This window comes from Pocillopora damicornis, chromosome 5 (genome assembly GCF_964200805.1).
Source record: "Pocillopora damicornis chromosome 5, jaPocDami1.2, whole genome shotgun sequence".
Lineage (NCBI taxonomy): Eukaryota > Metazoa > Cnidaria > Anthozoa > Scleractinia > Pocilloporidae > Pocillopora > Pocillopora damicornis.
In genome coordinates, this window is record NC_142674.1 from 20861159 (window position 1) to 21103658 (window position 242500).

At 37.8% G+C, this 242500-nt stretch overlaps 8 protein-coding genes, 4 long non-coding RNA genes and 4 pseudogenes across 21 annotated transcripts; 4 read left to right on the top strand and 12 right to left on the bottom strand.

Moving 5' to 3' along the window:
- Positions 1-9119: 9119 nt before the first annotated feature.
- Positions 9120-11944, bottom strand: LOC149045895 (uncharacterized). Its single transcript, XM_089205977.1, has 2 exons — positions 11905-11944; positions 9120-10946 (listed from the first exon to the last, which is right to left on the bottom strand). The coding sequence occupies exons 1-2, from the start codon at positions 11942-11944 to the stop codon at positions 9331-9333; spliced, it is 1656 nt and encodes a 551-aa protein (XP_089062103.1). The 3' UTR covers positions 9120-9330.
- Positions 11945-52801: 40857 nt separating this feature from the next.
- On the bottom strand, positions 52802-56355 carry LOC149045896 (uncharacterized). The gene is made up of 2 exons (XM_089208383.1): positions 56213-56355; positions 52802-56111 (listed from the first exon to the last, which is right to left on the bottom strand). Exons 1-2 carry the CDS (start codon positions 56353-56355, stop codon positions 55742-55744), a joined length of 513 nt encoding a protein of 170 aa, XP_089064509.1. The 3' UTR covers positions 52802-55741.
- A 16921-nt stretch (positions 56356-73276) lies between these two features.
- LOC149045897 (uncharacterized) lies at positions 73277-77018 on the bottom strand (annotated as a pseudogene). Its single transcript, XR_016186511.1, has one exon. The product of XR_016186511.1 is annotated as an uncharacterized LOC149045897 (transcript).
- A 2225-nt stretch (positions 77019-79243) lies between these two features.
- Positions 79244-81164, bottom strand: LOC149045898 (uncharacterized; annotated as a pseudogene).
- A 1511-nt stretch (positions 81165-82675) lies between these two features.
- On the top strand, positions 82676-84487 carry LOC149045899 (uncharacterized). Its single transcript, XR_016186685.1, has 2 exons — positions 82676-83963; positions 84132-84487. It is a non-coding gene; the product is annotated as an uncharacterized LOC149045899 (long non-coding RNA).
- A 5746-nt stretch (positions 84488-90233) lies between these two features.
- LOC149045900 (uncharacterized) lies at positions 90234-92374 on the bottom strand. Its single transcript, XR_016186686.1, has 2 exons — positions 91373-92374; positions 90234-90800 (listed from the first exon to the last, which is right to left on the bottom strand). It is a non-coding gene; the product is annotated as an uncharacterized LOC149045900 (long non-coding RNA).
- A 2521-nt stretch (positions 92375-94895) lies between these two features.
- On the bottom strand, positions 94896-103501 carry LOC149045901 (uncharacterized; annotated as a pseudogene). The gene is made up of 5 exons (XR_016186488.1): positions 103459-103501; positions 101479-103122; positions 100397-100756; positions 97638-99916; positions 94896-97598 (listed from the first exon to the last, which is right to left on the bottom strand). The product of XR_016186488.1 is annotated as an uncharacterized LOC149045901 (transcript).
- Positions 103502-103826: 325 nt separating this feature from the next.
- Positions 103827-109896, bottom strand: LOC149045902 (hsp70/Hsp90 co-chaperone CNS1 homolog). 2 transcript variants are annotated; one of them, XM_089205804.1, is made up of 5 exons: positions 107942-109896; positions 107632-107697; positions 106897-107058; positions 105890-105967; positions 103827-104410 (listed from the first exon to the last, which is right to left on the bottom strand). In XM_089205804.1, exons 1-5 carry the CDS (start codon positions 108006-108008, stop codon positions 104316-104318), a joined length of 468 nt encoding a protein of 155 aa, XP_089061930.1. In that variant the 5' UTR covers positions 108009-109896; the 3' UTR covers positions 103827-104315. The 2 variants fall into 2 exon arrangements, with proteins under 2 accessions (XP_089061930.1, XP_089061931.1); XM_089205805.1 differs by having other exon boundaries at positions 104349-104501.
- A 73-nt stretch (positions 109897-109969) lies between these two features.
- LOC149045903 (uncharacterized) lies at positions 109970-112436 on the bottom strand. The gene is made up of 3 exons (XR_016186457.1): positions 112296-112436; positions 111259-111327; positions 109970-110028 (listed from the first exon to the last, which is right to left on the bottom strand). It is a non-coding gene; the product is annotated as an uncharacterized LOC149045903 (long non-coding RNA).
- Positions 112437-112766: 330 nt separating this feature from the next.
- Positions 112767-115694, bottom strand: LOC149045904 (uncharacterized). Its single transcript, XR_016186456.1, has 4 exons — positions 115524-115694; positions 115326-115413; positions 114046-114557; positions 112767-113674 (listed from the first exon to the last, which is right to left on the bottom strand). It is a non-coding gene; the product is annotated as an uncharacterized LOC149045904 (long non-coding RNA).
- A 3177-nt stretch (positions 115695-118871) lies between these two features.
- On the top strand, positions 118872-129914 carry LOC149045905 (thymocyte nuclear protein 1-like). Its single transcript, XM_089206678.1, has 9 exons — positions 118872-119025; positions 119831-119865; positions 120586-120657; positions 121956-122051; positions 122507-122568; positions 122998-123031; positions 123384-123452; positions 128577-128658; positions 129334-129914. The coding sequence occupies exons 1-9, from the start codon at positions 118965-118967 to the stop codon at positions 129402-129404; spliced, it is 582 nt and encodes a 193-aa protein (XP_089062804.1). The 5' UTR covers positions 118872-118964; the 3' UTR covers positions 129405-129914.
- Positions 129697-136430, bottom strand: LOC149045906 (uncharacterized). Of its 2 annotated transcripts, none has more exons than XM_089206672.1 (3): positions 136259-136430; positions 133364-133495; positions 129697-132403 (listed from the first exon to the last, which is right to left on the bottom strand). In XM_089206672.1, exons 1-3 carry the CDS (start codon positions 136261-136263, stop codon positions 130738-130740), a joined length of 1803 nt encoding a protein of 600 aa, XP_089062798.1. In that variant the 5' UTR covers positions 136264-136430; the 3' UTR covers positions 129697-130737. The 2 variants fall into 2 exon arrangements, with proteins under 2 accessions (XP_089062798.1, XP_089062799.1); XM_089206673.1 differs by lacking the exon at positions 136259-136430 and adding an exon at positions 134894-135442.
- Positions 136431-137213: 783 nt separating this feature from the next.
- On the top strand, positions 137214-142606 carry LOC149045907 (uncharacterized). 6 transcript variants are annotated; one of them, XM_089206668.1, is made up of 11 exons: positions 137223-137868; positions 138289-138391; positions 138627-138652; positions 138701-138847; positions 138943-139074; positions 139336-139506; positions 140314-140453; positions 140718-140832; positions 140939-141022; positions 141148-141328; positions 141473-142606. In XM_089206668.1, the coding sequence occupies exons 1-11, from the start codon at positions 137350-137352 to the stop codon at positions 141667-141669; spliced, it is 1815 nt and encodes a 604-aa protein (XP_089062794.1). In that variant the 5' UTR covers positions 137223-137349; the 3' UTR covers positions 141670-142606. The 6 variants fall into 6 exon arrangements, with proteins under 6 accessions (XP_089062795.1, XP_089062797.1, XP_089062794.1 ...); XM_089206669.1 differs by having other exon boundaries at positions 137214-137868; positions 138627-138847; positions 139336-139455; XM_089206670.1 differs by having other exon boundaries at positions 137225-137868; positions 138627-138847; positions 139336-139455; positions 140721-140832.
- A 2807-nt stretch (positions 142607-145413) lies between these two features.
- LOC149045908 (uncharacterized) lies at positions 145414-148871 on the bottom strand. The gene is made up of 2 exons (XM_089206569.1): positions 148450-148871; positions 145414-148260 (listed from the first exon to the last, which is right to left on the bottom strand). The coding sequence occupies exon 2, from the start codon at positions 148046-148048 to the stop codon at positions 145655-145657; it is 2394 nt and encodes a 797-aa protein (XP_089062695.1). The 5' UTR covers positions 148049-148260; positions 148450-148871; the 3' UTR covers positions 145414-145654.
- A 62599-nt stretch (positions 148872-211470) lies between these two features.
- Positions 211471-214958, top strand: LOC149045909 (adenosine receptor A2b-like; annotated as a pseudogene).
- A 19403-nt stretch (positions 214959-234361) lies between these two features.
- Positions 234362-235156, bottom strand: LOC149045910 (uncharacterized). The gene has a single exon (XM_089206312.1). The coding sequence runs from the start codon at positions 235054-235056 to the stop codon at positions 234457-234459; it is 600 nt and encodes a 199-aa protein (XP_089062438.1). The 5' UTR covers positions 235057-235156; the 3' UTR covers positions 234362-234456.
- Between the last annotated feature and the right edge of the window lie 7344 nt (positions 235157-242500).

Below are 242500 nucleotides of genomic sequence, written 5' to 3' on the forward strand. Positions count from 1 at the left end.
TTTTTCATAAATATACCTCGTTTTGCCCGCTGGGCAGTATTTTTAAGCAAACACATCGGTCACTACCTCAAGCCGATAAATAACTTATGAATCCTCTCTTTTCTCTCTATCAAATCACTTTGGTTGACAGAAAAAATATTGGTTTCAGAATGAATTTGAATAAACAATAGTGTCATTACGTTGGTTGACAAGCGGCCTAAAAACCGTCTGTAATTAATTTTAATCGTTCACAAAAAGTACATAGAAAGTTAAAACGTGAAGTATTTGGTTACAGTTAAACTGAACGATGGAACTTTCATTCATTTAATATCTGAATTTTCTCGAGCAATTTGTTCATAGTGGAAGAGCGAGCGAAGTTTTAATTTAAGTTCTACAACAAATATACGCTCCCGGTGAGTCTTTCCAATTCCGTTCAATTTAGACATTTGTACCGTAAATTGCACAACAGAAATTGAAGGAATTTTTGGAGTAAAGGCCGCATTAAATTCCCTTGTGTCTCGTTGGAGTGTGCCGTTCGAATTTATTTTTGTGAAGGAAATACCAGAGTCACACACGCCATTGCAGCAAACAAACGAGCAAACTCTCACAACTTCAAAATAAAAAAAATTGAATTTACTCACAATTACTTTCCTCGCCGTTTACTTAATGAACAGAGGTAAATCTTCGTACATGAATGAATGGTCGATGAGAGTGAATAATACTTTCCGTTAGATCACTGACTGATTTTGAAGAAGACATTGTCGTGACAGCCCTTGCCAAACTAGTTCTGATGTTTTTCAAATGTTCCTACGCTTTTTATTTCTTGCGCGCTCTCTAATTGACAGGTGTCAGATTGTGGCAGATACTTGTAAAAATAATGTTTCAAAGTTTGTTTGGAAGCCTTTTAAATCATCTTTATCGTTACGGAAATGAAAATGTTTCGCTGAGGCATCTCTCTTTAATTTGCATCACCGCTATTTTAACTACCATTTACTCACTCAAAAATTGTTCAGTTTATGGAAGATCTTGCCGTATTTACTGCCCTAAATCATTCGGGTTCTTTCGGAAAGAATTTCGTCAAGTTTAAAAAAACAATAAATATGTTATTTACCGGCTAAAGGTCGGTCCGTATGGTGAAAAACTGTGACCTCGGTCTTGAAAATGCTGCCCGAGGCCTACGGCCTCAGGCAGTATTTTCAAGACCTCGGTCACAGTTTTTCACCATACGGACCTCCCAGCCGGCAAATAACACATATATATAAACACAGTTACATTTTTCATCCTTAAAACCTTTCAAAACACTCTTGCCTTGACCGAAGAAAGCAATGGAAAAGTCCTAGACAGCCATTTAGAAGAAATTCAATGGAAACGTGGTTTTGGGTTCTCGGCTGGTTCCTCAGCATTCTCACGATGGTTGTAAATGGATTTGTCATCTTCTTCGTCTGCAGTAAACGTCAGCTTCGCACCAAAACCAACGCATTTGTCGAGTTCGAGCGCGCTAATTGTTAATATGAGACAATTTGCAATTTAGCAGTGGCTCTTCGCAAAGCTACTGTTCGAGCGCTGTTTCCAAGTCTAATTTGAATCTGGACAACGATTTCAATAACTGACAAGTTATCTACACGCAATAGTTGTGGTATTTCTACGTTTGCCGCGATATTTTTATTATAGTCTATTGCTCACGATCGCACAAAAATAACCGAAAAGCTTGTCGTTAGTATTCAGCCCGTCGTTCAAAGTCAGAAAACTCATTTGAATATCAAATCATTTCCAAAGATTAAAATTCATGAATTTTGAATCAGTCTTGCACGTGGAAAGCTTACAAACTAAAATCGATACAAACATACTTATCACGTTCCTTTGAAAATGGTGTCAAAATATGATTATCAAATCATTCTTAACATTTTGAGGTTATTTTTTTGTCATGACATAAATGGTTACCATAGTAACACTACAGCCTCACTTTTGCCTTTGTTTGCTCGATGACCCCCTTTTTCATCTATATAAAATTGCAATAAGCATGTTATGATTCATCTTTTTGGGCGCTTTCTCATCGAAAGGAAGGCGTTTAATCAAGGGGGCTCTTATTAACAAACTATCAACCCGTTCTGATTTAGCTGTAGATAAAGTTTAACAAGTTACAAGTTTGAGTAAACTTTGACTGCCGAAAAAAATCGGGAAACAAAAAGATCCAATCAGGCGGATTGTGGTTTTCATATAAGAGCATAGCTGTCTTGCAACACACAAGAATTAACGAAATCTGTTTCTCGAGCGAAATCGACCGGACCGCTCTTACGGAGAAAGGCGAGCGCTTTCAGGAAAGTTCAAAGACAGGTTTTGCTCGTGTTTTTAATACACAACTTTTCATTGAAAGGTGGCGCACTTGACCCACACGTCTTGCATGACATTTAAAACGAATATGGAAACGAGTTCTTAGCCTCACATGATACGGAACAGCCTGTAGGTAACAGCATAAATTAGTAATGACATGATTTCGGGTGAAATTTGGTGTTAAATTCGAATAAACTTTTCAAAGACCAAATATTTCACGAGCCCGTAGGGTGAGTGCAATTTGTAGTCTTTGAATATTTTTCAAGTGCCCTTTTACAAGAAATTGCACGAGAAATCATGTTTTTACTCAGTAATAATATACATGAAAAAGGTATCTCTCAAAGGCAAGGTAAAGGAAATTTTGTAAGCACACGCGCTATTTGTAATTTGTATTAATGTTCCAGCTTTGCACCCGTGTTACATGACAAATGCACTAGGTTTCAGCCAATCAGACGCACGTAAATTTTTCATTTATATTTTTTAGTATAGGTAACAACATGTTGTCGAGTGCAATTTGGTGTCTGTAGTGTCGTCATTCAGACATAGAGAGGCTATTCCTTCTTCGTTGCCAAAGGCTAACTGAACTTTATTGATAAACACGTTACACATATACAAGTATAATAGTTTACTGACTTATAGTAATTTTACAGCATGCAGGTATTTCCCATACAGTAGGATTACTGCGAGTAATACATTTACTGAATTAAGTACAAAGTGCTCAACTTAGAACCCATACTAAGGTTGTTGTCGTGTTACATGAAAAACGCACTCGTTTTCAGCCGGTCAGACGCACGTAATTTTTTCATGTATATTATTACACGCAGATAGAGAGAGAAATTTCGGATCAAGTTACCGACGAATACACACCTACCCGGAAGTAGCAACAGGATAGGCAAATGAGTGGTTTGCAGACATGCCAAGCGCCAAAAGTTGAAAAGGAACTCGATTACGTCTCGTATTTCCCCTACATTTCTTTTGTGCTGCAGCTGCTTCCAGTTGCTTCTCGCTGCTTTACAACAAATCAAAGCTTCGAGGCTTCGACAAAGACAACAAATTGCATTCGTATTACAACTTTGCACTGGCAAAATGGACTTGTTTTCAGCCAATCAGACGTGCGGAATTTTTTCAGGTATATTATTACACGCAGGTAGAGAGTGAGATTTCGGATCAAGTTACCGACGAATAAACACCGACCCAACAAATAGCAAAAGAAAAAGCAAATGAGAGGTTTGTACGCGTGCCAAGCGCCAAAAAGCAAAGAAAGCATTCGACTACGTCTCGTGTTTCCCCCTTTGTGCTCCAGCTGCTTGCTGCTGTTTACAAGAAAACAAAGCTTCTTTATTTGTTAACGTCACTCATTCACGCTGGAAATTATTGTCATTTGAAATATTTGTTGTTCTCGGCCAGATAGAGGCTAATTTCCACTATTTCACATTTTATCTGCACTCTACTGTAGCTTTGAGAAATGAATACATCAGATGATAAAGGGGAAAATATTCCGCTTTGGTTTTCAATTTTTGACTGGTTCATTCTTTTTTGAAACCAATGACTGGCATCAAATTTATGTGCAGAAGGCGTCTGACAGAACATTCTAGGATGATAAATGTTTGCAGCCTTGAATGCGACTTAACTAAACATTATCCATTGCCCTAAGTAAATTTTAAGAGTTGATGGGAGCGAGATGGTTTTATAAAACCATTGTATAAACAATTCTTTTGCCTAAAACGTTTTTGCTTAAAAATTTTTCTTAAACAAGAAATTCAATGAAATTGTGGTTTTGGATCTTCGGCTAGTTCCTCTGCATCCCCACGATGGTTGTTACATCTTAGGGAATTCCTTTTCTTTTCACTCTTACTTTTTCTTTATTGTCAATTAGACTCAATTCATTCGAACATGCGATGACCATCGTCGGCCATTTGTATTTGCTTTTCGAGATAATCTTGTGGCTAATGCTAATCTTTTTTCTTGCACCTATCAGTTTCTTGTTCAATTTACAATCTGAACTCTAGGGATCGCACTGTAGCCAGGCAATTGAATTTTAATCATTGTGTCGTTAAAGTTCAAACTCAGAACAAATCAGCTGTAAAATGGGTGGTTTTGGTAACGTGTGTGTTTCTATTGTGTTACCGAATATTCTTGCGTTGTAGTTTATCATTTTTAACTGGTCATAAATGTAGTAACGATTTTTATTGCAAAATAACTCAACAAGCTATTAACTCCGGATTAAACTGCAAAGTTTATGCTCTCTTCAAGTGAGATATAAAGCAAGAATGCGGAAGGCTTCTCTTCAGAAGGCGTCGTTATTTAACAACAGAGTAGTTCCGACGCAAGAAAAACATGAGCTGATGCATATACTTAAAACTTTCCTGGATCCCGAGGACTTCCGGTTCAGAATCTATTCGTGACGTACCAATTCTTATCTAAACTGCTGTTCGGTTAAAAACTTCCGATGAAACAAAGATAAGTCACCTGTTTAAGAGAAGTAGTGTTGATACTACATTTGTCTTTAATATTTAAGATCACATGTTGATTATTTTGAGGCCGTACTTTTCTGGAGAAAATGTTCTTCTTAAATTAATCATTTAGGCTGACATGTATTTTAGTCTTAGAAACATCTGGTTCTTATAACTATGAGCTTGCATTTTATATTTCAATGATACAGAGTAAAAAAATGTCATTTTCCTCCTTAATTTTGCTATGTTTTTTACTGTATGTTCTCCTCAATTTTTTAGAGTGTTAAGCTCTTGTTAATGAATTACGTGATGACTTTGAAAAATAAATGCTTAAAAAAAAGTGCTGAATTGCCTGACATTTCGTCAACGACAGTCGATTTGCATACGTGCAACTTTCCCAAAAGCTATGTTTAATTTAGCGGGGAATTGATCAACACCTTTGTTAGTCAAAGCCGACATAAAATTCGTTGATCTATATACTTTTAATTTCCCCGTTTTCATTTGGAAATTTTTCACATTCGGTAGCGTAGGTTACATCGGTATAACATTTGCAACATTTTTTTACTCCATGAAAAATTTTCTTGGAGATGCTCTTTGAGGAAGACCTTCGTTCGACTAAAAATGTGTTACTTGACAAATATTCAAGTCATGTAATTCATCGGTCGTCTGCCAAGAGAGATTGTCAAAGGCCAACGCTTTCATAAAATTTTACAACGTTACGTTTTCTTGATAAGTCTTCGTGAAATTTCTGCTTGTGTGTTTAGCAAACAAGTTTTTAAAGAAAAGTGACGCACTTGACCCACAAGTCTTTCACATGGTAACCTATAAAAAGAGCGTGAAAACGAGTTATTTGGTTGCAACGGATGCAGAACAAGCGGTGAATGAATACATCTTATTAGACTTTTTGGTGTGTAGTATCGCTGAGTATTTTTACGAGTTGTGCCGTATTTTGACGAGCCCGTATGGCGAGTAAAAATACAAACAACGCCGCTTCCGAAGTACTTTACAACAGAACAGTGCTTCGAGGCTTCTTTATTTGTTAAAAACGTCTTTTACTTGATAAGTAAAGGGGGCGATTTACGCTTAACACCGACCGATTGATAATTATTGTTATTTGAAATATTTTTTGTTGGCTATGTTTCCTTACTTCGCATCTTATTTGCACTATCATGCTGTACTAATAGTCTCAAAAAAGGACTGCCGTAATTTTCTTTTAATTAAAACACATTAGAAGATGAAGTCAAAAAAAGTTTCAGCGTTTGTTATCAATTTCTGATTGCAATTGGTTTATTCTTCTTGAAAACCAATAAACAGACGTAAAACTTCGTGCACGAAGCGTCTGACAAGAACGTCATGGATGTTTGCAGCCCTGAATATGACTTAATTAAACAGCATATATATTGCCCTAATTAACTTGTACGTGGGTTGGATGGGGCCAGATGGTTGAAAAAGAACTCTATATAAACACAATTAAATTTTTCATCCTTAAAACCATTTAAGAAAGCAATTGAAAAGTTCTAGACAGCCATTTAAAAGGAATTCAATGGAAACATGGTTTTGGGTTCTCGGCTGGTTCCTCAGCATTCTCACGATGGTTGTAAATGGATTTGTCATCTTCCTCATCTGCATTAAACGTCACCTTCGCACCAAAACCAACACATTTGTCGTGTCTTTAGCAGTGGCTGATTTTGGTGTTGGGATGATTGTTGTTCCTTCACGTTTTTTCTGCAGCGAATGCACTCCACGCTCAGAAGAGGGATTAATTGTGCTGTTTGTAAGGGTGTTCATTGTTTACACCTCTGGAACAAACTTGGTTAGTTTAGTACTAGAACGTTATGTTGCTGTTATGAAACCTTTGAAATACTTGACTTTTATGAAGCGCAGCCGAGTCATTCAAATGGTTCTAACATCTTGGGGAATTCCTTTTCTTTTCACTCTTACTTCATTGTTAATTAGACTCATTGCAATCGATCGTATCATAACTATGCTCGGCTACATGTGCTTGCTTTTCGAGATAATCTTGTGCGTAATGCTGATCTTTTTTCTTGCATCCATGTTTTTTGCTGTATACTCTAGAGATCGCACTTTAGCTAAGAAATTGCGGTTTAATCAACCGGTTGTTAGAGCTAAAACTCAGAACAAGGCGTCAGCGTTAAAATGGGTAGCATTGGTAACGTGTGTGTTTCTATCATGTTACGGAATAATGATGCGTTGTAGTTTATTAATGTTAACTGATCAAAAGTGTAACGATTTTCATTACAAAATACCTCTAGAAGTTATTAACTCTGGAATAAACCCTATAGCTTATGCTTTCTTCAAAAGAGATATACAACATGAATGCAAAAAGCTTCTCTTCAAAAGACGTCGTTAATTAACAACAGAATAGTTCCGACGCAAGAACAACAGTATAGTTAATGACAGCCATTAAAAAGAAATTCAATGGAAACCGTGTTTTGGGTTCTCGGCTGGTTATTCTGCATCATCACGATGATTGTAAATGGATTTGTCACCAAAACCAACACATTTGTCGTTCTTAAGCGGTGGCTAATTTCTTCATAGTTAAGTCACCTGTTTAAGAGAAGTAATGTTGACATTACATTTGTCTCTAATATTTAAGACCACATGTTGATTATTTTGAGGCCATACTTTACTGGATAAAATATTAAGTTGGCTTGTATTTTAGTCTTAGGGACATCTGGTTCTTATAACTATGAGCTTGCGTTGTATATTTTAACGATAATAGTGAAAAATATCATTTTGCTCCTCAATTTTGCTGCGTTTTTTCAACAGTCCGCCAGTCCACTGTATTATGCTCTTGTTGATGAATTACATGATAACTTTGAAACGATAAATGCTGGAAAACAAGAGCTGGATTCCCTAAATTTCGCATTGCTGTAATTTGATGCCTTGCATAATAAAATGAAAAGAGTAAAAACATATAATCATTCCTTGTCAATTGATGTGTCCGGTTCTGTAACAGATCGCTTGATCCACGCGCAGTTCAACCTGACGATACCATACAAAATATGATTCTATAGAATCTTAACGTTGGCAGAGGGCTGTGCGCAATATTTTGGTTGACATAGTATCCGTCAGTTCCTAAATATAGGTCGTGCATTGAGGACTTTTGACCCTCAACAATCCCTTTGAAAACTTGATCTATGAACGAAGGTTTTGCAAGGCAGCCTTTTGCGCGGCAATCTTCATGATTGCAGCATTACTTATGACCATTGTAGACCATCGTTCAACCTCCTCTCCCTCCCCCCACAGGAGATAAATAGCGTTTAGTCTCTTGGAGCCAATTTTTGTTCTAGAGAGGTCAAGAGAGTAAGTCAACAGTTGGTATTCTCTTGAGAAGTTGAAATACGTACAAGTCGTCCGCTGGTACCCAAAAAGAAACGACCCTCGTGAGGATGAGCGAGAGGTTGTTAGTTGATGCTCAGCTGCACGTTTCTTTCTCCTTTCCCTTTCTTTTCTCTTTTCCTTTCACCCTTTATCGAAAATTGGAAAAAATACACCTATTCCTTCGACCGTAATTTTCTTCGTCGAGACAGGTGTAGTTTGAAATAAAGGAGAGACCTCTATCGCGAAATTGTAAGGGAATGGAAAAAAAATTATCGCGATTCCAGGGAGTTCGAGCGAGCTGATAGGTAATAAAATAAAACAGATGTAAGTGAGCTAATTTGGAATTTAGCAGTGGCTCTTCGCAAGGTTACTGTTCGTGCGCTGTTTCCGAGTCTAATTTGAATCTGGACAACGATTTTAATAACTGAAGAGTTATCGACAAGCAATAGTTGTGGTATTTCTACGGTTGCAGCGATATTTTTACCTCTTCATTAGAGTCTACTAAGCCTTAAAAAATAGCCAATTATTGCTTACGATTGCACAAAACTAATCGAAAAGCTCGTCGTTGGTATTCAGACCGTCGTTCAAAGTTGGAAAACTCATTTGAATTACAAATCATTTAAAAAAATTAAAATTCATGAATTTGCTATCAGTCTTGCACGCGGAAAGAGCTTATGAACTAAGCGTTGCTTAAACCCTCAAAAAATCAACATTTTTTATATGTTTTTTTACAAAAAGTTATCTATATCACCTAAATTGACACATGGAGACAACTGAAAATTAGCAAATGATGCCCCCCGGTGGGCAACCAAACAAGAACAGTCATATCTCTTTAAAATTAGATTAAAAATTCACAAAATTTTTAGACAATGATCTTCACATGCACCTGCATGCAATGAAGTACAGAAACACCTCTCAGTCATATAGAGAGGAAAATATTAAAGAAAACACAACAACTTTCAGGAATTGATAAGATGAGCAATCTCATTTTGGTCATTTAACAATAAAAGATGCACCTAAGTGTATGTTTCTAGTTCATTGCATGCAAAAATATACTGAGATTTCTCACTCCAAAAATGAGAAGAATTGAATAAAACGCTGGAAAGTTATCTTTGCTAGCATGTCGGTACTTTCATAAAATTCGAAATTGAGAGAAAACTGGTTTAAAGTTTTTAAACTGATTTTTTCAAGACTTAAACACAGTTTCCATGAATTGAATTGTTCAAAACTGACCAGGGCCATAGCTGACTCCTTCAGTTTGCTTATTATGGTCATCTTTTCGTTTTTTAAGGCCCCTAATCACTTTGCGTCGCTTCTTGGTAGTAGCTTTGCTTTTATGTTGCGCAATATTAACTCTAAGCTGGTCTTGGAGTCTGCCAGAAGGAATACCAAGGGCTTGGAAAAGCTTAATAATACTCATTGAACCAATATTAAAATAAGAAACAGCATCATAAAGTCCTAATTCTAATGTCTCCCTTCCAACATAAATTTCTTTTGGAATCCTTTGCCATACCATCCCATTCAAAGACTCATTTTGATTTTGTGTCTTGCCATGTAAGCACTTCTGCAATAAGTTGTTCTCACTAAGTCGAATATATTCAGGCTTTAGCTTGGCAATAACAGGTAAAGGAAGGCCAGGTCCATGCTTAAAGAGATTCGTATGGTTGGCTTTGTCCTTTTGATACTTGCACCAACTTGCACTACCTGTTGGGCAGTGGTCATGAAGTGGGCGTGCCTCACTTGAGGCACAATGCATGAGGCTAGCATGGATAGCTTTCTTCATTCCAGCTAAATTTCCAACATTGGACCTTATGGCAATGCCATAATAGTTCTGCAGTTTATCAATTAGACTATCTGTGAGTTTCCCTCTGCCTCCAAGGCTTGGATTGTCACGCTTTAATTTGCGAAGTGCAGTTCCAACCCTCTTCTGCACATGACCGATGCATTCTTTCTTTTCCACTAAAATTCCAGCATCTTGATAAATATTCTTTATCCTGGAAAAACTCTTGCTGTCCCCATCCCCATAAAATTCAGTGTACCTGAGATTGTGCAGCTCAACAGACCTTTGAAATATGCGCTCTGCACCCTCTGGTTCCATAGCAGGTGCTGATCCCTGGAAATTTGACTTGCAAGTGGTGTGATCAGCTCTCCACATCTGATATTCGAGAGAATTCTTGTCCATTTGTTCATACCGCTCACACTGTTTGTATCCTTGGCTTAGGGCCTCCACATCAAGAACCTTTCCTGTGTCCATGGATATGACAGTCACACAACCATTGCGTGACGAGTAGCCTCTCTTTTGCCATGTTCCGTCACAAGAAACGCCACAGTTCACAGGTAGACCTTCAGAAGAATTTACATCCTTCTTGAGAGATAAAACTTCCTCTCCCGCCTTTTTCATTGTTTCCTTTGCAATCGCTTTCATGTGACGGCCGATTACGCGCGAGTTGCTGAGGAAAGCTTTCTCAGTTGGAGGTGGAGGCATGTTCATAATTGTGCAGAATTTCCTTGCACCAGCATAACCCTTTCCAAGAGTTCTCATACCATAAACGATTCGCCGATTTACTTCAAAACTCTTTCCTTGCTTTTTTGACGTGCAAAATGAATGTTTCCATCCACACTGCTCGCAGAGCAAACGCAAAGTTGACGCACATCCCTTCCGTTCCAAATTATCTTCCATAAACAAAAGACTGAAATCGCCGCATTCGCCACAACGTGGCAAAGAAAAAACGGACGATAGCACCTCCATATCACAGAACCTGAACCCTGTAATGGATGGACCATGACAGGACGGAAAATACGTGCACTGTAAGTACCTCCCGTTGTCCCATACAAAGCCTTAGAAAACTTTTCTAAGGCTTTATATGGGACAACGGGAGGTACTTACAGTGCACGCGTTTTCCGTCCTGTCATGGGTTTCCACAAGATTCCTTCGCTTCGCTTTGATCATGTGAAATGCCGTCTGTGGATTCACGTATCCCACTCGAAGCGCTTTCGACAACAATCGACTCTTCTTCGTTAATTCTTGGACTATTTGTAAAGCGATTTCCATAAAATTTGCGCTTCTTGCGTCTCTGAGACGAAAATTTCGGCATTTTGATGATTGAAGCTCTCTCACTTGCGAAAATTCCCAACTGACACCGAAACATATCAAAACGAGACTGAAAGTCATTGTTGGGCCCCAGTCTCCCAATAGCTTACTCAAGACGCAATCAGCTTGCTTTGATCTGGGAGGAAATCGCACTTTTAGGCCCTAAAAGGACGCATTTAAAAATGCGTTTCCATGGCAACGGAACAACAGTGCCTTAGAAATTGTATTTTATTACTATTTCCTGACAAATTATTCACAAAAAGACATTTGGGGCGATTAAACAAAAGCCTTTGGAGGTGAAATCGAATGAAAAAAAAATGGACTCATTTTCAACGAAAATTGCGTTTTTTTTTTTTTTTATCGTACCACCTTAAGGCCTTTTACTTCTCGGAGGGCAAAGAAAAGTCCGCGTCGAAGCAATAATAATATAATGATGGCGTGCTCGCATAACTTTCTCCATTTAAGTGTTAGATATCCAGAGGTTGTTCGCCTTTTCACGGCAATTCTTTTTTTTTTTTTTTTTTTTTTTTTTTTTAGGAAAGAGATTGCATAGTTTAGAATGTTCACCGCAATTCTTGATTTTCTTTATCCAGGAAAAAAGCCTGGACAACACACGGAGTACCTCCGAAAATACATTTTCTGTTCTCTGCTCAGTCGAAAGGCAGCCCCTGTAATGACCAACATAAGTGACCTAGGCACACTTACACTCAAACTGCGTGCGCAGCTGTTGGTGTCCCTTTGGCATCATGACCCTAGTACAAGGTACGTGACTCATCCTGCGCATGACATCATGCGTAATACTCATAACGTGTTCAAAGATTACTCGACCTTTTTCTTCACAGGTGAGATGTTTCGGGAAACGACATTTTTCTTAAGGAATTCTTCGTTCACAGTACTTAAGACTGGAAAATGTGTTAGCGATAACAGGGATCTGTTGAATATTGCGCTCAGTCATTCACCTTTTTCCGCGCGTCAGGCAATTTCCTTCTTTTTGTCTAAATTCTCATTGGCCCCTTGTGATAGCTTCCTTGGCTCTGATTGGACGTTGTGGTGTTTTCTGTGTTGGTTTCATAACACGTTAGAGGAAAGCACTCTGATGGAATAAATGTTTTAATTTTTTTTTATCTTTTGGACATCTGCGAGTCAGCGATGGACTGCTTCCCAAAAGGGTACATTCGGCGTACTGTGCACTCTGAATAAAGGTGTTCTCCTTAATGTGAGCAGAAGAGGGAAAATAAATTTTCAAACTGGTAGAGCAATCTGTTAAATTATTACGGATTTTAAGCGATTTTAGGCACTAATAAGAGATACTGGGGGCGGTAAATTTTGCCGGTTACCGCCCTAAAGGAGAATACTTTATGCTAAAAAACCGCTTGATTTAAATTAACACTAATGTTTTTCTAATTTTTTTTTTTCAGTTGTTGGTAAACTTGTTCGCATAGGTTATTAATTGCACTTGGCTGACTTTCTACTAAGAATCAGCTTTAACAACTTCTACAATGCAGAAAGAATTTATTACCACTGGACCTCGACTTCACAAACAAATATATTCTTATGACTTGTGTTATCAGGGCCGTAGCTAGCATGGCGATTGCCTCGTCTCGATATTGGCTTTTTAAATTTTTTTTTTTTTTTTGAGGACGTTTAATTGAGAAAATAATTTCTAGAAAAAAATTGGATTGGTTAAAAGAGCATTTCTGAGCCTCTAGATTTCAAAATTTCTCGGGGGGGGGGGGGAGGGAGCATGCCCTCAGAATCCCCTAGCGGCTCGCGCCTTCGGCGCTCCAGACTTGCCTCGTCTTCTTCTGAAATCTGGTTACGGCTCTGGTTATTTATTATGTAGTGCTTTGAGCTACGTAACAACCACATAAAACAGGGCTGTATTTTTTGCAGGGCTAGTATCTCAACTTCGCAAAGATATGGCAGACGACTTTTAGACTATTACTGCCGACTTGGAGCAGTGTTATTTTTATCAATGAAAGAGAGAAAAATATTTTTAGGAAAAGATATGGAGTCAGAGATGATCATGCGCATCTTTGATTTTTGTCTCAAGTTTTTTCATATAACGCAATTTTCGCCTCACCCCCTCCCTCAACCTATCTACTCACCGAACCGAACCGATAGGGGTTTATTTCAGTCTTCCCACTTGTTTGAAACTAGGTGTTTCTGAAGGTCGTTTCGATGGGTTTAGATAGACATGATCTACACGGCAGTGTTATCTCTTTTGAGCTTAGTTTCTCAGATTTGTTTGTTTTGTTTTGTTTCATTTCTTGTGTGTTGCAAATTTCAAGACAGCTATGTACTTGTTTGAAAACCAAAGTCCGCCCGATCGGATCTCCTTATTTTCCTGACGTAACTTTGAAAGATAATTTAGGAAACAAAACAAAATTAATTATTTTTCAAAGTTACGTCGGGAAAATAAAGAGATCCGATCGGGCGGACTTTGGTTTTCATACAAGGACGTAGCTGTCTAGGAATTTGCAACACACAAGAAATGAACGAAATCTGTTTCTCGAGCGAAATCGGCGGGACCGCTCTTACGAAGTAAGGCGAGCACTTTCAGGGAAGTTCACAGTAAAGTTTTCGTGAAAAGTCTTCGTGATAGGTTTTGCTCGTGTTTTTAACACACAAATTTTCATTGAAAAGTGGCGCACCTGACCCACACGTCTTGCATGACGTTTAAAACGAATATGGAAAACGAGCTCTTAGCCTCAAATGACACGGAACAACCTGTAGGTAACAGCACAAATTAGTACTGACATGATTTCGAGTGAGATTGGTGTTAAAAATCGAGTAAATTTATTAAAGATCAAATATTTCACGAGCCCGTAGCAAATTACGAGTGCAATTTGTAGTCTTTGAAAATTTTTCAAGGGCCTCTTTACAAGAAATTGCACTCAAAATCATGTTGTTACTTAGAAATAATATACATGAAAAAGGCATCTCTCAAAGGCAAGGCAAACGAAATTTTGACAGCGTGCGCGCTATATGTAATTTGTATTCATGTTTCAGCTTTGCACTCGTGTTACATGACAAATGTACTTGGTTTCAGCAAATTAGAAGCGCGTAAATTTTTCGTGTATAATTTTTTATATATGTAACAGCATGATTTTGAGTGCAATTTGGTGTTAGCAAGCACAAGTAAATTTTTCAAAGACAACAAAATTGCATTCGTGTTACAACTTTGCACTTGCATTGCATGAAAAATGGACTTCTTTTCAGCCATTCAGAAGTGCGTAATTTTTTCAGGTATATTATAACGCGTAGGTAAAGAGTGAAATTTCGGATCAAGTTACCGACGAATACACACCGACCTGACAAATAGCAAAAGGAAAGGCAAATGAGAGGTTTTGTAAGCATGCCAAGCACCAAAAAGCAAAGAAAGCACTCGACCACGTCTCGTGTTTCCCCCTTTGTGCTCCAGCTGCTTGCTGCTGCTTTACAACAAAACGAAGCTTCTTTTATATTTGTTAACGTCACTCATTTGATATTAAAAGGGAGCTATTCACGCTTGAAATTATTGTCATTAGAGGCTAATTTCCACTATTTCACATCTTATCTGCACTCTTCTGTAGTTTTGAGAAATGAATACATTAGATGACGAAGTAGAAAATATTCCGCTTTTGTTTTCAATTTCTGATTGGTCCATTCTTTTTTGAAACCAACGACTGGCGTCAAATTTATGTGCAGAAGGCGTCTGACAGAACATTCTAGAATGATAAATGTTTGTAGCCTTGAATGCGACGTAACTAAACATTATCCATTGTCCTAAGTAAATTTTAAGAGTTGATGGGAGCGAGATGGTTTTATAAAACCCCTGTATAAACAATTCTTTTTGCCTAAAACGTTTTTGCTTAAAAATTTTCTCAAACAAGAAATTCAAAGACATTTGGTTTTGGATCTTCGGCTGGTTCCTCTGCATCCTCACGATGGTTGTAAATAGATACATTGCCGTGGTGAAACCTTTGAAATACTTGACTTTTATGAAGCGCTGTCGAGTCATTCAAATGTTTTTTTACATTTTGGAGAATTCCTTTTCTTTTCTCTCTTACTTTTTCTTTATTGTCGATTAGACTCAATTCATACAAACATGCGATGACCATCGTCGGCTATTTGTATTTTCTTTTCGAGATAAACATGTGCGTAAAGTTCATCTTTTTTCTTGCACCCATCAGTTTTTTGTTCAATTTACAATCTGAACTCTAGGGATCGCACTGTAGCCAGGCAACTGAATTTTAATCATCGGATCGTTAAAGTTCAAACTCAGAACAAATCAGCTGTAAAATGGGTGGTTTTGGTAACGTGTGTGTTTCTATTGTGTTATGGAATATTCTTGCGTTGAAGTTTATAATTTTTAACTGGTCATAAATGTGGTAACGATTTTTATTATAAAATAAGTCTGCAAGTTATTAACTCCGGAATAAACCGTAAAGTTTACACTTTCTTCAAAAGAGATATAAAGTAAGAATGCAAAAGGCTTCTCTTCAAAAGGCGTCGTTATTTAACAGCAGAGCATTTCCGACGCAAGAAAAACATTAGCTGATGCATATACTTAAAACTTTCCTAGATTCCGAGGACTTCCGGTTCAGAATCAAAAAGCTTCCAATGAAACAAAGATAAGTCTCCTGTTAAAGAGAAGTAGTTTTGATAAGACCTCATATTGATTATTTTGAGGCCATACTTTGCTGGAGAAAATGTTTTTCTTAAATTAATCGTGTAGGCTAGCATGTATTTTAGTCCTAGAAACATCTGGTTCCTATAGCTGTGAGCTTGCGTTTTATATTTTAAAGATACAGCGTAAAAAAATATCATTGTCCTCCTCAATTTTGCTGTGTTTTTTACTGCATGTTCTCTTAAATGTTCTAGAGTATTAAGCTCTTGTTGATGAATTACGTGATAACTTTGAAACGATAAACACTGGAAAAAAAGTGCTGAATTGCTTGACTTTTCGTCAACGACAGTCGATTTGCATACGTGCAACTTCCCCATCAGCTGTCACGGTTTAATTTCACGGGGAATTGACGATCACCTTAAACAGTCAATGTTCACATAAGATTCATTGATATATATATATATATATATATATATATATATATATCGTTTTCAATTGAAAATTTTTCACATTTGGTGGCGTAGGCAACAATGATATAACGTTTCCAACACTTTTTATTCTATGAAAACTTATCTCGGAGATGCTCGTTAAGGAAGACCTTCGTTCGACTAAAAATGAACTACTTGACAAATATTCAAGTTATGTAATCCATCGGTCTTATGTCAGGAGAGATAGTCAAAAGAAAGGCTTTAATATAATTTTACAATTACGTTTTCTTGATAAGTCTTTGTGAAATGCTTTTAATTCCTGCTCGTGTGTTTAGCAAACAATTTTCCAAAGAAAAGTGACGCGCTTGACTCACAAGTCTTTCACATGATGACCTTTAAAACGAGTATGAAAAAGAGTTATTTGGTTGCAACTGATACAAAACAAACTGTAGATAAATCTATTTTATTAGACGTTTTGGTGTGTAGCATCGCTGAGTATTTTTCCGCGTCCGAAGTGCTTTACGACTGAACAGTGCTTAAAACGTTTTTAACTTAATAACAAAAGGGGGTGATTTACGCTTAACACTAACCGATAATTTTGAAATTATTGCTATTTGAAATATTTGTTTTTGAAATATTTAATTCGCATCTTATTTGCACTATCATGCTGTACCGACAGTCTAAAAAAAAAAGGACTGCCCGAATTTTACTTTAATTAAAACACATAAGAAGATAAAGTCAAAAATGTCCCGCGTTTGTTACCAATTTGTGATTGCAATTGGTTTATTCTTCTTGAAAACCTATAAACAGACGTCAAACTCCGTACACGAAGCGTCCGACAAGAACGTTGTTAAGTGATGGATGTTTGCAGCCTTGAATATGACTTAATTAAACAGCATATAATTCTCTAATTAACTATTGGTTGGTTGGTTGGGTCCAGATGGCTGAATAAAAACTCTACATAAACACGATTAAATTTCGTACCGTTAAAACCTTTCAAAACACTCTTGGCTTGACCGAAGAAACAAATTGAAAAGTCCTAGGCAGCCATTTAGAAGAAATTCAATGGAAACGTGGTTTTGGGTTCTCGGCTGGTTCCTCAGCATTCTCACGATGGCTGTAAATGGATTTGTCATCTTCCTCGTCTGCATTAAACGTCACCTTCGCACCAAAACCAACGCATTTGTCGTGTCTTTAGCAGTGGCTGATCTTGGTGTTGGAATGATTGCTGTTCCTTCGCTTTTTTTCTGCAGCCTTGCAACCGAATGTACTCCACGCTCAAAAGAGGGATTAATTGTGATATATGTAAGGGTGCTCATTCTTTACATCTCTGGAACAAATTTGTTTAGTTTGGTACTAGAACGTTATGTTGCTGTTGTGAACCCTTTGAAATACTTGACTTTTATGAGGCATCGCCGAGTCATTCAAATGGTTGTAACATCTTGGGGAATTCCTTTTCTTTTCTCTCTTACTTTAGTGTCGATTAGACCTAGTGGAATCGGTCTTGCCAGGACTATGCTCGGCTACTTGGGTTTGCTTTTCGAGATAATCTTGTGCGTAATTCTAATTTTTTTTCTTGCATCTATGTTTCTTGTTATTTACTCAAGAGATCGCATTTTAGCTAAGCAATTACGGTTTAATCATAAGGTGGCTAGAGCTAAAACTCAGAACAAGGCGTCAGCGGTAAGATGGGTGGCTTTGATAACGTGTGTGTTTCTATCGTGTTACGGAATAAAGATGCGTTGTAGTTTATTATTTTTGACTGGTCAATCATGTAACGATGTTCATTACAAAATACCTCTACAAGTTATTAACTCCGGAATAAACCCTATAGCTTATGCTTTCTTCAAAAGAGATATACAACAAGAATGCAAAAGACTTCTCTTCAAAAAGGCGTCGTTAATAAACAACAGAACAGATCCGACGCAAGAAAAACAGAGTAGTTAAGAACGACCATTAAAAATAAATTCAATGGAAACGTGGTTTGGGGTTCTCGGCTGGTTCTTCTGCATCATCGCGATGGTTGTAAATGGATTTGTCTTCTACCTTGTCTGCAGTCAACGTCAGCTTTGCACCAAAACCAACACATTTGTCGTTTCTTAAGCGGTGGCTGATTTTGGTGTTGGGATGTTCGCTGTTCCTCCTCGCTTTTTCTGCAACCTTACAACCGAATGCAATCCACGCTTTGAAACCTTTGAAATATTTGACTTTAATTTGCAGCAACATTTACTTTGGGGTAATTTTTTTTCTTTAAACCATTGAAGCTGACTTGTATTTTGATATAAGAAACATCTGGTTCTTAAAAATATGAGCTTGCCTTGCATAATAAAATAAAAAGAGTGAAAACATATCATATTCCTTGTCAATTGATGTGTCCGGTTCTGTGACAGATCGCTTGATCCACGCGTAGTTCAATCCGACGACACCATACAAAATATGGTTAGAATCTTAACGTTGACAAAGAGCTGTATGCAACATTTCGTTGGCATAGTATCCGTCCATTCCTAGATAGATGTCGTGCTTCGAGAACTTTCGACCTTCAACAATCCACTTGAAACCTTGACCTAAAGCAATTTCTTGCCTAGTTTTACTATTGATCTATGAACGAATATTTTGCAAGGAAGTCTTTCGCGCAGCAATCTTCAAGCGCAAGGTTGTTGGTTGATGCTCGACTGCACGTTTCTTTCTCCTATCCTTTTCTTTGGCTTTCACCTTTTATTGGAAATTGGAAAAAGTACACCTATTACTTCGACCGTAATTTTCTTAGTCGAGGCAGGTGTAGTTTGAAGTATAGGAGAGACCTTTATCGCGAAATTGCAAGGGAATCGAAAAATGAAATGGAAATAAATTAGATAATAAAATAATAAAATGAAATGGAAATAAATTAGATAATTTGGAATTTAGCAGTGGCTCTTCGAAAAGTTAGTGTTCGTGCGTTGTCTAATTTGAATCAGGACAACGATTTTAATAACTGGAGATTTATCTACATGCAATAGTTGTGGTATTGCTAGGGTCGCCGCGATATTTTTATCTCTTTATTAGAGTCTACTAAGTCTTAAAAATAGCCAAATATTACTTACGATCGCAAAAAACTAACCGAAAAGCTTTTCGTTGGTATTCAGCCCGTTGTTAAAAGGCGGAAAACTCATTTGAGTGACAAATCATTTAAAAAATTAAAATTCATGAATTTACTATCAGTCTTGCACGTGGAAAGAGCTTACAAACTAAAAAGAAATTCAGCGTCCTTTTCAGCCAGTTTGTGGCCAAGAAAGAGGTAATTTATCAACTTATTAACATGGATATCGTCAGTTCTACGAAAATCGGCGATTGTTTCTTTAAATCTGCAGATCAGAGTGTTGAAAATTTCGACGGCGCGAATTGATCGATGACACTCTGTTCCGACTTTTCCTAAGGTAAATAACTTATGTATTAATACAAATTGGATTCAAGTACAGTGTTCTTCTTCTTTTTGTTACCGTTGAAAATTAAATTACAGAGTGACATGTAGAAGGGGGAACTTATTAGACAGTACAGCACGTACGCTGTAAGACGAACTTCTGCCCATTCGTAGTCGCCATGACAGTTTTTATTGAACCAAGTGACTCCTGAGGCAGCAGCGAGAAATTTTTTCTTTCATTGTTGTTGTATTGATCGCTTATTTACTTATTCAATTCCTATTTTAATTTTAAACGTATTTATACAGTATACACATCGTGCTCAGAGTTTTAGTATTAAGGTAACTGAAGATGGTTTTGATAATTTGAAACAAATTCTATGATGTATCGACACAAACACACTGTTCCCTTGAAAATGGTATCAAAATATTATGAAATTATTCTTAACATTTAAAGGTTTTATTTTTTTCATGACATAAATGGTTATGAAAAATATAGCCTCGCTTTGCCTTTATTTGCTCGGTGACCCCTATTTTATGTAGATAAATGCATAAGCATGCTACGATTCACCTTTCTGGGCGCTTTCTCATTGGGAGGAAGGTGCTTGATCGAGGGGGTTCTTATTAACAAACTATTAACCTGTGTTGATTTAGCTGTGGTTGAAGTTTAAAGAGATACAAATTAAGTGTCAGTAGCAACAGGTTTTCCTTGTATCCCTATTATCTAAGAAAGGAAGTGAGGCAAGAAGAGGGTGCTTATTCAAGGTGGGAAGGGGGTGGTTGTTCAGTATGTTGCACATCTCCGCGCTTTTATGTTTGGTCTACATTCAACGCCCGAACCTTGATTAAGTGAATGTGTACAATTCAAAACTAACTACAGTCGAAAACAAAGAAAAGAAAATCACAAAAACAAGGAGACAACTTCGATTTCTAGAATTGTTAATGTTTTGGATGCCTATCAAATGATCATTATTGCAATCTTCTGTAAGGCTATCTCATTGAGATGGATTTAACTGGAAGTTTAGAACACGGTTTCTGTGAATCAATTGATTCTAAGATTAACTTCAAGACTATATGCTGGAAAAATCCTCAAAAATTTATTTTTAAGCAAATTTTCATCAATAGCTTGAATTGTAAAATTTTTTAACAGAAATAGGTAAAGAAGAATAAAGAACTCGGAGCCGAATGATAAATATTTTGGCTTTTGAGGAGAAAACCAATTTGAAATAGACCGGTCCCAATTTGATGCTTTTCAAGTTTTCCCTGGAGTTCATTTTTTTAAAAATCTACACACAAGCATAGGTCGGGGAGTGTGTTTATTTCCCTTCTCTGTTTAATTTTTTTGGTAAAAATAAGACCTTTTTGCCGTGCAGCCTGATTATCAACTGTCTTAGCTCTTGAGGCTAAACTAAAGTCAAGAAGTATTTTTCAAACACTGGTCTTTCTCTAAGTCTTTTCAAAACTCGTTTCTATATCCATTATAAGTCTTATACTCTGACGACATACGTTTTCTAAATTCGAAAGTTTTTAGATAATTTCAACAACAGTCTTGAAGATTGATTGCTGATCTGATTGCTTTTGTTCAGATTTCTACTTTAGGTTTCCTAATTTATTTGTTATCTTATTTTATTTAAAAAGAAAAAAGCATTTTTTCTTTTGGAGCCTTATTGTCAAATGTATCAGCTTTTGATACAATAACCAAACTCGAAGAGTTTGCCTCAAAAATTGATTCTCTAGAAGTTGTTTTCCCCATAATTCATTTATATATTTTAAAATATATGAGTTGATCCACTGATAGATTTTATTAAAAGAAAACGTTTGACGCCTAATTGTCAAGTGTTTTAGCGAACAAGGAGTAAGTCTGTTCCATAGTTTTTTTCTTAAATTCGATTCAGTTTTCATTTGCTTTTTAATTTTCTTTTATTCAAAGCTGGAACCTCTTTAAAACCCATGACAATTGATTATTTTAGCTTTTGTGATTAATTCAAAAGAAAACTTGGAGTCTAATTGATTTCAAATTATTCCAACTATTGAGACTAAAACGAAACCCTAGGAGTTTACTCCAAATATTAGTATTCCCCAAATTATTTCACACCTAATATCTATATCTCTCCCCAACCGAATTCAACACACACCGATGAATTGAACTTTCCCCAATATTTACCTAGTGTCATTTTTTCTTTTATTGTTTTCTCTGATAACAACTTTTCTAAAATAAACCTTTAAACTCTTGGGCCCAGTTTTATAAAGGTCAGAAAACGCCAACAAACAGATAAATTGCTATCCAACAGATAAGTGACAACAAAAACGTACTGCACTATGCACCAGATAAAGATTTATCCACTGGATAGAGCTATACCACCTTCCAACAACCGGTGACTAGGTGGAGAGGGACATTATTCGTTTATACTCTTAGGTGGAGAGGAACAGTATTTATTTATACTCTTGGGTGGAGAGGGACAGAATCCATTCATACCCTTGAGTGGAGAGGGACAGTATCTAATTATACTCTTGGGTGGAGAGGGATAGCATCCATTCATACTCTGGGGTGGAGAGGGACAGTATCCACTTATACTCCTGGGTGGGGAGGGACAGTATCCATTTATACTCCCGGGTAAAGAGGGACAGTATCTATTTATACTCATGGGTGAAGAGACGTAGTGTAAGTATTTTTTTTTATAGTTTTGCCCAAGCACTCAACATAATGCCCCGGCCAGGCCTTGAACCCAACCCTTAAGATCAACCGCGTTTCCTGTAGAGAGGAAGGAAGCTTGCCGTTAGGTTCTCTTTATTAGCGTCGCAGGACGCGCGTTTCTTAGCCCGCCGTAAGATTTGAGAAGAGTCGGGGAGAAGTTTGCCTTGGGCGTGGTTCTAATAATGAGGTCACAAGTGCCAGGCCCCTTTCAGACCTCTGGCTGGCTCGCGTTGCTTAAGGCCTTTTACTTCCCGGCGGGCGAAGAAAAGCCCGCGCCGAAGCGATAATAATGATGGTGTGCTCGCATAACTTTCTCCATTTTAGTCGGTTAGATATCCAGAGGTCGGCTGATTTTGTAGATTGAAGTGTCTCGCACTTTTTTACGATGTCGTGGTCACGTCTTTTTTGTTTCCATTTTTTAGGCACGAAATGCAAACTTTAGGCATAATTTTAAAGGATACCTAGGCCTGTCAAACCAAATTCTTAACGTTACCTGGTCAGAGTTTCAAGAAGGACTTTTGAATGTAGGTAACCTGGGTATGATTTAGCTGCATTCACTTTAGAGAGTAAGTTGAATTATAGAGGCATTATGATTGGTAAAACGGTTGCCTTTTCACGGCGATTCATTTTCTTTTTTTTCAGGAAAGAGATTGCATAGTTTGGAACGTCAACCGCTGTTCACAGCAATTCTTGATTTTCTTTATCCAGGTAAAAGGCCTTGACGACATACGCAACCAACACACGTAGTATACCTCCGAAAAGCCATTTTCCGTTCTCTGCTCAGTCGAAAGGCAACGCCTGTAATCCATTATAAGTGACCTCGGCACGCTTATACTCAAACTGCGTGCGTATCTGTTGGCGTCCCCATGGCAGCAAGATACTGGCACAGGGCACGTGGCTCATCCCGTAACATCATGTGTAATACTCGTAAAGTATTCAACAAAACATTCTACCTTTCTCTTCACAGCTGAGATGTTTTCGGAAACGATATTTTTCTCAAGTAATTCTTCGTTCACAGTAGTTCGGAACTGAAGAATGTGATAGATGAAACAGGGGTCTGTTGAATATACTCAGTTGCGGAGCTAAAAAAAAATCTTGTTTTTTATCTTTATGTTTTGCGCCCTAATCATTCACCTTTTTCCGCGCTTCAATTAATTTCCTTGTTTTTTATCTTAATTTTAATTGGCTCCTTGTGATAGTTTCTTTGTCTCAGATTGGACGTTGTGATCGTTTCTGTGTTGGTTTCATAACACATACGAGAAAAGCACTCTGATGGAATAAATGGTTTTTTTTTTTCCATCTTTCTGTCATCTGCGAATCAGCGATGGGTTCGTACTGCTACACAAAAAGGGTGCATTTGGCGTGCAGTGCTCTCTGAATAATGGTGATCTGCTTATTTTAAGTAGAAGAGGTGGAAGAAATTTTCAAAAATGGATTCGTTTTCAACCAATCAGGGTGACGCACATAGCTTTTTCATGTATATTATTACAGGCAGATAGAGAGAGAAATTTCGGATTAGGTTACCGACGAATAAACACCGACCCGCAAATAGTAACAGGAAAGGCAAATGAGAGGTTTGTAAGCACGCCAAGCGCCAAAAAGCAAAGAAAGCACTCGACTACGTCTCGTGTTTCCCCATACATTTCATCTGTGCTCCAGCTGCTGCTTGTATTTGTTAACGTCACTCATTTGATATTAATTTCAACCGATTCCCGCTTGAAATTATTGTTATTTGAAACATGTGTTGTTCTTGGCCAAATAGAGGCTAATTGCCACTAAATAAAGACGGAATAAACGGTAAAGTATACGCTTTCTTCAAAAGAGATATATGGCAAGAATGCAAAAGGCTTCTCTTAAAAAAGCGTCGTTAATTAACGACTGAATAGTTCCGACGCAAAAAAAAACATTAGCTGATGCATATACTCAAAACTTTCCCAGATTCCGCGGACTTCTCGTTCAGAATCTATTCGTGACATATTAATTCTTATCTTTATTGCTGTTCAGTTAAAAAGCTTCCGATGAAACAAAGATAAGTCACTTTTTTAAGGGAAGTAGTGTTAATATTACATACGTCTCTAATATTTAAGACCACATATTGATTTTAATTTACAGGCCGTACTTTACTGGGGAAAATGTTTTTCTTAAATTAACCATTTAGGCTGTCATATATTTTAGTCCTAAAAACATCTGGTTCTTATAACTAAATTAAAAAATATCATTTTCCTCCTCAATTTCGCTGTGTTTTTACAACAGTCCGCCAGTCCACTGTATGTTCCCTTCAATGTTTTGGAGTATTAAGCTCTTGTTGATGAATTACATGATAACTTTGAAACGATAAATGCTGGAAAACGAGAGCTGACTTGCCTGACTTTTCCTTAACGACAGTCGATTTGCATATGTGCAACTTCCCCATGAGCTGTGTTTAATTTAGCGGGGAATTGACCACCACCTTAAATAGTCAATACCGATATAAGAGTTTATTATCTTCAATTGATAATCAATTATGGAACGATTTTCGTTACAAAATACTTCTACAAATTATTAACTCTTATAACTATGAGCTTGCGTTTAATGATACATAATAAAAAAATATAATTTTCCTCCTCAATTTTGCTGTGTTTTTACAACAGTCCGTGATTCCGCTGTATGTTCATTTCGATATTTTAGAGCATTATGTTCTTGTCGAAAAAGTACATCAATAATAAATTTGAAACGATAAATCCTGAAAAACGAGAGCTGAATGGCCTGACTTCTCGTCAACGACAGTCGATTTGTGTACGTGCAACTTCCCCATGAGCTGTCACGCATTAATTTAACAGGGAATTGTACCTTTGTTAGTCAAAGCCGATATTAAATTCATTGATATCAATACTTTTAATTTCCTGTTTTCACTTGGAAATTTTGTACATTTGGTAGCGTAGGTCACAATGATATAACATTTCCAACACTTTTTTTATTCCATGAAAAATTATTAACTCTTATAACTATGAGCTTGCGTTTAATGATACATAGTAAAAAATATAATTTTCCTCCTCAATTTTGCTGTGTTTTTACAACAGTCCGTGATTCCGCTGTATGCTCATTTCAATATTTAAGAGCATTATGTTCTTGTCGAAAAAGTACATCAATAATAAATTTGAAACGATAAATCCTGAAAAACAAGAGCTGAATTGCCTGACTTCTCGCCAACGACAGTCGATTTGTGTACGTGCAACTTCCCCATGAGCTGTCACGCATTAATTTAACGGGGAATTGTACCTTTGTTAGTCAAAGCCGATATTAAATTCATTGATATCAGTACTTTTAATTTCCATTTTCATTTGGAAATTTTTTACATTTGGTAGCGTAGGTCACAATGATATAACATTTCCAACACTTTTTTTATTCCATAAAAACTTTTCTTGGAGATTCTCGTCAAGGAAGACCTTCCTTCGACTAAAAATGAATTACTTGACAAGTATTCAAGTCATGCAATCCATCGGTTGTATGTCAAGAGAGACTGTTAAAGGCAAACGCTTTCAGGAAATTTTACAACGTTACGTTTTCTCGGTAAGTCTTTGTGAAATGCTTTTAATTTCTGCTGGTGTGTTTAGCAAACATTTTTCCAAAAAAAAGTAACGCACTTGATCCACAAGTCTTGCACACGATGACCTTTAAAACGAGTATGAAAACGAGTTATTTGGTTGCAACTGATGTGGAACAAGCTGTGGATAACTGCACAAATCACATGGAGATGGAAAATGACATTTTGGAAAGTAGCCGCCAAAAAGTAAGGAAAACATTCCACTACGTCTCGTGTTTTTCTCTCCATCACTTTCGCGCTCTGTCGCTTCCGAAGTGTTTTACGACAACACAAAGCTTAGAGGATTCGTTTATTTGTTAAAACGTCTTTAACTTGAGAGTAACGAGGGGCGAATTACGCTTAACGTTGACCGATTGATAATTTTGAAATTATTAGTATTTTAAAATATTTGGTGTTGGGTAAATTTCGTTTATTCCCGTATTTGAACTATCATGCTGCACTGATATTCTTAAAATAGGACTGCCGTAATTATCCTTTGAATTAAAACATATCAGAAGAAGAAGTCAAAAACGTTCCGTGTTTGTCATCAATTTCTGATTGGTTCATCCTTCTTGAAAGCCAATTAACGGGCGTTCAACTCCGTGCACAAAGCGTCTGACGAAAAACCTTAAAAGTGATGGATGTTTACATCCTTAAATATGACTTAAGTAAACAATAGATAGTAGCTCAATTAGCTTTTACGTAGGTTGGATGGGGCCAGATGGTTGAATAAAAAAAAAAAAAAATATATATATATATATATATAAGCGCAATTTTTTATCATTAAAACCTTTCAAAACACTCTTGGCTTGACCGAAGAAAACAATTGAAAAGTCCTAGACAGCCATTCAGAAGAAATTCTATGGAAACGGGGTTTTGGGTTCTCGGCTGGTTCCTCAGCATTCTCACGATGGTTGTAAATGGATTTGTCATCTTCCTCGTCTGCAGGAAACGTCACCTTCGCACCAAAACCAACACATTCATCGTGTCTTTAGCAGTGGCTGATTTTGGTGTCGGGATGCTTGCTGTTCCTTTACGCTTTTTTTGCAGCCTTGCAACCGAATGTACTCTACGCTCAAAAGAGAGATTAATTGTGACATTTGTAGAGATGATCATTATTTACACCTCTGGAATAAACTTGTTTAGTTTAGTACTGGAACGTTATGTTGCTGTTGTGAAACCTTTGAAATATTTGACTTTTATGAAGCGCCGTCGAGTCATTCAAATGGTTCTAACATCTTGGGGAATTCCTTTTCTTTTCACTCTTACTTTAGTGTCGTTGATTAAACTTAGTGCAATCGATCTTGCCAGGACTTTCAGCAGCTACTTGGGTTTGCTTTTTGAGGTAATCTTGTGCGTAATTCTTATCTTTCTTCTTGCATCCATGTTTCTTGTTGTTTACAATCTGAACTCTAGAGATCGCACTTTAGCCAAGCAATTGCGGTTTAATCAACTGGTCGTTAGAGCTAAAACTCAGAACACGTCAGCAGTAAAATGGGTGGCTCTGATAACGTGTGTGTTTTTATCGTGTTATGGAATAATGATGCGTTGTAGTTTGTTACTTTTAACTGATAATCAATCATGTAACGATTCTTATTTCAAAATACCTCTACGAGTTATTAACTCTGGAATAAACCCTATAGCTTATGCTTTCTTCAAAAGAGATATAAAACGAGAATTTAAAAGGCTTCTCGATCTGCAGAAGGCGTCGTTAATAAACAATAGAATAGTTCCGACGCAAGAACAACAAAGTAGTTAAGGACAGCCATTAAAAAGAAATTCAATGGAAATGTGGTTTTGGGTTCTCGCTGGTTCTTCTGCATCATCACGACGATTGTAAAATGGATTTGTCATCTTCCTCGTCGGCAGTCAACGTCAGCTTCGCACCAAAACCAACACATCTGTCGTTTCTTAAGCGGTGGCTGATTTTGGTGTTAGGATGATCGCTGTTCCTAGCTTTTCCTACAACCCTACAACCGAATGCACTCTACGCTCTGAAACCTTTGAAATGCTTGACTTTAATCATGATTTGCTGCAAAATTTACTTTAGAGTAATGTTTTTTTTCTTTAAACCATTAAAGTTGACTTGTATTTTGATGTAAGAAACATCTGGTTCTTAAAAATATGAGCTTATCTTGCATAATGAAATAAAAAGAGTGAAAACATATCATATTCCATGTCAACTGATATGTCCGGTTCTATGATAGATCGCTTGATCAACGCGTAGTTTAATCCGACGATACCATACAAAATATGGTTAGAATCCTAATATTGAAAGAGAGCTGTGCATAACATTTCCACCAGGTCCTCGATAGATGTCGTGCATTGGGAACTTTCGACCCTCAACAATCCCTTTGAAAAGTTGTCCTAAAGCAATTTCTTTCCCAGTTTTATTATTGATCTATAAACGAAGGTTTTGCAAGGTAGCTTTTTGCGCGGCAATCTTCATGTTCGTAGCATCGCTTATGACCATTGTAGCCATCTGTTTCATCCAACCTCCTCTCCCTCCCCCCACAGGGGATAAATGACGACCAGTCTCATGGAGCCAAGTTTTGTTACAGAGAAGTCAAGAGAGTAAGTCAACAGTTGATATTCTCTTGAAAGGTTGAAAAGCGTACGGGTCGTCCGCTGGTACCCCGAGATAAATGATCCTCGTGAGGATGAGCGCGAGGTTGTTAGTTGATGCTCGACTGCACGTTTCTTTCTCCTTTCCCTTTCTTTTTTCTTTTCCTTTCATCCTTTATCGAAAATTGGAAAAAAATACACCTATTCCTTCGACCGTAATTTTCTTCGCCGAGACAGGTGTAGTTTGAAATAAAGGAGAGACCTCTATCGCGAAATTGCGAGGGAATCGACAAAAATTATCGCGATTACAGGGAGTTCAAGCAAACTGATAGTTAATAAAACAAAATAGAAATAAATGTCATTGAGATAATTTGGAATTTAGCACTGGCTTTTCGCAAGGCTACTGTTTGTGCGCTGTGTCCAAGTCTAATTTGAATATGGACAACGATTTTAATAACGGTTGCCGTGATATTTTTACCTCTTTATTAGAGTATACTAAGTCTTAAAAATAGCCAGCTATTGATTACGATCGCACAAAACTAACCGAGAAGCTTGTCGTTGATATCCAGCCCATCGTTCAAAGTCGGAAAACTAATTTGAATTAAATATCATTTTCAAAAATTAAAATTCGTGTATTTGCCATCAGTCTTGCACGTGGAAAGAGCTTACGAACTGAAAAAAAGACATTTCAGCGTCTTTTTCAGCCAGTTTGCGGTCAATAGTAAAGACATTTCGACCCTATGAACTTGGATATCGTCAGTTCTGCCAAGAGCAGCGACCGTTTCTATGAACCTGTAGATAAGGGTATGGAAAATTCGACGTCGCGACTTTATGGATGATGCTCTGTGCCGACTTTTTTTTTACAAGTTAAATAACTTTTGTATTAATACATACTGGATTTAATACAGTGTTCTTGTTGTTATTGCTACCTTTGAACATTAAATCACAGAGTGACACGTTGAAGGGGGAACTTATTAGACAGTACAGCACGAACACTGTAAGGAAAAACTCCTTCCTATTCGTAGCCGCCATGACAGTTCTCATTGAGCCCAATGACTCCTATGGCACCTGCGAGAAATTTGTTCTTTCATCGATGGTGTCTTGATAGCTTATTCACTTATCCTTTCCCTATTTTTATTTTTCAACTCATTTCAATAATATACACAATCCATCGTGCTCAGTGTTTAAGTATTAAGGTAGCTGAAGATGGTTTTAATGCTTTTAAACAAATTCTATGATGTATCGACACAAACACACTTTTATCATGTTCCTTTGAAAAATGGCGTCAAAGCATTATCAGATTTTTCTTAACATCTTAAGGTTTAATTTTTTAGTTAGATAATGGTTGTCATAGTAACGATACAGCCTTGCTTTCGCCTTTATTTTCTCGGTACCCGCTATTTTATATAAAAATTGCAATAAGCATGCTACGATTCATCTTTTTGGGCGCTTTCTCATTGGAAGGAAGACGCCTAATCGAGGGGGTTCTTATTAATAAACCATTAACCTGCTCTGATTCAGCTAAAGTTGAAGTTAAAAAAGATACAAATGAAGTGTCAATAGCAACTGGTTATCCTTGTATCCCTACCATCTAAGGAAGGAAGTGAGACAGAAGGAGGAGGTGGGGAGGGTGGTTGTTTATATATTGGCCAAGGGAGTGGGCGCTTATCCGGGGAAGGGTGCTTATCAGAGTGTGGGCGCTTATTCGAGGAAATACGGTACATGCAGTTCAGAGCCATTTCATTTTCCAGATGATTCAAGGTGGCTCTGTTTCAAGGAAACAAATGAAAAGCGTGGGAGCTAACATCCGACAAAGAATAAATTTTCAAAAGTATGTGTATTTATATGTTAATATAAATGTGATCACCACTTTTAAGCTTTTGATCAGAATAATAATGATTTGCATTTACAAATAAAGAGTTCTCACCCGGAACGATAGGCATGCGCATATTCACAATATATTTTTCTTTAGAGGGGCGTCAAGCAAACACGAAAAAATCTGGAAGTAAAGAAATTAAAGGGAATAAAAGGAAATTAGGATTCTTTCTTACCAGGTTAGTTACTTATTACCTTTTTGATAACGAATTAGCTATCCGCGCTTCTATGTTTGGTCCGCGTCAGTGAACGCTCGAACCTTGATTAAGTGAATGTGTGCAATTCAAAACTAACTACAGCCGAACACGAAAGAAAATCACAAACAAGAAAACAAGTTCGATTTCTAGAATCGTTTATATTTTGGATACCTATCAAAAGATTATTTACAATCTCCTGTAAGGCTATCCAATTGAAATGGGTTTCACTGGAATTGTAAACACGTTTTCTGTTAGTTGATCGATTCTAAGATTAACTTCAAGGACTAGATGTTTGGAAATTCTCAAAAAAGATTTTGAAAGCAAATTTTCATCAATAGCTGAAATTCTAAAAATTTTTGAACAGAAATAAGTAAAGAAGATTTTGGCGTTGGAGTATTTGCTGCTCCTTCACGTTTACTCTGTAGCATGGTAAATGAGTGCATCTCCGATAAAAAAGCAAGTTTACATATAATGAGAGTATGGGTGTTCTTCGTTTGTGCTTCAGTAACAATCTTGTTTAGTTTAGTACTGGAACGCTACATTGCAGTAGTGAAACCTTTGAAATACTTGACTTTTATGAAACGCCACCGAGTCATTCAAATGGTTTTTACATCTTGGGTAATTCCTTTTCTTTTCACTCTTTCTTTTGCTTTATCTCGGTTCGTTCTATCCTGCGGTGACTATCGTCGGCTATTTGTATTTGCTTTCCGAGATAATCTTGTGCGTTATTCTAATCTTTTTTCTTGCATCTATGTTTCTTATTGTTTACAAGCAGAACTCTCGAGATCACACGTTAGCTAAGCAATTGCATTTTCATCATCGTGTCGTTAAAGTTCAAACTCGAAAAAAATCAGCTGTAAAATGGGTGGTTTTGGTAACGTTTGTGTTTCTATTGTGTTACGGAATATTCTTGCGTTGTAATGTATTATTTTTAACTGGTCATAAATCTGGTAGCGATTTTTATTACAAAGTACCATTACAAGTTATTAAATCCGGAATAAGCCCAATAGTTTACGCTTTCTTCAAAAGAGATAGAAAGCAAAAATGCGGAAGGCTTTCATTCAAAAGGCGTCGTTTATTAACAACTTAGTAGATCAAGCGACGCAAAAAATACTTAGCTGATGCATTAACTTAAAACTCTCCTATATTCCAAGGACATCCGATTCTGGATCTATCTGTGATGTCTTAATTTTCATCCTAATTGTTTTTTAGTTAGAAGCTTTAAAAAGCTCAAACGAAGAGTAGTCACCTGTTTAATAAAATACAGTGTTGATATTACAGTTATTTCCATCGAATACACGAGGCAGTACTTTGCTGGGGAAAATGTTTTTCTTAGATTATAGAAGCTTATTTGCATTTTAGTCTTAGAAACGTCTGGGTCTTGCGTTATATATTTTAATGATATAGAGTTAAAAAAACATCATTTTCCTCCTCAATTTTGCTGTGTTTTTACAACAGTGCGCCAGTCTGCTGTATGTTCCCTTCAACGTTTTAGGGTATTATGTTTTGGTTGATGAAGTACATCAATAATAACTTTGAAACGATAAATGCCGAAAAACAAGGGTTGAATTGCTTGAATTCGATTTGCTTACTTGCAACTTCCCCATGAGCTGTGTTTAATTTAGCGGGGAATTGACCATAACCTTTGATGTTAGTTTCATTGATATAAATACCTTTAATTTCCCCTATTCGTTTGGAAATTTTTCACATTTGGTTGCGTAGGTGACAACAGTATAACTTTTCCAGCACCTTTTTATTCTATGAAAACTTTTCTTAGAGATTCTCGTTAGAAAATATTCGTTCGACTTAAAATGAATTATTTGACAGTATTTTAGTCATGTAATTCGTCGGTCTATGTCGTCAAATGCAAACGTTTTTAGGAAATTTTGGAACGTTACATTTTCTTTATAAGTCTTTGTGAAACGTATTAATTTCTTCTTGTGTGTTTAGCAAACAATTTTTCAAAGAAAAGTGACGCACTTGACTCACAAGTCTTGCACATGATGACATTTAAAACGAGTATGGAAACGGGCTGGTTCGTTTCAACTGATGTAGAACAAGCTGTCGATAACAGCACAAATTACAAATTACAAATTACACGGAGATAAAAAATAAAAATTTTGGCAAAGTGACCGACGAAAACACAAAGCCGGCAAGTAGCAACGGGAAAGGAAAACATAGGTCTGCAAACATATCAAGTCCTAAGAAGTAGGGAAAACATTTCACTACGTCTCGTGTTTTTCCCCACATCACTTTCGCGCTCTAGCCGCTTCCGAAGTACTTTACGACCATACAGAGCTTCGAAGCTTCTTTATTTGTGAAAGCCTCTTTAACTTGATAGTAAAGGGGGGGGGGGGGGGGGGGCGATTTACGCTCAACACTGGCCGATTGATAATTTTTAAATTGATGTTATTTAAAATATTTGGTGTTGGCTAAGTTTCGTTTATTCGCATATTTGAACCATCATGCTGTATTGATATTCTCAAAAAAGGACTGCTGTTATTTCCTTTGAATTAAAACACATTAGAAGATGAAGTCAAAATTGTTCCGCGTTTGTTATCAATCTCTAATTGTTTCCTTCTTCTTGAAAACCATTTGACGGGCGTTTAACTCCGTGCACAAAGCGTCTGACAAAAACCTTAAAAAAGTGATGGATGTTTGAAGCCTTAAATATGACTTAAGTAAAAAATAGATATTGGCCTAATTAACGATTACGCAGGTTAGAGGGAGCCAGATGGTTGATGAAAAACTATATCTAAACATTATTTGTTATAATTAAAACCTTTCAAAACACTCTTGGCTTCACTGAAGAAAGCAACTGAAAAGTCCTAGACAGCCATTTAAAAGACATTCAATGGAAACTTGGTTTTGGGTTCTCGGCTGGTTCCTCAGCATTCTCACGATGGTTGTAAATGGATTTGTCATCTTCCTCGTCTGCAGTAAACGTCAGCTTCGCACCAAAACCAACGCATTTGTCGTGTCTTTAGCAGTGGCTGATTTTGGTGTTGGAATGATTGCTGTTCCTTTACGCTTTTTCTGCAGCCTCACAACCGAGTGCACTCCACCCTTAAGAGAGGGATTTATTGTGATGTTTGTAAGGTTGTTCATTTATTACGCCTCTGGAACAAACTTGGTTAGTTTAGTACTGGAATGTTGTGTTGCTGTTGCGAAACCTTTGAAATACTTGACTTTTATGAAGCACCGTCGAGTCATTCAAATGGTTCTAACATCTTGGGGAATTCCTTTTCTTTTCACTCTTACTTTAGTGTCAATTAAACTTAGTGGAATCGATCCTGCCATGACTATGTGCGGCTACTTGTATTTGCTCTTCGAGATAATCTTGTGCGTAATTCTTATATTTTTTCTTGCATCCATGTTTCTTGTTGTTTACTCTAGAGATCGCACTTTAGCTAAGCAATTACGGTTTAATGTGGTCACTAGAGCTAAAACTCAGAACAAGGCGTCAGCGGTAAAATGGGTGGCTTTGATAACGTGTGTGTTTCTGTCGTGTTACGGAATAATGATGCGTTGTAGTTTGTTATTTTTAACTGGTCAATCGTGTAACGATTTTCATTACAAAATACCTCTAGTAGTTATTAACTCTGGAATAAACCCTATAGCTTATGCTTTCTTCAAAAGAGATATACAACAAGAATGTAAGAGGCCTTTCTTCAAAAGGCGTCGATAATAAACAACAAAATAGTTCCGACGCAAGAACAACATTAGCTGAAGCATATACTTAAAACTTTACTAGATCCCGAGGACTTCCGGTTCTGAATCTGTCCGTGACATATCCATTATCATCTTTATTACTGTTCAGTTTAAAAGCTTCCGACGAAACAAAGATAACTCACCTGTTTAAGAGAAGTACTGTTGATATCACACGTCTCTAATATTTAAGACCACATATTGATTATTTTGAGGCCGTACCTTACTGGAGGAAATGTTTTTCTTAAATCAATCATTTAGGCTGGCATGTATTTTAATCCTAGAAACATCTGGTTCTTATAGCAATGAGCTTGCGTTGTATATTTTAATGATATAGAATAAAAAAATATCATTTTCCTCCTCCTTGCTGTGTTTTTACAACAGTCCGCCAATCCGCCATATGTTTCCTTTAATGTTTTACAGCATTATGTTTTTGTTTAAGAAGTTCATCAATAATAACTTTGAAACGATAAATGCTGAAAAACAAGAGCTGAATCGGCTGAATTTTGTTTACGACAGTCAATTTGCATACGTGCAACTTCTCTATTAGCTGTTACGGTTTAATTTAATGGGGAATTACACCTCTGTTAGTCAAAACCGATATTAAATTCATTGATGTGAATAATTTGGAAATATTTCACATTTGGTAGCGTAGGTAACAACATAACTTTTTTATTCCATGAAAACTTTTCTTGGAGATGCCTTCAAGAAGATCTTCGTTCGACTTCAAATGAGTTACTTGACAAGTGTTCAAGTCATGTAATCCATCGGACGTAAGTCAAGATAGCTTTTCAAAGGAAAACGCTTTCAAGAAATTTTAGAACGTTACGTTTCCTTGATAAGTCTTTGGGAAAAGTTTTTAATTTCAGCTAGAGTGTTTAACAAACACTTTTTCAAAGGAAAGGGACGCAATTAAACCGCAAGTCTTGCACATAATGACCTTTAAAACGGATATGAAAACGAGTTCTTTGGTTTCAACTGATGTAGAACAAGCTGTCGAAAACAGCTCAAATTACACGGAGATGGAAGATGAAATTTCGGTAGAGTACGCGACGAAAACACCAAGCCAGCAAGTAGCAACAGGACAGGAAAACAAAGGTCTGCAAACGCCAAGCGCTAAGAAGTAGGGAAAACATTCCACTACGTCTCGTGTTTTTCCCTACATTACTTTCGCGCTATAGACGCTTCCGAAGTGCTTGACGACAACACAGAGCTACGAGGCTTCTTTATTTGTTAAAACGTCTTTAACTCGATTAACACTGACCGATTGATAATTTTGAAATTATTGTTATTTCAAATGTTTGGTGTTGGCTAAGTTTCGTTTATTCGCATATTTGAACCATCATGCTGTACCGATATTCTCAAGAAAGAACTGCTGTAATTTCCATTGAATTAAAACACATACGATGATGAAGTCAAAAATGTTCCGCGTTTGTTATCAATTTCTGATTAGTTCGTTCTTCTTGAAAACGACTTAACGGGCGTTTCACTTCGTGCACAAAGCGTCTGACAAAAACCTTAAAAAGTGATGGATGTTTCCAGCCTTAAATATGACTTTAGTATGACTTAAGTAAACAATAGATATTGGCCTAATTAACTTTTACGAAGGTGAGATGGGGCCATATGGTTGAATAAAAGCTCTATATAAACACAATTTTTCATCCTTAAAACCTTTCAAAACACTCTTGGCTTTACCGAAGAAAGCGGTTGAAAAGTCCTAGACAGCCATTTATAAGAAATTCAATGGAAACGTGGTTTTGGGTTCTCGGCTGGTTCCTCAGCATTCTCACGATGGTTGTAAATGGATTTGTCATCCTCCTCGTCTGCAGGAAACATCAGCTTCGCACCAAAACCAATGCATTTGTCGTGTCTTTAGCGGTGGCTGACTTTGGTGTTGGGTTGCTTGCTGTTCCTCCACAATTTTTCTGCAGCCTTGCAACCGAATGCACTCCACGCTCAAAAGGGGGATTAATTCTGATATTTGTAGAGGTGTTAAGCAATTGCGGTTTAATCAACTGGTCGCTAGAGCTAAAACTCAGAACACGTCAGCAGTAAAATGGGTGGCTTTGATAACGTGTGTGTTTCTAGCGTGTTACGGAATAATGATGCGTTGTAGTGTATTTTTTATCAATGATAATACATCATGTAGCGATTCTTATTTCAAAATACCTCTACGAGTTATTAACTCTGGAATAAACCCTATAGCTTATGCTTTCTTCAAAAGAGATATAAAGGAAGAACTCAAAAGGCTTCTTCAAAAGGCGTCGTTAATAAACAACAGAATAGTTCCTACGCAAGAACAACAGAGTAGTTAAGGACAACCATTAAAAAGAAATTTAAGGGAAATGTGGTTTTGGGTTCTCGTCTTGTTCTTCTGCATCATCACGATGATTGTAAATGGATTTGTCATCTTCCTCGTCTGCAGTCAACGTCAGCTTTGCGCCAAAACCAACACATTTGTCGTGTCTTTAGCGGTGGCTGATTTTGGTGTTGGGATGATTGTTGTTCCTTCACGCTTTTTCTGCAGCCTACAACCGAATATACTCCACGCTTTGAATCCTTTGAAATATTTGACTATAATTTGCAGCAAAATTTACTTTGGAGCAATGTTTTTTCTTTAAACCATTGAAGCTGACTTGTATTTTGATGTAAGAACCATCTGTTTCTTACAATTATGAGCTTGCCTTACATAATAAAATAAAAAGAGTAAAATCTAATATATTCCTTGTCGATTGATGTGTCCAGTTCTGTAACAGATCGCTTAATCCACGCGTAGTTCAATCCGACGATACCAAACAAAATATTATTGTTAGAATCTTAACGTTTACAAGGAGCTGTGCGCAACATTTCGTTGACATAGTGTCCGTCAGTTCCTCGATAGAGGTCGTGCATTAGGGACTTTCGACCCTCAACCATCCCTTAATTGACCTAAAGAAATTGCTTGCTTAGTTTTATCATTGATCTATAAACGAAGATTTTGCAAGGCAGCCTTTTGCACGGCAATCTTCATGTTTGTAGCATCGCTTATGACCACTGGAGCCATATGTATCGTCCAACCCCCTCTTTCTCCCCCACAGGGGATAACTGACGACCGGTCTCTTGGAGCCAATTTTTGTTCTAGAGACATCAAAAGAGTAAGTCAGCAGTTGATATTCCCTTGAGAGGTCGAAATGCGTACAGGTCGTCCGCTGGTACCCCAAAAGAAATGACTCTCGTGAGGATGAGCGCGAGGTTGTCAGTTGATGCTCGATTGCACGTTTCTTTCTCCTTTCCTTTTCTTTTATCTTTTCCTTTCACCCTTTATCGGAAATTGGAAAAAATACACCTATTCCTTCGACCGTAATTTTCTTCGTCAAGACAGGTGAAGCGAAATCGCGAAATCGCGAAAAATCCAAAAACCTTATCGTGATTCCAGGGAGTTCAAGCGAGTTGATAGTTAATGAAATAAAAAAGAAATAAATGAGATAATTTGGAATTTAGCAGTGGCTCTTTGCAAGGCTATTGTTCGTGCGCTGTTTCCAAGTCTAATTTGAATCTGGACAACGATTTTAATAACTGAAGAGTTATCTACATGCAGTAGTTGTGGTATTGCTACGGTTGCAAAGATATTTTTACCTCTCTAATAGAGTGTGATCGCACAAAACTAACCGAAAGGTTTGTCGTTGGTATTTAGACCGTCGTTCAAAGTCGGAAAACTCATTTGAATTACAAATCATTTTCAAAGATTAAAATTTATGAATTTGCCATCAGTCTTGCACGTGGAAAGAGCTTGCGAACCAAAAAGAGAAATTTCAGCGTCTTTTTCAGCCAGTTTGCGGCCAAGAAAGAAGTCATATCGACCTTATTAACTTGAATATCGTCAGTTCTACCGAGAGCGGCAACTATTTCTTTAAATCTGCAGATGAGAGTGTCGAAAATTCGACGTCGCAAATTGATGGACGACACTCTGTCCCGGCTTTTCCCAAGGTAAATAACCTATGTAGTAATACATATTGGAATGAAATACAATGTAATATTTGTTGTTGTTACAATTGAACATTAAATTACAGAGTGACATGTAGAAGGGGGCACTTATTAGACAATTCAGCATGTACACTGTAAGACGAATTTCTTCCTATTTTTAGCCACCATGACAGTTTTCATTGAACCAGGTGACTCCTGAGGCAGCAGCGAGAAATTTTTTCGTTTATTGTTGTTTTATTGATCGCTTATTTACTTATTCAGTTTCTATTTATTTTTAAACTTATTTCAACAATATACACAGTCCATCGTGCTCAGAGTTTTAGTATCAAGGTGGCTGAAGATGGTTTTGATAATTTTAAACAAACTTTATGATGTATCGACACAAACACACTTTTATCATGTTCCTTTGAAAATGGTGTCAAACTATTATCAAATTATTCTTAACATCTTGAGGTAATTTTCATAACATAAATGGTTACCATAGTAACACTACAGCCTCGCTTTTGCCTTTAATTGTTCGGTAACCCCCTATTTTATATACATAATGCATAAAAGCATGCTACGATTCACCTTTCTATGCGCTTAATCTTATTGAAAGGAAGGCGCTTAATCGAGGGGGCTCTTATTAAGAAACTATCAATCAGAAGCAAGGGGTTTTCCTTGTATTCCTACTATTAAAGGAAGGATGTGAGACAGGAGGAGGGCGCTTATTCTAAAAGGAGGGTGGTTGTTTAATATATTGGTCTAGGGAGTAGGCGCTTATCCTAGGTAGGGTGCCTATTAGAGTGTGGGCTCTTATTCGAGGAAATACGACTTGTGCCGTTCAGAGCCATATTATTTTCCAGATGATTTAGGCTTTGTTTTCAAGGAAACAAATGAAAAGTCTGGGAGCTAAGATCCGACAAAGAGTAAGTGTTTAAAAGTATCTGTATTTATATGTCATGATAAAATGTGATCACTTTGAGCTTTTGATCAGGATAATAATGATTTGCATACATAAATAAAGAGTACCCACCGAACGATAGGCACCCACGTATTTACAATTTATTTTTCTTCAGAAGGGCGTCAGGCATGCATGAAAAAGTCTGGAAGTAAAGAAACAAAAGGAAATAGAAGAAAAGCAAGATTCTTTCTTACCAGGTTAGTTACTATTACCTTTTTGATAACGAATCAGCTATCCGCGCTTTTAAGTTTGGTCTGCATTGAACGCTCGAACCTTGATTAAGTGAAAGTGTGCAATTCAAAACTAATCACACTCGAAAACGAAAGAAAATCACAAACAAAAAAATAAATTTGATCTCTAGAATGGTTGATGTTTTGGATACCTATAAAGACATTTTTTACAATCTCCTGTAAGGCTATCCAATTGAGATGGATTTCACTAGAAGTTTAAAACACGGTTTCTGTTAATAAATCGATTCTAAGATTGACTTCAAGGACTAGATGCTTGAAAATGGTCAAAAATTTATTTCAAAGCAAATTTTCATCAACAGCTGGAATTGTAGAATTTTTGAACAGAAATAAGTAATTTTTTGTGTTCTTTCTTTTTTTTCAATAAAAACTTTGTTTTGGCCATGCAGCTTGATTGTCACTTGTCTTAGCTCTTGAGGCTAAAAAAAGGATTATTTTTCAAACATTTTTCTTTCTCTAAGTCTTTCCAAGACTCGTTTCTATATCCATTATAAGTCTTATACTCTGATGATGTAGGTTTTCTAAATTCGAACGTTTTAAGATAATCCAACAACATCCTTGAAGTCTGATTGTAAATTAAAAACCAAACTCAAAATGCCACCAAAATTGGTATTTCGCCAAATTTTTTAGAATCCTCCTTTACGTTTCCGAATTTATTAGTCGCCTTCTTTGTTTTTTTCTTTTAAAAAGGAGCATTTTTGCTCTTAGAGCCTCATTGTCATATTTATCAGCTTTTGGCATTATAACCAAACTCGAAGAGTTTGCCTCAAAAAAAAAAAACTGATATTTTAGAAGTTTTTTTTTCCCAGAATTCATTTAATATATATTTTTAAATATACGAGTTTGATCCACTGATAGATTATTTTCTCACTTAGCTTTTAAGAAACGTTCGACGCCCAATAATTAAGTTTCCTTGCTAACGAGGCTAAAAGTCTTTTGCAAAGTTTTTCTTAAATTCCTTTCAGATTTCATTTGCTTTTTAATCTTCTTTTATTCAAAACTAAAACCCCTTTAAAACCCATAGCACTTGGTTATTTTAGTTTTTGTGTTTGATTAAGTCTAATCGATTTTAAAAATATTCAAACTATTGAGGCTAAAACCAAACCCTAGAAGTGTGCTCCAAACAGTGGTATTTCCCAAATTATTTCACACTTAATATCTGTATCTCTCACCAACCAAATTCAACATGCACCAATGAATTGAACTTTCCCCAATATTTTCCTTCTGTCACGTTTTCTTTTGGTTTTTTCTCTGATAACAACTTTTCTAAATTAGACCTTTATACTCCTGAGCCCAGTTGTATAAACGGCAGATAACGCCAACCAACGGATAAATTGCTATCCAGCAGATAAGTGACAACAGAAACGTACTGCACTATCCACCGGATAAAGATTTATTTATTGGATAGCGTTACACCACCTTCCAACAACCGGTACCCAGGTGGAGAGGGACAATATCCATTTATAGTCCTCGGTGGAGAGGAACAGTATCTATTTATACTCCTGGGAGAAGAAGGACAGTATCCATTCATACCCTCGGGTGGAGAGGGACAGTATCTATTTATACTCTTGGACGGAGAGGGACAGTATCCATTCATACTCTTGGGTGGAGAGGGACAGCATTCATTTATACCCTTGGGTGGAGGGGGACGGTATCCATTCGTACTCTTGGGTGAGAGGGACAGTATCCAATTATACTCTTGGGTGGAGAGGGAAAGTACCCATTTATACTCCTGGGTGGAGAGGGACAGTATCTATTTATACTATTGGGTGGAAGGGGGACAGTATCCATTTATTAATCATAATTAAATTAGGCGCCAATCATGGCGGCCACGTTTAGAGTAGCTCTAGTTTCTATCACTATTCTATCCTGTTTAAGCGCTGCATTTCTAAACCATTTATTATCCTTCGAGGCTACTTTTAAATCAAGGTGGGAACCCCTGCACACTGCTGTTCAACTCAAGAAGAAATGCACCTGTATCGTCAAAGATGGTTTTCATCGATCAAGAGTTCCAATGCAGAAGCACACTAAACACGGGTTTGTCTCCTTAGTCATCCCTGGCCACGACCCTCCATGGACATCACGGTATACGTTGATATTTCGACCAACCCCGGTCCTGCTCAATCTATTATCGCCATTGGTAGCCGGCAGAGAGCCACTCGAGATTTAATTCGGCAGCTTGATTCTCCAATTCGCCAAACAACGACCCTACAGTACTCTCGGCGCGAACTGGTGTCGCTCCGGAAAAATTACAGCCTTCAGGAGAGACGGTCAGTTTTATTTAAGAACATTCGAGCGGATGGAATTTTTAAGTACCGAGGGAAACGGTCCAGAAGACTTACTAAAACAAAATTAAATACAGGCCGAAGCAAATATTCTTCAGAAACGAATGAATTTTCAACCTTGAATAATTATTCACAGTCGAACAATCACACCTTACCGGGGCTTTCAGTAATTCCCGTGAGAACAACCACACGCGCCATCTCCAGTAGTTACACAAGACCAAGAACTGTTAATTGCTATAACTCTTCCATCTTGAATGAATCTTTACGGTTCAATAATCACGCTTTACCGAGACTTTCAACAATTCCCGTGAGAGTAACTACGCGTGTTTCCTCGAGCCGTTACACAGAAGAAAGAGCCGTCAATTTCAATAATTTGGCTATTATCAAGCCTAAGAGAAACATCGACGCAAGGAAAAACACCTTGCAGTTCGTACCGTCAATAGCTGTGTCTAATGTAATGAGTTTGGCACCAAAAATAGACGAACTTCGTATTTTTTTGAACACCCACGAGTTTGATCTTTGTTGTATAACGGAGACATGGCTGAAAGATTCTATTGACGACAGCGTAGTTGACATTAGTGGCTACAACATCATACGCAAAGATAGGACCCACAAGCTACATGGGGGTGTGGCTCTATATGTTAAAGATTCCATCAAATTCTCAATTCTACGGGACTATGAGTTTCCTGACCCCGAGGGCCCTGAGGTTTTGTGGGCCAAAATCACGCCCAACCGATTGCCCCGGGGTTATAGCTGCCTTATCATTGGTACAGTATACCATCCTCCACCGCCTGCCAAAGATGAGCCCCTCCTTGATTACATGATGGATTCTCTCTCTAGGATAGAGAGTGATATCCCTGGCGCAGGTATAATTCTCGCTGGCGACTGGAACAGGGCGAATGTTTCACCAGTTATTAAGCAGTTCCGCCTCACGCAAGTCGTCTATTTTCCAACAAGAGGGGATCGTACACTCGACAAAGTGCTAACTAATCTTACAGAACACTACGAGAAACCTTCTCCATTCCCGCCCTTCGGACTATCCGATCATTGTACTGTTGGTTTGTTTCCAAAAATTAGATCGAAGGCCAATATTCCTGCAAACAGAACGGTTACTACACGTGCTGTTAACGCTGAGTCCAAACAGGCTTTTGGTCGTTATATGACGGGGGTCGACTGGTCATTAATCGACACTATAGATAGCGTCCAAGAACAGTATGCTCACTTCAGTGACCTAATTCACATAGGGTTAGATTCTATCCTTCCCAAAAAGCGAGTTAAGTTCCACCGAAACGACGCACCATGGATTTCACCCAAACTCAAGGCACTTATAGCACACCGTCAAAGAGCATATTACCAAGACAACAAACCATTGTTCCACTACTACCGGAACAAAGTAAACAGGGAACGGAAGCTCTGCAAACGCTCTTATTACAACACTAAAGTCAGCGTTTTGACCGAAAACAATCCTAAAATGTGGTGGTCCGAATGTAGGCGGTTATGTGGAATGAACAAAACATCTACAAGTGTCGCAAATCAGCTCCTAGCAAGTAAACCAGCTACCTCAATCAACCTTAAGATCTTGGCTAATGAAATCAACACAGCTCTGCTAGAACCTCAAGCTTCGTTTGACCCACTTTTAGATAATATCGAAACTGTGAGCACTGAGGGTTTTAAAACTCCCATTATTTCACTGGAAGCTACCTTCAAATGCCTTAGTACGGTCAGCTCCTCCAAAGCTGGGGGCCCAGATAATATCCCAAACTGGGTCTTGCGTGATTTCGCTCCTGAGCTCGCTCAACCTCTTCGTTGTATCATCAATTCCTCGATTAGTCAAGGGACTTTACCGGACTTTTGGAAATGTGCAAACATCACCCCTCTTCCCAAAACAAAGATAGTTGAGGATGCGGCGAAAGATTTGAGACCTATTTCACTGACACCAACGTTGTCCAAAATTGCCGAGCACTACGTCGTCCATGAACATGTGAAACCAGCACTTCTGAAACGCCTGGAACCCGATCAATTTGGGTGTATTCCAGGATCCTCCACTGCGCATGCATTGATAAACCTGATGCACAATTGGGCGCAAGCAACAGACGGAACGGGGAACACCGTGCGGATCTTTGCGTTGGACTATAGAAAAGCCTTCGATCTGATAGATCACAGCCTCTTGCTATCGAAACTCTCGACCTACAACATCAACCCTTACATCATTAATTGGATAATAGCCTTTCTTAAAGATAGGAAACAAAGGGTCCAACTTGCACATGATTGTCTCTCAGAGTGGGGATCGGTCCGAGCAGGAGTACCGCAGGGAACAAAATTGGGACCGTGGCTATTCTTGGTTATGATAAATGATTTGAAAGTACCATCAGCCAGTGATTGTATAAAATATGTAGATGACACGACAGTGTATGAAATCATAAGCAAGGGTGGTCCTAGCAATGCTCAGTCTATGATAAACGAAGTAGCTACCTGGTCAACACTTAACTCGTTTCAACTTCATCCGAAAAAATGTAATGAGCTAAGAGTTTCCTTCGTGCGCTCCCCTCCTTCCTACGATCTCATAGAAATTAATGGCTCTAAGGTTAGCGCCGTTAGTGTCGTGAAATTACTGGGTGTGTATTTTCAAGACAACCTCAAGTGGAACACTCACGTTACTGAGATGATTAAAAAGGCCGCTAAGCGCCTTTACTTTTTAACTCAGTTAAAGCGAGCTAAGGTACCATCACCAGAATTAGTGAATTTTTATGTTGCTTGCATTCAATCCGTCTTACTTTATGGATGTCAGGTCTACCATTATAGTCTCCCCGATTATTTGAGCTTAAGTTTAGAGCGGGTCCAAAAGAGAGCCTTGAAAATTATATACGGTTATGATAATCATTATAGAGAAGAGCTTCAGATGGCAGAACTGAAAACCCTAAGGGATCGGAGGGAAGACCTTTGCTTAAAATTCTTTAACAACATCGTCTCCAATCCCTTGGATTGTTTGTACCACTTACTGCCTTTCGACAACCGAGATCAACTTAGGGAGTTACGACGACGCAGACCATTTAGAGTTTCCTTTAAAACAAATCGGTTCAGAGATACTTTCATTCCAGCAAGCGCAAGACATTTTAATTGACATCTATTACAATTGTATATGGGCCCATATGTAAATTAGTTCCCTTTTAGGTTTGATTTTATTGTATAGTTCTATTATATAATTTGTACACCTTTGTAATTCAGCTTCCAGCTGCTATTAAGGTATTATTAATAAACGTCTATCTATCTATACTCCCGGATGAAGAGGGACAGTATCGATTTATACTCATGGGTGAAGAGACGCACTATAAGAATTTAAGTGCTTTGCCCAAGAACTCGACACAATGCCCCGGTCAGGCCTTGAACCTTGTGATCAACCGCGTTTCCCGTGGAGAGGATGGAAGCTTGCGGTCAGGCTCTGTTTATTAGTGTCGCCGAACACGCGTTTCTCAGCCCGCCGTAAGATTTGAGTCGAGTCGGGGAGAAGTTTGCCTTGGTCTTGGTACTAATAATGAGGTTACCAGTGCCAGACCCCTTTCAGACCTCTGGCTGGCTCGCGTTGCTTAAGGCCTTTTACTTCCCGGCGGGCAAAGAAAAGCCCGCGCCGAAGCGATAACAATGATAATAATGATGGCGTGCTCCCATAGCTTTCTCCATTTTAGTGTTAGATATCAAGAGGTCGGCTGATTTTATAAATTGAAGTGTCTCGCAATTTTTTACGATGCCGTAGTCATGTCTTTGTTGTTTCCTTTTTTGAGGCACGAAATGCAACACTTTGTGCATAAACTTGAAGGATACCTGTCAAACCAGATTGTAAACGTTACCTGGTCAGAGTTTCAAGAAGGACTTTTGAATGTAGGTAACCTGGGTATGATTTAGCTGCATAACACTTTAGAAAGTAAGTTGAATTATAAAGGAATTGTGAGTGGTAAAACGTTCGCCTTTTCACGGCGATTCATTCACAATTCAGATTCAGGAAAGAGATTGCATAATTTAGCACGTTCACCGCTGTTCACAGCAATTCTTGATTTTCTTTATTCAGGTAAGAAGCCTGGACGACTTACATGACCAATACACGGAGTACTTCCGACAAGCCATTTTCCGTTCCCTTCTCAGTCGAAAGGCAGCGCCTGTAATGAGCATCATAAGTGACCTGGGCACGCTTATACTCAAACTGCGTGCGCAGCTGTTGGCGTCCCCATGGCATCAAGACCATGGCACAGGGCACGTAACTCATCCCGCTTAAGACATCATGTGTAACACTCATAAAGTATTCAAGGAATACTCTACTTTCCTCTTCACAGGAGATGTGTTTCGGGAAACGACGTTTTTCTAAAGTTATTCTTCGTTCACAGTACTTTGGGACTAGAGAATTTGTTAGGTGTAACAGGGGTCTGTTGAATATAGTTGCGGAGCTAAAAACTGGTTTTTGTTTTTGTTTTGTTTGTTTTTTTTTTGCGCTCGGTCATTCACGTTTTTCCGCGCTTCAGGCAATTTCCTTGTTGTTTGTCTGAATTCTCATTGGCTCCTTGTGATAGCTTCCTTGTCTCTGATTGGACGTTGTGATGTTTTCTGTGTTGGTTTCATAACACGTAAGAGAAAAGCGCTCTGATGGAGTAAATGTTTTTTTTTTTTTTTTTTTTTTTTTTTTTTTTTTTTTTTTATCTTTTGGTCATGTGCGAATCAGCGATGGGTTCGTACTGCCGCACAAAAAAGATGCATCGGCGTGCTGTGCTCTCTGAATAAAGGTGTTCTCCTTAATTCAAGCAGAAGAGGAAAAATAAATCTTCAAACTGGTAGAACAGTATGTTCAGTTTTTTAGGATTTTAAGCGATTTTAGGCACTAACAAGAAATACTACGGGCTGTAAATGTTACCGGTTACCGCTCTAAAGGAGAACACTATACACTGAAAAACCGCTTGATTAAAAATTGACACTTATGTTTTCGAATTTTTTTCATGTGCGAATCAGCGATGGGTTCGTACTGCCGCACAAAAAGGGTGCATTTGGCTGGCCTTTTTATTTCAGTCGTCAGTAAACTTGTTTGCAGAGGTTATCAGTCGCACTTAGCCGACTTTGTACTAAAAATCAACTTCAACAACTTGTACAATGTAGAATGAATTTGTTAGCACTTGACCTTGACGTCACAAACAAATATACTCTTATGACTTGTGTTATTTATTACGTAGTGCTTTGAGAGACGTCACAATCACATAAAGCAGGACTATATTTGCAGGGCTAGTAACTTAACTTAGCAAAGATATGGTAGACGACTCTCATACTACTAACATATGGCGACTTTGGCGATGTTATTTTTATGAATGAAAGAGAGAAATACATTTTTAAGTTAAGATATGGAGTGAGAGATGATCACGCACACCTTTGATTTTTGTCTTAAGTTTTGCCATCAGACGCATTTTTGGCCTCACCCCCTCCCCCCAACCTCTCTACTCTGTTTCTCGAGCGAAATCGACCAGACCGCTCTTTCGAAAAAAGGCGAGCGCTTTCTGGAAAGTTCACAGCAAAGTTTTCTTGAAGAGTCTTCGTGACAGGTTTTGCTCGTGTTTTTAACACAAAAATTTTCATTAAAAAGTGGCTTTCTTGACCCACACGTCTTGCATGACGTTTAAAACGAATATGGAAACGAGCCCCTAGCCTCAAATGTCACAGAACAACCTGTAGGTAACAGCACAAATTAGTACTGACATGATTTCGAGTGAAATTTGGTGTTAAAAATCGAGTAAATTTTTCAAAGACCAAGTGAGTGCAATTTGTAGTCTTTGAAAATTGTTCAAGTGCCCCTTTACAAGAAATTGCACGAGAAATCATGTTGTTCCTTAGTAATAATAAACAGGAAAAAGACATCTCTCAAAGGCAAGGCAAACGGAATTTTGACAGCGTGCTCGCTATTTGTAATTTGTATTCATGTTCCAGCTTTGCATCCGTGTCACATGACAAATGCACTCGGTTTCAGCCAATCAGAAGCGCGTAAGTTTTTCGTGTATATTTTCAGTATAGGTAACAACATGATTTCTAGTGCAATTTGGTGTTAATAAGCACAAGTAAATTTTTCAAAGACAACAAAACTGTATTCGTGTTACAACTTTGCACTCGTGTTACATGAAAAAGGGATTCGTTTTCAGCCATTCAGACGCGCGTAATTTTTTCATGTATATTATTGCACGCAGATATAGGGTGATATTTCGAATCAAGTTACCGACGAATACACACCGACCCGGCAAGTAGTAACAAGAAAAGCGAATGAGAGGTTTGAAAGCATACCAAGCGCCAAAAAGTAGAGAAAGCACTCGATTACGTCTCGTGTTCCCCCTACATTTCTTTTGTGCTCCAGCTGCTTGTTGTTGCTTTACAACAAAACAAAGCTTCGAGGCTTCTTCATTTGTTAATGTCAATCGTTTGATATTAAAAAGGGGCGATTCACGCTTGAAATTATTGTCATTTGAAATATTTGTTGTTCTCGGCCAAATAGAGGCTAATTTTCACTATTTCAAATCTTATCTGCACTCTGCTGTTGTTTTGAGAAATGAAACACATCAGATGATGAAGTAAAAAATATTCCACTTTTGTTTTCAATTTCTGATTGGTCCATTCTATTTGAAAACCAATGACAGGTGTCAAACTCTGTGCAGAAGGCGTCTGACAGAACGTTCTAGGATGATAAATGTTTGCAGCCCTAAAAAAGTATTCATTGTCCTTAATACTCTTAAAAGTTGATGGGAGCGAGATGGTTTAGGAAAACCCTTATATAAACAATTCTTTTTGCCTAAAACATTTTTGCTGAAAAATTTTCTCAAACAAAAAAATGAATGAAATTGTGGTTTTGTATCTTCGGCTGGTTCCTCTGCATCCTCACGATGGTTGTAAATGGATACATTGCCGCGTTGAAACCTTTGAAATACTTGACTTTTGTGAAGCGCCGCCGATTGATTCAAATGGTTTTTATATCTTGGGGAATTCCTTTTCTTTTCATTCTTACTTTTTCTTGTCAGTTGGACTCAATTCACTCGAACATGCAATGACCATCGTCGGCTACTTGTATTTTCTTTTCGAGATAATCTTGTGCGAAATGCGAAATTTCTTACATCCATGTTTCTGGTTCAATTTACAATCCGAACTCTAGGGATCGCACTGTAGCCAGGCAATTGAATTTTTATCATCGGATCGTTAAAGTTCAAACTCAGAACAAATCAGCTGTAAAATGGATGGTTTTGGTAACGTGTGTGTTTCTCTTGTGTTACGGAATATTCTTGCGTTGAAGTTTATTATTTTTAACTGGTCTTAATGTGGTAACGATTTTTATTACAAAATAACTCTCCAAGTTATTAACTCCGGACTAAACCCTGAAGTTTACGCTTTATTCAAAAGAGATATAAAGCAAGAATGCGGAAGGCTTCTCTTCAAAAGGCATCGTTATTTAACAACAGAATAGTTTCGACGCAAAAAAAACATTAGCTAATGCATACACCTAAAATTTTCCTAGATCCCGAGGACTTCCGGTTCAGAATCTATCCGTGACATATTAATTCTTCTCTAAACTGCTGTTCAGTCAAAAAGCTTCCGATGAAACAAAGATAAGTCACCTTTTTAAGAGAAGTAGTGTTGATATTACATATGTCTCTAATATTTAAGACCACATGTTGTTAATTTTGAGGCCGTAGTTTACTGGAGAAAATGTTTTTCTTAAATTAATCATTTAGGCTGGCATGTATTTTAGTCTTAGAAACATCTGGTTCTTATAACTATGAGCTCGCTTTGTATATTTTAATGATATAGAATAAAATATATCATTTTCCTCTTCAATTTTACTGTGTTTTTTACTGTATGTTCTCTTCAATGTTTTAGAGTATTTAGCTCGTGTTGATAAATTACGTGATAACTTTGAAACGATTAAAAAAAGTGCTGAATTGCCTGACTTTTCGTCAGCGACAGTCGATTTGCATACGTGGAACTTCCCCATGAACTGTGCTTAATTTAGCGGGGAATTGATCATCACCTTAAATAGTCAATACCTAAATAAGATTCATTGATATAAATACTTTTAATTTCCCCGTTTTCATTTATATTTTTTCATATTTGGTGGCGTAGGTAACAATGATGAACATTTCCAACACTTTTTTATTCCGTGAAAGCTTATCTTGGAGATGCTCGTTAAGGAAGACCTTCGTTCGACTAAAAATGAAATACTTGACAGATCTTTAAGTCATGTAATCCCATCGGTCGAATGTCAAGAGAGACTGTCAAACGCTTTCAAGAAATTAATAACGTTACGTTTTCTTGATAAGTCTTTGTGAAATGCTTTTAATTTCTGTTTGTGTGTTTAGCAAAGAATTTTTTTAGAAAAGAGACGCACATAACCCACAAGTGTTGCATATGATGAACTTTTAAACGAGTATGAAAACGAGTTATTTGGTTGCAGTTGATGTTGAACAAGTTGTGAATAAATATAGTTTCTTAGACGTTTTGGTGTGTAGTATTGCTGAGCATTTTTGCGAGTTGTGCCGTATTTTGACGAGCCCGTATGACGAGTCAAAATACAAACAACGCCGTTTCCGAAATGCTTTACAGCAGAACAGTGCTTCGAGCCTTCTTTATTTGTTAAAAGCGTCTTTAAATTGATAATAAAAGGGGGCGATTTACGCTTATCACTGACCGATTGATGATTTTGAAATTTTTGTTATTTGAAATAAATTATTTGTTGTTGGCTAAGTTTCGTTAATTCGCATCTCATTTACACTATCATACTGTCTGATAGTCTCAAAAAAGGACTGCCGTAATTTCTTTGAATTAAAACACATTAGAAGATACATTAAATAAATGTTCCGCGTTTGTTATCAATTTCTGATTGCAATTGGTTTATTGGAAACCAGTAAAGAGACGTCAAACTCCGCGCATGAGGCGTCTGACAAGAACGTTATTAAGTAATGGATGTTTGCAGCCTTGAATATGACTTAATTAAACAGCATATATATTGCCATATTAACTTGTACGTGGGTTGAATGAGGCCAGATGGTTGAATAAGAACTCTATATAGACACAATTAATTTTTTTATCGTTAGAACCATTCAAAACACCCTTGGTTTGACCGAAGAAAGCAATTGAAAAGTCATAGACAGCCATTTCGAAGAAATTCAATGGAAACGTGGTTTTGGGTTCTCGGCTGGTTCCTCAGCATTCTCACGATGGTTGTAAATGGATTTGTCATCCTCCTCGTCTGCAGTAAACGTCAGCTTCGCACCAAAACCAACGCATTTGTCGTGTCTTTAGCGGTGGCTGACTTTGGTGTTGGGATGATCGTTGTTCCCTCATTTTTTTTTCTGCAGCCTTGCAACCGAATGCACTCTAAGCTCAAAAGAGAGATTAATTGTGATACTTTTACGGGTGTTCACTCTTTACACTTCGGGAATAAACTTGGTTAGTTTAGTTCTGGAACGTTATGTTGCTGTTGTGAAACCTTTGAAATACTTGACTTTTATGAAGCGCCGTCGAGTTATTCAAATGGTTCTAACGTCTTGGGGAATTCCTTTCCTTTTCATTTTTACTCTAGTGTCAATTGGACTCATTGCAATCGATCGTATCGAGACTCTCGGCGGCTACTTGAGTTTGCCTTTCGAGATAATCTTGGGCGTAATTCTAATCTTTTTTCTTGCATCCATGTTTTTTGTTGTTTACAATCTGAACTCTAGAGATCGCACTTTAGCTAAGCAATTGCGGTTGAATCATGTGGCCACTAGAGCTAAAACTCAGAACACGTCAGCAGTAAAATGGGTGGCTTTGATAACGTGTGTGTTTCTATCGTGTTACGGAATAATGATGCGTTGTAGTTTGTTACTTTTAACCGGTCATAAATGTGATAATGATTTTCATTACAAAATACCTCTACAAGTTATCAACTCTGGAATAAACCCTATAGCTTATGCTTTCTTCAAAAGAGATATACAACGAGAATGCAAAAGGCTTCTCTTCAAAAGGCCTTGTTAATAAAAAACAGAATAGTTCCGACGCAAGAACAACAGAGTAGTTAAGGACAGCCATTAAAAAGAAATTCAATGGAAATGTGGTTTTGGGTTCTCGTCTGGTTACAACCGAATGCACTCATTGCTTTGAAATAATTGACTTTAATTTGCAGCAAAATTTACTTTGGAGAGACGTTTTTTCTTTAAACCATTGAAGCTGACTTTTATTTTGATGTAGGAAACATCTGGTTCTCAAAATTTTGAGCTTGCCTCGCATAATAAAATGAAAAGAGTAAAAACATATCATATTCCTTGGCAATTGATGTGTCCGGTTCTGTAACAGATCGCTTGATCCACCCGTAGTTATATCCGACGATACCATACAAAATATTTTTAGAATCTTAACGTTGAGAAGGAGCTGTGCGCAACATTTTCTTGACATAGTATCCGTCAGTTCCTAGAGAGAGGTCGTGCTTCGGCGACTTTCGACCCTCAACAATCCCTGTGAAAACTTGACCTAAAGCAATGTCTTGCCTAGTTTTATTATTGATTTATAAATAAATATTTTGGGAGGCAGCCTTTCGCGGGGCAATCTTCATGTTTTTAGCATCGTTTCTGACCATTGTAGCCATCTGTTTCGTTCAGCATCCTCTTTCTGCCCCCACAGGGGATAAATGACGACCGGTCTCTTAGAGCCAATTTTTTTCGAAATTGCAAGGGAATCGGAAAAAAAAAAATATCGCGATTCTAGGGAGTTCGAGCGAGCTGATAGTTAATATGAGACAATTTGGAATTTAGCAGTGGCTCTTCGCAAGGTTACTGTTCGAGCGCTGTTTCGAAGTCTAATTTTGAATCTGGACAACGATTTCAATAACTGAAGAGTTATCTACAAGCAATAGTTGTGGTATTCCTATGGTTGCCGTGATACTTTTACCTCTTTATTAGAGTCCACGTAGTCTTTAAAAAAAGCCAACTATTGCTCATGATCGCACAAAACTAACCGAAAAGCTTGTCGTCAGTATTCAGCCCGTCGCATATCAAACTTATCCCATAGAAAACTGAACATTTGCTTAAATTGGTCCCAAGCCACCGTATTACTCACCTGACATGCGCAGAGCAATTAAATATGCAAAGAGCGCCAATGTTAAAAATGGCGGCCAACAGAGTGAAGCGGGAGCATAAGACTCCGAAGAGATTTATTGACGAATTCGTAGAAGCTAAGACCAAGCAATGCAAGAAAATAAAAACTACGGATAAGAATATTTATCCTGTAGAGATAATATAGGTCGACAAAGCGAGAAAACATGGCAAAATTCATTTCAAAGGGTACTGCGAGAAATTTGACGAATGGAGGCCTTGCGATGAACATAATTTGCCCGTAATGCGATTGGAACCGATGTCAAAACCAATCGATGATTCCTTCAGCGATCGCCAGCAAACTTTTTATGAACGCGTTTACAGGGAGATCAACCGAAAGTTGTGCTCCGGGCGCAGAGAGGATCCAGAAGTTCGTATTGAAATTCAAGTCGATGACGATGTTTTCTATAAAAGTCTTGGGAGGATTTCATCCAAAAAATATCAGAGGAATAAACTAATATATGAAATTCTTTCAAATGAAACTCTGGATTGTTATATCGGCACAAAGTGGAATGAGCGGATCATGAATGAAAACGGCGATTTTGCTTATGTTGTACCAGGGACTGTGAGATTTTGGTTGACAAAAAGAAACCCCATAGTGGAATTTGAATTAATTGGCGATAAATACGTGAGATCTGAAATCGAAGACGGGCATCGAGTCGTTTTTACATGTGTCCGTGGAGATGGCAACAGATGTGGATACAAAAATATGGTCCATCATTAATATATTTGATTTAGCACATGTTTATTGATTTTGATAGTTGATGTCAAAGAATTATTTTACTTGCATGTGAATTACCTTCATAAAATGTAAACATGTGGTTATAAATGACCCATATATTTCAGTCTGTGATTCTGTTGTAATCAATGCAGTAACATTTTTGAAAAAGACTCCTTGAATACTGTATACAAGAAACATTTCACAGGCATAGCAAATTATTCTACACAACGTCTACTAACAGTTTTTGGGTAATACACTCCTTTAATACATTGATATATTATATCATTACTGATTGATTAAATCACATCTTGGCTTCCATTTACCATCTATTTTAACAAGATGTGCACAGTAAGTGGGAGCATCGCATTTGCTGCATTTTGCAGTACATGTTTTGATGGTATGGCCAGAAGTTGAACAGTTTCCACAGTTGTAGCTTTCCTTCACCCTTTCCAAACCAGCAGCTTCCAAAAGCTGTATTCTGTGTTTTTTCAAGAAAAGTTGCTTTAGAGCAGAAACCCCTCTATGATTAGATGATCGAAAGTAGTCCTTTGATACAGTGTTGTTGTACTTCTCCATACCTTGCTGAGTGTAATAAGCTAAATTTTGGTATAGCTTTAAAAATTCAGGTACATGAACATACAAAGAATGCATATATGGTGTTACATCTTTTGCTTGGTAAAGGTCTAAGAATTTTTGAAACCATTTTTTGATTTTGTCCTTGAGGCTAGAGATAGCATCATCTGTAGTGTAATTAAGTTTAAGATCACCCATAATATCTATGAAATTACCCCAAAGGGCTTGCAGCTTGTCCACATTATGAAACTCTGGTAATAGTAAGTGAAAATTAATATGTTGGAAAAGCAAGAGTTTTTCAGGTCTAGTAAGGTCTCTGTACTCCAACTTCTTGCTGTCCCTATTAATTTTCCATTCAAAATTAATTCCAAGTGCTTTTACAAATTTCTCATACCCAGCCATATGTCTATACTTATTTCGACAAAACCCATTTGAAAAAGTAGATACCTTGTCAATGGCATCTTTCCTGCGAAGTTCCCTGATCAGAAGTTCAATTAAATTATCAGATATTCTCAAAAATAAATGTAGTGTATCAATAATTACATGGTCAATAGGAATAAAATCAAATAATGGATTGGTTTTACAATTATATTGCTTAGATTTTGCATACTTACCTATTTCTTGTAAATCTCTTGCCCCAAGAGATTTGTCAGTTATAGACCACTTTTAACTGATGTCAAACCTTTCATTTCCTGGGCACTTACACCAAATACAAGAGAAATTTTGATTAGCAGCCCCTGAACCACAAACACAGGCTAGAAACTTCCAGTCTCCTCCCAAAAAATACTCAATGCTATACTTATGACTATTTACAGTACTTTCTTTTAAATTTGACATTTCATTATTTAGATCAGCAAGGCTTTCTTTAAGATTGTCATAGTTCTCTGTTGTCTTAATTATTGCTAGAACATAGTTCCCTTTTTCATTCATTGCTGCATCCTTTTCATTCAAAATTGTGTATGTGACATTTTCAAGTTTAAGCCTTTTCCCAATGTTGGTACCATCACCACTGAGCTTTACTTTAATAGTAGTAACCTTGTCCAATACTCCATTTTTCTGCAGCCTTTTTATCTGTTCCTCAAGACTCTCCCTGAAAGAAATCTGTACTCCCTCTGCCTCCCCTGGTGTACTTCTCAGATTCCAATTGGCATTTAGTTTATCTAGGTGTTTGCATATTTTATATTTTGTGGGCATGTCTTTACACTTCATGGCCAACTCATGCCAAGCTTCATTAGATATATTCAATTTTTCCTTCAAGTAAACCCACATATTGATGTCATCAATATCATTGTCAGTCAGTTCTCTTGGCTCTGTTTCCAATAGTTGTAACTCTCCCTCTTCTACCAATGAAATAGTTTCATATTGTTGAGTGTCATTATTAAATACCTCAACCTTGGTGGCAATAAAATTGTAGAGGCCTAAAAATGACAGTGCTGAGTGGCAGTCTTCTTTAAATCCTCGCCTTAATCTTGCCTGATGTTGTTTGGTATAATCAGTGAAACGTTTGCTTTTGTTTGGACCTCTTTGTCCCTTTTTTTGCATTCTTGCTGCTTTTTTCGCAAATCTTTTTAATTTTTGTTTGTATTGTTCTTTTCTGTTTTCCGAATCCCTAATAACATCTTCAAACTCCTGCTCAATTTTTCATCTCTTTGCCTGCTCTGCGACTAAATCCAGTTCAGCTTTCCTTTTCTGCCCACGAAGCTGTTGGTTTTCCTCAATCAATGAGTTGTTTTCAAGCTCATGATAAAAAATTTTGAAGGAGTGGTTTTTTGCCTTCCACGCATCAATAAGCTTCTTTATACTTTCCCCCCCACTTTTTGACGCTTTCTTGAACGCTGAATGGAGGAGAGAAATATTTTTCCTGAAGACGTTGAGAATTCTGGAATTTATAACAACTCCGCGAATCTCAGATTCCCTCAATATTTTTTCCACGATTCCCACAATCACAGAATCAGCACTTTCGTCGTTCGGCTCTTGATCAGACTTCTTCGACAGGGAATATATGAGATAGCTGATTAAAAAAAAATCAATTCGGTGAAAAAAAATTGAAAAAAATTAAAAGAAAAAAGAAACAGGTTGGAATACACTTCGATAAACGCAATTTTTACTTACTTGTTTATTTCGTAAGTAAACCAAGGCAGTTTTTCCCCTTTTGGACCATTTGTTTCTTCGCCGAAATCGTTTTGTGCATCTACCGCCACCGCGAGAAGAGCCAGCGAAGAAAAAATCACCAGTGCGTAAACTTCGAGTCCCATTTCCCGAACCCAAACAATATCCAAACCTCATGTATTATACATCAAATTGCGCCAAATTTATTGTTTTTTTCGTATTTCGCGGTAATGACCAGTTTTAGGCATGCGCTTTAGAGTTATAGTCCCAGACTCCATGGCCACTGCTTGCATGTGGCGTGAACCCCTCTTCGACATATCTGAATCGCTAACCATAAGTCTCAAAAACCCGAACGAAATATTTTAATGATTTCCTTCAAATACAGTGGTATAGAAAGCTTATGTACGTTAGTTTTAGAAACTGAAGGTAAGAAAGATAGCAATTCAAATGAAATACACGAAAAAGAGGAAAATGTTCGAAAAGTAGCGTGTTTTTAACTGACCTCAGACTGCGTGACATGTCACGAAAATCTACAGAGGCAGATGTTAAACGTAAGTTTGATATGCAAAGTTGGAAAACTCATTTGAATTACAAATCATTTTCAAAGAATAAAATTCATGAATTTGCTATCAGTCTTGCACGTGGAAAGAGCTTACGAACTAAAATCGGTACAAACACACTTATCACGTTCCTTTGAAAATGGTGTCAAAATATGATTATCAAATTATTCGTAACGTTTTAAGGTAATTTTTTCTGTCATGACATAGATGGTTATCATAGTAACGCTACAGTCTCACTTTTACCTTTGTTAGCTCGATGACTCCCTTTTTCATATATATAAAATTGCAATTAGCATGCTACGATTTCTGCGCGCTTTCTCATCGGAAGAAAGGCGCTTAATAAAAGGGGTTCTTATTAACGAACTACCAACCTGTTCTGATTTAGCTTTAGGTAAAGTTTAAAAAGTTACAAATTAAGTGTCAATAGCAACAGGTTTTCCTTGCATCCTTACTGTCTAAGGAAGGAAGTAAGGCAAGAGGAGGGCGCTTATTCGAGGCGGGGGAAGGGGGTGGTCGTTTAATATGTTGGCCCAGGGAAAGGGCGCTTATCCGGGTGAGGGTGGATATCAGAGTGAGGGGGGTTATTCCAAGAAATACGGTACATGCAGATCAGAGCCAACTTATTTTTCAGATTATTTAAGGTAGCTCTGTTTTCAAAGAAAACAAATGAAAAGTCTGGGAGCTGAGATCCGACAAAGAATAAGTGATTAAGAGTATCTGTATTTATATGTCAATATAAAATGTGATCACCATATTTGAGCTTTTGATCAGGAATAATGATTTGCATTCACAAATAAAGAGTGGTCATCAAACGATAGACATGCGCATATTAACAGTTTATTTTTCTTTAGAGGGGTGTCAAGCATACACGAAAAAATCTGGAAGTAAAGAAATAAAGGGAATTAAAATAAATTTGGATATAACGCGCGCTGTCATTGGTTGAAAGAGCGTGCTCTCTAAGAGTAGAGAGCATAGAGCTGAGCTAAAGCTGTCACGCCATCTGCCAAACTGTATTATGTCCGACCTTTTCCGGGACTTCTTTCCAGCTTTTCTCTCGTTAATTGAAAGTGAAATTTCGGAACGAGCAAGCAAAGGGTTGCAAAAATGCCAGGCGCAGTAATTTACGTTACTGTAACGTGAGCAGAGACAAAAATCCTCAAAGATAAAACAAAATGAACAGTCCGAGGTTTAAAGGTTTTCACGCTCAGTTAGATGGAAAGTTTACGTACGGTAATAAAAATCAAACACAGCTAACACTTGTATAGTATATAAAGTTTCGTGTTCAGAAACAAAACAGAAAAAAACAAGAATGATGAAAAATATAGCTTGGCATAACTGTTAAAATTCCTACAAATTATGACGGTGTCAGAGCGACTGCGATCATGCTGAGGTCTATCGCGGCTAACTCATCATGGCGATCTTCGGTCATCGCAGTGGAGCAAGCCTCAAGAACTACATCGACTACCCTTTGGATGGAAAAATAAGAGCTTGCTCTGATAACCTTTCCGATGCACTGAGTGGAGGGCCACATCAGTTACTGCAGCCGAGGTTTACGGCGCTGTCATTCCGATCGATCTTCATGTCCTGGTGAATTCGGCTGTCGTTCATTCATAAAACACTCGCCTTGAACATTTTGTTTTCTTCTTTTCATGTGAAATAAGTTGCGTATTATTGGGAGCCACCATTGGGCGGAATTTCTCTGAAACTAAAAAACTTCAGGCAAAGGTGTTAAATTCGAAATTCCGAGCTATTTTAGTTTGTAAACTATTGCAGAATATGAACTTTGATGCTTTGACATTTTTGACAGACCATCAGATTATTTGAACCATTCTAACAGGGATTCTGATTGGCTTATTGTAGTGTGATTTATGAGAGTATAGAGCATGCTGACGACACTGTTGTTTTGAAAATTGAAAGTGATTCTTGGGAAATTTAACGGATTCTTTATTATAAAACAAATAGAGAAGCCTTGACTGTGCTCTGTTCTGTTTTATAATAAAGTTCGGATATAACGCGCGCTTTCATTGGTTGAAAGAGCGTGCTCTATGAGAGTATAGAGCATAGAACTGAGCTAAAGCTGTCACGCCATCTGCCAAATTGTAGCATGTTCGACCTTTTCCGGGACTTCTTTTTAGCTTTTTTCCGATAATTAAAAGTGAAATTTCGGAACAAGCGAGCGGGCAAGTAGTAACAGAAGAACCAAAGAAAGGTTTGTAAACATACCAGGCGCCGTTATTTACGTTATTAAAACGTGGGCAGATACGAAAATCCTCAAAGGAAAAACAAAATAGACATTCCGAGTTTTAAAGATTTTCACGCTCAGTTAGATTGCAAGCTTACGTACGGTAATGAAAATCAAACACAGCCAACACTCGTATAGTCTATAGAGTTCAGAGTTCAAAAACAAAACAGAACAAAACAGAAATGATGAAAAATATAACCAAACTGGCATAATTGTTAAAATTCATACTAATCATGACGGTGTCTGAGCAAATATGATCGTGCTGAAGTCCATCGCGGCTCACTTATCATGCCGATCTCCGGTCATCACAGTAAAGCAAGCCTCAGAAACTACATCGGCCGCCCTTCGAGTGAAGAAATAAGAGCTCGCTCTGATATCCTTTCCAATGTGTTGAGTGGAAAGTCACTTCAGTCACTGCAGCCGAGTTTTGCGGCGCTGTCATCCCGAGCGATCTTCATGTTCCGGTGAATTCGGCTGTCGTTCATTTAAAAAACACTCGCCTTGAACATTTTGTTTTCTACCTTGTCATGTGAAAAAACCCGCGTGTTTTTATGAGCCATAATTCGGCTGAAGTTCACCGAACATTTCACTTCAAGATTCTGATTTAAAAACTTCAGGCAAAAGCGTTAAATTCGACCTGCCGAATTATTTTAGTTTGTAAACTATCACAGAGTGTGAACTTTGATGGTTTTTGAACTTTGATGGTTTGACACTTTTGACAGGTTTTGTCTTGTACAGCCAATCAGATTATTTGAACCATTCTAACAGGGATTCTGATTGGCTTATTGTAGCGTGCTCTATGAGAGTATAGAGCATGCTGACTACACTGTTCTTCGCTTTGGAAATAAAGTTTGTTTTGAAAAATGAAAGTAATACATGGGGAATTTAACGGATTCTTTATTATAAAACAAATAGAGAAGCCTTGACTGTGCTCTGTTCTGTTATAAAGCACTTAGGAAGCGGCTAGAGCACTCAAGAAGTGGGAAGAAACACTCGACTACGTCTCGTGTTTCTCCCTACACTTCTTGAGTGCTCTAGCCGCTTCCTGCGTGCTTTATAACAGAACAGAGCACAGTCAAGGCTTCTCTATTTGTTGATTAAAGCACTTAGGAAGCGCTAGCGGATTTGGACCGGGGGTCTAAATCTGGACGGGTTCAAATCTGCTAGAACACCGGAAAACAAAAGGCAGTCGATCGTTAAAAGGTGTTGATAGGCCTGTGCGACTCCTGCCATTCGCTTGCGCTTTTAAATCTCTGACCTGAAAATTCAGCTTTTATTAAAACATATTTCAATGACTTTCCTTTGCGATGTGATAATAAGGGTTAGTTTCCTGTCATTTCCCTGTCTGTATGTTCTTGAGGTTTGGCAAAGCCGGATGAGATGTGTTACAAAAGGTAATATTTTTATGTGTGCGCGCTATTTTCTCTATTTTCAAGTACGTACTGTCTCTCCCGCGGAAGATAACTCCAGAGATACGGTTTTCAAGACCTTATTCTGAGTATTCCCTATTCGTTTAAGCATATTTGAAAATCTGTATGTTTTTTTATTAAACGTTAAGCGTGACGAATTTGGGTTTCTCCTTTCGCGAATACCATATTTAGGCCTTTGAGCGCATGACATAAAAAAAACAGTTCGTGTATTAGAAGGTCGCTGTCTCTTTGTAATACATTTGCATGTCAAGGGTCGATTCCCTGTTAAATAACTCGCGAATTTGATATTATTAACAGAGCCATCGGCTGTGAGCGTGACTGCTGCCAAATGAATAGATTCTTCGGCAAAGCTGTAATTTCGATTCTTTCTGAATCTCTTCAGTTGCCTCCTAACAAGGAATTTGTCACGGAGGAATAACGTGAGTCACGCAGGCCTAAAAACACTTTTGAACTTTCGAAGGAACGGCAACAGACAGTGAATCCTCATTACATTCCACGTTTATTCACGCTATCTTGCTGCTACCAGAGACGTTTACTCGACCGCGACAGGATGCAAATGACTCAATTTTCGTTTTACGACCATAATGCAACGCAATCAGAGTACGCACACCGCCTGCACTGACACGGCAAGTAGTAACAGGAAAGGGAAATGAGAGGTTTGTAAACATGCCAAGCGCTAAAGAGTAAAGAAAGTTCTCGATTACGTCTCATGTTTTCCTCTACGTTTCTTTTGTGTTACGGCTGCTTCCCGCTGCTTTACAACAGAACAAAGCTTCGAGGCTTCTATATTTGTTAACGTCACTCATTTGATATTGAAAGGGGGCGATTCACGCTTGAAATTATTGGCATTTGACATATTTCTTGTTCTCGGCCAAATAGAGGCTAATTCTCACTATTTCACATCTTATCTGCATTCTGCTGTTGTTTTGAGAAATGAAACACATCAGATGATGAAGTAAAAAATATCCCGCTCTTGTTTTCAATTTCAGATTTGTCCATTCTTTTTGAAAACCAATGACAGGCGTCAAACTTTTTTTGCAGAAGGCGTCTGACTGAACGTTCTAAGATGATAAATGTTTGCAGCCTTGAATGCTTCTTAATTAAACATTATCCATTGTCCTTGGTAACTTTTAAAGGTTGATAGGAGCGAGATGGTTTTATAAAACCCTTATACAAACAATTCTTTTTTGCCTAAAACGTTTTTGCATAAAAATTTTCTTTAACAAGAAATTCAAAGAAATTGTGGTTTTGTATCTTCGGCTGGTTTCTCTGCATCCTTACGATGGTTGTAAATGGTTACAATGCCATGTCGAAACCTTTGAAATATTTGACTTTTATGAAGCGCCGCCGGGTAATTAAAATAGTTTTTACATCTTGGGGAATTCCTTTTCTTTTAACTCTTGCTTTTTCTTTATTGTCAGTTAGACTCAATTCATTCAAACATGCCATGACCATCGTCGGTTCCTTGTATTTGTTTTCGAGATAATCTTGTGCCTAATGCTAATCTTTTTTCTTACATCAATGTTTCTTGTTATTTACAATCTGAACTCTAGGGATCGCCTTGTAGCCAGGCAATGGAATTTTAATTATCGTTTCGTTAGAGTTCAAAGTCAGAACAAATCAGCTGTATAATGGGCGATTTTGGTAACGTGTGTGTTTCTATTGTGTTATGGAATCGAATATTCTTGTGTTGAGGTTCATTATTTGTCACTGGTCGTAAATGTTGTAACGATTTTTATTACAAAAAAACTCTACAAGTTATTAACTCCGGAATAAACCCTAAAGTTTACGCTTTCTTCAAAAGAGATATAAAACACGAATGCGGAAGGCTTCTCTTCAAAAGGCATCGTTATTTAACAGCAGAATAGTTCCGACGCAAGAAAAACGTTAGCTAATGTACTGAAGAATATACTCAAAACTTTCCTTAGATCCCGAGGACTTCCGGTTCAGAATCCATCCGTGACATATCAATTCTTATCTAAACTGCTGTTCGGTTAAAAGCTTCCGATGAAACAAAGATAAGTCACCTGTTTAAGACAAGTCTTGTGGATAAGACCACACATAATTATTTTGAGGCCGTACTTTACTGGAGAAAATGGATTTCTTATATTAATCATTTAGGCTGGCATGTATTTTAGTCTTAGAAACATCTGGTTCTTATAACTATGAGCTTGCGTTGTTTATTTTAATGATGCACGGTAAAAATATATCCTTTTCCTTCTCAATTTTGCTGTGTTTTTTACTGTATGTTCTCTTCAATGTTTCAGAGTATTAAGCTCTTTTTGATGAATTACATGATAACTTTGAAACGATAAATGCTGGAAATATAACGACAGTCGATTTGCATACGTGCAACTTCCCCATAAGCTCTGTTTAATTTAGCGGAGAATTGACGATCATCTTTGTTAGTCAAAGCCGACATAAGATTCACTGATATAAATACTTTTAATTTCCCGCTTTCATTTGGAAATTTTTCACATTTTTGGTAGCGTAGGTAACAACACTTTTTTATTCCATGAAAACTTTTCTTGGAGATGCTCATTAAGGAAGACCTTCGTTCGACTAAAAATGAATTATTTGAGAAGTAATCAAGTAATGTAATCCAACGGTCGTATGTCAAGAGAGATTGCCAAAGGCGAACGCTTTCAGGAAGTTTTATGTTACGTTTTCTTGATAAGTCTTTGTGAAATGCTTTTAATTTCTGCTGGTGTGTTTAGCAAACAATTTTTTTAAAAAAAGTGAGGCACTTGACAAGTCTTACACATGACGAGCTTTAAAACGAGTATGAAAACGAGTTATTTGGTTTCGACTGATGTAGAACAAGCTGTGGACAAATACATCTTCTTAGACGTTTTGGTGTGTAGTATCGTTGAATATTTTTGCGAGTTGTGCCGTATTTTGACGAGTCCGTATGGCGATTCAAATACAAACAACGCCGCTTCCGAAATGCTTTACAACAGAACAGTGCTTCGAGGCTTCCTTATTTGTTAAAAACGTCTTTGACTCGGTAACAAAAGGGGGCGATTTACGCTTAACACTGACCGATTGATAATTTTTAAAATTATTGTTGTTGGCTAAGTTTCGTTAATTCGCATTTTATTTGCACTATCATGCTGTACTGAAAGGACCGCCGTAATTTCTTTTGAATTAAAACACATTAGAAGATGTAGTCAAAAATGTTCCGCGTTTGTCATCAATTTCTGATTGGTTCATTGTTCTTGAAAACCAATAAACAGACGTCAAACTCCGTGCATGAAGCGTCTGACAAGAACGTTATAAAGTGATGGATGTTTGCAACCCTGAATATGACTTAATTAAACAGCATATATTGCCCTAATTAACTCTTGCGTGGGCTAGATGAGGCCAGATGGTTGATTATAAACTCTATATAAATACAATTACATTCTTCATCCTTAAAACCTTGACCGAAGAAAGCAATTGAAAAGTCCTAGACAGCCTTTTAGAAGAAATTCAATGGAAACGTGGTTTTGGGTTCTCGGCTGGTTCCTCAGCATTCCCACGATGGTTGTAAATGGATTTGTCATCTTCTTCGTCTGCAGTAAACGTCAGCTTCGCACCAAAACCAACGCATTTGTCGTGTCTTTAGCAGTAGCTGATTTTGGTGTTGGGATGATTGTTGTTCCTTCACTCTTTTTCTGCAGCCTTGCAACCGAATGCACTCCCAAAGAGGGATTAATTGTGATGTTTGTAGGGGTGTTCATTCTTTTCACCTCTGGAACAAATTTGGTTTGTTTGGTACTGGAACGTTATGTTGCTGTTGTGAAACCTTTGCAATACTTGACTTTTATGACGCGCCGTCGAGTCATTCAAATGGTTCTAACATCTTGGGGAATTCCTTTTCTTTTCACTCTTACTTTAGTGTCGATTAAACTTACTGCAATCGATCGTACCCGGACTGTGCCAGGCTACTTGTATTTGCTTTTGGAGATAATCTTGTGCGTGATTCTAATCTTTTTTCTTGCATCCATGTTTTTTGTTATTTACTCTAGAGATCGCACTTTAGCTAAGCAATTACGGTTTAATCAAGTGGTCGCTAGAGCTAAAACTCAAAACACGTCAGCAGTAAAATGGGTGGCTTTGATAACATGTGTGTTTCTAGCGTGTTATGGAATAATGATGCGTTGTAGTTTATTAATGTTAACCGATCAAAAGTGTAACGATTCTCGTTACAAAATACCTCTAGAAGTTATTAACTCTGGAATAAACCCTATAGTTTACGCTTTCTTCAAAAGAGATATACAACAAGAATGCAAAAGGTTCCTCTTCAAAAGGCGTTGTCATTTAACAACAGAGTAGTTCCAACGCAAGAAAAACATTAGCTGATGCATATACTTAAAACTCTCCTATGTTCCGAGAACGTCTGGTTCAGAATCTATTCGTGACATTAATTCTTACCTTTATTGCCGTTCAGTTAAAAAGCTTCTGATGAAACAAAGATAAGTCACCTGTTTAAGAGAAGTACTGTAGATATTACTTATGTCTCGAATATTTAAGACCACATATTGATTATTTTGAGGCCGTACTTTACTGGAGAAAATGTTTTTCTCAAATTAATCATTTAGGCTGACATGTATATCAGTCTTGGAAATATCTGGTTCTTATTACTATGAGCTTGCGTTGTATATTTTAATGATATAGAATAAAAAAAATATCATTTTCCTCCTCAATTTTGCTGTGTTTTTTACTGTATGTTCTCTTCAATGTTTTAGAGTATTAAGCTCTTGTTGATGAATTACATGATAACTTTGAAACGATAAATGCTGGAAAACAAGAGCTGAATTGCCTGACTTTTCGTCAAAGACAATCGATTTGCATATGTGCAACTTCCCCATCAGCTGTCACGGTTTAATTTAGCGGGGAATTTATCATCACCTTTGTTAGTCAAAGCCGACATAAGATTCGTTGATATATATACTTTTAATTTCCCCGTTTTCATTTGGAAATTTTTCACATTTGGTAGCGTTGGTCACAATGATATAACATTTCCAACATTTTCTTATTCCATGAAAACTTTTCTTGGAGATGCTCGTTGAGGAAGACCTTCGTTCGACTAAAAATGAACTACTTGACAAATATTCAAGTCATGTAATCCATCGGTCGTATGTCAAGAGAGATTGTCAAAGGCCAACGCTTTCATAAAATTTTACAACGTTACGTTTTCTTGATAAGTCTTCGTGAAATGCTTTTAATTTCTGCTTGTGTGTTTAGCAAACAACTTTTTAAAGAAAAGTGACGCTCTTGACCCACAAGTCTTGCACGTGATGACCTTTAAAACGAGCGTGAAAACGAGTTATTTGGTTGCAACGGATGCAGAACAAGTGGTGAATGAATACATCTCATTAGACTTTTTGGTGTGTAGTATCGCTAAGCATTTTTGCGAGTTGTGCCGTATTTTGACGAGCCCGTATGGTGAGTAAAAATACAAACAACGCCGCTTCCGAATTGCTTTACGACAGAACAGTGCTTCGAGGCTTCTTTATTTGTTAAAACGTATTTAACTTGATAATAAAAGGGGGCGACTTACGCTTAACACCGACCGATTGATAGTTATTGTTATTTGAAATATTTGTTGTTGGATAAGTTTCGTTAATTCGCATCTTATTTGCACTATCATGCTGTACTGATAGTCTCAAAAAAGGACTGCCGTAATTTTCTTTTAATTAAAACACATTAGAAGATGAAGTCAATAAATGTTTAGCGTTTGTTATCAATTTCTGAATGCAATTGGTTTATTCTTCTTGAAAACCAATAAGCAGACGTAAAACTTCGTGCACGAAGTGTCTGACAAGAACGTCATGGATGTTTGCAGCCCTGAATATGACTTAATTAAACAGCATATATATTGCCCTAATTAACTTGTACGTGGGTTGGATGGGGCCAGATGGTTGAATAAGAACTCTATATAAACACAATTAAATTTTTCATCCTTAAAACCATTTAAGAAAGCAATTGAAAAGTTCTAGACAGCCATTTAAAAGAACTTCAATGGAAACGTGGTTTTGGGTTCTCGGCTGGTTCCTCAGCATTCTCACGATGGTTGTAAATGGATTTGTCATCTTCCTCGTCTACAGTAAACGTCAGCTTCGCACCAAAACCAACGCATTTGTCGTGTCTTTAGCAGTGGCTGATTTTGGTGTTGGGATGATTGCTGTTCCTTCACGCTTTTTCTGCAGCCTCGCAACCGAATGCACTCCACGCTCAAAAGAGAAATCAATTGTGATATTTTTATGGGTGTTCACCCTTTACGCCTCAGGAACGAACTTGGTCAGTTTAGTACTGGAACGTTAAGTTGCTGTTGTGAAACCTTTGAAATGCTTGACTTTTTTGACGCGCCGTCAAGTCATTCAAATGGTTGTAACATCTTGGGGAATTCCTTCTCTTTTCACTCTTACTTTAGTGTCGATTACACTTAGTGGAATCGATCATGCCAGGACTATGCGCGGCTATTTGTATTTGCTTTTCGAGGTAATCTTGTGCGTAATTCTAATCTTTTTTCTTGCATCCAGGTTTTTTGCTGTATACTCTAGAGATCGCACTTTAGCTAAGAAATTGCGGTTTAATCAACCGGTTGCTAGAGCTAAAACTCAAAACAAGGCGTCAGCGGTAAAATGGGTGGCATTGGTAACGTGTGTGTTTCTATCATGTTACAGAATAATGATGCGTTGTAGTTTATTAATGTTAACTGATAAAAAGTATAACGTTTTTCTTTACAAAATACCTCTAGAAGTTATTAACTCTGGAATTAACCCCATAGCTTATGCTTTCTTCAAAAGAGATATACAATATGAATGCAAAAGGCTTCTCTTCAAAAAGGCGTCGTTAATTAACAACAGAATAGTTCCGGCGCAAGAACAACAGAGTAGTTAAGGACAGCCATTAAAAAGAGATTCAATGGAAACCGTGTTTTGGGTTCTCAACTGGTTCTTCTGCATCATCACAATGATTTTAAATGGATTTGTCATCTTCCTCGTCTGCATTCAACGTCAGCTCCACACCAAAACCAACTCATTTGTCGTTCTTAAGCGGTGGCTAATTTTTTCATAGTTAAGTCACCTGTTTGAGAGAAGTAGTGTTGATATTACATTTGTCTCTAATATTTAAGACCACATTTTGATTATTTTGAGGCCATACTTTAATGGAGAAAATGTTTTTCTTAAATTAATCATTTAAGCTGGCTTGTATTTTAGTCTTAGAAACAACGATAAAGAGTAAAAAATATCATTTTCCTCCCCAATTTTGCTGCGTTTTTTCAAGAGTCCGCCAGTCCACTGTATTATGCTCTTGTTGATGAATTACATGATAACTTTGAAACGATAAATGCTGGAAAACAAGAGCTGGATTCCCTGAATTTCGTATTGATGTAATTTGATGCCTTGCATAATAAAGTGAAAAGAATAAGAACCTTTTATATTCCTTGTCAATTGATGTGTCCGATTCTGTAACAGATCGCTGATCCACGCGTAGTTCAACCTGACGATACCATACACAATATGATTCTATAGAATCTTAACTTTGGCAGAGGGCTATGCGCAATATTTTGGTTGACATAGTGTCCGTGAGTTCCTAAATATAGGTCGTGCATTGGGGACTTTTTGCCCCTTAACAATCCCTTTGAAAACTTGATCTATGAACGAAGGTTTTGCAAGGCAGCCTTTTACGCGGCAATCTTCATGATTGCAGCATTGCTTATGACCATTGTAGCCAACTGTATCGTTCAACCTCCTCTCCCTCCTACCACAGGAGATAAATAGCGATTAGTCTCTTGGAGCCAATTTTTGTTCTAGAGAGGTCAAGAGAGTAAGTCAACAGTTGATATTCTCTTGAGAAGTTGAAATGCGTACAGGTCGTCCGCTGGTACCCCGAAAGAACTGACCCTCGTGAGGATGAGCCCAAGGTTGTTAGTTGATGCTCGATTGCACGTGTCTTTCTCCTTTCCCTTTCTTTTCTCTTTTCCTTTCATCCTTTATCGGAAATTGGAAAAATACACCCATTCCTTCGACCGTAATTTTCTTCGTCGAGACAAGTGTAGTTTGAAATAAAGAAGAGACCTCTATCGCGAAATTGCAAGGGAATAAAAAATTTCGCGATTCCAGGGAGTTCGAGTTAGCTGATAGGTAATAAAATTAAAAAGAAGTGAACTGATTTGGAATTTAGTAGTGGCTCTTCGCAAGGCTACTGTTCGTGCGCTGTTTCCGAGTCTAATTTGAATCTAGACAACGATTTTAATAACTGAAGAGTTATCTACAAGCAATAGTTGTGGTATTACAACGGTTGCAGCGATATTTTTACCCCTTCATTAGAGTCTACTAAGCCTTAAAAATAGCCAATTATTGCTTACGATTGCACAAAACTAATCGAAAAGCTCGCCGTTGGTATTCAGACCGTCGTTCAAAGTTGGAAAACTCATTCGAATTACAAATCATTTAAAAAATTAAAATTCATGAGTTAAGCTATCAGTCTTGCACGTGGAAAGAGCTTAGGAACTAAAGAAAGAAATTCAGCGTCTTTTTCAGCCAGTTTGCGGCCAATTGATGAGCGACACTCTGCCCCGACTTTTCCCAAGGTAAATAACTCATGTATTAATACGTATTGGATTGAAATACAGTGTTCTTCTTGTTTTCGTTATCGTTGAACATTAAATTACAGAGTGACAAGTCGAAGGGGGCACTAATTAGACAGTACAGCATGTACACTGTAAGACAAACTCCATCCCATTCGTAGCCGCCATGACAGTTTTCATTGAACCAAGTAACTCCTGAGGCAGCAGTGAGAAATTTGTTCGTTCATTGTTGTTGTAATGATCGCTTATTTAGTTATTCAGTTCCTATTTTTATTTTTAAACTTATTTTAACAATATACACAGTTTATCGTGCTCAGAGTTTTAGAATTAGGGTAGCTGAAGATGGTTTTGATAACTTTAAACAAACATTCTATAATGTATCGACACAAACACACTTTTGTGCTTTGCACTCTGAATAAAGGTGTTCTCCTTAATGTGAGCAGAAGAGGAAAAATAAATTTTCAAACTGGTAGAGCAATCTGTTCAATTTTTACGGATTTTAAGCGATTTTAGGCACTAATAAGAGATACTACAGGCGGTAAATTTTGCCGGTTACCGCTCTTAAGGAGAACGCTATATGCTAAAAAACCGCTAGATTTAAATAAACACTAATGTTTTTCTAATTTTTTTTTTCAGTTGTTAGTAAACTTGTTTGCAGAGGTTATTAATTGCACATGGCCGACTTTCTACTAAGAATCAACTTTAACAACTTCTACAATGCAGAATGAATTCATTACCACTGGACCTCGACGTCACAAACAAATATATTCTTGACTTGTGTTATCAGGGCCGTAGCTAGCATGGCGATTGTCTCGTCTTGATTTTGGCTTTTTAAAATTTTTTTTTGGAGAAACGTTTAATTGAGAAGATAATCTCTAGAAAAAAATTGTATTGGTTAAAAGAGCATTTCTGAGCCTTTAGATTTCAAAATTTCTCGGGGGGGGGGGGGGGGGCATGCCCTCAGAATCCCCTAGCGGCTCGCGCCTTCGGCGCTCCAGACTTGCCTCGTCTTCTTCTGAAATCTGGTTACGGCCCTGGTTATTTATTATGTAGTGCTTTTAGCTACGTAACAACCACATAAAACAGGGCTGTATCTTTTGCAGGGCTAGTATCTCAACTTCGCAAAGATATGGTAGACGACTCTCAGACTATTACCAACTGCTGACTTGGAGCAGTGTTATTTTTATCAACGAAAGAGAGAAAAATATTTTTAGGAAAAGATATGGAGTCAGATGATGAAAGAGAGAAAAATATTTTTAGGAAAAGATATGGAGTCAGAGATGATCATGCGCATCTTGGATTTTTGTCTCAAGTTTTGTCATAAAACGCAATTTTCGCCTCACCCCCTCCCTCAACTCACCGAACCGAACCGATAGGGGTTTATTTTAGTCTTCCCACTTGTTTGAAACTAGGTGTTTCTGAAGGTCGTTTCGATGGGTTTAGATAGACATGATCTACACGGCAGTGTTGTCTCTTTTGAGCTTAGTTTCTCAGATTTGTTTGTTATGTTTTGTTTCATTTCTTGTGTGTTGCAAATTTCAAGACAGCTATGTACTTGTATGAAAACCAAAGTCCGCCCGATCGGATCTTTTATTTTCCTGACGTAACTTTGAAAGATAATTTAGAAAACAAAATCAATTATCTTTCAAAGTTACGTCGGGAAAATAAAGAGATCCGATCGGGCGGACTTTGGTTTTCATACAAGAACGTAGCTGTCTTGGAATTTGCAACACACAAGAAATGAACGAAATCTGTTTCTCGAGCGAAATCGGCCGGACCGCTCTTACGGAGAAAGGCGAGCGCTTTCAGGAAAGTTCACAATAAAGTTTTAGTGAAAAGTCTTCGTGACAGGTTTTGCTCGTGTTTTTAACACACAAATTTTTATTGAAAAGTGGCGTACTTAACCCGCATGTCTAGCATGACGTTTAAAACGAATATGGAAACGAGCTCTTAGCCTCAAATGACACGGAACAACTTGTAGGTAACACAACAAATTAGTTCTGACATGATTTCGAGTGAAATTTGGTGTTAAAAATCGAGTAAGAAATCGACGCGAGAAAAACATTAGCTTATGCATAAACTTCGAGGCTTCTTGATTTGTTAAAACGTATTTCACTTGATAATAAAAGTGGGCGATTTACGCTTAACACCGACCGATTGATAATTTTGAAATAATTGCTATTTGAAATATTTGTTGTTGGCTAAGTCCCGTTAATTCGCATCTTATTGAAACTATCATGTCTCAAAAAGGGACTGCCGTAATTTTCTTTGAATTAAAACACATTAGAAGATGAAGTCAATGAATGTTCCGCGTTTGTTATCAATTTCTGATTGCAATTGGTTTATTTTTTCTTGAGACCAATAAAAAGACGTCAAACTCCGCACACAAAGCGTCTGACAAGAACATTGCTAAGTCATGGATGTTTGCAGCGCTGAATAGGACTTAATTAAACAACATATATTGCCATACTAACTTTTACGTAGGTTGGATGGGGCCATATGGTTGATTAAAAACTCTACATAAACACAATTACGTTTTTCATCCTTAAAACCTTTCAAAACACTCTTGGCTTGACCGAAGAAAGAAATTGAAAAGTCCTAGACAGCCATTTAGAAGAAATTCGATGGAAACGTGGTTTTGGGTTCTCGGCTGGTTCTTCACCATTATCACCATTATCACGATGGTTGTAAATGGATTTGTCATCTTCTTCGTCTGCAGTAAAAGTCAGCTTCGCACCAAAACCAACGCATTTGTCGTGTCTTTAGCAGTGGCTGATTTTGGTGTTGGGATGATTGTTGTTCCTTCACTCTTTTTCTGCAGCCTCACAACCGAATGTACTCCACGCTCAAAAGAGGGATTAATTATGACATTTGTAAGGGTGTTCACTATTTACGCCTCCGGAACAAACTTGGTTAGTTTAGTACTGGAACGTTATGTTGCTTTTGTGAAACCTTTGCAATACTTGACTTTTATGAAGCGCCGTCGAGTCATTCAAATGGTTGTAACATCTTGGGGAATTCCTTTTCTCTTCACTCCCACTATAGTGTCGATTGAATTTAGTGCAATCTATCGTACCCAGACTGTGCTAGGCTACTTGGCTTTGCTTTTCGAGATGATCTTGTGCGTACTTCTAATCTTTTTTTTTACATCCATGTTTTTTGTTGTTTACAATCTGAACTCTAGAGATCGCACTTTAGCTAAACAATTGCGGTTTAATCAAGTGGTCGCTAGAGCTAAAACTCAAAACACGTCAGCAGTAAAATGGGTGGCTTTGATAACGTGTGTGTTTCTAGCGTGTTATGGAATAATGATGCGTTGTAGTTTATTAATGTTAACCGATCAAAAGTGTAACGATTTTCGTTACAAAATACCTCTAGAAGTTATTGACTCTGGAATAAACCCTATAGTTTACGCTTTCTTCAAAAGAGATATACAACAAGAATGCAAAAGGTTCCTCTTCAAAAGGCGTTGTCATTTAACAACAGAGTAGTTCCAACGCAAGAAAAACATTAGCTGATGCATATACTTAAAACTCTCCTATGTTCCGAGAACTTCTGGTTCAGAATCTATTCGTGACAGATTAATTCTTACCTTTATTGCTGTTCAGTTAAAAAGCTTCTGGTGAAACAAAGATAAGTCACCTGTTTAAGAGAAGTACTGTAGATATTACATATGTCTCGAATATTTAAGACCACATATTGATTATTTTGAGGCCGTACTTTACTGGAGAAAATGTTTTTCTCAAATTAATCATTTAGGCTGACATGTATATCAGTCTTGGAAATATCTGTTTCTTATAACTATGAGCTTGCGTTGTATATTTTGATGATATAGAATAAAAAAAATATCATTTTCCTCCTCAATTTTGCTGTGCTTTTTACTGTATGTTCTCTTCAATGTTTTAGAGTATTAAGCTCTTGTTGATGAATTACATGATATATGCCAGGACTATGCGCGGCTATTTGTATTTGCTTTTCGAGGTAATCTTGTGCGTAATTCTAATCTTTTTTCTTGCATCCATGTTTTTTGCTGTAAACTCTAGAGATCGCACTTTAGCTAAGAAATTGCGGTTTAATCTACCGGTTGTTAGAGCTAAAACTTAAAACAAGGCGTCAGCGGTAAAATGGGTGGCATTGGTGACGTGTGTGTTTCTATCATCTTACGGAATAATCACGGTGGTTCGTTGCTAGGTTTTTTCCTCCCGGAAGTGCGGGCGCGTGAATGTCTGCGGTAATTTCCATTAGTATTCCAACGTAAAGCAACATGGCGGCGAATTTAAGTGAAGTCGTGTTCGATTTAAGAGGCCAAACAGATTTTTCAGAGAGGGGAAAAACATTTTGGAACGCAAGTGAACTGGAGCTGAAGTTTTCTTTTGAGCGGGAGTGGATGAAGGCGGTCAGGCGAGCAAAAAGACGACCAAACTATGGTATGGGGAAGATGAATAGCGGACTGGAAGAGGTTTGCGGCAACAAACTTGAGCTTTGTGGTCCACTGGTGGATGGCTACCTTTTAGAAATTGGAGAGCAGATTGCTTCGAAACTAAGTCGCTCAAAAGCAACATCATTGGTAGGCCCAGTTGTCATCTTCATTCCGTGGCAGATATTTCGTCACATAACAGTTTTGTTCAGGGGCTATAGTGGAGAAGTGAAATTTAATGAAAGAAAATCAAAAATTACTTCGACACTATCTTGTATACAAGCAGTGGAGAAAGTATTTTCGCCGGCGAGATTCGAAGGCCAGGATGTTCTTAGAAAAAGACATTTCAGTCAACAACCGAAATCAAAGGGAAAGCTGTTGTCTGTTTACAAAGGCAGGTCAGCCGTTGTTGTATCTAAAAACACTCCTTTTGTTGTTGAATACAACCTCAAAAGTCAGAAGGCTATGGTGACATTTTATATTCAACGGTACACGGCAGAGGATTTTGTTTTCGACAAAAGCTTACAAAGTCTCATGAATAAACAAGGTAATATTAATTAATATTGTGAGATTAGTGTTGATCAAAGAAACACGAGTTTGTAGCTTTTTTTTCAAACATACATTAGTTACACGTCTGTGTCAACATGGTCTCATGTTGAAATTTTCTAGACACTGTATTTCCTGTAAATATATTTAGCTTTCCATCTGGTGTGTAAAATATATTATTTTAAATTTTATTACAACTTCAATCATAAATAATCTTAGGTGACATTGCAGTTAAATTTACCTGGTTAAAAAATAAACTTATGTAAACTTTATAAATGGTAATAAAATATGATTATGGAGCTTTCTGGTGATACATTGACAGTGAAAAGTCTTATTCTATATAGTCTCACTTGCTAATGTACCCTCAAGGCGTCTAATAAGAACATCTTTGTGTCCACTAGTGCTTAATTGCCTACTTTGCAACTCCATTTTTAGGTCACTTACTTTCATATTTCTAGGGTTTAGATTACGGCTAATTGTAGCTGGACTAACAGGCTGTTTGCTGCATAAGTGAACACTTTTATGAGCCTCGTATGTTACAGTATCAGGAAATCTCTCATTACATACAGAGCATAGGACTGGTTTTAATGATGAAAGTACTTCAGGTATTAGTTGCTGTCCCTCTGCACACTGGACAGTCACCCTGGCATCTACACATACCTCACATATATAATCATTAATTTCCTTTTCTCTTCCACAATTGCTAAAAGTTGCTTGAATTTAGCTGAGAAGGAAGCTGAGACTTAAAATGAGAAGTATAAGAACTTGGCATTGGTTGATGTTCTGGCAAATAAAATGCTCTTACATAATTAGCTCTCATGACTTGCCACCATTTCCCTTTTTCAGTTGTTTTATTGGATCTGTTTGTCAAATCCAAGTCATTTAATGTTTAGCCTCTTTTGCCTGTAATGATATTATACCATAACCCACTTTGTAACTTTCATACAGTTTAGTTGCATGATATGGTATGGCATACCCTACTGTCCACACAGTTACATTAACATCTGATGAAAAAAATAATGCATATAAATTAAAATAAGGTGTACAAAATTCTGTGAGCTCACCAAGGTAGGAAGGGCTAACTTCAATTTTGTTAAAAAGAGCCCCAGCATTCCTAAGGAATTGTGCAATTTTTCCTAATGCTAATCTTTCTAGTTTCTGGGCTGGGGATTCATCTAAGACTTTAAGGGCATCAATGAGCCTAAAAGAAAAGTTTGCCAAAGCAATGGCCTGGTCTCCTATCAACCGTACTGGAAGCTTCTTGTGCCTCTGAGCCTCATCATTATAGTGATCCTTAATCACAGAAGCTAAATACCCCAACCCACAACCAAGTTCACCAAAATCTTCCTTATGGTTACTTGACAGTGCATTGTCCAGGTCACATACAAGCTTTTGGTTAGAGGCATTAACAAAATCAACCCTAGTAGATCGTTCTCCAGCACCATCATTATGTGGAACATAAACTTGTGATTTTCTATTCTCATTACCATTTCCTTGATCAGCTCTCCTTTCTACAGCCGAGGCACTTAATATATCAATAAATTTGGTAAAAACACCTCTTTGTGCTACTACCCTGTATATGATATTTAACACATGTTGCCATGCATTAATTTCACAGTGGATAGGCTCTGGGCGCTGCCGCTCTGCAAAAATTCCAATTCGGGGGGTGCCTAACTGGCGAATCCCATTCTCTGCCATGAACTGTAGTTTTCTAGAGTGGTGATTTTTTTCATTCAGGGAAGATGGCAGGGAAATCATAAACTCATTTACCCCCTTAACATGGGAATTTCTGACCTCCAGAGTATAAGGTTTGAATAAATCTTCCTCCCCCATCCCAATAGTGGCACCCATAGTACACATATTTCCTTTGCTTACGTTAGCATAAGGAGATGGGTAAGTGGCAGCTTGATTTAACTCATTGTTAGCCCAGCTTTGCCAGCTCATATCAGCACTGGGCTGAAACTCTACAGTACACTGCTTGTTAGAAACAACAAATATATTACCCTCTAACATTTCCATTTCATCAGTGTGTTGCTTCCAGATACTTTGTAACACCTCATCTTTCTCCCCCCGACTGACACAATGTAAAATGTACTGGAAATCCCTGCTTCTCACCCTGTCCCCAAAATTCCATGATGTTAGGCTGCCAATTGACATGGTTAGCTGACTTGACTCAGGGGCCCCATCATCAGAAAATTGCATGATGAAATGATTTATGTTGTCATTAAACCAAATTAGCTTACGGAATAAATAGTGAAGTCTAAGGTGCAGATCAATTATCATAAAAACCAACCCAGTTATTGTTCTGGAAACACCCGGTGCATTGGGAATTTGATTAACATGACCAATGTCAAGACTTCTCACAAAATTCTCCACCCGTTTGTCAGAAATAGCTATATTTGGCACCCTTAAGTCCAAACCTAAACATTTTATGTTACGGGGTACCCATAGATCAGAGTTTGGATCAAAAACTGAAGACTGAGTTTTGCAGACAAGGGAATACTTTCTGCGAGACAGAAAGTTCTGGTACTTCATAAAAACAGCTTGTTTCAAAGCCTCATCGGAATTTTGATACCCTTTCATTGTCTTGTCAAACAGACCCTGGAGATATTTCCCTCGTTTAAGTCCAGAAATCAGTGTGTCCATGGTTTGATTGTCAGCAGTAGATGAAATATAATCCCAAGCCCCATATATTGACCCTTCCTTTCCCCCATGAATAAATTCTAATACATTTTTTGTCTCCTGTCTTCGTCTGTACTTAGTGCTGGAATTGACATTTGTAATCATATCATAAGTTGTACTGGCATTTTTCCTCCTAGCTACTGAAAAGCCTTTTTGTTCAAGCAGAGATTTAAATTTGTGATATTGCTCATTTAATTGTGTTACTTTTTCCTCTTGTTGCTTTACTTGATCTTCCTTTTCTTCCACACTCTTTTGAAGGCTTTGTAGCTCTTCTTCTACTGCATCTTTCTGAGCAACAGAAGTTTGTATTTGTCCCTCTTAAAAAAAACAAAAAAAACAGAGAAATTAGATCTCAACCATGACGAGCCAGACGTTCTTAGCAACCGAAAAAAGAGCTTTGGATCCTGCTGAGATCGAGGAGTTTTACTCCACGATCTCAGCTTGACGTCCAGCAGCTTGCAACATTCCATTGTAACAATATCCCTGCTACTGATCATTTATGTTACGCTGAAAGTGCGAACTTTCGCGCGAGCGTGTTATAATCCTGAAACGAGAGTGTGCGTTTATAATTAAAATTTCTATTTTGGTAATTAAAAACGTGTCAGTGAATGTATGCCACGTTTGGAGTGAATGACGTATTTTGGCTCTTTGATTTTTATCAATAGGCCGGGAACAAAAGCGAAAGCGGACGAGCCGACTTTATTTGCTGACTTTCCAAGTCAGCTTTCCTTTTCTGAAACCGCTCTATTTTCTAGACCGTAAACCGCCAGACAAATACGTACGTGCCAGCAAATCGATACTAAGAAAGAGTATAATAGACCCTTTTTGTTGAAAGAATCTCGGATTTCGTCATTTTTGGGTCATTTTTAACACTCACGCGAAATTCCCCCTTTTTTAAGTCTGCCTGAAATGAACAAGGGACGAACCGGACGCCACGACTTTTGCCTTCGATTAATGCACGCAACGCTCACGCTACGACTACAGACGAAACGCGTATGTCGATCAAAATGAGAACGTTGCGGGGTTTGACGGCGAAATTTAGCCGTTTAAACCGTGAAGTAGTGCGAATTCAGCATGTTAGATTTTTGATACTGTAAAATTTCGGTTATAAGCCCTTGGCTAATACTAACTACTTAATAGCCGGGCGCGAGGGCTTAACTGTAAAATTCCAGACTGAGGGATGAAATTTTTGCTTTATGAACCGAGCCTCTGGGCGAGGTCCATAAATCAAAATTTCAGCCCGAAATTATGGAATTTTACAGTAAAGCCTTAGCAAACAAGGTTATTAAGTTTTTTTTTTTTTTTATAATATGGCTTCAAATAGGTAAAGCGCGTGAAATAGAGTGAACTTATACATTGCCTTCATTTTCCGTCACAATTTCGTCAGGATAATAAAATTCAGAAAAGAAATGTTTTTCAGAACGCATAGTTAAAGAAGAGATACGTTTTTTGTTCAATTCCTTGCTTTTTTAACGAAGTTCCTTTCAGCGAAAGTCACTAAGTTCGCTAGGTTTTGTAAACCAAAACCGTGGCGGAAAAAATTTGCTATGCCCGTGGGCGTTTACCGGGGGATTACGGACCGCTAATTAACCAATCTGAGCGCGCGTGCTATCGCAGCCATATAATAAAACTTTGTAAAGGGTTTTGGGTAGGTTTAGCGGATTGAAAAGCGTTTAGAAACAAGCCATGGTAATGTTGATCTAAATTCGTTTTTAATTTAAAGTCATATTAAAGCAAAATTTCCAGTTAGCACTGTCATCCAGCAGAGGGGGGAAGCGGGGTTATCGGGGGGCCTATAACCGGATTGTTTTGTCTGCAGGTAGATAATCTAACCAGAATTTTACAGTATACACTTCGGGTCGTTTTACACGGTACGAAATTATCGCAGTGTATTCAACAATTTCCCAGGCTGAAGTCGCAACACTTTATATTTTAAAAGCCAGCCGTCTATCATACTGCATTTTCTTTTATTTCAACCAGTACACGACTGAAATAGGACACATCCAAAGTCCGCTCTCTCCCACCCACTATATGATGCTAAAGTTCCCACTGAGGCAAGCTTTCACACGCGAAGTGAAAACACTTGGTAACGTTATCGATCAGTAGGAATGCCTGCGAGTGTGTTAATCGACCGAACTACATAAGTTGAATAAGTACGCTACGGTTTTTTTTTTTGTTTTTTTGAATCATTGGTTCTCGCCCCCTTTTGCTTTTTGTTTTCGGCACCACGTTTCCGTATTACAATTCCATATTATTTGAAATGATCCCCCCCCCCCCCCCACGAAAAAAAAAAAAGAAAATTGGATGATGAATAAATTTGGAACTTATTGAACAATTATTTGTTTGTTCATTCAAAGAGGGTATTCTTACGTTAAAAAAATAGCCGAATAGCCGCTATGATGGAAAGGGTATTCTGATAATAGTAATGAAAGGTAGCATCGTGAGGGAATAACATCACTTTCCAGGTTCTCCCATACCATAATCTAACAGAAATACTTAACAATTATTCCACGAGTACGCATTGGATATGAGCTGGTAGATAGCCAACCAGAGGATTGAAGTTGGCTACAACCATGTCTTACCCAACACACGCGAACCAAAATACTTATTATGCTATATATCCCAGAAGCACTCAGGCATACAACTATGCCAGGACTTCAACTTGGGTGAACCAAAGAGGATATATAACACTTGCTAGAACTTCAAAACCATGTGCGAACCAAAGTACTTATTATGTTATATATCCCAGAAGCACTCAGGCATACAATTATGCCAGGACTTCAACCTGGGTGAACAGAAGAGGATATATAACACTTGCTAGAACTTCAATATCTTGTGCGAACCAAAATACTTATTATGTTATATATCCCAGAAGCACTCAGGCATACAACTATGCCAGGACTTCAACCTGGGTGAACCAAAGAGGATATATTACACTTGCTAGAACTTCAAAACCATGTGCGAACCAAAGTACTTGTTATGTTATATATCCCAGAAGCACTCAGGCATACAATTATGCCAGGACTTCAACCTGGGTGAACCAGAGAGGATATATAACACTTGCTAGAACTTCGATACCATGTGCGAACCAAAAGTACTGCTCATGTTATATATCCCAGAAGCACTCAGGCATACAATTATACCAGGACTTCAACCTGGGTGAACCAAAGAGGATATATAACACTCACTAGAACTTCGATTTACCATGTGCGAACCAAAATACTTATTATGTTATATATCCCAGAAGCACTCAGGCATACAACTATGCCAGGACTTCAACGCAATGATTTCAATCCAGATAATGAACAAGTAGATCTGCTGAAAAAATGAAAAGTGAACCAGACTTTTCTTACTCGTGCATTGTTCTTTGGTAACATTCCTTAGTTACTTTTCATGTGCAACAATATTGTTTACTTTCCTTATCACACTCAGTCAGTCAATTGCTTCCAGGGCTTGCTTCGGGTCTTTTTTAATTTCTCAGCAGCTGTTCTGCGATATCGCTCATCACTTTAGCCACTTCAACATTCTGGTCCACCTGATCGGCGAATAAAGATGCAAGAGGCACCTGGAACTTATCGCAAACATCGCCGATCAAGGTCCACATATCGCTTGTACTGTACTGTCCGGGTTGTCCTTTGCCGGGTCCTGTGTGCCTGAGCTCAGCGTCGATTGACCGCCGTTTTTCACCTCATCTCGAAGGGTCTCTAACTGGGAAAGCGCAACTTCAAGTTCAGCCTTAAGCTTAAGATTTTCATCTTGACTCTTCTCGATATCCTCTATGGATATGGCTGACCTTGAATCGACTCCAAATACTGTTTGTACAGGGTCATGAATTTTGTCCTTGTTGTTGTCACGTGTGTCAGTCGCTGTTTGGCAATCTTCATTATCTTGGCCAATATTTAGGCTGTTGATGCCATCAACCAACCAACTGTACTTTTCTTCTTCGCCCGCTTTTAGTTTTTGCCGAAGTATCGCGGAAACAACGCCGAAAGAAGAGGCTATGAATACCTCTTCTTTGTGAACTAGTCGTCGATCCAAGTGCCCGCCATTTTTAAGATTCGAGAGTTGCACTGTGTTAAATTCTTTTGGAAAGCTTGACACCAAAGGGCTACTCGACATGAATTTTCCTACAGGAATGCCGCATATTTTGGAATTCAGGAGATACCAGTCCCTCGAATCGCTCGTGGAGTGCAGCTATTTTGCTCTTCGAATATCGAAGGCATCCATGCCGCACAGCACCTGATCGAAATGAGAACAAATTTCCCGCTCTTGCGAGTAATGTCTGAAATTCAACCTCAAGAAAAGTCAAAAGAAAAATCCAGCCCCTCAAAATAAACAGGATTGACGCCATTGGAGGTTGTACACAACGGTGTTAAGGTAATCACCGAACGCTCCCCTGTTGAAACCACAAATCGAAAGCGATGATAGCTACTGAGCCGGATCATGACGTCACACCATAGCAACCAAACCCCACGAATTTTTTAACATCCGGTTTGCTCTCGCTCGTCATGTTTTTTGCAATCACATGTAAATAAAATACTAAAGGAACAGAATGTTGTACATGCATAACTTAATTTTCCGTTCGAACTTCAGAGTAGCATGGCGGTAAAAATGAAATCTTTTGCACGTTTAGAAAACACTCAAAGTTATAATATTACCATATTCATCCAACCGAGCCTTTTTCGCTTCAATGTCCTGTGATGAACCTTTTGTTTTGTTCTTGTAACTCTCCTTTTCTTTTCAAAGCTACATGTGAAGATGAACTCTTCCAGAATGCGTGAAAAGTTCTACTAGAATCACAGCGTCCTTGGTGAGAATTAGGCTTACTGCATTTTCTGCTTTTTCCGCACAGAGGTTTTCGACTGCAAAGTGAGCAAGAAATTTAAATTATTCAATATAATCACACAAACGCGAATTCGACGTTCAGAATTGCTTTGCTTACCTATCGTCCCGTTTATCCCCTGAAAAATTGCTGGCCATAAGAAGATTCTTCCTCAAATGGTCTTTTTACTGCCGTAATTACACACAATGATTGGCGATCTGTAGAGAATCCAATATGGCTGCCAGCAAGAAGCATCGAGCGCTCGATAAAATCGGGGTTTAAAATGTACAAATTTACGGTTTCCACGATTGAAAATACAAACAAACGGAGTCTACATATAACGATAAAGCTTTTTTTATTTGTGATAGGTAGGATACAACGAGAATAGAAAATTACCCAGGATGGATTTCCCCCTCAAAACGCGCCAAATTCACATTCTTAAACGATTTCACCTCGAAAACACAATCCTATGGGGGGGTCCCGAAATCAAAAAGATACTTTAGTATGGGAAGAATATACCTACCCCTGAAAGTAACGATTTTGACCTTTTAGCTTGCGTTTAAACCAGGAATTTGTCTCAGAAGGGGACTGAGTAAAACTCGCTTTTCGTTACCAAACGGCAGCGTATGCAAGCTTTATTATTAGAAAGCCATAACTGGAATGTTGGGCAACTGTGTAAGATGCAAATGTATTCATATTGTTTATTGTATTGCCGAGAAGCGAATTTCAATATCTCCACCGCTACTGAGCCATCGAACGCGAAAACAACAAAGGCCTGTTGGATCACGTGACAAGAGGGACGCTATGGGAGGAAATCGCATAGCAACGAACCACCGTGTTATATTCCCTTGCTGACACGGCAACCGGTCAAGTCGCCCGAGAGTCATCTCGCCCGAAGTTATGTCCTCCGAAGCCTGAGTCATGTTGACTTTGACTACACAGAAATCGATCGCATGCTCGGAATTGAAATATGTTTGAGTAACGATTCTAAAAGCGTTGTTCGTTTCCAACAACTAAAAGAAAGCGTTCTCCGTTTCTGACAAAAAATGAAGCGTTGTTCGTTTGGTATGTACTCGTTTCTTACTCACGGACATTTCGTAAGCTTGGGAAACTCTTTCTTGTGTCTTAAAATGTCATGAAGACTTTGACTACACAGAAATTGATTGTATGGACAGAATTGAAATATGTTTGAGTAACGACTCTAAAAGCGTTGTTCGTTTCTAACAACAGAGGGCAGTGTTGTTCGTTTCTATAACAACAAATACATGGATGCAGCGTAACATACAAGTAAAGTTCTGTTGTGTCTATTTGTGACTTTCTTAACAATAACAGATGTAAACACCTGGTAAACGAATGTCGAATAGAATTAACTTGTTGCCTTGCGTAAGATAAGTGTGATGTTTTTAAGATAACAGTCTATTGTTTATGCTTGTGACTTTTTTCACAGTAGTAGTCTGATAGCATCATTTCCCTAGGATCAGAATAGGCAAATATTATGTAGTTGTGCTCTGTTTCCTCTAGCGGTCGCATGTATCTTTTGATCCGATCAAAGTATATATGAAGAGGGTAAAGCTAGCTACAATACGAATACGAACTGATCAAAATGAGCATTCATCCTCAGTTGCGTTGAGTGTGATGATGAAGCTAGACCACGTCAACAAGCCCTACAGTGCGACGTTTACGGTCGATCATATGGCCTTTCTGACCATATGATCGATTTCTGTAAAGTCAAAGTCTTCATGTATGTGTTTATTTATTTATTTTTATTTATTTTATTTATTTAAAAATAAAAAAATGTATGTGTTTACGAACGTTCAATCGAAGTTTTCCTCTCTCTCTTTTTTTTTTTTTTTTTTTTTTGGTTGTCTTTACTTAGAATGCGCGGAAATCTGCTGATAAATCGAAAAATGTCCATTTCTCGTCTTCTTTGGGACGACCGATGGAAACTTCACGGAGAAATACAGTGTCACGCCATCGTGACAACGTACATGTTTATTACAAATGACTGGTGTAAGGATAGTTTCGTGTAGCTCAGCCGACTTCAACATGTTGTAAATGACATACAAGTATAACAGTGTATCTTCAGAGGAATTCGGATCGCTCAAATTCCCAAGAAAGAAGGTGCAGCACTCGGAATCTGGATGATATGCACACGATTTGAGGTATATGTTTGTAGTTACGTCGAGTAGTCCTCCGGCATGAAGGTTGATCAATTTTTGTGTGGGATTTCCCACACTTAGTCAAGGCCCGCGAAATTTATTTCTTTATTTCTTTCTTTCTTTATTTATTTGTCCACGAGAGAGAAGTGCTTGTCACGTGGTTTCTATTTGCGTTCAGTGAGCCGTGAAGACTGGATTCCAGTCAGCGTTTTTTCATAGTGTACTGTACGGCGGCCATTTCTCTTCTCAGTCGTTGGGTTTTGGAGAACTTATTCGGAATTTCATATTTGTTTCTTGGGGATTTTCGTTTCCAAGGTAAGGATAAGTCATTTCATATTTTCACGGGTTCTTTGCGTGCTTTAACTTTTAAATTTTGTTGTGGGAGCTTCGCGATTAAGCTCTCACGAAAGGCGATTACATTTGTACACCTGGTTTGTGTTCTTTCTTTCATAATCCGAGGCGTTTGTTTCGTTATTTCTTCAGGTGTCTATAACAGAAGATTTTTTCACGTAAGCCAACACGCTGAAACGCGGCTTGTGTTCAGTGCAGGTTGCACAGGAGCTTTCACGTTTTCACAAGCCAACATTTATCGGCTTGGACCTTCGGTGCGGGTTGTGCCAGATTGAAAGGAGTCATTGTACTCTCGCAAGCCAACATTTGTCGGCTTGAATGTATTTGTGCGGGTTGCGCTTCAAAGAGTCTCAGGGTGTCTCAAAGTGTCTCACGAGTGTCTCAAAATGTCTCACGAGTGTCTCAAAGTGTCACAAACGGAAAGAAACTATTGTTTGCGTTGAACTGTTAAGAGTGTTATCTATTTTAATAAACTGAGTTTCTAGTTAGTTGGATTGTTGTTGTTGCTCGCTCAAGCACACAAGTAAATATGGGGATCTCCATTGACCAATTCCGTTCAAGGATTGGATCTCATGAAGATTTACATCCTGATTTAAGTGAAAACTATGACCTCTCTGATGATCTCAACATTCCATCAACATCGCTGAATAATGAACCATTGATATTGAATGAATTACCTGATTTCGATTTTCGTCACATGACGAGCTTTGCTCAAGAAAAGAATTCTCACCAGGGATGCGTAAAATGATCCATAGGCTTGTCAAAGTAAAGCGAGAGGGCTCAATTAGCAAGTGAAAGCGAGGTGTTTGGCTTCGAGCGTGAAATTAATTGACGTTAACAATTAAAATGTAAACAGGCGCGAGGATCCGCGCGGCTTGCGCGTTAGGAGAGCTACGTAAATTTAGGACTCTTTTGCACAATTTTCTCTTAGGAGATAACTACGCATTCATGGCGTGAATGGCAATTTTCATAATTGTAGAATGATTCAGCGACAAGAACGGCTTAGCTAAGCCGTAATGTGTCATGGCATTTGAGGATAGCCTGGTTGTAGTGCGTGACATGACTATCAAGTAACAGTTATTGTACCCAGCATGTTTTGTTCGTGATCTACAGATTTATTGGTTTGTGACGCAAAGAGCGATTATCTGTTCTGTCACGACAGTACCAAAATTAAATTGTGTTAGCCAACTTATATTTCACTCTGATCAGACCTTTGACCCTAAGTCAACATGGAAGCCGGTGAGCCGCTCGGTAAGGACCTTGTTTTCAAGAGAGATTTCGACTGCAGTATGTTCTGGAGATACAAGAGTATCATTTAACACTTGAAACGATTGGTTAGATATTTTGATAATACTTTTCTGGCGTCCATACTGAGGAGTTCTTTCAGTATAAAATAGACAGTAGTCCCAATCATCAGGTAAGCGCGGGAACTTATCCCGCAAAAATTCTGTGCGAAGGTACGAGTATATTCGGCGGTATCTGCGAAAAGGGGCCATCGTTCTTTCCTTAAGGTAAGGTCTTAACTGTGTAAAACTTCGCGAGGAAGAAATTCTACTCGCTGGCCTGTCCAATTTGGCTTTTAGATAAGGTTGTATGCCTGATAATTTCTGTCTAGAGCTATATGATGACGCGCGATAAATCTCGCTGCTTAATAACCTTTGAGTCGAAAATGATGATGCCCAAACCATTTAATCAGCAAAGCAAGGTTTACCTTTACTTCTGTGCTTTCGAAGCAAGAGAAGGAATTATTTCTGTGATAGTTAGGTGACAGATGCTTAAAATCACATGGTGTATTATCAAACTGTTGAAACCTAACATGAGCAAGATGAACTAATTATGGAATGAACCCTGACATCACAGCTCAAATATTCCATCCCTATAAGATGACGCGCTCTTGGCAGGTTAGTGTGTTTTGTTACTAATCGTACTGTACTATTTCGCAGTTTCGAAAGTAGAATCCTGAAGATACTCTCGTTCTTTTGTTATTTCTTGTGTAATTAGACTTATCTCCGTGAGGGAAGAACCTTCATTTTTTAATTTTTTTCCCGGTTTTGTCATTCGTATGTGAACTGTTGTTATCTGAAGGCAGAACCTTTCCTTTTTTTTTCACCTGGTTCTGTCTCTCTTGGGTAGTCAGTTCTGTTTGGGCTGTTGTTATCTGAAGGCAGAACCTTTCCCTTTTTTTCACCTGGTTCTGTCTCTCTTGGGTAGTCAGTCCTGTTTGGGCTGTTGTTATCTGAAGGCAGAACCTTTCCCTTTTTTTCACCTGGTTCTGTCTCTCTTGGGTAGTCAGTTCTGTTTGGGCTGTTGTTATCTGAAAGCAGAACCTTTCCTTTTTTTTCCACCTGGCTCTGTCTCTCTTGGGTAGTCAGTCCTATTTGGGCTGTTGTTATCTGAAGGCAGAACCTTTCCCTTTTTTTTCACCTGGTTCTGTCCCTCTTGGGTAGTCAGTCCTATTTGGGCTGTTGTTATCTGAAGGCAGAACCTTTCCCTTTTTTTCGCCTGGTTCTGTCCCTCTTGGGTAGTCAGTCCTATTTGGGCTGTTGTTATCTGAAGGCAGAACCTTTCCCTTTTTTTTACCTGGTTCTGTCTCTCTTGAGTAGTCAGTCCTATTTGGGCTGTTGTTATCTGAAGGCAGAACCTTTCCCTTTTTTTCACCTGGTTCTGTCTCTCTTGGGTAGTCAGTCCTATTTGGGCTGTTGTTATCTGAAGGCAGAACCTTTCCCTTTTTTCACCTGGTTCTGTCTCTCTTGGGTAGTCAGTCCTGTTTGGGCTGTTGTTATCTGAAGGCAGAACCTTTCCCTTTTTTTCACCTGGTTCTGTCTTTCTTGGGTAGTCAGTTCTGTTTGGGCTGTTGTTATCTGAAAGCAGAACCTTTCCTTTTTTTTCCACCTGGCTCTGTCTCTCTTGGGTAGTCAGTCCTATTTGGGCTGTTGTTATCTGAAGGCAGAACCTTTCCCTTTTTTTCACCTGGTTCTGTCTCTCTTGGGTAGTCAGTCCTATTTGGGCTGTTGTTATCTGAAGGCAGAACCTTCCCTTTTTTTCACCTGGCTTTGTCTCTCTTGGGTAGACAGTCCTATTTGGGCTGTTGTTATCTGAAGGCAGAACCTTTCCCTTTTTTTCACCTGGTTCTGTCTCTCTTGGGTAGTCAGTCCTGTTTGGGATGTTGTTATCTGAAGGCAGAACCTTTCCTTTTTTTTTCACCTGGTTCTGTCCGTCTTGGGTAGTCAGTCCTGGTTCTGTCTCTCTTGGGTGGTCAGTCCTATTTGGGCTTTTGTTATCTGAAGGCAAAATCTTTCCTTTTTTTTTATTTGGTTCTGTCTCTCTTTGGGAGTTGTTTCATTTTAGACTGTGCGTTTTCATCTTATGACAAACTAATTTTGAATTGCGACATAATTAAATCTACTTGTCTTGATTTTTTTTCCTTTGCAGATTTAATTGAACGTTAACCGCGAAAAGCCGTGATGAAAAAGCAATGTTTGTTTTAATAGAAAAAGATAGTTTTCCTGTTTAGATGACCAACCAACCTTAACTTAATTACACATCATAAGTGCACGTTCCGTTGACTGGTAATTTTTACGTCGATGTTGTGTTTGCCTTGGTGGTGTCTGTCCTCAAATCCCGTGATTTTTCAATTAAAAATAAATAACGAATTTAGGAATAAAATTACCAACGAGTAAAATACCTCTTCACGTAACGTATTAAATTGCATTTGCATTTCCAAGTCTTACTTCAGACACGAGATGTAAAATCGGTCGTAGATTGTAAAAGAGATTTGTGAGTAAAGAACTTTTTCTACTTGTCTTTGTTTATTTTCTCGCAACCTTATACATGAGGTTCGCCGTGTTCGCAGTGGTACGCCAGGAAACCCCAGCAGGAAAAATTATTTTAAAGATTTTACTCCTTTAATGATCTCTTTAGAGTATATTACTTCCTTAGCATTTAGCCAATTATATGGTGCCGGCGGAGGGTACAAAAAAACTCCATTATATATTTCTTTACAGGCCAATATTATCGGAAAAAACCCAAACAAACAAACAAAATGAGTTCTGTTGCGCTGTGTGATCCATGAGTGTTCTCATCGCGGTTAGGGCTTGCTGTTGTTTGCGGTATTATTTTCCGGAGTGGACATACCATTACTAAATTTTTGTTAGCGTTTAAAAATCGGAAATACATGGTTTTGGTAAAAAACCTTAATCTTTTTCAACTCTTAACGACTGTCGAGTTGTGTGTATCAATAGAGTGGGTCAGCAAATTTGCATTCTATGTTGCGCAAGGGGCAAGAGAAAATGGTTGACTTCCCGCGAGTGAAGCTGACACTCTAGGCCTAGGTCGATGTCGATCCGTTACTATCCTTTGTAAACAAAATTTCGATCATGGAGTTAAATTATAAAATTACTTTGGCTTACATTGTACGCTTTAAAGTAAACTTGAGTTGTTAGATCCACGCGAGGGTTTAACCTTGAAAAATGCAATCACGCGAGTGGAGCTGACATTAACGCGTGTCCCTATCTGGAAAACATTCGTATTGTGACAAGAAGGGTCTGCTTTAAGGTTTTGGGTTACTCTCGCCATGCAATTTGGACGCCGAAAAGTGCCAAAAAAGTAATTACTGAAAATTCATCCGCAACACCTCGGTCGTTCTGTGGGTGCGAAGTCAGTTCTTCTCTTACAGTTAATAATTGCTAGGCGGATCTCAGATCCGCCTCAGCCTCATTTGCATAAATTCTTTTGGTGAGCAAAGCTCGTCATGTGGTCCAGACACCCGATAAAGAGCAAAAAGAATTTTTTATCACATTTTACATCAGATTAAAACCTCAGAAACCCCTTTCTACTGCTTCCTCAGTGGAGGAGCTGGTGTTGGCAAATCGCATTTAACAAAAGATTTGTATCAGGCAGTGCTTTATGGCATAAACACTTTAAAATGTTTAAACTTAATGAAATCATGGGTCAAAGAGACAGCAAATTGTTTGTGGAATTACTTAATAGGTTGCGCAAAAGTAAACACACAGTAGCTGACATTGCAAAACTTAAAGAGAGCTATACAAGAAGACATCAACAACCCAATAGATGCACCTCACTTATTTATACAGAATGCTAAAGTAGATGAATTTAATCAAAGGGCCCATAATGCAGCCACAGGAAACAAATCCACAATAAATGCTCCAGATGGTGTTATTGGAGCTATCTCTCCAGAGCAAAGAAACAAAATACTAAGACAAATACCCAATGATCCAAGAAAAACAAAACAGTTAGCCTCAACCCTTTGTCTTGCTGAGGGTGAAAGAACACACCTTGTCATGAATGTACGAACCGAAGATGGCATGACAAATGGTGCTGGAAATGTTGTTAAACTAGTTCAGTTACATCAACAAACCAAACCATCTGGTATTGTATGGGTACAATTTGACCACTCAGATGTAGGTCAGAAAACAAGGAATGAAAAAAGACATTTGTATGTACAAGGAATTGAACACACATGGACCCCAGTAAACCCTGTGACTAGACAGTTTGTGGTAGGTAGAAACAGAACAGCACAAGTTGTTAGAAAACAATTACCACTGCGTTCCGCAGCAGCAAAAACAATTCAAAGGTCACAAGGTGATACTGACAGTAGAATTGTTGTGGATTTTAGTACCAGAAATACTATTCCACACATACATTATGTGGGACTCAGTAGAGTGACTGCTATAGAAGGCCTATATATTTCCAATTTGTGTGAAAGCAAGATTGCTGTTAATCCAGATGGAGAGATTAAGAACAACTGCAAAACTTAAGCTTTGCATCTCCCCTCTCCATGACATAACATTTTCCCTTCTTAAACTGTGTTATCTTAATGTAAGGTCTCTTCACAAACACATAGAAGATATACGTAAAGACTTAAATTATTTATCTAAGTGCTGATATCAATATTTTCACAGAAACAAGATTTAATTCTCAAAATAATAATGACATGTATGACATTGCTGGTTATGTTCTCTTCCGTAATGATAACCTTAATTCCAGCAATGGATCAAGGTCTTATGGTGGTACAGCTGTGTACAGTAAAATCCCATACTTACCTGGATACTCCTATTGTCACAATATACATGGTGTTGAAATAACAGTAATTAAGTTAGCAAGTCTTTAGGATTGAATAATCATAGGGATATATCACTCCCCAAACGTGCCTGTAAGACAACTTTATGAAGCAATAACTGAGGTACTAAATAACATTTCACCAGACAACAATAACATTACTGGAGACTTTAATATAAATTGGCTTGTTGAAACAGACAAAAGACCTTTGTATAATTTACTAGTGAGGGATAACCATTACAAACAGTTCATATCAACTTATACAACTGACAACAACACAGTAATTGATCATATATATACAAATATATCTAACATTGATATACAAGCAGATATTTTAGAAACATATTTCACAGATCATAAAGCTGTTTGGGCCTCATTTCACGGTGTCCTCTAACAAATTACCTTATCATGATGTACATTGTTTTTAAGTTAAGAGAGCAACAAAAGAAAGCAGTAAATATTTATGAAAAGAGTTGTTTCCCTTTTTTCAGAGGAATTTGTAATAAGAAACTCGCAAAACTATTAATAAGGAAATGCTGCTTATTCATTGGTACCAGAACAGGCCTTTTAAAATTAAGTTTGAAGTCATCTTTCTAAGAGTTGTCCAGTTTAACAACCATTTACAAAAGACAAAAATAAACTACATAACACACAGTCTTGAAATTTCAAGGCAGCTCCTTTAACATCTTGGCTAATTTCTAACTGCAACCTTTATTGACAACCCTGCATTAAACAATTATTCCACAGTTAAGTCTGCAACCCCTCCTGAAATACTCCAGGATACCAAAAAAAAAACAACAAGCAAACAAACATATTAGTGAAGTGAGCAAACAACCACATGCGTGACTTTCACGTAATCTAAAATTCGTGATTGCAGCATTCCCACGTGCGTAAAGTGCTTGTAACTTATGGGAAACACACGCATGTTACACCAAAAAAACCCGCGTGTAGCAGGAGAGGCCGATTACTCGCAATTTCTCGTAGTTTTGAATTTCCCTTTTGTTTTTCAGAACACCCATATACCTGTACTTTTTTACACCGATGCGATAGAAATTAATTGGAAAAGCATTCCTTGAAATAGGAAGTCGTCCTGTATTTTCAGCGAAAAAGATCGTCAAGTGATCAAAACAACACCGGCCAGATTATAGTCACGTGCTCGGCAACGACTTCTTGAAAGCGATCATCTTTCATTCTTACCATCAAAACAGTCACGTTTGCATAGAAGAATAACAAAACGAAACGATTACAACGGAAAGACCCAAATTGGCGTAGAAAGAAATAATGCTGCAAATTACCATTTTTTTTATGTCATGGGTACATGTTTCCGTGGGAATTTCTGTGTCAACAGCTTGCTGTCACTCACAAAGTCTTCGTGATTCTCGCTGGTCCTCGTTATGTTTAGCGCATGGACGATTCGAAGACCCTTCAAATTTGGTTTTTAAGTTGATCATAGCACTAATCTGAAACATTTGAAGTCCATTTCAATTTAGTAAATGTCGAAACAGGCGTGTAAAGACAATAAATATCGCAACGATCAGTGCAATCATAATAGCGCCAGGACTTTGGACTTACTTCTTCGGAAGGATAGATCTCGAGTTCGAAGCCGACTAATTACGACTAATTACGAAGAGTCCACGCTAATTTGCATATCGCAGAGCGCCCACAAGAACTCGTTTCTACGCTATCGTGTATCCACGAGTTAAACAGTAGTTGCAGAAATTTTTTCAATTTTTTTTCAATGACTGTTACGAAAATATTTACTGCTCCAAGTATTTCCAGTATTGCCGTATAAACAAATAAATAGCCTAAGCCACCAAGAGGTAATTTAATTGTTGAAGACGATTACCAAACGTTCAAAAACACGCCAAAAAGCTTCCAGGGAGGGAGGGAAAGGCATATTGCTTGATAAAAGTATAAGTTAATACCCCAGATCTCTCCTGTGAATCTGTATTTGTTCAAATAATTCCCACACAAAAATTACTATTCAGGCTGTTGATTCTAGGCCTAATATCACCCCTGTAGTACAGTTGACTCACGGTGAGCGACAGGTTTCCTTCCGCTCAAAAACCCCTTGCAAACACTTTGTCAATATAATCCCACACAAGTACGCATTGCGGACCTATTTTTATTAAAAGATGACAACCAGAGGCGAGATTTCTCTTCGGGATATTGCTCATAAGATAACATTCTTTCAAAGCCTTGCATGTTTCATTTGTCTGAAACATTTGTTGTTGAGAACATTAGATGCAAAGATCGCCAAATTATGCAATATCTGATTTTTGAGCTTCGCTCGCGTATTGCCCCTACAAAAAGTAGAGGCAGGCGCGTAGAGATTTTTACATATTTAAAAACTAGAATATTATAACCAGCTAGGTGGGTATTTTTAGTTCAAGAATCGTTGTACTTTTATGACCGAAACTGTACCGAGATAAATAATCTATTAGCGTGTTCACATTCACTCCCAGGAGAAATTAAATGTATCAAAGTAAAGACGAATGATGTTACTATGTATGGTAGAAGTGCCAATTTGTAATGTTGTATTTAGCTTGAGATAGAGAAATAAACATTTCACTCTTTTTTTGCGACGTTTTTGTATGAAAATGAGGCCCCAGGCCTCGAACAAGCAGTCGTTGTTACCATGGCAACAAGAGTGCTACAAACTTTAAAAAGCGCATTTTTGTGCATCCCCCCTGAGTAACCATATGCAAACTGTATGCAAAATTTGAAGGGGGGTTTGAAAATTTTTATTTCCTAAGATGTTTGATTCTTACAGAGACTTGTTCTTAATGGTAAAAATTATATGCGGTCAAGAATATATGAAAGTCATATATTTGAACTGCGGATAGAGACATGAATGAAAGTGATCCTCGCAGTGATGTGCACTACTTAGGCAGTAGTGAAAATAAGGCCTGAAAAAAATTTCAGGCCTGTACGGGATTTGAACCCATGACCTCTGCGATACCGGTGCAGCGCTCTACCAACTGAGCTAACAAGCCAACTGGGAGCTGGTCATGATAGTGGTTCTAAATAAACCCGTGAAGTGATGAATATGCGGTTAAGAATATATGAAAGTCATATATTTGAACTGCGGATAAAGACATGAATGAAAGTGATCCTCGCAGTGATGTGCACTACTTAGGCAGTAGTGAAAATAAGGCCTGAAAAAAATTTCACTTCACGGGTTTATTTACCACTATCATGACCAGCTCCCAGTTGGCTTGTTAGCTCAGTTGGTAGAGCGCTGCACCGGTATCGCAGAGGTCATGGGTTCAAATCCCGTACAGGCCTGAAATTTTTTTCAGGCCTTATTTTCACTACTGCCTAAGTAGTGCACATCACTGCGAGGATCACTTTCATTCAGGTAAAAATTATGTTGTTGATCCCCTGTTTTTTTTAGAATCTTAACCCTTTAACTCCCAAGGTATCAAATCAATTTGGAGAATTTGGTATTAGATCAACTTATAATCCCCTAATTGACATTTTACTGTATTCTCATTACTTCTATGCATGATATTGTATTGATATTGTGAGGAGAAATTCTCTTTTGGTCACTCATGGGAGTTCGTTTGTTTCACTGCAAGGAGCGTGAAGGATGGGAGAGTCGGTGAAAGAGATTAAGTTGGTGAGCGGTGATAGACTACGTATTCAAACCAACACGATTGTTGACTGTGTATGCGCGAGAGGACCAGTTCTTGTCGACCGTGTGCTAGTTTCCCGTGCGTTGAGAATTGGCTTCTTCTCCAGCTCGGAGAGATACACTGTTTAAAGGACCATTGAGTGACATCTCACACCCTGTTTAAGACTCGATCTCCGGAAAACACAGCCTACTGGCTGAATACACATGCTGCAGTGCTTTTCGATGTATCCGCAGCCATCGCACGCAATAAGCTTTCAACTCAAATACATGTCAAATCTTACCGTCGAAATTTCGAGGGGAAATGTCGTGCCCATAGTGATTTTTTAAAATTTTTTCCGCAAAATTTGCAAGGCTCACGCTGCATGCGAACATTTGAGGTTGTATGCGATAGTTAAGAGCAAAATCATACGACACCCAAGTAGGCTTTAAAAACAAAGGAAACGTCAAAAAGAACTAAACATATTTCATCGACAAGTAACAAAAACAACCTTTTTGTAACCTATTCGCACTCAATTTCTCATCTAAAAAATGTAATTGATCACATGAAAAATCGATGTAAAGTGGGTAGATCAAGTCGAATTTTTCAACACGCCGATGACGTCTGAGAAAACGAGGAGAAAAACTTAGTCTAGCCATAACAGAGGGAAATCTTTACTTTCTGCTCCTAAATCACAAAAATTCGTCTTGTGATGTAAACCACTGAGATTACAAGTGGGACGAGAAAGTTGCCCCCAATCTTGACATAGTTAGGAAGGGGGGTGGGGTAACTGAAACTTCATACTCCCTCCCTTAGGTCAAATTGAAATGTTTTTGTAGAGACGTACCACTAAATAACTGACCAGGAGCGAAGGAACCAATTTAGAAATGAAGGGTGGTACACTGGTGGGTCAGGAACACATTTCAAATCCATTTGGCGCATTTTGGAGCACTGATTGGAGATTTTCACTACCAACCAACCTTGAGACTTGTTCATATTTTTTGTTTTTTTGTTTTTTGTGGTTATTTCTATTGTTAAAGCTTCAGGTCAGGCATTTGTGTTCATCCTTTTCGCCAAAAAAGTGCGTAAGGGCGCGCGCTATTCAAAGTGATCAGATATGACCCATGAAGGTTGCCAGAAATTTTCTTCATTTTGTTATTGACTTACCCCTCCCTTCCAACAAAATGTCAAACGACTTGCCTCATTTTTGACATTCAAATGCTTCCTTTTTGTACTTACGAAATAGGCAAACAACTAAATAGGAGTGACTAAATATATCACTAGGTTTCAGCTTTCTCGCACATTCTGAGCTTTTATCGATGCTTTGCATGATAAACAATCGTGAAAATGGCAGTAACAACAAAAGATTGAAACAAGCCCTTTGTAACCTCTCGTTTTACTATTGTGCGATTACTTTTAACAGCATATCTAAAATGCATCATGATGCTTAAACAATAAGCACAATTTATGGCATTCAAACGTATAAGAAAAATCTGTTGAAATACTGTTAAAAACAAAATTATATCCGGGCCATAAAAGTAAAAATCTATCAATTTTAGTCCGGGAAAACAATATTTCTGATACAGAGAAAAAACTTCGATAAGCAATGACCTGGTAAAAATTGACAAAAATGTTTATCACATTCTCCATTTGACATAAACTAAGATATTAGAGTAATCAGACTATTGATTATTCTCAAAGATCTATGGATATGTTTCTAATAGCTTTATATCCCTCATCAGGAAAAAACCGATCCAGAGAAAAATCTGTACAAAAAATCTTTGGAAACCATCTTAAAGACGTCTCTACTTTAACGTTAATGTGACGCCCAAAATCTTGTCTATAGTTAACAGTTTCATCCATGTTTGACTAAAAAAAACTAACTTACTTGAAATATAAATTAAATGAGTATCAGTTTGAGTAAGTTATCAAGGATCAAAACACTTGAAAGTCCTTTTCCTTTAGAGTGTCCAAAATCCGTCAAGCTCGTAGTAAGTAACAGCTCAGACAGGCGAAAAGTCAAGTTTTGAAACAATAGAGATCGTTAGGGACTCTCGTTAACTTTGGCCATCTTTTGATCCTCCCTGCTTTAAAGAGAAGATTCTTGACAAAGATTTCATCGGTAGCCTACTGGTTTCTGGTCCAAATATCACCGTTGACTTCCGCGGGCTTGGTCCTTGACCTGATACAGTTCCAATGCTCACTGCGTCAGCTGAAAAATAGGAATTAAAATTTAAGAAGGATCGTTGAGTTGCCATAGGATGTTTCCCTTGGCTATGCAAAATAAAATCTATCTTTTTTTTCGTTCATATCATGGTTCTCATGGTAAATGTGTTGCAGCGATTGCATTGCACCTCAGTTTACTCGAGCAACGAAAAATTCCAAATTCGATTGAAAGCAAAATAAAATAAAACAACTATGATTTTGATTTAAGTCATTTGGTATTGAATAAATGCTATAAACAGAGTAATTAGATGGTTCGAATTCTGAATTTCCTTGAAATCCAGGCTGACGTCATCACCAATGAGTACGAATGGTGCCCAGTACTGCACCTCTTTGAACATTTCACTCTCTCTCATGCACTTCATGGCCTGCTGGAGAGCTTCACTTGCCTTCTTGCCTTTAGCAAGTGCATCGTAGAAGAAACTCATGAGCTCCGGGGTTCCATCGTCATCAATCGCCCATAAGGTTACCACAACAGATTTAGCACCGGCACCCAAAAATGCTCGCGCGATGCCGACCACACCCTCGGCCATAACCTCCCCACAAGCGGTGTGACAACAACTTAGTACAACCAGTCGAGCCCGCAGCCCAGATTCTAGGACATCTTTCATAGTCATTAGATAGTCTTTTTCTTCTGGTTGAGAGTTTTTCCTTGTAGGGTTTGGTGCCAAGATGACTTCTCCAGTTTCCATTTTACCGTGCGCTGCAATGTGAACTAACGCCACTGATGGCATTTGTTTTAACACCTTTTCTTTTGTTGCCATTTCTCCAATGAGTGGGGAATGTTTTAGGATGCGTCCGATCATCTCCACTTCTTTTCTTGCTCCCGGAAGTTGCACCAAGAGTCCTCCCTGATAGATGATATGCTTGAAACATGGGTCGCCAGCAAGCAATGCACCTTTTTCATGTGGAATTCAGCTGGGCAATCATGAATTAGTTGCAACGTCGTCAGTGACGGAAGCACACGAATACTGAAAGAATCACTTAGATATGATGACCTCGAGTCCTCCAATGCTGCATAAGGTACAAGGCAAAATGGCCCCTAAGGAACAAAAGTTATCTCGTTGCCTTTGATCAGATCAGCAATAGGAGAAACGATGATGTCATGAAGCTTCTGTAGAGCCCTTGATTGTGAGCACCTCACATCAACTCGGATCACATCCTTGGCAACTTCCTCCTCTTTTGGCGAACCAGGTGAAGGATTTTCGCATGGAACAGCATCTCTTCTGCCAATCTCCTTAAGGGCAGTTTTGTTCTGTAGCCGGATGAAAAATTCCAATTCATTCTCATATTTATAATTGTTCACATGTACTTTTCTCATCTGGATATTATCTTCACAGAGAAAAACCCAGAAGTAAACGCATGGTCTATTGAGAGCCATGAAAACTGTATTTGATGGAACAGAATTCAGGGAAAGGCACGAACCGCTATTCCTTAAAGTATGATCAGGCTGGTACCTTGTGTCCATAAGATCTCTTAGAGCTTAGGCACGTCCTTTTTCTGCGGCAAGAAGAGCGTTCACAACTTTACCTTGAATGAGACTTATACGCCACAAACCTTTGTATGCACTTTGGTGCTGATTACGATAAGAAATCTTCCACTGATCGTTGAGTTGAAGACTGGCCGTGATGTCATCATACACCTCTACACTCGAGTTAAAGTAAGTGAAGGCCCTCGTTGGATCTCATTGACACTCGAAACTCATTCCGAGAGAACAGAGTGAGCACGCTTCTCCAGTCTTGTCCCTTACTTCTTTGGATATTTCTAGGTAACGTTGATACAACTCGATTGCCCTTTTAAACTTTTTTTGACCGAGAAGAATGGTGCCGAGATGGTAATAACTAATTCCCTCTCCGGTCTTGTCCCCCACCTCTTTAGCAATTTCTAGAGAACGGATCTGGTACTCGATTGCTGTTTGGAACTGTCGTACACTATAGTAAACGTCCCCGAGATTGCCATAACTTCGTCCCTCTCCCGCTTTGTCTCCCACTTCTTTAGCAATTTCTAGAGAATGGATCTGGTACTCGATTGCTGCTTTGAACTTTCGTAGAGCACGATAAGCGTTGCCCAGATTGCCATAACTTCGTCCCTCTCCCGCTTTGTCTTCTACTTCTTTAGCAATTTTTAGATGACGTTGATGGTACTCGATTGCTGTTTGGAACTGTCCTAGACCATCATAAGCGTTGCCGAGATTGCCATAACCTCGTCCCTCTCCCGCTTTGTCTCCCACTTCTTTAGCAATTTCTAGACAACGTTGAAGGTACTCGATTGCTGTTTTGAACTGTCCTAGACCATCATAAGCGTTGCCGAGATTGCCATAGCTTCGTCCCTCTCCCGCTTTGTCTCCCACTTCTTTAGCAATTTCTAGACAACGTTGATGGTACTCGATTGCTGTTTGTAACTGTCCTAGACAACGATAATCGTTGCCGAGATTGCCATAACTTCGTCCCTCTCCCGCTTTGTCTCCCACTTCTTTAGCAATTTCTACATCACGTTGATGGTACTCGATTGCTGTTTGGAACTGTCCTAGACCATGATAATCGTTGCCGAGATTGCCATAACTTTGTCCCTCTCCCGCTTTGTCTCCTACTTCTTTAGCAATTTCTAGATGACGTTGATGGTACTCGATTGCTGTTTGGAACTGTCCTAGACCATGATAATCGTTGCCGAGATTGCCATAACTTCGTCCCTCTCCCGCTTTGTCTCCCACTTCTTTAGCAATTGCGAGATCACGTTGATGGTACTCGATTGCTGTTCTGAACTGTCCTAGACCATGATAAGCGTTGCCGAGACTGCCATAACTTCGTCCCTCTCCCGCTTTGTCTTCCATTTCTTTAGCAATTTCTAGATGACGTTGATGGTACTCGATTGCTGTTTGGAACTGTTCTAGACCACCATAAGCGTTTCCGAGATTGCCATAACCTCGTCCCTCTCCCACTTTGTCTCTTACTTCTTTAGCAATTTCTAGATGACGTTGATGGTACTCGATTGCTGTTTGGAACTCTCCTAGACCATGGTAAGCGTTGCCGAGATTGCCATAACTTTGTCCCTCTCCCACTTTGTCTTCCACTTCTTTAGCAATTTCTAGATGACGTTGATGGTACTCGATTGCTGTTTTGAACTGTCCTAGACCATAATAATCGTTGCCGAGACCGCCATAACTTCGTCCCTCTCCCACCTTGTCTCCCACTTCTTTAGCAATTGCTAGATCACCTTGATGGTACTCAATTGCTGTTTGGAACTGTCCTAGACCATCATAAGCGTTGCCGAGACCGCCATAACCTCGTCCCTCTCCCGCTTTGTCTCCCACTTCTTTAGCAATTGCTAGATCACGTTGATGGTACTCGATTGCTGTTCTGAACTGTCCTAGACCATGATAAGCGTTGCCGAGACTGCCATAACTTCGTCCCTCTCCCGCTTTCTCTCCCACTTCTTTAGCAATTTCTAGAAGACGTTGATGGTACTCAATTGCTGTTTTGAAATGTCCTAGACCATCATAAGCGTTGCCAAGATTGCCATAACCTCGTCCCTCTCCCGCTTCGTCTCCCACTTCTTCAGCAATTTCTAGATGACGTTGATAGTACTCGATTGCTGTTTGAAACTGTCCTAGACTGAGATAAGCGTTGCCGAGATTGCCATAACTTCGTCCCTCTCCCGCTTTGTCTCCTACTTCTTTAACAATTTCTAGACAACGTTGATGGTACTGGATTGCTGTTTGGTACTGTCCCAGACCATGATAAGCATTGCCGAGATTACCATAACTTCCTCCCTCTCCCGCTTTGTTTCCCACTTCTTTAGCAATTTCTAAATGACGTTGAGGGTACTCGATTGCTGTTTGGAACTGTTCTAGACCATGATAAGCGTTGCCGAGACTGCTATAACTTCGTCCCTCTCCCGCTTTGTCTCCCACTTCTTTAGCAATTTCTAGACCACGTTGATGGTACTCGATTGCTGTTCTGAACTGTCCTAGACCATCATAAGCGTTGCCGAGATTGCCATAACCTCGTCCCTCTCCCACTTTGTCTCTCACTTCTTTAGCAATTTCTAGATGACGTTGACGGTACTCGATTGCTGTTTGGAACTGTTCTAGACCATGATAAACGTTTCCGAGATTGCCATAACCTCGTCCCTCTCCCACTTTGTCTCTCACTTCTTTAGCAATTTCTAGATGACGTTGATGGTACTCGATTGCTGTTTGGAACTGTCCTAGAACATCATAAGCGTTGCTGAGATTGCAATAACTTTGTCCCTCTCCCGCTTTGTCTTCCACTTCTTTAGCAATTTTTAGATGACGTTGATGGTACTCGATTGCTGTTTGGAACTGTCTTAGACCACGATAAGCGTTGCCGAGATTGCCATAACTTCGTCCCTCTTCCGCTTTGTCTCCCACTTCTTCAGCAATTTCTAAACGACGTTGATGGTACTCGATTGCTGTTTGGGACTGTCGTAGACCATGATAAGCATTGCCGAGATTGCGATAACTTTGTCCCTCTCCCGCTTTGTCTTTTACTTCTTTGGCAATTTTTAGACGACGTTGATGGTACTCGATTGCTGTTTGGAACTGTCCTAGACCATGATAAGCGTTGCTAAGACTGTCATAACTTCGTCCCTCTCCCGCTTTGTCTCGTACTTCTTTAGCAACTTCTAGATGACGTTGATGGTACTCGATTGCTGTTTGGAACTGTCCTAGACCATTATGAACATTGCCGAGATTGCCATAACCTCGTCCCTCTCCCGCTTTGTCTCCCACTTCTTTAGCAATTTCTAGATGACGTTGATGGTACTCGATTGCTGTTTGAAACTGTCCTAGACTAACATAAGCGTTGCCGAGATTGCCATAACCTCGTCCCTCTCCCGCTTTGTTTCCCACGTCTTTAACAATTTCTAGACAACGTTGATGGTACAGGATTGCTGTTTGGTACTCTCCTAGACCATGATAAGCATTGCCGAGACTGCCATAACTTCCTCCCTCTCCCGCTTTGTCTCCCACTTCTTTTGCAATTTCTACATGACGTTGATGGTACTCGATTGCTGTTTGGAACTGTTCTAGACCATGATACGCGTTGCCGAAATTGCCATAACTTCGTCCCTCTCCCGCTTTGTTTCCCACTTCTTTATGAATTTCTAGACCACGTTGATGGTACTCGATTGCTGTTTGGAACTGTCCTAGACCATGATAAGCGTTGCCGAGATTGCCATAACTTCGTCTCTCTCCTGCTTTGTCTTCCATTTCTTTAGCAATTTCTAGATGACGTTGATGGTACTCGATTGCTGTTTGGAACTGTTCTAGACCATCATAAGCGTTTCCGAGATTGCCATAACCTCGTCCCTCTCCCACTTTGTCTCTCACTTCTTTAGCAATTTCTAGATGACGTTGATGGTACTCGATTGCTGTTTCGAACTCTCCTAGACCATGGTAAGCGTTGCCGAGATTGCCATAACTTCGTCCCTCTCCCACTTTTTCTCTTTCACTTCTTTAGCAATTTCTAGATGACGTTGATGGTACTCCATTGCTGTTTAAAACTGTTGTAGACCATGATAAGCGTTTCCGAGATTGCCATAACCTCGTCCCTCTCCCACTTTGTCTTCCACTTCTTTAGCAATTTCTAGATGACGGTGATGGTACTCGATTGCTGTTTGGAACTGTCCTAGACCATAATAAGTGTTGCCGAGATTGCCATAACCTCGTCCCTCTCCCGCTCTGTCTCCCACTTCTTTAGCAATTTCTAGATCACGCTGATGGTACCCGATTGCTGTTTTGAACTGCCCTAGACCATCATAAGCGTTGCCGAGACTGCCATAACTTCGTCCCTCTCCTGCTTTGTCTCCCACTTCTTTAGCAATTTCTAGATGATGTTGATGGTACTCGATTGCTGTTTGGAACTGTCCTAGACCATGATAAGCATTGCCAAGATTGTCATAACTTCCTCCCTCTCCCACTTTGTCTCCCACTTCTTTAGCAATTTCTAGATCACGTTGAAGGTACTCGATTGCTGTTTGGAACTGTCCTAGACCATGATAAGCGTTGCCAAGATTCACATAACTTCGTCTCTCTCCCACTTTGTCTCCCACTTCTTTAGCAATATCTAGATGACGTTGATGGTACTCGATTGCTGTTTGGAACTGTCTTAGACCATGATAAGCGTTGCCGAGACTGCCACAACCTCGTCCCTCTCCCGCTTTGTCTCCCACTTCTTTAGCAATTTTTAGATGACGTTGATGGTACTCGATTACTGTTTGGAACTGTCCTAGACCACGATAAGCGTTGCCGAGATTGCCATAACTTCGTCCCTCTTCCGCTTTGTCTCCCACTTCTTCAGCAATTTCTAAACGACGTTGATGGTACTCGATTGCTGTTTGGAACTGTCGTAGACCATGATAAGCATTGCCAAGATTGCGATAACTTTGTCCCTCTCCCGCTTTGTCTTTTACTTCTTTGGCAATTTCTAGACGACGTTGATGGTACTCGATTGCTGTTTGGAACTGTCCTAGACCACGATAAGCGTTGCCGAGACTGCCATAACTTCGTCCCTCTCCCGCTTTGTCTCGTACTTCTTTAGCAACTTCTAGATGACGTTGATGGTACTCGATTGCTGTTTGGAACTGTCCTAGACCATGATTAACATTGCCGAGATTGCCATAACCTCGTCCCTCTCCCGCTTTGTCTCCCACTTCTTTAGCAATTTCTAGATGACGTTGATGGTACTCGATTGCTGTTTGAAACTGTCCTAGACTAACATAAGCGTTGCGGAGATTGCCATAACTTCGTCCCTCTCCCGCTTTGTTTCCCACTTCTTTAACAATTTCTAGACAACGTCGATGGTACTGGATTGCTGTTTGGTACTGTCCTAGACCATGATAAGCATTGCCGAGATTGCCATAACTTCCTCCCTCTCCCGCTTTGTCTCCCACTTCTTTAGCAATTTCTAAATGACGTTGATGGTACTCGATTGCTGTTTGGAACTGTTCTAGACCATGATAAGCGTTGCCGAGACTGCCATAACTTTGTCCCTCTCCCGCTTTGTCTCCCACTTTTTTATTAATTTCTAGATCACGTTGATGGTACTCGATTGCTGTTTGGAACTGTCCTAGACCATGATAAGCGTTGCCGAGATTGCCATAACCTCGTCCCTCTCCCGCTTTGTCTTCCACTTCTTTAGCAATTTCTAGATGACGTTGATGGTACTGGATTGCTGTTTGGAACTGTCCTAGACCATGATAAGCGTTTCCGAGACTGCCATAACCTCGTCCCTCTCCCGCTTTGTCTCCCACTTCTTTAGCAATTTCTAGATGACGTTGATGGTACTCGATTGCTGTTTGGAACTGTCCTAGACCATGAAAAGCGTTCCCGAGATTGACATAACCTCGTCCCTCTTCCGCTTTGTCTCCCACTTCTTTAGCAATTTCTAGATGACGTTGATGGTATTTGATTGCTTTTTTGAACTGTCCTAGACCATGATAAATGATGCCGAGAGTGCAATAACTGATCATCATCATGTTAAGTCCATCATTAGATCTGTTCAGTAGATGAGGCAGACTTTTACCATTCTTGTCAATCTTAAAATTTGTCAAGGATACAGAAGTCATGATTTTAACAATAATTAGAATATTAAGTAGGACGTTACGCATTGGACGTGGCTGTGTTATAAAGTTTTGCTGCTCAAACAATATGCTTATTCATAAAGTGAATATTAATGTAAACGAGCTTTTAAAGGTAATTATTTGTTTAGTTTCTACCTTGGTCCCTTCTTTAATTCAGGTTTCGTTAAATAATATTATTTTTTGCTTGTTATAAGTGCTAAAGGAGTCATTTAATAATTATACATGGACGCGCGTAAATGTGGAATTTTTTTCGAGTGTTCAACCATATAGACACCAGTGAGGTATCGAATTAAACACGAGAAGAGAAGTTCCATATCTACAAGTAACTATGTATTATTTTCTATTACATGAGTACAACAGCCCTTTACTGAGGGAAAAGTCGACTTAATTAATGAATGAAAAAAAAAACAGAATCTACAGTTTCTGAAGAAAAGTTATTACGTGCTTTGACGACAAGGCTCAGGGTGAAAAATGCGTTGACTCGTTGCAAAAACAAACAATGGGCGTAATTTTTTAATTTAAAAAATTCTCAGCTGTTGACTATTTCCTTACCGACAGAAGAAATCTTTTCGAGCACCCGGCCAAAATAGGCCTGGAGCAAGTCTTCCAGTCCTCGATTGTCGCTCTCAACCGCGAGAACTTTCGGTTCTTGTTTTCGTATTTTGTTTTTTCCCCCTTCTAGGAAATTATGAACGTTATTGTCTGTAAGCGACACAAAGTTTTCATTTTTTTTGTAGTCATAATCTGATTGAACCGTATTGATTTTCTTTGAAATATTTCTCGCATTGCATCTATTATCTCACTCGAAACTTTCGTCAAAGGATACGGCCAATCCCATGTGCAACCAGCTCCTTGCTTCTTCATACAAGCAAAGTTCGACACAAGCTCTGGCTCCTCAAAAGAAAGAATGCAATGATTGGTAGAGCGAAGTAATTCAAGGTATACATGTGTGCAGACTGTGTTTTTCATTTAGTTCGTTAGACAACTGTGAAAATGAAGGAAAATAGAAGTTGTGGAAGAATTGAAAGTGGACAATAAGAGTTAGTGCAAAGCGGCTACCAATATTGATTCAAATATTTGAAGGCTTATGAACCTCTTGGTGCGTTTTTCCCCACTAGCAGACATTGACACACCAGATACAATTGACACCTGGGATGCAGTCAACTGCCATAATCCATACAATTTCCTTTCGACGAAATCACTTTTAACAGTTTTGATGACTATTGTTAAACGATAAAAATAGAACTACATTTAATCTGAAATGTTGTAAGGGTTTCCTTATATTGGTGTTGGGAAAAAGAATGGAAATATTATATTACTTTAAGCCATTCGATACAAAAATTATAATAAGACAGGTTGATTATTTCTTATTCCTTTTGGTGATCTCATCTAAGTACAATTTCTTTCACCTTTTTCTTATTGCGGTTGTGAATTTGGTACGGAAACAGTTGCTCCGTTTCTACGGTGATTAGATCTTGTTGTACTATTTTTTGATAAGCTATGTTTTTAATTATGTCAATTTTCTAGTTGTAAATCTCTCTGGTAAAAGTTAACCTCGCACAGGAATTCCTGGAAACTCCTGCTTCTTATACTATTGATTACAATCAGATTGGTTTTTTTTTTTGGTCAAATTCTAAAGTCAAATTTACGATTCCAGAATATTTCTTAAATTTTAAGTTAACACCTTCAACACCTCTTTTTAAAAAGGTGACTCTGATTGTAAATAGCTTATGCTTTTTCATCTCCGCACTGAATTTGTAATTATATAACTTATGCGAATAGTACGTAGTTTTCTTAGGGGCGGTACCTTGGGTACGCCCCTTCTTCTCCGAATTTTCTGTTTACTCTGTTGTTATATAACAATCTTCTAAGGCTATTTTCTCGTAAACTATCTTTTCAAGCGTAATTTCAATTCTGCCAATAGGTTAATTATAATTTTTATATTATCAATCTTGCCTTCGTTCTGGCCGGTCTTAACCGTACAATTAAGAAATTTAAGGTAGAAGATGATTTTGTGATTGCGTAAACAATTCGAAGGTCCATACTTAGTAAGCAGGAACTGTCGTACGTACTCTAACGTGATTCGCTGGCTGAAACGGAGCGATCGCGATGTAAGAAGATTGACAGCTTAGAAGTGTCGTCTTTGGTGACACCTTTATAAGCTAGTGCACAGCATCTTTCAATCAGAGAATATAACAAAGCAGAACAGTGTGGACTTATGTCGAAAGAAATAAGTTGAACTGTGGTGAATAAGATCAATACTGGGCTAGTTCCCGAGAGTAAGAATTGTACCAGGAGCTCAACCAGGAAATAAAGAAAATTCAACCGAGTGTTAGAGAGTAATTCTTCTAACATTATGGCTAAAATACTCACCTTTCTTAATAGCTTTGATTAAAGTGGGTTCCAATTGAACAGCAACCGTTGCGTCATCGAGACACTGCAGGTAGTTCCCTATGGAATTCAGGAATTAAATTTAAGTAGTCATCAATGAAGTCATAAAATGCATGTAATTTGTGTAGAACATCCGTTTATATGTTTGTCCTTAAAACCAGGCGGCAAAAAGTTGCAATTGCTCAAATTGCAGGCCTCTGAGGATGTCTACCTTATACGATTTTCAACTACAGGTCAAATAGAATTTTATTTCATTACGATTGCGATCAGATTTCTTCAAAAATGTTCAAAATTCAAAATTTGCCTCGCTCCCATGCCAGCGTGTGGTCTCGTGTCTATTCTGGTAGTAGCGCCCAGCTTGTATTTAGGATGCGCGGTTTCTAATCCCGTCGAGGACTGCTTTTTTATGCTCAGTCTTCCGTAATTACTTAAATTGGAGTCCATCTGTGAAAATTAATTATTTTCTCGGAGCAGATTGCATATTCCTTTTTAGAGGGTGTAAATTTCTGAAAAAGCTGTGGTGCTGCAAATCCGGACTCCATCTGACTGAGGGCTAACGTTCAAAACGATAGCTGTGTAATTTCTTTACGGTAGCCAAATCAAATTACCAACTCTTTTGAGAAAACGAAATCAACCTGCACGCTCTCTCTAAGTTCGATTCAAGAACTAAATCGTTGGGATCTGGATCCAAAGATTCCAACCTCAAAGATCGTGAAATAACCTCGAATTAGCTAATCTTCCCTCCCTCCCCCCCCCCCCCCCTCTAAAAACGGCAAACGCGGGATTTTTGAGGAGGGAAGGGAGCGTGTGTCTTTGGTTAGTTATTCTGTGGTATCAAAAATGATCAGTCTCTCACGACCATGACGGGCGTTTACGAGCACACGAGGACCACACCCCGGCCGTTGACCACGATCCTCGGTTGTAATCTACAGCTAAAGAACTCTATCACCTCATGAAAAAGGCTAGAGGCTTGAAAAAGGAATTCTTACCCAAACGGAAATGAGCTGTTGCCCTGTTGCTATAAAGCTTGGCGTTAAGCCGTTCATCTTTGCAGTTCACTTGAAGTCCTTCCGTGTAGGACTTTATCGCGTTATTAGCTTCTCCTTGTTTGTATTCTTTGTTACCTTCCACGAGACATACTTTCGCTATCCCTGAAAGCAGGCCATTTTAATATTAATTATATTGTAATGAATGCCAAATTTAGAGGTAAGAACGAACCTTCAGATCATAAAGAAACTTAGAGCTCTGCACAAAAAAAATAACAATGATCAAAATTTTCAGAAAAGATTATCTATGCATTTTAACAAAGAAAAATATACAGGCTACTAGTAGTCTTAGCTGTAGCTTGCCTATTACCAGTTAGTTAATCAGGTGACTTTTAGGTCGAGAAGCTTTTAAACTCCATTTACACCTTGCGTACGTTTTCCAAAGCATTAAGATAACCTTTTAAAGCGTGCACAAGTTATTGACGAAAGGTAATTTTGTACAAAGTTGGTAAACTATGAGGGAGTCATTATCTTTTTAGGCGTTAACGACCCTTGCAAACTTTTCGTGGTAACCAAATCAACTTGGTTTACGTTCGACTTTGAGTGCTGTACCTTAGAAGATGAAGCTTATTGACTCTCAGCAAGTTATTCCCATAACACTACAGATTCTTGATGTAAATATGTCAAAACTACATTGGGAAGCCTTTCAAAGAAGTCATTTTCGCCTGGTTTTCTCACCTCTTGAGGGGTCATCGTATATTCCCAGTTCTGAATCGCTCGACGTAATTTGACTTTCCTCTATCGCTGAAATTGCCAAGCGGAAAATATATTAATCTTATAAGTGATCACAGCTATAAGCAATTTCAACATGCACACTATCCTCGCCACCTAGAATACCAACGCATTTATTAGATTCCAAAAACACATAAAACCTTCAAGTATAAATGTTTTAAAGATTACTGCACATGATTAAAGATATACACTACTATTCGACCAAAAGGTTTAACAACCACTTCAAAACTATCATATAACGGTCTTTTTCGCTTACCTGTGACTGGAGGTTCATTGTTCAAGTCCAGTTCTTCCCCCGTTGTTGGAAAATTATTTTCTGCCATAGCTGAAAATTAAAAGAAGTCGATTCTAATGCGCTAGAAATCATGGTTACAAATCAATGGAGGAGACTGAAATGAAAGTAATCTAAAGAGAAGGTCGAGAAAAATAAAGAGTCCCAAAGTTTCTCCTGTCACGCTATCGTGGTAGCGTGACAGCTCGAGTCAAGTTCCGCTCTGTTGACTTACTGTACGTAGAAGGAAAGCCTCTCGACCTATATTTGAACCGATAAGCTTAAGACTCCTTAAAGTTTGTATATTTTACTTAAACATAATACATAGATAACTTTTTTGGCATTTTTTGTTATTATTATTGTCATCATTGAAGTTCCTATTTGTTTTTTTTTTTTTTTGCGAACCACGAGGCTCTTTTAACCTAAAAGTTCGTTTTAAGTAAGAAGTTGGCATCAACTGTCAAGGGTCCTAGTATTCACTAGTGAATCATTAACTCAAAACACAGACGAGGGTTTGCGTAACCGTCACGAAGTCTACTAACGAAGTCCCTCCGCCCCCTCTACCGAGCCCATTACGTAAAGAATCGCGTTCATATACCGTCACTCAAAAACATCTATCGACCAAAGTCCCAGTTATTTCATAAAACGCACGGGTAAAATTTCTCATAAAGCTAGAGAAAATTCCACAAATTTTCTTTTGAAGGAGCAAGCAAAATATGAAAAATTGAAAGTAGCCGGCCCATAACAAATTGTGTCGGAGAAAATCTCTGGTTTTTTCATTTTTAAATCAAATTGATTCAGAAGGCTCTGATAAAGAGGTTATTTTAGGGAACCAGAGAAATGGCACATAGTTACACACCCGCGCAAGGATACGAAATTTACAATCGATTGTTGATAATATCGCTCAGTCTTTCGATGAAATGTTTTAAACTCGAGAAGCTTCGAGAAGATCATAGATACATTTTTATCGAGCGGTGAACATGTATTATCCTTCCCTTTTATATAGATATCAACAGCAAATGTGAATTATAGATCATTTCGAAACATTTTGAGAGCACCGAGAGGCAATCTGGTGCATCGAAACGCAGCTTGCCGAAAAGCTACTTCAAATTTGGACATGAAAATTTAGCAAAATCTCATTAGAAGAAATGTTTCACTTTTATTTAATTTATTTTTTTTATATTTTTATTATTATTATTATTATTATTATTATTATTATTATTGTTATTATTATTATTTTATTTATTTATTTATTTATTTTTAAGTTGAATTCAACCTTAGACACGTTCGCAGATAAAAGCCTTCCCGGAAAGTATTACCGTGATGTTGATAAATCCGATTATTAAGGCGACATTGATATTTTAACATGTGAAGACATAAATGGTGTGTTACTGCGTGCGGTGAAGATGTCATGTTTTCCATTCCATGGGCATCTACAATACTGCTACAATTACAATATATCGCGAATTTTGCGACATCAAAACTGCAACCGCGATCTTAAGACATGGGAAAAAACTTTTTTTATGGGAATGCATTTTGTATTTGTATTTTTTTTTAACCTCACGCTTCGTTTCGTTTTCGAGAAATATTGGCTAGTTTTGATGTTGACGAGAGCTATAAATACAACAGGTCATCCAGTTCTGTCACGCTCTCATCACGTGCGGCTGCCGCCTAATAACCTTTTAGCTCCCAAAATCATACTAAAGTGTGATTAACAAATCGGACTCCCGCTTTGCGGTCGTCCGATTTTGTTAATCACTCTTAAGATTACAGACCGAATTGGACTCCACTCGGTTCTATTACCATTATTAATCATATGAGAGAAACCAATGAAATTTTTTAGCGTGATGTAAGTGAAAATTCTCATATCTGACAACAGCAAATCAAGAAAATTCGATTGAAATTAAACCTAATTGTTGTTAGGCGTAAGGAACATAAGATTACGCGCTTCCATTTCAAAAAACATGAGCTCTAAACAACTGTCATAAATTGGAATTTAAAAATTGATTCGTACCTGTCTTCCTCTGAATCTCTCTATTTTCCAAACGATGCTCTTTGCTATTTCTACAGGCCTGAAAATATCAAGAACAATGTTTGCTTCACAATAACATCGATGAAAACATGAAATATTTTATATTCACCAGTTTAAAACATTTACTAGTCTCGTTTAATTCCCAGAGTCGTGATCAAAACTTCCTTTTCTACTTCAAGAAAGTTATTGTTTGTTTATTTTTATTTTTTATTACTGTTTGTTTAAATGTTTCTGCGAGACGATTATTTCATTCTACGATTCAAATTCAGTTAGTCCCCTTTCAGTGGAAAACACCCGCAATTTCTTTTTCTCCTCAGAGCAGGACACTCTCTTCCATAACTGGATCAAAAAGAATGATTTAAAACCGTGAGTTAAATATCGTACCCGTAATATTCCTCTTCAAGTGATCACCTCGATATCTTACTCGTTTGCCGTGCTCACTCGTGAGATATCGAGGTGACAACGAGAAGGGTAACTCCATATTTACAAGCAACCATGAATTATTTTGTTTATTAGACAAACACTATAGTCCTTTACTGACAAGAAAAGTGGACTATACTAAAGAATGAGAATTTGATATTCCTTCATCCACCTGACAAAGTGGCGCGGAAGGCGAGTGACATGTCAGCAGCTGATTGGCGATATAAATCAATGCAGCTTATAAGACAAATGTTTTTTTATCATCTTTCCATGAAAAAAGCGTTACGATTTTCTCAATACTTCATATTCCGCTTTTGTCGTGACAACTCCATAAAGTAGCTAAAAATAATAACGGGGAACTTATTTCTTCTTCCCGCCAATTCTGCACTTGAGATATATACAGTCAAAAGTGAAAAAAAAAAACACCTAGTCAAATATGATGATGCTATATATCTCATCCCAATACGATTACTTTTGGAACAATTAAATGTGTTCCTTCCTTACAAGAAAAGGATGCTGATTTGCAAGATAGATTTTTTCACACTCAGTTGAGTCCCAAAGAAGATTAAAAGGACACCCATCTTCCTGATTCATTCACTGAGTGCCTCTCACATGAAGAGAGAATTTTGTGTTTTTTCTGTTCTGGACGATTAAATTTTGGTTTTGGTGAACATTGCATGGTAATCCACTTTGTGAGAACAAGTAGCGCATCATTGTTCATAACCGGAGGCAGATATAAATTTAAAAAAGTCCCATAAATAATACAGTAGTCTTGTATACTTTTTTTTTTTTAATTTTTCCCTTCTTTCGATTATAATATGCCACTCATTACTTCACTACCTTTCCTTACCTCAAGAATGCCGCTATTAAATTCCAATAAAGCTCTTTTCCAAGAATGATACTTGACTTCTCGTCGTAACTAACGAAGAACAGATTCAAATCGTTTCACGTTTTGCAAAGAACGCAGTTGATTACATTAAACTCAGAATACCTTATGATCTCTTCTTAAATAAATATCCGCTGAAGTTATAGAAATATTTTCTATCTAGAAATTCCATGCATCTCTGTGTGGAGAAAACCTCAGTGTATCTTACAGGAATTTTGTGAATGAAATGTTTTTGAATCAGTTTTCTGTAAGTTGGGACCGTGAGAGAGAAATGAGAGTCTTTAGCTCTCTCTCTTTGAGCCCAGCGTTTTCTGTCGCGTACGGATTCATTAACTGAGGCTATTTACTAGGGTGTATATAGGACAAGCGGCACACATGATACTGGAATAAGTAATATCAATAGAATATCAGTCGATATTCTCTCAGTAATGATGTAGTTTCATAGATTCCTCATGGGTATGTAAATAAGCTACCTTAAATAAAAAAAGGGAGAGTATGTTTTTTTTCTCGGCTTCGATAAAGAACGATTTTACTTATTTTCACGAGTGTATAATAGAGAAAGAATATGAGCCTGTTTGAGCATTCAATCTTTAGACCAGCAGATCAAGATTTATGAATATTTTTCATTCGACAATAGAGCTCAAAACTCACTTTCTTTCTTTATCTATTTCCAGCCATGACACTTAACTACATTTCAGATCTTAGCAATATGCAGGACGGTTGTCATATATAAACAAGCTTAAACAATGCGTGTTTTGGCGCATTAACGAGAGCTGCAAGGCTCCAAGGTCTAACTTTCAGATCGTAAAATCCGAAGGTCAAAGATTTGAAGCCTCGAGTGAAGTCGATATTATTCTTTCTCCCAAACTCGTGACGAGTAAATACGATCGATATTTCTTTCATTCTTTCGTCTTATATTTCAAATTTTTTTTTGTAATCTAGTTAATACTCGCCCATCTCATTCACTACAATGGATCCTTATTAACTAATTCTGTCCTCACCTTTAACTCCTGTGAAAATGTGATTTGCCCTGCAAGTGTAACAAAACGGTGCTCTTGGTGACACCAGTAGTATTGAAGAAGCTGAATATGAGCTCATCGAACTCGAAACAGAAAATCTTGCATCATTTGTTTATTTCGTGATACACGATTCGGTCTGGTGGCTATGCTATTTCACTTTCGGAACATCAAGTTGGGATTAGGCGTCACACAACATTTTTTAAGTTTTAATTTTCATTAATCCAGAGCACAGCATGATGACATAAACTTTCCTTATTTATTTATTTTTTTGCTGATGTGGTGTGTCGTTAAACTGCCGCCTGTTTGGGTTGTAGGGCGCCGAACTGCCTTGCGGGAGGTCGAGGGTTCAAGCCCGTGACTGAATGTGGAAGGGCATTTAAGAACTGCGAATTTCAGAATACTCCAAAAAAAAAATAAACAGAAACGATTCGAGATAAAGGAGAGTACGAAATATTCAGTACTAGAGACAACGACTTCGACTTTATTCAATTTAACAACTTCAGACAACTTACAGGACTCTTCTGTAATTTAATCATTTATAAAACGCGCCACAGCTGGAAGTTTTTTGGCCGAACTAAGAGTCCTATTACAGCCAGTAAAAAAGAACATCGTAAAAATATCGAATCACCTTAGAGCTTCGATTAGGAGCACAAAAGGGAAGGGGGTTTTACCCTTTAACTCCCGAGATCCTATTAGTAATTCTCCTTAATGTCTGCCATAAAATACTCATGATATTAATTTGGAGAATTTGGTATTGAATCAACTCGTAGTTCCCTAATTGTGTTTTCTTTTTTATTCTCCTAACTTGTCAGCTTGATTCTGTGTTGATATTGTAAGGAGAAATTCTCCTTTGCTCATGCACAGGAGTTAAAGGGTTAATCAGGCAAGGCAGGAGAGGGTTCACCCTTTTTTGGCAAGGAACAAAAAGGGCTTTGGGAATTGCAATACAGCAGTAGCAGACAGGTGCATTTTCACGCCGTTACAAACTGCTACCTATATATGACATTATACACAGATGTTAACCTCTCATATAATACTACAACAGAGCTGTAAGTATTGGAATAGAAGAATGTGGCCAGTGAGACTAATAACCCTTCCAATTGTTTCTTCAGCAGGCAGTTCTATTTTTATTACTGGGTGAAATGATTTGGGAAAAAATTATATAGATCAGATTGGTGTGGCGGATTCATGATTTACATCTACTGAAGAAATGCAACATATTTTGGCTTCTCTTCTTCTGTAACACCACCAGCGCTATTTGACAAAAGAGGGATTTCGAAGGAGTGTGACAGCAAGGAACCAATGGTTGAACACTTAATGAGACATGTGTGGTAGCCAAAACCCATGGGCCCGAGGATGACCTTTGGCAAAACAAGAAAAATCAATAAACAAACAGACAAAATTTAGGTAAAAGTAAACAAAAGAAAGCCAAAACGATGATGAGATTACAGTCCGTATAAAATACTCAGTCAAGCCAACTAAAAAAACCCCTTAATTACATTATAACTCCACTTTCTCAAATTGTAAAGCAAGTTACCCAAGCTAGACAAAATGATCTGTATTTTTTAGAAAAGACAAAGAAACAATCAAACACGGAAGCAAAAACAAAGAAGTGACAGTTTGTCACTACATGTTACACTGGTAATACACTTAACTGTCAAATGTTTTTTTTTCTTTCTTTCTTTTTTTTTTTTTTGAAAAAGAGACAAAAATCAAAGTGAAGTGAACTCACCAGTAGAACTCTGATCCTCTGGATGTGATTTTTGCACATATAGGCCTGGTGACTCCAGAGTAAACAAAATAAAATAAAAGATGATCCTTTGATGGATGAATAACCCCTGAATGTATACAATTTCTAAATTCCCGCCATAACAAAAATGACAGATTAGAACTGATAAGGGCAAAGTGTAGCAATATTGTGGAAACCTAAATGGCAAATGTTAAATTGACTAAAATAGCTATCAAATTTGGTTTACAGATATTATTAATGCCATCGATATTGCTGACCTCGGCGCACGCCATATTTGTTTACAATTATGCCATCTCTGCATGATTTTGTCAACTATCGTCAATTATCATGAACCATTTGAATGCAAACATGATAATAAATGATAGTGAATGAAAGTTAAAACTATCATCAGCTATCATGGCTTAACATCATAATGTGACATTAAGTAGTGTTTCTCTTGAAGGTGCTGCTCTGGATGTTCTTCTTCTGGAACACAGGCAAGAGGCCATAAAGCTCTGCAATAGAGAGAAAAGGGCATGTTACAATTCTGTTGAGATATAACACAACTTTCTCAGCTGGAAAATTTGGCACTAATTTGATTTAAACAGTACATGACATGAAACACTTTTTTGAATGAGTAAGGACAATTTTTAACCTTTTAACTCCCATGAGTGACAAAGATAGAATTTCTCCTTACAATATCAACGCAAGATCAACTAGATAAGTGATGAGAATAAAGAAAAATATTAATTTGGGGATAATTAGTTGATCCAATGCTAAATTCTCTGAACTAACATTACAAGAACTGTATACTTGACAGTAAGGAGAATGAGAAATTTGATCAGGGAGTTAAAGGGTTAACTTAATAGGAAAGTCAACTGCTCTTCCTTCTCCAAAATTATTTAAATAATACCACCAATATGGAGGAAGCTCTAGGCGAGAAAAATCGTCCTTTTCATAGAGCATGCTAACTCCATTCTGTGCTTTTTTATCTCTTCATCTAAAATCATATCTAACAATATCATGATCCTCTGTCTCAACTCAGAGGAATAGTTAACTTTGATTGCATTCGACTTAAGGATAGATAGGATGCCTTTCAGAAACGAGGCTGACACACGCTGTAGCCTTTGCACGGAAACAGGAGGGTTGCTGTATAAGGCCCTATAAGATTGTTAATTAAAAGAAAGCATAAGCTTTGTGTGGACCCAGGCCTGGTGTGGACCCAAGCTGCATGCACGGATGATTATTTCTAGCACTTTCTGAAAACAAACTTAGTCAAGTACCTGCTAAGTTGCTCACTCAAATGAGCTGAAAGTTCCCATGTGCTGGTCCATAGAAGGCAATTCTTCTATTTCACGCGATCTCAAAGTCCTGAAATTGTTAAAAATAAATTTTGTTTGTTAATAAAAAAACCCTTTAACTATCACATTAATTTTTGTCAACTATAATATTTTTGTATCAACTGTTCGAACATTTCATACCTCGTTCTTTGATCTTCTCAAGCTAATCAGTCTCTCGAAAAATAAACTTTAGATCCACTTCTTCTTGCTTTAAAATATTTTTTTAAAAAACTACGGTGGAAAGAGTATTTAAAACCTTGTGATCGACCAAAGCTCCGAGCCATGTTGAAATGAAACATGAAATCTGATCTCAAAGTGCATGCGTAGTAGTACTTGACGAAACCACTGACCGAATTCACCGAGGGAGAAAAATGTCCCTAATTTCTGCTATTGACGAGTGTTGATAACCGTTTGCAGATGTTATAGCAAAGGCAAACAACATATTTTAACTGCTATACTCAACATTCAGAGATTGATCAAAAAAAAGAAAGGGATTCAACAGTCTTTATAATATTTTTATGTCTATTTTTAGGTATTAGATCTTCAGAACGAAAAAGTTCACCATGAAGACACAAACATCACATTGCAAGATATCTGCTTCCAGCCTTTGGCTTCTCAAATACAAGCTTGTACCATACAAAGTGTCTTTCAATATTTTCAAAATAGCAAAACCAACCTGAACAATTGCTTAACCAGCGTGGGTTACCACCGCAATGATCCCAAATACCCTGACTTTAGGGCAGCTTGGTGTTTGAAATAATCAAAGGTGCTAGAAATAATCATCCAACCCATTTTGAACTTCAATGCACAACTAACTCATTATGTGTCCATTTTTTCATGAACTGTGCTCTGTAGTTCTGAAAAACTGTTTTGGCATCTTGTCATGTGTACATATTTCCAATTTTTTGTCGTTGTTGTTTTTTTTTAGTAAAAAACACCAATTTCCATTGTGATGGCATTCATGTGTAAGAGTACACACACATCTGCAATTGTAGCAAATGACAAAGACGAAATTGAAATGCATTCATTTGATTACATGCATGCGTATAACTTCACGTTATGTAAGTAATTACACATGGTTGATGTGTGTGTGTGAGGGTGCTGCAGTATCCACAAGTAGTACTGTAGTTTCTTTTCTTCTGTTACTGCGACATTAATTGTATACTGATGATTGTGCACTATTGTCAATGTGACTTATACCATGTATGTCAGACTTAGACTTTTTTTTCATTATTTGCTTGTAAAGATTGCCCTCTTCATTGGTCTCCTGTTTGCAAGCATTGCTGCTATCCCTCACTAGACATCGGCCTTGATCAAGAACTTGCACTGCCCAAGGTAATGGACAAAAAAGAATTTTTCTTTTTCTTTTTTTTTTTCTTTTTGCTTTCGACAAGGAGCAGGTCTTGAACTGAGGAGAAAATTTTATGTCCGCTGGATTTGAGGGCAGTTTCGTATTCCGTCATAGCCTTGTTGAATTCGTCTTCGTTGCAGGAGTTATCAGATATTCTACGGCTGAAGGAGTCAAGTAGTTGCTTGATTATGTTGGGAGGGTGGTTTGACTTTGCATTGATGTATAGCGGCTGGTTGTTAGGCTTTCTGTAAGGGCAGTACGTTCCATTGTTGAGATTAAATGTGACATCGAGATAGTTGACGATTTTCAAGTTGGTCTGTATAGTGATATTGAGTCCGTTGTTCTTGAAATGACTGGTGATGTCTTTCCTAATTCTTTCGGCTTGTGGTCCAGAGATGTTTTTGAATACGGCAAGTCCGTCGTCTCTGTACAGACCAATGCATTCTTTTCCGTAGGTGTTACCTAAACCGCAGAGAATAAATAAACCGACTAATTCGCAAACTTCCGCGCCGTCGTAGCTACCCATGGTAACATCAAAGGACCCTTTTTTTTGATCCAGGCCGTACCGTTGTTGAAAAGTAGTGATTTCCTTGAGTGCATAATAATGTTAATGTCAAGATCCGATATAGTAGTGTATTGTTTGGAAAAGCAGATAGAGTCTGTTAATAGCTTTTCGGTGATAGATGGATAAAAGTTTTCAATGTCGAAGACATCAAAAGTGTGTTGGTTCTTGTGTTGAATATCAGAGAACAAGTTGATCACTGAGTAGGAGTTTTTCCATTGGTTAAGTCCAGTTTTTTTGTCTGACAGTAGTGTTGATATTCTCGAGTATATGTTTGCTTAAACGTCCGATTTCACTTTTGGCTGGGTTAATAAGTCTGCATGTGGGTTTGTTCTGGAAGTTGTCCAGTGCCCGCTCAACAACAATTGCCTGTCTTCCAGCGTTATGACAACGCACAAATCACCGCTACAGACAACAAAACGACCCCTAAGAACTACATTGGACTGACCGAAGGAACTTTTAAACAAAGATTTAATCAACACAGGGTTACATTCTGACACAGAAAATACACTAACAGCACTGAACTATCCAAATACATCCGGCAACTGAAGGACAACTCTGTAAACTTCAACATAAAATGGTCCATTATTGCAAGAGCCAGGCCCTACAACAACACGACGAAAAGATGCGACCTTTGCCTGACCGAAAAACTCATGATTATTAAGTCCAACAGCAACAACTTGCTGAATAAAAGATCCGAACTTATATCTAAATGCCGTCACGAAAACAAGTTTTACTTAAAGAATATCTGACGCCTCCCTGCTACAATAGACTTTCGTCAATATATTCACACCTACTGCCCCATTGTCCTTCATTAATACACCCACATCTATTGTAATTTTCGCTTTTTCTCACCTATTATATTACAAAAACCCATTGTAATCAGCAGCTACCTTTTTTTTCTATATATAAATTAGCCTACAAGAATGTTTTTCATTAAATCTGTCTGACGAGTGCGTAAGCATGAAACTCAGAGTAACAGAGAATCGTGCGTGTTTCATTTTAGTCATTTTGAATTGTGTTTCGCTCTACACTCACGTGTATTGAGCACTTTCCTACAGCATTTGGTACAATTTCCCACAATTATATATAGGGCCTTTGCCTGGTTGGTAGGACCCTGCTTCCCGCCCTCTCCCAACCCAAGTCCCCAAGGGCTATCTTCCCCCTGCTCTTCCTTCCCCCCCCACGCCACTCTGGAGTACTGATCAATTACCATCCAAAACAATTTTCGGGGACCCTAATAAAATAATATATCTTATTATACGTTTTGGTGTGTCAGTACAGCTGAGTGTTTTTACAAATATACCTTTGACGAGCCTGTTGGGCGAGTCAAAATACAAACAACGAGTTTTATCATGACCGTAGCCAAGCTACGTGTTTTCACTATCGTGTCACTCTCGAGTCCAGGGTCATTTTGGCTTCTCCGCTGCCAAGGAGCCAAAATGACCCGGTACTCGAGATTGCCATCGTTTTCTTTCATATCTAAGAACTGTGCACATGTACGGATAAATCAGAAGCCCGCTAATACCCTGGAGAGCTCAAGGTCTCTTTAAGGAATCGACGTGACGGTTAAGCAAACCACTGGATTGCGTTACCACATGAAATAGACGAAAGAAATGCGGGCTCAGTCTAGAGAGCCGACACCGCGCGCGCTAGGGGGGGATTCAAGATGCCTCCTAAGAAGAAGCCGAAGGTCGACAGTGACAAACATTCAAAAACTGCAAAAAGAGGTAGAGTAAGACATTTAGTTATACAGTAAATGGTTTGAACTCGGGGGTAACATGTAATAGTGTAGTTTGATCGTCTGGGTGAGTGTAGTCCTGAAGAGGACTGTTGTCGGTAGTGGTGATTGACGTTTCGACAACCTGAGCGGAAGTCTTAATCGGAGTCGAGGAGAAAGTTATGTTATCTATCTACACAGAACTTGAAACCTGCATGCTAGTATGCTTCGAATACTATATCGCCCTGTATGTCACGTGTTATCATCAGGGAGCCATAATAATTACTGAAATTACTATTTCGAACTATTTACTATAGGAAAAGGGAGGACTTCAAGAGCTTGTGTATTTTGATACAGCCAAAACGTTTAATGAGTGCTAGGCCGTAAACAGTGAACGTTATTAACATTTCCCTCATCTTGCTGCATTGATTACATAATAATAGGAATAATAGGACATCACATTACTTGATGGGGGTGGGTGGGGGTGGGGGGATGTCTTAGCACCTTTAAACAAAACAGTCCCTCCTTTTTGGCAATGTCAAAAATGATGATAGTAAAAGAATAAAGGTAAAAAGAGCTCCTTGTGGCACTTAAAACATAAATGTTTTCAAAATTTTTTTTGACATGCATGACAGACTCTGCTTAAAAGGAGGGACTGCTTGTATTATATGGCACTCTAGGTGCTGCTTGCTACACTACTGGAAGGGAACCTAACTTTACCAGTAAGGTTAAATGACGGATGTAGTGGGAATTGTTTAAATTTTGTTTGAAAATGCAGTTTATTGATAAATTAATGAACTGCACTCTCTCCATAGAGGAGAGTGCCAAACCAAGCAAGACTCCAAAAAAAGTAAGTGTGTGGTTACTACTGACCTCAACAGTTTTTGTGTCCTGTAAACAGGATATTGTGTAAAAAGCATAGTAGGTAACATGTTGTTGGACTTATTGCTCAGTCTGTTGTTACAAGATAAATTTATAAGATATGCATAAATGAATCTAAGTGAAAAATTATTACGAGACTATTTTAATATTAAATAGAATTGGTTAATAAAATCAAAATGAAGTAAAAGTTACTTAGTTCATTAATCAATGAATCATTCCAAGCCAAAGGGTTAAGAACTTTGTCATGATATACAGTACAACCCTGGTAACTCAAACTCCCGAGGGACAGAATAGACGGTTTGATTTACTGGGTGTTTGAGTTAGCTGATAGTAAATGATTGAAAATAGATGGGTTGGAAAGAAATCAGACCTTGTTTGAGTTACAGGGGGGGTTCAGGTTAACAGAGTTTGAGTTAGCGGGGTTCTTCTGTTTGTACAAAAACCCCTCCCACTTCTAGAACAAATTGTATCCAAGTATAATAACAAATAAATCTGAATATAATAATGTATAAATAGGCCCCACTCATATTACTTCAATGCTTGCTATATCTCAAAAGATTAAGAAACAGAAATGACATTCTTAACTTAAGAATTTACAACAATATTTTTGTCAGTGACTGTGGGTGACTTTTCTTAAATAAAAGGGATGAATTTGAAACTTTAAATTTACTATCATTGAATTTTTCAGGAAGTGCAATACTCAAGATGGCTTATGAAATCTGAACCTGAAAGCAGATTTGAGAAAGGAGTAGATGTAAAGGTACAACAACTTACTTCTAAAAGCCAACATTTACAATAATAAAACAATTTAAGTGAGGCTGTGATTCTTTTCCTTTGTTAACATTTTAAGTGTTTTCAGCCTTGATAATCTGTTTACACCAGCACTACTTCATTTCACCTAAATCCATTTAATTATTCCACATTATTTAAGTTCCTTCAATTTTATGGGAGATGAAAGTTCTCAATAACTTCAAGTGTGCCACAGTCTTAAAGTTAGTAGAATTACCATTTTTTAAACCTATCATTCTAGTTAATTTTCCAATTCCCCTTTATCAATGCCACACCATCCACACTCCTATGCCTAAAACCAAGAAAATGTCTTTCACTTACACTGTATCTTTGTGAGATGTATAATTTTTTTATGATCTTACGATTAATGTATTATCCAGCCACTTAATATAAATCTTACTTAACCCTTTAACTCCCAAGATCTGATTGTTAATTCTCTCCTTTAGCTGCTACATATTTCCTTGTAAATAAGTTTCGAGAATTTGGTGTCAGATCAAGATACATGTAACAACTTTGACCTGATAAGTTTGAATATTCTCGTGACCTGTTTGCTGGATAATTTTTAGTTATTATAGGGTGCAGTTACTTGTTAATCACTTAAAGGGTTAATAACAGTGAGTGGTAATCAGGAGTGTTCTCTGAACATTATCTTAGTTTGGCATTGAGGACTTAAAGAAAGAACCCAATCAAACAGCCTGTTGGGATGGTGTGAGAAATTACTAGGTATATGAAAATTTTCCCATCTATTATGAACCTTTACAACCTAACATCACTATGCATATTCTCCATACTGTTCTCTATACATTTCCTAAGATGCTGACAAGGAGAATTTGGTTAACAATCAAGAGCTTCTCTAGTGATTGTTTTCTATATTTTTGTTACCTTAATGTGTGATGTGGAGGTAATATTGCACAGAGAGATTAGAAGCAAGTTGCTAATGAGGCTCAAAGGATTAATTAAAGATATAGATATTTCATTTGAGGAGCATCAATTTGTAATAAATTACACAGTAAATAGTTCTTGCTTCCTTTCTTGCTCAAACCTGATGAGAGGAACCAAGTTCTTAAAAATTAGTAAATATTTAAGGGTCCCTTTTTATGGTCAAAATATTCAGGGTCAACTCAGTCATCAGTTGAATGTAATTTTTCCAGAGAAATTGCTCAGCAAAATGATTTCATCTCTGCTAAGGTGCATTTATTTAATGATTGGTGAATTTTGCAAATTAACTTGGAATTTATCTCTTTTGGTTGTATTCTACTTTCATTTCAGGCTCGAAATTTTATGCGAGATCAAATGAAGAGTGGTCACCTTGCATTCTTTTATCACAGTAACTGTAAAAACCCTGGCATTGCTGCAATTGTGGAGGTAAAATCTCACATTGAAGAGGGTTTCAACCCCATAGTTGACAACCTACTTTACAGACTAAATCTTCCCAAAAGATGTAGGAGTCTACAGCTTACTTCCTCCTCTACGAGAAGAATCTCTTGCTCTCTTCCACAGTCCTCTAAATCTTGCAGATATTGGTTAATTTGATGTTTGTATTACAAAAAAAATGGAGGGGGGAAGCCAGGTAACATATATCTCCATTAGAAAAAAATGATTTGGATGAAACTGCTCAAAGATGGTTGTTTGAGTACATTTTAGTGAATTCAGGGATGAGACAAGGAAGTATAACAAAATTAGGGGAGGATGGGCAGGTGATCCAAAATGAAACTTATCCAGATTTCAGATTTCCAGAGCAAGCCATTTCTGAAAAGTGTATTATGGTCATGTGTGGTCAATCTTCCAACCAACTGATATACTTTCATTTGAACCTGTAGATTGTCAAAGAAAGTTATGTGGATTATACACAATTTGATAAAGCAGATCCTCATTATGACCCGTAAGTAATAACAGGCTTCAAAATTATTGATCAAATATTTGAGATGAAATCTTTTTTCTTTCCATTCCCACCTCTCGTCCTCTACTTGTATCTCTGTGCTGTTTTTGATATCGGTATGCTGGGTGTTTGTTGTATACATGAACCAGCAGGCTCACCAACAAGTTTTTTTTGTATGTATTCCAAAGGTCTGCCATCACAATCCTTCTAGAGGATGATCATAACAAAATTAATAGTCAGCACCTTCCTTTATTACCATGCATGAGGTCATTTTGTGGTGCCTTTAAAAAAATGTGCATATGCAAATCTCAGTAACTCACTATGTTATCACGGATAGTGAGAGAGGAAATGTGAACAAACATTCAAGTTCTGCTGATATATTTAACTAGTTGATCTACATTTAGTGATTCATTTTTTTTTTTTTTTTTAAAGGAATTCTAAGAAAGAGAACCCCAAATGGTTCATGGTAAGTTGTAGCAATGGCAACATTAAATAACTTTGAAAGAAGACTTGTAAACTTAGGAAAGGTTGAATGTATTATCTTTTTTCACAAAGGTATTGCATTCATAATGGATTGGTTGACTATAAAGTATCCTATGGCAGGAGTGATGACTGAAGGTGTATCTTAATTAAGGGCAGCATAGAATGATCAAAGCTTCATGTCTTTTGATGCAACATTAAATTCTCCTTGTTTTAAAAGAAATAGAAGGCAAGTTGGAAGGGGAATTTAACAGACCATCAGAAAATTAGGCCTTTCTTTTTTGAGTACCTCTTCGGGTGCAAACTGTGTTTTTGATATTTACTGGTTTTTTTTGTAGGTGGATGTAAAGTTTGTCCGTATGATGAAACGCTTTATTTCTCTACAAGAACTGAAAGCTCTTCATCAAGTAAGATGTCTCACTCATCCATAAAGTAATTTTATAACAGCATGCATGCTTCCCCTATATAAAAATTTGAGCCGCTATGAACAAAATATTTATTTATGCACATCCATGCGTAAATAAGATGGCGTGAGCATTTTTTTTAGTGACACTTTTTTCATTCATAGTTATCGGTTAACTGGATCAAATGTTCTCGCTCAAACCAAAGTATGAAATGTGCTGTGTTTTTGACCAGCCAATAGGGGCATTTATTTCCTTTTTTTTGTGCGTTGTGAGAATTTTGCACTCTATCACAATTAAGGCTTCTTCATGCAGATCCTTGTTGTCGCTCTGTTATAAAAGAATTTGCTCATGCTTTTAGCTGTGTGTATATTGAGTTATGAATGCACTTGGGAAGTTTGGAGAGCTCTCAAAAGCTAGAGTTGCTCTCCGCTGTGCTTCAAGCTACTCTTACACATTTTTCAAGCTCTCCAAACTTCCTGCGTGCATCCATAACTCAATATATGCACGCTAAGCATGAACAAATTCTTAAATTTAAATGGCATAGATTACAGGTACTGGCTGATCAACAACAGATAAATAAAGAGGGTCAGTTTCTGAAGGAACTGTGGTGCTGGGTCAGAGGGAGAGTATAAAAAGGTAATTTAGTATCATTAACCCATTGAGCCCCACACCTTAGAGCTCAGACCACCCCCTGAAATTCCAGAGAAAATGGCTGCTACAGTGAACACACAGACCACTGCCAAAATAATTTAAGATTTTAATGTCTTCATTTCACTCTACTGAAGGGAAACTGCACAAAGTTGCATATTAAATATACTTTCCCCCTGTCAAATTTTATTTTCAACTTGAGCATCAGGCTCTCTCAAAAAAAATTCTAAAGCTAGAGAACGGATTCAACTTCATGATGTACAGCGAGTCATTAGGGCTTATACTATTTTGCGAAACGAAACGAAACGAAACGAAACGAAACGAAATCGGGTCAGATGAAATAAAACAAAAGAAATAATGCAGATGTATTTTCTAATAAGGTAAAGATAACTTTCACAAAGATTTTGGAGTAATCATTCATCAACAAGAAGGATTTTTATTCATTTCGCAAAATAGTAATTTTAGGAGAGTTACTATTTTGCGAAATGGACTATTTTCACCCCTGCGGTGACAACGTGACCTCTTTCATGTCACAAAAATACATTTAAACATTACAAATTAGTATATCACCGAACATCTTGGCCTCCTCTTATTTCTTAAACCGTTTCAAAATTTATTTCGCAAAATAGTAATTTTAGGAGAGTTACTATTTTGCGAAATGGACTATTTTTACCCCTCAATAACTTTCTTTTCGGGTCACAAAAATACGCTTAAACATTTCATTATAGTATATTCTCGAAGGGTTCGGTCACCTCCTCTTTCTCTATCCAGATATAATTAATTTCTCAAAGTAGAAATGTCAGAAAAATTACTGTTTTGCGTAATAGCTAGGCTATTTTCACTCAGCGGTAACGATGTTGTTATTCTCGTGTCATACAATAGGTTTTCGGTAAGTTTCAATTTAAAGCACTATCAAATCTCAAAAGGTCTAAGCTATCTTCACCTATATGAAAGTCTTCTAAGTTTATTTCGCGAGGCAGTAATTTTGGAAGAATTACTGTTTTGCAAAATGGACCATAAATGATTTAAATGCCGCCTGAGAAAACTGACTCGTGACAGATTGGGTTTACAGGTCTCACCTTTCCTTGTACGTAAGTGTTTTAATTAGCTGTGGTCTGTACTTCTTCACTGCCAAGCAACAAGGCGGTGTTTTCCTTTCCTCAGCTTCAAATGATTAAGTAAGAGCCAATTAATAACTCCATCTCAATAAACATGCCACAAGAGGTTTGGGCTAACAGGTTCATTTAATCAAAATCGACAACTGTGTAGTACCGTATTGCGTGACGCCGAAACCAAGTCAAGAGAGCCCCGCTGAAGGCCCAAACCTAGGTTGTGTCCAATTAATTACATGGGAGGGAGCGGAAAGTAAGAGGTAAAAGCTGTTTTTACTAGCGACGGAGCTATTCTAGGGGGAAGTTGGCATGTTCTCCTGAGAGATTTGAAAGACTCCATTTCGTGCGTTTTGAAGGGTGTGCACTGTTTCGGTGCAAAACCAACATGACAGTTTTCCAGTGGCGGCTAAACATGTTTAGACTCTCCGTCTCGTATAGAGAACAGAAGCATAACTATGCCGAAATAGTCGTCCAGCAGTTTTATAATCGCAAGTAATACAGTTACTTTGCTTCAAAATTTTTATTAAAAATAATATACATGGAAAAGTTACGCGCTTCTGATTACACCCCCGTCGCACACCTCTTCCTTACGAGCAAGAGATCGTGTTTCGCATTTGCGCAAGTTCCACGTGCTGCAAGAAGTTCGCTTTGTGCTCGCTTTGTGTGCTGCTAAATAAGGCAAGATTATGGCTTTTAAATTTCCTGTTCTTAAGCCCAAGACCATCGACTGTTCAGGTCTTCCAGTTCATGATTTCAAGAGTTTGACAAACAAGGAAATCATTGGTAAGGGCGCTTATGGCGCTGTGTTCACTGCTAACTGGCAGACTGTTCCTGATGCGGGTGGGAAATTGGCCGCTGCGGAGAAAGTCGTCGTTAAGAAATTGCTCGGCGAGGACATATTGGATAAGAAAACGTTTGTAAAGGAAGCAAGAATCATTCAAGAGTTGAAACATCCAAACATTGTGAAGTTCAAGGGAATCTGCAACAATCCCTTCGCCCTTATTCTCGAGTTCCCGCCCGCCGAGTGTAAATAATCCATTTCGCAAAATAAACATTTTTCGGAATAACTACATTCAATTAGTTTAGAAATTACTGAATTAAAGAGGAGGTGACCAAGATCTTTGAGGATATACTATAATGTAATGTTTTAATGTATTTTCGTGTCATGAAAGAGGTCACGCAAAATGGCAACTCTCCTAAAATTACTATTTTGCGAAATATATTTTAATACGGTTTAAGAAATGAGAGGAGGCCAAAATGTTCGGTGATATACTAATTTGTAATGTTTAAATGTATTTTCGTGACGTGAAAGAGGTCACGTTGTCACCGCAGGTTGAAAATAGTCCATTTCGCAAAATAGTAACTCTCCTAAAATTACTATTTTGCGAAATACATTTTAATACGGTTTAAGAAATAAGAAGAGGCCAAAATATTCGTTGATATACTAATTTTCAATGTTTAAATGTATTTTTATGACATAAAAGAGGTTACGTTAGTCACCGCTGGGTAAAAATTGTCCATTTCGCAAAATAGTAACTCTCCTAAAATTACTATTTTGCGAAATACATTTTAATACGGTTTAAGAAATAAGAGGAGGCCAAAATCTTCGGTGATATACTAATTTGTAATGTTTAAATGTATTTTTGTGACATGGAAGAGGTCACGTTGTCACCGCAGGGTGAAAAATTCCATTTCGCAAAATAGTAACGCTCCTAAAATTACTATTTTGCGAAATGAATAAAAATCCTTCTTGTTAATGAACGATTACTCCAAATTCCATGTGAAAGTTTTCTTTACCTTGTTAGAAAATATATCTACATTATTCCTTTAGTTTTGTTCTATCTCACCTGATTTCGTTTCGTTTCGTTTCGCAAAATAGTATAAGCCAGTCATTAGCAAGGTTGCCTTCAGCTTTGAAAGTATTTATCAGTATGATGACTCTCTTTTGCACTCTTATTCCATCAGAATCATGTAAAAAGCTTTCCCTCAAATACAACACCAAAAGACAGATCGCAAATTTTTCCTCAACAAAAGGAATCCTAAACTTTCTAACGCGGGTCAATTTTGAATTTGCCCGCCATAGCGACATCGCGACACGTCACAAGGCGCAGCTATAAAATTACTTTTCGCGAGTCATGAGCAAGAACAAACCAATTTTTACGTCTAAATGAAAAGTTTCACTTTGAACAATGCATATATGTTCTTCGCTTAGGCAAACTTTTGCTCCAAGCGAGTTACAAGGGGGCAAACTTTGCAGAGGAGATCGTTTTGGTCTTCTGCGGTCGGGTCAGCAAGATGTAAATATTTCCCCAGAGTCATGAAGCGGTGCTCTGGGATCGTTTTTTTTAAGCAATCAACTCCAACAAACTCGTCAGAATCCCAGTACATTGTCAGCTAAGGAAGTTCATGGATTCCAATGAGAATGTTTAGCCCGAGATACGTTGAAATTTCCGCTTGAGTAGATGTGAACGATCGATCCCCTTTCGAACGAGCGTACGCAACGGTGTATCGGACGATTTCGTCAATGTAAGCATCGTCGATAAATACATTGAAGAAATCTTTGGCAGTTGCATTTTCTCCGAGATCTCTGGTCGGGCCACGACGAATGGAGAATTCCTCAACATTAATTTGTCGCAATTAGCTAGACCATTGAAAAGCATTTGGTCGGCTTTCTTCTGCGGCAGATTCTTCATCACTACTTTCGTCGCTTCCTTCTTCCTCCTCACTAGCGTATAGCTCAACTTCGGAATCGCTTCCCCTTTCTTGCGACCGTAGGTCGAAAAAGTCTTCCATCTCGTCATCCACATTGCGAAGCAAGTTTTGTTCATGCTGTGCTTGACGAGCTTGTCGCTTTTTTCAATTTCTTCGATGATAAAACCAGCGAAGACTTCTTGCTCTTCATCGGATGAAAATTAACTTTCATCAATTCTTCCAGAAGCCATGTCTTAGACCACGACATATTTTTGAAAAATTTGTCAAAAATCGCACGGTTAACGTGGAATAGTGAGTTTGGTCTTATTTTTTGCATGTCACGTTTCACTGCTTTTCAATACCCAGGGGAGTTTTGTTTCTAAGCTACAGCCAATCAAAACAAGCCATTTCTGACAGGGCGCATGAGGGTGCATTGGAATTTCAGAGGGGTTTTATTTCTGGGCGCATGAGGGCGCATCGGATGTCAATGGGTTAATCAAGTTGATGATGTAAATGGGCCACTGTAAAGAGTTTCAAAGCTGATGTTTGGAGCATAGCCCTTCATCAGAACAAAAGTTGCAAAGCACTGGCTCTCACTGGTAAAATGCTTTCTGCAAGTACACAACACTTGGAGTAACCTGTTTGTTTGTTGATGGTTTATTTTTGTGTTTAATAGGAACACAAGGCAACCAATGGTCCATTAAAGTCAGTGGCTCTCTTCACATCAGCCCGACTATCAGTTCAACCTGTTACTGAGGGTAAATCATGCAAATTTTACAACTGTATTAGATAGTTAACAACTTGATGTCTGTTTAATTTGTCTTTTGTGAAAAAATAGTCACCAAATTTAACTTTATAATTATGTTTAGCCGTTGGCATGACACCCACATGATGCAATTACTTAGTTGATGTAGTTACTCATTTATTAGTAAACTTCTTTAAAAGCACACATTCAAAATACTTGTAAAGAACCCAGTAGAGTGATAAAGTCAAGGTAAACTTGATATTTATTTTGTGTCATACAAGTGAAATATCTATTTCACATTGCAAGATAATTTTATTTTATTTCCAGCATTAAGTCATTGTTGGAGTGAATGAGGAAGTTTTAACTCTCTAAACATCAGTTATGAAAACTCTTTAGAATGGCCAATTTAAACTATCAACTTGGTTGCTATAAAACCAAATTATCCTGTAACACCCCAGCGACAAGCCTTAGTTTTTTTTAAGAAACTTATCCTCTTCATTTTCATATTTGCCTCACACAAATTTCAAAGCACTTTCCTTTAAAGAACATAGCAAATGAATGAAGTAACTCTCAAGTCACTAAATGTTTCACTGCTGTTTCAAGTCATTTGCACTCAAATTATTCCCAACAATTCTTGTAAACCTCGAAAAGTTAACGTAAAATTTTCTTTCCCCTTTTATCATTTCAGATGAATTTGAATACATTTGTAGTTTGGAGGACAAACCAGTGGGTGGTGCCAGTTGTGGAAAATTAATTTAATAAATTAAATTAATGCTCTTTCACCCTACCGGGAATTTTTCAAACGTAAATTAAATTTAGGACACTCTCACGAAGAAAAATATTCCTGTTCCAGAGGTTATTATTCCTGAGTTACTTGGGTTATTTTGGTCAATTCAGCTGAATTTTAAGTACCTTAACACTAAATTTTGTGGGGTTGTTGTATGTTTATTTTACATGGAATAACTATTCATCTAATCCTGCTGTTCTAAAACTGCAATTATGACTTGTGTTCTATGGTATATAAAAAAAAAAAAAAACATGCTGTCTATTGCTTTTGTAAATTTTTATTAAATAAATTCAATTTTTGTAGAAAAAAAATAACTTCTTAAATACCAAACAAGCTGCATACAACCTGTCCCAAGTGTGACTAGAACTACATAATTCTTTCAGATTATGGAAGCTGCGATGGATTGTCACTCTCTCAGTTACTTACTCTACATAAAAGTGAATTTATTGGTTATTAAATTAAATACATTAACAAGGGTTTAATGAAGGTTTGAAGCAGTAGAGGCATCTGGGCATAATTAACACTAGGTGAAACAGCTTTGACCACCTCCCCCTACCTTCAAAGAAGATCCCCAGGTGTACTTCCCTGAATTATTTTGAAATTCCTCATTAACCCTTTCACTCCCAAGATCTTATCAGTAATTCTCCTTACTGTCTACAGTTCTTGTGATTTTAGTTTGGAGAAATTGGTCTTAGATCAACTTATAATCCCCTGATTAATATTTTTCTTTATTTGCATCACTTGTCTGCTTGATATTGTATTGATGTTGTAAGGAGAAATTCTGTCTTGGTCACTCATGGGAGTTTAAGGGTTAGAGAGATGAAATTTCCAACTTTTTGGAGCAGAAACTAAAATACTGTAGTTGCTGAAGAGTCATCGTTTCTTTAGACTTGGATAGCAGCAGGGCAAAGCAGTGTTTTTGCTAGTGCCTAGCCATTACTAAAGCCACTATCTTAAAGGTTCTGATATTAGGTAAAAAGCTGATGTAGAGTACCAACCTACATGTAGAACAAACTCCTCAACAAATGTTGTGAACTGCATGAACTAAACCCCTACATGTGACTTACTCCTCAGCTAATTGGTTTTCATGTACCTGTTTGTAAAAGGCCCCCATGTAAACCAGCTTTAAGTTGAACTTGGCAAGCCTGTTTAAATATTTCCCATAAATAATAATAATGAAAAATATGACAACTCTTCCCTGTATTCCATGGTGATCTCCCCTTAATTCAGGCTAGAGACTTCCAACAGTCCAATATCAGGACAAATCTCATCTGTCAAACACTCTGCATTATTAAATGAAAGTGGTTAAGTTATTGAAAATGGGATGTTACCATCAGCAGGGAAATCATGTACACAACCATAACCACTTGACCTCTCACAAGGCATAAACCTACCAGACTTATAATTAATCCAACTGTCTTTAGAAGCTGTCCTACGCCAGGACTGAGAATGTTTAAGCACTTCTCTTCCATAGCGATTTCTTGAGAACAAACCAGGAGAAAATGGTGTATTAATCCAGTAACCTTCAATGTTGGCTTTTGTATATGTTTCATATTTCTGCAGTTCACTAGGGAGATATCTTTTATTTGTCAGGTCACCCATTCCCCATACTTCAATACCAAACCCATCGAAATGGACATTCACATATCCAGCACTACCTCCTTGCACTTGTGGTTCAAATCTCAGTAACTTGTACCCATTGTTCTGGAAATAATCAATTGTTCTATTTTCACCAAAAATGTTCATACCAGTATAAAGGAAAGTCAAATCTCCATCTATGTCCCAAGCAATAAGGCCTTTGAACTTGACACCACCCAATGCAGAACCACAATCAAGTTCAAATGTTAGATTGTGAGCTTCAGTAAAATTCTGAAAAAATGCCAAGGCATCAGCATACCATTCTAGGCAGCACAAAGGGAGTAGTTCATGGTCAGGTTCGCAAGTAACTTCAATGTCTTTACAAGAGAAGGAATGCTTTATCCCTTCTGGCAGAAGCACTTTATTTAGTTGCCATTTCTTAGCCAAAGGGGTCCAAACATCTCTATCAGTTCTCTTGGAATACGACCAGTAATCTGTTGTAAAATACATAGCATCTGGGCATGACATCACTAAGCTGCCTTTCTGAACAATACTTGAAAACCAGTCTTCAAACAAAACTTCATTTGGAAGCATCTCATCAAGCTTGAACAGACTTGTTTTGGTTACAAAAGGTCCCTGAAGATAATCACAGAACATGCATTCATTCTTTGAGTGCAAGTATCCCTCTTGGTACTTTAAGACGTAGTTCTTCATTGTAGTTTGGACACATCCTGCTTTCCAGTGACCAGAGAAGTTACGGTATGATCCACCAGCAACTTCAACATATGGTATCTGACTGATAACACGAATCTGCCTCTCCAGTTGTGTTAGCCATGTGAAGTGAAACACATCACGTGCAACCAGTACATAAGGAGTAGAGGCTTTCCTTACCAGAATGTTCCATCCCTTAGCTACTTGAGCTTTATCAATCAGAACAACATCAACATTTTTATAATTTCGGGTAGCTTTTATTACATTGTCACTTCCTGTTGCCAAATACACCTGAACTGTTGGGTAAGTCTCTGTTATGCCTTTTATAATGGTTTCAATATGGCCCTCATCTTGCTTGGGATATGCAACAGTGTTGACCAGAACACTGACAACAGAATCAAGAGGTTTAACATTGGTACAGTTGGTCATCACCCAAACATTCTCAAGGGAGCTTAAGTTTGTCCCCTTGTAAACTTCTGGACACACATCTAAAATATTATCATTGTTGCCCACACTTTCCACAGCTTCCTTTCTATCAAGCTGTTTTATAACTTCTTCTAACTGCTCAGCCAATTCTTTCGATGGTTCCTTTTTCAACAGGAGGAATTCCTGCAATTGTTGGTGAATGTCACTAAGTTCATTTACAAGATTTTCTTGTAACTTGAGGGTCTCTTCACATGGCCTGTAAGAGACAAAATTTATGCCTTAAACATATTTTAAAGAAACACAGTATTAAATACAGTCTATTGTCAAGTTCATAATGGTTATGGTAAAGATTTTAAACAGTTGAAATTAAGCTGTGGTTTATTACCTCTTTGTTCCTTACTTCCTACACATTAACCCTTGGGCCCTAAACAGTGAACAGCATCTAATTTCTTCTTACAGTGTCAACCCTGAATCACAGTTTAAGGTCATGAGAAAAAAGGAAATGATCACCCACTAAAGAAGCTCTTAATTGTTAAACACAATCTCCTTGTCCTTAGGAGATTTATAGAGAACAGTATAGAGAATATTAGAGTGTAAAGGGTTTAATCAACTGTGTTGGAAATCACCAAACAGATCCCAAACATTTTGCAAATCTTCAAAGATTTTTTTTATAAGCAAAGGGCTTCCTCCTGTAAATTTTGTCAAGTGTGCAATGTGGACAAGATATGGAAATAACATGAAAAATGAGCCCCAAGAAGAGTGGTTGCTGCTAAAGTTCCCCCAGGGGACTCACCCAGGTCCAAGATTATGACACCTTCCTGATTTACTACCTTTAATTTGAAAATATGTTTTCTAAATTATTCAGTTGCTTTTAAAGGTTTCAGAAAAGGTTTTTTGTGGAAACATTTTGTTAAAAGTTTGAATTCAGTTTACTCAAATAAAAGAAAAATCAAATTTTTCGGCCTCTGAAGGTGGAAAGTAACCTTAAGTTGTAAAGATCTTGGCAAGTGTTACTACCACTGTTGCCTTAGCTTACATGCTGTGGCTGTAACATACCATTTATGCCTCCATTATCACTTTATTCCAGTTATTGAGAGCACTACCTCTAATCTAGTATTTAAATACTTTTTTCCTGTTTATGAAGCCATCAGCCCAAGGAGAGGTTAAGGAGAGGTTTAGTTAAATAACAAATTCACAAAAAGCCAAATATATCTACCTGTAGCTTTCAATCCAATGTGAGCTGGTTACAAATAAGGACATGACCATTACCAACATGAGTATTGGGCATGCTATCAACATTACTCCCCAAGATTGAGGAAAAATAGACATGACTGTGCCAAGTCTTACCCTGTTGTACACAAAGATAACCATGTATTAGTATATACTAGATACTGTAATCTTTAAATTAAACAGCAATTTTCATTTATTGTCAGTAATGCCCTTCCCACAAAGGTTTTTGCTTTGGACTTGAGACAAGCCTTTTCATTTCAAAATAATTTAATTTTTTTTCTTTAAATTTCATACATTTCAGACTATTTTTTCAAGGGATTTGCATCCAATATTCCTGTCATTTGTGAAAATTTCATACATCATGTGTCCATGTAATGCTGCAAGACACACATGTGTACTTAAAAGAAGGGACTGTTCATGTCACTCGTGCACCTTGACCATGGAGTGACAATGCATAACTTCTGTAAGAAAACTCTGAATTTCACATTTTCTTTTTCTTTTTTGGAGGTTTCTGCATCCCACATTTTTGCCCTGGACCTTCCTTTTATGCTATTTTTATTTCTTGCAAATTTCTCCCTTAGTTAGAAATTTCAGCATCTTATATTAATTTCTAAAAACGATTCCTAGGGACTATGTATAACTATAAGCTCCAGGTATTGGTATCTTTGTTGACCCAGTAAAACTTTTAAAGATCTAAATCACGAAACATGACTACAAGCAAAGTTTGGTATTACAAGATTACTAATCAACTAATTTTTTTTCACAAATACACACAACTCTTGTATGACATAAATAAGCTAAAAATGAAATACTACTAAAACATACAAAGACCAGCAAAATGAAATACTGGGCATTATGGAAGGGAAGAAAAATAGCAAGCAATGTTAATTATTAAAAGACTACTAATTAACTGTTTTTTTTTTTTCACAAATACACACAACTCTTGTATGATATAAATAAGCTAAAAATGAAATACTACTCAAACATACAAAGACCAGAAAAATGAAATACTGGGCATTATGGAAGGGAAGAAAAATAGCAAGCAATGTTAAGTATTACAAGACTACTAATTAACTGATTTTTTTGTTCACAAATACACACAACTCTTGTATGATATAAATAAGATAAAAATAGAATACTACTCAAACATACAAAGACCAGCAAAATGAAATACTAGGTACTATGTGAGGGAAGAAAAATATATTTTAAGAATGCAAACAGCATAGTCTAGAGAGTGGAAAAGGGTTTATACATGATTAAGCCAGGGCCGGATTTATAATGTGATGCATGAATTTTACATGAAGGCGAATGTGATTCGTATATTTATGAACAAGCGTGAGATGACCAGACCAAGACCAAATGTCAGTTTGGTACACGTTTAAAAGAGCATCAAAAAGAGGTTTTCTTTCGCAAAAAGGAATATTCAGCTTTATCAGAGCACACATGCCTAACTAACCATACAATTGGGTGGGATAATTCTAAAATTATCACCACTAATCAGTGTTACCACCAGCACCTTTGTTTGGAGGCTTGGCATATTAACTCTGCCCACACTCCTTTAAATCGTGACAATGGCGGTTTGCTTCCTAATGCCATTTACACCTCGTCAGAAAAAAGGCTGCTAATTAGTAATCATATAAAAGGACCTCTTGTTGCAGTGTTTAGATCACCCCTGATGAAGGCACTAGACAGGAGTGTCAAAACGTTAGGTCTATGAATTGTAACTTCTTCAGTTACATTCATTAAATCTGTAAACCAAAGTAGCATCAAACTATGTCTGATTGTCCACCTCGTTGCCGTGTGAACTTTAATATAAGTGTGAGATGACTTGTGAATTTCAGATTTCCCAGAAATCTTGTACACAAGAGGAGAAATTTGAAGTTTTCCCTTTTATGTTGATGATGCGTGAATCTTTTTTATTTTTCAATTTTAATTGTGAGTGAAACAGGAGCAGGACCTCCACTTTGATACACTCTAAGTAATCACTAAAGTACCAATCATGACATCACTGTGCTTTTACTTGCAATAAGAAAACTAACTAGCTGTAAATTCAGTGTCATTCTGAACTTCATCTGGTTAAGATTCCCAAAGTTATTTCTGGTCTTGGTTATCAGAGGGTTCATTTTCTCTCTCATTCGTAAATTTGCATATCGTACTTATTCGATTAAACGCCGCCCTCGAATAAACACTGCATTTTAGTACAGAAATGTTAATAAACGCCGCCCTCGAATAAACACTGCAGTTTAGTACAGAAATGTTGATAAACGCCGCCCTCGAATAAACACTGCATTTTAGTACAGAAATGTTAATAAACGCCGCCCTCGAATAAACGCCGCAACATGATGAGGCGTTTATTCGGATAATAAACTCAAAAAGCACGCATTCATCAATGCTTCAATCGCAGTTTTAAATTTTTAATGAACCAGACACAAATCCTTTTGTATGTACCAGGTCTGATGTCGAGAAAGCATATCCGACATCAGATCTTTATTCGCTCTATTCACTTAAACAATTGCTGTAGTAGTATTAACATGCAAATTGTGAAATTGAGAACGATCTAAAAAAAGACTTTTAAGACAAACACTAAACACATGCCATCGTTGGGAAGAAAAAAATTGGATCTTAAAGAAACGCCGCCCTCGTTAAGACGCTGCACTCGAATCAAGAAAAATTAACGAACGCCGCGGCGTTAAATCGAATTAATGCGGTACAGAAAGCCATGGTCAGGTATTCCCAAGTAGTTAACACCAACTATAGTGTTTTTTCAGCATGATTACACAACATTATTATCGAGTCAGTTAATGTTTGCTTCGTCAAAATTCTGGTCGGTTTCTTTAGGAAATATTTGGATCCATATGTTTTATACGCGTAGAGGACTTACTTCATAGCCACTGCTTTCTCAGCAAATCCAAAAGAAGTAGCTAAGCCGGCTAAACAAGGTCGTTCACCTAATCCAAAAATGAGGAAACGCTACTGTGAAGATAAATTTTTTGAATGGTATCCTAACACGCACCACAGTTTTGGGAGTTATGCATCTATCATCGGCCATCCCCTGGGGGGGAACCCCGGGCAAATTCAACCTTGAATGGGGACTTCTACGGGGATTTGAACGATTAACTCACCCTGGAGGCGGAGGAAACGACGGAGGTTTGTTTTCCAAAAGCCTTGCACCGCGGGGAAAACAGGGGACTTTGCAAACGAAACAGGTCAATTTTAAGTTGTCTTAAATGAATAAACATGAAGACGGCTGTGCAGAAGAACGTGGTCCACCTTTCTCCTCGTGTTTGTGATGGCGACCTCGGCGCACGTATTGAAGAAGATGCGGATGCGATGCCTGAGTATTATTGTGATATGTGCTCCACTTGAGCATTATTGAATTTTGATAGGTTTATCATTTATGATATGCTGTCAATAGATCAGAAATGCTCATCAACATTGTTGTAAATATTCGGTTTAAGTCCAAAAAGTCAGCTGAACAGACATCGTGTATTACACTGTATTTTGGTTAACATTTTTTTGTGTGATTGTATTTAGCAGTACATTGAAATTTGCATTGTTACGAACATGTAAGCACTATTAAAACATGACATTTCGTTAAGGGTATAAAGTACTGTTTTCTTGTCAGGTTTCAAGCTGCCGAAGGTGATTCCCCTCAGGGAGGGGAACTTTGATTCCTCTGTGTCCCCACCTAGGAGGGGGAAAATAAGAACTTTGACAGGGTCCTTTACAAAGTCCCCACCCTTGCCCGGGGTCCCCCCCAGGGGATGGCCGATGATAGGTGCATTATTCGTGGCTTCACCCGATTCGCTCATAATTAACCGCTTACATGCGGATTTAATTAGTATCAAATTAACGCATACAAGCGGTCAAAGTAGGGCCTATTTATCTATCGAGACCTGAAAGGACTCAAGGCCTGGTGCCATAGCCTGTGAACCCTTGAAACGCGGCTTTGAAAAAGCTTTGGATACCATTATGCCTCCTAAACGCGATTTTAGGTCGAAAAAAAGTTTGAATGTAGTTACTTTTAAAGGAGGAAAAGCTATAAGAAAGTCGAAGTTTAGTGTTCCAGTTCGATATGCCGCCCAGCAATTAACTGATACAACGTCTGTAGTCGCCGGATCTTCTCTAAACACGTGCGGCGGTTTTTCTCCAGACCAAGAAGACCTTCCCCATATTGACGAACATCATGGTTTGAGAACCAACCAAACATCTAAAAGTAAAAAAGTGCGACTGAAGCGCAAGTTAAAAGCTTACCATGAGAGGAAAGCCACGCTGGCTTTGTCTTGGCTCAATGCGAGAGAGCAGCTCGTCTCAGCGCTGTTGACCAGACAGGCTTTGCCTTTGGGGCAGATGTGTGTCATTCCTTTTTGCGAAGAAGAGGCGTGGCGCGGCAGATGCCTTCACTGCAGTCCAGGGCAATTCCTATGTGCAGATCACATCAATTTAGTTCACGCAGGCGGTAGATCACTTCACCACCCGGAAGTTTGGAAAGTGAGTTGAAGATTTATGGAGGACAATCTCCAGTCACCTTTTCAATTATGTTGTGAAACCCGATTTCTTGTGTACTCTGGCCGTTAGGCAATTTCATTTGTAAGTACGTTGTCTTGGGGTTTAATTGCAGAGACATCCATCTTTTTTTTCTTACAACTATATCACCTCTATTCAATTACTTCACTTGATGTAGTTTTTTCTCAACTTCAATATGCATTATGTCCATGAGACCTGACCCATTTTTATACAGAGGAAAAAGCTAAAGCTGTAAGGATAATTTTTTCTTGCAAGCATACATGTAATTTGCTCTATACTCAGAACAAAGTAAAGTTTATTTTGGCAATTTTGAAAGAGTTGGCTGATTCAAATGGTGTGTGATTTGTATTAACCTGATTCATGTAGGATATTTTATGCTCTTAGGATGGAAGATTTGTGCCATATCAGTTTGGTGAGTGTGTATGGACCACACCTCACAACATGGATCATGGATATGTGCGTGACATTATAGCTGTCGGTTTGCATGGTAAGTAACTAACAGCTGTGCAATATGTAACTTTATTGTGAGATAGGTTGCCAGTCTGCAATTACTAGTACTACTTTTTACTTATACTTATATTTAAATAGTTAGTTTACCTCTTCCAGGAAGGTCTTTGTTTGTGTTTTAATTGTTTTTTTTCAACACAGAAAGGAATTAATAAACAAATATTATTATAGAAGAATACGACTATGGACACTCTATGGTGTTTGTCTTTATACAGGGCAGCAGAATCCCATCAAAATCAAATGTTGCGAGCATGAACCAGAAGCCATAACGCTGGTCAAGAATGGTTTCTGGCCATCTACTCCAAAACAGCCCCAGGTAGCCTTTGACCTTGAATTTATGGCCTTGCTCCAATACATTTTCTTAGAATGTAGAGTGTCTTTAAGGTCAATATGTCAGGCACTGCAGTGGCTGGTCCCACCTGCTTCAAAGGTTTATGTAAGTATTCATTCAGTAATTTTTTGTCTTATGCTTATGAATTCCTTTTTATTTTGTTAATTTATGCAATACATAAATTATTTGTTTTCCTTTAGATTAAGGACATCTACCGGCTCCTTGTTGGAGATTGTTTCTGCGAGTTCCGGTATATGTCTAGCATGTTGAGTAACCTGAAGCATTTCAATCCTTCGTATGAGAATGATCATGAATGTCCTGCATGTCCTAAGGTTTGTGTTAAGTCATCCTTCAGATGAAATGTCTAAGTGGGTAATATTTACCTTTAGAAATCTCAAATAACTATTACTATATGTGTTGGCATAATGAATGATATAATTTAGACAAGAAACATTGTTTTGAATCTTTCCTAGTGGTCCTCATAGTGTGGCAGCTGGTTTTAGCATGAGTTATTCCATTGTTTTTCATTCATTTAGGCGTAAGAAATATTTTTAACATGACATTTCTAATAAGATTTTGGCATCTGATTGTAGGAGAAGGGAAGTTTATTTATCTCTGTAGGTGCATTGTTTGGATGTGTCCGCAAATGCAGCGCTGGAACTAGTGGAAAGTCCTCAAATCATGGAGAGGAACTGTTCATTAGCCAAGAAAAAGTAGATGCATTTCTAGCTAATTACAGCAAAAGATCAAGCAGCAAGTCAATGGTGTGTGAACCAAAGGACTTTTTCTCTTACTTTGTATTTTGTTGCATTGCTCTAACCTTTTGTTACCCATCAGTACTCATACCACTACTCAACCATTGCAATGAGAGACCAAAAGTAACAATTATGTTCATCACTTGTAATAATGATGTTAGTGCTCAATGATTTAAATATGGTACAGTTTGAAGGGTTAATTACTTTGGTAACATTCTGCCCAAAATACATGTAGCTCAAATATATTGTTAGTTTGTTCTGTAAACTTAATTTACAAGAACTGTGTGAATTGTCAGCTTCAAGAACAAGTACATAATCTTTATTGCAGCCCCCTCTTTTCCTTGATCTTTTCCTATTTTTTTTTTCCAAATACAGTTTTTTTCCCTCTTTTTTTTGTAATTGATTTATGGTCTTTAAAGGTAATATCTTTGTATTTGCTTACACAACTAACTCTGCCAAGGGTATCTACTGTCACTCTTGCTGGTCCCAAGCCTGAATGAAAGAGGAAGGGTTGTTATCAAGCAGTAAATTTATTTGGTTGTCCCATTTTTTAAATTTTTATGAGAAATTGATGAATGATTATTATTTTCTGCCAATATTTTCCGTGCCACCTTTCCCATAATGTAATGTTTAATTTCTAATGTGAGGGTTCACCTCCAACAACCCATATCTACTTTGAATGCTACACGTACATGAATGCTACATAGATCTTAATTCCTGTTCTGTTTTTATCTTTGATACTTCTGCTTTAAATGACATCTCAAGAAAAGGTAGAAAGGAAGTTGAAGATTAAGAGTTAAATGTTTTCTGTTGTAGGAGCAGTGTAATCAGTTTCAAGCTGGTTCCAATCTCCGTTCCAAAAACAAATCCACAAAGCTCGATGAGACGGCCCTCTTTGGTGGAGGCTGCAAGCACGAAGTGCCACTGAAGTTTTTCAGCTTAAAGAGAGGAGAAGAGTATGTACATGCAAAAGGAAATCTGTACATTATTGGTCAGCTATTGTTAAGAAATATGTAACCAGAGTGCCTTGTAGAATGCATAAATTAAGAGACACGTCACTTTTTAGGTTCCTAAGGAAAGAATTTATATATGATAGTCGTACTGCTGTATAGCATAACTCTGTTTTATACACCATTTCTATTAGGGTACTCAATGAAACTAGGGAACAAATACATTACTGCATGGACATTGTGGCTAATAATGATTTTATTTTTATTAAGCAGGATTGGAAATGCTGTGTATTTGCTAAAATGGATTAAAAATCATGTGCAAGATAAAGCTATCAACATTCATTTCTTCTATGATATTGCATGTGTGCTGGATACACATTTGAGAGTAAGATTTTTTGGCGGTTTTATTTGAATTAAGTTGTGGTCATGGTACTCTGGCATTTTTGCTTGTCAAGTGATGCCGTGTTGTTTTTAATTTATCTTCTCTGTAGAATACGCACCAGGAAACATTGCTTGAAAATGTTACTCTTGCGATACCTGCATTTCACTGCTATGGACACAAAGTTTCTTGTCAGGTATTTTGAAATATTTTCTTTTTGAACATTTTTGAGGAGTTGAAAGGTATTGAAAATCACATGCATGCTTACTCTAAAACAGTTATTGTTTTCATGAAGCTTTGTTTGGTCTTTTGAAACGCCAGGTCAACTACAGCGGAAGACGGCTGGAAGGGTTCGGGATGAGTGATGGCGAGGTGATGGAGAGACTGTGGTCTTACTTGAGGCCAACAGCAAAAATAACGAAGGAAATGACTCCAGCCCACCGAGTTGATACATTAACTGACTTCTTGATGCATTACGCTAAAAAGTCAATTTCGAACCTCGGTAATTTAGCTGTTAATCTTCACGTTTTACAAATACAGTTATCACCACAGTATATCATATTATAAACGATTTGTGATATGTTTTCGTAAACTCAATCGTTATCTTGCTGTTTTTCACCATGTTTCGTTATCCCCCAAAATTTAGGAGAACGACTTCGTGACCATTTAAAGAAAGCAGTGGAAACGGAGAAAGAAACTGAAGAGCAACTCAATTTGCTTCTTGAGAAGTTGAATGAAAGAAAGAAAGTCGCAGGGATTGACCAAAATCACAAAAATGGGTCCGATTGCGGGTCAATGCTAAGATCCCATGAAAATCATTGGAAAGTCGAAGAGATTGGCTGAAATCACCAAAATGGGTTAGGGTGCGAATCAGTGTCAACGTCCCATGAGAATCGTAAGAAAGTCGTGGAAACTGGCTACAACTACCTAAAACTACCTTAGTACAACCATCTAAAAACCACCTCAGTACAACCACCTAAAACTACCTTAGTACAACCATCTAAAACCACCTCAGTACAACCACCAAAAACTACCTCAGTGCAACCATCTAAAACCACCAAAAATCAAAGAAATATTATCTCAGCTTGAGATGGAGATAGTAGGCTGGTTTAAGAGGCCAGCTGTAGATGAATGATTCAGACTATCATTGTGCTCGACAAATAGGAGTTACAAAGGCCATCATTGTTCCTATAATTTCCTTATGGAAAACTAAATTACAGTCGATCTCATTTTTCAATTGATAACTTGATTCAAAGAGGACAAAATTGCACAAATGTATCAACAAATGTCTAACAATGGCACCCAGTTAATTACATTTTCATGTGAAGTAAGAGAACTTTCATTCAGGACAAGAAAGCGGTACGAAACGTGTGAAGGGGTCCCAAAAATTGAAATTGATTACAGAGGTCTCCAGAGGAGCAAACTATCAATGCGGTAACCGGAGAACTCTCTTTGTCGATCGTAGGTAGTTCTAGATGGTTTTACGTGGTTTAAGATGGTTTGTCTGTTTTCAGGTGGTTTCAGGTAGTTTAAAATGCTTTTAGGTGGTTTAAGATCGTTTTTGTGGTTTCTCGTCGTTCCATGTTATTTCTATTTAGATGGAGAGAAAGTACAACACATGCTTCATTTAATTTCTTCCGACATCAAACGGCTTTCACATCATTTGTGAAAGGCTATAGCTATGGACAACGCAGAATTAGGAATAAACTGGCCGGCGAAAACCTTACACTGTAACTTCATATAAAGCCTGTGTGTAATAAAATTAGAAAAATGCTCGAAAGATGTCCTCAGATCGCAATTAAATCAACGTGGTTTGTAACAGAATAGGTCAAAAGATCAGAAAAATTAAATTACACTAACTTCAAATGGCCTGAAACTCCTAACAACATACATACATGAAATTTAGTACAGGAAATTAATTATCCTGGTGCCTGGGATAAAATGAATGTTAATCAAGGCCGTGAGAGCTTAAACTACCTTCACTTGGTCTTCCGAAATGCCGACTCTTGTGGCACATGCACGAATTTTGTCGCACATCGCTTCCTTGGTGGAAGTCATTCCCTCGTTGAAAAACGTGGTCAGCACTTCCTTTTGTTCTTCAGAATAAACTAATCGGGACTGCCTTTCCATTGTAAAGTAAAAAGGTCAGACGCGCAATAACCTAATGATCCACGTTGTGCAGGGATATAAAGACCAAGCAATGGGGTCAGCGAAGCGTGCTGAGCAGGGCGCTAATATTTAATCCCATACGTCACAGGTTCACGATAGGTAAATAGGCCCTACTTTGACCGCTTGTGTGCGTTAATTTGATACTAATTAAATCCGCATGTAAGCGGTTAATTACGAGCGAATCGGGTGGGCTTCGAGTAGTAAGGCTGCGAGAGGCTTGGGACGGTTTCTCCACTAGGAGCTCGAGCCGCTGTGTATCATTTTACTCGAGCTTCGTTCTCGTAGAGCGCCCTATTCTTAACACCTGGGCCACCTGTAATCACTTGCCACCATAATCGTCTCTCTAAACACATGGCCAAAAATAAATGATATCTTAAGAAACAAGAATGCCTGTTCGGATGTCACGCAACACTCTGCTAAGAGAACTTCGGTGTAGCGTACCGTGACATCCCGACATCCCACTGAGCCCCCGCGGGCTGCAAAGGAGCCCACAAGAGAGCGGAACCCAATCTCCCGCCTAATAATCTATACCTTCTACAATGGTCATTTCAACCCATTAATGTAGCTTGCCTACATTATTCACCCAGAGTGACACAAAATGACAGATGATCATCGTGCACGGTGCGGAAGGAAATCAAAAGCTGTAACCTACTCATCAGGCTCTAACTGAATTGCAGTGTAAAGTGAAGGGAACGAAAAAAGAAAGAAAACGTTAAGTAACTGACGTGTTCTATGACTCTTCAGGTGTCAGACTGGTGAAAAGTCCCGGAAGAATTTCCAATAACGATAACCGAACGCGAGTACCCAATAAACCGAAAGCTGCGTAGGTGCAATGACTGAGATCGCATCATAAAAAACTAATACTACCATAGGCGGCCCAAGCTCACGTCTCGAGAAAAAGCCAACGATGAATTCATGAACGCGTCACGCGTTGTGTGACTCGGTGTTAAGTTACGGGAGGAACCGTTGAAAATTTGAACACGTTGTAAGGCATAGTATGGGGAACGAAATATGGTCGATTTATAACGATAAATATTTCGAAATCTGAATACTTTACACGTAAAATAAATAAAAACTTACTCATGCCCTGTGTATCCGTCGAAGTTTCTAGCGATTTCTGCCGTTTTAAGCTTGCTTTACCATCACTGTTATCCATCTTAAAACAGCAGAAATCGCTAGGAACTACGACGGATACACAGGGCATGAGTAAGTTTTTATTGATTTTACGTGTAAAATATTCAGATTTCGAAATATTTATCGTTGTAAATCGACCATATGTCGTTCCCCATACTATGCCTTATAACGTGTTCAAATTTTCAACGGTTCCTCCCGTAACTTAACACCGAGTCACACAACGCGTGACGCGTTCATGAATTCATCGTTGGCTTTTTCTCGAGACGTGAGCTTGGGCCGCCTGTGATACTACATGTTACAACCAAGAGGTCAAACTTCTGCGCATGTGTCACGGTGGTTCGTTGCTGGGTTTTTTCCTCCCGGAAGCGCGGGCGCGTGAATGTCTGCGGTAATTGCCATTAGTATTCCAACGTAAAGCAACATGACGGCGAATTTAAGTGAAGTCGTGTTCGATTTAAGAGGCCAAACAGATTTTTCAGAGAGGGGAAAAACATTTTGGAACGCAAGTGAACTGGAGCTGAAGTTTTCTTTTGAGCGGGAGTGGATGAAGGCGGTCAGGCGAGCAAAAAGACGACCAAACTATGGTATGGGGAAGATGAATAGCGGACTGGAAGAGGTTTGCGGCAACAAACTTGAGCTTTGTGGTCCACTGGTGGATGGCTACCTTTTAGAAATTGGAGAGCAGATTGCTTCGAAACTAAGTCGCTCAAAAGCAACATCATTGGTAGGCCCAGTTGTCATCTTCATTCCGTGGCAGATATTTCGTCACATAACAGTTTTGTTCAGGGGCTATAGTGGAGAAGTGAAATTTAATGAAAGAAAATCAAAAATTACTTCGACACTATCTTGTATACAAGCAGTGGAGAGAGTATTTTCGCCGGCGAGATTCGAAGGCCAGGATGTTCTTAGAAAAAGACATTTCAGTCAACAACCGAAATCAAAGGGAAAGCTGTTGTCTGTTTACAAAGGCAGGTCAGCCGTTATTGTATCTAAAAACACTCCTTTTGTTGTTGAATACAACCTCAAAAGTCAGAAGGCTATGGTGACATTTTATATTCAACGGTACACGGCAGATGATTTTGTTTTCGACAAAAGCTTACAAAGTCTCATGAATAAACAAGGTAATATTAATTAATATTGTGAGATTAGTGTTGATCAAAGAAACACGAGTTTGTAGCTTTTTTTTCAAACATACATTAGTTACACGTCTGTGTCAACATGGTCTCATGTTGAAATTTTCTAGACACTGTATTTCCTGTAAATATATTTAGCTTTCCATCTGGTGTGTAAAATATATTATTTTAAATTTTATTACAACTTCAATGATAAATAATCTTAGGTGACATTGCAGTTAAATTTACCTGGTTAAAAAATAAACTTATGTAAACTTTATAAATGGTAATAAAATATGATTATGGAGCTTTCTGGTGATACATTGACAGTGAAAAGTCTTATTCTATATAGTCTAACTTGCTAATGTACCCTCAAGTCGTCTAATAAGAACATCTTTGTTTCCACTAGTGCTTTATAATTGCCTACTTTGCAACTCCATTTTTAGGTCACTTACTTTCATATTTCTAGGGTTTAGATTACGGCTAATTGTAGCTGGACTAACAAGCTGTTTGCTGCATAAGTGAACACTTTTATGAGCCTCGTATGTTACAGTATCAGGAAATCTCTCATTACATACAGAGCATAGGACTGGTTTTAATGATGAAAGTACTTCAGGTATTAGTTGCTGTCCCTCTGCACACTGGACAGTCACCCTGGCATCTACACATACCTCACATATACAATCATTAATTTCCTTTTCTCTTCCACAATTGCAAAAGTTGCTTGAATTTAGCTGAGAAGGAAGCCGAGACTTAAAATGAGAAGTATAAGAACTTGGCATTGGTTGATGTTCTGGCAAATAAAATGCCCTTACATAATTAGCTCTCATGACTTGCCACCATTTCCCTTTTTCAGTTGTTTTATTGGATCTGTTTGTCAAATCCAAGTCATTTTTAACCCCTGAATGTTTAGCCTCTTTTGCCTGTAATGATATTATACCATAACCCACTTTGTAACTTTCATACAGTTTAGTTGCATGATATGGTATGGCATACCCTACTGTCCACACAGGTACATTAACATCTGATGAAAAAAATAATGCATATAAATTAAAATAAAGTGTACAAAATTCTGTGAGCTCACCAAGGTAGGAAGGGCTAACTTCAATTTTGTTAAAAAGAGCCCCAGCATTCCTAAGGAATTGTGCAATTTTTCCTAATGCTAATCTTTCTAGTTTCTGGGCTGGGAATTCATCTAAGACTTTAAGGGCATCAATGAGCCTAAAAGAAAAGTTTGCCAAAGCAATGGCCTGGTCTCCTATCAACCGTACTGGAAGCTTCTTGTGCCTCTGAGCCTCATCATTATAGTGATCCTTAATCACAGAAGCTAAATACCCCAACCCACAACCAAGTTCACCAAAATCTTCCTTATGGTTACTTGACAGTGCATTGTCCAGGTCACATACAAACTTTTGGTTAGAGGCATTAACAAAATCAACCCTAGTAGATCGTTCTCCAGCACCATCATTATGTGGAACATAAACTTGTGATTTTCTATTCCCATTACCATTTCCTTGATCAGCTCTCCTTTCTACAGCCGAGGCACTTAATATATCAATAAATTTGGTAAAAACACCTCTTTGTGCTGCTACCCTGTATATGATATTTAACACATGTTGCCATGCATTAATTTCACAGTGGATAGGCTCTGGGCACTGCCGCTCTGCAAAAATTCCAATTCGGGGGGTGCCTAACTGGCGAATCCCATTCTCTGCCATGAACTGTAGTTTTCTAGAGTGGCGATTTTTTTCATTCAGGGAAGATGGCAGGGAAATCATAAACTCATTTACCCTCTTAACATGGGAATTTCTGACCTCCAGAGTATAAGGTTTGAATAAATCTTCCTCCCCCATCCCAATAGTGGCACCCATAGTACACATATTTCCTTTGCTTATGTTAGCATAAGGAGATGGGTAAGTGGCAGCTTGATTTAACTCATTGTTAGCCCAGCTTTGCCAGCTCATATCAGCACTGGGCTGAAACTCTACAGTACACTGCTTGTTAGAAACAACAAATATATTACCCTCTAACATTTCCATTTCATCAGTGTGTTGCTTCCAGATACTTTGTAACACCTCATCTTTCTCCCCCCGACTGACACAATGTAAAATGTACTGGAAATCCCTGCTTCTCACCCTGTCCCCAAAATTCCATGATGTTAGGCTGCCAATTGACATGGTTAGCTGACTTGACTCAGGGGCCCCATCATCAGAAAATTGCATGATGAAATGATTTATGTTGTCATTAAACCAAATTAGCTTACGGAATAAATAGGGAAGTCTAAGGTGCAGATCAATTATCATAAAAACCAACCCAGTTATTGTTCTGGAAACACCCGGTGCATTGGGAATTTGATTAACATGACCAATGTCAAGACTCCTCACAAAATTCTCCACCCGTTTGTCAGAAATAGCTATATTTGGCACCCTTAAGTCCAAACCTAAACATTTTATGTTACGGGGTACCCATAGATCAGAGTTTGGATCAAAAACTGAAGACTGAGTTTTGCAGACAAGGGCATACTTTCTGCGAGACAGAAAGTTCTGGTACTTCATAAAAACAGCTTGTTTCAAAGCCTCATCGGAATTTTGATACCCTTTCATTGTCTTGTCAAACAGACCCTGGAGATATTTCCCTCGTTTAAGTCCAGAAATCAGTGTGTCCATGGTTTGATTGTCAGCAGTAGATGAAATATAATCCCAAGCCCCATATATTGACCCTTCCTTTCCCCCATGAATAAATTCTAATACATTTTTTGTCTCCTGTCTTCGTCTGTACTTAGTGCTGGAATTGACATTTGTAATCATATCATAAGTTGTACTGGCATTTTTCCTCCTAGCTACTGAAAAGCCTTTTTGTTCAAGCAGAGATTTAAATTTGTGATATTGCTCATTTAATTGTGTTACTTTTTCCTCTTGTTGCTTTACTTGATCTTCCTTTTCTTCCACACTCTTTTGAAGGCTTTGTAGCTCTTCTTCTACTGCATCTTTCTGAGCAACAGAAGTTTGTATTTGTCCCTCTTAAAAAAAAACAAAAAAAACAGAGAAATTAGATCTCAACATTTTTTGCAATCACATGTAAATAAAATGCTAAAGGAACAGAATGTTGTACATGCATAATTTAATTTTCCGTTCGAACTTCAGAGTAGCATGGCGGTAAAAATGAAATCTTTTGCACGTTTAGAAAACACTCAAAGTCATAATATTACCATATTCATCCAGCCGAGCCTTTTTCGCTTCAATGTCCTGTGATGAACCTTTTGTTTTGTTCTTGTAACTCTCCTTTTCTTTTCAAAGCTACATGTGAAGATGAACTCTTCCAGAATGCGTGAAAAGTTCTACTAGAATCACAGCGTCCTTGGTGAGAATTAGGCTTACTGCATTTTCTGCTTTTTCCGCACAGAGGTTTTCGACTGCAAAGTGAGCAAGAAATTTAAATTATTCAATATAACCACACAAACGCGAATTCGACGTTCAGAATTGCTTTGCTTACCTATCGTCCCGTTTATCCCCTGAAAAATTGCTGGCCATAAGAAGATTCTTCCTCGAATGGTCTTTTTACTGCCGTAATTACACACAATGATTGGCGATCTGTAGAGAATCCAATATGGCTGCCAGCAAGAAGCATCGAGCGCTCGATAAAATCGGGGTTTAAAATGTACAAGTTTACGGTTTCCACGATTGAAAATACAAACAAACGGAGTCTACATATAACGATAAAGCTTTTTTATTTGTGATAGGTAGGATACAACGAGAATAGAAAATTACCCAGGATGGATTTCCCCCTCACAACGCGCCAAATTCACATTCTTAAACGATTTCACCTCGAAAACACAATCCTATGGGGGGGTCCCGAAATCAAAAAGATACTTTAGTATGGGAAGAATATACCTACCCCTGAAAGTAACGATTTTGACCTTTTTAGCTAGCGTTTAAACCAGGAATTTGTCTCAGAAGGGGACTGAGTAAAACTCGCTTTTCGTTACCAAACGGCAGCGTATGCAAGCTTTATTATTAGAAAGCCATAACTGGAATGTTGGGCAACTGTGTAAGATGCAAATATATTCATATTGTTTATTGTATTGCCGAGAAGCGAATTTCAATATCTCCACCGCTACTGAGCCATCGAACGCGAAAACAACAAAGGCCTGTTGGATCACGTGACCAGAGGGACGCTATGGGAGAAAATCGCATAGCAACGAACCACCGTGAATGATGCGTTGTAGTTTTTTATTGTTTACTGATCAAAACTGTAACGATTTTCTTTACAAAATACCTCTAGAAGTTATTAACTCTGGAATAAACCCTATAGCTTATGCTTTCTTCAAAAGAGATATACAGCAAGAATGCAAAAGGCTTCTCTTCAAAAGGCGTCGTTAATTAACAACAGAATAGTTCCGACGCCAGAACAACAGAGTAGTTAAGGACAGCCATTAAAAAGAGATTCAATGGAAACCGTGTTTTGGGTTCTTGACTGGTTCTTCTGCATCATCACAATGATTGTAAATGGATTTGTCATCTTCCTCGTCTGCATTCAACGTCAGCTTCGCACCAAAACCAACACATTTGTCGTTCTTAAGCGGTGGCTAATTTTTTCATAGTTAAGTCACCTGTTTGAGAGAAGTAGTGTTGATATTACATTTGTCTCTAATATTTAAGACCACATTTTTTATTATTATTGATTATTTTGAGGCCATACTTTAATGGAGAAAATGTTTTTCTTAAATTAATCATTTAAGCTGGCTTGTATTTTAGTCTTAGAAACATCTGGTTCTTATAACTATGAGCTTGCGTTCTATATTTTAACGATAAAGAGTAAAAATTATCATTTTGCTCCTCAATTTTGCTGCGTTTTTTCAACAGTCCGCCAGTCCACTGTATTATGCTCTTGTTGATGAATTGCATGATAACTTTGAAACGATAAATGCTGGAAAACAAGAGCTGGATTCCCTGAATTTCGTATTGATGTAATTTGATGCCTTGCATAATAAAATGAAAAGAGTAAAAACCTTTTATATTCCTTGTCAATTGATGTGTCCGGTTCTGTATCAGATCGCTTGATCAACCTGACGATACCATACAAAATATGATTCTATAGAATCTTAACGTTGGCAGAGGGCTGGGCGCAATATTTTGGTTGACATAGTGTCCGTCAGTTCCTAAAATATAGCTCGTGCATTGGGGACTTTTTGCCCCTTAACAATCTAAACTTGATCTATGAACGAAGGTTTTGCAAAGCAGCCTTTTGCGCGGCAATCTTCATGATTGCAGCATTGCTTATGACCATTGTAGCCATCTGTATCGTTCAACCTCCTCTCCCTCCCCCCACAGAGGATAAATAGTGATTAGTCTCCTGGAGCCAATTTTTTTTCTAGAGAGGTCAAGCGAGTAAGTCAACAGTTGATATTCTCTTGAGAAGTTGAAATGCGTACAGGTCATCCACTGGTACCCCAAAAGAAATGATCCTCGTGAGGATGAGCCTGAGGTTGTTAGTTGATGCTCGACTGCACGTTTCTTTTCTCCTTTCCTTTTCTTTTGTCTTTTCCTTTCACCCTTTATCGGAAATTGGAAAAAATACACTCATTCCTTCGACCGTAATTTTCTTCGTCGAGACATGTGTAGTTTGAAATAAAGGAGAGACCTCTATCGCGAAATTGTAAGGGAATCGAAAAAAATTATCGCGATTCCAGGGAGTTCGAGCGAGCTGATAGGTAATAAAATAAAACAGATGTAAGTGAGCTAATTTAGAATTTAGCAGTGGCTCTTCCCAAGGCTTCTGTTCGTGCGCTGTTTCCGAGTCTAATTTGAATCTGAACAACGATTTTAATAACTGGAGAGTTATCTACATGCAATAGTTGTGTTATTTCTACGGTTGCAGCGATATTTTTACCTCATCATTAGAGTCTACTTAGCCTTAAAAAATAGCCAATTATTGCTTACGATTGCACAAAACTAATCGAAAAGCTCGTCGTTGGTATTCAGACCGTCGTTCAAAGTTGGAAAACTCATTTGAATTACAAATCATTTAAAAAATTAAAATTCATGAATTTGCTATCAGTCTTGCACGTGGAAAGAGCTTATGAACTAAAAAAAGAAATTCAGCGTCTTTTTAAGCCAGTTTGCGGCCAATTGATGAACGACACTCTGTCCCGACTTTTCCCAAGGTAAATAACTCATGTATTAATACATATTGGATTGAAATACAGTGTTCTTCTTGTTTTCGTTATCGTTGAACATTAAATTACAGAGTGACAAGTCGAAGGGGGCACTAATTAGACAGTACAGCATGTACACTGTAAGACAAACTCCATCCCATTCGTAGCCGCCATTACAGTTTTCATTGAACCAAGTGACTCCTGAGGCGGCAGCGAGAAATTTGTTCGTCCATTGTTGTTGTATTGATCGCTTATTTAGTTATTCAGTTCCTATTTTTATTTTTAAACTTATTTCAACAATATACACAGTCCATCATGCTCAGAGTTTTAGAATTAGGGTAGCTGAAGATGGTTTTCATAACTTTAAACAAATATTCTATAATGTATCGACACAAACACACTTTTGTCACGTTCCTTTGAAAATGGTATCAAAATATTATCAAATTATTTTTAACGTTTTGAGGTTATTTTTTTCTCATGACATAAATGGTTACCATATTAACGCTACAACCCCGATTTTGCCTTTATTTGCTCAGTAACCCCCTATTACATATAAAATTGCGGCCGTAAGATTTGAGAAGAGTTGGGGAGAAGTTTGCCTTGGGCCTGGTACTAATAATGAGGTTACCAGTGCCAGACCCCTTTCAGACTTTTGGCCTACTCGCGTTGCTTAAGGCCTTTTACTTCCCGGCGGGCAAAGAAAAGCCCGCGCCGAAGCGATAATAATGATGGCGTGCGCGAATAACTTTCTCCATTTTAGTGTTAGATATCCAGAGGTAGTTCGCCTTTTCACGGCAATTCAATTCTTTTTTTTTCTTTTTTTTTTTGCAGGAAAGAGATTGCATAGTTTAGAACGTTCACAGCTGTTCAAAACAATTCTTGATTGTCTTTATCCAGGGAAAAAGCCTGGACGACTTACACAACCAACACACGGAGTACCTCCCAAAAACCTTTTTCTGTTCTCTGCTCAGTCGAAAGGCAGCGCCTGTAATGACCATCACAAGTGACCCAGGCACACTTATTCTCAAACTGCGTGCGCACTGTTGGCGTTCCCATGGCAACATGACCCTAGTACAGGGCACGTCACTCTTCCCGCACATGGCACCATGCATAATACTCATTACGTGTTCAAAGAATACTCTACCTTTCTCTTCACAGGTGAGATGTTTCGATAAATAACATTTTTCTTTAGGAATTCTTCGTTCACAGTACTTTGGGACTAGAGAATGTGTTTGGTGTAACAGGGGTCTGTTGAATATCGTCAGCTGCGGAGCTAAAAACTGGTTTTTTTGCTTTTTTTGCGCTCAGTCCGTTCACGTTTTTCCGCGCTTCTGGCAATTTCCTTGTTTTTCTGTCTGAATTCTCATTGGCTCCTTGTGATAGCTTCCTTGTCTCTGATTGGACGTTGTGATGTTTTCTGTGTTGGTTTCATAATACGTTAGAGAAAAGCACTCTGATGGAATAAATGTTTTTATTTTTTATCTTTTGGTCATCAGCGATTCGTACTACTGCACAAAAAAGGTGCATCCGGCGTGCTGTGCTCTCTGAATAAAAGTGTTCTCCTTAATTTAAGCAGAAGAGAAAAAATAAATTTCAAACTGGTAGAGCAATCTGTTCAATTTTTAAGGATTTTAGGCACTAATAAGAGATACAACCGGAAATTTTACCAGTTACCGGCCCGAAGGAGAACACTATATCCTGAAAAACTGATTGATTTAAATTAACACTAATGTTTTTAGAATTTTTTTGTCAGTTGTTGGTAAACTTGTTCGCAGAGGTTATCAATCGCACTTGGCCGACTTTCTACTAAGAATCAACTTTAACAACTTCTAGAATGCGGAATGAGTTCGTTACCACTGGACTTCGACGTCACAAGCAAATGTATTTTCACGACGTTTGTGTTATCAGGGCCGTAGCTAGCATGAGGCAAGACGAGGCGATTGCCTTCTCTTGATTTTAGCTTTTTTAAAGTTTTTTTGAAGAAACGATTTATTGAGAAGATAATCCCTAGAAAAAAATTGGATCGGTTAAAAGAGCACATCTGAGCCTCTAGATTTGAAAATTTTCTCGGGAGGCATACCCCTCGACTCCCCTAGCGGCTCGCGCCTTCCTCGCTCGATACTTGCCTCGTCTTCTTCTGAAGTCTGGCTACGGTCCCCTCCCCTCAACCTATCTACTCACACACGTCTTGCATCACGTTTAAAACGAATATGGAAACGAGCTCATAGCCTCAAATGACACGGAACAACCTGTAGGTAACAGCACAAATTAGTACTGACATGCTTTCGAGTGAAATTGGTCTTAAAAATCGAGTAAATTTATCAAAGACCAAATATTTCACGAGCCCGTAGCAAATTGCAAGTGCAATTTGTAGTCTTTGAAAATTTTTCAAGTGCCCTTTACAAAAAATTGCACGAGAAATCATGTTGCTACTTAGTAATAATATAAATCAAAAAAAGACAAAGACAAAGACAAGGCAAACGAAATTTGACAGCGTGCGCGCTAGTTGTAATTTGTATTCATGTTCCAGCTTTGCACCCGTGTTACATGACAAATGCACTCGGTTTCAGCCAATCAGAAGCGCGTAAATTTTCCGTGTATATTTTTAGTATAGGTAGCAACATGATTTCGAGTACAATTTGGTGTTAAATTTTTCAGAGACAACAAACTTGCATTCATGTTGCAACTTTGGACTCGTATTACATGAAAAATGGACTCGTTTTAAGCCAATCAGACGCGCGTAATTTTTTTATGTATATTATTGCACGCAGATAGAGAGTGAAATTTCGGATCAAGTTACCGACGAATACGCAAGGCGAATGAGAGGTTTGTAAACATGCCAAACGCCAAAAAGCAAAGAAAGCACTCGACTATGTCTCGTTTTTCCCCAACATTTCTTATGTGCTCCAGCTGCTTGCTGCTGCTTTACAACTGAATAAAGCTTCTTTATTTGTTAGCGTCGCTCGTTTGATATTAAAAGGGGGCAATTCACGCTTGAAATTATTGTCATTTGCTAATTTTCACCTTTTCACATCTTATCTGCGTTCTGCTCTAATTTTGGGAAATAAAACACATTAGATGATGAAGTAAAAAATATTTCGCTTTGTTTTCGATTTCTGATCGGTCCATTCTTTTTTGAAACCAGTGACTGGCGTCAAATTCTGTGCAGAAGGTGTCTGACAGAACATTATGGGATGATAAATGTTTGCAGCCTTGAATGCGGCTTAATTAAACATTATCCATTGTTCTAAATAAATTTAAGAGTTCATAGGAGCGAGATGGTTTTATAAAACGCTTATATAAAACAATATAAACAATTCTTTTTGCCTAAAATGGTCTCGCTTAAAACTTTCTTAAACAAGAAGTTCAATGAAATTGTGGTTTTGGGTCTTCGGCTCGTTCCTCTTCATCCTTACGATGGTTGTAAATGGATACGTTGCCGTGGTGAAACTTTTGACGTTTATGAAGCGCCGCCGCCGCTGGCATGTATTTTAGTCCTAGAAACATCTGGTTCTTATAATTATGAGCTTGCGTTGTGTATTTTAATGATATAGAGTAAAAAAATATCATTTCTTCTTCAATTTTGTTGTGTTTTTACAACAGTCCGCCGATCCACTGAAGGACCTTAAGCAAACCACGACGGCGACGGCAACGAGGACATGAAACAACAAAAGATCTAATTGGCAGAACAATAGCTCAGCGCGTGCGTTTTAAAACTTTCTACATTTCTTAGCCGTCCTATGCTAAATAACAACATGAAATCATCACAATTCGAGTCGTCTGCGAACCAAAATCGCGACGGCAAATTGTTTTAATTTCCATTTAAAACTCAACGCTTCTTTTGTACGTTATGCTGATGTTAAGGTGTGGCGCCATATGAGACGGTGAACACATGCAGCCATTTTTGAAATTCTAATTAAAGGCAGAAATTCATATTTTAATCGAAGTCTTCCTTGGCGTTGCCGTCCTGACTGCATAAGGTCTCTTGTATGTTCTCTTCAATGTTTTAGAGTATTATGCTCTTGTTGATAAATTACATGATAATTTTGAAACGATAAATGCTGGAGAAAAGAAAATATTTGCTCGCGAATAGGATTTTTATGCTTTTTTCCCCAATTATTAATGTTCTATTATTGTGATAATTGCTGATATATGTTAGTCACGTGTAGAGAGCGTTACATGACAATGCAAGATGCGTGACAGGCCTGGTTGAGGGGTGCGAGTATTGCAATGTATTGACCCCCCACCTTTTGTGTAGTCTAATACTCGTGACAGAATTCAGAATCATTCACTTCAGATTTCTTTGCAAGTGACACGTTAGTGCTGAATTGCCTGACTTTTCGTCAACGACAGTCGATTTGCATACGTGCAACTTCCCCATTAGCTGTGTTTAATTAAGCGGGGAATTGATCATCATCGTTGTTAGTCAATACTGATATAATATTCATTGATATATATAATTTTAATTTATCCGTTTTCATTTGGAAATTTTTTCACATTTGGTAGCATAGATAACAATGATGTAACATTTCCAACACTTTTATAATCCATGACAAATTTTCTTGGAGATGCTCGTTAAGGAAGATCTTCTTTCGACTAAAAATTAATTACTTGACAATTATGCAAGTCATGTAATCCATCGGTCGTATGTCAAGAGAGATTGTCAAAGGCGAACGTTTTCAGGAAATTTTACGTTTTCTTGATAGGTCTTTGTTAAATGCTTTTAATTTCTGCTAGTGTTTAGCGAACAATTTTTCAAAGAAAAATGACGCACTTGATCCACAAGTCTTACACATGATGACCTTTAAAACAAGTATGAAAACCAGTTATTTGGTTTCAACTGATGCAGAACAAGCAGTGGATAAATACATCTTATCAGACGTTTTGGTGTGTAGTATTGCTGAGTATTTTTGTGAGTTGTGCCGTATTTTGACGAGCCCGTATGACCAGTCAAAATACAAACAACGCCGCTTCCGAAATGCTTTACAACAGAACATGGCTTCTAGGCTTCTTTATTCGTGAAAAACGTCTTTAAAAATTGATAATAAAAGGGGGCGCTTTACGCTCAACACTGACCGATCGAAAATTTTGGAATTATTGTTATTTGAAATATTTGTTGTTGGCTAAGTTTCGTTAATTTGCATATTGTTTGCACCATCATGCTGTACTTATAGTCTCAAAAGTGAGACTGAGTGATGGATGTTTGCAGCCCTGAATATGACTTAATTAAACGGCATATTATTCCCCTACTTAACGTTTACATAGGTTGGATGGGGCCATCTATATAAACACAATTACATTTTTCATCCTTAAAACCTTTTAAAACACTCTTGGCCTGACCGAAAATAACAATTGAAAACTCCTAGACAAATATTTCGAAGAATCCAATGGAAAAGTGGTTTTGGGTTCTCGGCTGGTTCCTTAGCATTCTCACGATGGTTGTAAATGGATTTTTCATCTTCCTCGTCTGCAGGAAACGTCAGCTTCGCACCAAAACCAACACATTCATCGTGTCTTTAGCAGTGGCTGATTTTGGCGTTGGGATGATTGCTGTTCCTTCATTTTTTTTCTGCAGCCTTGCAACCGAATGCACTCTACGCCCAATAGAGGAATTAATTGTGGTGTCTCTAAGGGGTTTCATTGTTTACACCTCTGGAACAAACTTACTTAGTTTAGTGCTGGAACGTTATGTTGCTGTTGTGAAACCTTTGAAATACTTGGCTTTTATGAAGCGTCGCCGAGTCATTCAAATGGTTCTAACATCTTGGGGAATTCCTTTTCTTTTCCATCTTACTTTAGTGTCGATTACACTTAGTGCAATCGACCGTGCCAAGACTATACGCAGCTACTTGTATTTGCTTTTCGAGATAATCTTGTGCGTAATTCTTATCTTTTTCACTGCATCCATGTTTCTCGTTGTTTACAATCTGAACTCTAGAGATCGCACTTTAGCTAAGCAATTGAGATTTAATCAACTGGTCACTAGAGTTAAAACTCAGAACACGTCAGCGGTAAAATGGGTGGCTATGATAACATGTGTGTTTCTATCGTGCTATGGAATAATGATGCGTTGTAGTTTGCTAGTTTTAACTGGTCAATCGATTAACGATTTTCATTACAAAATACCTCTACAAGTTATTAACTCTGGAATAAACCCTATAGTTTATGCTTTCTTCAAAAGAGATATACATCAAGAATGCAAAAGGCTTCTCTTCAAAAAGCGTCGTTATTTAACAACAGAGTGGTTCCGACGCAAGAAAAACATCAGCTAATGCATATACTTAAATATTTGTTAGATCCCGAGGACTTCCGATTCAGAATCTATCCGTGACACATTAATTCTTACCTTTATTGCTATTAAGTTAAAACAAAGATAAGTCACCTGTTTAAGAGAAGTAGTATTGAAATTACATATGCCTCTAATATTTGAGGATTATTTTGAGGCCGTACTTTACTGGAGAAAATGTTTCTCTCAAATTAATCATTTAGGCTGGCATGTATTTTAGTCTTAGAAACACCTGGTTCTTATAACTATGAGCTTGCGTTGTTTAATGATATAGAGTAAACAATATCATTTCCCCCTCAATTTTGCTGTGTTTTACACTAGAGCTAAAACTCAGAACACGTCAGCAATAAAATGTGTGGCTTTGATAAAGAAATTCAATGGGAACGTGGCGTTTGGTTCTCGGCTGGTTCTTCTGCATCCTCACGATGGTTGTAAATGGATTTGTCATCTTCCTCGTCTGCAGTAAATGTCATTTTCCCACATAAACCAACACATTTGTCGTTTCTTAAGCGGTGGCTGATTTTGGTGTTGGGATGATCGCTTTTCCTCCTCGCTTTTTCTTCAACCTTACAACCGAATGCATTCCACGCTGACTTGTATTTTGATGTAAAAAACATCTGCTTCTTAAAATTATGAGCTTGCCTTGCATAATAAAATCAAAAGGGTAAAAACATATCATATTCCTTGTGAATTAATGTGTCCAGTTCTGTAACAGATCGCTTGATCCACGCGTAGTTCAATCCGACGATACCATGCAAAATATGGTTAGAATCTTAACCTTGACAAGGAGCTGTGCACAACATTTCGTTGACATGGTATCCGTCAGTTCCTCTATAGAGGTCGTTCATCAACAATCCCTTTGACCTAAAGCAATTTCTTGCCTAGTTTTATTATTGATCTATGAACGAAGATTTTGCAAGGCAGCCTTTCGTGCGGCAATCTTCATGTTTGTAGCATCGCTTATGACCATTGTAGCCATCTGTATCGTCCAACCTCCTCTCCCTCCCCCTACAGGGGATAAATGACGACCAGTCTCTTAGAGCCAATTTTTATTATGAAGAAGTCAAGAAAGTAAGTCAACAGTTGATATTCTCTTGAGAGGTTAAAATGCGTACAGGTCTTCCCCTGGTACCCCAAAAGAAATGACCCTCGTAAGGATGAGCGCGAGGTTATTAGTTAATGCTCGACTTCCTGTTCTTTTCTCTAATCCTTTCACCCTTTATCGGAAATTGGGAAAAAAAAACACCCATTCCTTCGACCGTAATTTTCTTCGTCGAGACAGGTGTAGTTTGAAATAAAGGAGAGACCTCTATCGCAAAACTGCAAGGGAATCGCAAAAAAATTATCGCGATTCCACAGAGTTCGAGCGAGCTGATATTTAATAAAATAAAATAAAAACATATGAGATAATTTGGAATTTAGCAAAGGCTCTTCGCAAGGCTATTGTTCGAGCCCTGTTTCCGAGTCTAATTTGAATCTGGACAACGATTTTAATAACTGAAAGGTTATTTTCAAGCAATAGTTGTGGTTTTCCTACGGTTGCGAAGGATATTTTTACCTCTTTATTAGAGTCTACTAACTCTTAAAAATAGCCAACTATTGCTTACGATCGCACAAAACTAACTGAAAGCTCGTCGTTAGTATTCAGCTCGTCGTTCAAAGTCGGAAACCTCATTTGAATTACAAATCATTAAAAAATTAAAATTCATGCATTTGCTATCAGTCATGCACGTGGAAAGAGCTTACGAGCTAAAAGAAGAAATTTCAGCGTCTTTTTCAGCCAGTATGGGGTCAAGAGGGAGGTCATTTCGACCTTATTAAACTGGATATCGTCAGTTCTGCCTAGAGCGGAGACTGTTTCTTTAAATCTGCAGATTAGACTGTGGAAAATTCGACGTCGCGAATTGATGGATGACACCTTGTCCCAACCTTTCCCAAGGTAAATAACTTATGAATGAATACATATTGGATTGAAATACAGTGTTCTTCTTCTTGTTGTTACCGTTGAACATTAAATTACAGAGTGACATGTAGAGGGGGAACTTATATATTAAAAAGTACTGTACGTACACTGTAAGACAAATTCCATCCCATTCGTAGCCGCCATGACAGTTTTCATTGAACTAAGTAACTCCTGAGGCAGCAGCGAGAAATTTGTTCGTTTACTGTTGTTGTATTGATCGTTTATTTGCTTATTTAGTTCTTATTTTCATTTTTAAACTTATTTCAACAATATACACAGTCCATCGTGCTCAATGTCTTAAAATTAGGGTAACTGAAGATGGTTTTGATAACTTTAACCTTTTGATAACCTTAAACTTTTAATGTTATATGATGTATCGACACGAACACGCTTTTATCATGTTCCTTTCAAATGTTATCAAAATATTATCAACTTGTTTTTAATATTTTGGGGTTATTTTTTTTCCATGACATAAATAGTTACCATATGAACACTACAGCCCCGATTTTTCCTTTACTTTCTCGGTAACCCCCTATTATATATAAAATTGCCGCCCTAAGATTTGAGAAGAGTCAGGGAGAAGTTTGCCATGGGCCTGTTACTAATAATGAGGTTACCAGTGCCAGACCCCTTTCAGACCTCTGGCTGGCCCGCGTTGCTTAAGGCCTTTTACTTCCCGGCGGGCAAAGAAAAGCCCGCCCTGAAGCGATAACAATGATGGCGTGCTCGCATAACTTTCTCCATTTTAATGTTAGATATCCAGAGGTTGTTCGCCTTTTCACGGCAATTATTTTTTTTTTCAGGAAAGAGATTGCATAGCTTAGAACGTTCACCGCTGTTCACAGAAATTCTTGATTTTCTTTATCCAGGAAAAAAGCCTGGACGACTTACACAACCAGCACACGGAGTACCTCCGAAAGGCCTTTTTCTGTTCCCTGCTCAGTCGAAAGGCAGCGCCTGTAATGACCATCATAAGTGACCTAGGCACGCTTATACTAAAACTGCGCGCGCAGCTTTCGGCGTCCCCATGGCAACATGACCCTAGTACAGTGAACGTGGCTCATCCCGCACATGACATCATGCGTAATACTCATTACGTGTTCAAAGAAACTCTACCTTTCTCTTCACAGGTGAGATATTTCGGAAAATGACATTTTTCGCGAGGAATTCTTCGTTCACAGTACTTGGGACTGGAGAATGTGTTAGGTGTAAGAGGAGTCTGTTGAATTTTGTCAGTTGCGGAGCTAAGAACTGGTTTTTTTGTTGTTGTTGTTGTTGTTTTTGTTTTTTTTTTTTTTGCGCTCAGTCCGTTCACGTTTTCCCGCGCTTCAGGCAATCTCCTTGTTTTTTGTCTGAATTCTCATTGGCTCCTTGTAATAGCTTCCTTGTCTCTGATTGGACGTTGTGATGTTTTCTGTGTTGGTTTCATAACACGTTAGAGAAAAGCACTCGGATGGAATAAATGTTTTTATTTTTTCTTATCTTTTGGTCATCTGCGAGTCAGCGATGGGTTCGTACTACTGCACAAAAAAGGTGCATCCGGCGTGCTTTGCTCTCTGAATAAAGGTGTTCTCCTTAATTTAAGCAGAAGAGGAAAAATAAATCTTCAAACTGGTAGAGCAGTCTGTTCAGTTTTTTAAGATTTTAAGCGATTTTAGGCACTAACAAGAAATACTACGGGCTTCAAATTTTACGATTACCGCCCTAAAGGAGAACACTATATCCTGAAAAACCGCTTGATTTAAATTGACACTTATGTTTTTCGAATTTTTTTTTCAGTTGTTGGTAAACTTGTTCGCAGAGGTTATCAATTGCACTTGGCCGACTTTCTACTAAGAATCAACTTTAACAACTTCTACAATGCAGAATGAATTCGTTACCACTGGACCTCGACGTCACAAACAGATATATTCCTATGACTTGTGTTATCAGGGCCGTAGCTAGCATGGCGATTGCCTCGTCTTGATTTTGGCTTTTTTTAAATTTTTGTTTTTTTGAAGAAACGTTTATTAAGAAAATAATCCTTAGAAAAAAAATAGATCGGTTAAAAGAGCATTTCTGAGCCTCTAGATTTCAAAATTTTCTCGGGGGGGGAAGGGGGGGGGGCATGTCCACAGACTCCCCTAGCGGCTCGCGCCTTCGGCGCTCCCAACTTGCATCGTCTTGTTCTGAAGTCTGGCTACGGTCCTGGTTATTTATTATGTAGTGCTTTGAGATACGTAACAAACACATAAAACAGGGCTGTATTTACAGGGCTAATATCTCAACTTCGCAAAGATATGGTAGACGACTCCCAGACTATTAACAACTGCCGACTTGGAGCAGTGTTATTTTTATGAATGAAAGAGAGAAAATTCATTTTAGGAAAAGATATGGAGTCAGAGATGATCATGCGCACCTTTGATTTTTGTCTCAAGTTTTGTCATATAACGCTTTTTTCGCCTCACCCCTCCCCTCAACCTATCGACTCACCGAATCGAACCGAGAGGGGTTTATTTCAGTCTTCCCAATTTTTTGAAACCAGGTGTTTATGAAGGTCGTCTCGATGGGTTTAGATAGACATGATCTACACGGCAGTGCTATCTCTTTTGAGCTTAGTTTCTCAGATTTGTTTGTTTTGTTTTGTTTTGTTTTCTAAATTATCCTTCAAAGTTACGACGGGAAAATAAAGAGATCCCATCGGGCGCACTTTGGTTTTCATACAAGTACATAGCTGTCTTGAAATTTGCAACACACAAGAAATGAACGAAATCTGTTTCTCAAGCGAAATCGACCGGACCGCTCTTACGGAGAAAGACGAGTGCTTTCAGGAAAGTTCACAATAAAGTTTTCGTGAAAAGTATTCGTGACAGGTTTTGCTCGTGTTCTTAACACACAACTTTTCTTTGAATAGTGGTGCACTTGATCCACACGTCTTGCATGACGTTTATAACGAATATGGAAACGAGCTCTTAGCCTCAAATGACACGGAACAACCTGTAGGTAACAGCACAAAGTAGTACCGACATGATTTCGAGTGAAATTGGTGTTAAAAATCGATTAAATTTATCAAAGACCAAATATTTCACGTGCCCGTAGCAAATTGCGAGTGCAATTTGTAATCTTTGAAAATTTATCAGGTAAGCCTTTGCACGAGAAGTCATGTTGTTACTTAGTAATAATATACATGAAAAAGGCATCTCTCAAATGGCAAGGCAAACGAAATTTTGACAGCGTGCCCGCTATTTGTAATTTGTATTCATATTCCAGCTTTGCACCAGTGTTACATGACAAATGCACTCGGTCTCAGCCAATCAGAAGCGCGTAAACTTTTCGTGTATATTTTAAGTATAAATAACAACATGATTTCGAGCGCAATTTGGTGTCAGTAAGTACAAGTAAATTTTTCAAAGACAACAATATTGCATTCGTGTTACAACTTTGCACTCGTTTTACATGAAAAATGGACTCGTTTCAGCCAATCAGACGCGCGTAATTTTTTCATGTACATTATTACACGCAGATAGAGAGTCAAATTTCGGATCAAGTTACCGATTGAAATGTTTGCAGCCTTGAATGCGACTCAACTAAACATTATCCATTGTCCTGAGTACATTTTAGGAGTTGATGGGAGCGAGATGGTTTTATAAAACCCTTATATAAACACTTCTTTTTGCCTAAAACGTTCTTGCTTAAAATTTTCTTAAACTAGAAATTCAAAGAAATTGTGGTTTTGGATCCTCGGCTGGTTCCTCTGCATACTCACGATGGTTGTAAATGAATAAATTGCCGTGGGAAACCTTTGAAACACTTGACATTGATGAAGCGCCACCGTGTCATTCAAATGGTTTTTACATCTTGGTGAATTCCTTTTCTTTTACTCTTACTTTTTCTTTATTGTCAGTTAGACTCAGTTCATTCGAACATACGATGACCATCGTCGGCTACTTGTATTTGTTTTTCGAAAAAATCTTGTGCTTGATGCTAATCTTTTTTACATCCATGTTTCTTGTTGTTTACAATCTGAACTCAAGAGATCGCACTGTAGCCAGGCAATTGAATTTTAATCATCAGATCGTTAAAATTCAAACACAGAACAAATCAGCTGTAAAATGGGTGGTTTTGGTAACGTGTGTGTTTCTTTTGTGTTACGGAATATTCATGCGTTGTAGTTTATTATTTTTAACTGTTTCTTGTTGTTTACAAGCAGAACTCAAGAGATCGCACTTTAGCTAAGCAATTGCGGTTTAATCATGTGGTCATTAGAGCTAAAATTCAGAACACGTCAGCAGTAAAATGGGTGGCTTTGATAACGTATCGTGTTACGGAATAATGATGCGTTCTAGTTTTTTAGCTTTAACCGGTCATAAATGTTGTAATGATTTTCATTACAAAATACCTCCACAAGTTATTAACTCTGGAATAAACCCAATAGCTTATGCTTTCTTCAAAAGAGATATACAACAAGAATGCAAAAGGCTTCTCTTTAAAAGGCGTCGTCAATTAACAACAGAATAGCTCCGACGCAAGAACAACAGAGTAGTTAAGGACAGCCATTAAAGAGAAATTCAATGGAAACGTGGTTTTGGGTTCTCGGCTGGTTCTTCTGCATCCTCACGATGGTTGTAAATGGATTTGTCATCTTCCTCGTCTGCAGTCAACGTCAGCTTCGCACCAAAACCAAAGCATTTGTCGTTTCTTAAGCGGTGGCTGATTTGGGTGTTGGAGTGATATTGTTGTTCCTTCTCGCTTTTTCTGCAACCTTAAAACAGAAAGCACTCCACGCTTTGAAACCTTTGAAATATTTGACTTTAATGTGCGGCAAAATTTACTTTGTAGTAATGTCTTTTCTTTAAACCATGGAAGCTGACTTATATTTTGATGTAAGAAACATCTGGTTCTCAAAATTATGAGCTTGCCTTGCATAATAAAATGAAAAGAGTAAAAACCTATCATATTACTTGTCAATTGATGTGTCCAGTTCTGTAACAGATCGCTTGATCCACGCGTAGTTCAATCCGACGATACCATACAGAATATGGTCAGAATCTTACCGTTGACAGAGAGCTACGCGCAATATTTTGTTGGCATGGTATCTGTTAGTTCCTAGACATAGGTCATGCTTAGGGGACTTTCGACCCTCAACAATCCCTTTGAAAAGTTAAAGCATTTTCTTGTACAGTTTTATTATTGATCTATGAGCAAAGAGTTTGCAAGGCAGCCATTTGCGCGGCAATCTTTATGTTTGTGGCATCGATTATGACCATTGTAGTATCTGTATCGTCCAAACTCCACTCCCTCCCCCCACAGGGGATAAATGACGACCAGTCTCTTGGAGCCAATTTTTGTTCTAGAGAAGTCAAGAGAGTAAGTCAACAGTTGATATTATCGTTAGAGGTTGAAGTACGTACGGGGCGTCCGCTGGTTCCCCGAAAAAAATGACCCTCGTGAGGATGAGCGCGAGGTTGCTAGTTGTTGCTCGATTGCACGTTCCTTACTCCTTTCCATTCCTTCTCTTTCACCCTTTATCGGAAATTGAAAAAAAAAAACCATTCCTTCGACCGTAATTTTCTTCGTCGAGACAGGTGTAGTTTGAATTAAAGGAGAGACCTCTATCTCGAAATTGCAAGGGAATCGAAAAAATATTATCATGATTCCAGGGAGTTCGAGCGAGCTTATAGTTAATGACATAAAAAAAAAGAAAGAAATGAGATCATCTGGATTTTAGCAGCGGCTCCTCGGAAGGCTACTGTCCGTGCGCTGTTTCTGAGTCTAATTTGAGTCTGGACAACTATGTTAATAACTGAAGAGTTACCTAAGGTTTCCGCGATATTTTTGCCTCTTTATTAGAGTCTACTAAGTCTTAAAAATTACCAACTATTGCTTACGATCGCACAAAACGAACCGAAAAGATTGTTGTTAGTATTCAGCCCGTCGTTTAAAATCGGAAAACTTATTTAAATTATAAATCATATTTATCGAACCAAGAGATTCCTGAAGTAGCAAGGAGAAATTTGTTCGTTTATTGTTGTTATATTGATCGCTTAATTTACTTATTCAGTTCCTATTTTTATATTTAAACTTATTTCAACAAGATACACAGTGTATCGTGCACGGTGTTATTCGAGGGGGAGGGGGAGGGGGTTTGGTGTATAATATTTTAGCCTAAGAGTCAAGGAAACAAGTAAAAAGTGTGAAGGCTACGATCCGAAAAAGAATAAGTGATTAAAAGTATCTGTATTTATATGTCAATATAAAATGTGATCAGCATATTTTAGCTTTTGTTCAGGATAATAATGATTTGCATAGACAAATAAAAGAGCAGTCACCGAACGATAGGCATGCGCGTATTCATATTTTATTTTTCTTTAGAAGGGCGTCAAGCAGGCACGAAAAAGTCTGGAAGTAAAGAAATAAAGAGAAAGAGAAGAAAAGCAAGATTCTTTTTACCAGGTTAGCTCCTTATTACTTTTTTGATAACGAATTAGCTATCCGCTCTTTTAAGTTTGGTATGCATTGAACGCTCGAACTTAATTAAGTGAATGTGTGCGATTCAAAACTAATCGCAGTCGAAAACGGAAGAAAATCACAAACAAGAAAACAAGTTCGATTTCTAGAATAGTTGATGTTTTGAATACCTATCAAGAAACTTTTTGCAATCTCCTGTAAGGCTATCTAATTTCACTGGAAGTTGAAACACGGCTTCTGTTAATTAATCGATTCTAAGATTAACTTCGAGGACTAAATGCTGGAAAAATGCTCCAAAATTTATTTGAAAGCAAATTTTCATCAATAGCTGAAATTGTATAATTTTTGAACAGAAATCGGTAAAGAAGGAAAAAGAGCTCGGAGCCGAATTGATAAATATCTTAGCTTTTGAGGAGAAAACCAAATTGAAATAGAGCGGTCCTACGTTGCTGCTTTTCAAGTTTTCTCTGGAATTCATTTTCTTAAAAATGTACGTACGTGTATAGGTCGGGTAGTTTGTTCATTTTCTTTCTCTTCTTTTTCGGTAAAAATAAGACTTTTTTGCTATTCGGCCTGATAATCATCTGTCTTACCTCTTGAGGCTAACCCAAGAAGTATTTTTCAAACATTGGTGTCTCTCTAAATCGTTTCTATATCCATTATAAGTCTTATACTCTGATAATAGTCGTTTTCTAAATTTGAACGTTTTTAGGTAATTTCAACAACACTCTTGAGGTCTGACTGCTGAAGTTCCAAGCCCTAAGACCAAACTCAAAATGCCACCAAAATTGGCAGTATCTATTTGTACTCATGGGTGGAGAGGAACAGTATCTATTTATACTCCTGGGTGGAGAGGAACAGTATCCATTCATACCCTTAGGTGGAGAGGGACAGTATCTATTTATACTTTTGGGTGGAGAGGGACAGTATCCATTTATACTCTTGAGTGGAGGGGGACAGTATCCATTTATGCACCTGGATGGAGATGGATAGTACCCATTCATACTTCTGGGTAAGGAGGGACAGTATCTATTTTTACTCATGGGTGAAGACGCACTGTAAGAATTTAAGAGCTTTGCCCAAGAACTCAATACAATGCCCTGGCCAGGCCTTGAACCCGACCCTTAAGATCAACCGCGTTTACCGTAGAGAGGATGGGAGCTTGCGGTCAGGTTCTCTTGATTAGCGTCGCAGGACGCGCGTTTCTCAGTCTGCCGTAAGATTTGAGAATAGCTGTATTTGTAAGGCTAGTATCTCAACTTCGCAAAGATATGGTAGACGACTCTCACACTATTAACAACTGGCGACTTTGAGCAGTGTTACTTTTATGAGTAAAAGAGAGAAAAATACATCTAGGAAAAAAATGGAGTGAGAGATGATCAAGCGCACCTTTGATTTTTGTCTCAAGTTTTGTCATCTAACGCTATTTTCGCCTCACCCCCTCCCCCCAACCTATCTACTCACCGAACCGAACCGATAGGGGTTTATTTCAGTCTTCCCACTTGTTTGAAACTAGGTGTTTTGTTAAGGTCGTCTCAATAGGTTTACATAGACATGATCTACACAGCAGTGCTATCTCTTTTGAGCTTAGTTTCTCAGATTTGTTTGTTTTGTTTGTTTTGTTGTTTTGTTTTCTAAATTATCCTTCGTCGGGAAGATAAAGAGATCCGATCGGGCGGACTGTGGTTTTCATATAAGTACTTATCTGTCTTGCAACACACAAGAAATGAACGAAATCTGTCTCTTGAGCGCTCTTACGAAGAAACGCGGGCGCTTTCAGGAAAGTTCAAAATAACGTTTTCGTGTAAAGTCTTCGTGATAAGTTTTGCTCGTGTTTTTAAAACACAAATTTTCATTGAAAAGTGGCGCACTTGACCCACACGTCTTGCATAACGTTTCAAACGAATATGGAAACGAGCTCTTAGCCTCAAATGACACGGAACAACCTGTAGGTAACAGCACAAAGTAGTACTGACACAATTTAAAAAAACAACAACAACAACAACAACAACAACAACGACAAAAAATCGAGTAATTTTATCAAAGACCAAATATTTCACGAGCCCGTAGCAAATAACGAGTGCAATTTGTAGTTTTTGAAAAATTTTCAAGTGCCCCTTTACAAGAAACTGCACGAGAAATCATGTTGTCACCTAGTAATAATATACATGAAAAAGGTATTTCTCAAAGGCAAAGCAAACGAAATTTTGACAGCGTGCGCGCTAGTTGTAATTTGTATTCATGTTTCAGCTTTGAACTCGTGTTACATGACAAATGCACTTGACTTCAGCCAATCAGAAGCGCGTAAATTTTTCGTGTATATTTTTAGTATAGGTAACAACATGGTTTCGAGTGCAATTTGGTGTTAGCAAGCACAAGTAAATTTTTCAAAGACAACAAATTGCATTCGTGTTACAACTTTGCACTCGCATTACATGAAAAATGGTCTTGTTTTCAGCCAATCAGACGTGCGTAATTTTTTCAGGTATATTATTACACGCAGGCAGAGAGTGAGATTTCGGATCAAGTTACCGACGAATAAACACCGACCCGACAAAAAGCAAAAGGAAAGGCAAATGAGAGGTTTGTAAGCATGCCAAGCGCCAAAAAGCAAAGAAAGCACTCGACTATGTCTCGTGTTTCCCCCTTTGTGCTCCAGCTGCTTGCTGCTGCTTTACAAGAAAACAAAGCTTCTTCATTTGTTAAAGTCACTCATTCACGCTTGAAATTATTGTCATTTGAAATATTTGTTGTTCTCGGCCAGATAGAGGCTAATTTCCACTATTTCACATTTTATCTGCACTCTGCTGTAGTTTTGAGAAATGAATACATCAGATGATAAAGTGGAAAATATTCCGCTTTTGTTTTCAATTTCTGATTGGTCCATTCTTTTTTGAAACCAATGACTGGCAGAGTAACAACAGAGTAGTTCCGACGCAAGAAAAACATTAGCTGATGCATATACTTAAAACTTTCTTGGATCCCGAGGACTTCCGGTTCAGAATCTATTCGTGACATATCAATTCTTATCTAAACTGCTGTTCAGTCAAAAACTTCCAAAGAAACAAAGATAAGTAACCTGTTTAAGAGAAGTAGTTTTGATATGAATGAAAGTGATCCTCGCAGTGATATGCACTACTTAGGCAGTAGTGAAAATAAGGCCTGAAAAAAATTCAGGCCTGTACGGGATTTGAACCCATGACCTCTGCGATACCGGTGCAGCGCTCTACCAACTGAGCTAACAAGCCAACTGGGAGCTGGTCATGATGGTGGTTCTAAATAAACCCGTGAAGTGATGAATATACGGTTAAGAATATATGAGAGTCATATATTTGAACTGCGGATAAAGACATGAATGAAAGTGATCCTCGCAGTGATATGCACTACTTAGGCAGTAGTGAAAATAAGGCCTGAAAAAAATTCAGGCCTGTACTGCCTGCCTGCCTCAGAAGTAGTTTTGATATTACATGTCTCTAATATTTAAGACCACATATTGATTATTTTGAGGCCGTAGTTTACTGGAGAAATTGTTGTTCTTAAATTAATCATTTAGGCTGGCATGTATTTCAGTCCTAGAAACATGTGGTTCTTATAACTATGAGCTTACATTTTATATTTGAAATTTTCAATTTTACTGTGTTTTTTACTGTATGTTCTCTTCAATGTTTTAGAGTATTAAGCTCTTGTTGATGAATTACGTGATAACTTTGAAACAATAAATGCTTGAAAAAAGTGCTGAATTGCCTGACTTTTCGTCAACGATAGCGATTTGCATACGTGCAACTTCCCCGAAAGCTGTGTTTAATTTAGCGGGGAATTGATCATCACCTTTGTTAGTCAAAGCCGACATAAGATTCGTTGATATATATGTACTTTTAATTTCCCCGTTTTCATTTGGAAATTTTTCGCATTTGGTAGCGTAGGTCACAATGGTATAACATTTCCAACATTTTGTTATTCCATGAAAACTTTTCTTGGAGATGTTCGTTGAGGAAGACCTTCTTTCGACTAAAAATGAACTACTTGACAAATATTCAAGTCATGTAGTCCATCGGTCGTATGTCAAGAGAGATTGCCAAAGGCCAACGCTTTCATAAAATTTTACAACGTTACGTTTTCTTGATGAGTCTTCGTGAAATGCTTTTAATTTCTGCTTGTGTGTTTAGCAAACAAGTTTTTAAAGAAAAGTGACGCACTTGACCCACAAGTCTTGCACATGATGAACTTTAAAACGAGCGTGAAAACGAGTTATTTGGTTGGAACGGATGCAGAACAAGTGGTGAATGAATACATCTCATTAAACTTTTTGGTGTGTAGTATCGCTGAGCATTTTTGCGAGTTGTGCCTTATTTTGACGAGCCCGTATGGCGAGTAAAAATACAAACAACGCCACTTCCGAAATGATTTACAGCAGAACAGTGCTTCGAGGCTTCTTTATTTTTTAAAAATGTCTTTAACCTGATTATAAAAGGGGGCGACTTACGCATAACACTGACCGATTGATAGTAATTTTTTATTTGAAATATTTGTTGTTTGATGAGTTTCGTTAATTCGCACCTTATTTGCACTATCATGCTGTACTGATAGTCTCAAAAAAGGACTACCGTACTTTTCTTTTAATTAAAACACATTAGAAGATGAAGTCAAAAAAGTTTCCGCCTTTGTTATCAATTTCTGAATGCAATTGGTTTATTCTTCTTGAAAATCAACAAGCAGACGTAAAACTTCGTGCACGAAGCGTCTGACAAGAACGTTATTAAGTCATAGATGTTTGCAGTCCTGAATATGACTTAATTAAACAGCATATATATTGCCCTAATTAACTTGTACGTGGGTTGGATGGGGCCAGATGGTTGAATAAGAACTCTATATAAACACAATTACATTTTTCATCCTCAAAACCATTTAAGAAAGCAATTGAAAAGTTCTAGACAGCCATTTAAAAGAAATTCAATGGAAAAGTGGTTTTGGGTTCTCGGCTGGTTCCTCAGCATTCTCACGATGGTTATAAATGGATTTGTCATCTTCCTCGTCTGTGGTAAACGTCAGCTTCGCACCAAAACCAACGCATTTGTCGTGTCTTTAGCAGTGGCTGATTTTGGTGTTGGGATGATTGTTGTTCCTTCACGCTTTTTCTGCAGCCTTGCAACCGAATGCACTCCACGCTCAAAAGAGGGATTAATTGTGATGTTTGTAAGGGTGTTCATTATTTACACCTCTGGAACAAACTTGGTTGGCTTAGTACTGAAACGTTATGTTGCTGTGGTGAAACCTTTGAAATACTTGACTTTTATGAAGCGCGGTCGAGTCATTCAAATGGTTCTAACATCTTGGGGAATTCCTTCTCTTTTCACTCTTACTTTAGTGCTGATTAGACTTAGTGGAATCGATCGTGCCAGGACTATGCTCGGCTACTTGTGTTTGCTTTTGGAGATACTCTTGTGCGTAATTCTAATATTTTTCCTTGCATCCATGTTTTTCGTTATTTACTCTAGAGATCGCCCGTTAGCTAAGAAATTGCAGTTTAATCATGTGGTCGCTAGAGCTAAAACTCAGAAAAAGGCGTCAGCAGTAAAATGGGTGGCTTTGATAACGTGTGTGTTTCTATCGTGTTACGGAATAATGATGCGTTGTAGTTTGTTATTTTTAACTGGTCAATTATGTAACGATTATTCTTTCAAAATAACGCTACAAGTTATTAACTCTGGAATAAACCCTATAGCTTATGCTTTCTTCAAAAGAGATATACAACAAGAATGCGGAAGGCTTCTCTTCAAAAAGCGTACTTTATTTAACAACAGAGTAGTTCCGACGCAAGAAAAACATTAGCTGATGCATATACTTTAAACTTTCCTAGATCCGAGGACTTTCGGTTCAGAATCTATCCGTGACATATATATATGTTATTTGCCGGCTGGGAGGTCCGTATGGTGAAAAACTGTGACCTCGGTCTTGAAAATGCTGCCCTCGGCCTACGGCCCCCCACAGTTTTTCACCATACGGACCGACCCTTAGCCGGTAAATAACATATTTATTGTTTTTAAACTTGACGAAATTCTTTCTGAAAGAACCCGAGTGACTTATGGCTGTAAATACGGCAAGATCTTCCATAAACTGAACAATTTTTGAGTGAGTAAATGGTAGTTAAAATAGAGGTGATGCAAATTTAAGAGAGATGCCTCAGCGAAACATTTTCATTTCTGTAACGATAAAGGTGATTTAAAAGGCTTCCAAACAAACTTTGAAACATTATTTTTACAAGTATCTGTCACAATATGACACCTGTCAATTAGAGAGCGCGCAAGAAAAAAAAAACCGTAGGAACATTTGAAAACCAACAGAACTAGTTTGGCAAGGACTGTCACGACAATGTTTTCTTAAAAATCAGTTAATGATCTAACGGAAAGTATTATTTACTCTCATCGACCATTCATTCATGTACGAAGATTTATCTCTGTTCATTAAGTAAACGGCGAGGAAAGTAATTGTGAGTAAATTCAATTTTTTATTTTGAAATTGTGAGAGTTTGCTCGTTTGTTTGCTGTAATGGCGTGTTTAACTCTGATCTTTCCTTCACAAAAACTAAATTCGAACGGCACACTCCCACGAGACACAAGGGAATTTAATGCAGCCTTTTCTCAATTTCTTTAATTTCTGTTGTGCAATTTAAGGTACAAATGTCCAAATTGAACGGAATTGGAAAGACTCACCAGGAGCGTATATTTGTTGTAGAACTTAAATTAAAACTTCGCTCGCTTTTTTTTTACTATGAACAAATTGCTCGAGAAAATTCAGATATTAAATGAATGAAAGTTCCATCGTTCAGTTTAACTGTAACCAAATACCTCACGTTTCAACTTTCTGGGTACTTTTTGTGAACGATTAAAATTAATTGCAGACGGTTTTTAGGCCGCTTGTCAACCAACGTAATGACACTATTGTTTATACAAATTCATTCTGAAACCAATATTTTTCTGTCAACCAAAGTGATTTGATAGAGAGAAAAGGGAGGATTCATAAGTTATTTATCGGCTTGAAGTAGTGACCGACGTGTTTGCTTAAAAATACTGCCCAGCCGGAGAACGAGGTATATTTATGAAAAATGACAACGAAAGTTGGGATGTACTCGGCGACTCACGAAAGCGTTACCGTGGCCCGTGGGCAGAGATAGGAAAATACTGACCGGGTAAAGAACCAATCAGATCGCAAGATTCGTTACCGTGCCCTCTAAAAAAACAATAATAATTCTTATCTTTATTGCTGTTCAGTTTAAAAGCTTCCGATGAAACAAAGATAAGTCACCTGTTTAAGAGAAGTAGTGTTGATATTACATATGTCTAATATGTAAGACCATATATTGATAATTTTGAGGCCGTCCTTTGCTGGAGAAAATGGTTTTTTTTTTAATTAATCATTTAGGCTGGCATGTATTTTAGTCTTAGAAATATCTGATTCTTATAACTATGAGCTTGTGTTGTATATTTTAATGATATAGAGTGAAAAATGTCATTTTCCCCCTCAATTCTGCTGTGTTTTTACAACAGTCCGCCAATCCGTTGTAAGTTCCCTTCAATGTTTTATAGTATTATGTTCTTGTTGAAGAAGTACATGAACAATAACTTTGAAACGATAAATGCTGAAAAATAAGAGCTGAATTGCCTAAATTTCGTCTGCGACAGTCAATTTGCATGCGTGCAACTTCCCGATGAGCTGTCACGGTTTAATTTAGCGGGGAATTGCACCTTTTTCAGTCAAAGCCGGAAAAATTTCACATTTGGTAGCGTAGGCAACAACATAACTTTTTTATTCCATGAAAGCTTTTCTTGGAGATGCTCGTTAAAGAAGATCTTCCACACACACCCACAAGTCTCTCACATGATGACCCTTAAAACGAGTAGGAAAACGAGCTCTTTGGTCTAACTGATGAAGAACAAGCTGTCGATAACAGCACAAATCACACGGAGATGGAAAGTGAAATTTCGGCAAAGTAACCGACGAAAACACCAAGCCGGCAAGTAGTAACAGGAAAGGCAAACAAAGGTCTGCAAACATGCCAAGCGCTAAGTAGGGAAAACACTCCACTACGTCTCGTGTTTTTTTCCTACATCACTTTCGCGCTCTAGCCGCTTCCGAAGTGCTTTACGACAACACAGAGCTTTGAGGCTTCTTTATTCGTTAAAAAGTCTCTAACTTGATAGTAAAGGGGAGGGATTTAGGCTTAACACTGACCGATTGATAATTTTGAAATTATTGTTATTAAAAATATTTGATGTTGGCTGTTTCGTATGTTGGCATATTTGAACTATCATGCTGCACTGATGGTCTCAAAAAAGGACTGCCGTAATTTCCTTTGAATTAAAAGACATTAGACATTAGCATTCTCACGATGGCTGTGAATGGATTTGTCATCTTCCTCGTTTGCAGTCAACTTCAGCTTCGCACCGAAACCAACGCATTTGTCGTTTCTTTAGCGGTGGCTGATTTTGGTGTTGGTATGTTCGCTGTTCCCCCTTGCTTGTTCTGCAACCTTACAACTGAATTCGCTCCACGATTTAAGAGAGTGTCTCTGTAAGAGCGGTCCGGTCGATTTTGCTTGAGACACGGCTTTCTCTCGTTTCTTGTGTGTTGTAAGACATTCATGTACCTATACTAAAACAACAATCAGTTTAATCGGATCTCTATACTTTTCGGAGTTTTACGGAAATTAAATTTCATTCGAGCGAAGGCTTGTCGTGACACTTTTAAAGACTTTAATTTCATACAACTTTGGAGGACAATTTACAAAAAACTACGGAACTCAGAAAGAAACAAATACCACAGCCATGTTTATTAACTTTATCTTATCTATCGAGGCGACTTTCGCAGACATCACGTTTCAATCAAGGAAACAGGAAGACTTGAATGACACCTTATCGGTTCGCCTAAATCACACACGCCAAAACCGATCAAATTCAAGGTAAAGTTTTGAAAAAGTGAGACGTTCTTAACTGATCAAACTAAAATAGCTAGGAAGTAGTTGTCATAGAAAAGGTAACTACAGAAAAAAACTTTGCGGCCCAACCTTTACGAGAACTTTATAACTCCGTGAACTTACCTAATCTTCGGTAATCTACAAGTTTAGCCGCCAAACAAACAAATCTTTACCACGTAAATAAATGTGTTTAGATAATCGAGATAACCATTGAACCTCTTGTATCGCACCAGAAATAACGTGTCTTGTCTTCGCCCAACTCTGAGAGCGTGGAGCGGCAGAGACGTGGTAAAGATCTGTTTGTCCTATATGGAACGAAATGTATTTGAAAGAAAAAAGGAATACTAAGTAAAACAAAAGTTGTCTGCAACACGAAGCATGCCTTCACATTAAGACTGACAGTCCTAATGTTTATCATGATACTTAAATGCATATGTTCGAATGTTCCCAAAAATCTTCTGATAATCTGCCCGCACCCACCCCTCACCACTGAACCGTACTGTTTTCACTCAGCGGCTGGTCAGCGATCACGTTTATCAAGTAAACATGGCGATCGCTACCTGATCACCGTTCTTGTCGATCCGAAAGTCAAAATACCAGCGTGATATTGCCGCGAAGATGAAGCGGTTATGTTATTTGATTTGTACTTCACATTAAAGTCGAAGCTTGGGTGGCACAGGTTATTTCTTACGGTGGAATCGACGAGAGGAATTCGAACACTAGTTGTAGTGTTTGAATTGTTGGAAGAAATGGTCTTATGGGGATGGTAAGTTTAACGAACAGTTTCAAATTTTGCCGCTTGAATTGAAAGTAAAGTTCATTTGAATTGCTTTCGTATGTAATTTTGACGATTTAAGATCTACCTGCTTGATTTATATCGGTTACGCTTCATGTTGACAAGTCCCTCAAAATGGCGGCCAAACTTGTAGATTACCGAAGATTAGGTAAGTTCACGGAGTTATTAAGTTCTCATAAAGGTCGGGCCGCAAAGTTTTTTTTTCCGTAGTTACCTTTTCTATGGCACCTACTTCCTAGCTAGTTTGATCAGTTTAGAACGCCTCACTTTTTCAAAAATTTACCTTGAATCTGATCGGTTTTGACGTCTGTGATTTAGGCGAACCGATAAGGTGTCATTCAAGTCTTCCTGTTTCCTTGATTGAAACGTGATGTTTACGAAAGTCGCCTCGATAGATAAGATAAAGTTAATATTCATGGCTGTGGTATTTGTTTCTTTCTGAGTTCCGTAGTTTTTTGTAAATTGTCCTCCAAGGTTGTATGAAATTAAAGTCTTTAAAAGTGTCACGACAAGCCTTCGCTCGAGTGAAATTTAATTTCCGTAAACTCTGAAAAATAAAGAGATCCGATCAAACTGATTGTTGTTTTAAATGGTGAAACAGAGAATTAACTCTGAAGTGTAAATTAAAGTGCTATTTAAACCCATGAATAACCCATTGGGCGTTAGCCCTAATAAAGGGAAACAGGGAACCACACGAGGCAAAGAAAAAATCTTTTGACCTCGGTGGGAATCGAACCCACGACCTCCGGATTAGATCTACCGTTACTCTGCCGACTGAGCTACGAGGTCGCACAGAGAAAGTCGGGGACAAAAGATTTTTTCTTTGCCTCGTGTGGTTCCCTGTTTCCCTTTATTAGGGCTAACGCCCAATGGGTTATTCATTGGTTTAAATAGCACTTTAATTTACACTTCAGAGTTAATTCTCTGTTTCACCATTTGTGTTCCCAGTGCTACGCGGCACAACATTCATATGTACCCTTACTTTCTCTTCGCCGCGATTCACCATCCTAAATCGTCCCCGACTTTCTCTGTGCGACCTCGCAGCTCAGTCGGCAGAGTAACGGTAGATCTAATCCGGAGGTCGTGGGTTCGATTCCCACCGAGGTCAAAAGATTTTTTCTTTGCCTCGTGTGGTTCCCTGTTTCCCTTTTTACTTATGCCCTTTCTTGTTCTCTTTTGCTTTCCTCTTGCCGTATTCTGCCTATTTTGGCGTCCTTTCTAACCCTCTTGCGCAATTTTCTGAACTCGCTTTACGCTGTTTACTTGTTGCTTTCTTTTGTCGCTCTGCCTCTTTATATCCAGCCTATTTTCACTTAAAACCTCTCTCCAGGAACAATTTCCTCTGGTTGACAAAGCTTAAATTTTGCCGGTATTGTAGCCTTACGAGTTGATTAGAAATTGCAAAATACTGAGAATTACTTTTTAACTACATTCTGACTAGTTTGAGTTCCCGCTCAAAACGCGGGTGGCAAATTATTTGCTCACGCGGCTTCACATCTACTAGCCCACGTGAAGCCCTCGTTCAATGCCAAACCGTGTGCCCGCGGTACGCCGCACTGCAGCTCGACGCCCGAGTATGCGCACTTTATCGTCATCTGACGGCGTCTCCTGTCGCACACTAATGGGTATCCAATCGCACCTGTGCATTACCTTCTCCCTCGCCCTTCCATTACGTAATGGTTAAGATAGTGCCCGTGGTACAGTTGGCCGCGCATGCTAAAAGTAGCACCTTGTACGGTCGGTTTTACTGTCGTACGGTCGTACAACCAAATTTTTTCGGCTTGATGGGTTACTACTATTTCGTATAATCATGAGTCTACGCTGCACGCGCTTCGCACGCTGCGAGCTCCGCTATAATGAGAGTATGGGTGTTCTTTATTTGTGCTTCAGTAACAAACTTGTTCAGTTTAGTACTGGAACGCTACATTGTCGTATTGAAACTTTTTAAGAGAGGATGTCAGCATCCATCGAACAAATTTGAAATATCGTGGCAAGTCGCCCAAAAAATTCGTTTTCTCTCCTACTTTCATATTTTGTAACCCAATATGTTCTAATAATTGTGGTGTAGTTTTTTTGTGAAAATATATTTTAGTTTTAGAGAAATTACTTTTTTCGTTCGACCGCTCAAATATGCAAATTTGCCCCGTGAATATTACCCGAGTTGTGTGACCTCAGGTAACGAATGTACTAGACCTACGGTATTTCTGTGAACATAATCCTTTGTTTTATCATTTAAGCTTAATCCCATGTCGTTATTGAAACTGGCAAAGAAATAGTTATTTTTTAGTGAATATTTTTGTCCGACATACTTTTCCCATGTCGAAAAGTAGCATCAAAACAAAGACAGTTTGAACAATGACCGATATGACACAGTCTACTGAGCTTCAAGCTTTTATAAGACAAAAGGATGGTTATAAAAGTTAATGTAAAAATTTCCTTATGTATTTGTGTTGTTCTATCTTGAGACGAACTCAAAGTCCCGCAAAATTTGCTTGATAGCGACTATGAAATGTACATGGTGCGCCTACTTGTCGCCACCGTTAACTGGCATAAATCACTCCAATTTGTAAAAAGTCTAACGTAACACTCTTACCTTGTTTATTTATGATTTATTTAGCCGTTTTGATTATTATATTACGCCTGGGTATTACTTTTTGACAGGAGCTCAGGTTTTGCGTTGTGTTTTCCCCTCCCTCATTTATATCATAAGCTAGTCACGCAATAATTGATACCGACACAAGTGAATATTTACCATTTATGAAGACTTTTGTTTACGTTGAATTGAAAATATTAAAACATGTGCTTTCTTCACTAATCGTTGTTTCAGCGGCAGCGAAGCAGTTAAAAGTTGGTTGTTGCTTCAACGCTACTGAAATTTTTAGTATTTAGACAGGCGAGCAAAGCGTGATGCTCTGGGAATAAAAACTTTTAGACTTAAGCACCTTTTATAATTTTGTAGCGGTCGTTTTTTAAATTCCAGGCGCGCACCCTAGCTCTCTTATGTAAAGGGGTCTCCCGGGGGTGCTAATACGCGCAGCACTTGACATTTAGCAAGGACAAATTCTGATGTGATTTAAGCGAAGAGAAACATGTCTTGTCAACGTTTAGTTGCTGGTGCTGAAGGGCCCTTTACCACCGTGTGCATAATTACGCGTCCCCCCAGACGGCGGAAAGCCAACAAAGTGTTCAGATATTAGTTCATAAAACTCTGCCTCTGTCTGAATTTTTGGTAGCCTATTGACCAATTCCCAATCGAAACTTAAATCTGACGTCACGCGTAATTTTGCTCACGGTGGTAAGTAGCCTACTTACCGAAGCCAGATTGTACGAATTTTCCAGACATCTTGAGTACAGACATTTTCCAGACATCTGTGATACACGCTTGCCAATTCCCCTATCAGCTTTTGGAATCGACTTAACCCTACCTTTACCATGGCCGCACATTTCTTTTGGCACCCTACATATGCTATTGGAACCACGATTCCACCAAACACCGAGATTTGATCTGTTAGTGGGGCAATTTGTAAAACCATCGATATCTTTTGGCGTCTCGAAGATGCCGGCACGCGACAAAACAAGATCAACTTCATTTTCTGGATCTGAAAACTTGCAATTCCGCTTGAAATGATGACTTGAAATATATTTTTAACAATCACGCATGGGAATGACTTGGTCTTCTCGATAACTAAACCCACAAGTTCCACCAGCGAACGATTTAACTAAATAGCAAATCTCCATGTTAGCATTTAAGATGAGACGCTTATAAAACAGGTCAGTTAGCTAAATCAGTATGTAGCTTGTCAATCAAATTGACTGCTGTAACCATACTTTGACTTCAGCCGGCAAAGGAATCATTGATGGATCTGGATATTTTAGTTTTCTGAATGCAGTAATTCCTGAAAGGATTTTTTTACACGAAAGAAGTGTAGGGAGAAACAGTCGACTATGTCTCGTGTTTCTTCTCACTTCTTGAGTGCTCTAGCCGCTTCCTAAGTGCTTTATAACAGAACAGAGCACCGTCAAGGCTTCTCTATTCGTTTTATAATAAAGAATCCGTTAAATTACTCAAGCATTACTTTAAATTTTCAAAACAAACGTTATTTCCAAAACAACAGTATCGTCAGCATGCTCTATACTCTCATAAGGCACGCTTCAATAAACCAATCAGAATCCCTGTTAGAATGGTTCAAATAATCTGATTGGCTGTACAAGACTAAAGCTGTCAAAAGTGTCAAACCATCAAAGTTCACATTCTACGATAGTTTACAAACCTAAAATAGTTCGGCAAGTCGAATTTAACACTTTTTCTTGAAGTTTTTAAGTCTCTAATACAGAATCTTTAAATTTTCAATACAGAATCTTGAAGTGAACTGTTCAGTGAACTTCAGCCGAATTATGGCTCATAAAAACACGTGAGTTTTTTCACATAACAAGGTAGAAAACAAACTGTTCAAGGCGAGTGTCTTTGAATGAACGACAGCCGAATTCACCGGAACATGAAGATCGCAGCCGATTTCACTCGAAGGGCGGCTGATGTAGTTTCTGAGGCTTGCTTTGCTGTGATGACCGGAGATCGCCATGATGAGCGAGCCGCGATGAACTTCAGCATGATCATATTCGCCCAGACACCGTCATGATTAGTATGAATTTTAACAATTATGCCAGTTTGGTTATATTTTTCATCATTTCTGTTTTTTTCTGTTTTGTTTTTGAACACTGAACTTTATATACGATACGAGTGTTAGCTGTGTTTGATTTTTATTACCGTACGTAAGCTTGCAATCTAACTGAGCGTGAAAATCTTTAAACTCGGAATGTTTATTTTGTTTTTCCTTTGAGGATTTTTGTATCTGCTCACGTTTTAAATACGTAAATTACGGTGCCTGGTATGTTTACAAACCTTTGTTTGGTTCTTCTGTTGCTACTTGCCGGCTCGCTTCAGTTCCGAAATTTCACTTTCAACTATCGGAATAAAGCTAAAAAGAAGTCCCGGAAAAGGTCGGACATAATACAGTTTGGAAGATGGCGTGACAGCTTTAGCTCAGCTCTATGCTCTATACTCTCATAGAGCACGCTCTTTCAGCCAATGACAGCGCGCGTTATATCCGAACTTTATTATAAAGTGATTTAGGCCAGTTAACGGTAGCGACAAGTAGGCGCACCATGTATATTATATAGTCGCTATCAAGTAAATTTTGCCGGACTTTGAGTTCGTCTCGAGATAGAACAACACGAATACACAACGAAATTTTTATATTAACTTTATAATCATCCTTTTGTCTTATAAAAGCTTGAAGCTCAGTAGATTGTGTCATATCGGTTATTGTTAAAACTGTCTTTGTTTTGATGCTACTTTCCGACATGGGAAAAGTATGTCGGACAAAAATATTCACCAAAAAGTAACTATTTCTTTATTAGTTTCGATAACGACATGGGATTAAGTTTAGATGATAAAACAAAGGATTATGTTCACAGAAATACCGTAGGTCTAGTACATTCGTTACATGAGGTCACACAACTCGAGTGATATTCACGGTGAAAATTTGCATATTTGAGCGGTCGAACGAAAAAAATTATTTCTCGAAAACTAAAATAAATTTTTACAAAAAAACTACACCACAATTATTAGAACATATTGGGCTACAAAATATGAAAGTAGGAGGGAAAATAAATTTGGGTGACTTGCCGCTGTTTGTTTCATGCATGCTGACATTAGCTCTTAAATACTTGACTTCTATGAAGCGCCGCCGAGTCATTCAAATGGTTTTTACATCTTGGAGAATTCCTTTTCTTTTCACTCTTACTTTTGTTTTATTTTCGATTAGACTCGATTCATTCTATCCTGCGGTGACTATCGTCGGCTATTTGTATTTGCTTTTCGAGATAATCTTGTGCGTAATTTTAATCTTTTTTCTTGCATCTATGTTTCTTGTTGTTTACAAGCAGAACTCTCGAGATCACACGTTAGCTAAGCAATTGAATTTTAATCATCGTGTCGTTAAAGTTCAAACTCGAAACAATTCAGCCGAAAAATTAGTGGTTTTGGTAACGTGTGTGTTTCTACTGTGTTTCAGAATATTCTTGCATTGTAGATTATTATTTTTAACTGGTCATAAACGTGGTAACGATTTTTATTACAATGTACCTGTACGAGTTATTAACTCCGGAATAAACCCAATAGTTTACGCTTTCTTCAAAAGAGATAGAAAGCAAGAATACAAAAAACATCTCTTCAGAAGGCGTTGTTAATTATATTAACAACTTAGTAGTTCAAGCAACGCAAGAAAAACTTAAACTGGTGCATCAGCTTAAAACCCTTCTATATTCCGAGGACATCTGATTCTGGATCTATCAGTGATGTCTTAATTTTCATCCTAATTGCTTTTCAGTTAAAGGCTTTAAAAAGCTCAAACGAAGAGTAGTCACCTGTTTAAGAAATAAAATGTTGATATTACATTTATTTCCAAGATTTAAGACCACATATCGAATACATTGAGGCCATACTTCTTAGATTATAGAAACTTATTTGCATTTTAGTCTTTGAAATGTCTGGGTCTTGCGTTGTATATTTTAATGAAATAGAGTTTAAAAATATCCTTTTCCTCCGCAAATTTGCTGTGTTTTTACAACAGTGCACCAGTCCGCTGTATGTTCCCTTCAATGTTTTAGAGTATTATAATCTGGTTGATGAAGTACATCAATAATAACTTTGAAACGATAAATGCTGAAAAACAAGAGCTGAATTGTCTGAATTTTGTCTATGACAGTCGATTTGCATACGTGCAACTTCCCCATGAGCTGTGTTTAATTTAGCGTGGAGTTGACCATCACCTTCGATAGTATAGTTTCATTGATATAAATACCTTTAATTTCCCCTATTCGTTTGGAGATTTTTCACATTTGGTCGCGTAGGTGAGAACAATATAACATTTCCAGCACTTTTTTATTCTATAAAAACTTTTCTCGGAGATTCTTATTAAAGAGACTTCGTTCGTCTTAAAATGAATTATTTGACTATATTTTAGTCATTTTAGTAATTCGTCGGTCTACGTCATCAAATGCAAAACGTTTTCAGGAAATTTTAGAACGTTACATTTTCTTGATAAGTCTTTGTGAAACATTTTTAATTTCTGCTTGTGTATTAGCAAACAGTTTTTCATAGAAGAGTGACGCACTTGACTCACAAGCCTTGCACATGATGTCCTTTAAAACGAGCATGAATGATGTACACGGAGATAAAAAGTGAAATTTTGGCAAAGTAACCGACGAAAACACCAAGCCGGCAAGTAGCAATGGCAAAGGCAAAAAAGGGTCTGCATTGAACATGCCGAGCGCTGAGAGGTAGGGAACCATTCCACTACGTTTCGTGTTTTTCCCCATATTACTTTCGCGCCATAGTCGCTCCCGAAGTACTTTACGACAAAACAGAGCTTCAAGGCTTCTTTACTTGTTAAAAAGTCTTTAACTTGATGGTAAAGGGAGGCGATTTACACTTAACACTGACCGATTGATAATTTTGATATTATTGTTATTTAAAATATTTGGCGTTGGCTAAGTTTCGTTTATTCGCATATTTAAACCATCATGCCGTATTGGTATTCTCAAAAAAGAACTGCCGTTATTTCCTTTGAATTAAAACATCAGAAGATGAAATAAAAAAAATTTCCGTGTTTGTTATTAGTTTCTGATTGGTTCGTTCTTCTTGAAAACCAATAAACAGACGTCAAACTCCGTGCACGAAGCGTCTGACAAGAACGTTATAAAGTGATTGATGTCTGCAGCCCAGAATAGGACTTAATTAAACAATATATATATTGCCTTAATTAACTCTTGCATAGGTTAGATGAGGCCAGATGGTTGAATACACACTCTATATGAACACAGTTAAATTTTCCATCCTTAAAACCTTCTAAAAACTTCCTTGGCTTGCCGAAGAAAGCAATTGTCCTAGACAGGCATTTAGAAGAAATTCCATGGAAACGTGGGTCTGGGTTCTCGGCTGGTTCCTCAGCATTCTCACGATGGTTGTGAATGGATTTGTCATCTTCCTCGTCTGCAGTAAACGTCACCTTCGCACCAAAACCAACGCATTTGTCGTTTCTTTAGCAGTGGCTGATTTTGGTGTTGGGATGATTACCGTTCCCTCACACTTTTTCTGCAGCCTTGCAACCAAATGCCCTCAAGGCTCAAATGAGGAATTAATTGTGGCATCTTTAAATTTGTTCACTCTTTACGCCTCTGGAACAAACTTGGTTAGTTTAGTACTAGAACGTTATGTTGCTATTGTGAAACCTTTGAAATACTTGACTTTTATGAAGCACCGTCGAGTCATTCAAATGGTTCTAACATCTTGGGGAATTCCTTTTCTTTTCTCTCTTACTTTAGTGTCGATTAAATATAGTGTAATCGATCGTGCCTGGACTATAGGCGGCTACATACATTTGCTTTTCGAAGTAATCTTGTGTGTAATTCTAATCTTTTTTCTTGCATCCATGTTTCCTGTTGTTTACAATCTGAACTCTAGAGATCGCAATTTAGCTAAGCAATTGCGGTTTAATCAACTGTTCGTTAGAGCTAAAACTCACAACACGTCAGCGGTAAAATGGGTGGCTTTGGTAACGTGCGTGTTTCTATCGTATTACGGAATAATGATGCGTTGTAGTTTATTAGATATAACTGATAATTCACCATGTAACGATAAGTATTTCAAAATATCTCTACGACTTATTAACTCTGGAATAAACCCTATAGCTTATGCTTTCTTTAAAAGAGATATAAAACGAGAATTTAAAAGCCTTCTGTGCAGAAGGCGTCGTTAATAAGCAACAGAATAGTTCCGACATAAGAACAACAGACTAGTTAAGGACAGCTATTAAAAGAAATTCAACGGAAACGTGGTTTTGGGTTCTCGGCTGGTTCTTCTGCATTATCACAATTATTTTAAATGAATTTGTCATCTTCCTCGTCTGCAGTAAACGTCAGCTTCTCACCAAAACCAACTCATTTGTCGTTTCTTAAGCGGTGGCTGATTTTGGTTTTGGGAAAATTGCTGTTCCTCCCCGCTTTTTCTGCAGCCTTACAACCAAATGCACTCCACGCTTTGAAACCTTTGAAATACTTGACTTTAATTTGCAGCAAAATTTACTTTGGAGTAATGTTTTTTCTTTAAACCATTAAAGCTGACTTGTATTTTGATGTAAAAAGCATCTGGTTCTTAAAATTATGAGCTTACCTTGCATAATTAAATAAGAAGAGTAAAAACATATCACATTCCTTGTCGATTGATGTGTCCAGTTTTGTACCAGATCGCTTGAACCACATTAAGTTCAATCCGACGATACCATACAAAATATGTTTAGAATCTTAACGTTGACAACGAGCTGTGAGCAACATTGCTGACATAGTATCCGTCAGTTCTTAGATAAAGGTCGTGCTTCGGGGACTTTCGACCCACAACAATCCCTTTGAAAACTTAACCTAAAGTAATTTCTTGCCTAGTTTTATTATTGATCTATTAACGAATATTTTGCGAGGCCTTTCGCGGGCAATCTTCATGTTTGTAGTATCGCTTATGACCATTGTGGCCATCTGTATCATCCAGCCTCCTCTTCCTTACCCCACAGGGGGGATAAATGACGACCGGTCTCTTTTTTCGAAATTGCAAGGGAATCGATTATCGCGATTCTAGGGAGTTCGTGCGTGCTAATTGTTAATATAAGACAATTTGCAATTTAGCAGAGGCTCTTCGCAAAGCTACTGTTCGAGCGCTGTTTTCAAGTCTAATTTGAATCTGGACAACGATTTCAATAACTGACAAGTTATCTACACGCAATAGTTGTTGTATTTCTACGTTTGCCGCGATATTTTTATTAGAGTCTATTGCTTACGATCGCACAAAAATAACCGAAAAGCTTGTCGTTAGTATTCAGCCCGTCGTTCAAAGTCAGAAAACTCATTTGAATATCAAATCATTTCCAAAGATTAAAATTCATGAATCTTGAATCAGTCTTGCACGTGCAAAGCTTACAAACTAAAATCGATACAAACATACTTATCACGTTCCTTTGAAAATGGTGTCAAAATATGATTATCAAATTATTCTTAACATTTTGAGGTTATTTTTTTGTCATGACATAAATGGTTACCATAGTAACACTACAGCCTCACTTTTGCCTTTGTTTGCTCGATGACCCCCTTTTTCATTTATATAAAATTGCAATAAGCATGTTATGATTCATCTTTTTGGGCGCTTTCTCATCGAAAGGAAGGCGTTTAATCAAGGGGGCTCTTATTAACAAACTATCAACCTGTTCTGATTTAGCTGTAGATAAAGTTTAACAAGTTACAAGTTCGAGTAAACTTTGACTGCCGAAAAAAATCGGGAAACAAAAAGATCCAATCAGGCGGATTGTCGTTTTCATATAAGAACATAGCTGTCTTGCAACACACAAGAATTAACGAAATCTGTTTCTCGAGTGAAATCGACCAGACTGCTCTTACGGAGAAAGGCGAGCGCTTTCAGGAAAGTTCAAAGTAAAGTTTTCGTGAAAAGTCTTCATGACAGGTTTTGCTCGTGTTTTTAATACACAACTTTTCATTGAAAGGTGGCGCACTTGACCCACACGTCTTGCATGACGTTTAAAACGAATATGGAAACGAGTTCTTAGCCTCAAATGATACGGAACAGCCTGTAGGTAACAGCATAAATTAGTACTGACATGATTTCGGGTGAAATTTGGTGTTAAATTCGAATAAACTTTTCAAAGACCAAATATTTTATGAGCCCGTAGGGTGAGTGCAATTTGTAGTCTTTGAATATTTTTCAAGTGCCCTTTTACAAGAAATTGCACGAGAAATCATGTTTTTACTCAGTAATAATATACATGAAAAAGGTATCTCTCAAAGGCAAGGTAAATGAAATTTTGAAAGCACACGCGCTATTTGTAATTTGTATTAATGTTCCAGCTTTGCACCCGTGTTACATGACAAATGCACTAGGTTTCAGCCAATCAGACGCACATAAATTTTTCATTTGTATTTTTTAGTATAGGTAACAACATGTTGTCGAGTGCAATTTGGTGTCTGTAGTGTCGTCATTCAGACATAGAGAGACTATTCCTTCTTCATTGCCAAAGGCTAATTGAACTTTATTGATAAACACGTTACACATATACAAGTATAATAGTTTACTGACTTATAGTAATTTTACAGCATGCAGGTATTTCCAGTACAGTAGGATTACTGCGAGTAGTACATTTACTGAATTAAGTACAAAGTGCTCACCTGAGAACCCATACTAAGGTTGTTGTCAATAATTAAGATAGGTATATGTATAATCAATACACTACAGTGTCAATAACCACTAGTAAATTTTTCAAACATAACAAAATTGCACTCGCGTCGTGTTACATGAAAAACGCACTCGTTTTCAGCCGGTCAGACGCGCGTAATTTTTTCCTGTATATTATTACACGCAGATAGAGAGAGAAATTTCGGATCAAGTTACCGACGAATACACACCTACCCGGAAGTAGCAACAGGATAGGCAAATGAGAGGTTTGCAGACATGCCAAGCGCCAAAATGTTGAAAAAGAACTCGATTACGTCTCGTATTTCCCCTACATTTCTTTTGTGCTGCAGCTGCTTCCAGTTGCTTCTCGCTGCTTTACAACAAATCAAAGCTTCGAGGCTTCTTAATTTGTAAACGTCACTCATTTGATATTGAAAGGGGGCGATTTACGCTTGAAGTTATTGTCATTTGAAATACTCTTTGCTCTCGGCCAAATAGGGGTTAATTCTCACAATTTCACATCTTATCTGCACTCTGCTGTAGTTTGGACGAATGAAACACATCAGATGATGAAGTAAAAAATATTCCGCTTTTGTTTTCAATTTCTAATTAGTCCATTCTTCTTAAAAAACCAATGACAAACGTCAAACTCTGTGCAGAAGGCGTCTGACAGAACGTTCTAAGATCATAAATGTTTTGGCTGGTTTCTCTGCATCCTCACGGTGGTTGTAAATGGATTTGTCATCTTCCTCGTCTACAGTAAACGTCAGCTTCGCACCAAAACCAACGTATTTGTGGTGTCTTTAGCAGTGGCTGATTTTGGTGTGGGAATGTTTGCTGCTCCTTCACGTTTACTCTGTAGCATGGTAAATGAGTGCATCTCCGATAAAATAGCAAGTTTACATGTAATGAGAGTATAGGTGTTCTTCATTTGTGCTTCAGGAACAAACTTGTTTGGTTTAGTACTGGAACGCTACATTGCGGTGGTGAAACCTTTGAAATACTTGACTTTTATGAAACGCCACCGAGTCATTCAAATGGTTTTTACATCTTGGGGAATTCCTTTTCTTTTCACTCTTATTTTTTCTCTATTTCGATTAGACTCGATTCATTCGTCATTTATAACCGAATAGTTCCGACGCAAGAAAAACATTAGCTGATGCATATACTTAAAACTTTCCTAGACTCCGATGACTTCCGGTTCAGAATCTATCCGTGACATATTAATTCTTGTCTAAATTGCTGTTCAGTTAGAAAGCTTCCGATGAAACAAAGATAAGTCACCTGTTTAAGAGACGTAGTGTTGATATTACATATGTCTCTAATATTTAAGACCTCATATTGATTATTTTGAGGCCATATTTTACCGGGGAGAATGTTTTTCTTACATTAATCATTTGAACTGGCATGTATTTCAGTCTTAGAAACATCTAGTTATTATATGAGCTTGCGTTGTATATTTTAATGATATATAGTAAAAGATATAATTTTTTCCTCAATTTTGTTGTGTTTTCACAACAGTCCGTGATTCCGCTGTATGTTCCCTTCAGTGTTTTAGAGTATTATGTTCTGGTTGATGAAGTACATCAATAATAACTTTGAAACGATAAATGCTGAAAAACAAGAGCTGAATTGCCTGAATTTCGTCTACGACAGTCAATTTGCATACGCGCAACTTCCCTATGAGCTGTCACGGTTTTATTTAACGGGGAATTGCACCTTTGTTAGTTAAAGCCGATGTTAGATTCACTGATGTGAATAATTTGGAAATATTTCACATTTGGTAACTAGGTAACAACATAACTTTTTTATTCCATGAAAACGTTTCTTGGAGATGCTCGATAAAGAAGATCTTCGTTCGACTTCAAATGAATTACTTGACAAGTATTCAAGTCATGTAATCCATCAGTCGTATGTCAAGAGAGATTGTCAAAGGCGAACGCTTTCAGGAAATTTTAGAACGTTTTCTTGATAAGTCTTTGGGAAACGTTTTTAATTTCTGTCAGTGTGTTAAGCAAACTCTTTTTCAAGGAAAAGTGACGCCCCTGACCAACAAGTTTGGCACATGATGACCTTTAAAACGAGTATGAAAACGAGTTGTTTGGTTTCAACTGATATAGAACAAGCTGTTGATAACAGTACAAATTACGTGGAGATAGAAAGTGAAATTTCGGCAAAATAACCGACGAAAACACCAAGCCGGCAAGTAGCAACATGAAAGGCAAATAAAGGTCTGAAACATGCCAAGCGCTAAGAAATAGGGAAAACATTCCACTACGTCTCGTGTTTTTCCCTACATCACTTTCGCATTCTAGCCGCTTCCCAAGTGCTTTACGACAACGCAGAGCTTCGAGGCTTCTTTATTTGTTAAAACGTTTTTAACTTGATAGTAAAGGGGGGCGATTTACACTTAACACTGACCGATTGATAATTTTTGAAATTGTTGTTATTTAAAATATTTAGTGTAAGGTAAGTTTCGTTTCTTATCATATTTGAACCATCATGCTGTATTGATATTCTCAAAAAAGACTGCCGTAATTTCCTTTGAATAAAACACATCAGGAGATGAAGTAAAAAATGTTCCGCGTTTGTTATCGATTCCTAATTGGTTCGTTCTTCTTGAAAATCAATTAATGGGCGTTTAACTCCGGGCACAAAGCGTCTGACAAAAGAAAGTGATGGATGTCTGCAGCCTTAATTAAAACAAAACATAAGTAAACAAGAGATATCGGCCTAATGAACTTTTAGGCAGGCTAAATGGGGCCAGATGGTTGATTAAGAACTAAATATAAAAACAGTTTTTACTATTAAAACCTTTCAAAACACTCTTGGCTTGACTTAAGAAAGAAATTTAAAAGTCTTAGACAGCCATTAGAAGAAATTCAATGGAAACGTGGTTTTGGGTTCTTGGCTGGTTCCTCAGCATTCTCACGATGGTTGTAAATGGATTTGTCATCTTCCTCGTCTGCAGTAAACGTCAGCTTCTCACCAAAACCAACACATTCATCGTGTCTTTAGTAGTGGCTGATTTTGGTGTCGGGATGACTGCTATTCCTTCACGCTTTTTCTGCAGACTTACAACCGAATGCCCTCTAAGCTCCAAAGAGGGATTAATTATGATATTTGTAAGGGTGTTCACTTTTTACGCCTCTGGAACAAACTTGGTTAATTTAGTATATATCTGACACTTCCCAGATATCGTTTCGACTTTCTTCATGGCCTCTGACAGCAATATTTTGCATAGCAGTGAAAATCAAGCACTCGATTATTACTTGTTAATATTTCCTGTTAAATTTGAGTTGCTCTTTATGTGCATTGCTTAGTTGCCGCAGAACACTGCTATTCTTTCTTTCCATTGCTTTGAACTGCAGCCACTTAGTCATGCAACTTACATGATCCTCACTTAGCTGTGTTTTGTTAACTTTGATGGCTTCTTCCAATTCTTGAAAACAAAAGATGCATCCTTTCCAAACTCTATGCAGGCAAAACATACAGAAAAGTCTTTTTCGACATCGTAACTAAGCCATGGATACTTTTTATACCAGTCAGGCTGGAATCGTCCAGTGAAAGACTCACTGCTTAGGGTTAGGGTTATGCTTAGGGTACTTTGAACTTGGTGCCCGGATATTCGGGTAAAACAGGTTGTTTCGGTACCATTGTCGTCAACGTAGGTGATGTGGAGGACTCTGGCTCTAATTCAGCAATCCCTCCGAGATCTGATTGAATGCCTTTATCTATCGGGGTACTGGGCTCGCTAGGTTCCTGGACGTCTCTCATTGACGCATCAGGCTTAAGTGAATCTTGGTCGATTGATTCAGGATCTGGCTGGATATTTGCAACAGATTCGTATGTTGATGAAAAAATACGTTGTTCACCCTCTGGACTACATCCAACAGGCGGTGCCTCCTGTGTCTGACCTGGAGATTCGACTACTGCACTGCTTTTAGAGAAGAAACCACTTAATTTCAGCTGTGACGATTCTACCACTGGCAGATATTTCACTTTTCGGCCGCTGCGAACAATTCGGGAATGAGCTCCTACATAGTCGGAATCAATTTCTTTCTCGCATTCTTCACATTTCACACGGTAACGATATGATCTTTCACGAGACTTCGACAAACACATACTTCAATCCAGCAGTTTCCACGCATATGCACTCGAGAACTGACATAAATCAACATGGCCGTCAACTCATACGCAGTTCCAGTCCCAGCGCGGTCTTGATTATCACTCCCAGTCCCTCGGCAGAACTCAATGTTCTAACTCCGAGTAATAACAGCCATCCCATGAAGTAGTACAGAGATCAGTTAGAAGATTAGGCGAGTTGTGGGATGAAAACAAATAAATCAAGATATTGAATAATAAAATATTTTTTACTGTGTCTTTGCCCGAACGGTACATCGGTTTTGCCCGAGTAATACTTACTCCCAGTCCCTCGGCAGAACTCAATGTTCTAACTCCGAGTAATAACAGCCATCCCTTGAAGTAGTACAGAGATCACTTAGAAGATTAGGCGAGTTGTGAGATGAAAACAAATAAATCAAGATATTAAATAATAAAATATTTTTTACTGTGTCTTTGCCCGAACGGTACATCAGTTTTGCCCGAATAATACTTATTTTTTTCGGACATGGGGGGCTGCAGCCCCCCTCCTTCAGCCCCCCCGCCCCGTTCGCTGATGCACACGTCTTGCATGACGTTTAAAACTGTTACGGTATTTTCCAAACCGCCAGAAAGATACAACTCGTACAACTCAACTACTTTATTGACCAACGTAATAACTACGAAGCGATATCGACAACCAATACAATAACTATCTTTTTCACTTATCTACGGAGCGATATAAATGCTAATACAATCAGTATCCCTATAACTTAGAGCCCTTTACAAATAATATCACTTAAATCTCAGTGCACTACCGCACAACTCACAGTTCTCTTGAAAATCTTTAACAAACTGTCGACGTCCGTAATTCTTTCTCTCACGTAGCCTTCCACACGGCTTTCAATTCCAATAAACAACTCTGTCCGGCTCTCGCTCCTCTGGGCTCTTCGCAACAGCAGGTATAGCTCACTAAAAGGCCTTTTTTTCTTTAAGCTAGCGTGACTCCTTATATATCTTTCGGAAAAGTTCTAGAATGTTCTAGAGATCTGTAATATTGTTATTTTTAGAAACATTACACTATGATTACATCATAACAAAAATATGCTGAGTCACGGTTCTAGAAGGTTCTCCTTAAAGTTCTCGCTTAGTCATCATGACTAAATGTTCTAGAAACTTCTTCGTTCTATTTTTAATAATTATGTAACGCAACGCACTCTAAAAAAACATGGGCGCTCTCCATAACAAAACGAATATGGAAAACGAGCTCTTAGCCTCAAATGACACGGAACAACCTGTAGGTAACAGCACAAATTAGAACTGACATGTTTTCGAGTGAAATTGGTGTTAAAAATCGAGTAAATTTAGCAAAGACCAAATATTTCACGAGCCCGTAGCAAATTACGAGTACAATTTGTAGTCTTTGAAAATTTTTCAAGTGCATTTTTACAAGAAATTGCACGAGAAATCACGATGTTACTTAGAAATAATATACATGAAAAAGGTATCTCTCAAAGGCAAGGCCAACGAAATTTTGACAGTGTGCGCTTTTCATTCATGTTACATGAGAAATGCATTTGGTTTCAGCCAATCAGAAGCGCGTAAATTTTTCGTGTATATTTTTAATATAGGTAACAACATGATTTCTCGTGCAATTTGGTGTTTGTAAGCACAAGTAAATTTTTCAAAGACAACAAAATTGCATTCGTGTTACAACTTTGCACTTGCATTGCATGAAAAATGGACTTGTTTTCAGCCATTCAGAAGTGCGTAGTTTTTTCAGGTATATTATAACACGCAGGTAAAGAGTGAAATTTTGGATCAAGTTACCGACGAATACACACCGACCCGACAAATAGCAAAAGGAAAGGCAAATGAGAGGTTTGTAAGCATGCCAAGCTCCAAAAAGCAAAGAAAGCACTCGACCACCTCTCGTGTTTCCCCCTTTGTGCTCCAGCTGCTTGTTGCTGCTTGACAACAAAACAAAGCTTCTTTATTTGTTAACGTCACTCATTTGATATTAAAAGGGGGCGATTCGCGCTTGAAATTATTGTCGTTTGAAATATCTGTTGTTCTCGGCCAAATAGAGGCTAATTTCCACCATTTCACATCTTATCTGCACTCAGCTGTAGTTTTGAGAAACGAATACATTAGATGACGAAGTAGAAAATATTCCGCTTTTGTTTTCAATTTCTGATTGGTCCATTCTTTTCTAATGACTGGCGTCAAATTTATGTGCAGAAGGCGTCTGACAGAACATTCTAGAATGATAAATGTTTGCAGCCTTGAATGCGACGTAACTAAACATTATCCATTGTCCCAAGTAAATTTTGAGAGTTGATGGGAGCGAGGTGGTTTTATAAAACCCTTGTATAAACAATTCTTTTTGCCTAAAACGTTTTTGCTTAAAAATTTTCTCAAACAAGAAATTCAATGAAATTTTGGATTTGGATCTTCGGCTGGTTCCTCTGCATCCTCACGATGGTTGTAAATAGATACATTGCCGCGGTGAAACCTTTGAAATACTTGACTTTTATGAAGCGCTGTGGAGTCATTCAAATGTTTTTTTCATTTTGGAGAATTCCTTCTCTTTTCTCTCTTACTTTTTCTTTATTGTCGATTAGACTCAATTCATACGAACATGCGATGACCATCGTCGGCTATTTGTATTTACTTTTCGAGATAAACTTGTGCGTAAAGTTGATCTTTTTTCTTGCACCCATCAGTTTTTTGTTCAATTTACAATCTGAACTCTGGGGATCGCACTGTAGCCAGGCAACTGAATTTTAATCATCGGATCGTTAAAGTTCAAACACAGAACAAATCAGCTGTAATATGGGTGGTTTTGGCAACGTGTATGTTTCTATTGTGTTATGGAATATTCTTGGGTTGTAGTTTATAATTTTTAACTGGTCATAAATGTGGTAACGATTTTTATTATAAAATAAGTCTGCAAGTTATTAACTCCGGAATAAACCGTAAAGTTAACACTTTCTTCAAAAGAGATATAAAGTAAGAATGCAAAAGGCTTCTCTTCAAAAGGCGTCGTTATTTAACAGCAGAGCAGTTCCGACGCAAGAAAAACATTAGCTGATGCATATACTTAAAACTTTCCTAGATTCCGAGGACTTCCGGTTCAGAATAAAAAAGCTTCCAATAAAACAAAGATAAGTCTCCTGTTAAAGAGAAGTAGTTTTGATAAGACCTCATATTGATTATTTTGAGGCCATACTTTGCTGGAGAATATGTTTTTCTTAAATTAATCATGTAGGCTAGCATGTATTTTAGTCCTAGAAACATCTGGTTCCTATAGCTGTGAGCTTGCGTTTTATATTTTAAAGATACAGCGTAAAAAAATATCATTGTCCTCCTCAATTTTGCTGTGTTTTTTACTGCATGTTCTCTTAAATGTTTTAGAGTATTAAGCTCTTGTTGATGAATTACGTGATAACTTTGAAACGATAAACACTGGAAAAAAGGGCGGAATTGCCTGACTTTTCGTCAACGACAGTCAATTTGCATACGTGCAACTTCCCCATCAGCTGTCACGGTTTAATTTCACGGGGAATTGACGATCACCTTAAACAGTCAATGTTCACATAAGATTCATTGATTTAATTTCCTCGTTTTCAGTTGAAAATTTTTCACATTTGGTGGCGTAGGCAACAATGATATAACTTTTCCAACACTTTTTATTCTATGAAAACTTATCTCGGAGATGCTCGTTAAGGAAGACCTTCGTTCGACTAAAAATGAACTACTTGACAAATATTCAAGTTATGTAATCCATCGGTCGTATGTCAGGAGAGATTGTCAAAAGCGAGCGCTTTAATGGAATTTTACAATTATGTTTTCTTGATAAGTCTTTGTGAAATGCTTTTAATTCCTACTCGTGTGTTTAGCAAACAATTTTTCAAAGAAAAGTGACGCACTTGACCCACAAGTATTTCACATGATGACCTTTAAAACGAGTATGAAAAAGAGTTATTTGGTTGCAACTGATACAAAACAAACTGTAGATAAATCTATTTTATTAGACGTTTTGGTGTGTAGCATCGCTGAGTATTTTTCCGCGTCCGAAGTGCTTTACGACTGAACAGTGCTTAAAACGTTTTAAACTTAATAATAAAAGGGGGCGATTTACGCTTAACACTAACCGATAATTTTGAAATTATTGCTATTTGAAATATTTGTTGTTGGCTAAGTTTCGTCAATTCGCATCTAATTTGCACTATCATGCTGTACCGATAGTCTAAAAAAAAGGACTGCCCGAATTTTACTTTAATTAAAACACACTAGAAGATAAAGTCAAAAATGTCCCGCGTTTGTTATCAATTTCTGATTGCAATTGGTTTATTCTTCTTGAAAACCTATAAACAGAAGTCAAACTCCGTACACGAAGCGTCCGACAAGAACGTTGTTAAGTGATGGATGTTTGCAGCCTTGAATATGACTTAATTAAACAGCATATAGTTCTCTAATTAACTATTGGTTGGTTGGTTGGGGCCAGATGGCTGAATAAAACTCTATATAAACATAATTAAATTTCGTACCGTTAAGACCGTTCAAAACACTCTTGGCTTAACCGGAGAAACAAATTGAAAAGTCCTAGACAGCCATTTAGAAGAATTTCAATGGAAACGTGGTTTTGGGTTCTCGGCTGGTTCCTCAGCATTCTCACGATGGCTGTAAATGGATTTGTCATCTTCCTCGTCTGCATTAAACGTCACCTTCGCACCAAAACCAACACATTTGTCGTGTCTTTAGCAGTGGCTGATCTTGGTGTTGGAATGATTGCTGTTCCTTCGCTTTTTTTCTGCAGCCTTGCAACCGAATGCACTCCACGCTCAAAAGAGGGATTAATTGTGACATATGTAAGGGTGTTCATTCTTTACATCTCTGGAACAAATTTGTTTAGTTTGGTACTAGAACGTTATGTTGCCGTTGTGAACCCTTTGAAATACTTGACTTTTATGAAGCGCCGTCGAGTCATTCAAATGGTTCTAACATCTTGGGGAATTCCTTTTCTTTTCTCTCTTCCTTTAGTGTCGATTAGACCTAGTGGAATCGATCTTGCCAGGACTATGCTCGGCTACTTGGGTTTGCTTTTCGAGATAATCTTATGCGTAATTCTAATTTTTTTTCTTGCATCCATGTTTCATGTTGTATACTCAAGAGATCGCATTTTAGCTCAGCAATTACGGTTTAATCATATGGTGGCTAGAGCTAAAACTCAAAACAGGGCGTCAGCGGTAAAATGGGTGGCATTGGTAACGTGTGTGTTTCTATCGTGTTACGGAATAATGATGCGTTGTAGTTTATTATTTTTAACTGGTCAATCATGTAACAATGTTCATTACAAAATACCTCTACAAGTTATTAACTCTGGAATAAACCCTATAGCTTATGCTTTCTTCAAAAGAGATATACAACAAGAATGCAAAAGACTTCTCTTCGAAAAAGCGTCGTTAATAAACAACAGAACAGATCCCACGCAAGAAAAACAGAGTAGTTAAGGACAGCCATTAAAAAGAAATTCAATGGAAACGTGGTTTGGGATTCTCGGCTGGTTCTTCTGCATCATCACGATGGTTGTAAATGGATTTGCCATCTACCTTGTCTGCAGTCAACGTCAGCTTTGCACCAAAACCAACACATTTGTCGTTTCTTAAGCGGTGGCTGATTTTGGTGTTGGGATGTTCGCTGTTCCTCCTCGCTTTTTTCTGCAACCTTACAACCGAATGCAATCCACGATTTGAAACCTTTGAAATATTTGACTTTAATATGCAGCAACATTTACTTTGGGGTATTTTTTTTTTCTTTAAACCATTGAAGCTGACTTGTTTTTTGATATAAGAAACATCTGGTTCTTAAAAATATGAGCTTGCCTTGCATAATAAAATAAAAAGAGTGAAAACATATCATATCCTTGTCAATTGATGTGTCCGGTTCTGTAACAGATCGCTTGATCCACGTGTAGTTCAATCCGACGATACCATACAAAATATGGTTAGAGTCTTAACGTTGACAAAGAGCTGTGTGCAACATTTCGTTGGCATAGTATCCGTCAATTCCTAGATAGAGGTCGTGCTTCGAGGACTTTCGACCTTCAACAATCCGTTAGAAAACTTGACCTAAAGCAATTTCTTGCCTAGTTTTACTATTGATCTATGAACGAATATTTTGCAAGGAAGCCTTTCGCACAGCAATCTTCAAGTTTGTAGCATCGCTTATGACCATTGTAGCATCTGTATCGTCCAACCTTCTCTCTCTCCCCCTACAGGGGATAAATTCAAAGTTTAAAGTCAACAGTTGATATTCTCTTGAGAGGTTGAAAGAAATGATCCTCGTGAGGATAAGCGCGAGGTTGTTGGTTGATGTTCGACTGCACGTTTCTTTTTCTTTTCCTTTTCTTTTTTCTTTGGTTTTCACCCTTTATTAGAAATTGGAAAAAATACACCTATTACTTCGACCGTAGTTTTCTTAGTCGAGGCAGGTGTAGTTTGAAATAAAGGAGAGACCTCTATCGCGAAATTGCAAGGAAATCGAAAAAAAATGAGGCGATTCCAGGGAGTTCGAGCGAGCTGATAGTTAATAAAATGAAATGGAAATAAATTAGATAATTTGGAACTTAGCAGTGGCTCTTCGAAAGGCTAGTGTTCGTGCGCTGTCTAATTTGAATCAGGACAACGATTTTAATAACTGGAGAGTTATCTACATGCAATAGTTGTGGTATTGTTACGGTTGCCGCGATATTTTTACCTCTTTATTAGAGTCTACTAAGTCTTAAAAATAGCCAACTACTACTTACGATCGCAAAAAACTAACCGAAAAGCTTGTCGTTGGTATTCAGCCCGTTGTTCAAAGTCGGAAAACTCATTTGAGTTACAAATCATTTAAAAAATTAAAATTCATGAATTTACTATCAGTCTTGCACGTGGAAAGAGCTTAAAAACTAAAAAAGAAATTCAGCGTCTTTTTCAGCCAGTTTGAATATTTTATTAACTTGGATATCGTCAGTTCTGCGAAAAGAGGCGATTGTTTCTTTAAATCTGCAGATCAGAGTGTTGAAAATTTCGACGGCGCGAATCAATGACACTCTGTTCCGACTTTTCCCAAGGTAAATAACTTATGTATTAATACACATTGGATTCAAGTACAGTGTTTTTCTTCTTTTCGTTACCGTTGAAAATTAAATTACAGAGGGGGAACTTATTAGACAGTACAGCACGTACGCTGTAAGACGAACTTCTGCCCATTCGTAGTCGCCATGACAGTTTTTATTGAACCAAGTGACTCCTGAGGCAGCAGCGAGAAATGTTTTCCTTCACTGTTGTTGTATTGATCGCTTATTTACTTATTCAATTCCTATTTTAATTTTAAAGGTATTTATACAATATACACATCGTGCTCAGAGTTTTAGTATTAAGGTAACTGAAGATGGTTTTGATAATTTGAAACAAATTCTATGATGTATCGACACAGACACACTGTTTCCTTGAAAATGGTATCAAAATATTATGAAATTATTCTTAACATTTAAAGGTTTTTTTTTTTTTTCATGACATAAATGGTTATGAAAAATACATCCTCGCTTTGCCTTTATTTGCTCGGTGACCCCTATTTTATGTAGATAAATGCATAAGCATGCTACGATTCACCTTTTTGGGCGCTTTCTCATCGGGAGGAAGGTGCTTGATCGAGGGGGTTCTTATTAACAAACTATTAACCTGTGTTGATTTAGCTGTGGTTGAAGTTTAAAGAGATACAAATTAAGTGTCAGTAGCAATAGGTTTTCCTTGTATCCCTATTATCTAAGGAAGGAAGTGAGGCAAGAAGAGGGTGCTTATTCAAGGTGGGAAGGGGGATGGTTGTTCAGTATGTTGCACATCTCCGCGCTTTTATGTTTGGTCTACATTCAACGCCCGAACCTTGATTAAGTGAATGTGTGCAATTCAAAACTAACTACAGTCGAAAACAAAGAAAAGAAAATCACAAAAAAAAAGGAAACAACTTCGATTTCTAGAATTGTTAATGTTTTGGATGCCTATCAAATGATCATTATTGCAATCTCCTGTAAGGCTATCTCATTGAGATGGATTTAATTGGAAGTTACGAACACGGTTTCTGTGAATCAATTGATTCTAAGATTAACTTCAAGGACTATATGCTGGAAAAATCCTCAAAAATTTATTTGAAAGCAAATTTTCATCAATAGCTTGAATTGTAAAATTTTTGAATAGAAATAGGTAAAGAAGAATAAAGAACTCGGAGCCGAATGATAAATATTTTGGCTTTTGAGGAGAAAACCAATTTGAAATAGACCGGTCCTAATTTGATGCTTTTCAAGTTTTCCCTGGAGTTCATTTTTTTAAAAATCTACACACAAGCATAGGTCGGGGAGTGTGTTTATTTCCCTTCTCTGTTTAATTTTTTTGGTAAAAATAAGACCTTTTTGCCGTGCAGCCTGATTATCAACTGTCTTAGCTCTTGAGGCTAAACTAAAGTCAAGAAGTATATTTCAAACACTGGTCTTTCTCTAAGTCTTTTCAAAACTCGTTTCTATATCCATTATACGTCTTATACTCTGACGACATACGTTTTCTAAATTCGAAAGTTTTTAGATAATTTCAACAACAGTCTTGAAGTCTGATTGCTTTTGTTCAGATTTCTACTTTAGGTTTCCTAATTTATTTATCTTATTTTATTTAAAAAGAAAAAAGCATTTTTTCTTTTGGAGCCTTATTGTCAAATGTATCAGCTTTTGATACAATAACCAAACTCGAAGAGTTTGCCTCAACAATTGATTCTCTAGAAGTTGTTTTCCCCATAATTCATTTATATATTTTAAAATATATGAGTTGATCCACTGATAGATTTTATTAAAAGAAAACGTTTGACGCCTAATTGTCAAGTGTTTTAGCGAACAAGGAGTAAGTCTGTTCCATAGTTTTTTTCTTAAATTCGATTCAGTTTTCATTTGCTTTTTAATTTTCTTTTATTCAAAGCTGGAACCTCTTTAAAACCCATGGCAATTGATTATTTTAGCTTTTGTGATTAATTCAAAAGAAAACTTGGAGTCTAATTGATTTTAAAAATATTCGAACTATTGAGACTAAAACGAAACCCTAGGAGTTTACTCCAAACATTAGTATTCCCCAAATTATTTCACACTTGATATCTATATCTCTCCCCAACCAAATTCAACACACACCAATGAATTGAACTTTCCCCAATATTTACCTAGTGTCATGTTTTCTTTTATTTTTTTTCTCTGATAACAACTTTTCTAAAATAAACCTTTAAACTCCTGGGCCCAGTTTTATAAAGGTCAGAAAACGCCAACAAACCGATAAATTGCTATCCAACAGATAAGTGACAACAAAAACGTACTGCACTATCCACCAGATAAAGATTCATCCACTGGATAGCGCTATACCACCTTCGAACAACCGGTGACTAGGTGGAGAGGGACATAATTCGTTTATACTCTTAGGTGGAGAGGAACAGTATTTATTTATACTCTTGGGTGGAAAGGGACAGAATCCATTCATACCCTTGAGTGGAGAGGGACAGTATCGAATTATACTCTTGGGTGGAGAGGGATAGCATCCATTCATACTCTGGGGTATGTATGTATGTTTTGTTTTGCCCAAGCACTCAACATAATGCCCCGGCCAGGCCTTGAACCCAACCCTTAGGATCAACCGCGTTTCCTGTAGAGAGGATGGAAGCTTGCCGTTAGGTTCTCTTTATTAGCGTCGCAGGACGCCCGTTTCTTAGCCCGCCGTAAGATTTGAGAAGAGTCGGGGAGAAGTTTGCCTTGGGCCTGGTTCTAATAATGAGGTCACAAGTGCCAGACCCCTTTCAGACCTCTGGCAGGCTCGCTTTGCTTAAGGCCTTTTATTTCCCGGCGGCCAAAGAAAAGCCCACGCCGAAGCGATAACAATGATGGCGTGCTCGCATAACTTTCTCCATTTTTGTTAGATATCCAGAGGTCGGCTAATTTTGTAGATTGAAGTGTCTCGCACTTTTTTACGATACCGTACGTCGTTTTTGTTTCCAATTTTGGGGCACGAAATGCAAACTTTAGGCACAATTTTAAAGGACACCTGGGCCTGTCAAACCAAACTCTTAACGTTACCTGGTCAGAGTTTCAAGAAGGACTTTTGAATGTAGGTGGCCTGGGGATGATTTAGCTGCATTCACTTTAGAAAGTAAGTTGAATTATAGAGGCATTATGATTGGTAAAACGTTCGCCTTTTCACGGCGACTCATTTTCTTTTTTTTCAGGAAGGAGATTGCATAGTTTGGAACGTCAACCGCTGTTCACAGCAATTCTTGATTTTCTTTATCCGGGTAAAAGGCCTGGACGACTTACACAACCAACACACGTAGTATACCTCCGAAAAGCCATTTTCCGTTCTCTGCTCAGTTGAAAGGCAACGCCTGTAATCCATTATAAGTGACCTGGACACGCTTATACTCAAACTGCGTGCGTATCTGTTGGCGTCCCCATGGCAGCAAGATACTGGCACAGGGCACGTGGCTCATCCCGTGACATCAGATGTACTACTCGTAAAGTATTCAACAAAACATTCTACCTTTCTCTTCACAGCTGAGATGTTTTGGGAAACAATATTTTTCTCATGTAATTCTTCGTTCACAGTACTTCGGGACTGAAGAATATGATAGATGTAACAGGGGTCTGTTGAATATATTCAGTTGCGGAGCTAAAAAACCTTTTTTGTTTTGTGTTGCGCCCTAATCATTCGCCTGTTTCCGCGCTTCAAACAATTTCCTTGTTTTTTTATCTTAATTTTAATTGGCCCCTTATGATAGGTTCTTTGTCTCAGATTGGACGTTGTGATCGTTTCTGTGTTGGTTTCATAACACGTACGAGAAAAGCACTCTGATAGAATAAATGGTTTTTTTCCATCTTTTGGTCTTCTGCGAATCAGCGATGGGTTCGTACTGCTACACAAAAAGGGTGCATTTGGCGTGCAGTGCTCTCTGAATAATGGTGATCTGCTTTTTTTTAAGTAGAAGAGGTGGAAGAAATTTTCAAAAATGGATTCGTTTTCAGCCAATCAGGGTGACGCACATAGTTTTTTCATGTATATTATTACAGGCAGATAGAGAGTGAAATTTCGGATTAAGTTACCGACGAATACACACCGACCCGCAAATAGTAACAGGAAAGGCAAATGAGAGGTTTGTAAGCACGCCAAGCGCCAAAAAGCAAAGAAAGCACTCGACTACGTCTCGTGTTTCCCCCTACATTTCTTTTGTGCTCCAGCTGCTGCTTGTATTTGTTAACGTCACTCATTTGATATTAATTTCAACCGATTCTCGCTTGAAATTATTGTCATTTGAAACATGTGTCGTTCTTGACCAAATAGAGGCTAATTGTCACTAAATAAACACGGAATAAACCGTAAAGTTTACGCTTTCTTCAAAAGAGATATATGGCAAGAATGCAAAAGGCTTCTATTAAAAAAGCGTCGTTAATTAACGACTGAATAATTCCGGCGCAAAAAAAACATTAGCTGATGCATATACTCAAAACTTTCCCAGATTTCGCGAACTTCCGGTTCAGAATCTATTCGTGACATATCAATTCTTTTCTTTATTGCTGTTCAGTTAAAAAGCTTCCGATGAAACAAAGATAAGTCACTTGTTTAATGGAAGTAGTGTTGATATTACATACGTCTCCAATATTTAAGACCACATATTGATTATTTTACAGGCCGTACTTTACTGGGGAAAATATTTTTCTTAAATTAATAATTTAGGCTGTCATATATTTTCGTCCTAAAAACATCTGGTTCTTATAACTAGATTAAAAAATATCATTTTCCTCCTCAATTTCGCTGTGTTTTTACAACAGTCCGCCAGTCCACTGTATGTTCCCTTCAATGTTTTGGAGTATTAAGCTCTTGTTGATGAATTACGTGATAACTTTGAAACGATAAATGCTGGAAAACGAGAGCTGACTTGCCTGACTTTTCCTCAACGACAGTCGATTTGCATACGTGCAACTTCCCCATGAGCTGTGTTTAATTTAGCGGGGAATTGACCACCAACTTAAATAGTCAATACCGATATAAGAGTTTATTATCTTCAATTAATAATCAATTATGGAACGATTTTCGTTACAAAATACTTCTACAAATTATTAACTCTTATAACTATGAGCTTGCGTTTAATGATACATAGCAAAAAATATAATTTTCCTCCTCAATTTTGCTGTGTTTTTACAACAGTCCGTGATTCCGCTGTATGTTCATTTCGATATTTTAGAGCATTATGTTCTTGTCGAAAAAGTACATCAATAATAAATTTGAAACGATAAATCCTGAAAAACAAGAGCTGAATTGCCTGACTTGTCGTCAACGACAGTCGATTTGTGTACGTGCAACTTCCCCATGAGCTGTCACGCATTAATTTAACGGGGAATTGTACCTTTGTTAGTCAAAGCCGATATTAAATTCATTGATATCAATACTTTTAATTTCCCGTTTTCATTTGGAAATTTTTTACATTTAGTAGCGTAGGTCACAATGATATAACATTTCCAACACTTTTTTTATTCCATGAAAAATTTTCTTGGAGATTCTCGTCAAGGAAGACCTTCCTTCGACTAAAAATGAATTACTTGACAAGTATTCAAGTCATGTAATCCATCGGTTGTATGTCAAGAGAGACTGTTAAAGGCAACCGCTTTCAGGAAATTTTACAACGTTACGTTTTCTCGGTAAGTCTTTGTTAAATGCTTTTAATTTCTGCTGGTGTGTTTAGCAAACATTTTTCCAAAGAAAAGTGACGCACTTGATCAACAAGTCTTGCACATTATGACCTTTAAAACGAGTATGAAAACGAGTTATTTGGTTGCAACTGATGTGGAACAAGCTGTGGATAACTGCACACATCACATGGAGATGGAAAATGACATTTTGGAAAGTAACCGCTAAGAAGTAAGGAAAACATTGCACTACGTCTCGTGTTTTTCTCTCCATCGCTTTCGCGCTCTTGTCGCTTCCGAAGTGTTTTACGACAACACAGAGCTTAGAGGATTCGTTAATTTGTTAAAACGTCTTTAACTTGAGAGTAACGGGGGGCGATTTACGCTTAACGCTGACCGATTGATAATTTTAAAATTATTAGTATTTTAAAATATTTGGTATTGGCTAAATTTCGTTTATTCCCGTATTTGAACTATCATGCTGCACTGATATTCTTAAAATAGGACTGCCGTAATTATCCTTTTAATTAAAACATATCAGAAGAAGAAGTCAAAAATGTTCCGTGTTTGTCATCAATTTCTGATTGGTTCATCCTTCTTGAAAACCAATTAACGGGCGTTCAACTCCGTGCACAAAGCGTCTGACGAAAAACCTTAAAAGTGATGGATGTTTACATTCTTAGATATGAATTAAGTATGACTTAAGTAAACAATAGATAGTAGCTCAATTAGCTTTTACGTAGGTTGGATGGGGCCAGATGGTTTAATAAAAATATATATATATATATATATATACTTAATTTTTCATCATTAAAACCTTTCAAAACACTCTTGGCTTGACCGAAGAAAACAATTGAAAAGTCCTAAACAGCCATTCAGAAGAAATTCTATGGAAACGTGGTTTTGGGTTCTCGGCTGGTTCCTCAGCATTCTCACGATGGTTGTAAATGGATTTGTCATCCTCCTCGTCTGCAGGAAACGTCACCTTCGCACCAAAACCAACACATTCATCGTGTCTTTAGCAGTGGCTGATTTTGGTGTTGGGATGCTTGCTGTTCCTTTACGCTTTTTCTGCAGCCTTGCAACCGAATGCACTCTACGCTCAAAAGAGAGATTAACTGTGACATTTGTAGAGATGATCATTATTTACACCTCAGGAATAAACTTGTTTAGTTTTTAGTACTGGAACGTTATATTGCTGTTGTGAAACCTTTGAAATATTTGACTTTTATGAAGCGCCGTCGAGTCATTCAAATGGTTCTAACATCTTGGGGAATTCCTTTTCTTTTCACTCTTACTTTAGTGTCGTTGATTAAACTTGGTGCAATCGATCTTGCCAGGACTTTCAGCAGCTACTTGGGTTTGCTTTTTGAGGTAATCTTGTGCGTAATTCTTATCTTTCTTCTTGCATCCATGTTTCTTGTTGTTTACAATCTGAACTCTAGAGATCGCACTTTAGCTAAGCAATTGCGGTTTAATCATGTGGTCATTAGAGCTAAAATTCAGAACACATCAGCAGTAAAATGGGTGGCTTTGATAACGTGTGTGTTTTTATCGTGTTATGGAATAATGATGCGTTGTAGTTTGTTACTTTTAACTGATAATCAATCATGTAACGATTCTTATTTCAAAATACCTCTACGAGTTATTAACTCTGGAATAAACCCTATAGCTTATGCTTTCTTCAAAAGAGATATAAAACGAGAATTTAAAAGGCTTCTCGATCTGCAGAAGGCGTCGTTAATAAACAATAGAATAGTTCCGACGCAAGAACAACAGAGCAGTTAAGGACAGCCATTAAAAAGAAATTTGATGGAAATGTGGTTTTGGGTTCTCGCTGGTTCTTCTGCATCAACACGATGATTGTAAAATGGATTTGTCATCTTCCTCGTCGGCAGTCAACGTCAGCTTCGCACCAAACCAACACATCTGTCGTTTCTTAAGCGGTGGCTGATTTTGGTGTTGGGATAATCGCTGTTCCTAGCTTTTCCTACAACCCTACAACCGAATGCACTCTACGCTCTGAAACCTTTGAAATACTTGACTTAAATCATGATTTGCAGCAAAATTTACTTTAGAGTAATGTTTTTTTCTTTAAACCATTAAAGTTGACTTGTATTTTGATGTAAGAAACATCTGGTTCTTAATAATATGAGCTTACCTTGCATAATGAAATAAAAAGAGTGAAAACATATCATATTCCATGTAAACTGATATGTCCGTTTCTATGATAGATCGCTTGATCCACGCGTAGTTTAATCCGACGATATCATACAAAGTATGGTTAGAATCCTAATGTTGAAAAACAGCTGTGCATAACATTTCCGTCAGGTCTTCGATAGATGTCGTGCATTGGGAACTTTCGACCCTCAACAATCCCTTTGAAAAGTTGTCCTAAAGCAATTTCTTGCCCAGTTTTATTATTGATCTATAAACGAAGGTTTTGCAAGGCAGCTTTTTGCGCGGCAATCTTCATGTTTGTAGCATCGCTTATGACCATTGTAGCCATCTGTATCATCCAACCTCCTCTTCCTCCCCCCACAGGAGATAAATGACGACCAGTCTCATGGAGCCAAGTTTTGTTACAGAGAAGTCAAGAGAGTAAGTCAACAGTTGATATTCTCTTGAGAGGTTTAAAAGCGTACGGGTCGTCCACTGGTACCCCGAGATAAATGACCCTCTTGAGGATGAGCGCGAGGTTATTAGTTGATGCTCGACTGCACGTTTCTTTCTCCTTCCTTTTCTTTTATCTTTTCCTTTCACCCTTTATCGAAAATTGGAAAAAAATACACCCATTCCTTCGACCGTAATTTTCTTCGCCGAGACAGGTGTAGTTTGAAATAAAGGAGAGACCTCTATCGCGAAATTGCGAGGGAATCGACAAAAATTATCGCGATTACAGGAAGTTCAAGGAAACTGATAGTTAATAAAACAAAATAGAAATAAATGTCATTGAGATAATTTGGAATTTAGCGCTGGCTTTTCGCAAGGCTACTGTTTGTGCGCTGTCTCCAAGTCTAATTTGAATATGGACAACGATTTTAATTACGGTTGCCGTGATATTTTTACCTCTTTATTAGAGTATACTAAGTCTTAAAAACAGCCAGCTATTGATTACGATCTAACCGAGAAGCTTGTCGTTGATATCCAGCCCATCGTTCAAAGTCGGAAAACTAATTTGAATTAAAAATCATTTTCAAAAATTAAAATTCGTGTATTTGCCATCAGTCTTGCACGTGGAAAGAGCTTACGAACTGAAAAAGAGACATTTCAGCGTCTTTTTCAGCCAGTTTGTGGTCAATAATAAAGTCATTTCGACCCTATTAACTTGGATATCGTCAGTTCTGTCAAGAGTAGCGACCGTTTCTATGAACCTGTAGATAAGGGTATTGAAAATTCGACGTCGCGACTTTATGGATGATGCTCTGTGCCGACTTTTTTTTTACAAGTTAAAGAACTTTTGTATTAATGCATACTGGATTTAATACAGTGTTCTTGTTGTTATTGCTACCTTTGAACATTAAATCACAGAGTGACACGTTGAAGGGGGAACTTATTAGACAGTACAGCACGAACACTGTAAGGAAAAACTCCTTCCTATTCGTAGCCGCCATGACAGTTCTCATTGAGCCCAATGACTCCTATGGTACCTGCGAGAAATTTGTTCTTTCATCGATGGTGTCTTGATAGCTTATTCACTTATCCTTTCCCTATTTTTATTTTTCAACTCATTTCAATAATATACACAATCCATCGTGCTCAGTGTTTAAGTATTAAGGTAGCTGAAGATGGTTTTGATGCTTTTAAACAAATTCTATGATGTATCGACACAAACACACTTTTATCATGTTCCTTTGAAAAATGGCGTCAAAGTATTATCAGATTTTTCTTAACATCTTAAGGTTTAATTTTTTAGTTAGATAATGGTTGTCATAGTAACGATACAGCCTTGCTTTCGCCTTTATTTTCTCGGTACCCGCTATTTTATATAAAAATTGCAATAAGCATGCTACGATTCATCTTTTTGGGCGCTTTCTCATTGGAAGGAAGACGCCTAATCGAGGGGGTTCTTATTAATAAACCATTAACCTGCTCTGATTCAGCTAAAGTTGAAGTTAAAAAAGATACAAATGAAGTGTCAATAGCAACTGGTTATCCTTGTATCCCTACCATCTAAGGAAGGAAGTGAGACAGAAGGAGGAGGTGGGGAGGGTGATTGTTTATATATTGGCCAAGGGAGTGGGTGCTTATCCGGGGAAGGGTGCTTATCAGAGTGTGGGCGCTTATTCGAGGAAATACGGTACATGCAGTTCAGAGCCATTTCATTTTCCAGATGATTCAAGGTGGCTCTGTTTCAAGGAGATAAATGAAAAGTGTGGGAGCTAACATCCGACAAAGAATAAATTTTCAAAAGTATCTGTATTTATATGTTAATATAAATGTGATCACCACTTTTAAACTTTTGATCAGAATAATAATGATTTGCATTCACAAATAAAGAGTTCTCACCCGGAACGATAGGCATGCGCATATTCACAATTTATTTTTCTTTAGAGAGGCGTCAAGCAAACACGAAAAAATCTGGAAGTAAAGAAATTAAAGGGAAGAAAAGGAAATTAGGATTCTTTCTTACCAGGTTAGTTACTTATTACCTTTTTGATAACGAATTAGCTATCCGCGCTTTTATGTTTGGTCCGCGTCAGTGAACGCTCGAACCTTGATTAAGTGAATGTGTGCAATTCAAAACTAACTACAGCCGAACACGAAAGAAAATCACAAACAAGAAAACAAGTTCGATTTCTAGAATCGTTAATATTTTGGATACCTATCAAAAGATTATTTACATCTCCTGTAAGGCTATCCAATTGAAATGGGTTTCACTGGAATTGTAAAACACGTTTTCTGTTAGTTGATCGATTCTAAGATTAACTTCAAGGACTAGATGTTTGGAAATTCTCAAAAAAGATTTTGAAAGCAAATTTTCATCAATAGCTGAACAGAAATAAGTAAAGAAGATTTTGGAATATTTGCTGCTCCTTCACGTTTACTCTGTAGCATGGTAAATGAGTGCATCTCCGATAAAAAAGCGAGTTTACATATAATGAGAGTGTGGGTGTTCTTCGTTTGTGCTTCAGTAACAAACTTGTTTAGTTAAGTACTGGAACGCTACATTGCAGTGGTGAAACCTTTGAAATACTTGACTTTTATGAAACGCCACCGAGTCATTCAAATGGTTTTTACATCTTGGGGAATTCCTTTTCTTTTCACTCTTTCTTTTGCTTTATCTCGGTTCGTTCTATCCTGCGATGACTATCGTTGGCTATTTGTATTTACTTTCCGAGATAATCTTGTGCATAATTCTAATCTTTTTTCTTACATCTATGTTTCTTATTGCTTACAAGCAGAACTCTCGAGATCGCACTTCAGCTAAGCAATTGCATTTTCATCATTGTGTCGTTAAAGTTCAAACTCGAAGAAAATCAGCTGTAAAATGGGTGGTTTTGGTAACGTTTAAGTTTCTATTGTGTTACGGAATATTCTTGCGTTGTAATGTATTATTTTTAACTGGTCATAAATGTGGTAGCGATTTTTATTACAAAGTACCATTACAAGTTATTAAATCCGGAATAAGCCCAATAGTTTACGCTTTCTTCAAAAGAGATATAAAGCAAAAATGCGGAAGGCTTTCATTCAAAAGGCGTCGTTTATTAACAACTTAGTAGATTAAGCGACGCAAGAAATACTTAGCTGATGCATTAACTTAAAACTCTCCTATATTCCAAGGACATCTGAATCTGGATCTATCTGTGATGTATTAATTTTCATTCTAATTGCTTTTTAGTTAGAAGCTTTAAAAAGCTCAAACGAAGAGTAGTCACCTGTTTAAGAAATACAGTGTTGATATTACAGTTATTTCCATCGAATACACTAAGCCGTACTTTGCTGGGGAAAATGTTTTTCTTAGATTATAGAAGCTTATTTGCATTTTAGTCTTAGAAACGTCTGGGTCTTGCGTTGTATATTTTAATGATATAGAGTTAAAAAAATATCATTTTCCTCCTCAATTTTGCTGTGTTTTTACAACAGTGCGCCAGTCTGCTGTATGTTCCCTTCAACGTTTTAGGGTATTATGTTTTGGTTGATGAAGTACATCAATAATAACTTTGAAGCGATAAATGCCGAAAAACAAGAGTTGAATTGCTTGAATTCGATTTGCTTACTTGCAACTTCACCATGAGCTGAGTTTAATTTAGCGGGGAATTGACCATAACCTTTGATGTTAGTTTCATTGATATAAATACCTTTAATTGCCCCTATTCGTTTGGAAATTTTTCACATTTGGTTGCGTAGGTGACAACAATATAACTTTTCCAGCACCTTTTTATTCTATGAAAACTTTTCTTAGAGATTCTCGTTAGAAAATATTCGTTCGACTTAAAATGAGTTATTTGACAGAATTTTAGTCATGTAATTCGTCGGTCTATGTCGTCAAATGCAAACGTTTTTAGGAAATTTTGGAATGTTACATTTTCTTTATAAGTCTTTGTAAAACGTATTAATTTCTTCTTGTGTGTTTAGCAAACAATTTTTTCAAAGAAAAGTGACGCACTTGACTCACAAGTCTTGTACATGATGACCTTTAAAACGAGTATGGAAACGAGCTGGTTCGTTTCAACTGATGTAGAACAAGCTGTTGATAACAGCACAAATTACAAATTACAAATCACACGGAGATAAAAAATAAAAATTTTGGCAAAGTGACCGACGAAAACACCAAGCCGGCAAGTAGCAACGGGAAAGGCAAACAAAGGTCTGCAAACATACCAAGTCCTAAGAAGTAGGGAAAACATTTCACTACGTCTCGTGTTTTTCCCCACATCACTTTCGCGCTCTAGCCGCTTCCGAAGTACTTTACGACCATACAGAGCTTCGAGGCTTCTTTATTTGTGAAAGCGTCTCTAACTTGATAGTAAAGGGGGGGGGGGGCGATTTACGCTCAACACTGACCGATTGATGATTTTGAAATTGTTGTTATTTAAAATATTTGGTGTTGGCTAAGTTTCGTTTATTCGCATATTTGAACCATCATGCTGTATTGATATTCTCAAAAAAAGACTGCTGTTATTTCCTTTGAATTAAAACACATTAGAAGATGAAGTCAAAAATGTTCCGCGTTTGTTATCAATCTCTAATTGTTTCCTTCTTCTTGAAAACCATTTGACGGGCGTTTAACTCCGTGCACAAAGCGTCTGACAAAAACCTTAAAAAGTGATGGATGTTTGAAGCCTTAAATATGACTTAAGTAAAAAATAGATATTGGCCTAATTAACTATTACGCAGGTTAGATGGAGCCAGATGGTTGATGAAAAACTATATCTAAACACGATTTTTTATAATAAAAACCTTTCAAAACACTCTTGGCTTTACTGAAGAAAGCAACTGAAAAGTCCTAGACAGCCATTTAAAAGACATTCAATGGAAACTTGGTTTTGGCTTCTCGGCTGGTTCCTCAGCATTCTCACGATGGTTGTTAATGGATTTGTCATCTTCCTCGTCTGCAGTAAACGTCAGCTTCGCACCAAAACCAACGCATTTGTCGTGTCTTTAGCAGTGGCTGATTTTGGTGTTGGAATGATTGCTGTTCCTTTACACTTTTTCTGCAGCCTCACAACCGAGTGCACTCCACCCTTAAGAGAGGGATTTATTGTGATGTTTGTAAGGGTGTTCATTTATTACACCTCTGGAACAAACTTGGTTAGTTTAGTACTGGAACGTTATGTTGCTGTTGTGAAACCTTTGAAATACTTGACTTTTATGAAGCGCCGTCGAGTCATTCAAATGGTTGCAACATCTTGGGGAATTCCTTCTCTTTTCACTCTTACTTTAGTGTCGATTAAACTTACTGCAATGAATCGTGTTAGGACTATGCTCGGCTACTTGTCTTTTTATTTCGAGATAATCTTGTGCGTAATTCTGATCTTTTTTCTTGCATCCATGTTTTTTGTTGTTTACTTTAGAGATCGCACTTTAGCTAAGCAATTGCAGTTTAATGTGGTCACTAGAGCTAAAACTCAGAACAAGGCGTCAGCGATAAAATGGGTGGCTTTGATAACGTGTGTGTTTTTATCGTGTTACGGAATAATGATGCGTTGTAGTTTGTTATTTTTAACTGGTCAATCGTGTAACGATTTTCATTACAAAATACCTCTAGTAGTTATTAACTCTGGAATAAACCCTATAGCTTATGCTTTCTTCAAAAGAGATATACAACAAGAATGCAAGAGGCTTCTCTTCAAAAGGCGTCGTTAATAAACAACAGAATAGTTTCGACGCAAGAACAACATTAGCTGATGCATATACTTAAAACTTTACTAGATCCCGAGGACTTCCGGTTCAGAATCTATCCGTGACATATTCATTATCATCTTTATTGCTGTTCAGTTTAAAAGCTTCCGACGAAACAAAGATAACTCACCTGTTTAAAAGAAGTACTGTTGATATCACACGTCTCTAATATTTAAGACCACATAATGATTATTTTGAGACGGTACCTTACTGGAGAAAATGTTTTTCTTAAATTAATCATTTAGCCTGGCATGTATTTTAGTCCTAGAAACATCTGGTTCTTATAGCAATGAGCTTGCGTTGTATATTTTAATGATATAGAGTAAAAAAATATCATTTTCCTCCTCAATTTTGCTGAGTTTTTACAACAGTCCGCCAATCCGCCATATGTTTCCTTCAATGTTTTACAGCATTATGTTCCTGTTTAAGAAGGTCATCAATAATAACTTTGAAACGATAAATGCTGAAAAACAAGAGCTGAATCGGCTGAACTTTGTTTACGACAGTCAATTTGCATACGTGCAACTTCCCTATTAGCTGTTACGGTTTGATTTAACGGGGAATTACACCTCTGTTAGTCAAAACCGATATTAGATTCATTGATGTGAATAATTTGGAAATATTTCACATTTGGTAGCGTAGGTAACAACATAACTTTTTTATTCCATGAAAACGTTTCTTGGAGATGCCTTCAAGAAGATCTTCGTTCGACTTCAAATGAGTTACTTGACAAGTGTTCAAGTAATGTAATCCATCGGACGTATGTCAAGATAGCTTTTCAAAGGAAAACGCTTTCAAGAAATTTTAGAACGTTACGTTTCCTTGATAAGTCTTTGGGAAAAGTTTTTAATTTCTGCTAACGCGTTTTACAAACACTTTTTCAAAGGAAAGTGATGCAATTGACCCACAAGTCTTGCACATAATGACCTTTAAAACGGATATGAAAACGAGTTCTTTGGTTTCAACTGATGTAGAACAAGCTGTCGATAACAGCTCAAATTACACGGAGATGGAAAATGAAATTTCGGCAAAGTACCCGACGAAAACACCAAGCCGGCAAATAGCAACAGGACAGGAAAACAAAGGTCTGCAAACGCCAAGCGCTAAGAAGTAGGGAAAACATTCCACTACGTCTCGTGTTTTTCCCTACATTACTTTCGCGCTATAGACGCTTCCGAAGTGCTTGACGACAACACAGAGCTTCGAGGCTTCTTTATTTGTTAAAACGTCTTTAACTCGATTAACACTGACCGATTGATAATTTTGAAATTATTGTTATTTCAAATGTTTGGTGTTGGCTAGGTTTCGTTTATTCGCATATTTGAACCATCATGCTGTACCGATATTCTCAAGAAAGAACTTCCGTAATTTCCATTGAATTAAAACACATAAGATGATGAAGTCAAAAATGTTCCGCGTTTGTTATCAATTTCTGATTAGTTTGTTCTTCTTGAAAACCACTTAACGGGCGTTTCACTTCGTGCTCAAAGCGTCTGACAAAAACCTTAAAAAGCGATGGATGTTTCCAGCCTTAAATATGACTTTAGTATGACTTGAGTAAACAATAGATATTGGCCTAATTAACTTTTACGAAGGTGAGATGGGGCCATATGGTTGAATAAAAGCTCTATATAAACACAATTTTTCATCCTTAAAACCTTTCAAAACACTCTTGGCTTTACCGAAAAAAGCGGTTGAAAAGTTCTAGACAGCCATTTAGAAGAGATTCAATGGAAACGTGGTTTTGGGTTCTCGGCTGGTTCCTCAGCATTCTCACAATGGTTGTAAATGGATTTGTCATCCTCCTCGTCTGCAGGAAACGTCAGCTTCGCACCAAAACCAACGCATTTGTCGTGTCTTTAGCCCTGGCTGACTTTGGTGTTGGGTTGCTTGCTGTTCCTCCACAATTTTTCTGCAGCCTTGCAACGGAATGCACTCCACGCTTAAAAGAGGGATTAATTGTGATATTTGTAGAGGTGTTAATTATTTACACCTCTGGAACAAACTTGGTTAGTTTAGTACTGGAACGTTATGTTGCTGTTGTGAAACCTTTGAAATACTTGAATTGTATGACGCGCCGTCGAGTTATTCAAATGGTTGTAACATCTTGGGGAATTCCTTTTCTTTTCACTCTTACTTTAGTGTCGATTACACTTAGTGGAATCGATCCTGCCATGACTATGTGCGGCTACTTGTATTTGCTCTTCGAGATAATCTTGTGCGTAATTCTCATCTTTTTTCTTGCATCGATGTTTCTTGTTGTTTGCAATCTGAACTCTAGAGATCACACTTTAGTTGAGCAATTGCGGTTTAATCAACTGGTCGCTTGAGCTAAAACTCAGAACACGTCAGCAGTAAAATGGGTGGCTTTGATAACGTGTGTGTTTCTAGCGTGTTACGGAATAATGATGCGTTGTAGTGTATTTTTTATAAATGATAATACATCATGTAACGATTATTATTTCAAAATACCTCTACGAGTTATTAACTCTGGAATAAACCCTATAGCTTATGCTTTCTTCAAAAGAGATATAAAGCAAGAATTCAAAAGGCTTCTTCAAAAGGCGTCGTTAATAAACAACAGCCTAGTTCTTACGCAAGAACAACAGAGTAGTTAAGGACAGCCATTAAAAAGAAATTCAAGGGAATGTGGTTTTGGGTTCTCGTCTGGTTCTTCTGCATCATCACGATGGTTGTAAATGGATTTGTCATCTTCCTCGTCTGCAGTCAACGTCAGCTTTGCACCAAAACCAACGCATTTGTCGTGTCTTTAGCAGTGGCTGATTTTGGTGTCGTGTTGATTGTTGTTCCTCCTCGCTTTTTCTGCAGCCTTACAACCGAATGCACTCCACGCTTTGAATCCTTTGAAATACTTGATTTTAATTTGCAGCAAAATTTACTTTGGAGTAATGTTTTTTCTTTAAACCATTGAGGTTGACTTGTATTTTGATGTAAGAAACATCTGTTTCTTAAAATTATGAGCTTGCTTTACATAATAAAATAAAAAGAGTAAAATCTTATTATATTCCTTGTCAATTGATGTGTCCAGTTCTGTAACAGATCGCTTAATCCACGTGTAGTTCAATCCGATGATACCATACAAAATATTATGGTTAGAATGTTAACGTTTACAAGGAGCTGTGCGCAACATTTCGTTGACATAGTGTCCGTCAGTTCCTCGATCCCTTAATTGACCTAAAGAAATTTCTTGCTTAGTTTTATCATTGATCTATGAACGAAGATTTTGTAAGGCAGCCTTTTGCACGGCAATCTTCATGTTTGTAGCATCGCTTATGACCACCGGAGCCATATGTATCGTCCAACCCCCTCTTTCTCCCCCACTGGGGATAACTGACGACCGGTCTCTTAGAGCCAATTTTTGTTCTAGAGACATCAAGAGATTAAGTCAACAATTGATATTCCCTTGAGAGGTTCAAATGCGTACAGGTCGTCCGCTGGTACCCCAAAAGAAATGACCCTCGTGAGGATGAGCGCGAGGTTATTAGTTGATGCTCGACTGCACGTTTCTTTCTCCTTTCCCTTTCTTTTCTCTTTTCCTTTCATGCTTTATCGGAAATTGGAAAAAATTCAACCCATTTCTTCGACCGTAATTTTCTTCGTCAAGACAGGTGAAGCTCTATCGCGAAATTGCATGGGAATAAAAAAAACATTGTCGTGATTCCAGGGAGTTCAAGCGAGTTGATAGTTAATGAAATAAAAAAGAAATAAATGAGATAATTTGGAATTTAGAAGTGGCTCTTCGCAAGGCTATTGTTCGTGCGCTGTTTCCAAGTCTAATTTGAATCTGGACAACGATTTTAATAACTGAAGAGTTGTCTACATGCAGTAGTTGTGGTATTGCTACGGTTGCAAAGATATTTTTACCTCTTTAATAGAGTGCGATCGCACAAAACTAACCGAAAAGTTTGTCGTTGGTATTTAGACCGTCGTTCAAAGTCGGAAAACTCATTTGAATTACAAATCATTTTCAAAGATTAAAATTTATGAATTTGCCATCAGTCTTGCACGTGGAAAGAGCTTGCGAACCAAAAAGGGAAATTTCAGCGTCTTTTTCAGCCAGTTTGCGGCCAAGAAAGAAGTCATATCGACCTTATTAACTTGAATATCGTCAGTTCTGCCGAGAGCAGCAGCTATTTCTTTAAATCTGCAGATGAGAGTGTCGAAAATTCGACGTCGCGAATTGATGGACGACACTCTGTCCCGACTTTTCCCAAGGTAAATAACCTATGTAGTAATACAAATGGTGAAACAGAGAATTAACTCTGAAGTGTAAATTAAAGTGCTATTTAAACCCATGAATAACCCATTGGGCGTTAGCCCTAATAAAGGGAAACAGGGAACCACACGAGGCAAAGAAAAAATCTTTTGACCTCGGTGGGAATCGAACCCACGACCTCCGGATTAGATCTACCGTTACTCTGCCGACTGAGCTACGAGGTCGCACAGAGAAAGTCGGGGACGATTTAGGATGGTGAATCGCGGCGAAGAGAAAGTAAGGGTACATATGAATGTTGTGCCGCGTAGCACTGGGAACACAAATGGTGAAACAGAGAATTAACTCTGAAGTGTAAATTAAAGTGCTATTTAAACCCATGAATAACCCATTGGGCGTTAGCCCTAATAAAGGGAAACAGGGAACCACACGAGGCAAAGAAAAAATCTTTTGACCTCGGTGGGAATCGAACCCACGACCTCCGGATTAGATCTACCGTTACTCTGCCGACTGAGCTACGAGGTCGCACAGAGAAAGTCGGGGACGATTTAGGATGGTGAATCGCGGCGAAGAGAAAGTAAGGGTACATATGAATGTTGTGCCGCGTAGCACTGGGAACACAAATGGTGAAACAGGTGAATACATTCATATGTAGTAATACATATTGGAATGAAATATAGTGTAATATTTGTTGTTGTTACAATTAAACATTAAATTACAGTGACATGTAGAAGGAGGCACTTATTAGACAATTCAGCATGTACACTGTAAGACGAATTTCGTCCAATTTTTAGCCACCATGACAGTTTTCATTGAACCAGGTGACTTCTGAGGCAGCAGCGAGAAATTTTTTCGTTTATTGTTGTTTTATTGATCGCTTATTTACTAATTCAGTTTCTATTTATTTTTAAACTTATTTCAACAATATACACAGTCCAGCTCAGAGTTTCAATATCAAGGTGGCTGAAGATGGTTTTGATAATTTTAAACAAACTTTATGATGTATCGACACAAACACACTTTTATCATGTTCCTTTGAAAATGGTGTCAAAATATTATCAAATTATTCTTAACATTTTGAGGTAATTTTCATAACATAAATGGTTACCATAGTAACACTACAGCCTCGCTTTTGCCTTTAATTCTTCGGTAACCCCCTATTTTATAGACATACAATTGCAATAAGCATGCTACGATTCACCTTTCTATGCGCTTAATCTTATTGAAAGGAAGGCGCTTAATCGCTTGAAATTATTGTCATTTGAAACATGTGTTGTTCTTGGCCAAATAGAGGCTAATTGCCACTAAATAAACACGGAATAAACCATAAAGTTTACGCTTTCTTCAAAAGAGATATATGGCAAGAATGCAAAAGGCTTCTCTTTAAAAAGCGTCGTTAATTAACGACTGAATAGTTCCGACGCAAAAAAAACATTAGCTGATGCATATACTCAAAACTTTCCCAGATTCCGCGGACTTCTCGTTCAGAATCTATTCGTGACATATTAATTCTTATCTTTATTGCTGTTCAGTTAAAAAGCTTCCGATGAAACAAAAATAAGTCACTTGTTTAAGGGAAGTAGTGTTGATATTACATACGTCTCCAATATTTAAAACCACATATTGATTATTTTACAGGCTGTACTTTACTGGGGAAAATGTTTTTCTTAAATTAATCATTTAGGCTGTCATATATTTTAGTCCTAAAAACATCTTGTTCGTATAACTAGATTAAAAAATATCATTTTCCTCCTCAATTTCGCTGTGTTTTTACAACAGTCCGCCAGTCCACTGTATGTTCCCTTCAATGTTTTGGAGTATTAAGCTCTTGTTGATGAATTACGTGATAACTTTGAAACGATAAATGCTGGAAAACGAGAGCTGACTTGCCTGACTTTTCCTCAACGACAGTCGATTTGCATATGTGCAACTTTTCCCATGAGCTGTGTTTAATTTAGCGGGGAATTGACCACCACCTTAAATAGTCAATACCGATATAAGAGTTTATTATCTTCAATTGATAATCAATTATGGAACGATTTTCGTTACAAAATACTTCTACAAATTATTAATATAACTCTTATAACTATGAGCTTGCGTTTAATGATACATAGTAAAAAATATAATTTCCGTCCTCAATTTTGCTGTGTTTTTACAACAGTCCGTGATTCCGCTGTATGTTCATTTCGATATTTTAGAGCATTATGTTCTTGTCGAAAAAGTACATCAATAATAAATTTGAAACGATAAATCCTGAAAAACAAGAGCTGAATTGCCTGACTTCTCGTCAACGACAGTCGATTTGTGTATGTGCAACTTCCCCATGAGCTGTGACGCATTAATTTAACGGGGAATTGCACCTTTGTTAGTCAAAGCCGATATTAAATTCATTGATATCAATACTTTTAATTTCCCGTTTTCATTTGGAAATTTTTTACATTTGGTAGCGTAGGTCACAATGATATAACATTTCCAACACTTTTTTTATTCCATGAAAACTTTTCTTGGAGATTCTCGTCAAGGAAGACCTTCCTTCGACTAAAAATGAATTACTTGACAATGATTCAAGTCATGTAATCCATCAGTTGTATGTCAAGAGAGACTGTTAAAGGCAAACGCTTTCAGGAAATTTTACAACGTTACGTTTTCTCGGTAAGTCTTTGTGAAATGCTTTTAATTTCTCCTAGTGTGTTTGGCAAACATTTTTCCAAAGAAAAGTGACGCACTTGATCCACAAGTCTTGCACATGATGACCTTTAAAACGAGTATGAAAACGAGTTATTTGGTTGCAACTTACGACAACACAGAGCTTAGAGGATTCGTTTATTTGTTAAAACGTCTTTAACTTGAGGGTAACGGGGGGCGATTTACGCTTAACGCTGACCGATTGATAGTTTTGAAATTATTAGTATTTTAAAATATTTGGTGTTGGCTAAATTTCGTTTATTCCAGTATTTGAACTATCATGCTGCACTGATATTCTTAAAATAGGACTGCCGTAATTATCCTTTTAATTAAAACATATCAGTAGAAGAAGTGAAAAATGTTCCGTGTTTGTCATCAATTTCTGATTGGTTCATCCTTCTTGAAAACCAATTAACGGGCGTTCAACTCCGTGGCCAAAGCGTCTGACGAAAAACCTTAAAAGTGATGGATGTTTACATTCTTAGATATGACTTAAGTATGACTTAAGTAAACAATAGATAGTAGCTCAATTAGCTTTCACGTAGGTTGGATGTGGCCAGATGGTTGAATAAAAAAATATATTTATATAAACGCAATTTTTCATCATTAAAACCTTTCAAAACACTCTTGGCTTGACCGAAGAAAACGATTGAAAAGTCCTAGACAGCCATTCAGAAGAAATTTCATGGAAACGTGGTTTTGGGTTCTCGGCTGGTTCCTCAGCATTCTCACGATGGTTGTTAATGGATTTGTCATCTTCTTCGTCTGCAGTAAACGTCACCTTCGCACCAAAACCAACACATTCATCGTGTCTTTAGCAGTGGCTGATTTTGGTGTCGGGATGCTTGCTGTTCCTTTACGCTTTTTCTGCAGCCTTGCAACCGAATGCACTCTACGCTCAAAAGAGAGATTAATTGAGACATTTGTAGAGATGATCATTATTTACACCTCTGGAACAAACTTGTTTAGTTTAGTACTGGAACGTTATATTGCTGTTGTGAAACCTTTGAAATATTTGACTTTTATGAAGCGCCGTCGAGTCATTCAAATGGTTCTAACATCTTGGGGAATTCCTTTTCTTTTCACTCTTACTTTAGTGTCGTTGATTAAACTTAGTGCAATCGATCTTGCCAGGACTTTCAGCAGCTACTTGGGTTTGCTTGTTGAGGTAATCTTGTGCGTAATTCTTATCTTTCTTCTTGCATCCATGTTTCTTGTTGTTTACAATCTGAACTCTAGAGATCGCACTTTAGCCAAGCAATTGCGGTTTAATCAACTGGTCGTTAGAGCTAAAACTCAGAACATGTCAGCAGTAAAATGGGTGGCTTTGATAACGTGTGTGTTTTTATCGTGTTATGGAATAATGATGCGTTGTAGTTTGTTACTTTTAACTGATAATCAATCATGTAACGATTCTTATTTCAAAATACCTCTACGAGTTATTAACTCTGGAATAAACCCTATAGCTTATGCTTTCTTCAAAAGAGGTATAAAACGAGAATTTAAAAGGCTTCTCGATCTGCAGAAGGCGTCGTTAATAAACAGTAGAATAGTTCCGACGCAAGAACAACAGAGTAGTTAAGGACAGCCATTAAAAAGAAATTCAATGGAAATGTGGTTTTGGGTTCTCGCTGGTTCTTCTGCATCATCACGATGATTGTAAAATGGATTTGTCATCTTCCTCGTCTGCAGTCAACGTCAGCTTCGCGCCAAAACCAACACATCTGTCGTTTCTTAAGCGGTGGCTGATTTTGGTGTTGGGATGATCGCTGTTCCTAGCTTTTCCTACAACCCTACAACCGAATGCACTCTACGCTTTGAAACCTTTGAAATACTTGACTTTAATCATGATTTGCAGCAAAATTTACTTTAGAGTAATGTTTTTTCTTTAAACCATTAAAGTTGACTTGTATTTTGATGTAAGAAACATCTTTTTCTTAAAAATATGAGCTCATCTTGCATAATGAAATAAAAAGAGTGAAAACATATCATATTCCATGTCAACTGATATGTCCGGTTCTATGATAGATCGCTTGATCAACGCGTAGTTTAATCCGACGATACCATACAAAATATGGTTAGAATCCTAATGATGAAAGAGAGCTGTGCATAACATTTCCGTCAGGTCCTCGATAGATGTCGTGCATTGGGAACTTTCGACCCTCAACAATCCCTTTGAAAAGTTGTCCTAAAGCAATTTCTTGCCCAGTTTTATTATTGATCTATAAACGAAGGTTTTTCAAGGCAGCCTTTTGCGCGGCAATCTTCATGTTTGTAGCATAGCTTATGACCATTGCAGCCATCTGTATCATCCAACCTCCTCTCCCTCCCCCCACAGGGGATTAATGACGACCAGTCTCATGGAGCCAAGTTTTGTTACAGAGAAGTCAAGAGAGTAAGTCAACAGTTGATATTCTCTTGAGAGCTTGAAAAGCGTACAGGTCGTCCGCTGGTACCCCGAGATAGATGACCCTCGTGAGGATGAGCGCGAGGTTGTTAGCTTTTGCTCGACTGCACGTTTCTTTCTCCTTTCCCTCTCTTTTCTCTTTTCCTTTCATCCTTTATCGAAAATTGGAAAAAAATACACCCATTCCTTCGACCGTAATTTTCTTCGCCGAGACAGGTGTAGTTTGAAATAAAGGGAGACCCCTATCGCGAAATTGCGAGGGAATCGACAAAAATTATCGCGATTACAGGGAGTTCAAGCGAACTGATAGTTAATAAAACTAAATAGAAATAAATGCCATTGAGATAATTTGGAATTTAGCACTGGCTTTTCGCAAGGCTACTGTTTGTGCGCTGTCTCCAAGTCTAATTTGAATATGGACAACGATTTTAATAACGGTTGCCGTGATATTTTTACCTCTTTATTAGAGTATACTAAGTCTTAAAAATAGCCAGCTATTGATTACGATCGCACAAAACTAACCGAGAAGCTTGTCGTTGATATCCAGCCCATCGTTCAAAGTCGGAAAACTAATTTGAATTAACAATTCATTTTCAAAAATTAAAATCCGTGTATTTGCCATTAGTCTTGCACGTGGAAAGAGCTTACGAACTGAAAAAAAGACATTTCTGCGTGTTTTTCAGCCAGTTTGCGGTCAATAATAAAGTCATTTCGACCCTATTAACTTGGATATCGTCAGTTCTGCCAAGAGCAGCGACCGTTTCTATGAACCTGCAGATAAGGGTATTGAAAATTCGACGTCGCGACTTTATGGATGATACTCTGTGCCGACTTTTTTTTACAAGGTAAATAACTTTTGTATTAATACATACCGGATTTAATGCAGTGTTCTTGTTGTTATTGCTACCTTTGAACATTAAATCACAGAGTGACACGTAGAAGGGGGAACTTATTAGACAGTACAGCACGTACACTGTAAGGAAAAACTCCTTCCTATTCGTAGCCGCCATGACAGTTCTCATTGAGCCCAATGACTCTTATGGTACCTGCGAAAAATTTGTTCTTTCATCGTTGATGTCTTGATAGCTTATTCACTCATCCTTTCCCTATTTTTATTTTTCAACTTATTTCAATAATATACACAGTCCATCGTGCTCAGTGTTTAAGTATTAAGGTGGCTGAAGGTGGTTTTGATGATTTTAAACAAATTCTATGATGTATCGACACAAACACACTTTTATCATGTTCCTTTAAAAAATGGTGTCAACGTATTATCAGATTTTTCTTAACATCTTAAGGTTTAATTTTTTAGTAAGATAATGGTTGTCATAGTAACGATACAGTCTCGCTTTCGCCTTTATTTTCTCGGTACCCGCTATTTTAAATAAAAATTACAATAAGCATGCTACGATTCATCTATCTGGGCGCTTTCTCATTGGAAGGAAGACGCTTAGTCGAGGGGGTTCTTGTTAATAAACCATTAACCTACTCTGATTCAGCTGAAGTTGAAGTTAAAAAAGATACAAATGAAGTGTCAATAGCAACTGGTTATCCTTGTATCCCTACCATCTAAGGAAGGAAGTGAGACAGAAGGAGGAGGTGGGGAGGGTGGTTGTTTATATATTGGCCAAGGGAGTGGGCGCTTATCCGGGGGAGGGTGCTTATCAGAGTGTGGGCGCTTATTCGAGGAAATACGGTACATGCAATTCAGAGCCATTTCATTTTCCAGATGATTCAAGGTGGCTCTGTTTCAAGGAAACAAATGAAAAGTGTGGGAGCTAACATCCGACAAAGAATAAATTTTTAAAAGTATGTGTATTTATATGTTAATATAAATGTGATCACTACTTTTAAGCTTTTGATCAGAATAATAATGATTTGCATTTACAAATAAAGAGTTCTCACCCGCAACGATAGGCATGCGCATATTCACAATATATTTTTCTTTAGAGGGGCGTCAAGCAAACACGAAAAAGTCTGGAAGTAAAGAAATTAAAGGGAATAAAAGGAAATTAGGATTCTTTCTTACCAGGTTAGTTACTTATTACCTTTTTGATAACGAATTAGCTATCCGCACTTTTATGTTTGGTCCGCGTCAGTGAACGCTCGAACCTTGATTAAGTGAATGTGTGCAATTGAAAACTAACTACAGCCGAGCACGAAAGAAAATTACAAACAAGAAAACAAGTTCGATTTCTAGAATCGTTAATATTTTGGATACCTATCAAAAGATTATTTACAATCTCCTGTAGGGCTATCCAATTGAAATGGGTTTCACTGGAATTGTAAAACACGTTTTCTGTTAGTTAATCGATTCTAAGATTAACTTCAAGGACTAGATGTTTGGAAATTCTCAAAAAAGATTTTGAAAGCAAATTTTCATCAATAGCTGAAGTTCTAAAAATTTTTGAACAGAAATAAGTAAAGAAGATTTTGGCGTTGGAATATTTGCTGCTCCTTCACGTTTACTCTGTAGCATGGTAAATGAGTGCATCTCCGATAAAAAAGCAAGTTTACATCTAATGAGAGTATGGGTGTTCTTTGTTTGTGCTTCAGTAACAATCTTGTTTAGTTTAGTACTGGAACGCTACATTGCAGTGGTGAAACCTTTGAAATACTTGACTTTTATGAAACGCCACCGAGTCATTCAAATGGTTTTTACATCTTGGGTAATTCCTTTTCTTTTCACTCTTTCTTTTGCTTTATCTCGGTTCGTTCTATCCTGCGGTGACTATCGTCGGCTATTTGTATTTGCTTTCCGAGATAATCTTGTGCGTTATTCTAATCTTTTTTCTTGCATCTATGTTTCTTATTGTTTACAAGCAGAACTCTCGAGATCACACGTTAGCTAAGCAATTGCACTTTCATCATCGTGTCGTTAAAGTTCAAACTCGAAAAAAATCAGCTGTAAAATAGGTGGTTTTGGTAACGTTTATGTTTCTATTGTGTTACGGAATATTCTTGCGTTGTAATGTATTATTTTTAACTGGTCATAAATGTGGTAGCGATTTTTATTACAAAGTACCATTGTGAAGTTTTTATATGAAATAATTCATATTTGTACTGCGGTTGTAGATGAAAGTGAAATGTGATCATCGCAGTAAATTTTCCAATTTAAGCAATTGGAAAGAAGAAGCCTGAAAAAAATCAGGGCTTCAACGGGATTCGAACCCGTGACCTCCGCGATACCGGTGCGATGCTCTACCAACTGAGCTATGAAGCCACATATTGGGAGCGAGGTCAATTCATTGAGTTCATATCTTCCCGTGCAGTGAAATGATGTGAAGTTTTTATATGAAATAATTCATATTTGTACTGCGGTTGTAGATGAAAGTGAAATGTGATCATCGCAATAAATTTTCCAATTTAAGCAATTGGAAAGAAGAAGCCTGAAAAAAATCAGGGCTTCAACGGGATTCGAACCCGTGACCTCCGCGATACCGGTGCGATGCTCTACCAACTGAGCTATGAAGCCACATATTGGGAGCGAGGTCAATTCATTGAGTTCATATCTTCCCGTGCAGTGAAATGATGTGAAGTTTTTATATGAAAATTTTTTTTGAAATATTTTTTTCAGGCTTCTTCTTTCCAATTGCTTATATTTTAATGATATAGAGTTAAAAAATATCATTTTCCTCCTCAATTTTGCTGTGTTTTTACAACAGTGCGCCAGTCTGCTGTATGTTCCCTTCAACGTTTTAGGGTATTATGTTTTGGTTGATGAAGTACATCAATAATAACTTTGAAATGATAAATGCCGAAAAACAAGAGTTGAATTGCTTGAATTCGATTTGCTTACTTGCAACTTCACCATGAGCTGAGTTTAATTTAGCGGGGAATTGACCATAACCTTTGATGTTAGTTTCATTGATATAAATACCTTTAATTGCCCCTATTCGTTTGGAAATTTTTCACATTTGGTTGCGTAGGTGACAACAATATAACTTTTCCAGCACCTTTTTATTCTATGAAAACTTTTCTTAGAGATTCTCGTTAGAAAATATTCGTTCGACTTAAAATGAGTGATTTGACAGTATTTTAATTCGTCGGTCTATGTCGTCATATGCAAACGTTTTTAGGAAATTTTGGAACGTTACATTTTCTTTATAAGTCTTTGTGAAACGTATTAATTTCTTCTTGTGTGTTTAGCAAACAATTTTTCAAAGAAAAGTGACGCACTTGACTCACAAGTCTTGTACATGATGACCTTTAAAATGAGTATGGAAACGAGCTGGTTCGTTTCAACTGATGTAGAACAAGCTGTCGATAACAGCACAAATTACAAATTACAAATTACACGGAGATAAAAAATAAAAATTTCGGCAAAGTGACCGACGAAAACACCAAGCCGGCAAGTAGCAACGGGAAAGGCAAACAAAGGTCTGCAAACATACCAAGTCCTAAGAAGTAGGGAAAACATTTCACTACGTCTCGTGTTTTTCCCCACATCACTTTCGCGCTCTAGCCGCTTCCGAAGTACTTTACGACCATACAGAGCTTCGAGGCTTCTTTATTTGTGAAAGCGTCTCTAACTTGATAGTAAAGGGGGAGGGGGGGGGTGATTTACGCTCAACACTGATCGATTGATAATTTTGAAATTGTTGTTATTTAAAATATTTGGTGTTGGCTAAGTTTCGTTTATTCGCATATTTGAACTACCATGCTGTATTGATATTCTCAAAAAAAGACTGCTGTTATTTCCTTTGAATTAAAACACATTAGAAGATGAAGTCAAAAATGTTCCGCTTTTGTTATCAATCTCTAATTGTTTCCTTCTTCTTGAAAACCATTTGACGGGCGTTTAACTCCGGGCACAAAGCGTCTGACAAAAACCTTCAAAAGTGATGGATGTTTGAAGCCTTAAATATGACTTAAGTAAAAAATAGATATTGGCCTAATTAACTATTACGCAGGTTAGATGGAGCCAGATGGTTGATGAAAAACTATATCTAAACACGATTTTTTATAATAAAAACCTTTCAAAACACTCTTGGCTTTAATGAAGAAAGCAACTGAAAAGTCCTAGACAGCCATTTAAAAGACATTCAATGGAAACTTGGTTTTGGGTTCTCGGCTGGTTCCTCAGCATTCTCACGATGGTTGTAAATGGATTTGTCATCTTCCTCGTCTGCAGTAAACGTCAGCTTCGCACCAAAACCAACGCATTTGTCGTGTCTTTAGCAGTGGCTGATTTTGGTGTTGGAATGATTGCTGTTCCTTTACGCTTTTTCTGCAGCCTTGCAACCGAATGCACTCCACGCTCAAAAGAGGGATTAATTGTGATGTTTGTAAGGGTGTTCATTTATTACGCCTCTGGAACAAACTTGGTTAGTTTAGTACTGGAACGTTATGTTGCTGTTGTGAAACCTTTGAAATACTTGACTTTTATGAAGCGCCGTCGAGTTATTCAAATGGTTGTAACATCTTGGGGGATTCCTTCTCTTTTCACTCTTACTTTAGTGTCGATTACACCTAGTGGAATCGATCTTGCCAAGACTATAAGCGGCTACTGGGGTTTGCTTTTCGAGATAATCTTGTGCGTAATGTTACTGTTTTTTCTTGCATCCATGTTTTTCGTTATTTACTCTAGAGATCGCACTTTCGCTAAGAAATTGCAATTTAATCATGTGGTCGCTAGAGCTAAAACTCAGAACAAGGCGTCAGCAGTAAAATGGGTGGCTTTGATAACATGTGTATTTCTATCGTGTTACGGAATAATGATGCGTTGTAGTTTGTTATTTTTAACTGGTCTATCGTGTAACGATTTTCATTACAAAATACCTCTAGTAGTTATTAACTCTGGAATAAACCCTATAGCTTATGCTTTCTTCAAAAGAGATATACAACAAGAATGCAAGAGGCCTTTCTTCAAAAGGCGTCGTTAATAAACAACAAAATAGTTCCGACGCAAGAACAACATTAGCTGATGCATATACTTAAAACTTTACTAGATCCCGAGGACTTCCAGTTCAGAATCTATCCGTGACATATTCATTATCATCTTTATTGCTGTTCAGTTTAAAAGCTTCCGACGAAACAGAGATAACTCACCTGTTTAAGAGAAGTACTGTTGATATCACACGTCTCTAATATTTAAGACCACATAATGATTATTTTGAGGCCGTACCTTACTGCAGAAAATGTTTTTCTTAAATTAATCATTTAGGCTGGCCTGTATTTTAGTCCTAGAAACATCTGGTTCTTAAAGCAATGAGCTTGCGTTGTATATTTTTATGATATAGAGTAAAAAAATATCATTTTCCTCCTCAATTTTGCTGAGTTTCTACAACAGTCCGCCAATCCGCCATGTTTCCTTCAATGTTTTACAGCATTATGTTCCTGTTTAAGAAGTTCATCAATAATAACTTTGAAACGATAAATGCTGAAAAACAAGAGCTGAATCGGCTGAACTTTGTTTACGACAGTCAATTTGCATACGTGCAACTTCCCTATTAGCTGTTACGGTTTAATTTAACGGGGAATTACACCTCTGTTAGTCAAAACCGATATTAGATTCATTGATGTGAATAATTTGGAAATATTTCACATTTGGTAGCGTAGGTAACAACATAACTATGAAAACGCTTCTTGGAGATGCCTTCAAGAAGATCTTCGTTCGACTTCAAATGAGTTACTTGACAAGTGTTCAAGTAATGTAATCCATCGGACGTATGTCAAGATAGCTTTTCAAAGGAAAACGCTTTCAAGAAATTTTAGAACGTTACGTTTCCTTGATAAGTCGTTGGGAAAAGTTTTTAATTTCTGCTAACGCGTTTGACAAACACTTTTTCAAAGGAAAGTGATGCAATTGACCCACAAGTCTTGCACATAATGACCTTTAAAACGGATATGAAAACGAGTTCTTTGGTTTCAACTGATGTAGAACAAGCTGTCGATAACAGCTCAAATTACACGGAGATGGAAGATGAAATTTCGGTAAAGTACCCGACGAAAACACCAAGCCGGCAAGTAGCAACAGGACAGGAAAACAAAGGTCTGCAAACGCCAAGCGCTAAGAAGTAGGGAAAACATTCCACTACGTCTTGTGTTTTTCCCTACATTACTTTCGCGCTATAGACGCTTCCGAAGTGCTTGACGACAACACAGAGCTTCGAGGCTTCTTTATTTGTTAAAACGTCTTTAACTCGATTAACACTGACCGATTGATAATTTTGAAATTATTGTTATTTCAAATGTTTGGTGTTGGCTAAGTTTCGTTTATTCGCATATTTGAACCATCATGCTGTACCGATATTCTCAAGAAAGAACTGCCGTAATTTCCATTGAATTAAAACACTTAAGATGATGAAGTCAAAAATGTTCCGCGTTTGTTATCAATTTCTGATTAGTTCGTTCTTTTTGAAAACCACTTAACGGGCTTTTCACTTCGTGCACAAAGCGTCTGACAAAAACGTTAAAAAGCGATGGACGTTTCCAGCCTTAAATATGACTTAAGTAAACAATAGATATTAGCCTAATTAACTTTTACGAAGGTGAGATGGGGCCATATGGTTGAATAAAAGCTCTATATAAACACAATTTTTCATCCTTAAAACCTTTCAAAACACTCTTGGCTTTACCGAAGAAAGCGGTTGAAAAGTCCTAGACAGCCATTTAGAAGAAATTCAATGGAAACGTGGTTTTGGGTTCTCGGCTGGTTCCTCAGCATTCTCACGATGGTTGTAAATGGATTTGTCATCCTCCTCGTCTGCAGGAAACGTCAGCTTCGCACCAAAACCAACGCATTTGTCGTGTCTTTAGCAGTGGCTGATTTTGGTGTTGGAATGATTGCTGTTCCTTTACGCTTTTTCTGCAGCCTTGCAACCGAATGCACTCCACGCTCAAAAGAGGGATTAATTGTGATATTTGTAGAGGTGTTAATTATTTACACCTCTGGAACAAACTTGGTTAGTTTAGTACTGGAACGTTATGTTGCTGTTGTGAAACCTTTGAAATACTTGAATTGTATGACGCGCCGTCGAGTCATTCAAATGGTTCTAACATCTTGGGGAATTCCTATTCTTTTCACTCTTACTTTAGTGTCGATTACACTTAGTGGAATCGATCCTGCCATGACTATGTGCGGCTACTTGTATTTGCTCTTCGAGATAATCTTGTGCGTAATTCTTATCTTTTTTCTTGCATCGATGTTTCTTGTTGTTTGCAATCTGAACTCTAGAGATCACACCTTAGTTGAGCAATTGCGGTTTAATCAACTGGTCGCTTGAGCTAAAACTCAGAACACGTCAGCAGTAAAATGGGTGGCTTTGATAACGTATGTGTTTCTAGCGTGTTACGGAATAATGATGCGTTGTAGTGTATTTTTTATAAATGATAATACATCATGTAACGATTCTTATTTCAAAATACCTCTACGAGTTATTAACTCTGGAATAAACCCTATAGCTTATGCTTTCTTCAAAAGAGATATAAAGCAAGAATTCAAAAGGCTTCTTCAAAAGGCGTCGTTAATAAACAACAGCCTAGTTCTTACGCAAGAACAACAGAGTAGTTAAGGACAGCCATTAAAAAGAAATTCAAGGGAAATGTGGTTTTGGGATCTCGTCTGGTTCTTCTGCATCATCACGATGATTGTAAATGGATTTGTCATATTCCTCGTCTGCAGTCAACGTCAGCTTTGCACCAAAACCAACGCATTTGTCGTGTCTTTAGCAGTGGCTGATTTTGGTGTCGTGTTGATTGTTGTTCCTCCTCGCTTTTTCTGCAGCCTTACAACCGAATGCACTCCACGCTTTGAATCCTTTGAAATACTTGACTTTAATTTGCAGCAAAATTTACTTTGGAGTAATGTTTTTTCTTTAAACCATTGAGGTTGACTTGTATTTTGATGTAAGAAACATCTGTTTCTTAAAATTATGAGCTTGCTTTACATAATAAAATAAAAAGAGTAAAATCTTATTATATTCCTTGTCAATTGATGTGTCCAGTTCTGTAACAGATCGCTTAATCCACGCGTAGTTCAATCCGACGATACCATACAAAATATTATTGTTAGAATGTTAACGTTTACAAGGAGCTGTGCGCAACATTTCGTTGACATAGTGTCCGTCAGTTCCTCGATAGAGGTCGTGCATTGGGGACTTTCGACCCTCAACAATCCCTTAATTGACCTAAAGAAATTTCTTGCTTAGTTTTATCATTGATCTATGAACGAAGATTTTGCAAGGCAGCCTTTTGCACGGCAATCTTCATGTTTGTAGCATCGCTTATGACCACCGGAGCCATATGTATCGTCCAACCCCCTCTTTCTCCCCCACAGGGGATAACTGACGACCGGTCTCTTGGAGCCAATTTTTGTTCTAGAGACATCAAAAGAGTAAGTCAGCAGTTGATATTCCCTTGAGAGGTCGAAATGCGTACAGGTCGTCCGCTGGTACCCCAAAAGAAATGACTCTCGTGAGGATGAGCGCGAGGTTGTCAGTTGATGTTCGACTGCACGTTTCTTTCTCCTTTCCTTTTCTTTTATCTTTTCCTTTCACCCTTTATCGGAAATTGGAAAAAATACACCCATTCCTTCGACCGTAATTTTCTTCGTCAAGACAGGTGAAGCTCTATCGCGAAATCGCGAAAAATACAAAAACCTTATCGTGATTCCAGGGAGTTCAAGCGAGTTGATAGTTAATGAAATAAAAAAGAAATAAATGAGATAATTTGGAATTTAGCAGTGGCTCTTTGTAAGGCTATTGTCCGTGCGCTGTTTCCAAGTCTAATATGAATCTGGACAACGATTTTAATAACTGAAGAGTTATCTTCATGCAGTAGTTGTGGTATTGCTACGGTTGCAAAGATATTTTTACCTCTTTAATAGAGTGCGATCGCACAAAACTAACCGAAAAGTTTGTCGTTGGTATTTAGACCGTCGTTCAAAGTCGGAAAACTCATTTGAATTACAAATCATTTTCAAAGATTAAAATTTATGAATTTGCCATCAGTCTTGCACGTGGAAAGAGCTTGCGAACCAAAAAGAGAAATTTCAGCGTCTTTTTCAGCCAGTTTGCGGCCAAGAAAGAAGTCATATCGACCTTATTAACTTGAATATCGTCAGTTCTGCCGAGAGCGGCAACTATTTCTTTAAATCTGCAGATGAGAGTGTCGAAAATTCGACGTCGCGAATTGATGGACGACACTCTGTCCCGACTTTTCCCAAGGTAAATAACCTATGTAGTAATACGCATTGGGATGAAATACGGTGTAATATTTGTTGTTGTTACAATTGAACATTAAATTACAGTGACATGTAGAAGGGGGCACCTATTAGACAATTCAGCATGTACACTGTAAGACGAATTTCTTCCTATTTTTAGCCGCCATGGCAGTTTTCATTGAACCAGGTGACTCCTGAGGCAGCAGCGGGAAATTTTTTCGTTTATTGTTGTTTTTTTGATCGCTTATTTACTTATTCAGTTTCTATTTATTTTTAAACTTATTTCAACAATATACACAGTCCATCGTGCTCAGAGTTTTAGTATCGAGGTGGCTGAAGATGGTTTTGATAATTTTAAACAAACTTTACGATGTATCGACACAAACACACTTTTATCATGTTCCTTTGAAAATAGTGTGAAAATATTATCAAATTATTCTTAACATTTTGAGGTAATTTTCATAACATAAATGGTTACCATAGTAACACTACAGCCTCGCTTTTGCCTTTAATTGTTCGGTAACCCCCTATTTTATAGACATAAAATTGCAATAAGCATGCTACGATTCACCTTTGTATGCGCTTAATCTAATTGAAAGGAAGGCGCTTAATCGAGGGGGCTCTTATTAAGAAACTATCAATCAGAAGCAAGGGGTTTTCCTTGTATTCCTACTATTAAAGGAAGGGTGTGAGACAGGAGGAGGGCGCTTATTCTAAGAGGAGGGTGGTTGTTTAATATATTGGTCTAGGGAGTAGGCGCTTATCCTAGGTAGGGTGCCTATGAGAGAGTGGGCTCTTATTCGAGGAAATACGACTTGTGCCGTTCAGAGCCATATTATTTTCCAGATGATTTAGGCTTTGTTTTCAAGGAAACAAATGAAAAGTCTGGGAGCTAAGATCCGACAAAGAATAAGTGTTTAAAAGTATCTGTATTTATATGTCATGATAAAATGTGATCACTTTGAGCTTTTGATCAGGATAATAATGATTTGCATACATAAATAAAGAGTACCCACCGAACGATAGGCACCCGCGTATTTACAATTTATTTTTCTTCAGAAGGGCGTCAGGCATGCATGAAAAAGTCTGGAAGTAAAGAAACAAAAGGAAATAGAAGAAAAGCAAGATTCTTTCTCACCAGGTTAGTTACTGTTACCTTTTTGATAACGAATTAGCTATCCGCGCTTTTAAGTTTGGTCTGCATTGAACGCTCGAACCTTGATTAAGTGAAAGTGTGCAATTCAAAACTAATCACACTCGAAAACGAAAGAAAATCACAAACAAAAAAATAAATTTGATCTCTAGAATGGTTGATGTTTTGGATACCTATAAAGACATTTTTTACAATCTCCTGTAAGGCTATCCAATTGAGATGGATTTCACTAGAAGTTTAAAACACGGTTTCTGTTAATAAATCGATTCTAAGATTGACTTCAAGGACTAGATGCTTGAAAATGGTCAAAAATTTATGTAAAAGTAAATTTTCATCAATAGCTGGAATTGTAGAATTTTTGAACAGAAATAAGTAATTTTTTTGTTTTCTTTCTTTTTTTTCAATAAAAACTTTGTTTTGGCCATGCAGCTTTGGCCATGCAGCTTGATTGTCACTTGTCTTAGCTCTTGAGGCTAAAAAAAGGATTATTTTTCAAACATTTTTCTTTCTCTAGGTCTTTCCAAGACTCGTTTCTATATCCACTATAATTCTTATACTCTGATAATGTAGGTTTTCTAAATTCGAACTTTTTAAGATAATCCAACAACATCCTTAAAGTCTGATTGTAAATTAAAAACCAAACTCAAAATGCCACCAAAATTGGTATTTCGCCAAATTTTTTAGAATCCTCTTTTACGTTTCCGAATTTATTAGACGCCTTCTTTGTCTTTTTCTTTTAAAAAGGAGCATTTTTTCTCTTAGAGCCTCATTGTCAAATGTATCAGCTTTTGGCATTATAACCAAACTCGAAGAGTTTGCCTCAAAAAAAAAACTGATATTCTAGAAGTTTTTTTTTTTTCCCAGAATTCATTTACATATTTTTAAATATATGAGTTTGATCCACTGATAGATTATTTTCTCACTTAGCTTTTAAGAAACGTTCGACGCCCAATAATTAAGTTTCCTAGCTAACGAGGCTAAAAGTCTTTTGAAAAGTTTTTCTTAAATTACTTTCAGATTTCATTTGCCTTTTAATTTTCTTTTATTCAAAACTAGAACCCCTTTAAAACCCATAGCACTTGATAATTTTAGTTTTTGTATTTGATTAAAAAGAAAACCTGGAGTCTAATCGATTTTAAAAATATTCAAACTATTGAGGCTAAAACCAAACCCTAAGAGTTTGCTCCAAACAGTGAATTGAATGAATGAATTGAACTTTCCCCAATATTTTCCTTCTGTCGTGTTTTCTTTTGTTTTTGTTTTTGTTTTTTTCTGATAACAACTTTTCTAAATAGGCCTTTATACTCCTGAGCCCAGTTGTAAAAAAGGGCAGATAACGCCAACCAACGGATAAATTGCTATCCAGCAGATAACTTATAGTAACCTTGTAGAACAGTTAAAAAAGATTGACATTGGGACTGTTCATGAAATTGACCCAGACTATCTAGAGGGCTTAGAAACTGAAAACCAAGTCAATGGTGCATATAGAGACTTGAGACAATACCCACCACTTGCTGTGTCCTCTTAATAAATGTGATGGTGAAAGGCGTTTCAGAAGTTATGGAAACTTTTGAAGTTCCTTTTCTTGTTCCTTTACTCTGCTTAATAAGGAATTCTCGGACTGAGTCTCTGCTTAGCTCAGATAACTGGGCAAAATCTCGAATCAGTCTGTTCTCTCTGTTATAGTAGATTATATCTGTGTGTTTTTCTTCGTTGTGCACAACACCATAACCGGAACGGGCCTTTTTAACCATCTGTAAAATTAAGGAAAATATTTCCGAGGACATCGCCCTTTTAAACTCTACAGTCCAAGCGCTTCGGGCCTTCATTCTTGGACTGAGGCGCCTATGGAGCATCTTAAGCCACATCTTCACTTCTCCTTCCAGGAGTGCTGTCGCTGGAATTTGTGACATTTTAGCTCGTTTCAAAGAACTTTGGCCCACACGGTTTTTTTCAAAAATTGAAGTGAGAGCTGTTTTTACTTCTTCTTCAAACAAAAAGAAATTATCGACTTCATCACGTAAAGGACGAAGAGCCACAATAGCATTCAAAATGCTATTTTCAGCCGCCATTTTGAAAACTGCTTTGTACTTTTATTCGCATTTCCGCTGTACAATCTCAAACAACAGCGGGCGACAAAGTTCCACTTCATGGCACGCGCCAGCCCGGCGTGATCTGGCCCCATCCAACCCACGTACAAGTTAATTAGGGCAATATATATGCTGTTTAATTAAGTCATATTCAGGACTGCAAACATCTATGACTTAATAACGTTCTTGCCAGACGCTTCGTGCACGAAGTTTTACGTCTGCTTGTTGGTTTTCAAGAAGAATAAACCAATTGCATTCAGAAATTGATAACAAACGCGGAAACTTTTTTGACTTCATCTTCTAATGTGTTTTAATTAAAAGAAAAGTACGGCAGTCCTTTTTTGAGACTATCAGTACAGCATGATAGTGCAAATAAGATGCGAATTAACGAAACTCATCAAACAACAAATATTTCAAATAAAAAATTACTATCAATCGGTCAGTGTTAAGCGTAAGTCGCCCCCTTTTATTATCAAGTTAAAGACATTTTTAACGAATAAAGAAGCCTCGAAGCACTGTTCTGCTGTAAATCATTTCGGAAGTGGCGTTGTTTGTATTTTTACTCGCCATACGGGCTCGTCAAAATAAGGCACAACTCGCAAAAATGCTCAGCGATACTACACACCAAAAAGTTTAATGAGATGCATTCATTCACCACTTGTTCTGCATCCGTTGCAACCAAATAACTCGTTTTCACGCTCGTTTTAAAGTTCATCATGTGCAAGACTTGTGGGTCAAGTGCGTCACTTTTTTTTAAAAACTTGTTTGCTAAACACACAAGCAGAAATTAAAAGCATTTCACGAAGACTTATCAAGAAAACGTAACGTTGTAAAATTTTATGAAAGCGTTGGCCTTTGACAATCTCTCTTGACATACGACCAATGGACTACATGACTTGAATATTTGTCAAGTAGTTCATTTCTAGTCGAACGAAGGTCTTCCTCAACGAGCATCTCCAAGAAAAGTGGAATAAAAAAATGTTGGAAATGTTATACCATTGTGACCTACGCTACCAAATGCGAAAAATTTTCAAATGAAAACGGGGAAATTAAAAGTATATATATCAACGAATCTTATGTCGGCTTTGACTAACAAAGGTGATGATCAATTCCCCGCTTAATTAAACACAGCTTTTGGGGAAGTTGCACGTATGCAAATCGACTGTCGTTGACGAAAAGTCAGGCAATTCAGCACTTTTTTTCAAGCATTTATTGTTTCAAAGTTATCACGTAATTCATCAACAAGAGCTTAATACTCTAAAACATTGAAGAGAACATACAGTAAAAAACACAGTAAAATTGAGGAAGAAAATGATATTTTTTTACTCTGTATCATTAAAATATAAAATGTAAGCTCATAGTTATAAGAAACACATTTTTCTAGGACTGAAATACATGCCAGCCTAAATGATTAATTTAAGAACAACAATTTCTCCAGTAAACTACGGCCTCAAAATAATCAATATGTGGTCTTAAATATTAGAGACATGTAATATCAAAACTACTTCTCTTAAACAGGTGACTTATCTTTGTTTCCTCGGAAGTTTTTGACTGAACAGCAGTTTAGATGAGAATTGATATGCCACGAATAGATTCTGAACCGGAAGTCCTCGAGATCCAAGAAAGTTTTAAGTATATGCATCAGCTAATGTTTTTCTTGCGTCGGAACTACTCTGTTGTTACTCTGCCAGTCATTGGTTTCGAAAAAGAATGGACCAATCAGAAATTGAAAACAAAAGCGGAATATTTTCCACTTTATCATCTGATGTATTCATTTCTCAAAACTACAGCAGAGTGCAGATAAAATGTGAAATAGTGGAAATTAGCCTCTATCTGGCCGAGAACAACAAATATTTCAAATGACAATAATTTCAAGCGTGAATGAGTGACTTTAACAAATGAAGAAGCTTTGTTTTCTTGTAAAGCAGCAGCAAGCAGCTGGAGCACAAAAGGGGATATACGAAACGTAGTCGAGTGCTTTCTTTGCTTTTTGGCGCTTGGCATGCTTACAAACCTCTCATTTGCCTTTCCTTTTGCTTTTTGTCGGGTCGGTGTTTATTCGTCGGTAACTTGATCCGAAATCTCACTCTCTGCCAGCGTGTAATAATATACCTGAAAAAATTACGCACGTCTGATTGGCTGAAAACAAGACCATTTTTCATGTAATGCGAGTGCAAAGTTGTAACACGAATGCAATTTGTTGTCTTTGAAAAATTTACTTGTGCTTGCTAACACCAAATTGCACTCGAAACCATGTTGTTACCTATGCTAAAAATATACACGAAAAATTTACGCGCTTCTGATTGGCTGAAGTCAAGTGCATTTGTCATGTAACACGAGTTCAAAGCTGAAACATGAATACAAATTACAACTAGCGCGCACGCTGTCAAAATTTCGTTTGCTTTGCCTTTGAGAGATACCTTTTTCATGTATATTATTACTAGGTGACAACATGATTTCTCGTGCAGTTTCTTGTAAAGGGGCACTTGAAAAATTTTCAAAAACTACAAATTGCACTCGTTATTTGCTACGGGCTCGTGAAATATTTGGTCTTTGATAAAATTACTTGATTTTTTGTCGTTTTTGTTGTTGTTGTTGTTGTTGTTGTTGTTTTTTTGAAATTGTGTCAGTACTACTTTGTGCTGTTACCTACAGGTCGTTCCGTGTCATTTGAGGCTAAGAGCTCGTTTCCATATTCGTTTTAAACGTCATGCAAGACGTGTGGGTCAAGTGCGCCACTTTTCAATGAAAATTTGTGTGTTAAAAACACGAGCAAAACTTATCACGAAGACTTTACACGAAAACGTTATTTTGAACTTTCCTGAAAGCGCCCGCGTTTCTTCGTAAGAGCGCTCAAGAGACAGATTTCGTTCATTTCTTGTGTGTTGCAAGACAGATAAGTACTTATATGAAAACCACAGTCCGCCCGATCGGATCTCTTTATCTTCCCGACGAAGGATAATTTAGAAAACAAAACAACAAAACAAACAAAACAAACAAATCTGAGAAACTATAAGCTCAAAAGAGATAGCACTGCTGTGTAGATCATGTCTATGTAAACCTATTGAGACGACCTTAACAAAACACCTAGTTTCAAACGAGTGGGAAGACTGAAATAAACCCCCATCGGTTCGGTTCGGTGAGTAGATAGGTTGGGGGGAGGGGGTGAGGCGAAAATAGCGTTAGATGACAAAACTTGAGACAAAAATCAAAGGTGCGCATGATCATCTCTCACTCTATATCTTTTCCTAGATGTATTTTTCTCTCTTTTACTCATAAAAGTAACACTGCTCAAAGTCGCCAGTTGTTAATAATGTGAGAGTCGTCTACCATATTTTTGCGACGTTGAGATACTAGCCCTGCGAATACAGCTATTCTCAAATCTTACGGCGGACTGAGAAACGCGCGTCCTGCGACGCTAATCAAGAGAACCTGACCGCAAGCTCCCATTCTCTCTACGGTAAACGCGGTTGATCTTAAGGGTCGGGTTCAAGGCCTGGCTAGGGCATTGTATTGAGTTCTTGGGCAAAGCTCTTAAATTCTTACAGTGCGTCTTCACCCATGAGTAAAAATAGATACTGTCCCTCCTTGCCCAGAAGTATGAATGGGTACTATCCGTCTCCATCCAGGTGCATAAATGGATACTGTCCCCCTCCACTCAAGAGTATAAATGGATACTGTCCCTCTCCACCCAAAAGTATAAATAGATACTGTCCCTCTCCACCCAAGGGTATGAATGGATACTGTCCCTCTCCACCCAGGAGTATAAATAGATACTGCTCCTCTCCACCCATGAGTACAAATAGATACTGCCAATTTTGGTGGCATTTTGAGTTTGGTCTTAGGGCTTGGAACTTCAGCAGTCAGACCTCAAGAGTGTTGTTGAAATTATCTAAAAACGTTCGAATTTAGAAAACGACTATTATCAGAGTATAAGACTTATAATGGATATAGAAACGATTTAGAGAGACAACAATGTTTGAAAAATACTTCTTGGGTTTTTTAGCCTCAAGAGCTAAGACAGATGATTATCAGGCCGCATGGCAAAAAAGTCTTATTTTTACCGAAAAAGAAGAGAAAGAAAATGAACAAACTACCCGACCTATACACGTACGTACATTTTTAAGAAAATGAATTCCAGAGAAAACTTGAAAAGCAGCAACGTAGGACCGCTCTATTTCAATTTGGTTTTCTCCTCAAAAGCTAAGATATTTATCAATTCGGCTCCGAGCTCTTTTTCCTTCTTTACCGATTTCTGTTCAAAAATTATACAATTTCAGCTATAGATGAAAATTTTCTTTCAAATAAATTTTTGAGCATTTTTCCAGCATCCAGTCCTCAAAGTTAATCTTAGAATCGATTCATTAATAGAAGCCGTGTTTTAACTTCCAGTGAAATTAGATAGCCTTAAAGGAGATTGCAAAAAGTCTCTTGATAGCTATTCAAAACATCAACTATTCTAGAAATCGAACTTTTTTTCTTGTTTGTGATTTTCTTCCGTTTTCGGCTGCGATTAGTTTTGAATCGCACACATTCACTTAATCGAGGTTCGAGCGTTCAATACAGACCAAACATAAAAGCGTGGATAACTAATTCGTTATCAAAAAAGTAATAAGGAGCTAACCTGGTAAGAAAGAATCTTGCTTTTCTTCTCTTTCTCTTTATTTCTTTACTTCCAGACTTTTTCGTGCCTGCTTGACGCCCTTCTAAAGAAAAATAAATTGTGAATACGCGCATGCCTATCGTTCGGTGACTACTCTTTTATTTGTCTATGCAAATCATTATTATCCTGAACAAAAGCTAAAATATGCTGATCACATTTTATATTGACATATAAATACAGATACTTTTAATCACTTATTCTTTGTCGGATCGTAGCTTCCACATTTTTTACTTGTTTCCTTGAAAACAAAGCCACCTTACATGCTCTGAACTGCATGTACCGTATTTCCTCGAATAAGAGCCCACACTCTGATAAGCACCTTCCCCTGGATAAGCGCTCACTCTTAGGCTAAAATATTAAACACCCAACCGCCTCCCCCTCCCCCTCGAATAACACCGTGCACGATACACTGTGTATCTTGCTGAAATAAGTTTAAAAATAAAAAAAGGAACTGAATAAGTAAATTAAGCGATCAATACAAGAACAATAAACGAACAAATTTCTCCTTACTACCTCAGGAATCACTTGGTTCGAAAAATATTGTCACGGCAGCTACAAATGGGAAGGAGTTCATCTTACAAAGCACGTGCTTTACTGTCTAATAAGTGCCCCCTTCTACTTGTCACTGTATAATTTAATGTTCAACGGTAACAACAACAAGAAGGGCACTGTATTTCAATTCACTTTCTATCAATACATGAGTTATTTACCTTGGGAAAAGTCGGGATAGAGTGTCGTCCATCAATTCGCGACGTCGAATTTTTGGCACTCTAATCTGCAGATTTAAAGAAACAGTTGCCGCTCTTGATAGACCTCGCAAACTGGCTGAAAAAGACACTGAAATTTCTTTCTTTTAGTTCGTAAGCTCTTTCCACGTGCAAGATTGATAGTAAATTCATAAATTTTAATCTTTGAAAATGATTTGTAATTCAAATAAGTTTTCCGATTTTAAACGACGGGCTGAATACTAACAACAATTTTTTCGGTTCGTTTTGTGCGATCGTAAGCAATAGCTGGCAATTTTTAGGACTTAGTAGACTCTAATAAAGAGGCAAAAATATCGCGGAAACCGTAGATAACTCTTCAGTTATTAACATAGTTGTTCAGACTCAAATTAGACTCAGAAACAGCGCACGGACAGTAGCCTTCCGAGGAGCCGCTGCTAAAATCCAAATTATCTCATTTCTTTCTTTTCTTTATGTCATGAACTATAAGCTCGTTCGAACTCCCTGGAATCATGATAATATTTTTTCGATTCCCTTGCAATTTCGAGATAGAGGTCTCTCCTTTAATTCAAACTACACCCGTCTCGACGAAGAAAATTACGGTCGAAGGAATGGGTTTTTTTTTTCAATTTCCGATAAAAAGGGTGAAATAGAAGGAAGGGGAAGGAGAAAGAAACGTGCAATCGAGCAACAACTAGCAACCTCGCGCTCATCCTCACGAGGGTCATCTTTTTCGGGGAACCAGCGGACGCCCCGTACGTACTTCGACCTCTAGAGATAATATCAACTGTTGACTTACTCTCTTGACTTCTCTACAACAAAAATTGGCTCCAAGAGACCGGTCGTCATTTATCCCCTGTGGGGGAGGGAGAGGAGTTTGGACGATACAGATACTACAATGGTCATAATCGATGCCACAAACATAAAGATTGCCGCGCAAATGGCTGCCTTGCAAAATCTTTGCTCATAGATCAATAATAAAACTGTACAAGAAAATGCTTTAACTTTTCAAAGGGATTGTTGAGGGTCGAAAGTCCCCGAAGCATGACCTATGTCTAGGAACTAACAGATACCACGCCAACAAAATATTGCGCGTAGCTCTCTGTCAACGGTAAGATTCTGACCATATTCTGTATGGTATCGTCAGATTGAACTACGCGTGGATCAAGCGATCTGTTACAGAACTGGACACATCGATTGACAAGTAATATGATAGGTTTTTACTCTTTTCATTTTATTATGCAAGGCAAGCTCATAATTTTGAGAACCAGATGTTTCTTACATCAAAATATAAGTCAGCTTCCATGGTTTAAAGAAAAGACATTACTACAAAGTAAATTTTGCCGCACATTAAAGTCAAATATTTCAAAGGTTTCAGAGCGTGGAGTGCTTTCTGTTTTAAGGTTGCAGAAAAAGCGAGAAGGAACAACAATCACTCCAACACCCAAATCAGCCACCGCTTAAGAAACGACAAATGCTTTGGTTTTGATGCGAAGCTGACGTTGACTGCAGACGAGGAAGATGACAAATCCATTTACAACCATCGTGAGGATGCAGAAGAACCAGCCGAGAACCCAAAACCACGTTTCCACTGAATTTCTTTTTAATGGCTGTCCTTAACTACTCTGTTGTTCTTGCGTCGGAGTTATTCTGTTGTTAATTGACGACGCCTTTTAAAAAGAAGCCTTTTGCATTCTTGTTGTATATCTCTTTTGAAAAAAGCATAAGCTATTGGGTTTATTCCAGAGTTAATAACTTGTAGAGGTATTTTGTAATGAAAATCATTACAAAATTTATGACCGGTTAAAGCTAAAAAACTAGAACGCATCATTATTCCGTAACACGATAGAAACACACACGTTATCAAAGCCACCCATTTTACTGCTGTCGTGTTCTGAATTTTAGCTCTAATGACCACATGATTAAACCGCAATTGCTTAGCTAAAGTGCGATCTCTAGAGTTCTGCTTGTAAACAACAAGAAACATGGATGCGAGAAAAAATATTAGAATTACGCACAAGATTATCTCGAAAAGCAA

Bases quoted from the DNA above. Each gene is read 5' to 3' on its own strand.
- LOC149045908 (XM_089206569.1), bottom strand. From the start codon at position 148,048: ATGATTACAAATGTCAATTCCAGCACTAAGTACAGACGAAGACAGGAG.
- LOC149045906 (XM_089206673.1), bottom strand. From the start codon at position 134,973: ATGGCATTAGGAAGCAAACCGCCATTGTCACGATTTAAAGGAGTGTGG. The intron at 133,496-134,893 runs GTGCTGGTGGTA...TGTGTACAACAG, and splicing joins TGCCAAGCCTCCAAACAAAG to GGTAAGACTTGGCACAGTCA. The intron at 132,404-133,363 runs GTAGATATATTT...TGTCTCTTACAG, and splicing joins CATTGGATTGAAAGCTACAG to GCCATGTGAAGAGACCCTCA.
- LOC149045910 (XM_089206312.1), bottom strand. From the start codon at position 235,056: ATGGCGGCTGAAAATAGCATTTTGAATGCTATTGTGGCTCTTCGTCCT.
- LOC149045905 (XM_089206678.1), top strand. From the start codon at position 118,965: ATGCCTCCTAAGAAGAAGCCGAAGGTCGACAGTGACAAACATTCAAAA. The intron at 122,569-122,997 runs GTAAGTAATAAC...TTTTTTTTAAAG, and splicing joins GCAGATCCTCATTATGACCC to GAATTCTAAGAAAGAGAACC. The intron at 128,659-129,333 runs GTAAATCATGCA...TTATCATTTCAG, and splicing joins AGTTCAACCTGTTACTGAGG to ATGAATTTGAATACATTTGT.
- LOC149045895 (XM_089205977.1), bottom strand. From the start codon at position 11,944: ATGCCAAAGGGACACCAACAGCTGCGCACGCAGTTTGAGT. The intron at 10,947-11,904 runs GTAAGTGTGCCT...AAGTTTTCTAAG, and splicing joins GCTGCGCACGCAGTTTGAGT to GCTTTGTATGGGACAACGGG.
- LOC149045902 (XM_089205804.1), bottom strand. From the start codon at position 108,008: ATGGCAGAAAATAATTTTCCAACAACGGGGGAAGAACTGGACTTGAAC. The intron at 107,698-107,941 runs GTAAGCGAAAAA...TGGCAATTTCAG, and splicing joins CAATGAACCTCCAGTCACAG to CGATAGAGGAAAGTCAAATT. The intron at 104,411-105,889 runs GTGAGTATTTTA...CTTTCTTTTGAG, and splicing joins AATCAAAGCTATTAAGAAAG to GAGCCAGAGCTTGTGTCGAA.
- LOC149045896 (XM_089208383.1), bottom strand. From the start codon at position 56,355: ATGGGACTCGAAGTTTACGCACTGGTGATTTTTTCTTCGCTGGCTCTT. The intron at 56,112-56,212 runs GTAAGTAAAAAT...TTTTTTAATCAG, and splicing joins TTTACTTACGAAATAAACAA to CTATCTCATATATTCCCTGT.
- LOC149045907 (XM_089206666.1), top strand. From the start codon at position 137,350: ATGCCTCCTAAACGCGATTTTAGGTCGAAAAAAAGTTTGAATGTAGTT. The intron at 140,454-140,717 runs GTATGTACATGC...ATTTTTATTAAG, and splicing joins AGCTTAAAGAGAGGAGAAGA to CAGGATTGGAAATGCTGTGT. The intron at 141,329-141,472 runs GTAATTTAGCTG...CCCAAAATTTAG, and splicing joins AAAGTCAATTTCGAACCTCG to GAGAACGACTTCGTGACCAT.